General features: G+C 45.6%; 5 protein-coding genes across 5 annotated transcripts; 2 read left to right on the plus strand and 3 right to left on the minus strand.

Annotated features, from left to right (window-relative positions):
- Nucleotides 1-330: 330 nt before the first annotated feature.
- Nucleotides 331-50,391, plus strand: ADAP1 (ArfGAP with dual PH domains 1; the record flags this gene model as incomplete). Its single annotated transcript, XM_084270987.1, has 11 exons — nucleotides 331-415; nucleotides 9,567-9,697; nucleotides 10,992-11,083; nucleotides 20,742-20,824; nucleotides 41,802-41,914; nucleotides 43,871-44,017; nucleotides 45,945-46,028; nucleotides 47,866-47,928; nucleotides 48,026-48,097; nucleotides 48,498-48,726; nucleotides 49,085-50,391. 11 exons carry the CDS (start codon nucleotides 331-333, stop codon nucleotides 49,111-49,113), a joined length of 1,128 nt encoding a protein of 375 aa, XP_084127113.1. The 3' UTR covers nucleotides 49,114-50,391.
- Nucleotides 50,392-53,021: 2,630 nt separating this feature from the next.
- On the minus strand, nucleotides 53,022-64,742 carry GET4 (guided entry of tail-anchored proteins factor 4). The gene is made up of 9 exons (XM_084271119.1): nucleotides 64,572-64,742; nucleotides 60,138-60,216; nucleotides 59,639-59,720; nucleotides 59,101-59,250; nucleotides 57,321-57,459; nucleotides 55,272-55,412; nucleotides 55,112-55,187; nucleotides 54,865-54,937; nucleotides 53,022-53,344 (listed from the first exon to the last, which is right to left on the minus strand). The coding sequence occupies exons 1-9, from the start codon at nucleotides 64,724-64,726 to the stop codon at nucleotides 53,256-53,258; spliced, it is 984 nt and encodes a 327-aa protein (XP_084127245.1). The 5' UTR covers nucleotides 64,727-64,742; the 3' UTR covers nucleotides 53,022-53,255.
- A 511-nt stretch (nucleotides 64,743-65,253) lies between these two features.
- Nucleotides 65,254-93,108, minus strand: SUN1 (Sad1 and UNC84 domain containing 1). The gene is made up of 22 exons (XM_084270887.1): nucleotides 93,072-93,108; nucleotides 88,527-88,623; nucleotides 82,081-82,272; nucleotides 81,532-81,722; nucleotides 80,422-80,448; nucleotides 80,124-80,318; nucleotides 77,318-77,401; nucleotides 76,899-77,009; nucleotides 75,430-75,528; nucleotides 74,695-74,788; nucleotides 74,518-74,576; nucleotides 73,210-73,355; nucleotides 72,831-73,055; nucleotides 72,258-72,344; nucleotides 71,868-71,911; nucleotides 70,750-70,885; nucleotides 69,633-69,887; nucleotides 69,052-69,136; nucleotides 68,467-68,582; nucleotides 67,814-67,981; nucleotides 67,429-67,521; nucleotides 65,254-67,013 (listed from the first exon to the last, which is right to left on the minus strand). Exons 2-22 carry the CDS (start codon nucleotides 88,601-88,603, stop codon nucleotides 66,900-66,902), a joined length of 2,598 nt encoding a protein of 865 aa, XP_084127013.1. The 5' UTR covers nucleotides 88,604-88,623; nucleotides 93,072-93,108; the 3' UTR covers nucleotides 65,254-66,899.
- Nucleotides 93,109-102,075: 8,967 nt separating this feature from the next.
- On the minus strand, nucleotides 102,076-127,716 carry DNAAF5 (dynein axonemal assembly factor 5; the record flags this gene model as incomplete). The annotated part of the gene is made up of 13 exons (XM_084271275.1): nucleotides 102,076-102,736; nucleotides 103,214-103,405; nucleotides 105,139-105,295; nucleotides 106,784-106,934; nucleotides 109,401-109,548; nucleotides 112,003-112,171; nucleotides 116,877-117,020; nucleotides 119,044-119,256; nucleotides 121,939-122,171; nucleotides 125,117-125,232; nucleotides 125,660-125,784; nucleotides 126,586-126,770; nucleotides 127,185-127,716. 13 exons carry the CDS (start codon nucleotides 127,714-127,716, stop codon nucleotides 102,600-102,602), a joined length of 2,502 nt encoding a protein of 833 aa, XP_084127401.1. The 3' UTR covers nucleotides 102,076-102,599.
- Nucleotides 127,717-127,937: 221 nt separating this feature from the next.
- PRKAR1B (protein kinase cAMP-dependent type I regulatory subunit beta) lies at nucleotides 127,938-229,752 on the plus strand (the record flags this gene model as incomplete). The annotated part of the gene is made up of 11 exons (XM_084270849.1): nucleotides 127,938-127,944; nucleotides 130,230-130,433; nucleotides 143,226-143,396; nucleotides 147,560-147,651; nucleotides 186,431-186,492; nucleotides 187,240-187,286; nucleotides 196,889-197,047; nucleotides 205,200-205,260; nucleotides 209,014-209,135; nucleotides 229,056-229,137; nucleotides 229,580-229,752. The coding sequence occupies exons 2-11, from the start codon at nucleotides 130,257-130,259 to the stop codon at nucleotides 229,750-229,752; spliced, it is 1,146 nt and encodes a 381-aa protein (XP_084126975.1). The 5' UTR covers nucleotides 127,938-127,944; nucleotides 130,230-130,256.
- Nucleotides 229,753-251,802: the final 22,050 nt, after the last annotated feature.

The following is a 251,802-nucleotide window of genomic DNA, read 5'->3' on the forward strand; positions in this document are numbered from 1 at the left end:
GCAGGGAGCCCTCAGCCCCCCGGGCCCGGCGGAAGGCGGAACCGGCGCCGTGCCCGGGCGGGCGGCTCCAGCTCCGGCGGCGGCTGCGGGTCGAGGAGGTGCCCAGGGCAGAAACCGCCCCGGCGCGTCCCCTCCCGGCGGCGCGGTCCGGCCCGCCGCAGGCGTTCACCTTGCGCGGGGCGAGCGGGGCCGCATGGAGCAGCCCGGGCGCGCCGCCCGCCTCGCCAGCGCCCCCCGCCCCGCGCCATGAAGCTCGCTTAGCCGCGGCGGAGCCGAGCGGAGCCCCGCACCGCCTGCCTGCCTGCGCCGCCTCGCCCGCCCGCCGCCTCCATGGCGAAGGAGAGGAGCAGGAAGGCGCTGGTGGAGCTGCTCCAGCGGCCGGGCAACGCGGCGTGTGCCGACTGCGCCGCCCCGGGTAAGGGTAGGGCGAGGCGGCTCGGGGGGGGGGGAGCGGGCGGCGGCCGCACCTGCCCGCACGGCACCGCATGGCTCGGCTCGGCTTCGGGGTGGTGTGCGGGGGGGCTGTCCTCCCTGGGAACAGTAGGGGCTGCGCCCCGCCGAGGGGGTGTCCGACATCCCCCCTTTCTCCTCCCCGGGCTTCCCCCTTATCCCCGGGGATGCAGCGGGGGATGCCCCGGGGCAGGGTGGGTGGATGGATGGGGGATGCGCTGTGGCGGTACCCGCGGACCGGCGCCGGCCGCGGTACCCCCCTCCCAGCGCAGCTCCTCGCCGGGCCGTGGCAGCGCTGATGTCATCCCCGGCAGGTCCCCGCGGGCTGCAGTGCAGCCCGGGTGTCGTTAGCCCGGCGGGCGAGCGAGCGGGCGGGCGGGGGCTCCCCTCAGCCCGGGGAGGTGCCCGGTGCTGCCGGAGGAGGCTCGTCCTCCGCGGACAGGCCGGCTTTTGTCGCTGCTCCTGCCCTATCAGTGAGCAAACAGATGGGGGGAACCAGAGGCATTGCCGTGGGCACGGTGCCCACCAACCTTTGGCCATCCATGGGTGCCAGCCCTGCGCGCTGCACGCTGTGCAGAGGACGCGGACGAAACGTCCCTAGTGCTCTTCGTGTGCTGAGGGGAAGAAAACCTGTGCTGGGGGCATCGTCCTCGCCTTTCGGATGGTGAATTGTTTGAGTCGGGGTGTGGGCATGGGGAAGGCTTTTGCTGAGCAGGGTCTGCGTGGTGTGGTGGGACCTGCCTTGGAGAAGGATCTTAGATAATTGCATAGCAAGTAACTTTCTCTTTTAAAATAAAATAAAAATCACCATATTAAACACGTTTGTATTTGCTTAGGCAGGATGGCTCTGAGGAGGGGCAGAGATAGGGTGTCCTTTCCAGCCTCTGGCATTCTGTGGGTTAAAGAAAACCTCAGCGCTTCAGCTGAACCTTGTTATTCCAGCTATCGAGTTATTTAGGATTTCAAGATCTACTGCATGCCCTCATCCAGCTCGTACCATAACCAGCAGCTTTACGTCCCTAACCTGCCTCTCAGGATGCTGCAGTTTACTTTCTGCTGCGTTGTGTCCCTGGTACCTGGCTGGAAAGGACAAAGAACTTTCTGCGTAGTGGGAAGTGCTGTGCAGCGCTGCGCTGCTCTGCCTGCTCCCACCCATCCCTGGCTGCCGTTGCTGTGTAACCAACCCACCTTTCGGGTACCTCGCTGAGCACAGGGTGGGCTCACCGAGTAGTAGCTGCCTAATTTATTCCTTCCTGGAGAAGGCTTTACAACCCCGGGGCTGTTCAGATTTCCCTTGCCCTGTCTGTAATACAAAACCACTCTGCAAAACGGGAAGTTTCTCAGCATCAGCAGGATGGAGATGCAGCTGTAGGTCAGTAAAATAGCTCATGTCAGGACAAGGAGGTTGTCACTGAACAAGCTCCAAATGGGCTTGTAAACCAACAAAACCATGGTTTGGTTTTGGTGGCATTTGCATGCTGAGGTGTCTTAGTGAATCTGAAACTCGGAGAGGAGAATTTGGGCCAGTGTCTTTTGTAAGGCAAAGATGTGCTATATTAATACCACCCAGCCTCTCCTCTGAACTGTCACGGCGTTACTGCCCTGGGACTGGGTCTCTGTTCATCAACCCAATTTCTTTAGTGATTGCTTTGCTTCAGGTTCTTTGGCAAATGAGGGCTACTCGTGATGCTGTGACGTGCTCACCCGCTTGGGAGTGACGGCGATAAACTTGAGGTGCCCTGGGCTACTAAACATGAGTTAAGATATGTCACTTGTATTTGTGGATAAGATACAGAATATTCAGGCTGAATTCTGTTATTCATCCTGGGCAGGTGTGGCCAGCCAGGTTTTTTCTGGGTATAACAGGATGGGTGTCTGGAGAGCCTCCAGAATGGGGTGTGAGAATGTTTGTTCCTTGCTGGGAATTGGGGTGCACAGAAGGATAAGGGTGAGAGCTGGAACTGGGTGGACAGCTAGATGCTGGAAACATACCAAAGCAGAGGAGATAAAGTGAGAATGAGCGGAGAGGGAGGAGGGGAATGAACAGAAGAGGAGGAAAGCAAAGGCATGCTTGGGCTTTCCCACATGTGTGTGTAGTTCTGCTGCTGATCTGGTACAGCTGGGGGGAAGCTGGAGGTTAGGAACCTTCGGTTTGTTATTGCTGCCTCTCAGGTGGGTGAGTTCTGTGCCCTGAAGCCCCCAGTTAACACAGCATCCATGGTAAGAGGTAGTGATTTAGCTCAGGGATCCTGATAACAAAGGAGAGGATGGCTCAGAAATATAAAAAGAAAATCTCTGCCACTTTTAATTTCTGTATCTGGAAGCTCACTGTGTTTTCTTTTGTTCTTGGAAATACTTGTTTCAGAAATCACAGAATCACAGACTTGTGGGGATTGGAAGGGACCGCAAGAGATCATCGAGTCCAACCCCCCTGCCAAAGCAGGCTGCCTAGGAATCACTAGAGAAAGTTTTGGGGTTTTTTTTTTTTCTTCCCTGCTGACCAAAAAGGCTGTGTCCTTCTGCTGCTGTCTTGGTGTCTGGGTGAAGCTGAGCAGCCGCAGCCTCTTGAGTCCCAGGCAGTGTGTGTAACCAAAGCCTGGGTCCCTGATGCAGAAGAGCTCAGAGCTTGGCATCGTTGTGGCCAAGCTGTGACCATGCAAAAAATTAAAATCCAAGGGTGGATAGGGAGTGTGAGGGAAAGCAGGGCTTTTCCTCCTGGGCTGGGTAAGCAACTTGGTCCCCTGTGGGGTCATTCCATGTCCTGGGGGAGATCTAGGCAAGCTCCACTGATTGCCTGGGCCACGATTTGCTGCTTAATCATGACTGAAGATTATTTAAGTGTCCAAGTCCTGTGAGGAGGCTGCTATGTTCAAGATGTGTGTTCTCCTGGCTTGTACACTAGCAGCTGGGTGGGACCTTGAATATGATGATTAGGAAGGTCGGATCTGTGTCTTCTCAGGACTGGGGTGTATGTCAGGCAGACAAAACTGTTGTGTAAAGGCAGAGCTTCCAAATACAATCCTCCTGGATTTTGAGGGCGTGTCTCAGGTAGGGAAAAGAGGCTTTTGGTGACCCTGGCACAAAGGCTGGGAATGCAGGAAGGATGCTAAAGTAGAAACTGAAAGTCAGAGTGGGAACCCCCCCCCGGAGAGGTTACATTTTTCACTTGTAGGTTTTTATCTTAAAGCTTCTTGCTAGGTTTTTATTAATTGTATCTTTACAAGCCCTTAATTTTCAATGGAAGTAGGGGGGGTTTTGAATAAAAAATATTTCTGTTGCAAAACCCTCCCCTGTTTGTAGTGAATAATGAGATTGCATTAGCTACATCCTTGAGACTGTGTTGGGGGGGTCGGAGCTGGAATAATAAAGTTGGTGTGGGGGGCATTGAGTGCCTTCTGTGTTGGGACCGGGGTCCTAGATGTTGTTTTGGTGGGTTTAAAGATGTGTTGTCACAGTGAAGACAGCGTGGTAAATGCAGTCTTAAGTGCAAGCTGAGCAGTCTGGCTGGATTGCTGCTATGTAATGGCTCTCAATGTATTAGAATATTTTTTTTTCTTCAAGACTTATGTGGCAGTTCAGGGTTGGGAGGTTTTTTTCTTCTCTTCCCCTCTCTGTAAATGATTCTTTGTCTCCAGCAATCTTTCCTCACATCATGAGACGGATGGTTATCTTGGGGCATAACAAGACCTTGAGTATTTCTCTCTCTCTGCTCCATTTTTCTGTGGCTTAGGTTTGTGTTTCCACAGAGAGAGAAGCGTTTTACTTTGTAGGAGGATAGCCAGGCTCTGAAGGCAGAAGTGGAAAGCCCATCAAAGTCATCCCACAGTTTAACCCCCCTGGCTGTGGTTGATGCAGCTTGTTTCCATCATTTTTCATCTTTCTTATTTGGGGGGGGTTACTGGGACACAGACCCTGGGTACCATCAGCCTCAGAGGTGATGGGGGATGGAGGGGAGTCTGGTATCAGCGCTCTGTGCCCACAGAGCCAGCTAGATTGGGTATTTCAGTGTCGTAAGAGCCGGTGGGTGGGTGGTGTGTGGCTGGGGTGGTTGTAGACACCTTTCCTGCAGGTTCCTCTCATTCCTGAAGCCGCTGGAGCGTTTCCACTCCCTCAGTTTCATGAGGTGTGTGGGTGGCGATTAGAGGGAAGCACGGGAGTGCCGGCGATCGATTGATTTACTCAGGATTAAGGAGGGCACTGAAAGGATTCCATCTCAGCCCTCTCCTTCCCCTGTCCGACCGCTCGCTCCTAAAAAACCCCAATTGGCAACACAACCGACTGAGTCATCGGGTCCTGCCTCCTGCTGTCATCCTCAGCAGCATCTCCCCATCCCCTCCGGAGCGGTGGGGCTCTGCTTTGCAGCTAGTTCTGTCTCTTGCCCCCACTACCTCCCACTGGAAAGCTGTTCCAGCGCCTCGCTGCTCTAATGGCGTGAAACGGGCTTTTCATTTGCATGCTAAAAGGGGAAACTTGTTCCCTCACCTCCATTGTCCTCTCACTTCAATATTGTTTGGGTTTGTTTATTATTTTTATTTTCCCTCCTGGGATTTGCCAGCCCACCTCTCTGGGGTGGAGCAGAGGGGTAAAAAGGTAAAATAATAATAATAAAATAATCCCATAGGAATTGTGCTTAGCTAGACACTGCTTTCTGCAGGGAAAAGGACTTTTTGAAACAAAGGAGGTTTGATGTGACAGTGTGCTCTGTCTGGTCCCCATGCCTGGGTTGCAGCCCAGCCATGGGCTGCAGGCAGTGGGCAGAGGGGCTGCTCCAACCTACCGGCTCAATAAAGAGACCTGGGCACATGTAATGCCTCTGCTGAAAAGATTTTCCTCCTTGGAGAGGACTGTTGGTGGGAGGCTGTTTGGCTTCAGCTTATAATGTCTTTTATTGTTATTTTTAAAATGTGTGGCCAGGGGCTGTTTATTAACCTCCTCATCTTTCCCCAAAGGAAATAGCAACAGGACTTTGGGGCTGGGGCCTTCAGGAGATGGGCAGTGGCTGAATGGCACCCAGAGAAATTGTCTGACCTGTGCTAATTGCACTAAAATCACCCTGATTACACCCCGTATCCTAGGGCACGAGTTACCATTCCAGTGCAGGGTAAAAATGGCTTTGCCCAAGTCCTCCTCACACCTCGAATTAGTCTTTATCACCTCAGATGGGAGAGAGAGATCAGAAAAATCCGCTGCCTCTCCATCCCAAGGAAATGGAGCCAGGCAGCCACGGTTTGTGTGCTGGGGAGCACGGGAACGGGGTGTTGCTCTGTGTTGGCTGCCTGCTCACAGGTGTTTGCCTCGGTCAGCAGTGCGCTGTGCTGTGAGCATCGCGATAACCGTGGTGTTAGGTGAGAGGTGGAGCGGGGGCATCTGAGTAAGTTTGGGGACTCGGAGTTTTTGCTCTTGTTTTGTGCCTGCTCTGAGCCTTCGTGGGATGTTACTCGGGTTGATGACACCTGGGGATTTTCAAAGTGGAGCCCTGTGTTTATCTTCTGGATACAGGGAATATCAATTGATTATATAAAAACTGCCATTCTACCTCCAATCTCCTCTCAGTCTGTACAATTGTCCCATGCCTTAAGTTGATTTTTTTCTCATTTGTCAGGGTCCAGCCTTTGTTTTTCTGCCCTTACACTCGGTAACGCTGGCTTCAGGCTGCAGAGTTTATTCTCTGCGCTGGGTTTTCCTGGGGCTTGTGGTGGCAAAAGGTGCCGGATGAGCAAGTTAATTCCTGAATTTACCTGTGTTGTCCAAGTCTTTGAGTTTTGCTTTGGATGGTTCTGTAACTTCTGGCTGTGCCTTCCCTTTTGGATGAATGAAATGGGGAAAAATACCACTGCAGTGCCCTTCTCCCGAGTTCAGTTTGGCTTTGCTTATTTAATTTTTCAAATGAAGTTGCATCAAGATTTTTATTTTGGAAGTCGTTATGTTTATAAGTGACTAGAAATCTCTGCCATGTTGGGAAGGGAACGTCTCTGAGAGCTGGCATCAGCTGTCCTGGAGCAATGATGCTGAAGGATAAGAGAATTTCCTCACTTACAACAGAGTGTTTGGCTTAATATTCCCCTCGCTCCTTGTTACTGTATTCCTTTTGGCTTGACACAATGGAATAAAGTCATTTGCGGGGAACTTAGGCGTGTGGGAGGGGTTTTGTTGGGCTTTGCTGCTGTTTGCTTGAAACTCTGGAGGTTTAGGGAAAAAAAAATCATCCTTTTTTGGGCAATGCCCAGAAGGGCCCAGATTATGATATATTCAGGATGCTTTTTCTGGACCCTGCCCAGAAAAAATGGCTTAAATAAAGTTGCTGAACTCCCTAGCTGTCCAACACAGAGGACATGTTCCAGATGTTGAAGTGTCTAGCAGTGAGGTGGGCTTCCCCCAACTATGGAGGGGCTTACATAAATTTATTCATCTGCTTCATAAGATGTTGTCTTATCTTGAGGCAGTGGTGCAGTCATTTGAGGGTTGGAGCCTGTGATTATGCTGAGGTTGGAGATCGACAGTGTTACCTACCAGCAAATCTGAGAGTTTTTCACATTCATTGTGCTGGGGAGCAGGAACAAGGAGAGAGAGAGGGAGTGGGATGTGGAGCTATGGAGCTTCCCAAGCAGTGGAGGCCTTTGTAGGGCTTTGTAGGGCTTTGGAAAAGCATCCCAGCAGAAGTGGGCCACCAGTTCCTGTGGAAGATGCGTGGGCATGGAGGTCTTGTGTGAAAACTGTGTCACAAGCGCACAGAGGGGGTGAGGAGGGGAAGTAGCGGCGGCAGAGCCTTCCCGAAGATGTAGTCAGGGAATCTTCCACCCTCCTCCTTCCTGTCTGTGGGCAGAGTGGTGGCATGGCTTGCGTGGTCTGTAACCCACTGGGCTTGTTCAGATGATGTTCCTTTTGGCTGAGGTGCGGGGAAGTCCCCGGCTGGCTGCTTTCTTGGTCAGGTGTCTTCAGCCAGGAGCAAGAGCCGTGAGAAATCTCTCATAAATTATCGTGACAGAGACATTTCAGAGAGTCTTCCCTTGGTAGATCAGTTGGTTCTGGGGGATTTTGCTAGTTCTTTGCTAAATCTGGGGGATTTGGCAATTTTTTTGGATGGAGCTAACTGAGTTCCTGAAGCCACTGAATTCCCTGGAGTTCATTTTGGCACTGAAAACAGGTGTCAAATTTGTGTTGTTCTGGGCTACGGCTGTCAGAGGCAAGCAGCACACAACCAGCCAAACATCCACACCTCTTCTGTCCCCCCTTGCCACACGATTTTTTGGACCCGAAGAGTGGAAGGGGAAGTGGCTGTTAGTGTACAGCAGTGATCCAACCCAACGGCTGGTGGCAGTCTTTGTGGTGGGGATGTTCTCACCCAGTGGCTGTTGGTGGGGCTGACGGTGCAGGACTTGGGGCCTGTGGGGCAGAGCACCCTGTGCCCCCACTGGCGTTGCTGGATGCGGGCAGCGCCGTGGTGTGCTTGGGTCAAGGCCAGGTTGGATGGGGCCCTGGGCAGCCTTGTGTAGCTCCAGGCCTGGAGGTTGGTGGCCCTGCCTGTGGCAGGGGGTTGAAACTGTGTGATCCTTGGGGTCCCTTCCAACCCAGACCAGTCTGTGATTCTATGATGACTTGCCTGGTTTTAGGTTTCCCAGACCCCAGCTGTAGTCCTTGGCATCTCACATGAGGATGGAGGCTGCATGAGACAGAGAAAATACGCCTTTATTTATGGTGGCTGGTCCCAGCCCTGTGCCAGGGATGCTGGGCTGATGGGACCGGCAACATCTTGGGAGTTTGCTCCTCTCCCTCGCGGGGGCATGCAGCCACGACCGATGAGGCTGCTCATTTTGCCCCTGGGCTTATGCCTCAGTGCAGCTGCCTCTGGGAACCCAAATAATCTTTTCCAGGGCATGCTGGGGGGACTGGTGGCCCTTTCTGTGGGCAGGGGCTGGCAGCAGACCTCAATGCCCGGCATAGAGGAGCTGCATTGCCCCACGCCAGCCAGCTCCTGTTGTGCTGCCATGGCCAGCCCATTAAATATGTATAAGGAGCAGAAAGCACGTTCCCTTCCTTTTTATAAATAATTGCCTCACCGTGAGGAGCAAGTGTTTAGCGTAATTACTGCGGGGGAATAAACAAATTAGGCCAGTTTGCAAGGAGGGAAGACCTGCCCTTACTCCTTGATGGCCGGGATGGGCTTCTACGTGTGGGTTTGGGGGAGGATGGGGTGAGGGGACCTGTGCTGTGGGGGGAGTGGAGGGTTTAGCGACTGACTCGCAGGGAAGCTCTTTCCGCCGGGGTGCAGCTGGAAGAGCCGGCGCTGACATTTGCTAGCTGGAGTTCAAACAAAGATCCCTGTATTGGGTTTATTAGCGAGGCAGCGCCAGGGACACTGGTGGATGTGTCCTGCCCACGGCCCCTGCCCTCCTCCGGTTCCTCTCCATCTCCCTGTGCTTCAGGCAATGCCTCTCCTCAGGAGGAATTTGGAGGGAAGGGACTTTCTGTTGGAAGCGCTTTGTATGAGATGTCAGCTCGGGGCCCGTAAACAGCGCGTGGTTTTGCTCAGAGAAAGTACAGAGCTGCCGCTGGCAACGTTTCTCCATTACAGCTGGGGCTGGGAACCCTCCTGGCATGCGGGGCTGCGCTGCTGGGCGGCCGTAGCTGGGGCAGGAATGTCTCTGTGGAACTCTCCCACAGTAAAAATAGAGAATAAATAATAATGAGGCAAAGGAGCATTTGTTTTGTGGGGTTTTTTGTTTTTTGTTTTTTAACAAAGTGGTGTGATTTCTGTTCTGCGTGGTGCCTGGGTGGGTCTGCTGGTGAAAGCTGGATGTTCACCTCTTTGCGCAATGGAGCAAGCTTTGGAGGTCTTGGAGTATGCAGTTGTCTGTCTGCTGGGTTTTTGTGCATAACAGCTGCCCTTGAGTTTGCCAATCAAGGCACCTAAATTGTTAGTTTAATCTGTATTGCTCTCAGTGTAAACCCGCACATGTCTCTGTTTTGCTTGTGTAATTATTTGATACCTTTAAAATCGGGGAACTCAGAGGTGGTGACTCCTGAACTCCCTCCCATGCCCTGTCCCATCTCTCCTCCTTCCTGCGCCAAATCCCATAGACCAGTCGAGTACAATTCTCTCCCCTTCTTGCTTCCAGACCCAGACTGGGCATCCCACAGCCTAGGGATCTTCATCTGCTTGAATTGTTCAGGAATCCATCGCAACATCCCGCAAGTCAGCAAAGTGAAGTCGGTCCGTCTGGATGACTGGGATGATGCTCAAGTGGAGGTACGTGCAGCCGAGACTGGTGAAGCACTGGGGAGTTTGGGTTGCCACATTTTACCAGCTGAGCTGTGAAACAGAGCCCTTTCTAAGGATGCCATAACAAATGTGGTTCAGGGCTACATGATTCCTGAGTCTGGGAATGAGGTCTGCAATGCTAATGGAAAAATGGAGTAGCCATTTCACAAAGAAGCTGTGAGGGCTTCCCCCAGCCCTATAAAAATGTCACTGCAGTAGAGTGCAGGGAAATTACTAATTTTAAATGAATTGTCTTCTGCTTCTCTCATTATCCCTAGCCCAGACCAGACAGACCTCTAGTCCCCCATCCCTGCCCAGCTCAGCCATTTCCATCTGTGTTCTTCTTAGCATTGAAGACCCTTAAACTCAGAACTTGAAGAACTGAATCCTCCTGGTGTAAATTCTCCCTATTACACCACACACCTGCCTGGGTCTGGGTGATGTTGCTAAAGACAAGCCCACCATGGCTTTGAAAGCACCAAGAATGCTGCCATTCCTTGATCTTTATCTTGTATGATGTAGATTTTGAGGCTTTTCTGAAAGCCGCAACTCGGGGAGTCATGCGCTTTGGGAGGAAAATAGCCCTTTGTGCTGCGTGGGTTTTCCCTTCCCTGAGTCTTTTTTTTTTTTGTGTGTGTTGAGAATCGGTTGAGTATATAAACTGGAGGAGCTCAAAAACATGAAAATAATGAAGAAAAAAAAATGCTTAGGGGAAATAATAATAAAACCACCCCCCACGCAGCTGCGTGTTGTGCTCGTGTGCTTGGCATCTGATACAAGGCAAAACGTATTTAGCATGGCTGCCTGGGAAGGAATGGGTTATTTACACTTATAAGGTGATTTTCAAGAAATAAAATATACAAATAGGGAAATCTGTGGTTCTGTTTGCAGAGCTGGCTGGTCGCATGCGAGGTCAGAAGGAAGAGGAGGGCTGTTGAGGCAGATGGAGTTATTTAGTTATTTAATACTTCAGGCTCCTTTCTGAGGTTGCTGGTGTGGCTTTGCAAAAATAAAAATTACCCTTATGTGCTTTGGATGGGGACCTGTCCCCAGCATCGTATAAAGTTGGGGGAGCCCTGGTCATCATAATCAATATTGATTCCTGAGCCCTGGGTTGCAGGCACAGCCTCCCCAGCATCCCTTTGTGCGCAGTCCTGGGGAGACATCAGTGAAGAGGGGTCCCCTCCCCATACCCTTCCTACTCTCTAAAAACAAAGGAGGACAAGGGGAAATACTGTTAATTTTTCTTTTTTAATTCTGTTTTTCTCTCTTCTTTTCACAGTTTATGGCCTCAAATGGAAACAATGTAGCAAAAGCAAAATACGAATCTAAAATGCCACCGTTTTATTACAAGCCGACGTTTCTTGACTGTCAGTAAGTAAATACCTTCTCTGGTAAACACCCTTTGTTTGTTTGTGCAGCTGCAGCCTCTCTAATATTTTACTTTCAGCGTGATACATTCTCTTTAATTTTTCTTTTAGCCACAAAGGAGGTTTCACTTCTAAAAGGTTTGGAAAAAAATCTTTGTTCCTCCGCACACATATGGTAGAGTTTATTCTACGTGTGGGATCTCATTTAATAAGTACAGTTGACATGATGCAGAGAAGGCAATAGCTTGTCTGTTCCCCAGACCCTTCCCAAGTTTCTAAAGCTACTAGACTGCCAGTTCCTACCCATCGATCTCCTCTGTGGTTCCACACTGTCCTTCATCAGAACGGGACATGCTCTCCTGCTCCGTGACGTGCTGGGCTACTTGTGTTACAGAAACACCAGGGTTTGGTGCCAGCATGGTGGGTTTTCTTTTTCTGTTTAAGTGGCAGATAATATCCCCTGGGAAGGTGATGAGAAGATGTTGCTTCCCATACTGAGTGGAGTAAAGCTCTCTCGGAAGCTGGGGTAAACTTTGAAGGGGAGACAAGAGGGCTGGGGGGGCAGAAGATAAACTGAAATTGGTGTTTAGGGTCCAGTTGGGTGGACTACCAAGGGGGGTTGTGTCTTTGTGATGCCAATCACAATACAAAAACCTTTACAGAGGGTCTGGAGGGTGTGATTTCCAGAGCCAGTGCTTCAGTATTAGCAAACTGGTGAGTAGAGGTCCCCAAGTTCCCTCCCTATATTACTGCTTCAACTGGGTGTCACTGGTTGCAGAGGAAGATGTGGTGTGGGGGCGTGAAAGCAGCGTGCAAGGCTCTGAGCAGCCAGGTGATGTACTGAGACATCATAATGGGTGCCCAGAGTAGAAGCACTGGGAGGGTTTGTAGGGTGCCCTGCGTGAGATAGCGACCTTTGAGTAGGGCAGCTCTGCTGTCTTCCCCAAATGTGATGTAATGCTGAAGGTGGGCCAGAAGCTTCATCCTCAGGTGTCTTGATCTGTGTTTTTAATCTTCTAAGAGTGGCTGTTAGGGAGAGTTGTTGTCTTCCTACGTCATGCAGAAAGCCTTTGCAGGATCTGGTGGCCAGTTTTATGATGCGTGGCTCAACATCCCCATGGGTGTGTGGTGCCCTGTGGAGATGGCTCTAGCACCCTTCTGGTCCCTTTTTATCAGCTGCTTCTTGCATCTCGCTGTGTGAATGGATTGTGCTTCCTGAGATCTGCAGAAGGAAAACTCCCTATAAATTCTCTCTTGTGTGTGTCCCTGGAGTTGGGTTGAAACCAGAAGTCTGTTGGGAGAGTGTTATCCGTCCTTATTTCTCTTGCCTTCTCCATAGCATCTCTTTGTGGGAGGAAGAGGGACGGCCCTGTGAGCTCACCACGCTACCCAAATGACAGGGCTGGCTCTGTCAGCAGCTCTGGGGAGCGGATGCCATCCTCAGTGTGCAGACCACTCTCGTGAACTGCCGCCGTCCTGAGAGGACCCACACCCAGGGCTGTGACGCTGAGCTCCACAAACCCAGCATCAGCCGTGCTGCGTGGAGACTTGTGTGTACTTAAAATACTGAGGATGGAGAAGCATTGCTCCAACGTTCTCCTCCAGCCCTAGATGTTTTGTCCTTACAGGACAGGGACCTATTGGATACCCAGGGTGTTTAAATCCTTCCTGGGAGCAGAGTCCTTGTTCTTTCTCATGCCCCGTCACTGCCCGAGGGGGTACAGAGCTCATGCTGTGGAACCTGGCTGGATGTGGGGCAGGTCTCTCTGGGGTTTGGGACATCCTCAGGTCTGGGTGCAGATGGCACCCAGCTCTTCTTGCACAGGTCAGGCCAAGAGGTACCAAAATCTCACCCTGCAGCTCAGAGACCACAAGAGTTTTCATTCCTTCTGCTGTCCAGCTGGCAGAAGGGTCTGAGGCTGGTTCTGTGCTTGGTCAGTTTGGGTCCCTCTGATGATGCAGTGGCTTTGCCACTACCATGTTTTTCTCCCTCCATCCTGCGGTGCAGTTGCACTCGGGGGAGCTTTGCTGGGTGGTGGCCAAGCTCCAGCTGCATCCCCGCCTCTCAGAGCTGCCTGGGAGCACAGAGGGATCGTGCTGGTGCTTGGCCAGGTGCTGGGGTGGCCACTCTATCTGCAGCCCTTCCTGATGGAGAGGCACACGGACAGGCTTATGAGCTGTGAGGGACGGACTGGAGGGGCTGTAAGGTGTTTTTGTCATGTTGTTGTTGTTATTTATTTCTTCACTGGGAGGAAGAGGCAAGACTGACCTTCCTGCAAGCCACTTTCCATCCCTTTTGTGCTCTGAACTCATGCCTATTTTGCACTGGGATGATTTTCAGCCCTGATTTCTGGCTGAGTCTGGAACTCTGCTCACATAGGTGATCTCTGGGCTGGCACTGCTGGATCTTTGCCATGGCAGAGAGGGCGTTTTGGGATACAGATGTGACCTCATGCCACAACAGATCTCCTGACACTGCTGCAGTATAAACAGATGTGGGTACATTGCGTGTTGGGAATGTCTCAAGGACCATGTGCCAGGCTGGATATTTCTTTGCCTAGTGAGAGGCTCTGTGCCTTCAGGAGCACTGTTTTTTGAGGGGTACATATTTACCTTCCCCCTGCCCCTCTGCGGCCCAGTCCCTGCAATAACGAGCTGTTCCCAGCGCTCAGCCCTGGGAGGCATCGTGATGGATGACACCTCCAGTTCCCATTGGCACTGTGCCGTTGTGTGCCAACCCGTGTGCTGCAGCATCGAGGGGTGTTGGTGCTCCTAATTATGATGATGAGTGTTGGCCAGCTGCAGGGGCTGGCCGTGCTTTGTGGGAGCTGCCCTCAGACACGGCGCGGCAGGATGCTAGCGTTAAGAGCAGCAATAAGGACACACTGTTCAGTGCTGCTTTGTTTTATAATGCTGCTTCTGGAAGCCCTCTAGTTTGGTTGCTTGAAGGATTGCAAAGCTCAGAGCAAGAGGCAAGAAGTGCTCCAGTGCCAGCCTGTCCTTTCTTTTCCTTCTTGCCGACGATGCTGTGTTTGCTTGGAAAATACGTGGTGTTTGCCTGCTGTGCCTGGCTTCTGCATCCTCCAGAAAACCCTGTTGTGGCTTCCTGGCTCTGTCAGGAAGGCAGCGCTGTCGCCTGCCTTGGCAAAGGTTGAAGGAGTTGGAGGGCTGCTCTGGAATTGCCCAGGAAAAAAAGTTACCAGCTGTGCACAGGCAAAAAAACCCCCACCCACCCAACCCCCCCCAAAAAATCCCCTCCTGTCTTTCTCTTCTGCCAACAACTTGGAACAACAACAGGAACAGCGAGCAGAGCAGCCAGCTTCTGTACCCCTGGGAAGTTCCTGAGGCTGAAATGAATCCCAGCGTCTGGGCTGTGCAGCAGTGGTGGCTCAGAGAGCCTTGGGTGAGGAGCTTCACCCACGGAACTCCTCCTTGGCTGGCCAGGGATGGTCACAGCCCGGCTTTGTGCAGTGTGGCAGTAGCCCCAGAGCTGTGAAACACCCTTTTCTGGGGCAGGTACCCTGCGAGCGCAGGGCTGGGGTTTGGGTCAGTGGTGAGCAGTGTGTTGCATCACTCCCGAGCCAAAGCAAAGGCCAAAGGCTTTGCTCGGCCGCACTCTTGGCCTAAAACTGATACAAGAAGATGCAGGGAAGCTCTTGCTGGGCTTTCACAGTGCATCCATGTCCCTGTCCGAGATGTGATGGCAGTTTCTGGTGCCTGTTTCCTTGATTCAGGAACACAGAGCATGGCTCTGCGGCACTGCGTGTGAGCGGGCCTGCGTTGCGCTGCTCCTCTCCCCGCGCCTGGGTAAGCGGGAGCTGCATCTGTTCCTCCAGCAGAACACTTCAACATACCAACTGCCAGTACATTTGGGTGCCTTGGTAGGAAAAGTGGGGCAGAATGAAATGGCGTGAGTTGTACTGGGTGGCTGTCGTATCTGGAACGCGATGAGGCATCAGTCAGAGAAAGGATGTATTCCAGTAAGGCTCACATACTGAGGAGTCATCTAGACAGTCATCTGGAGAAGAACAGTTATTAGCAGAAGTGGCTTATTGTATTAGAGTGCAATTAAAATGTGCGGAGAGAAAATTGCTGAGTGAATACCTGGAATTTTTAATTTTCATTTTCTCTTACTTAAAGTTTGGCTCATTTGGTAGAGGAGCTACTGAGCCCACCCCCCCTGGTGTGGTGCCTGAAGGTCAGCCTCCCATGCACCAGGCATAACGATGGCCAGGGATGCTCACCAATCCTCCTCCTTTTCCCTGTACTTTACAGATAAATTTCAGTCCCAGCTGGTCAAAGGGTCTTAGAATTGTATAATCATAGAATGGTCTGGATTGGAAGGGACCCCAATGATCACACAGTTCCAACCCCCCTGCCACAGGCAGGGCCACCAACCTCCAGGCCTGGATGTCTTCTCTGCTCATTGCTCTCTCTTTGTTGTTGGCTCCTAAGCCATTTAATTCATATTGATTCCTTTCATTTCCAAAGGAAATTGGTACAAGGTTAAGATACTACCGACACAGGCGGTTTCCTGCATGTTTTTAATCTAATCTTTGCTTAAACATTCTGCAAACCAGCCTTATGGTGAGCTGGACCGTGCATGTAGAACAACCAAACGAGAGAGGAGCCAGTTAGCATTTTAATTGAGCGTGTTGTGATTTTTGCATATTGGAATTCAGCTTGAATTTCTTCAGGGCCAGCATGCAAGATTTCTATGCCTTGAGAGCCAACCCCTCTTTTTGCTCTCCTCCAGAAGCTTGCTGTGAACCATTGATCTTGGGGGGTGGGTTGGCTGATGGCTTGTCACTCCTGGGGCTCTGCAACCCGGGGTGATGCACAGGGCACCTGGGAGAAGAAGTCCCCAGCTGTCTCATGCCTCCACAAAGCCATTTACAAGCAAGTCCTCACCATGAGGACTCGCTGGATGGGAAAAGATGCGGAGGCAGAGTGTGAAGCCAGGCAGGCTTTGAGTCTGTGCCATGGTGGCTCACCTTGCAGTCGGAGAAGAAACTTGGACTTGGACTTAAAAATTTCATTGAAACAGTTGTTTGACAGAAACTTGGCATGGCTGTGTCTGCAGAGCTGCCTGTGGAAAGCAGATTGTTGGGGTTTTTTTTGTTGGAAAAACCTCTGACAAATTCCCAGAAGCTACAAACGTGGGTTCTGGAAATGGCATTTCTGGATGACATTCATTTCCTTTGTCTTGGCTGGATTTGACAGTGGCTCACAAAGGTGCAGTCAGGGGGTGGTAGTGGGTGATGCTCGATGTCCTTCGGGCCTCTTTCGCCTCTGGTTGGGGTGTCAATCAGCTCCCGAAGGCCATAACAGCCGTGCAGCATCTATATTGGGAGCACCGTGGTGTGTCCTAGGAAAGCCAGCCCAGCTGAGGCTCCTGGGTAACAATAAATTGGAGACTATAAATTTGGCTCCTCCATGGAGCGTGATGAAGCTACACAGCCACAGTTTGATACTAAACTGCTTGCACAGCTCTTCCCAAGGTGTTTCTGGCTGCAAGCAAGGGGTGTGAATTTCCCCCTATTCTGTTGGAAACGGGATCTTTCCTTAGTGGTGATTTTTTTTCTTTCTTTCTTTCTTCTCTCCCAACTTTTTATCAAGATAATGACAAAGACCTTCCTGTTCTAATTGCCAAAAAATGACACATTCCCCGTAAGCAGCAGCCTGGCAGACTTTAGGTGGGCTGTTCAAGCTTTTGGAGTTGCTCTCCAAAGCTGTGCCTCTCTGCAGTTTAGGAATGATGCCCTTGTATTTTTCTCACAAAGACAAATGGTGTATTCGCATCCCACAGCCAGAAACACAGTGAAACACCATGAGGTTGTTGCTGCTCTGTTCAGAGGTGTTGTTGAAATCAAAGAGGGGAGTTTGGATGGAGGGGCCTGTGTTTGGTATGTGATGTCCTCCCCAGGTTATTTACATACGTGTTCACCTCAGTATTTCATACCTGGAATGAAATGTTGGCCAGATTGGGGGGTCACTGAAAATGGTGGAGATGATGATGTGGCTTGAGGGGCCTCTGAATGGTCCCTGCACTCCCACTGCTCTCAGGTCCCATCAATTCCAGGTCCCATTGATTCCAGCACAGGTCTCAGTTCCTATCAATACCAGCACACATTTCTGCTCCTCTTTAAACTCATCTGGGCCGTGCCAGTGAAACGAGGGTTTGATGCCAGGCTCCAAAGCAGCTTTTCATGGCAGGATTGCCTCCAGTCCATGAGAGCAAGTATGGTCAACTCCCAGCTCAGCTTCTCTGTTGCACTGAAGGGAGATGTGGACTCCTCGCCATCCTCCTGGGGTTTTTCTTTCAGTTTTGGAGCTGTTCTGCTTTCTGTAGGTAACCACTGGAGCAGAAGCTGCAGCTACTAGCCCTGCACTGAGCTGTCCTCACCACGGGCTGCTCTTGGCCTATCTTGGTTTTTGGGAGATTGTTGAAGGAGCTTGGGGGTTTGTGATGAGGGGGAAAGGGGAAGAACGTGTGAGCTGTCAGAAGTGTGTGCTGTAAGCTGGGAAAGTAGCATGGCTGGAGTCCTGTCCGTTGGGTGAGCTGCCATCAAGCCACTCGTGTTCTGGCCCAAATGCTGGGAGAGGTGATGGAGAGCTCCATGAAGCTTTTGGGACCCCCGGTTCGGGTGAGGTGTGACTGCCTGATCCGTGCTGTCTTGCACAAAAGCCACAGAGATACTGAGCCACCACACTGACAGCATCATGGGAAGTACATCACCACACAGCGGTGTTCCCTGCGGTGTGGGACCAGCCGAGCGTGTCTGTTGTGGGATCTGCACTGTGCAGCACGAGGGTTTTCCCAATGATGAGCAGGAACCTTAATTTATACTGCAGTTAAGCACCCCTGCTGGAGGGCTGACTTCCAGAGACTTGGAACAGCTGCAGCTCCTGCTGCATCCACCCAAGTCTGCTGGAGCCGAGGGCAGTGTGGGTTTCTTTCCTTCTGATTAAAAACCTAATCACCTCGTAGGAAAGGTCCACGTTTGGCCATGGTGGTAACAAGCTGCCTGCAGCAGCCAGGCTGGAAAAATGGCTAATTTAATAACTAATTTAAGTATTTGTGTTGATTTTTATGATGAAATTTTGGTAGCTTTGTTGATGGCAGTGGAGGAAACAGGCAATTAAGGGCTACCTTTGGGTCATCGGTCTCAGTGTTTACTGGCTACAGTGTTGGGGATATCGGATCCAGAAAGAGCATCCCGCTCAGCCCAGTGGAGCCCCCTTGCACACCTGTACAAAACACATCTGCACCACCTGAGATGAGCAGGAGGTGGGTTATACCCAAACCAAAGTGTAGCACGGGGTGGCAGCAGAAGGGAGATGGGTGTTCATCTTCAGAGTTAGCAGTCAGACTTGCAGATGTGTGTGTAACAACTAAGGATCAGCCGTGAAAACAGGAACAGAAGGGGGAAGGCAGAGTTGGTGCATTATTTCTGTTACAGCAGAAGCTCGCAGTTGACTTTTGGGTGCAGAGAAGCTGTGGTGCTCCCCTGAACCTTGTGGGAGAGGGCTGGTGCTCTAGCCAAGGGGATGAAACAATAGGTGGAACAAATTAGATGAGATTATTTCCTCCTTGACTGCCAGGAGAGTGATTACAGCCACGGTTCTCCTTGAATAGCGTCTTACAGAGTTGATGAATATGTTTGCTGTACCTGCAGGTGAATTTTTAGAAATGATGTTAGTACCTGGTATGTGTCTGCTGAAAAGCTAACATTACATTTGCTTAGTCAGCAAAAAAGGAAAGGTAATTAAGTATATAAAGACTTTTCATTGGTGAGAAGTTGATTCACCGATTCACATTGTTGTAGGGATTGGAAGAGACCCCCAGAGATCACTGAGTCCAAGCCCCCTGCCAAAGCAGGGTCCCTAGGACAGGTCTCACAGGTCGGTGTCCAGACAGGGCTGGAATATCTCCAGAGAAGGAGACTCCACACCCCCTGGGCAGCCTGTCCCAGGACTCTATCACCCTCACCAGGAAGAAATTCTTCCACATATTGGTGTGGAACTTCCTGTGCTCCAACTTGAGGCCATCACCCCTTGTCCTGTCCCCACAGACCACTGAGAAAAGGCTGCTATTTCCCTGTTTCCTACACTTCAGATATTGATAACCATTGATCAGATCCCCTCTCAGTCTTCTTTTCTCCAGGCTGAACAGCCCCAGCTCACTCAGCTTTTCCTTGTAGGGGAAATGCTCCAGGCCCTTAATCATCTTTGTGGCTCACCGCTGGACTCTTTCCAGCACATCCCTGTCTTTTTTGTACCAGGATGTGTTGAAGCATGACAGGTTTTTTTCAGAGCATGCCCAATGCTGAGGGATCTTTTACTGTCATCGGTGTAGGCCACTTGGAGATGCCTGCTGTGAAGCTGGGATGACGCATGCCTTTATTTCTGCATGTGATTGCTGCCTGCTCAGGCTATTTAAGGTTCTGGGGCGATTAAGAGCTAAGCGCAGTTAAGAGTGCTTTGAAACAATTTCTGGCATATTCTAGATCTAAAGTGCTTCCTTAGTTCAAGTACTTGTGCTAAAATAAAATGGCAAAAAAAAAGTATTTATAACCTTTAAGGTATTTTTTTTTTTTCCTTTTTGGAAATGAAGGTTTGGGTGTATAAATCATGGGTAGTACTTTCAATGTGAAAAGTAAAGGACTTCATACTGGGCATGTTTCCTGCCATACGTCATGGATGTCTGTCTTAGATGTAGGGGGTGTGGACTTGGTGGTCTCTGGAGGTCCCTTCCAACCCCTATGATTCTGTGATTCTGTGAGTCTGGGGAAGCTCTGCCAGGTGGACTCTCACCCAGATGTGGTGTCTGGGTCCTGTGTTGTGCAGGCGTCAGCCTTCACCTCCTCACCCAACCATGTTCTCCTGGTCTTTCTGAGGCTTTATCACATTTCACACCCCATTTCCTTCCGAGTGGTTGGCTAGGTCCTCAGGTGTGACTGTCCAGTGTCCCTTTGGTTTGGAAAAGGTCACCTCTCACTTGAATTCCTGATGTTCCTAGCACGGGAGGCGCGGGACATCATTCAACAAGCTCCGTATTCACCAGATCATGAGTGTCCCCATCCTCAGACTGGGCTGCCCCTCATCAAAACAAGTATAACTTTATCCTGACACATGACAGTTCTTTTGAGTAGCTGTCCAAGTGTGATGAGGAGACAATATCCCTGTGGCTTTGGGCTGAGAGGCCTGTCACTATGCACCATGCATACACAATTGCTGCTCCGTATTGGTGGCTTCAGGGTGATGGTTTTTCTTTGTCTGCAGTTTGTGGGGTTGGGTTTTTTTTTTTTCATCTACTGATCCCTTTTACTGAAGAATGGAGTCTAAAGAGATTAGGATTAAAATTGTTTGGATGCTGAGGGAGTTCTGTACAGAGGCTGGTCGGGTGGGTGGGAATGGGCTATCCTGCCCTCTCTGTATATTTTATTAATAGTTTCCAATCAAACTGGGTGTATATGGAATTGATTTGTTGCTCTGCAGCAGAAGGAACCTTTGGCTCCAGACTGTACAGTGCAATTTTGGGAAGACTTTTAAATCACACTTGTATTTTGATGGAGGAATTAATGATTCTGGATTCTTCCTTGGTGTATCTTGGACCATGTTTCCTTTTTTTCTCTGCAATGTTGTTTTATTTTTTCCAGACTGCTGCGGGAACAGTGGATCAGAGCCAAATACGAACGGAAAGAGTTCATTCACAGCGAGAAGCAGGAGCCTTATTCTGCAGGTAGCCAAAGACACTTTTGGTAGACAAGTCTTTTGGTGTCCAGCACTTTCTGCTTTTTCCATCTCTGTTTTGTGGGTTTTATATTGATTATTGTATGTGTGTCATGGAGTGGGAGGAGGAATTTGGTGTTTTGGGAAAGAACCCTCCTGCCATTTCCTGTATCGGATTGAGAAGATTAAAATTTTAATACCTGATGGAAATAAATTGCTTATCAAGAGATCTGTTGACTTGCATGGGCTGTTCACCCACAGCAAGTCAAATAAAACGCCAACCAGTTTGTTTCTGGTAGCGGGAGGCATGGAGCTGGGTTGAATGGAGATGAGGATGCTTGTCCAGTCAAGGTGACTCTTCCTTGGAAAGATGTGTTGTGATTATTAATGTTCTTTGATCAATGGTAGGTAAGTGTGCCAGGTCCCCCTGTTCCTACCTTTCTACAGTACTTCAGGTGTCATCCATGGGACCTGATCTCCTTGTAGTGTACACATACATGGCACTTTGCCATTGTGAAGACCTAGCACGTGTGTCGGGGCTCACAGTGTGATGGCAGAGCCACGGTGGTTTAGCAGAATGGTGGGCCAGGTGATTTCCTTGCAGGAGGGCAGAGTTTGAAGAGGAGGCATGGGGCTTGACCATATTCGTTGAGTGGCTGTGCCAGTGTAAGGACCAGCATGAAATTAGCTGGGTGTTTCTTTGCTATATGTAAGTGGTGCTTAATTTATTCTGCATATTAAGTAGTTGACACCAGCTATGTGCCTGGATGACTCTGCCATAATTTTATTAGCAAAGACCATGTTACAGATGAAAGGTCAAGATATTATTTTCATGCTGCTTTTCAAGACTAATAATAAGCAGGTAGCTCCAGCGGTCTGTTGTTGTTAAACCCACAATTAAATCTGATCTCATATATTCCTGGTTTATGCCCAGAGCATTTCTGCTCTGCTATTTTGTGTACATGAGGCATGTGCATCGTGTGGGTAGGTGGGTGGGTGAGGGGGTATCCATATTCATATATAGTACACCAGGCACATTTTTATTTTAGATTTCCAAAGCGGTCTGCTGGAGTTGGACATGTTCTATTAACAATAAATAGCTTGATTTCTTAGATAATTTTGGAATATTATCTGCCAGTGTGGTGTGTAATGTTCCCCCAGGAATGATGCTTCCAATTTATACCATGCAAATTCTAGATGTAAAAGCCTGGATTCAGCTAGGCACTTCAGGTGAATGTGTAATTTTAAGCACACCATTAGTCCTTTCGGCTCTGAGAAGAGCTTGTACCTGGCTAAGGTGAAGTAGGTGCTTCAGTGCTGTGTGGGAAGAAGGGTGACGTATCCTGGGTGCCTGGGAAACTATTACAGCAAGAGTTTAACTGTGAGGTTGTTTATCAGGGCACTTTGTAGGTGCTCTTCAGCAATGTGGCTGCATAAGATGTAGCTGCGTGGTGAGGCGATGGGGTTCTCGCCCCTCTCTGTGAAGTTCAAAAGCCATTGAATGCAGAAGAGAAGGAGGTGAGCCATTCTAGGGGACCTGGGAGGGGGAGCGGAAGGGAAGGGTTGGTGGGCGTCCTGCAGGTTCTGTGTGAGTGCTTGTTGGGTGTACGTTGTCTTTGAGAACTGTTCTGTTGATAAAATCCAGCACAGGAGCCATGCAAATATCCAGGGAAGATGCTGTGTTCTGTAGGAAAGCAGCACGCTGACATCATAGGACCATAAAATGGTTTTGGCTGGAAAAGACCCTTAAGATCATCGAGTCCAACCGTGAACCTGACATTAGCAGGTCCACCACTAAACGGTGTCCCTAAAGAGATGTTTGGGTGTGCATTGGGACAGTTGTGATGGGGGATGTGTCGTCATCATGTTGTACGTGGTGCCGGACCATCGGTTTCCCCAGCTGGAGTAAACCAGCACCACCACAGCTGGTTTGAACCGTGCCATCCATGAGGTCTCCAAGCCAGACTGGAGCTCGGTGCCCCCAGAACCAGCTCAGCCATGCCACACAACCCACCTCTGCCCTCCTCACTGCTTGTAGGGGCCGATACCCCGTAGTGACCACACCAACAGCTTGGAGGACACACCCTGTGTGGGGTGGACCTCCTGTGCCTGGGTACCCCAGGCTCAGCGCAGCTGGGAACTGCAGAGATCTGGTCCCTTACTTTCCACTGATGACCTCCCAAACCACATCCTCAGCGCACCGAGGTGGGACTGATGCAAGGACACCCTCCTGCCCACCCCACACTCTCACTTCATGTATGTATATCTCTTTTTCTCTCTAAGGCTTCAGCTGTTTTTTCTCACCACACTGAATTCCCCGGAGCGGCGTTAGATTACCAGTTTCTAAGCATGAAACGTTTTGTTGCTAATAGAGACGTCCCTATCCATTTTCTCATGTTTGTTGGAAGATTTAATTCCATTTTCCCATCCCGGGGGCAATTTTGCATTCTGATATTTGTTCAATAATTGCATTTAAAAAAAAAATAACAAAATGCTATCTTTCGGATAGTTTTGAGCAACATCCTTTTCCCAGCAGCCAGATGAAACCATGGTCAGAAATTCAATGTCTTTCAGAAAAATCCTTTGGGGAGAGACTGTCTGGAGCCTGTAGATGCCAAGCAGAAGCTATTGCAGCCGAACTGACAGGCTGGGGAGAAATGAGTCTCGGGATGGGACTGTTGGATGTGCAGGTCAGAGCTGAGATAGGCAGGGAAGCCTGGCAGGAGGATGCAGCAAGCTCCTCAGCTTATTCAAATTATAAATAAGAGGGAGTGTGGGATGCAAAAGGAACAGCTGCTGCAAAAGGCATTGTGGAGTGCCCAAACCGATGGGAAGTTGCTGCCCTGTGAGATAGAGTGATGAGAGGTGATGGAACCAGAGTTGGGGAACAGAGGCAGTTTGGAGGTGCAGAAATCCCCGGGGTGGGCAGCGCTGAGCGTTGAAGCCAGCTCTTGAGCATCATCCTGGATGGGAACCATGGCTCTAGGTTGTGGTCCTGGTTCTGTCCCCACATGCTGCTGTACATGTCACCATGGCCATTCACTCTGGGTAGAAGGCTGCAGTGGAAATTCCTGTGGGAAGTCTTTGGAGGGTTTCTTGCTCTCCCAGGAAGCCTTGGAGCACAAGCCCATGTGCTGTTCATATCTTTCAGCTCCTCTGCCCCCAGTTTTTCAAACTCTGATGGTTTCATCCCTCCAAAAGAGCTGCTGTTAATGAGTATATTAGCACCATTGATTTTAGTGTGAGGAGTTCAGTTTGAGTTCAGATAGTGCGGGGAGATTAGTTAAACAGTGATTAAATGCTTCGGTGGTCCATTATCGATCCTTGGATACCCCCTTTTATACATTGGAGCTCTTAATTCAGCTAAATAATTTGTTCACCCTAGCCAGACTTTATGAACCAAAACATTTACACCCCAGCCATCCTGGCTAACACCACGGTCCACGTCCCTTCAGCAAGGGATACCTTTGTAGTGCGATGGCACCAAATAACACCGGTTGTAAGATCCTCACATTAATGTGTTTCAGGTTGTCTTTATCCCTTCTGATAAATGAAGTGGCTAAATTACTGTCAGTCTTCTGCTAATTATCCCTTTTAACAGTGTTTAATGGGGCACAGGTGCTGAATTCTCCTAGAAACGGAGGATGGCAGTAATTGCCAATAAAGTCCAGATCTGGATCTCAGGGTGACTGAAGATGTGATGATTTTTAAAAAGATTTTTATCAGTTTTTAAAAGCTGGGACATTTCCCCCTGCTCCTGATAAGCAGAAGTTACAGCAATGCTTCCCAAAAGTCCTGTAGAAAGTTAATTCATTTTGGTGCTTTTGATTCCCCTTAATCAAGTGGATTTATTTTAACCAAGGAAGGTGTGGAGGAAGCAAAAGGGAGCAGTATTTGCAAGGTTGGAGCCCTGATATGATAAACAGGTGAAGGTGCAGCTTCTCTAATGCATCTTGGGTGACTGGTGAGAGAACAGGATGTGCAGGTGGCCATGAGAGTGAACAGGAGTCGTTTTCTCCTTGAACTTGGCTTTAGCTCCTGATGGCAGTCTTGTTACTGCCAGGAGGGTGCCAGGAGGCATGTTGGGAGGCTTGGTCTTTTTGGGAAAGACATCTCCCATTGCTGTCCGTGGGGATGGCGGCACTCTGCCCGAGGAGGAGTAGGACTTCCACGTGATGTGTTTGGCATTACAGCTGCTAGAAGAGTCCGTGGAGCAATCAGCAGTTATACATAGTGCTTTGGGGCTAGCAGAGTCTGCTGTGTGCCTGGCATGGGACTGTGTTCCCTCACCCTGTGAGAGGAGGTGGATCCTTGCTGGGACCCTCAGGCTCAGGTGAACCAGAGCATCTTCTGTGCAGCCAGCAAGATTTTTATGCTGCAAACTGCCAGGGATAAAGCAGCGAAAGAGAGCACACAGCTCAAGTGAGAGGCATTTTCTCCAGCATCCTTTTATATACGCGTACTTGCCTGTGCCAGTAAATCACTGCCCTGCAATACAGCTTTGCTTGGCTGCAGCTCCCTTGCAGGGGAGGGTGGTTGAAATGAAAGGGAGACTGATGCTGGTGAAAGAGACATCTGTAAAGTCTCAGTTCAGGGCCCTGCCTTGGTATCAAGGTCATGGCAGCAGGTTGTTCCCAGATCCAGGCTTCTACAAGAGGTGTGAGAGGCAAGGGTGTCAGCTTCCCCCCGCCCTATTTCTGCCTTAACTGGTGTGAATCTGCATTGCTCTGGTGATGCTAGTGCTGGTTCATGCTGCCTGAAACCCATGATGCAGGAGATTGCTCCCTCCTATTGGAACTGTTCCATGGGCAGCAAGGTGCCTTTCCCTGCTGTAGCCCCGGGACTGTGGGAACAGCTCGACGTGGATGACACAGGGCTGGTGTGTGAAACCATCTCCTCACGAGTGGGGAGAAGCGCTGTAGGTGCTTCCTGTATCATCCTTTAACTGCTGATGAGAGGAGCCTGTTAAATAAGAGTTGCATTGAAACTCTGTTCTTGTGAAGGCCTTATCATCTGCATCAGGAGCTGCTTTTAGCACTGGGGAAGATTTAAGCCAGCTAATGTGTGTGTGGTCAGGACGCTGGCCAGCTGCCATCTCAGCTTCTCTCATGCAGACTAGCAGACTAGATTATTTTGTCATCCTTTTTTTTCCCCAAAATGCAGCCCGTGTCCTTGGCTGATGTTCCTGTTTATATTTCCACTGACTCCAGGGAAGTTCTCCTGGCTTTTTGCCGGTGAAGAGCTGCGGGTGGTCAAGGTGATGCTGTGCTAAGCACTGTACGAACGCAGAGCAGGATGGCAGTACAGTCCAGTGTAAGGTAAGGGTAGATGACAGCCCTGCAGAGGTAAAAGAGGCAGTGCCCTGCTACAAGGGTGGTTCTGCAGAAAGCAGGGCTGAGGCTGACTTTTAAACTTGTGAATTGTCTGATTGCTTTATATGCAAGAGAGAGAGCAGAGTGTTTAGGGACTGCAGGGAGCTACGTCTGACTGGAATTGTGCAGGATCCTGGGAAGCCAAAGTGGAGGGAGATGGACAGACGATGGTCACGTGAGCTTTGGTTCCTTATGGGGCTCATGGGAGTGGTAAGAGAAACTGCCTGATGAGAGCCACCAGCTCTAAGTTCATCAGCAAGAACTCGCCAGGCTTTGGCCAGGTGCCAGCACACGCTGTGGGAGAGCGTGGTGGTGGTCCAAAACCAGGTCACCTTCCCAGCTTGCCCCGTAGCAGCAGTGCGGTGCAGGGCACGGGGTGCAGGAGCATCCCTCTGCCTTTTTGGGGTTGTTTGCCTGGCTTGGGTTTGCTGTGTGTTTGAAAGTATCTACTGATGTTTCCGTGCTGTGCTGAACACATATGTGGCTGCTGGTGTGAGGATGAGGGCACCTGGCCATGGCACCAGGTGATGTGGTGTGTGTATCTGACAAGGATATAAACATTTTCACTTTGGTTTTCTTTTCCCCTCCCACCTTCTCTCCCTCCCACCAGTCCCCTGTGAGCTTACAGCATCTCCTTGGGCTGTGAGTAGCCTTTGGTGACAGCGTGGGGCTGCACGGAGCTGCCATCGCTCTGTTGGAGGGGCTGCAGCACAAGCTCAGGGAGCTCATCTGCTCCACAAGCCCGGAGCAGATGCACTGACTGGTGTGACTGGCTTTGCAGCAGCAGCTCAGAGCGGTTTGTAACCAGAGCTTAAGCACTTTGTTAATGTAAAATCAGTTTACAACCTCTGGTACCTCGCTGGGTGCAGTGAGGGGTGGAGGAATCTCTGCCAAGCAGTTTTGGAGGTTTGTGTTCATGAACCCAGAACCTAGTGATGGCCACAGAGGAATTTCTGGTGACAGCAGCAGGATTGGATGTGTCACTTGATAAACATTAAGTTGCAGTAGTCTCTGAATACCAGGGTAAAAGCTTTAGAGCCACATGATGCTGCAAAATTATAAATTGCCTTTAAAGCCCAGCCTGCATTGTGTCTGTAAAGTGAATAGTGCCCTAGAAATCCAGTTTCCCCCCAGTCTAGCATTTCCCAGCAACCTTCCCATGATGCCAGTGACTCTCAATTTACACCATCTATAGAAAAGGACTGATTATAACTGGCTCTTCTGACATTTTTTCAGTTGAACTTGTGAAAACGCTGGCTGCATCTGTAATCTCGATCCAAAGAGTTTGTCAGGAGTTCCTGTGGATGTAAATCTCTATTTAACATCAATGCACACGTGCCTGATGGGCAGAAGGAGCTATCAAAAGCTTTAGCAGGCCTTGATCTTAGTCCATAGAGAGGAATTTTCAATATAAAGAAATCAGTTAATTTATTTCTACTTATTAGCCTCAAAGAGAAGTTGCTGCTTTGCTCCCACTGCTTCTTAATGTTGCTGCTATCTGATGCTAGCTGTAAAATGGATTAAATTCTCTTCTGGTGCTTGAAAGGCTCAAGTATTAGAGCTGGGCTTTGAGAAAAGCTCCAGTGTTTGCTGCTGCTGTCCCTCTTTGATGGGAAGTGCTTGGTGTTGTGATGCAGGGCTGCAGCGCTCAGGGAAGTGCGGCTGGTGGGAGATCTGCAGAGAATCCCTCGCTCTGAGGTGCTTTTTGGTACCACTTAGCTCCCCTCTCCCATCCCACTAAGCAGATCCCTCCTAGACCTAGAGATGGAAGTAAAAAAATCTGTGGTAGAGCAGTTAAAAAGCACCAAATTCAGGGTAGCTCGGAATTTGCTTGAAAATTCACATGGGCATTTGTGAAGCAGAGATTTGGATGTGACAGAGGAGATGTTTTTGGGGTAGGAAGTCGTGACACCAGTTCCCTGCAGCGTGTGCTGGTGCTCGGTGCACAGGCAGGGATTGCATCACCGGTGCCTTCTGTTAGATCATGGTTTCCAGTAAATTCCCAGCAGCCGGTTCCGGTATTTGCCTGAACCAATGCACCAGGTTCAACTCTTACTGAACTTCAGCAGAACCATGCTACAGCTCTGTGCCCCCTCCTGACCTCTGTAAGACCTTGGCTGCTCAGCCCCAGAGTCTGACTGTGTTTTCACTCTCCCCAGCTGAAACCATGAGCAGCTCCTCTGCTTGACATTGAGAGCCCCTTGAAGTTTGTCCTTGCACCCTGGGGCAGCTGGAGATGCAAAAATGGAGATGACCTCAGAAGGTGGCCAGACGCGTGTCTGGATGAGGAGCACAGGGATGCTGCCCCGTCTTGATGTCCCAAAGGATTAACTGATTTGGGACCGCAGCCAGTGGCACGCAGGGACCACACCAGGGGAATCTGGCTTCTTGGCTGAGTTTTCCAGCCTGCTGTGAGCTCGGCGCAGCTCTGCCAGCGTGTCTCTTGTGGTTGGAGCAGCAGGGAGCGTGGTGGGGGATGCAGGAGTGTAGGCTCAATGGCAGCAGGGCTCTAGCCCTCTCCAAAAAGATGCAGACCTCATTGCTGGTTTAATTTCAAAGGAGCATAAAAGTGGCTTTGATTCTCAAGGGTGCAGATTGCATCCAATGCTCTGGGTGCTGTACAGATGTGCTGGGAAAGCATCCCTGGTCCAGTGAGGTTTAATCAAAGAGCATTTAGCCACAGGCTGGGTATGTGAGTGTAAGGATGGAAGTCACAAACCCTGCAGTTCTCCCCAGCCAGCGCTGAGGTTACTGGAGGCTGACGTGCTGCTGTCAGGAGGGGGTTAAAGCATGAGAATCCATCCAGCAAGCAACCTTGCCTGGCACAGAAACCTCCTTCTCATGCTGCTGGAGCCACAGAGAAGGCTTCTGTTCTCTGGCCGCTGACATCAGCCGCGGCCGGGATGTGGGTCGCACGGGGAGCCAGGCTCGGCGGGCGCTGGGGGGCCGCCTCCCTGCACCCTGGGGCTGGCTGTTGGACATCTCACGTACTGTGGGCATGGTGCTGCTGCGGAGCACGTGTGCTCCTGGATTGAGTGCTGCTCGGTAGGGTGGGCATCAGTGGGGCTGCGTCCTCGCCAGGGTAGGCATTGGGCACGCATCAGGTGCAGTGTTTGCAGCCAGGGGAGCAGGGCAGGGCGTGATGCCCCACGGTGGGTGTGAGGTCTGGTATCTGCACCATGCACCGGTTCTTGTGCTGTGGATTTTGGATGTGGAAAAGAGGGACTGAGAGCTGGGGTACTTTTTTTTTTTTCCTCTCCCCATATTTTTGGCTGATGGGGAGGATGAAAGGCTCTGGAAAGACAGGAAATGGAGGAAGGAGGAAAGCCTAAGAAAAGTATGTTCAGCTGAAGCAGACAGGGCACCATTTGCTGATACTCAGTCTCCTTTTCCTGTCTTTCCGGTGTGATGCTGCCTCTAACGTTACACAACCCCCTGTCAGGACTTGCTCCAAGAAACCTTTCCCCATCCTCTTCTTGGAGGACTGAGGGAAATACAGTCATTGCTTTAAAACAGATGACTGCCGCTTCCTCACTGTGCCCTGACATCGCTCCTGCAGAGAGCAGGCAGTGGGGGTGGTGGCAGTGATGCTGTGCAGGTCACCTCTCCTGCTCCCTGCAGCCTCATCCAGAGCAGAGTAAAAACTCCCACAGCAGCTTGTCTCCAGGGTGAATAAATATTGAGCCTAATTCCCTTGGAAGGAAAAGGATCCATCCAACAAAACACACTGAAGAACCCAGCAGCAGATACAATCCCTGCCCGGGCTAACAGCATCGGCTGCTGTGTCAGACGGGTCTGGGCCCTGATTTAAACATCACACGTGGACTTCACTGAAGTAAAGACAAAACACGTGGAAGAGCTGGTTAACAAACTGAACTAGAGAGGAGGATGCAAAGAGGGATGAGATCACAGTGTTTGTCTAGCTATTATTTTTAATCCCTTGAGGGGAGCAGGCCTGTGATGGGGACCCACACGTGGCATCCTTCCCATGCCAGGATGCGCTGATGTTTCAGCAGGGTGGGCATCATATGACCAGGGCCCTGGAGCAGCTTTCCAGTGCCCTCAGAAGCGTTTGGAAGTGCTGATTCAGGCTCCGTGCAGGGTAACGCTGCCTCACGCAGCTCCGGTAGAATCAAAGGAGGATGCTGTGCTGATACCCAGCCTTGCTGAGGAGCTGCTGCACAAAGTCACCACCAGAAGACAAAGGAAAAGGCTCCAAATGCAAAAGCTTTGCTTTTAGGAACAACTTTGGTGCATTTTTATTGTTTCCCCTACCTGTCTGGGCCATGGCAAGAGGCCAGCAACTGCTGTCATGCTCTCCAGGAAATCCGGGAACGTGGCAGCCAACGGGGAGGAGATAAATCAATATTCCCTTTACAGATAGCTGCTGTAGGAAGAAAAACATCCAGCAAAGAGAAGTACGCTGGTGCCTTCAGCTCCCGTAGAGCAGAGGAGCGTTTTAGGCAGCCAAAATCATGGGTGAGGACCTGCAGAGTGAAGGAGGAGGAGTAGTCAGCCAGGCAGCCAGCTCCAGGGAGGGGGTAGCACCGCCGCGAGCTAAAGCTGGATGTTCACAGCTAGTTTGGGATCCAGCTGTAATTTTAACAGCTGGTTCTGTCAGGCTGCCTTCAGCCCAGCTCTGATCCAGGCTGCTATAATTAGCCAAAGAGCGGCAGCTCGTGTGTGAAAAGTAAAGCAGCAGCGATGCTCGTTGCAGGGGCAGTGGAGGAGCATGGGAGCGAGCCTTCCCGAAAGGGGAAAGGGCTGGCCCCTGAAATGTTAGATAGTTGGGGTTTAGTCTTGTCTTTTTTTTTCCCCTTTTTTTCCCCTCTCAGCACTTTGTGCTTAGGTTTTATTCTCTAAAAAAAGGACACCTAACAAGCGCCGTTTCATTCTGCATCATCCATAACAGAGAGATTTACAGTTTTCAACTGAACTCAGAAACATTTCTTTTGTGGTTGATTTGAGGTCAGTTGTCTTTGCTGAAGCTGTACAGTTTCTCATAGGTGAGATGCTCAGAGAACCTCCTGTCCCAGGTTCCCTTGGCAGCAAAATGAACTGCCTGGGTTTTGGGATGCACTCCAGATGCTCCCTGCAGAGAGATTCCCTGGGCTGTCATGCACCCTGGCTGAGTTGGTCTACCTGGTGAGTACAGACTGTAAGATCCATAAGTATATGAAACACCCCAATTGTACACCCTGAGTCACTCCTGTCCTTGAGCTTTCGCTCTTTGAGGTCAGCTGCATTTGGACGTTGCTTGGGCTGTGCCTGTTCCTGTACCTGTGGGGTTTGTACACAGTCATCACAGGATCACAGACTGGTTTGGGTTGGAAGGGACCTTAATGATGATCTAGTTCCAGCCCCCTGCTATGGGCGGGAAGATGATCTGTGCTAGTTGGAGAGAGCTAAGGAGAAGTGTCAGGCTGTTTCTCCATGGTTCTGATGATAAATGTTTAAGGAAAGAATAGGGGAATCATCCCTTCCTTCATTTTTGATGGTTTCTGAAGGTGGTTCTCAGTGTCTTGGACCTTCCCCTGTTGATAGTGAGTATGTTCATCTTCCCTGTGGAGTGATGCAGGACCAAAAGACTGGTGCCCCCATCTTCTGCTAACGAGAAGGGAGAGACTAGGAAGCAACACGGTAACAAAGCACGTGGAAAAGGCTGATTTCATGGCAACTCGCATTAACCTAATTAAATTTCTATTAAAGACCCATTTTATGTTGGGAGACCTGGGCAGGGCTGGGCAGTTTCTGTGTCTCACCAGATAAAGAACATATTTCCGGAGTGAGGTCATATCTTTCTCTGGAGTTTACCAAAGATGTAGCTGAACCTTAGACCAACCTCAACCAAGAACTGTGAGTGTTTGCTGATGCCTCTTCCTGCCCGACACCCGCCTGGCTCCATCCCCATCTGCCCCATAGAGCAAGTTTTCACCTTGAAATCTCCCATGCAGCAGAGAAGTCTGCAGCAGCAGAGTTGTCCACACCCCACCTCTTGGGTGCTTACAGCAGAGTTGGGCTGGGAGGTGCCTCCTCCTAGGACTGGGTTTAAGAAATCCTTGCTGCAGTCGAGGTGTGCATGCAGCAGCTACCTCAATGAGGTCTGTTTTCATAACCAGAGCAGCCCTTGAGGGAAGGAGTGATGTGGCACGTCAGTCACAAGGAGGCAGCTCAGTGGGGAGCGATCTGCAAACTTTTATGCATTGCAGTAGCTGGAAAAAGGAATTTCAGCTTGGCAAAGGCGGTGGGGGTTTTTGGCACTGATTTATTCGTGTTAGAATTTAGCTTTGATTTATATAATTATGGGAGTTAGTCAAATGGGGTCGTACTGCTCCAGGGGAGGGGGGTGGTAGTTCTAGAAGAACCAAGGTATGCAAATGCCCTCGTGCAACCTGGAGGCTGTGGCTGTGCTGCTGAATGACCCCCTCCTTAATGCCACAGCTGCTGGAGCATCCTATCCGAGCCGATTTCTGGGGCAGCTGTGAAGCCAGCAGCCAGGAGAGGGAACGAGTCCTAAATTAAAAAATACTCCATTCCCTCCATAAAGCAATTGCTCTGACTGTAAATGTGTCCAGCACTGGGTAATAGACGATCAGGAGCTGTTAGCACCGCAGCAGATGTGCTCAGAGCCATTTGGATTTCCCTTCAGAGCAAACAAAGAGGAATGTTATGTGTGTGTGAGGACAGGTTTCCGTGATTTGTGGTTGTACAGCAGTGCTGCCTACGTGGGGAGAATGCTTTATTCTGGGATGCCCTGGAGAGAGGGTCCTAAACCCATCTGAAGTCAGCGGCGATCTTCTCTGCTGCCTTCTGAAAAGCTCTGTTGGGGGATTAAATTAATCTCGTCCTTGCTTGGATTGATCTCTGTGAGCAGCTGCACAGGCTGAGATTGTATTTACCCATGTGGTTAAAAAAACCATCTAAAACTATTCAGGGCTCAGAGGACATCTCAGCCTCATCCCATGGCTGTGGTTTGAGGCTCTGCAGGATGCCTCTGTGAAATCCAGACCTTCAGGTGGTTCCCAGCAATTCCTGGTTGTTCCACGCTGAAGCCTCAGCAGCACATGGGCTGTTGTAGCCCGTCTGCGGTGCGTGTTGAGGGTGTCAAGGCTCCTCATCCCCAAGTCTTTTGGTGTCTCACCTCTTCCCTTTCTGTATGAAAGTTGTTGTGGTTGCATGCAAGGCTGTAGGTGGGCTGTCCCTTGCCATGCAGAGGTCCAGGCAGGACCAGCTCCACACATGGGCAGAGTTGGGGAGGGGGCCATGGGTGTGGGATGTGGTTCCTCCAGATGCCAAGCAAGGAAGCTGCAGTACACCTTCCCACATGGCTTTTGTGTGTGTGCCCTGCCTTGGCTGCATTGAGGACGACTTGGGGTGTTTGTGTCTTGCCTGAGGAGGATCCTGGTCTCTGGTTTGGGAGTGGTTTTGCTTTCAAACCTCAGCTTCTGACAGCTTCTGTATGAATGTTATTATGACTTAGCACCACGTCCCTGTCCCCGAGCGTTTTCTCCCCCAGCTCTCAAGCTTTATCTGGCTTGGAGTGCCTGCAGTGCTGGTAACTGGGATGAGCATCGCACTGGGAACCTCTCTGCTTTCATCTGCCTTTTTATAAGAAAAGTCTGGCTTCAAAAGATCCAAACCTGAAGGTTATTTACCTGTAACTGGATTTTTTTTTCTCCAAGCAGCCAGCAGCTCCCAGGTGGGGATGTGGGGTTGCTGCTCGAAGAGGGAAGTGTTTGATTTCCAAGTAAAAATTGAATTCAGTTCTCAGTAGCACAACCCTTCCACTGAGACATTGTCTGTAGCAGAGCGGTTTAACATCTCCCAGCAGATACCACCGAGTTTCTCTGCAGCAGCCAGCTATTGTCTTCTCTTTAATATGGAAACATGTGCTTAATAATGCAGCTGTGGTGGGAGATGTATGGTATCGATGGTTAGTTATAAGGTAAACTGATAAAAGGGAGGGTGTGGCTATGTGCTGTATCGTGGACACTAAGCTAAACCTGCAGCAGTCAGGTGAAGACTTGGGAATTGTGTATTTTGATGCTTTCTCCTGGTATTTGTTCCCATGCAGAATGGGAAGGTGAGCGGAGATGGAGAATCCCTTCTGGAAAAACATCCTTTACACCACTTTCATAGCATCACAGCGTGGCCTGGCTTGGAAGGGACCTTAGAGATCATCTTGTTCCAACGTCTCTGCCATGGGCAGGGACACTTCCCACTAGACCAGGCTGCTTAAAGCCCACCCTGAGGCTATGACCTCCTGGTGCCTTGATTTCCCACCTTCCACCCCGCTCACGGCTTCCCCAGGCTCTGCAGAGGCACCTTGCCTGGCTTGTTTCTGCCGCGCCGGAGCGGCGCAAGGGGCAATGCGATCCCATCCCAGATACCTTCTGGGAGTATTAATGACTGTATTAACGTCTTTGTCACCTGAGAGCTACTCCACGGGGAATCGTAACATGTGATTAAAGAAACCAGTTAAAAACAGCTTAGGAAGCTGGATTAGGCACATGATCTCTTATTATGGCTCCTTTTAGCTGACAGCCCGGTGAATGAAGGGGGGTCTGGATTACATGGGGAAACATCAGACCTGACGGGAGTGTTTTCTGACTGTTAGGCTTAGTGGTGTCATGTACGATTTTAATCAGATTTAAATAGTGGCAAACATCACAGGCTTAATGGATTTCAGCTTTATTATTGGGGCTTTGCTTAGAAGCAATTTGGATTTTCAGCTGTGAGCCAGCGATGCGAGTGTATTCACAATGACATAAAAAGGGGCTGGAAACCCAGGGACCAACCTTGCATTTAAATACCGTGTGCAGGGACAGACCACATCTTCTGTCCATCAACCTCAGGACCTCTCTGTGTTGTTAAGCTCGGCCCTGTGTTTTATTTTCCATAGGAATGATGTCTTTAGCTCTGTTTCACACACTGATCCTAGCAGCTGGGTAGCAGAACAGACTTCTTCCATTTCTGAGACTTCATTGCTCAAGATGAAGCAGGATGGCAATGTATTTTTGCAGTGATCTGGAGAGTTTGCTTTCCCTGCTTGGCTTCAGCCTCTAAGACATCCTAAGGATGATCTAACATGATCTCTGTCCTTGGATCTAGGTGGCATGGGTTGGTCTCCTTGACCTTCCCATGGTGAGGTTTTGTCTTGGTTGTGCAAGTTTTGGCTGATTTGGGTAGAGGGAAAACACTCATGGAGGACACTGACACCTGTGTTGTAGTACTGCCTTCAAACCTGGTCGCTCTGGGTGGCTTTTTTATGTCGTGGGAGAAGACACCTTGCAAGACACTAGGACTGAAGATGGTTTTGTAAAACAAGTTTGACTTTGCTCAGAGGATTGGTAAAGGGAGACAAGCTTGTACATCCACCCACCCATCACTCGAGGAGCGACCGCCTAAAGCTGTCAGGGGCAAAACCTCCCGTTTCGTGACAGTTGGTCCTTGAGGTCTGTTCAACTTGGTTGGTGCTCCCAGTCCTGCATGAGCAAGAAGAGGGGGAAAAGGGGAACATTGAGGCTTCTCAACTTCCTCTTAGCAGTAGCGGTGTGGCATTGTTCCCTTTGTCAGCACATGGTTCTACTCCCTTGTCTTTACTGTGCCACCTAAAACCGGAGACCTGAGGTTTCAGGTACTTCCAGCTCTGAGCCAGCATTAATGAAGATGCTTTCCCTTAGGAGGCCAAGGAGATGTCTGTAAGGTTTTATCTCAATCATCTACTAAATCCTGGCTTTCTCTCTGATGTAGCTATTCAAGTGCTAATTGCCTTTGATTAAGTCAATCATTTGCAGAGTGAGTGGGTTAATTGGGTATTGTGGAAGCAATCAATCTAATCAGCTGCTTGCATCCATAGCTGAGGTGCGACAATGCAGCAGGACAATAATTGTTTTATGAGCTACTGGAAGGCAGCAGAGGCAGACTGGATGGCAACAGGAAACCCTTCTCTGCAAAATAGCCTTTAGGAAAGGTAATTTGCATGCTAAGTGCTCATTAGGAGAGGACTGCTTGATTAAGAGCTGGGAAAGTCTTGCCTTTGAAAGGTACAAGAGAAAGTGGTTGGTGTTGGTGTCAGGATGGGGGCACAAGGGTGGTCTTGGGTTCCTTTGCCTGGCTGGGTGATATGTGGTGAGAATGTGTTGTCTTAAGGGCTGGAAGGGAGATGGCTCCTTTCTCCTGCTTGTGAGATTGTGAGGTGAGATGTGCCAGGCAGGGAGCTTACCTAAGGTGCACCAACAGCTTAACTCCCAGGTACCCTGCTAGGGTCAGAGACACTGCTCTGCAGGATCACTAACCTCATCCTCCTTAGCTCCTTGCTGAGGCTTTCATTTCCAGAGCACTGCAGTGTGCTTGAGGAGCAGAATCTCTTGGTGGCTTCTTACCTCATCTGTGCAGGAGAACACCTGGGGGGAAGGATGCCCATCTCTTCAGCAAGCCTCCCACATCCCCTCTGCCTCCTGCACGTGTGGATGTGACACTTCCAGCGTGCCTGTATCTGCACTGCTGAATGTGTAACCAGCAGGAAGTGTATTTATCCAGAGATGAGTGCAGAATTATTTTCAGGGAAGTTATAAGCTTCTCAGCACAGCTACAGACAGGAGGGAAGAAAAGAAACCCCCATCCCACAAGCTGCTGGTGCTGTGTGGTGGAGCAAGGGAGCGGTTGCAGCCTTGACTGCAAGCTCTGTTTGGCTGAGTTTGCAGGAGATATTACCTTATGTGTGGGGAGAATGAGTTTCATGTCCCAGACTGGGCTGGGTTGGAAGGAACCTTCAAGAAGATCTAGTTCCATCCCCCCTGCCATAAGCAGGGCCACCCCCACCAGCTCAGGGTGCCCAAAATCCCGTCCAGCCTGACCTTGATCCAGGGGCAGCCCCAGCTTCTCTGGGCAACCTCTTCCAATGTCATAGTAAATTGTTTTTTCCTAATACCTAATCTAAATCTACCTCTCTTTCAGTTTAAACCCATTCCCCTTGGTCTGTCCCTTCCTGCCTGTGTCCATCTCCAGCTTTCCTGGAGCCGCTTTAGGGACTGGAAGGGGCTCTAAGGTCCCCCAGAGCCTTGTCTTCTCCAGGCTGAACCACCCCAACTCTCTCAGCCTGTCTCCATAGCAGAGGTGCTCCAGCCCTCTGAGCATCTTCATGGCCTCCTCTGGGCTCGCTCCAGCAGCTCCATGTCCTTTTCATGTTGGGGACCCCAGAGCAGGATGCAGCACTACGTGTGGGGTCTCACAAGAGCAAAATAGAGGTGCAGAATCCCCTCCCTTGACTCAGTGGTCCCACTGCTGGGGATGCAGCCCAGGACACAGTTCGCTTCCTGGGCTGCAAATGCACATTGCCAGCTCACGTTGAGCTTCTCATCAACTAACACCCTCAAGTCCCTCTCCTCAGGGCTGCTCTGTATCCATTCCCTGCCCAGCCTGTTGCTGTGCTTGGGATCACCCTGACCCATGTGCAGGCAGCGTGGTTTATTTCAGAGGAAACACACTTCTGAGCCTTTGTTTAAAAGGAGGTTGTGACACTTGGTGTCAGTGGGATGTCCGGGATTCGCCGCTCAGCTGCTCACGGTTATTACACAATTCCTTCACGTCAGAGGAAAAGGTCCACACATCATCTCCAGTAAGTACCTATCTACTGTTTTGTTTTAATGAACATCTTACAGTGTTAATATAGCCGACTGCTCAGCTTCTGGCACACAGAGAAGTGGTAAGAATATACCCAGCAATTTTAGCAACAGAGTGATGTAGCTGTGTTTAAGTCTTCTCCAAAGCTCTGAATTGGGGTCAAAGCACTTGAACTGCTTGGAGGGAAGAAAATCTACAGAGGTGCCCTGTCCAAACTCTAGGAAGATGTGACTGCTCTTGGGTTTCATGGACCTTTTTTCATGAACCTTTTTTCTCCTGTTTCAGCCTCACATGCTTTGTCTGGCAGTGGAACAAAAAGACAAGAAGTAACAGTGATGCATGTGGGCTTGGGCATGGTATTGGCTCCGTTGCCATGCTCAGTTTTGGATATGCTAATGTGTTTCTTCTAAAAGCCTTGGACCAGACTTGATTTCGCCACAGCTCTGGAAACCTCATGGAAACTAGCAGTTATGGTGCCTCTTTCCAGGCAAAATTGCAAAATAAAGTGCCAAAGAAACTGAAGAGCAGATGTGGTTTAATTCCAGGTTCATCATGCTTTATGTAGGATGACAGAAATCAAATTCCATGCATGTTTGGGGTAGTTTTTTTCCTTTACAAGCCAGTGGATCCGATTGTCCTCCTCACAGGAAGGCTTTTTTCTCTGAGAACAAAGGCTGAAACTGAAATCAGAGCAATTTTGGGTACTTCCTATAATCCACATTCTCAGAGACCAAAAAGCTCATCATTAACAAAGCACCAATAACGGCTCCCTGAGGTGGGGAAGTAGCAATATCCCTCTTCTTTAAAAAAAAAAAAAGAGGAACTTGAGCAAATTGCTGGCGGAAGCTGGATGGAAGACAGTGTCTGCCCTATGTCAGGTTGTCTTGATAGAAAATCCTCTCCCTTGCTTCCTCAGTGGTCTCTCGGACAACCAGAAAGCTGGGTAAGGCTAGAGCACCCACTGGGTGCTGCCAGATTTAGATGCCTGCCTCAGAGGAGCCCCAGTCACCAGCTCAATGGAGCTGACACAAGGCCACCCAGTATCTCCTTTCTGGTCCACCAGTGTGGTGACCCTGTTTTTTGTTTGCCCCACAGAGTTTTGGCTGTGGTGATGAAGTGAATGTGGCAATGAGAGTGCCTCTTTTTACCTTGGAAACTACTCAATGGGTCAGAAATACCCATTTGGGCTGGGTGATTTCATATGATGTGCCATTTGTTGGCTGACTTTGCCACAGCTGCTTGGTGGTTCTGTTGCCCCAGGTTTGGGCCAGAACTGCCTACAAATGGCAGCGAGTGGTTTTTCTTCTTGGTAGGAGGCTGAAGTGACACAGAAAACCTGATGACCGAGCAACAGCGCTGGACAACACAAGAGTGATGTTTCTGAAGGGTGTCCATAGGTGCTCTTCAGCTGGTCTTCACCAGGTAGTCCTTTCTACAGTCGTGGCTGGGTGCTGGTGATCAAGTGGAACGATGACAGGCGGCCACGTCCCTTGTGCTGCGCCTTGGAGGAGGAAGCAGATGCATTGGTGGCGTGATGCTGCGTGGTCTGACACCAGCAAGCAGCAAGTCTTGTAGGGTTGGTGGTTCTTTAGCTTCAACATAAGCAGAACAGCCCTCGTGAAGGTCTGAATTTGGCCAGACACCTCTAAATATGAAGCTGTTGCTAAGGTAGCACAGCCCACAGAGATGAGGAAGAGATGGTTTCGTTCTCCGGCTCCGATGCCCGTCGGTGTGAGATCTGTTTCCTGTTCAGCCTCCTGCAGTCTGGTTTCTCAGCACCTTCTCTAGCCATTCTCACAGTCCTTTAGATCAGGATGGGTCTTGCTGACATGCTGTTTGCCTGGGGAACCTGGACAGGTTCATGTTGGGTTCAAGTCCAGATCCTGGTGTGTTGCACTGATTGGAGCTGACAGGGGTGCAGGCAGCAGGTTTGGGCAGAGCAGAGGAGCAGCTCCTGAGGATGCAGCCCTGGGGGGAGGAAGAAAGAAAAAGAAAAGCAGCAATAAAACGATCCATGACAATCTGTACTGCTGTACAGTGGAGGTAGCAGCTGGCTCTGTCTGAGCAGCCTGGGGCTCTTTCGCAGAGGTGACCAGTCTGGGAAGAGCCAGCCTGTGAACTACAAGAATGGGTAACACTTTATGTTGTGTGGGGTTTGTTTAACTCTTTCTTGGAGGGGAATTTGGATACTGTGTTTTGCTACAAAAGGTTGGAAAGAGAAGATAAAGCAGTGATATGTGTGGCTGTAAGAGGACAAGGGAAGTTGGGCTTCCAACCTGACTTTGATGCTGGCTCACAGTCTCATTCCGGGCAGCTCACCAAACCTCTCTGGGCTTCCCTCTCTTTGTATATAACCATTACAGTGTCCACCTGCCACAGGTAAGGATTGGGTGGACTTGCCAGATTAGCAACTAATTTGAGATCCTCTTTTGGGAAATGCAGAGTAATTTTATCCTTCATCCCTGAAGTGTTAAGAAAAAATCATGGAAGATGTGTAGTGGATGGGAACACGTTTAACAAGGAATGCCTGTGGCATCCTTCACCTGCAGACATGCAGCTGAGACTTGTGGAGTGGAGCTGCTCCCAGATGGACTCACTGAGAGCTGAGCTCTGCGTGCCCAGCGTGCTCTGCTGAGCTGAGCTCACCCATGGGAAGGGGGATTTCTGAAGGAAAAGGTGGACTTCCCTTCTGTATCATCCCATTTGGAGATGTCCTCCTCCCATTGTCTTGCCTCTCATTTGACACAGAAGTCCCTTCCCCTAAACCTAGTTCTCTTCAGCCCCTGCTGAGATGTTGTTGTTCCCCAAATGTCAGGTGCTGGGGGGTGGTGGAGAGGCTCTGGAGCCATCTTTGCCATGTAGATGTAAACTCCTGTTGCTCTGACGGGCTTGACGTTAAAGATCGGCACCCCTTGGGAAACAGGACCCATCCTTGGGTTCTGAGCCATGTCCCTTGAGACCAGGCTGCTTTATGTTCTGCCATGCAGGAGAGCAGGCAGCAAACACCTTCTGTCAAAAGCCCCAGCAGCATCTCTGCATCTCTGCCTCACGTTAAGCACATCTTGCATTTTATAAGCGTATCGGCTGAGCATCACCTCCTGCCTGCCTGTCTCCTGTCAGAGCGGTACCGTTCCTATCCAGCTCCATCGTGTACAGCCTGCTGCAGGCAATGTAGTGTTTTCCCTGACATAAGCCAAGGTAGGGAGCAGCATCTGACTTTGAATCAGACAGAGCTCTGGCTCCCCAACAAGTAATTCTTACCACGGCAGTGATGTGAATGCCTCAGCCTGGGCTTTTCTTGTGCTGCTGTTGGATGTGGCTGCCCTTGGCTGGGTTTTGGTGGCTTTTCTGGCTGCCTCCCCTTGCTCAGACTTGGGATAATCCTGCTCACTGTGAGTCCTTCTCTTTCTGACACTGAAAGTGCCCTCTGACAGGTTAGCTGTGGGATTTTTTGCTTGAAAAAGTGCATAGCAACCCCACAGCTGAGATGGGACTGATGGGCTGAATTAGCGGGTTCTGCTTGTGGCTTTGGGGAAGGTTCTTCCAGGGTGTATTGGTGGAAAAGCTTCAGACCTGTAATTCCCTCCATACATTTGGCTTTGGTCCTCTGGGTTACAGGGCTGGTGTTCCCTTGCTCCAGAAGTGAAACGTAGGGAAGCTGAGCAGCATCCCTGGTGTGGGGAGCTGTGGCTCCTCAGGTCTTTGCCTGTGATGCAGCACAGGGAGGAGGAATCCCCCTGCACCTTCCGCATCGTGGTGTGACAGCAGGGACAGCTGTGAACCTCAGGCTGTCGGGGAAGAGCAGGAGTGGAGTGAGAAGGGTGAATCTGAAGGAGAAGGCCTGTTCTGTTCACGTCTTGAGCAATCCAGCCACACGTTTGGTCTGCCTGGTTTAGAAGTCAAAGCTCTTCTCCTTTTGTTGACCCAGTCTCTCTCCTCTCTGAAGGCAGTGTTTAATCCCTGGCTCTCAGCAACTGCTTTCTGCTGCAGGCTACCGAGAAGGGTTTCTGTGGAAGAGAGGACGTGACAACGGGCAGTTCCTAAGCCGAAAGTTCGTCTTATCAGAGAGGGAAGGTGCACTGAAGTACTTCAACAAAAATGATGTGAGTACCTGGGGCCGTGGGATGTGGGCAAGGGCATCACACCCATAGGAGCATCTTCAAGCAAGTAACTCCCAGGTCATCCTTTGGTTTGTAATTTTACAGTTTTCCTAAGTGAGTCCCTGATGGGTCCAGGAGGAGGGTGCTGGGTACAGGTTTCAGTAGGGTTTGCTCTTGGTCCACCATCGCTGTCACAGTGGGATGTCCCAACTGGCCATCTCGCACACCCCTGCTCCGTTGGGGCAGTGAAGGAGTTTTTCTCAGCTCTGGCTGTGCATCGCCCAGTTGATGTGGGTTTCATATTTGTGGCTAGCTTGTAGTGGAGACATCACCTCCTAACAGAGGTCACCAGGGTCTGAGACCTCCTTTACATGGCATGGCCAGTGATCCAGAGGAAGTGTCCCCTGGCTTTCTGCTCCAGCATCAAGCACTGGAAGCATTTCTCTTTTTCCCCTGAGCACATTTCATTCACTCTAAGTGAGAAATGGAGCCATTATCACGAAAACTGCATCTGTGATGAATGAACAGCCCCTCCAGCACTCTGCACCATGGAATGGAGGAAAACCAAGGTGTTCTGTCTGACCTCTGAGGCTCCCCTGAACATGGCAGCTGAGAGCAGTCCAGGCCAAGCTGCCAGCCAGTTTTCTCAAGTAGTTGATGCAATCATGATGTCTTGATGAGCCATGCCGTGCAGAGGAGGGGGGAACATCCAGCCACACTTCTCCACGCCCACCAGACAGCTTTGGCAGTCTTCTCCTTCAGCTTGGTGTGGTGCAACTGCATCTTGTGGAAATGAGGGAGCCAGTCATTACCAAGGGAGAAGTGAAAGTCCCAGCAGTCGCTATTGGCTGCTCTGGGAGTTTAAAGCTTCTTTGCTTCATTGTTGACCATAGTCATGGTGGGAACAGCGCTGTCTAGATGCATCCTGTTGGCTGGGATTTCCCTACTGTGGTCACCCATGGCAGCTGTGTGTCCAGGGCAAGTCCCCAAGTTCCCAGAGCAGCGCTAGCATCATCCCCAGCTCAGGGACTTCTGCGTGGTGCTGGGGACCATGGCACCACTGCATGACCTTCTGCTGGCCCCAGGCTGTGCCCTACCAAGTGGATAATCTATTTTTGGGGGTGCTTTATTCACACTTGCTACTTCACTTCTCAGTACAGTGGTAAACTTCTGGAGATGTGTGGTAGGAAGACAAACCATGCCACAAAGTTTGAGTGACCAGCCACAGAGGGTGCAGGTGGAGTTGGTGCCTGAGGGGGTCAGATCCAGGCTCATGGAACCCACTCAAAAGATGGGCTGTGAGGTGGATGCTTGTCCCTCTGGAAAGTTCCCAGTTTGGAGGGTAAATGGACTAGCAGAATCAGGAGCAAATGGCTCTTGTGAGAGGATGGGACTGGTGGGGACATGGACATGGTGCCCTCTGGCCAGACGTTGGCAAGGGGGATAATCCTCCATCTTCTTGGGCAAGGATGAGCTGACTGTGAGTGTTTGAGATGCAGAAAGCATCCTGGCCGGTTAACTGGCAGTCTGCACCCTTTTTGTTTGGCTGAATGGGTTTCTTTCTTCTTTGATAGTCACTTATCATTAGGTAAAGAGGCTGATTGAGAAGTCAAGAGACATTTCAACAGCGGCTGGGGCAGGAGGCATGGTGAAGATGCTCATCTTCATAGTACAGCATCCTGTCTTGAGACCTATCCACCTTGCTTCTGGGCTGAAACCTTTCTCCCCTTGAACCCTGCTGAATTTTGCAGAGGAGCAGTGTTCTCCCAGGCTGTCAGAAAGCTCTGGTTGCCACCTGAGAAAAGTCTCTGATACCTTATCACCAGGCAGTTTTGTGGGCTGGGAGTCATTCTTCTTTTAGCTAATGGCTTCAATCAGGAGTTTTTTCTGACCAAGTGAACAGCTTTCATGTTTGAAAGCCAATTCTCTGGTGTTTGCTCACTCAGCTGTGTTTTCCAGGCAAAAGAACCCAAAGCAATTATGAAGATTGAACATCTAAATGCGACTTTCCAGCCTGCAAAAATTGGGAACCCACACGGACTGCAGATCACTTACTTGAAGGACAATAGCACAAGGAACATCTTTGTCTATCATGAAGATGGCAAGGTGAGAGCACAGAGGTGAAAGAAGGGTTGGGTTGTGGTCAGGGGAGGAGAGTGAACCTCTTCTATCACTCCAGCAGCACGGGCTGGTCTCTGCTTGGCTGTTCTGTGGCAGTGTCCCAGAAAGAAGCAGGGTTATCTCCAGTGGGATAATCCCAAGGGTTCTTAGTCAAGTCCTAAAGCAGACAGGAAAGCTGAGGCGAAGCTGGGGCATCTGAAGAGCTGGAGACCAGCCTGTGCAAGGGGTGACAGCCTTCACCTTCCCCCAAACCCCCATCTGTGTGTGGGAGGCAGGGAAGCTGTGGCAGTGGGTTTGGAGGGGCAGGGAAGCTGCAGGAGTGAATTTGGGGGGCAGGGATGCTGCAGCAGTGGGTTTGAGGAGTGGGGAAGCTGCAGGAGTGGGCTTGGGGAGCAGGGATGCTGCAGGAATTAGTTTGGTGAGGCAGGAATGCTGCAGCAGTGGGTTTGGGGATCAGGGATGCTGCAGCAGTGGGTTTCCCACCGCTCGAGCTCTGCCCGGGGCTGAAGCTCCCTCTGCAGGACTCCTCCTGGAAGCCATGGCAGGAGCGGCTGGAAAGCTGCGGTGCTGCTGCCATCCCTGGTGTTCCCATCCCCTCAGGATGCTCAGAGGCGGGCTGAGTCTCCAGGAAAGGCCACCCTTCAGGTGTGCAAGGAAAGATCTTTGCTTCTCCTCTGAACAAACCACCCAAACGCTCTTTCCCCGTGCTGCTCCTTTCTGAGGCACACAGGCTTTCAGGGCTGGGAGCAGGGGCACGAGGGGTCGGGTCAGGCGGTAGCAGCAGGGTGGCTCCTGGCTTGGACTGCGGGGAGGGATGAGCAGGAGGGACGGGGAGAAGAAGTTGGGTTTTGATGTGGATCTGTCAGTCTGAGCTGCTGCCACAGCATGGGTGGCTCAGCTTCAGGATGGAGCCTGGGGAGACACCGAGGCAGCAGGTGGAGGGGGAGTGTTTGGTGGCACTGCAAGCTGACCAGTTCACTTTCTCTGCTTGTTCTGAGACACAGATCACTGAAAGGAATCTCTGCTAACGAGCTAAGGAGGTGACACCTCCCCATCTGAACTCACTGAGCAGCGTAAAGTTGGTTTAACACATTGGATGCCATCTCCTCTGTCTGTGGCATTTGCACACCCAGAAAGCTTCCGTGCCCAAACCTGCCAGCTTCACCTGTGTGGGTACAGGGTGGTGCCCTTCCTCCAGCCATGGACGGTCACATTAAGGAGCCAGTGAGGGTTTCAGCCTTTGCTTTTCTGCAAGGTGAAACCTTATATCCCATCACAATCAAGAATGAGATCTTTATGTCTATACATATAGGTGTCACAGAGTCACGGGACATTAGGAGTTGGAAGGGACCTCGAATGCTGGAGCACCTGAGAACTGAGCTGGGACTTCAGTGTTGCTGTGCTTGTCCCTTGGGGACTTGCAGATAGGGCCGATGGACTGGAGTACAAGAACAAAGGGATATCCAGCCACCCTTTCAGCAAAACACTCCAATAAGTTGCTAAAGGCTGAAAATCTGTGTGGGATTCAGGCATTCCTTGCCTGTCCTGCCTACAGCCGGCTTGTGGCTGCTGGGGATGGGGCAGGCAGAGGCTCTCGGGCTGCCTTTTCACCCAGCAAGGCTCGTGGGGGTTAACTCAATACCCAAAAGGCTGGTTTCAGAGATGTGCTTGAATCCTTCCCTCTGCAGAAAAGCCCTCGGGGCTCGCTGGGCACTGCAGAGCTCTGCCCAGGTCTGGAAGCCTGGGGCAGCGGCTGGATGTTCCTCTTTCATGTCTGTATGCCATTTTCCTTTAGGAACGCTGCTAGGCTGCACTCTGTCACTTGGGATGGAGTGAGGGGAGGGATGAATCACAGCCGGGTCATGTTAATTACGTGCACTCTACCCCCCTCACTTTCCTTTCTCATTACTAGGAAATAGTGGATTGGTTCAACGCCATCCGGGCGGCGCGTTTTCACTACTTACAAGTGGCGTTCCCTGGAGCCAGCGATGTTGACGTGAGTTCCTTGCACCTATTTTTTAACTTAATTCAATTTGATTTATTTTTTCCCCTTCTTGCCCATTTTTAGCATCTGGTTTAACACATGGTGAGGCTCTGAGAGCATGTTTTTAACATGACTGGGCTGAACTTACAGTGGTGGGCACGTGTATCGCCTGTTACTAACACCCCACCTTGGAACCCGTGAGTGTGTGTGTGTGTACACCTCTGTGTGTGTGTACACCTGTGTGTGTACACACATGTTCACCTGCAGCACACGCAGAGTTGTGCCTGTGAGTAACCCTGGCGCTCTCAGGTGTGCGGAAGCGCCCTGTCTCTTCCTCAGAGATGCTGCTGAAGGCTGCAGGTAGAAGAGGTGAAGGCGGGGGTGTCAGTGCTGTATCCCAGCCTCTGGAGTTAGTTCTGCTGTGCAGGCCAATGCTGCCTGTCCTATAAATCTCTGCCTGGTGTGTTCCGGAAGCCGGGACTGCTAATTGCATTATCTCTTGCTAATGTAATACCGGAGGCTGTGTCAGCGCAGGCTGACGCTAAGGGCCTTGTACTGCAGTTGCTGTGTAACATCACTGGCTCTGGGCCTTTTGTTGTTGGCAATTGCTCCGTTACCTCCTTGGCTTCCTAGATTTTAAAATCTAATTGCATTACCTTCTGTTAATTACCTGGGTGTGGGGGGGTAGGGTCTGGTGGTGGTCCAGGGCTGGCTCTGGACTGCAGGGTGGCTCAGTCCCATGGCTGCCCCTGCACCTGAAGGACCCAGCAGGGCCAGACCCTTCCCATCAGACCCAGGCACCAACATCGGCTGCCCCAGAGCATCCTTATCCCTGCAGAGAACGGGGGCAGGAGAAAGAAGAGCGGTCCCAGGGCCTGAGGGATGATACAAAGTTAAACTGGGCAGATACGAAAACCCAAGAGAGGAGCTTCACTAATGGGTGCAGTACAGTCGCTGTGCAATGTATACTCCCCATAGTTGTTTCTCCCCCTCCCCATCTCCTCTGCTCAGCACATCTGAATCGAATTGCTCCCAAATCCCCCAGACCTCAGTAAAGTTGCCAGTCCAGATGTCCAGCAGCTGCTGAGGGTTTGTATGCTCACCAGCTGGCAGTGTCCGTGGCACTTCCCATCCCCTTCCCATCAGTTATTCCTTGGAGGAAGAGTTGTGTATCCTTTAGTGGTTTAATTATGTTATTATTAGGTTTAATTATGAGGTATTAATTGTTAGGTTTAATTATGAGCACAACCCCCTCAGAGTGATCAGCCTGGGGACATTGCCACAGCACTGGTGAAGTGGTTCAGTCCTGGGTGTTGCCATCGTTTGCATCTAATTTATGGTCCCTTTTCCCTGCCAGAGAGAGGATAAGGTGTGAAATTGAAGCAGGAACCAGGTTAAGGGCAGCGTGGAGGTATAAATTGCACACACCACCCTAGGGATGCTCAGGCTGCCTCTGCACCTCTGAGGCAGTGAGGCTCTTGAAGGATATTTTGGGGACCCATCTCCAGGGTGGGGGAAGCCTCTCTGGGCCAAGGTGATGACCTCCTTGCTCAGCAAAGTGTCCTCAGCCCTGTCCCAGGAGCCAAATGCCAGAGCTACAAATGCTGCAGAGCCCTTTACTGCCTGCAACCAAGCGTTCACCATGACGATGCTCCTGGCTGCTGCAGAGCAGCTGTGTGATGCTGTGATTCTGTGACCAGAGCTGTCAGGTGGGCTCGGGGCTGGGGTGAGCTCAGCATGGGCTTTCCTTCCCGTGACCCCCCTCAGCCCTGCCCCGCACACCCGGTGATCCTCCATCTCCCTCCACCTCACATTGCTCTCCCTTTTCCCTCCTCTTCCCTTGCTCCAGCTGGTGCCAAAGCTTTCTAGAAACTACCTGAAAGAAGGGTACATGGAAAAAACAGGGCCAAAGGTAGGATACCAAATGTTCCTGCAGCTCCTCTGCACTTGAGTCGTGCTGGTGGCTGTGCTGCTCTGGTGTGTGACCTGGTGGGTTTTTGACTCCCCAGCAAACGGAGGGGTTCAAGAAGCGATGGTTCACTATGGATGACCGGCGGCTCATGTATTTCAAAGATCCCCTGGTAAGACAAAGGTGCCTGGGCTGTCTGTGGGGTGTAATCCGTGGTGGTGGTAATGGTATAATAACAATAATTAATAATAATAGTAATGAGTGAGGCTCAGGCTGGTGGGGAAGCGGAGGGCATTGGGCCATCGCTGCTGGGGGGCCTGCCTGGTGTTCCTGTGCTTTGGAGCCACTCTGCTCTGGCTGTAGATTTTTTGGCATCTGGATTCTGGGTATACTGGGTGTGTGGGGGCGGGAAGGTCCCATGTCATGGGTGCCCTGGGAGGAGCTGAAGTGGGGCTCCAGGAGGTGGCCGGTGCTTCCCATGTTTGGCTGCCGCACGGTGCCAAGTGAGCAGTGCCCTGGCTGCCCGCTCCCCTCCACCATCCTGCCTGCCTGCCTGCTCTGCTGTCTCCTAGGATGCCTTTGCGAGGGGGGAAGTCTTTATTGGGAGCAAGGAAAACAGCTACAAGGTCCTGGAAGGGCTCCCGCCATCCACGCAGGGAAACCACTGGCAGCACGGGATAACCATCGTGACCCCCGATCGGAAATTCCTCTTCGCCTGCGAGACGGAGGACGACCAGCTCGAGTGGATCACCACTTTCCAGAAAGTTATAAGCCGGCCGATGCTGCCTCAGGAATACGCAGGTGTGTGTGCTGCTGGGGGCTGGAGTCAGCCACAGCTCCTTTATTTCCTGGGTGTTAGCAGATGGAACGGATGGAGGGGGATTGGGGATGCTGCGGCATCGCTCCTTCACATTTGGGGAGGGTGCAAAGTCTGTCCGAGCCAGACTCACACTGGGAGGAGGAAGAGAATGGTATCCTTCCCTCTACATCATCTTCCCATTGTGTCTGTGGTGCTTTAAGGACATTCACTCCCCCAGATATAAGGAGAACTGGGGCCAAGGAGTGTCGGCAAACAAGGACCAGGCACAGGGTGGGCTCGTGCCGGCTGTCGGAGCCTGGCAGTGCTGCTTTTAACTTCATGCTCTGTTTTCTCTTCCAGTGGAAGCCCATTTCAAACATAAACCTTAGCGGGACTGGCTGGGCAGACCTGAGGAGTGAGCTTCTGTTTACAACACAACGTGGTTTTATTTGAAATGTTAAAATTAATGAATAATAATAACAGTAATAATAATAATACTTCCCTTTCCCCTCATCATTCACTTGATCATGCCGGAAGCCATGAAGGGTGGCAGTGAAACATCAGAGAAGATGCTGATCCAACCTGAAATTGGGCTCTGGGGGATGTGCTGCTGGAACGGGTGCTCCTGCGACCTCATCACCCCACCCCGAAATGAGGTGTCCCCCCTGGCTTCAGCAGGATAGTGAAGACTGTTGGTGGCACATCTTGTGGGGAGGTGGGGTTTGTCCCCACGTGCCAGTCCCTGAGGGCTGGAGCTGAGCGAGCATCCCTGTGGCCCCAGCTGTCTCTCTTCCTGGGGGGCTGTGGGTCCCCGAGCCGTGATGTCCTCGTGGGATGCGAAGCACCAGCCTGGAGACACCCGACATGGTGATGTGCGAAATGACACTGGGATAAATGATAAGTAAATGACCTCAGGTGGGAGATGGTGACACTGCCCGGGTGAGGGGCACATGGGATTTAGAAATAAGGTAATCAGCATCCTTGGCCTCGTTACCCTCTTAATGAAGGGTGTGGGGCTGGCAGAGCAGCACCACTCCCCAGCCCTGCAAGGGGGACACGGAGCCAGGCGATGAGGGCGAGGAAGCAGTGTTTGGGGTGGGGACAGTGCTCTGCTCCCTGGGTCATTCTTGTGTCACCATTTGGGGGTTCACCCTATCCTGGGAACCCCGGCAGGGGTTGGGGGGGGGTTGAGCTTTAGGTGTAGTTTTTACCAACAGGCACCATCAGTGCCTGCCCCAGCCCATCCCAGCCGGCACCTCCCTCCAGCCGATGGCACGCTGCTTCTCCAGACTGGTGGTTGCACTTTTTTTTCCCCCCAAATAATTCTCTCAAATTTTTATGTTGATTTTTTTTTTTTCTGCCAAAAAAAAAAGAAAAAGAAAAAAAAAAAGACAAAGCTGCTTGAAGTGACGTTTCAGCGCTGTGTTGAGCACTGTAATTCCTGCGGTCAGGGCAGGCAGGCTGGGACCTGCACACCATGTGCTGGATTTTTACCCCAAAAATGAAGTTTCCATCATCCACTGAAGTACCAGCCCCGGACACGGCCCTGTCCGACGCGGTTCTTACGTTGGTGTGTGTAAATGAGAGCATCTCATCGGCTGTATGCATTCGTTCTGTCACTGGTAAGACAACTGTGGTACTAAATGTCATTCAAACCAATAAATTATTATGTCAAGACCTGTGGCTGCGTGGTGCTGGGGCAGGGGAGGGGAGCTGGGCTGTACAATGTGAGGTGGGGTGCTGGCTGAGCTGCAGGAGTCAGGACACCCACCAATCACCCCACCTGTTACACTGCCTATGTGTGTGTTACAGGGTGTTGTGTGTAGATTCTATATACCCCTCAGTTTATGTCGATGTATGCACACACACACCCTGAAGTTGTGTTTCTCAGGACTCGAGTAGTAAACGCTACGAAGGGCAGAGTTAGTTGTGGTTGAGTAGTTACAACTCTTGTGTAACTGCTGGGCAGAATTTGTAGTGTGCTTTGTTGCATGTGAGTAGATACAACTTCTGTGAAAAGACTTGGGTCTGTGTGTGTGTGGCTCATCAGGCATCTCTATTTACCTTACCAACAGGAGCTACGTACCTTTCCTACACGTCTGCGTACACAGGGGACAATTTTATACTTGAAAAATTCAGAAAGGGTTTGATTATATAAATATACTCATGCATGCTTTTTATACAGCTATAGCTTAGCTCTGAAATTTATATTATAAGAAATAGATATCCATATATCATCTACCTACATGCATACAGCTGTAGCTGTGGTTTGCACTACCACTGTTTATAAAGCAGCAGTGTGCAGAGGCTCACCCCAGGGCTGTCCCAGCAGGGAGAGGCTGGGCTGGGCTGCTTGGCTGGGGAGGGAATGAGAACAGTTCATTATGCACGTGCCAATTAAAAATAAGAGAATTACTATTAGCAGTTACAGGCTGTACACTTATATATGACATAGACAGAAGGCTCTGTGTGTGCACATATATATGCATACATATATGTGTGTCTATGTACATAATGTGTATATATATATATAAAATTTATGTATATATATTGTGTGTATACATGTAATATACATACATGTAATATATACACGTATATACACATACATTATAATTGATATATGATACATATACACATTATATATGCACACACAGTGTATATATAAAATACAATTATATGTGCATATAATTTGTGTATATATGTATGCATATATATGTATATATCACAGAATCTTAGGGGTTGGAAGGGACCTCAAGAGATCATCGGGTCCAACCCCCCAATGTCTATACGTATGTCTCTATATACAATTATATATACACATATATATATGATATATACACACATTATTCTGTGATTATATATATATATATACACACACACACATACACAAGCACATATATACACACACACACATATACAAAGGCTGTGAGGGCACACACCAGGAGGTGCCCCATCACTGCTGCCCCCCATGATACAGCTCTTACCTGCTGCCATCCCACAGCCTTTATTAACTGTCTACAGCGTCACGCCGGGTAGGGTGTTCTTCCTAACTCCTGGCAAAGCTGAGCAATCCACATCTGCGCCAGCTGTTGCAAAGCCTGACTCGAACTACGGCGCTACTATGGTGAGGGAAAGCTGCAGCAAGGGGAGTCGAGGCGCTGCTGGCAAAAGCAGCAACGGCACATGGCCCGGTATAAAGTGTTTATTTGAGACTTCACAATTAACACAAAGTCTTCCTTTTGATGCCTTTTCTTTTGTCATACAGTCAATAAATTTGTATTAATCCCATCCTCCCCCATGCATGATTGCTGTTTATTAATCTAAGCCTTTTTATTTTCATCGTGAAAAAATAAAGCGTTTCCCCACCCTTCCATCCATTCGCTGTACCTCTGTTGGCCGTGGTGCAGCGTGCCAGAGGAGATGAAGGGCTCTGCTTACCACTGGGCCTGACCTTACTCCATTATTTATTGATTTCTTCTTCTTTTTTTTTTTATACAGAAAGTGTTAAATGAATCAATCACCCAAGAAAAATAAATATATCCTAGAGAACCTAAAGTTCTGCAGTATCCCTTTCCTTTACACACAGTTGCAGTTCAAACACGTATGTGGCTCGTGGCGAATTGTTTCACTTGCTAGAACGCCGTCACCTCTACGTGTGGTTGTGAACTTACGCTGAGACAGAAATCTGTTCCAAAGGAGTAGAGCCAGCAGCCAAATTTTTACGCCTAGGCAAGAGAGATCCACACAGAAACCAATTCCCTGTGTTCCACTGCTTGGTTTTTTTTTACTCAGGAGCAATTCAATCTTGTGCTTTTCAGGAAGTGTCGGCTAAAGGGAGGCGCAGGCTCAGCCAGAGCCAGGCCTCAGGGAGAGCTCGGCCAGAGCTAGGCCTCAGCGAGAGCTCGGCCACAGCCAGGCCTCAGCGAGGGCGGAAGGCAGCACGACACGACGGGCATGCATGTCGCTCACGGCCGCGGAAGCAAGTTCTGGGTATCAATGTCTTTCAGATGCCGCCTGGCTCATCTCGTACTTTGGCACCAGCCTCGCTAATAAATGATTCAATGGATCCCCCTGCCCTTTCCAGACCTTCCTCAGGGATGGCAGAGGGCAGGGAGGGTTTCTCGGGACAAAGCCAGTAGTGGTAGGCCCTCAGGTACAGGCCCATCGCTACGCTTTACCGAATCACCGTGCAAAGGGAATACTGCATCAGAAACCGTACAAGACTATACTGTATTCAGTCACCAGCCGCTGTGCCGGGAACCTGCTCACGATTGCTCCCATTGGTTCATTTGGCTACTTGGTTTTTTGTTGGTTTCTTTCTTTCTTTCCTTTTTTTTTTTTTTTTTTTGGTGGGTTTTTTTTTTTTACATAAATAAGATAAACCAAACATTATGAACGTTTCAGCAACCATTTCTAAAAGACCAGAGGAGCCCTTTCAGGCGCCAAGAAACAACTGCGGGATTCAAATTCCAAAACTGCCTTTGGAGTCATCGAATCATCAGATTTACACGGCACCCAGTGACAACAACATTCAGTCGAGCTCGATCGGACTGCTGTCTTCCTGACCATCTTCTGCGTCCTCATCTTCTCCAGTTCCCATCAGGCTGTTTAAAAGATTTCCTAGAATAAAATCATAGAATCATAGAATCACAGACTGGTCTGGGCTGGGAGGGACCCCAAGGATCACAGAGCTCCAACCCCCCTGCCACAGGCAGGATCACCAACCTCCAGGCCTGGAGCTACACAAGGTTGCCCAGGGCCCCATCCAACCTGGCCTGGAACAGCTCCAGGGATGGGGCATCCACCACCTCTCTAGGCAGGCTGTTCCAGCACCTCACCACTCTCTCTGTAAAAAACTTCCCCCTAAGATTTAATCTAAACCTTCCTTCCTTTAGTTTTAATCCATCCCCCTTGTCCTGCCATTTTCTACCCTTTTAACAAGCTGATTCCCCTCCTGTTTCTCTGCTCCCTTCAGGGACTGGAAAGCTACAATGAGGTCCGCCCGCAGCCTTCTCTTCTCCAGGCTGAACAAGCTGAGCTCCCTCAGCCTCTCTTTGTAGGGACAGGACAACTGGAACTGCTGGTTTTACCTTCTCATCTCAATTTTAACTATTCACCTTCCATCCTGCTAGGGTGCAGATTTCAGTAATAACAATTATAAGAATAATAAATGGTATTGGCAAGACATTAGTGTTCCTGCACCAAGTTTTCATTAAGAATTTGTTGATTTGGGAAGCTGTATATTTGCTACTGCTCCTTCTTTAAGAGTGCATTGGAAAAAATCATCAAATTCACATACCTGTGTACTACAGTTGCACCCTAAGAGGGAAAACCCACCCCAGAAGTGAGGGAGGAAAGACTCACCTCCAGCACTGCCAGTCTCTAAGGGCAGCAATGATCTGCATCACACTATAAAGAACCTGTTTGAGACTCAAAGCGTTTATGTGCACTCCCTGTTTTGTTCCATTTCAAGCCCCCCTGAATTGCTGATAAGCTGTTATGTGCCTATGGACTCTATGATGCTCATGATTCCCACCAAACTTTGTGTAGCAGCGAATTGACACATGCAGGTAAAGCTTCCCATCAGTTTACAGACAGAAAAGCTTAGTTCCCAAGGAAAACCATTTCATTGTACAGCAGTAATCCAGTTAGATTCGCTCATGTTTGATTTAAGAGCTGGGAAATGAGGGCTGAATTTCTCTACTCCCTTTCATTTCTTGTAGAAGGGCAGTAGGAATTTCACCACTTGTCCTTTGGAAACAAGTTTGTTTTATCATTTTATATCAGCACCAGTTAGATCTCTGCCAAAGTCCCAGACTTGACTTAAGCAGGCACTGAAGCCTCAGAAAATTAAGCTTTAACACTAAGATTTTTCTTTACATTGGAAGTTATAATGTCAAGAATTAACTGTGAGAGCCATCCACACCCTTCTCAAAGACAAAAAGTCTACAAGCCTCACTAAATTAAATTCACATGCAACCAATTCATCTTGTGCTCTACAGGAGGGACTGTTCCTGCAGGCAGTGAAAACTGGTATATCCATTAGAACAAGTTATCTGTTTCCAGCACAGCTGCTTATAAAAGCTGCTGCTCTGAGAAGCCCGGTGGTATCTCTAAGGACTGTGAGCACAAACCTTTACCTAGTAATCCTCCGTAGGACGATGTCTGCTTGGGTGGAACACCGAAGAAAAGCTGTCCTATTCTATCTAGGTACTGCAACGACACAAGAGGAAGAACAACATCAGCTGCTTCATTTCCAGGGGGAAATACTATGGGCAGCAGTCACACTGTGCGAGCTAGATTATAGACAATAAGTTGCAAAACAGGAGACAATCAGCTATTATTGAACTAACTCTGTAAGTCACATGTTCTTTATGAGTAGCTCACCTCATTATACATGGGATCTCTTTTCAGTGAAGGTTGATACTGTTCACACAATACTGTAAATACTGTTAGTTTTCCTCTAGAAAGGAAATAACCAGAGATGTAAATCAGAGTAACAACTGAGTAGGAAACAAAGAACAACACGAGAGAAGTCAGACTGTACCCATCAACGGCCAATAACAGGAACCAGATGAAGTTTAGCAGTGGCTGAACGAAGGGAGGACCCTTTTCTATGGAAGGATGTTTCTGTGTGTATGTTGTGAAAACAACTGAAGCGCTGGTCTTATTTTTTAAGCAGAGAAACCTGAAAAAGGAAACAGAACAGGGCAAGTTAAGATTAAAAGGCAGAGATGTGATTTTCAATGCAGAAATAGAAAGCAAAGCCAAATGCTCAACAATTTCTAATTTGTTTACTCATAGGAACCATCTCAGGCTTAAACTGACAGCAAAAGCTTGTACTGGTAGAGGTGGATGCCTCTGGCAGTGGTTTGGCTATTGACTGAGGAAGGGGAACAGCACTCTTGAACAGCACTGTGGAGAAGTGGGTTGGAAGGGAGAACTGACATTAAATATTAATAGAATGAGTAGACCTAAGCAGCTTGTGTACAGGGCAGTTATTAAAAGAGGGCGTTAATTAAATCATAATGTGGAAATACTGGCTACTGAGTAATTCAAGTTAAACAGGACACTGCATTTACTGGTCCAGAGTTTATAATGCTGGGGTAAAAACCTAATGAAAGGCCTCTCTCCTGGCCTCAAACCCATCTCCTGCCAGCACCTGATGACTCTGTCATTCAGGTAACACCACACCTCAGAATAACATGGCATCAGGTTCTCTACTAAGTTTGATACTCATGTCAAAGTCTCATACTAAGGCTGTGCTTGGAGCTCCCAAGCTGTTTCTCACCAGCTAAGGTATCAATTTCCCAAACCAATCCCATCTTTGTCAGATCCAGGTAATTTAACTGGCAATCTCTGCAAGTCTCACAGGCCTAACAAGGGACTTTATCTGGGACAAACGCTGTCACGCGCCCCGGGCAGGCTTCCAGGAGCAGCCTCATGCTTGGCTGCAGGCTGGCCTCCAGTGCTGTACCCTTACACCAGGCAAGGGCACCGGGCTCTTTTGCCTTCCTGCTGAGCAAGGGACTGCAATTATTTCCATTAAACTCCCATGTAAGAGGATTTAGTTCAGTAAGAGTAGTTAAGGCTGGTAAGGGACACAGTAGTAGTGCTGCATAAACACTGAAAAAATCATCTCGTAGCTTCTCTCCAGAATTTCCTCCCCTCCAGAACAAAGCCCCATAACATTGTTTGAGAGTCCTGCATATACTGGATTTCTGTAAAGGATTTGCTACCACTCAAAATCCCTGAGATCCATATCAACCAGCTATTGAAAGCAGGACAAACCTGACATGACAGCTCACTGCTACCAAAAGAGACACAGACTAGCTCTCACCTCCTCCCTCTCCCCAACACCTACTCTCTCCCTGACTCCCTGCTGCAGAGTCCTGTCTCCACCTCCTCCTCCTCAGACTCCTCCATGAGCTGCTTTCCCTGCCTGAAGAAAGCCATGAGCTGATTGAACACGGTAAAATTGGCTTTGTCAACCTTAATTGTACATGAGTTCTGCAAAGGCATGTAATAGCTTGCATTCCCACCTCCTACAAAATAAATGCTGAAAGTAAATGAAAACCACCAGCAACTCTGTCAAATCAGGAACCATCACACTGCTGCTCACAGACCAGGGTGACCCGAGACAAATTCTGTCTCAATACAATGAGACTGAGAGCAAGTACTGTGCTAAAGGTCAACATTGGAGCGTACTTAGGTCCAGTCTTGGTAAGAACATCAAGGTAAAGCCCTAACTAGACATAAAGTGGTGTTAACAAAGCTAAGAATTGTGCTTTCAGGGTCAAACAGATTACAGTAATTCTTCAGGCACTTAACATGATTTCAGGTTTCAACCTTAGCATGTTGGTTTTTTTTTTTTGAATCTCCCCAGTCTAACCAATTCAACGCACCAGTTTTGAGATGGTTTTCTCCAGTTACTACCACACCAAATAAGCTTTTGGAAGCTCTGGCCAGTTTCAGAGTTTCTTTTGAGAAGGATACACAGTTAACCAACAGTTAAGAGAGTTACAAAATTAGATTGGCCTCAAACACAGTGTCATCTTAGCAACATAGTAAAAAAATGAAAGAAGTTAACACCTACTGTAGTACTGCCTGTGCTACAAACATGTCCACCTCACTGCGATATCCCCTGGACGAGGAGTATTCTACTAGCATATTTGCACATCCCTCACCATCTGTGGAGTGCAAGAAGTGATACCGAGATTCACTATAGTTTTGCTCTACAAAAGGAAAAAGAAAACGGTTTTTAAGAACTCAGTTCATCATATGCAAACATAAAACCAGATTTGTTTCTCTTGTACACTCAGCTGGCAGAAGAACAAGAGCTACACAGAAGGTACACAAACAAGACAACTAGCAAAAAGAGTGTGGGGTTTTTTTTCAAGTTACAGCTTATTTGTAAAGGGAGATAATAAACATGTTATCCTAAATACATTTAACAACAGTTTATTCGATGCCACCACAAAAATGTGGCCAACAATGGGACAAACAGCTTGAGCTGGGGTAAAATAATTTTCTCCAAGAGTACAGTGACCCTTCACGTGCTGCTGTCAGCGCTTCGGGGAGGAACAGAGTTCCACATCAGAGCATGTGCAGCAAGAAGCTAAGCAGCCCCTTCAGCCTCCTTCTTTCTAAGTGCATAGAAAGAAGGCATTGCCTATTTTTAGCTTAGCCCACTCCTGCTAACGAAATTAAAGTCGCTCCCATATGCTGAGCAGAACAGCAATCACACAGGAAAAAGGTGTAAGAAACGACAAGGGTTTGTTAGAACTGAACTTGAAGCAAAGGATCGTGCAGAATGACTGTGATGACAAATCAAAACGGGAAAGCTGCTCATTTTTGGAATGCAAAAGCTTTGTTTGAACAATCTGAGGCTTTGCTGATGAAGCTCTCCCAACCTACAGCCCAAGGAAATACATGGGTTTTGCTCTTCAAAAGAACAGTGAGCAGGCGGCTGCAAAGTAGGGATTTTTACTTTCAGTAAGCAACTGTTTCTTATCCTAATGGTATCTCAGCTTCTAACTCAAATGCTCTGAGGAAAATCCCCCTTTCTGGCTGGCAGCAGGCACCAAGCTGAGCTGAGCCCCATGAGATCGCATAGGGCACACAGAAAAGCCACGAGCTGGAATGCTGACCATGGGGTCAACATCGTTACACGAAACCACTATCATCACTCTGCAGCTACTGAAGAATTTAAAATAAACAATCATCTTGTGGAGTTATTAATTCATGAGAAACCACAGAAGACATGGAATTTCTTCAGCTGTTCTCACTTGCCTTTGTATGTTTTGAATATAAGACTTTAATAACTGACTATCACCCACAATGAAAACAATGATTTAGTGTATTTTTGGGTTATCTTACATCCCATCACAGATAAAATCTGAAACAAATCAAAGGCAACAGCATTCATTCTGGAATCAGCCTGCTGGTCAACATCTTGAAAAGCACCTAATGATGGACCCAAAGACTGTTTAGGGTGCTAGGTGATGTATGTCAATCTCTGTCATGTTTATCCAGGATTTAAAAGCAAACCAACAGAACAGCTTTGATCCCAAAAAAAAATTTCCTTCTGCTGACTCAAACTACTTCAAAGTCTAAAAAGCATCATCCCTTCACAGCAGCTTCACAGCAGCTGGGGGTTGGGTTTTGCACTAGCACAGATTTACAGCTCTAGGTAGTTTGGGTTTTTATCTTTGCTAGTTACACAAGGGTGACGTTTCAGCACAAAACAGGGAACAACAGAAATCAATCATTTCCATCACAGCTTCTTCAGCTTATTTCCAAAGTAGCTCCCTTATCATATTGTACTTTCAACATTTTCCAAACAAAACACAGAAAAGCAAGTTGATTTCTCTTACCTTTCCACAGGGTAATGGCTAGTAACTGGTGTAGTTTGGGGTGTCCAAGCTTTCCCGATCCTCCGCTAGACCATTTTAGTGCTCTGGATACAAAAGCCACTCTTTCAGGAGAATTGGGATCCATTAAACTAAACAATTTAGCCAAGTTTTCTAGAAGCAATAAGATCCACAAATATTTAGCATTAATAGAAACAGGACAACCTGTGCCTTCAAGTGCATTTTTAAGATACAGCATTTAAGTTACAGCCCTACAGTGTAAGAGTGATTTTGAACTCGTGCCACTTCTACATCAAGTCAATCTTCCATCTATCAGCTGTCACTATTGATATGATCCCTCCACAGCCACAAGCATGCTCAAAAAATTGTCAGGAATCCCTTAAAGTTTTCCCCCAGCTCGTTTCTACGATGAAGGTAGCCCTTAGCCAAGGGGGAGAGCACATGGAAAGGATTTCAGGTTTTGAGACTGTTGTTAACATCAGACCCTGCCAAGTGGAAGCACATCTGAAGGCTGTCAAACCCAGCACAAAGGTCACCTCACCTAGAAGGTCATCTGCTACTTTTGCATCCGATTTCTCCAAAGACTCCAGGACCAGCATGGACAGATCAGCAGCACTGTTTTGCTACAAAACAGACACATTATGGTAGTGATGGACAGATCAGTAAATAAATGAAAACATCAACCAGAATTCTGTCAGGGGCAGATTTAATGTTTTTCTCCACATCTCCAGCTAAGACACAGTACCAGGTCTCAACCTTCCCTTAGAAAAGAAACACAGTAATTCGATGGAATCAAAAGAGAAGCCTCCAGGAAAGCCAAACAAATGTGGTTACAATTATTGCCTGGACCCTCACAAACACTTCTGCTTTTTCAGTTTGGCATAAAACTTATTTGTGGAGAAAGGCTCAACACAGGGGTAAAACAAAAGGTCACAAGACAACTACCCTAAACATTCACCACTAAGAATCCACCAACCACCCCTCAAAATCTTTGAGTAACAACCTCCCCCTGAACCACGGACACAAACACAGTGACCTACCTGGTTATGACTGAAGAACAGCAAAGCCCCTGAATACATTAGTTCTCTTGCTTCTGCATGTTTTCCTTGTGACATATACCTGGAAACAACAGCAAAACTTAAAGATCACTACAACTTAAGATACAGGTAACAACTTAAGATAAAGGTTTTCTTTTTAGATCAGGCTAGTTTCAATAACCAGGTTGGTTTAACTGCAAGCTACAACTGGTTTTCTGCTCCAGACCTGCTGGAATACAAAGCCACAAACTAGCCCTCTGCTGAACCAAAAAGCTGCTCTCTGATGTGCCCTAGGAAGACAGGAACAGCCACCAAGATTTACCAAGCAACACTTTGCAGATTCACCAGCTCACAAGAGAAACAGGTCTGGTCTCTCAAATATAATGCTGCAAAACACACCTCCCTCACTTTGGAGTTAGCCAAGAAATGAAGAACACAAGAATTTGTTCCCAATGGTCAACTCAAGAGCAGGAGCCTCTTACTGCAGCCTCCTGCCCATCATCACTATCAGTAACTAAAGGTTTTGGGCAGTCACATCCCTAGGTTATAACAGTGATATTCCCTATAAAGGTGGTTAAGGTGTGGCAGCAGATGGTTCCCAATGTCCATTTCTCTTAATTGCTCCTTAACTCATGTTTTTTGACCGGTCAACAGCAGCCAACATGCTCAGAGTGGGAAAGACATCAGTTCTGCCACACTGCTTCAGGATCTGACCCCTCGCTGCTCCTGCGGCAAGGCACCCCCGTAGAGCCGATCCGACACAGGGTACCAAGAGAGGGGTGGGTGGCTCCAGGGCGAAGATAAGCAGACAGGAGGACAGGGAGCATGACACAGTGTGGGCATGGAGGGGTCACACTAACCAGAGGGAACACGAGCAAAGGGTGGATTCCAAAAGCTCTGGTGACAGCCCCAAGGACAAGTCCTACCAGGAACATCAGATCAGATACAAACAAGGGAGGAGCCAGTCCTCTTCGGCTTCCAACAACCCCAAAGTCCTTTATCCAAAAGAGAGCTGCAGTAATGGATACCACAACAGTGGGGTAATGGAATGAGCAGCCTCAACAATTCGGGTTTGCAGTCACCAAATGCTCTGCATGTGAGTCAAACAGAGCAGCAGCTCCAGTGTTTTCACAGTTGGCCTCACATCCAGGTTCATTCTGAGGTGTCTGACTCCCAATCTCAGTGTGGATCCACTCCCACAAATCCTACTTTCAGTAGATTCCCAGCACTCTCCGGGATGTCCTGACCCAGGAATTATTACAACAGATAATAAAATACGCTGCAAACAGCTCTACAACAAACATTTAAGAGAGATATTCTCTTTAAAAGAACTTTTAAAATAAAAGTTTTTAAAAGAAATATTCATGACGTTGATCTAATGGCATTCACAATGAGAGAAACCCAGGAACAGATTATTTCTATCAGGAAAAGTACCTACAAGCATCAGGAAAACAGAAACCAGGGTCACAGGCATGATAAAGCCTGGAAAACTGACTCAATCAGAGAAAAGTTCAACCCAGCCAGCCTGTACAGCAACAGCACTGACCCAGGCACTCCCATCCAGAGGAAGGAGCAGTGGCCTCGCTGCACGGGGTCAGAGGGGAACAGCAGTTTTCCACCTGCTCCATGGGTCAGAGGGAGGGATAAGAAGTCTGCAGGAGGCAGGCTCAAAGCAATCCACCCTCCTCCACTTCTTGCCCTCCTTTGCCCGCAAACACATCTCAGTTCATGACTTCTGCAACTCTGAGTCAGGATTTCAAGTGTAACAGGCACCTCCTGACAGAACAGACCAACGTTTTACAGGCCGGTGGTGTTTAGGAGTAAGCACTGCCTATCCCAATTACAACTCCACAGCTGACATCACCCCACTCTGTGTTGTTATGCCTCTGGAAAACTGTTGACATTTAATGTACGTTTTACAGAGGACAGACCGGACTATCCAGGGCTCTTCTTTTTTTTTTTGGCCTCAGTAACTTTCCAAACAAGTTTCACAATCACATTACATCTTTTTTGCCTAGAAGAAACCCTGCCTATGCAAACGTCATCTTTTCACTTAACTGAGCACCTCCTTTCACTTGCATGTGAAATGGAAAAGGCAGGATCTCTGGTGCCAAATTAATTCAGGGAGGCTTAAGCAAAGCATGTGAGTTAATACATTCAGAAGACTGGATGAGAAGTGACCTGCTGAGCCAAGTCATCTTCCGCCACTGCAGCCGTCGCATCGCATAATCCTTACTATACATCAGGCTGTGCTTTGTCTTAAATTTAGCTTTATTCTTCAATACAATTTAAGACTTCAGGCCTCGATGGTGCCCTTGCTGATCGCATTAGAAGGCTACTGCAGAACACAGCTGCTTCCATCCAGTGGTGCCTGGCACACGGGGCAGGGCAGGCTGCCTACTTAACATACAAACAGGAGGGGAATCAACTTGTTAAAAGGGTAGACAATGGCAGGACAAGGGGGATGGATTAAAGCTGAAGGAAGGAAGGTTTAGATTAGGTATTAGGGGGAAGTTCTTTACAGAGAAAGTGGTGAGGTGCTGGAACAGGCTGCCCAGAGAGGGGGTGGATGCCCCGTCCCTGGAGGTGTTCAAGGCCAGGTTGGATGGGGTCCTGGGCAGCCTTGTGTAGATCCAGGACTGGAGGTTGGTGGCCCTGCCTGTGGCAGGGGGTTGGAGCTCTGTGATCCCTGGGGTCCCTCCCAACCCAGACCAGTCTGTGACTCAATGATTCTATGATAATGTGCCCAGCAGCAGGGCTGTGCCCCAAGGACTCTCTTGCCCACAGACCTGGCTGCTATTTTTCTGTGGATACCCATGAGCCTGTTCCCTTTCTAACTTAGATGAGGTCTGAGAACAGGCCACACACGAGTGTGCTGTTGAGGCTCTGAAGGTATTTTGCTGCCTCTCTTCCCCCAGCAGAACCACAGGTAAACAAAGCTGGGACCAACTGAGGAAGCCCTAGAAGAGCTACCTTATTTGTGGCCCTGAAGACAAGGATCTACATTTTCAATCTGGATGAGAGAAAGGGTGCCCACTGCAAGTTGTCATAAATGTGAAAAATAAATTTAAAAAACCCACCAAAAAACTAACCAACCAACCAAAAAACCCCCCAACCAACCACCTAATAAAAATAAGTTTCTAATGACTAACAGGCAGGAGTAATATTTCTGAATGAATGCCCAGCCCTGCTCTAGTTAGTAACTGTGACGTACACTAATATTAAATCAACTAGAATTTGTTCTAGTAGTTCTCAGTTTGGTCAGTGATAGGACAAGGAGCAGTGGGTGCAAGCTGGAGCAGAGGAAGCTCCATGTGAACTTAAGGAGGAACTTTGTCACTGTGAGAGTGACGGAGCACTGGGACAGGCTGCCCAGAGAGGTTGGGGAGACATCCAAACCCGGCTGGATGCGTTCCTGTGTGATTTAGTCTGGGTGATCCTGCTCTGGCAGTGGGGTCAGTCTAAATGAGCTTTGGAGGTCCCTTCGAGCTCCTAATGCCCTGTGACTCTGTGATTCCTCCGTGCTGGTGACTCCCGCAATCCTGAGAGCTGCCCCTTCCTAAAGGTGGTGCCAGAGGGTCACTACCATGCAACAACATAGCCCTGTTTACTCGCTGAACCACCAGCACCGAGACCCCTCCAAACCCGAAACCGCCGCTCTGCCACCCAGCTGACGCTCCAAACGCGAAGAACGGCTGCTCGAGGGGCTCCCGGGCGGCCCAGACCCCATGCCCAGGGGACGCCCCGGGGAGGCAGGCCGCGGCCGCGCTGCCTGGCAGGGGCCCTTACTCGGCCCCTCGGGGCGCCAAGGGACGTGCGGGGCAAAACTCAGCTCCGTCCGTGACCGCGGGGCAGTATGACGCAACGCGGCCCCCCGCACGCCGGCGGGACGGGACGGGACGGTGCTCTCCCGGGAGGCGGCGGCAGGGAGCCCCCCCCCCGCCTCACCCTGCCGCTGCCGCTGCCGCCGCCGCCGCTGCCGCCCCCTCCCCAGCCGGGCCCGCGGGGTCGGGTCAGGCCGCTGGGCCCGGCCGCGCCGCGGTCGGAGTTCATCTTCGAACCCCAGCGAGCAGCGGCTCCCCGCGCCGTCCACAAGCCCCCTCGCACCACCGCTGAGCCCCTGCGGCGACGGCCCGGTAGCACCCGAGGAGAGGTGGGGAAGGAGGGGACAGGGAGGAGGCCGAGCCCGCGGTACCCCCAAACCGGGCCCGGGCCCACCTTGGGCCGGCGCCGCTCGCCCTACGCTCCGCGGCACGTACCCGCCCCACCCCGCCCCCCCGAGGCCCAATGAGAGAGCAGGAGGCGGAGATGGGCACAAGCGGCGGCCAATGGCGTGCGGACGTGGGCGCGGCGGGCGGCAGCAGGGCAGAGTGCGTGGGAAGGCTCTGGAAGGCCGGGCGGGGGAGGGGCAGGGCGGCGGGCCGGGCCGGGCCCTACCTGAAGAAGAGCGTCCGGTACATCTGGTGCGCCTCGTAGTAGTCGCCCTTCTCGACGCTGGCGCGCAGCTTGCCCTCCACACGCTGCACGCCGCCGCGGTTCCTGCCGCCGCCTTTCCCGGCTTCCTGCTCCGCCGCCATAATCGCCGCCGCCATCAACGCGGAGGAGGGGGAGGGGAGGGCGGGGGCGGTGGGGGGAAGAGACGGGGACGCGGACGCAGACGCGCGCAGCCCCGAAACGGCGTCGCGGGCGGCCCGCCTCGCTGCCCGGCTTCCGCCCACTGTGACGGCGGCCCGCGAGGCTCAGGAGGCACGCCTGCGCGGAGAGGCGCTGCGTCACGTGACGGCCCGGGGGCGGAGCGGGCCTGCGGGAGCCTCAGAGCCCCGTCGGTCTCTCCGTCCGCCCGTCGAGAGGTCGGCGCGGCGCCGGGAACCGCGGCAGCTGCCAAGGAAGCACCCCCGGGCAGGCTGCACAGAGCGGGGGCTGTGGCCCGGCCCCGGCTGGCGCCCCAGGCCCAGCGGAGCCCCAGCAGGGTGCAGGCAGGGTCGGCGAGCTGCCCGCTGCCGGAGAACGCCCGGCTGCGCGGCCCGGCCTCGGCCGGGGAGTTACCCCACGCCTCAGCGCCGAGCGGGGACAGCGGAGAGCAGCCCCAGGGCAGGCGCAAGAGGCGAGGCAGGGGTGGTCAGGATAGAGAAGAGCATCTTTATTTCTCGTTTCAAACAGTACATGCGCTTTTGAAAATTAAACCTCTTTATTTAAACATCTCAATAGCATCTGGTCAGGGTGGAGGCAGCGAAGAAGAACAGACGTTTTGAAAAGCATTTACAAAAATACATTGCACAAAGTCCTATCTTGCTTCTTTAAAAATAAGTTAGTGTTATTCAAAATATTCCCACCCCCACTACCTAATTTCCATTTATACAGGATAACTCTACTTTTAAATATGTAACCTATAATATGAAAACACCTGTACATGTGTGATCGAGCTCCTCCACACAGGCCACAAGTTCTGTCTGGGGCTCAAGTGAAAATAAAAGGTTCTTCACCTGGAGACTTTGTTTTTAAACATTCGAGGACTGTTGTGCAACATACATCACTCGATTCAGAAAACCAGTCAGCAGTTCCATGTGGTAACAGTTCCCAGGTAGCTATAAAATGCATTGTAACAGCGAGATAAAAAACCACATCAGGGTCTTCGAAGCAGCAATCCCAAGGGAGGCAACAAGCAGTTTCATCTCCTTGTGTGTGGAAAAGTTGCTTCCGAGAGCAAGATGGCTCAAGTAGTCTTGTACCTGGCCAGGGTTTCTGGGGATGAGCTAAGAACACCCATGTGTTTGGGTTTGGCAGTACTGAGCATGAGTCTCTGGAGCAGTGTGAAGTAGCAAGGTTTAGCACAGCCCTGTTTTCCCAGTGTGGTGTTCTCTTGCTACATTCTAACAATGAATCAGCCTAAGGAGCTGCTGTCCCCCAGAGATCACTTCTGACAGACAGCTGAATTGCTGTATGTTAACTGAACGAGTTATAGCAAGCTTATCAGCTCTGATCCAGTTAGTGCACCAAGGTTGACTTGGAATTAACACTAAAGAAAGAACTGGCCAAGTTGCTGTGGGAAAAACCCTTAAAATAACTTCGAGTTAAAAGTTATCCCTGACTCTCACAGCAATTAGTGGCCTCTAATTAGAGTAGAACATTCGCAGTCGCTGGTGTTGAAGCTAGTTTTGGTTGTGTTAACTTTCCCTGACAGTAGTATTTGTTATAATGAACAGGCATCAAAAAGAAGCCCTTCTGGATCTACCAAGAAAGGCAAAACCAAATGTCAATTGAAGGACACCTTTAGCCACAGGCAGTGTTTAAATTGTACCACAGTTTGGCACCACAAGCCAAAAACTAACAGAAGTTATGCAGGTAAGTCCTGGATTTAAAACAACCAGATTCCTAGTTGCAGAAAGTGTGGTTTATTCTTTAAAAATAAAAAAAACCCCAAAAACAGAACCCAAAAAGCCAAACCTATACATTCATTTGTAATAAAATAGGTGTCACCTGTTTGCCAACTGGGCTTTATGAACCAGAGTAGTTTGCATGCATTATTTCTCTGAGCATGGACACAAAAATAGAAAGCTGAACTGGCAATTACAAGCTGAGCATTAGAACAAATCAAAATGATTTTTATACAGTTCTGCTGACAGTCTTCTGCTTCTACCAGAGGATCCATAGTCCTGCAGTATCTCTCTTGCATCCTCATTCTTTTGATTCCAGTGTTCTAGGCTTGCTGGTATATACAAATTGAGAACAAAATGTACAACAAAACCCAAGTTGTAGTGTAGAAGATTATTCGGCAGGTTTCCCGTGCACTCTGAACCGATAGAGGCATGTGTACTCTGCATGACCCCAGTTAGAAAAAATTCTCAGTTCCACTATTTGGAATGCTTTTTCACTTTTCTCCTGGAAAAGAAAGCAAACACACAAACCAGTTAGGATTCTAGCATAAACAGCAGCAAGTGACATTATTTTCTTAGATTCCTTAATAAAAGCTGGTGGTTGCAGGACTGAGTCAGGCTGTGGGAACTTCCTGGCACTTTGAGCAGAACCTGCCTTGCCTGCCACCAGTTATTTGTGAAGGGAGTCAGGAGCATGAAGCACGCTTGGTGTGCTTAGCATCCTCACACCAGATGGCACAAACGTTTCCTACCCTCTCATCTCTCTAGACAATAGGTTTTGAGGCAGATCCATAGGTATTTTCTACCTCACTTTCTACATTCAACCAACAGGACTTTTTTCCTTCACTGCTCATCTTGCACTTCCATAGAGGATACGAGCATCTTTTTCCTGATGTTTAAATCTTATCATCCAGACTTACCATCACTGGGAACATCTGCAGTGGTTCTCCTCCTTGGTCATAGATATACTGTCCTAGAAGCTCACCACCTTCTTGATATTCATCATCCAGACCCTGTAACAGGATAAAGATTCTTGCTTCAAATTTGACAAATCAAGTGTATTAAAGAATTATATCATCACCTCCCTCAAAACCTTTACTACTGCATAAAGAGAAAAGAAACTCCTCCCCCCAAAATCAGTTGTAACACTTCTTATTCCTAATCTCTCAGCTCAAAAACAGTTATAAAAGCAGTACAGAAACAGGTTCTCATCTTAGCTGTCCTCTCTGAAGTCATTATTTCCCAGCTTATGTAATACAAATATTCGTCATGCACACAAGCATCAGCTTGAGAGACAAGACTTACATAGACTGAGAAGTTCTTAGGAGCACTGGTGATGTTTCCTGTTGGTGAAAGTGTTTTTGGTATGTGTTCCACTGTAAAGGCAGTTGGATAGATCTTCATTGACAGTCTAACCACAAGATAGCCCTGCGATCCTTTGAAAGCCCAGCAGTTTCCTGGGTACATGTCCGGCTAGGAAGGAGGAGAGGGAGAGAACAGGATGGGACACAACAGCAACAACAAAATCACAAGTATTTTGTAATGATTTTTTTCTGTAATAAAGAGCTGTAATGAGTTCTGATTATCAGGACATTCTTAGCAAGTGGCAGAAAATGATCTGTTTGGTAGAACTCTTCAGGAAGACACTGTATACACCTGAACTACCAGCACTTTAGATGAAGACCCACCTTTAGATTACACCTCAACAGGAACCCTCCCAGTGCTCACACTTCAGAGGTGTAATGCACCATCCAAACCTCTAAGGGCCTTGATTTTGCTACAGCAGGACTTCAGTAGCACCCAGCAGCTACCAGAAAAATCCCCCTCTTGGAGACACAGTTCAAAGTACCCCTGACCCTCGATATATTACAGACAGAAACATCCAGCACCCCAAAATCAATCCAAATCATTCAACACAAAGTAAGATTGCTGAATTTGTTTACTTGGCTTTTAATTACCTGAATCACCACTCTGGGAGACTGAGAGAAGTACCACAGAGGAATTCCAAAGAGGCTAATTAATGCTGTCTTGGTCTCATAGGTTTCAGAACAGCGAGTACTCAGAATGCTGCCACCTCAAAAGAGATATATCAGGTTAGCAGAGAATTAATAATTTCTTCCTGAATATTTTTAAGGTAGAGATATGTACAAAGCTCAATGTCATTTTATTTAAAAAGAGACTATTAAAGTTACTGCTAGTCTAACAATTAGCTGGGCATACAATGGTGCTAGCAAGTACAGTGTTAGCTGAAGAACATTAAAGGCTTTCCATTAACAAGGGTTCAAAATACACATTTCCCCTGGATAGTTCAGTGGTGTTCACACCTCAGATCTGCAATTCTCTACTGTACAGCTGTACACGTGCGGTCCCTGCCCATACACACCCAGGCTGATACATCACCCATCAACAGCACACAGACTGCAGTAGTCTGGTAATCAGGGAACACCCAAGGATGCTCTACTAACCTTTAGTGTTTGTTTTAAGATTGTTTTAATAACTACTCTAACATAAATCGTAAAACTGGCATTTCCTCTACTATTTACCTCCAGATTCCAAGGCGAAATCCACCATACCAATCTTGTCTTGAGAGTAGAGTTTCAGTGCATTGTTTACAATAATCTGTGCTTGCTACAAACATACACAAGAGGAGAAAGATTTTAACAAACCAAGTGATAATAGATATACACAGGTTGATGAAGTTGCAAGCACCTCAGAGATGCTACGTTCTATCACAAGTCTTATTTTTAATGCATGGTTGTTTTAAAATACAAATTCATACTCCATCTTGGCCGGTGTTTTCTTTAAAAGTTGCATTCTTTCCCCAACTTTCCAGTACCCTGAGCTGCACTTCTCTAGTATACTTGTTTCTTGGGAATTCTTCAATTTTCAAGATAGTTTACTTTGAAGAAACACAACTGCTCCCAACCAGCAATAAGCAACACCAAGATTATGCTTGATAAAACATTTTCTATCACCCTCTCCATTTCAATTAATACGCCTGGCATCTCTTAAAATCATTAACATATCAATATAACATTTATATTACTGATCATGCTACAACAAAACCCCTATAAAAGGACTCTACAGTTTTACTCGAGTTCTTGAGAACTTAAAACTCACTCACCGCTTCTGTGATTCCAGAAATCCCTGCGTTAGCCACAGCATTTGTTACTACTTCAGATGTTAGTTTCTGGTTTGTAACTGACATATGGAGAGTAACATTCTTGAGGATCTGCAACTCCAGATCCCGCAACAAAGTCTGCAGATCACTTTTGCTCACAAAATTGGATGCAAGCCACTGGAGAAGCGATTCTGGTAAGTCTTTTTGTTGATCACCAAAAAGCATTAGCTTGACAGATTCTTTGACCTGGGCATCTACCTAGAAGCCATTAACAATCAATTGAAATTATTAGTCTTAATAACCATTAAGTAATACCTTTTATCTATATATCTACATATAAAAGTCAAAAATCCCCATTCAGTACTATGTAGCAGTTTAGCTTTTACATGGGTTTTAGCTACAGTGACTCACACTGGACTAACAGACCAGGCAGCTGTGCAGAAGGTGGTACAGGAAATCTGGCTGCTTCAAGGGTTTGGGGAAGACACCCAAGAGCCCCAGCAGACCATGCAGTTTACATAAGTGGCCTGGCTAACACTCCAGAATAAAAAAAGTTGTCTGCAGCAGCTCAAAGGTGGCACTGGGGCAACACTAAGGGGAGTGGTGCACTTCTGAGGTCTAGTTAAACATGCCTAATCACTCAGTGTGCTTTGATTCCACACACAATCACTAGATCATATTTGAGTGTTACAAGGGTATATTTCAGTCAAGTTGATAAACCCATATCAATACTTAGTACTGTATTTTGCTGGCTAAATTCTAGTCAGACCTTATAAAAGGCTTCAAAAGACCTTACTTGTGATTTTAAAAAATTACTCAGGTGACAAACCTAACTTACTTTTCTGTAAGTTTTTCTACATTGCCATGGGCAAATAATCAGTAAAGACAGCAAAGTTCTGTGTACAGAACTGCTAGCATCGTAGCTTAAATGCAGAAGACCCTGGTGCTGTAGAAAATAAGCCATAAACTCTTGTCTAGTGAAGTGGCAATGCACTAATGGAGAAAGTTTACAGTCTCACTACATAAAACACTGCCATTCTTTTAAGACAAATACTATCCCCCCATTACTTATTGCAGAGCAAAATCCACTACCACCAACTGGGGCAGTTTCAGAACGTACTCTCTCATGGATGACATCTATTTTTTCACAACTCGTCTTCACACTTTCCCAAGTTAACAGGTCCGACTTCATCTGAGACAACTCCAGTTCCAGCTTTTTAACTTTGGAGAGAAGTTGACTATGTTCATCATCATCTCTGATAAAAACAAGGAGTCAATAATTAGGAATGAGCAGTTTAAACCCCTCCAAATTCCAAAGGTGTGAGAACATACTTGTCTAATACAAAGTGCTTCCCATGTTCAGTTATTCACCATGAGAGACACTGTGAGCTTGCAGTTCCTTGAAGACGTTATTTAAGGTGTAATGAATACATTCAAAGCAACACATGTGGAGGTAGTGAACAAATCCAGCAGTGACGAGCATCACCAGGCCGACAAGTTACCAACTCAAGCATATAGATTTGGGGCAGTTTAAGGTTTCCGGCAAACAAGACAAACTTTATTTGCCTGAGTTTGCCACTGGTTAGAGTTTCAAGTTACCTTACTTAAACCAAAATAACTTTAGAGGCAGGTATCAAGTTAAGCTTCAGTAGCAGGTCACATGACCAACACAGATCAGTGTTCGGTGCATGCTATGGAAAAACGTGTCAGCCAGCACTCTAAAGCTACTTTACATTGAGATCCCATTTGAAAGACATTTCAGTAAGTATGTGTTTCTCTTTCCAATGGGGAAACTAAATGAAGTGCTGCAGGTTTTATCCCAGTATTACACAGTACATGAGTGGAAAGTAGTATAAACTGGAACCAGAGATGAACGTAAGAACTGACACAATTCAAGAATTTAAAAAGCTGTTTCTGTTTACTTCATTAAGCAGTTTAAAAAAAAAAAATCTAATGCATTTATAAGTAAAGTTACTCATTTTCCTCCACTACATAAATAGCTTTCTCTAGTAAGAGAATGTCATTGTAGGATTGCTCACACACTGGAAGCCTTGCGTTCAGCATCGCAGTTAAAGTCTACTATAAGACAGAAGTACTCCTGCTGGCAACACTAACTGTTCAGGTCAGGTAACTGTAACTGTCACAAAAGTATTGTGGCACTTCAAAGAGCAACATGTATCTCACCATCAGTTAGTATCAGGACTGAAAAAGCAAAATACACTTGAAAAGTGCTTATACCTCACTGATTTTGTCTTGGCTGTATCAAGCTCCTTCTGGATATCCTGTAAAATACAAAGTTAGTTTTAACAGAACGAAACACAAGTGACAACAATGTTAAGTGAAAATAACAGATTTTAGCACTGCCCATTCAGGACTGTTCCCCACACTTAGGTTTGTGCCTCTCTATAGCACAGTTTTATTCCATATAGAACTTGCCTCAGAAGTCAAGTGAATAATTTTTCATCTTTGGACTGAAACCTCCTCCAAGAGCACAAACAAGTTTTGAGACTAAGACCTCCAATAGCTACAGTAAAGCAAACTGGAGTTTGGGATAGCCGACAAAAAACTTGGGAGGTTTTTATCAACAGCTGACAATTAGAGTGAGATAACAAAGATAACTTCCAATACCTTGGATTCAGCAGAGAGTTTTTCAAGAAGCCCTTCCAGTGTCCGGATGCGCAACTCATGTTCTTGATGTAAAGCCAGGAAGTCAGTCTTAAAAACAGGGAAAGAAAAAGGTGGTTTATTTTCTTTTGGAGTACATAATTTCTATTTTCTAGAAAGCATACTTTTTATTTCTTTCTGTGAGTGCTTAAGCATTTTATCCTGCAGGTAGTGTGAAAAATTAAAGAATCTGTAAGAAATAGAAAGGCCTGAACCAGCAGTAGTAGGGGTTACACACAGGGAAGTTTACCACACAACCCCTTCTTTGCCACTAGTCCTTCCTACAGTCTTCTTTCACTATAGAAAAATGGGGTAAATTCATCTGCTTTTCAGCTATGTAAGATTCTATTTTAGATGACCTAATTAATTCTTTGTCAGCAATAACAAAGGAAGAATCAACGCCAATGTCTACTCCCCGGCATTTACCACCTATCAGTTAATTCTGTAACAGAAAAAGAACCTGGAAATCAAATTGCTAAAAAAACTGCATTATTAAAACAGAGTATTCTGATCAGAAAGCATCAATAATGATCTCACCTTTTCCTCCAGTTTCACGTCTTTAAGATGTTGAACCATCACATTTTTTATTAGCCTCAATGTTTCACTTTTGTCACTCATCTGGGCAACCTGATCTTGCAGGTTATTGAGTAGAAGCATCACTTTGCTGTATTTTTCATCATGGTGATGGCATCTGTCAGACACGAAGGCCATTTGCTTTTCCAGCTCACTTATACGACCGGAATCAAAGATACTTATGGTATCCTAAAGTAGAAAGACTATTTTCAATATATAAAAATCAAGACATTTATTTACATTATCTTTGTGTAACAAGTAGTTACTGCAAAAGATTGAAGGCATGACAGCTCAGAAGTCTTAGAGAGGTATGAAAATTCTTCCCTAGACTGTTCTCCCTTACCTTTGGAGGTTGCACAGAGTGAAAAGAATCAAGCTGTGGTTCAGGAACACGGATGGAGTCATCTATTCTCTGCGTTCTGTCAATTCTTGTCCAATTCAGTGCAGGTAATAATGAAGCAAAGACATCAAACCCCCAGAACCATATACCTAGATCAGAAACAAAAAGCAAAAAGGCTGCACAAGATAATTCTCCCTTAAGACTGCTTGTATCTGCAAACCACCTTCAGGACATGAGGTACCTTAGGTCTGCAAGGAAAGCATCACAGTGGACACTACTCCAGTCTAAATAAAAATCAGTGTGAGCCAGCTTTAAAATTGTTAAGTCAAGCACTCAAGCATATTAGGGAACATCCATCAGTACCACTGATACCGTTGTGTGGGAGGCAACTTGTACTTATATCTCATGATATCTCCTTCATCTCATACTACTGCTTCCCTTGGACTCAGATCTCATTTACTGATTAAGACAGGCAAATGTAAATACTGCTCGTTATCTCTATGAAAAATATCTTGCCTTATACCCCACTTACTACATACCCAATTGCATAATACCTATTACAAGTTGGAGAAAACTTAGGTTTCCAAGAAAACAACCTTGCATTTCAGATAAGCTACACTTATTTTTCTAGTATCTTAGTGAGAAGCAGCAGCATTTTCTATACAGAGTAACTGCTTCCTATTTTATTCTCACTAGTACAGGTGCTTTTGAATCCCCACTGTTAAGTCTGAGAAGCCTCATCATCTCAGAGTAGCTGCAAGACTTCTTAAGACACACAAAGCCAAGAAATTGCTTTTCAGAAGTGGCACAGTACTTTTACTAAGTATTTTAAACTTACTTTGTTTATTTCAAGTTAGGCAGCTGACCTGGAATACTGTGAACTAACCAGTCTAAATAGCAGTATTTTAAGCAACTACAGCATGTCCTAGAGCAAAAGAAAGATTGAGAGTGAGTGGGTAAAAACTTAACCACACTTTAACAGTCATCGACAACAGTGGAAGCAATCAGGGTGCAGTCTACTCTTTATGAGTTCACTGCTATTCCTATGAAGGGATGGTAAGAAAAAAAGAACCCAACTTCAGTGCATTTACTTACACCCACACTCTCTAAAGAGCTCTGTGAAATTAAATCAAGGGTATTCCTTTCACAGCAAGGGGAAAGCTCACTGGCTTATCAGAACTTTGAAGCCTTCAATTACTGCCCTGTTCACACAAGATAGCTCTTTTTGCTTCTGAATCTTCTTCGTGACCAAAAGTACAACTAACAATGCTATTTTGGAACAGCTGTATTGTAACTAAACCATTCACATACCTAGTAGAAACAGGAGTGGGAGAAGAAACAGTAATAGCTTGTACATCTCTGGAAGGCATCTAAAGAAAGAGAGAGGAGAGTTTACAAGAAGCATTTACTGTATTTCATTGCTTTGTATTATAACTGGGTAAGTCATTTGCCCACAAAACGGGTTTTTTCCCCCCAAAGGATACACACCTTCTAAGAAGAAACACTTTGAGCAAAGACATCAGAGTAATAAGTTGGTACCACCCAGTTCTAAGCAATCTGAACATGCCAGACGCTGCCCTCCCTAGAAGACAAAAAGTTGTAGTGTGAAATAATTACAGCAGCACATGTTCAAAGACACCAAGTAGAGGGACATGCAACAGTGGCTAACAGCACTTTGCACAGCAGAGAAATGCATGAGTACAGGCAATGCATGCAGATCATTAAAACCTAAATACCACAAATACGACAGCATTATGGCATTAGCTACACAACAAAAACAGTCATGCAAAAAGGAGAAATGCTCATTTGTTACAAGTGCTGGAAATTCAGTGTTTCTGCTTGAATCCAAGTTACTACACGCTAAAGTCAACTATTTTTTCCAGAAATGCACAGATTAACAGCATCAGTTTTTGTGAAGAGAAATGCCACAATAGGAAGCAACTCCCAAACCGAACACCCCCCACTGTTCAAGACACTTATTCCATGTTATTCACACACCCATTCCCCCATGAAACAGCCTAGTTAGTGTCCCATTATGCCTGTGATCAGAGATATACCCTCTCATTAAGCATATTTTGATTGATAAAGTACTGTAGCACATGCATTTCAAGAAACAAGAGCTCCACATGGTAAGCAACAGTTGAATTAGTGTAAGCCACATGCTGCAGATTGCCAGTTTGTCAAAGGAACAGGCAACACACACGTGCGCAGTCGGATAGTAACCTGGAGAAAGAAGGGCCAGCCAAAGGAGAGACACCACCTTCTGAGACACAAGCCATCCTGTTGCTCCCACTGTTTGCAACGTATGAAGCACAGAGTAACCTAGATCATAACAAATTAACTCTATGTGGTAACGTTCATAAATGGGTTTAAGGTTCTGCTGCAGTACATGCTCCTGCTCATTCCATGACGCGCAGGGTTTTAAACCACACCTTTCAGTCATCTACAAGCTTGGTTCTTCACTATTTAAAAGCAAAGCAAGCCACTAACATCTATGAAGCCAAGTAAAATCAAGACAATTTATAAATAGAAGCCTCATGTATAAATGGAATGATTATATGTGTGGTTAGAATATTATTTCTCCAAAAATAGATAAAAATTTTACATTTTGTAGCACGTTTAACAATGCCATGCTAAGTGTAACAGAGAATAGCAAGTAGGACCATAAAACCAAGCTTTAAGCACACCATTACTTTAATGGCATCTTATTTCTTCCAAGTGATACATGAAGTTTGTTATTTAGGTTCATATGTAGAAGAGGAAACAATTAAAAATTTTAAATCCTCATGAAAGAATGAATTAAATAACGATGTCAAAGAAATACTGGTAAGTAACAAAGTATTCCCTACTAAAAATGCAAGCAGTATATTATCATTAAACTGAATGTTCCCAAGGATCTTCAGTATATCAGTTTTGAGCCTCTTATAAAAAGCAAAACCAACAAGAAGCGATGTAACAAAATGCTGTGACTTAAAGCCCACTCAAGCCAACTGCTACATCCAAGTCTAGGACTGTTCATTCTACAGAACCAACTACATAGCATACATTTAGGAAGTAATCCTACATTTTTAGATTAGCAGATATGTCTGGGTTAATCTGAGGGATTATAGATATACCAACCCAAGATTTTGCAAAGCATTTAGGTGACTGAAGTGTCTCAAATCATTTTCCTTTGCTGAATAAAGAGCACCCAACAGATTCTTGATGCCTCTGTCATTCAAGCTAGGGAACGCTCATCTCACAGGGAAGATTCTATCCCTATATAAGATTCCTGCAAAAATTGACTATCACTAGAACAAAAATAAATTGTTAAAACCCTTTAATTCAAATAATCTGCATACCAATACCTCACACTTACTATCATTTAAAGACAGCTTTTCAACCTATTGAGCATACAGACTTCCCCAACGTTCAATAATTTAACAGCCTGACTTGTTCTAACATACAAGGTATATGCTGCCCATCCCTATGCCTTGCTTTTACTAACAGGTAAGCAGTCTGCCAAGCTTGCACAAAGGCCAGTATCAGAGCAAGAAGTCAAACAGGAAAGGTGTTAAGCAAGTTAATTTTCTAGACACGTCTAATCTACTGTGATAAAAGTAAAAAAACCCACACACAAAACAGTATGTATGATTAATATTGTGAGATTGCAGTGCAAAATAAAAGCAAAAGGAAAAAAGGTCCAAGTCAACCTGCATAAGAAAAGGTGTGCCAAATGGTCCTTGCTACACCTTTAGCCCATGAGGATTGCATGTGGTCTGTGGTGTATAATTCAAGATGTTTCTTCCCCTTACAGTCATCACCTGTTGGTTGTGGTAACAGTGGGTTAATGGGACAAAGCCAGGATCAAATCAAGATTGTTACAAGATTATCTGAACATGTTTATTTCATAGGGTCAGTTATCAAACCAAAAACCACTAAGCAAACTTCAGTGGAATGAAACTTGTTTGGGAAAATACTGCAGTACACCAGGCAGCAACTGTGCTCCTCCCTGCATCCAAACATTTACTCTATAGTTTCCACAGAGTCATAGGGCATCTGATACTACTGTTAGTGTAACAACCTGGTGTACAGCCCAAGACTAAGAGACAACATCAGTTGTTATACTTACATATTGATTCCTCATTTACACCGAGATGTCTGTCTCCTCTGTAAAACTCCTTTACATTCATGCTTCCACAGTAGTCCGAGTGAGCTGCAACACATTCAAGAAGCATACATGGGATGTAACTCAAATTCAAAACTGCTCATATACGTGATGAACTGCCTTAGTTCAGTACTAAAGCTAAGTTACCCACAGGAAACCTGAGAAATGATCAAAGCAGCAGCCTAGTCTGTGCAATTTTATTTTTTCTTATTTAAGTAAGAGGGCCTACTGCTTCAAAAATACTTCTGCTTCTTGTCAGATAGCTTTTGTTGTTTTGTTTGGGTTTTTTTAATTAACTTTGCTAAATAACAACTCATCAAATCTTGAGTCTCTATTCCCATCAGTCTGTCAAACGGGCCAGTTACATCTGTGTTGATTTTACCAGAGATCTTAAAAGACGGAGAAGAGAACATTGACAAGTTATAAGGCATCGAGGCATTCATTCAGAGTGGGAGAGAACAACGTTTTATTCACACACTCAGAGAGCACGAATGATAGAAGAGAAAGCACTGAAGAACCACCGAGCATTTTCAAGGAAAATAAGAGAACTTTAGAGTAGTGCAGAGTGACAATGGCAGTTTTAGTTTTGCAAGCTTTAAGTGTACAGCGGGGTTAAGGGTAACAAGGCAGCCCACACCTAAGGACACTGAAAAGTTAGGATTTGACACTATCACACCAAGCAATATTTAAAAGTCAACTGAAGTATCTCAATTTAAACATTACATTCTACCACTTCCTAGTAAAATCAACCTGTGGCTCTTAACTGTAACATCGATCTTGCATGAATCCTGATACTTCCAAAACAGAAGAATGAAAAGGGCAGCGAAACTGAGATAATTACATAATAAAGAGAAAGGCAGGAGCCAGCCAAAGAAGTATAGGAAAAGAACACCGTAGTGCCAAAGATGAAGTCTGCAAGAGGAAAACCATCCAAGACACACACTAGGTTTGTGTGGAGACCAAGACAACTGAAAAGGTACCTTTAAATTCATAACCCAGCTTCAGCAAAACCATTTGAAACAGTTGCACTAACAGTGATGCAAAAGATGCTGCAGCATTTTTAATTGATCGCAGGATCTTACTCATGTAGAAATAGGTTCCTCCTATTGAAAAAAAACAGTGCGAACACAAGTTATTCACCTACATGAAGATGTACTTCTACTCACTGGTGACCATTACCTTGTGGAAGAATGAGGACGAAGCATGGGAACCCTTTGTTTGGCTAGGAGCATGAAACTTAGGCAGGTGTGGTTTGAAAAGTCTGGATGCACAAGGTATTACAGCAAAGCTTTTGTAAGAACTACAAGTCTAGGGAAAACGTCTTCAAGGTAGAATGTACGACTTACATTTCTTTGAGAGAATTAAAAATGCTAAACAGCAAAGAGTTCCTTGCTTACAGAACTCAGGATTTCTCAATGGTGTGAACTGTTGATAACAATTTTGTGGGTCACAGCTGTGGAGAGACAAACCACATTCTCATTTTCTATCTGGAAGGGCGTGGACAGTTTCAACTTTTCCACCTTTACTGCAGTGGTCTGCCTCAAGTGCTACAGACACACACTTCAGAGCCAAAGCTGCAGTCCCTAGAATGGGCTGCATTCCAGAAGCCTGCTGTGACTGGGTGCTCCTTCCAACCCCTCCTCAAGTTTAACCCAAACTACTGGATTAAAGTTCAAAGAAACATACAAAGATGAGTTTCTTTTAAAATTCTCTGGTGTTAATATAAACTCAGGAGCACTTCTCATACAGTGTCACTTTGAGCTCACTATGCTAAGGCAACAGACTTCCCACCTGTGCTACACACTTACCAAAAAGCAGTGTTTGCTTCAAAGCATTTAAAGTCCTACCTTATAGTCTAAATGTACCAATGTCTTGCTATAGAAAACATACTTCATTCAAGAATAACACACCTAGAGAATCCCCAAATTGGTGTCTTTCTAATTCAAGGCCACTTGAGAAACAACTTTTTCATGGTAACTGTGGACTACCAACAATCAAGAAGTTCAGGATGCTATGCAAGAGGCAGGCAGACACAGTGAAGAACTGAGGACAACCACCCACAGAATGGGGATTGCCTTGGAAAAGCAGAACTTTGTTTACAGCAGATTCAGTTGGCTTTGAGCTTTTGGAATGTAGTCACTAGGAAGTCTATTTGGAATCTATTTTTCCCTTTGGAGTTTGAGTAGTTGAGTGTTAGCTTCTAAAAACACTCTAATAAGCTGCAAGGTTAAATGAGGAGGAAAGAAACAAAAGCAGAAAGAAGGCAGGCATCTCTCAGATTTCCTGGATAACAGAAGCACTGCAAACTAATAATTCTGCTCAGTCTTGAAAGTTAATGTAAGAATAAATAAAACTGGACTATGTAGAAAGAGGTTTTTATCTGAAAACCATGATCCAAAGCCTCATAAACAGATACGTACAGATCTGACACCAGATTAGGAAATACTGATGATCACTACTGGTTGAAACAACCTGTTTTGTTCCAAATCAGTTCAGAAATAAAACTTAAGATACCACAGTGTTTTCATTTTGAATCTGTCTTATTCCTGAAGCATCACTGAAAAGAGCTGATAATTATTATGAGAAGCTGACAATTACATAAAGTTTCAACTGATATAGAAAAAGTTATTTCATATAAGCTTATCTCTAGAACTTTGCTATTGTAAATTTAGGAGACTATGGAAAGTGCTAAAATCACACTACATGGAAGATGTAGATCAAGGACATACCATTCTGCTATCTAGATAAAACACAAGAGAAAGCAACTTACTAGATGCATGTTTCTGGCTCCTATCCCTAGAGTAAATTCTGGAAGATGGCACAGGAGAAGCCGAGTATGCAGTAAGAACCTCCTTCCGCTCCGAAAGCATGCTGCAGTCACTGCAAGTGTAGCCATTGATCACTGTGGTCTGCTTTTCTGCTGCTGTTATATCACCATTTCCCTGCATCAGTGTAGTATTACTACCTAGCAAACCAAGAGCAAAACATTCAGGGCACTGACGTTAGTATTGCCATCACTAGTTACAATCACTAGAGTCCATGTGGAAGGAAAAGAAAAGTGTGGTTACCTTTAGGGTCGCCTTCATCATCAAGACCTTTAGAGAGGAAAAAAATAAAATTATTATTTGGTCCCAAATATAAAGAAGTGTTCCAGTCAGCTATATCAACATGAACTCAAAAGTTCCACTAATTTTAAGACTACAAAGAAAAGCCACTTGTTAAATACTACTCATATTTTGCAATCTACCACATGACTATATCCATATACACAGACATTAATGTAGTAGGGTAACAGTTAGTGAAAAGCACTCTACCACAGAAGCGGCAGACAAAATATGAATGACAACACCACCTTTTCTTAGCTCCCATGTGACTTTAAAGCAGCTAATTACAAGCTTACGCTGTTTCTGTTGCTTGGTAACTACTTTGATACTACAGTATTTTAAGATCCTGTTTTAAGACCCAGGTAATCTAAAGTTTAGAATGTGTTGTTCTAAGATTGAAACAATTCTTTACATTTGAACTCGGGGAAGCACAAACATACTAACTAGAAACGAATACTCTGAATACTCTCAATTGGGAGGTGAAGTTTGTGATCCTCTACACAATATTTTACGTAGACTTCTGCATTTTCCTCTTCAGTGAGGAGAGGAGGTTCTAGGAAAGTACACTTGTATACATTTGCAAAACCAAACCCTCTTGAGAGAGCCTCAAGCACCACTGGTTTAGAACTTTCAGACTAAGGTATGTTAAAGTTGAAACACACCTTTGCCTCATTTAACAGAAAAGTGCATTTTCCTTAGCATTTCAAAGGAAAAATTCATGTTTACCACCCCTTAAATACAGTACTCAAAGCACATTTTGAAAAAAGTAATGATAAGAAATAGTTAAATCTATACAATCTGTGGTGTTGCATCAGAAAATTGCATGTCTGCCTGGCACATCAACTTGATCATGCAACATGTCCTGATGGTGACTACGCCAGGAAATTAAGTTTACATGCCAGACTGCATCTTAGCAAGCAGACATCTACAGCAGAAGTGTAAGAACATGCACGTATTTTGGGGCAGGACAGGAAAATGAGTGGGGAAGAGACAAAAAGACATGAACATACATTTATACGCACCAAACCTTACACAGTTTTCAGTTTAATACAAGCAATGGCGATCACTGCCTACCCCAGAAGTGATCAACTTCTGTCTGCTCTTGAATCAAAGATTCATCCAATACAGTGGATCTCACTGATGTGTCACTGGCATGGCTATTGAAACTGCTTGGGCTGAAAATGGAAGAGCTGGATAGATTTTTCCTTGGTGTGTGTCTTACGCTGCCAGATTGTTTATTGATACTTCTGCGTTGCTTCAGCATCCTAGGCAACAAAGCAAAGACAAGTAAGACATCGCACTAAAGTTGCAAATTTCTTTTTGTTTCTCATTTAAAGTTAAAACAACTAACGAAACAAAAAAACATCCCCAACAGAAACACACAATCAAGGTATTTCAACACTGACATAACAGCACACAGGAGGAAATCCTCACCTTCAAGCATCTATACATTTGCAAAGACTTCATTGCAAGCCACACAATCAACATAATTTTCAAAGCATGGCAGTAAATACTGAGAACAAAGAATAAAACAATAGGTAATCTATGTTTGTACTATTGAGTTCAAACAGGAAGTCTCAAGACCAATCAATAAATTAACTTGTGATGATAAAAAGTGCTTACTTAGACTGTTCTCTGAAGGACATGTTTCCAGCATAAGAGCTGTCGTGAAAGGTGTCGCTTTGTGCATCATCCGATTTGCTGTACCCCGCAGCAGCTAACCGTAAACTACGCCGTGACATCCTCGGTGAATCAAACACCGGTTCTATTTTGTTTTCAATCTCAAAATCCAAAGCAGACGAAGAGTAACTTGAACTGAAGCAAAATAAGAACAAAGTTACCAAAGTTTAAGAGAAAGTTTCCCCTAGTAACAAACACACACTTCCGCAGGTTTCCATTAAAAAGCTGTTTATCCAGTGTTACAGAGCTATTCCAACAAGGTATGCATGCCAAGTAAACCAAGTAACTTAGGATGTAGATACTCAAAGTTTTTTCAAGCAATTCACACTGCAAGTTTAACAACTGAAAGCAAATCAGTTAGAAAGAAACAACCACCATGGAAACCACGTCTGAAGTTGAGCCAGAGCAAGCATTTGTTACACAGCCTCAGACACATTGCTCTTCTGGGACCAATTTAAGAGAGGAAGCTACTCATGACACAACTTCTTCACCACACCTAGGAGCAAATTAGAAATCATGATGCACTCTTAAGTTGCAAGGTGAAGATTCATTTATAGTGAGAGGTGGGGTTTTTTGTTTGCCAGTTCCCTGTTTTGAGAACCAAAGATCCATATGCCACACATTCTGAACCTCCATCTCCCAAATAGGAATTTTCCTCTCTACTTTTGGAGTTTAACTACCATTACTTTAAAGAAAAAAGGTACTGGAAATATTTAACTCTGAACAAAGAAATAAGTGTTTAGTCTTTAATCCATTTTTTCCTGTTTTACTCTAGAGAGGCAAGTTTACACATAGACAAGGCTCATATCATTATCCCAGTAGCTCTACTCCACACTTGATTCTCAGAACCTCCATAAAAACGTATACAAAGACGAAGCAGCAACACAAGGCAAATTAAACAGAGAAGTCAGCAAAACAATAGGTTTAGCCTAGAGCAGAATACTTATTCTTACAGTGAAAGGAAACATCCAGTTACTCAGTTGAGCAGAGCTTGCTGCTACAGGCCATTGTGCAGCAAGAGGCCAGGCCCTAGAACCAGAGCTGTGACCCACAGCAGGAAAGGCTGAGGGTTCTAAGCCAGCTTTCTTAAGGAGCCTGGCCTCTCCAGGGCCACAGGGACAGAGTTCCCACAGCAGTTGTTTCAACATGCCTGGGGGTTTTTGGTGTGGGTCTTTTTATTTTTAAGAAGAGCTGATCAAGGTATTGTTAAGGAAATGACCTTCTCCCCAAAATTCCAAACAAAACCACCAGAATTATGTCTGAACGAGTAGATTCTACTGTGCAATGTGTTTGAAATGCAAGGTTTTCCTTTAAAAAAGCATATAAACAGCCACTATAAAAAAAACTTGTGCAAAAACAATTTGATAGAAATAATTTTTTACACAATCTTTAAAGACCCCAGAACATACAAAGTAATATTACATGCATCATACTAGTCCGATACACAAATAAGTTAACATCAGAAGGCCTAATAGCTACACTAGTAGTGATTTAATTCTGACAGGGTAGGTGCTTTTGAAGTGTGTTGCTTGATTGCCCCATAATTCAAAGTGAGATGGGACTGTGTCAGAGCATGTGAACTGCCTTTCTTTCAGCTAAAACAATCCTCTAACCCAGACAATGCACTGCAGGGAAGCATCTAGTTGCACCACCAGCAAATGGGCGACCAGCCCACGGTGTCAGACCTTGTCCAGAATAACTTCTTCCATTACCCAGAGGTACACAGATTTCATGGCAGGTCTTCAGTACTATCTGCTTGATCTTATTGGTGTGCCCTGCTAACATGCAGTGCAATCCTGTCTCCAGGGCAGGAGACTAAATTCATTTTAGGACAAACCCAGCCTACATTACACTTATTAATCCTTGCTTACATTTGGGTGGAAGGGCAAGAGAAAACAGGAACCTCTTCACACGATAAAAGGATTTAGTCTACATTTGATTAGGTACAAAAGATATAATTTTTACATTTTTCAAAAATAGTATTTAGACAGCTCACACTGATAGTTGTGAAGTGAGAATACGAGCTGAAGACAGCCCTTCCAGTTAATTCTGGTAGTTTACTATTGAGTCTCTCCCTAACCAGTTGTCTCAGAACACTGTTTTGCTATTTACACTTGCCACTATGCATTTGCTGTTCCTCATCTTCATCCAACCTTTCTTACAGATACTCAATTCACAAGAGCACACGAGCACACATGAGATGCTGACAGCTGTGGCCAGCCTCAATTTGTTTCTGTTTATGAACACTTGCTGTTATGAAGCATCTCAATGAGCATTTATATCAACTGGGGTTGAATACATAGCTTGGAATTGGGCTCCACCATAAAGAGGAAAAAAACACAGGATCTTTTGCATATTGCTAAACAAAGAGAGAACTTCTCTTGCTTATGCAGGATAACAATTCTCTTCACACTGGAAGTGGAGAGAATTCTCTGTCCTCTCTCAGCAGGGCAGTATCTAGAAGTCTCCTAACTTGCTATCACACTTTCTGTGCTTTGGAAAGTGGCCTTTTTTTCTTCTACAGTGAATAGCCACCCCCACCCAGCCTTTCCTTTCACAGGACAGAAATGAACATGTACACTGATGGCGTAGCTAACCAAAGCCACCTTAAAGGTGGATACCATTAGCCAACACAAACAGGGCAGGCTGGGGTTCCTTCCCCTGACAAAACATCTCCCACGGCTGTTGGGAGACCCAGTCTTACTCCAGTTTCTTATCTATTACCTCAACATGACCCTCTCACCAGCTTCTACAGAATAAGGATGTCCAAGACTTCAGTGGGTTCATTTTCAAATTATGCAAGTTGGAATGCCAATGAGGTCTGGCATTTTTAGCACACCTATAGCTTTGTCTGGAGGACCTTATGAGTCATTTATTTTACTAGTATTCCCTGGAAGGAAATGGGCAATCATGTTCTTGATGCTTCAAGATAACAGATAAAATGCCATACACCTTGAGTACTACAGCTAAACAGACATCTTCTAACATGAACACAGGCACATAACTAATATACAAATGTATATATGCTTTCTGACCAGGATATTACTTATATTAACTGACCAAGTGCACTACCTTGAGTTGCTTAACTACTGCTTTGCTCTGTCCCACAACACACATAAACCCGAAGAATTTTATTCAACTGTTTCAAAGAAGGTTACATGTTGATTTAATGCTCTGACACAGAAACCAAATTCTTATCAATTTAATCCATATTTGTGAAGAAAAAGAGGTGTTAAAGATACCAAAACTGACAAAACCAGCACAACTCAAAAGATGACAGTGTTTAGAAGGAAAAATCAGCCTGGAGAGTGGGGCGTAAATTGTATGTTGACAAGTGGGTGAGATTCACAAGTCTGCCTTACATTTTGAGGAGGATAAAAGGTTATTTAGCTGTATCAGTTTAATGTTTTTCTGATTTGGACAGGAGGAGTAAAAGCACAAAGGCAGAAGCACTACAAACAGTTATGAATACACAGTAATCCCAGTGAGTATTAACATAGAATCTATTAATAGTTCATAACCAACTCTATTAATAGCTTTGTGGTATCTATCTTCATTGCACTCTTTCTGCAGTGCCACAGGCACAAGCCAATTTCTTTACAGAAATTCATACAAGATTTTGTAGAGATTGAATTGCAAAGAGAGTACAAGCCACATCAGAACATCAGCAAAACAATTACAGGTCCAGGGGAGAGAAGTAATGAACTGCAGCATGAAAATGAAGACAGCCTGAGAGAATTAGGGTTGCCCAGCCTGGAGAAGAGAAGGCTCAGGGGAGACCTTGGAGCACCTTCCAGTACTTAAAGGGGCTCCAGGAAAGCTGGAGAGGGACTTGTGACAAGAGCAACAAGTTACAGCACAAGGGGGAGTGGTCTTAAACTAGAAGAGGGTAGATTTAGATTAGGTATGAGGAAGAAATTCTTCTCTATGGGGTGGTGAGGCCCTGGCGCAGGGTGCCCAGAGAAGCTGGGGCTGCCCCTGGATCCCCAGCAGGGTTCAAGACCAGGCTGAATGGTGTTTTGGGCACCCTGAGCTGCTGGGGGTGTCTGTGCCCATGGCAGGGGCATGGAACTGGGAGGATCTTTAAGGTCCTTACCAACCCAAAACAATCTATGAAAATATTTCTGATTGGCAGCTCTGCCTAGCTCACCCTTTCTTCAGATTCTTCAAATACTGCTTGAACCAAGGTAGAAAGCTACATCGATACCACATGGCATTCTGCACAGATTCAACAAGCAGACACAGTGAGAATCTCCTCAGAAGACTGTTGTTTACCCTCCTGACACCTTGAAAGCAGGTAGTGTACAAAGTAGTTTCCCCTCATTATTTTAATATTTGGGGCTTCACAGAATTTTTTCAAGAAAAAATTTCAAAGAAAGAACATGCTAATCTTTCCATTCTACACAAGGAAGAACTGCAGTGAATTAATTTCAACCTAGTTTAGCTATACTTGCCTGCATTAAGTTTCAGTTAAATTTCAGTTTACCCAGCTCTATCCACTTCTGAACACCCATACTGCAAGGGAGGCTGAAAAGTTTCAAGACACATAACCCTCTCTTCTGCAAAGGTTTCAGGTTTGCAAAACAACCATCTCTCTTTACATAGCAAGTCAAGTACTCCAGTTGTCTTCTGTATAAAACCCGAAGTCATACTGAACTATCCTCCAGCCTCCAAATAGGATTTATCATTCAGCATCTTCCTTTCCTGGCAGATCAATCTGAGCTCCTGTGGTATTCTTGTTTGCTTCAGTGAGAAACAAAACTTACCCAACAAAATAGCGTGCAAGGAGAAAAACCCAGCTCAGAAGGGTTTTAACCCCAGATTAGTCTAAGCAAGTCGCTGAACTTTACTTTGCTAATGCTTCTGGAAATACACATAATTAAGAGAAAAAAAAAATCAATCTTAATTTCTTAATACTAAAACCTACTTATTCCTTCTTGTCTGCAAGAAAGATTAGTTGCTGTGGAAAAGATCATGCAGTAAAACGTACCAGTATTTCAGACACATACAACTGAGAAAATCAAGTTAGATGTCAATTCACAGCTTGTTTTAAGAAAGATATGCTCAGAGACATAGAAACCACTGTCTAAATCTGAAGAATCAAAATCTAGTTTTGTTGCTCGCAGTAGGGAAGACTGCCCTCTGTTAGAGTTAGAATAGAATAGCCACTCTCTTAAGGTACATTTACAACGTGGAGCTATGTATAAAGTAGTCAGTAATATAATAGTAAATCTGAAGGCTGATACAAGGCACAAAATTAACCTTTCATTGTCCATTATGCTCTTGAAATCAGCAAAGCCACTCGAATTTCACTAACATTTTACCAATGTTATAAAAATTCAGGAAACATCATTGTAATTTAATTGATGCAAGGTAAACACCTCCCATTTTGCACCATTGTCAACATCAGGCTACAGCCAAAACAACCCACCCTCAGCAGCAAAACCTGACAATGCTACACTTTTAGAGTACAACAAGGCAAGAATATCAAGTTAGTGATCTGGAGTTTGCCAACTTATGTTTTAGTGACAAGTAGCCATGTAGTCTGCAATCTAAATATTGTATTTTAATACACATTAAATACATAATAATAATTTACAGACAGAGTAGAAAAGCAATCTCAAACTGCATCCTAACAAACAAAATTTTATTTTAAACATAGAAGTTAGCTAAACCAATACAGGCTTGCTGATGTACACCTGCTTTAAAATACATCTACGAACTCAACAACAGGAAAAGCTAGATTCAAGCAACAGCCACATTCTGCTCCACTGAAAGGCTCAAATGGACATCACAATGTTTATTTTGAATACATAATATACAAGCTAGCAAACACACAGCAGATTTTTAGAAAATTGAAGTGATTTAAGAAAAAGTCTAATAATGGTTAGTTTAAGAAAAAGCCACAAGAAAAAACGAGTTCATTAGAATACCGATTTTACTTTCACACAACAAGCAATTTTTTGGGTAAAGAACAAAACCAAAACCAAACAACTAACTAATCGATAAGTAACTTCCAGCCGAGTTCCACACTAGCAGCAATGAGTGCACATCAATCAGCGTCTTCAAGCGCTGCCAAGTCACAAAAGAACACACACAGAAGTTACAAGACACACCAGGAAACATCCAAGAACTTTGACGTATTTATAGAAATAAAACAGCAGTTGTAACTAGGCGGAGACTAGTTCTTCGTAGCAACTAATAAACACTGAGTCATTATCTTACTCATTGTCCTGTTATTCCTTTCTCCCTTTAGGACACAGCGGATACTTTCAAAGCAGACACGTTTCCTCCAAGCAGACAGATACTTACCATGAAAACAACACTCTCCAGAACCGACAACATTCAGAGAACATAGAGTTTCTCTACAAGAAGAAAAGAGTTCTCACCTGAGTGCATATGTATAGCCAGTGTTCTCTGGCAGACAATGGGGAGGAGTGTACGTGTGTAGACGTGAAAAGTCCATGTTGACTGTTTCAAATCATACTGTAAAAAGGTGAAAATAGAGTAATGGAACGACTTAAAATTACGGCAAGTCAATGTAAGAGCCCTTGCACTGTTCAGCCTGTGTTACAAAGTATGGAAATAAAAAAACACCCTACTGTTACTAGAAGTACGGAGCTCTCAGTATTTCAGCAGTATTGCTGCTACTGCTAGATATCCCTTATCATTGCTGCATGAAGCTCAGTGCCTTTCTGACCACAACTTTCTTTATGACACTATTTTCAGCAATGTCTAAGTTCCCTGGAACTTTACTGTAACAGGAGCCAAACTCTTAGCACAGCTTACCACAACTACCCTACAACGCTTCCTCGGGAACTAAGTGATGCTACATTTTGACAAGCTAAGCACAAAGACTTAAGAAGCTTCTCCACCGTGTTTTCAGAGATCTCTTCACAAAGGATTTTGCTTTGAAAGCCCTTTGAGCAAAGCACAGGCTGTTCTGCACACCAACAAAGCATAACACAGATGAAACCTGAGAAAGTTTTTACATGCTGTCAAATCATTTTACTCTACAACATTTGAACACCATCCACTAAGCAGGGAGGGAAGTTTCCTTCATTTCACATAAAATTGTAATATTTGGTATTGGTTAACTTATTCCTACCATTAAAAAAAAAACACTGAACACACACCCTAACAGAACAGCCAACTGCTAAGTGACTCACATTGCTAGAATTAAGCAAATTTTCCAGAGTGCCACCCAGTTTCAAAAAACCCAACCCATATTTGTCTTTGAAAAGTATTGTAAGTTTAAGAAGAAAACAAGCATTAATGCTGTCATATCAAGGAACTTCAGAACTGCACAGGTCACTACTTGTGGCATTACCTGCAATTTGACTTTGTAGTTCAAAATATTTCCAAAAAACCTCCCTCAGCTCTGTTCGACACAGAAGTTTTGCTTTTTTAGAAAAGATTATTTGACAGTAAGTTTTTCATAATTAACAAACAGGCATTTGGCTGTCCTGGATTTGTATGTCCTGGAGATTTGTATGATTTGGAAAGCAGAATCCTGGCTATTTTCAGATTATCTACAGCTTCTGTTTCACAGCAGTGAAAGATATTCTACACAACTACACTGATATGCCTAAACCTGAGGAAAAAATAATCCTAGTTACACTTTCATTCTTATAAATGAAAGCATAAACAAGTACCTCATTTGAGATGCACTGTGCTATGCTGAAATAAGATTTTTATTTCTATTACCATATAGACCTAAGAAATAGCAAGAAGCCCAGAGCCACAGGTACAGGTAGTGTTAGTTCAAAAAACCAAGTCTCTACACATAGCACTAAAATGCTCTTACTCCACCTGTAGCCTCCAAATCCTGATGTCAGTAAGGCAGGATAGTATTTCCATTACTACTGAAGACCGACTTTTCTTCTAGTTTCTAAAAATCTAAGCCCAAACATTGTGGCTGTCTGAAAGCAAGCAACTTCCATGCATTTAGGGGATTAATGAAAAATAAAGCCTCTCACTTCTGTTATTTATAATATTAAAAACCCCCTGATGTGTATGGAGGGCACTTCCATTGTGATTGTTCTCTAAAGCTCACTTGTCCCAGAGCCATAATGCTTTCACTGTCTTGCATGTAAAATTTGTTGTTTTGTTTAGAGGAAGCTTAAATCAATGGTGCGGAAGTATTTGCAAAGCAGTTTGATTGTCTTGCTAGAAAAAGCAGCAAATACTGCTAGAATACATAACAACTGCTGCTGTCCTTTAACAAGAGCTTGGTTTAGAACGCAGCAAATGGAAACCAGGCAGTAATAATGATTCTCCAGAAACGAAAGTGAATGTACAGTGAATTCCAAGATGAAGGATGTTTTTAGCACCAGATAGCACTTGTTTCAAACAGCAGCAAAACAGATTTCTCAGACATACACCTACTGAAGTTCAAAACTAAATTCAGGTTGATCTGTTTAAAGTTGGTCTATCCCAAGAGATAGATTTTGAAACCCCAAGCTAAAGAAACCCCTACTTGAGTTTCCACTGGAGCTGATCCTGACTGCTTAGCACACGCCGCTTCATCAACAAACCTGGCTTCCAACTGGCAACCCCAGAGCTGATAGAAGTTTGACACCCAGCAATATTTTCCCACGTGGAAACCCTGGCCATGTCAGCCAGCTTTCGGTAGCAACCTCGCTCCTCCCTCTCCCACCCACACAGGCAGGGCACAGGCACACTTCCAAAACCAACATAGTGGGTCAGCTTCTTTCCTGTTCTTCTCCCCTTCCCACTAGTTGCCTCTGTACTGGACTTCTTCAGAGTCAAATGTTAGAATTTACATCCAATTTCTTATTTGGTTGTGTTTGAAATGTATCATTAGGTTAATATTAGACTTGCCAATGGCACTGCTAACTGAAGAGCCCCAAAGCTATTTACACATAGGTCTATTAACAGTTGGGTTTCATAGCACCAACGTTGCCAATGAAGGTAACAGGTTAGCCATCTAAATGTAATTAGAAATCACTCAGAGGATTTTGGGCCTTGGTTTGGTTCACTGTTTGCCTGATGCTCTAAAATTAATTCAGATTCAAAGGGAAAAACCTTTAGTCAGTTTTTCAAAGCAACAAAACAAGCTTAACTGACTGAAACTTGAAAATAATCTTCAGAGGAAACTGCTGCAATTTTCAAAAACAGGCACTTAAGATGACAAAACTGGACTTTTAAAAAAATCTGGCTACTAGTTCAACATCATTTCAGTTATCCATTTCTTTGAAACAAAATCCACACAGCAAATGATCAACCCAATTTATTTAGAAATATGAGACACACTTATTACTGCAGAACTTTGAACTACAGCCCAGACCTGGGGTGGGTGGAAGACAGTAACTCCCTCTAATTTGTTCACTCGTGTTGAACACTGCTCTACCTTTCATGTATTAATTCTTGTTCATGAAGCTTGTTCATCTACAACTGGAACAGAAAGAGACATGCTAATAAAATATTTTTGATATTTAAATACACAAAACATGGCAGAAAGCCCAGAGATAGACACAGTACTTAGTTTCAGTTTTAATACTTCTGGGTACCCATCAGATTTCTGATTTAGGTACCACAGGCCTGTTTGGACTTGGATTAACGTGGGCTTTTAGTTTTGTTGCAAGCATTACTGAGTGCAAACTTTAGTCTTTTTTTTTTTCGTTCTTCAGAAACCCCATAGCATATATTTCTAAGTACTAAGGGATGCATAATGAAAGACCTAAGGATGTAGTTCCATTTAAAAAACCAAGTAATAGGAATACACTTACAAGACAAGTTAAAGGCAATCAAAGAGAAGCACACATTTCTAGGATCTGCTTGCATTCTAGCAGATGCACGCACCTCAACTTACAAGCTAACTTCCACGTTCCTGCAGAGGAAACAGCTTATTTGCTTTTTGGGGAAGCAGATAAAAATCACCTCAAGTTATCACCTCCTTCTTGCAATTCAACTAAACCCGGGTCACAGTATATCAGGAGAGAAGACACAGATTCTGACTTGGTCAGGACACACGGCAATGGAGCATCTGAGTGACACCAGGCTGCGCCACTCTCCTATAAACCTGCTCATCTGAAAATCACTTTCAGAATCAGCCAGCCTCAATGAAACCCTACCACTGCTGCAGCAAACTTCCTGGCTTTCATGGAAGGTGAGGAGAAGCTCCGATAGTGGCCTATTAACCATGCACAGAAGCATCACAAGAGGCAATGCAGCACCAAATACACTTGAATATAGACCACAAGCAGCAGCAAGGACAGGAGTGAAGTCCCACTGACATCTTTTTTTTGGGGAAAAAAGTCTTCCACCATCATACTACCTAGGCATTTCCTCACAAGCAACTTTTGTCACAAAGGAAGTGCTAAACTGACATTTCACAAATGGGACTCTGGCAGAATAGAAATATTCACCAGGAAGCCTGTTAGTTGCCAAGAAAGCTTGCCTTTCTAATTTTTACATTAAGGGATAAAAAAGTGAAGCCTTAGCAAGGTTTTCTACTTCAAGTAGAACCTATTCCATCTTTTAAAGAAAATGAACTAAGTTTAAGTCACAATGTTTTGACATACTAACACCACAAAAAGCTATACAGACTTTTGGGCTAATCATTAATAACACCAAAACAGGAGCATGCAACCCTATCAGTTCCTGAGAGCAAGCTATTTTAACTTAAAATCTCAAATTTTATTTTCTATTATTATTCAGAATAACCAATAGAATTACTCTTCTTAATAGTGCAAATCCCTAAGTAAATACGCTCCACAGAGAATGTATCTACATACCCAATTAACTAGTAGTTTAAACAGGCTGAAGAGTAAAGAGCTCAGAGCAAAATCGACATTTTATTAAAACACACATTCTTAAAACTTTAGCATTCCCTTAAAACAGAAACACACAAGCAGACAAACAAAAAATTAATTAGAATAATAACATTCACGTTTCACATCAGACGTTACCATTGAGTATTACGGCGAGGAGCCCCGAACACAGGTGTGTAACGCCGCTAACAGAACAGTAAGAGAAAGGGGTTCACCCCAAAGCAGAAACACTGCTCTCTCACATCAGGCACCCCTTCTTCACACGGTGTGTTGCGAGGAAGGTGGGCAGAACCCAGCCGTACCATCCGCTGCGGTCAAACAATGAACACGCCTGCCCGCTGTTACGGCGGGCAGCGGCCTGAAGCGCCGCACGGCGACACCCCGAGCCCCGCGATGAGCGGGAGACCCGCCTCGGCTCGCAGCTGAGCCCCCGCTCCGCACCGAAAGCGACCCGGTGCTGCGCTCAAGGCGTCCCCCATCAGCCCCTCCGAGCTGCCGCAGCCGCGGGGGATGGAGGGGGGGGGCGCGGCGTTCAGGGCGCTGCGGGGCTTGCCCGGGTACACCTCTGGGCTGGCGGGGCCCGGCGGCACCGGCTGAGGGAGAGGAGGGCGAGGCCGGGGAACCGGGGGCCGGGCTCAGGGCGCGCTGCCCGCGGACGGGACATGCTGTTCCATGCCACACCGCAGGATCCCAAAATGGCTGCCCGGGCCAACAAAGCCCGCAGGATCCGGCGGATCTGACCCAGCCTCCCGGAGCCGCCCCGTCGCTCAGAGGCAGAGTTTGAATTCACTGGACGCGGCCGGCCCGCAGGCTTAACCCCTTGGCTACCGGGCAGGCGAGAGTCTCCGTGCTGGAGCGCTTGCTCCGCTACCGCGTACGCCCACGTCACTCCTGTTTACGTTACCGTAAGATCGCGGGCAGGCAGCACGAGGCACGCTTGACGTCACGCCTCACGTTCCCAGCACGCCTCACCTGCCCAACCTCGCTACTAACAAAACAGAACCGACCCGACACCTTCCTCTGCCCAACGAGCTCCTGTGCCTGGGCGCCCAGGATGCCACACAGCAGCAGCGTGGATTTCAGGGTGTGTATTTATACACAGTCCTTACTAACACACTGATGTACAGAGCTTCCCAAGCTTGTCGTAAGGGCCTCAGCACAGAGCACTTGCAACAACCCCCCCTCCGCAACTCCTCTTACATTATTATGAAAATCAGCAAATAGCAACACAACCCCCAAGGGGAGAGGAGGAACCGGGCATTGAGTTTGACTTGGAAATTCAACAGAAGCATTAGCCTGGGAGAGTCACTTGCAAAGCCCAAAGTTAAAAAAAAAAAAAATTAAAAAAAGTGCAAAGATTTCACTTCCTTTGTGCAACATTAAACTGAAAACCAGACGGTGGGATAGGGAGGATGCAAGTATTGCAGAAACACCAGACCTGGAGTTTGCTAGCTGGGACATTTTAAAAACAGGAAAGAAAAAAAAAGAAACATAAAACGAGGCAAACCAAATACTTTTTCTTTCCAGCAGACACAGAACTTCTTGAGACTGTGGGAAAACTGGCGCTCCCTCTGAACAGTTTCATTTTTCCGAGGCCCCTGTGGTTATGGAAGAGCCACCAAACGTGATCACGGCATCAGGAACATAGCTCTATCATTTAGAAACCGGCACAACACTGAAATACTGTATTCTAACAGTAAAACTACAAACAATGACCCACTCGGTGAGGCCAAACTCTTTTACAGCCAACCCCTGGCTGTTTAACAACACTTCCCCATAGCAGCGGTTCACTGACAGCAGCCGCCCTGAGGTGACAACCTGGGAGACAGCAAAGACAGGCTTGGCACTGCCCAGCACGGCTGATACTGCACGTTACCTTTGCAACTAAAGCTCCGCAGTTGCAGCAAGCACAGGCGCAACAGCACCCTTATCAATTCTTCCTAAATCACAGTGGAAAGCTGAGGGTACAGCTGCTTCCCACACGGAAACGCTTCCAGCGTCAGGCCGAGGGGCACCCGAGAAGGCGGGCAGCTACGGCAGAGGTCCGGCTCTCTCCTTCCAGCTCCACAGCGCCTAAGCCAGGTAAGTTCAAGCCCTAGGGAGAGGTCAGCGTTTGACCCGTCCGCTCTCCCCACGCCCTGCTGCCTCCCTCGGACCGCGTCCGGGCTGAGGAATACGCGGATTGCCCCGCGGGAGCCGCAGACATGAGACACAAGGGCCCGAGGGCTCTCTCTCAGGCAGGCGGCTGCCTGACGCGGTCCCGGCCGCCGGAGCCCGCCTCGCCCCGGGGACCGGCCCTGACGGCGGGAAGCGGTGGCGGGCGGACGGGCCGAGGCGGGAGCGGGCGGCAGCTGCCGCCAGTCAGCGGGTGACGAGTAAGCGGGGACGGGGGAGGGCGGCTGGCAGCGCGACAGCGGCCGGAACGGGCTGGCGCCAAGCTGTTCGCCAGCAACCCCCCTCCCACGCACGCTCCGAGGAAGGGCGGGGGAAGCGCGGCCTGACCCGCGAGGGAAAGGGGACGCCCCCAGCGCCTCAGGACGGAGAGGGTCGTGTCCCCCCCAGGAACCGGAGAGGGAAAGCGAGGAAACGACGTACCCTGCGCACGCGAGGCCGCGGTGCCGGTGCCTGGGCTGGCGATTACCTGACGCCGGAGAAGCGAGGGAGCGGCAGGACCGGCGGCGGCGGCGGCGGCTGAGATTGGCGTCGCCCCGCCCCCTCCGCCGAGGCCGCCAGGAGACCCCGCCCCGCGCGGCGCGTGCCGCTAACGGCCCCCCCCCCGCCTCTCTCTGGCTCGCCCCGCCCACAGGTAACCGCCCCTCGGGGGGCAACAGGCGGCTGTCCTCCTCTCCGGCAGCCAGCCCGCCATGGCGGCGGTGACTCGCCCCCCTCGGGCCACCCTTCCCGCCCTCGGGGCTGCCCTTCTTGCCCCCGGAGCCGCCCTTCCCGCCCTCGGGGCTGCCCTTACTGGCGCCGTCCTTCTTGTCCCTGGGGCCGCCCTTCCCGCCCTCGGGGCTGCCCTTCCCGGGGCCGCCCTTCTTGCCCCTGGGGCCGCCCTTCCCGCCCTCGGGGCTGCCCTTCCCGGGGCCGCCCTTCTTGCCCCTGGGGCCGCCCTTCCCGCCCTCGGGGTTGCCCTTCCCGGGGCCGCCTTTCTCGTCCCCGGAGTTGCCCTTCCCGGCCCCAGAGCTGCCCTTCCCGGCCCCGACCTCTTCCCTCGGCAGCACCACCCTGCTGGCTGTCCCCTGCCTCAGTTTCCCCTGAAGATGCCTCCAGAATGAGAAATGTCAAAGTCATGAGGAGAGTTACCGCTGATTTTCACTTAGGCCTCTGTTGCTTGGATCCTTGGTGACTTCCCCAGTGTTTCTGCGTCTCCCCTGGCTGTTTCCTTCCCAGTCTTCTCGGGGATTTCCTCTCGCTTGCTGCTCTCCTCTTGCACAGTAGACGTGGCTGCTCAGCGAGATCTGAGTGTGTCAGGTCCAGCTCTGCGCTCAGGCAAACTTCACCCATGCCAAGCCCAGGGCGCGGTAACCGCTGGACAACCACAGGAAACACAAGTGTCACGGGCCTGCTTTTGGCAAAGGAGTGAAACAAGCCCCGTCCCACAAATGTTTGAGGAATGGATGCAAATTCAACTTAAAAATCTATGTCTGAGCCAGGTTGGGTTAAACCTTTAGGTTCCCCAAGGCTACAGTTCCCTTGAGGGCATGGCAGTGCTGTGTGCCGTGGGCAAGGGTGGTGCAAGCGGCAAATGGGGAATGTGCCACTTAGAAAGGGGAGTTGGCCAAAACCTCTTGTTTATTTATGTGTGCAAGAGAAGTAGCTTGCTGGGAAGGACTGGGTAATAATAAATATGTAATTGCCACATAAATAAATAGATTCTGTGTACTTGTTTGGATACAAAAGGGGTAAAAGCTGCCAATCCTTAAACAGAAAGGGGTGCAAAGAAATCTACATAAACCAAGAGATGATGTTGATGTAGTGCTGATTTTAGGCAATTGCCATTTATTTTACAAGTGCTTTGCTCTGTGTGAAAGTTTGAAGATGCTGCAACCAAAGTTGGGCTGATCCCAGTGACACTTGGAAGGCAGCACATCGCTTGGTACAGCACACCGCCCTTGCCAGATGCCTCCTTTGGCAGATGGCTGAATACCTGGCAGAAGGGTAAATTGCCTCAGTTTCTGACCACCCCGTCTCTTTCTGTACTTACTCTGCACCTGCTTTCTTATCTTTAGAGTAGATAACCCTTAAGGGCTTAAGATACTCAGGACAAAAATCACTTCTTAGTTTAAATCTCCCTGAAATTTTATGGGAGATGTTTCTCTCCCCATTGTGTCCCTGGAGCCCAGCCAGGGCAGGCTGCGCTCTGCTCCAGCAAGACGAGGCATGCATTGCTCCCCGGGCGCTGCTCCAGCTCCCCAGGCTGCTCTGACTTGTCCCAAACAGTTGTTTTTCCATCGGGACCAGGCCAAGAGGCTGGAGGAGGGTGGCTGACACTCAGCTTTCCCTCCACTCCTCAGCTGTGAGGAACAGTGGGGCCTTTGGCTTCTAGGATTTAGGGGAAACTCAATCGCACGTCCCAGTTCTGTTAAAAGAAGCTGGTACATGCAGGGAGTTAATTTTTCCACATTTCAGAAGAAACTGCTCTGAGGCAAAGAAAAATGTTTTTTAGCATCCAACAATGAGCTCTGAACATAAAGTACACTCATTTAGTTTTATATGCTATGCTGAAGTGTCACTAAAAATAAAAATTGATCATATGAAAAAGTGCCTGGAAGCAGTGTGCAGGCTGGGGGATGGCTGAGCACAGGACGCTGCTGCGTGATTAGTCTGTGAGGGGCCCGGGTCACTGCTGTGGAGTCTCAAGACAGGCTGAGAGAGTTGGGGTGGTTCAGCCTGGAGAAGAGATGACTCTGGGGAGACCTTAGAGCCCCTTCCAGTTCCTCCAGGGAAGCTGGAGAGGGACTGGTGACAAAGGCAGTGAAAAGCGGTTTGGGATTCTGTGATGCTGTACTGGGGTTGGGGAATCACAGAATGTGTCAGGTTGGAAGGGACCTTTAAAGGTCGTCTAGTCCTACCCCCTGCGGTGAGCAGGGACATCTTCACTAGACCAGGTCGCTCAGAGCCCCATCAAACCTGACCTTGAATGTCTCCAGGGATGGGGTCTCCACTACATCTCTGGGCAAACTGTGCCAGTGATCCACCACCCTCAGAGTGAAGAACTTTTTCCTAATATCCAACCTAAATCTCCCCTTTTCTAGTTAAAAACTATCACCCCTTGTCCTCTTGCTACATGCCAGGGAAGCGCTGACCTGAGTCTCAGGGAGCCCAGCAGCAGCCTGGGGAGGGATGCTGGGGTCCAGGTCTGGTGGCAGGATGTGGCAGGGACGTGTGGGCAAGGGGGATGCTGTGGGATTGCCCCTGACTGTGGGAAAGAGATGTGACCTTTATGTCTGAGAGTGGGGAGATGATTATTTATATGCATTAGTATGAAAATTATCTAAAGTGTCTGGAAATAGGACTCCTTGCTTATGAAAGAAAAAAGTTTCTCTCACCTTCTGGATCACACCTCATGGTGAAGCTCAGGAGGGGCCTTTCTCTACACCACGGCTGCCAGCCAAAGGCGATGGGTGCTCCATGCACTGCAAATAGGTAATCAGTTAGAGGGGGCTGCAAAGCACTTCAATTGCTGCAGGATCCTGCCATGGTCCTGACTTACAGGGGATTTCAGACATTAACAAGAAAAGCTGATTACATGCAAGGCGGGCTGACAGCAGCCGTTCTCACAGCTCTCAGCTGCTGCTTCACCTCGGTTACTGCTGTTGGTGCACTTCCTTGGGGGACTGATCTCAGTAAATGGCCACAAGCCTGTTAGCTGTAATTTCTGTTGATCCTTCAGCTGCCTAATAATGAATATTGCTTTATTTTTCTTTCTCTCTTTTTAAAAACCTGCTCAGAGCTTCACTTGAAGGTCTGAGGCACAGAGCAGCCCGTTACCTCTCCACCAGGCCAGGCTCTGAGCCGCTCCTCCAGCCACCAGTTGCTCACCTTGCCGTGCAGTGCTCCTAACATGCATTGTGCAACCGAAACAGAAACTGGGCTCCTCTCAGATCAGCACTTGGCTTCCTGAAGCCGAGAAGTTATTTACTATTTGGGGCAACACTCTGGCACGTTTGTCTCATACAGACAAGGGACGTAAAGCCCATGCAGTCAACCCTCAGAGCTCTGATCTCCACAGACAGGACTATAGCTGTTAGAGTTTAATAACTTAAATGTAGTAAATAGTAAATACAGTAATATAACTATTATGATTATATTATAACAGTATAGTTTTATTATAGTGTAGTATCTAGTATAATAAATCTTTACTATATACTCTAATAGTTAATTCCAGTTATAACTGTAGAGTTATTATACCATATAAGTTCTGTATATAGATATTAGATTCGAGTTCTGTTGGTTGTTACAGTTTATAGCCAGTTTCCGGTGATAACTGGAGGTTGGTCTCTCGGAGCACGCTGTGTACGCCAGCAGATTCATTAGTGCATTAGTGCATCTTTACGGTGGGCTCAGATGAGCCTGTGCTCTACCTGAAATCTGCAGATTGCCTGCAAGAGCCCTGTGCAGATGAGAGGTGGATGGATCTGGGAACCTGCTTAACCTCCAGTCTCCCCCCAAAATGCTCTCTAATGTAAAATTTCACTCATAGCCTGCGTGCCTCATTAGACAGCGCTCTTGCAATGTCTGATTAGTTGATTCTATTTAAGTCGGTCAACGAATATTTAGAAGATTCTATATTCAGTTAGGCAAATGCATGCACTTACCAAAACACTTTGTCTTGCCGAGAATCTGAGTCCCAGGATCCTCCTCCACAACAGGTCTTCTAGCTTAAAAGGGTGAAGACAGAAGCACATCTGTTCGTCACAGGAAGGGCAGGGCTAAAGCCTGCTTATCTAACGAGTCTGAAAGTTTGAGAGAGTCTGAAAGTTTGAGATAACCGTTTTGCTCCCCAAAATTCTCCTTGCTTAAAGGTTGTGTAATGAATATGATCCTAGTAACGTTACGCAATGGATGAAAATAAAATCTAGTAGCTGTAACAGCTGGTTTGGTAAAGTAGAAAAAAAATCCCCTGACATTTCAATGGTGTTCCTACTGAGGCAGTAAAAGTTGAAGCTGAGAAAGTCAAGCCTCAAAGAAACAAACTTTAAAACCCAGGCACATACAGCATCCATGGGGGACTCCGTAATACCACTTCTGTGCCAAGGAGATTGAGAAATTCAGGTTATCCAAGTTCAAGCGTGGCAAACTACGAGCAGGGGCAGCACCTTGCTGAAGGCCCATGTCCAGAACACTTCTGGATGTAGAGGAGGATGTCTGGTTTGTCACACACACATAACCATGTTGCTGTTCAACGTGTCTCTAGAAGGACTAGATGAATATTCAAAAAGCTGTCCTGGCTCTGAGGAAAAAAAGCTGGTTTGTCAGATGATGCGGAGATTTTTCTTTGGGAGGCATCCCACAACGGACTGTTCTGAGAGATAACCACTCAATGTAGGCAGAAAAAGATGTTCCTGGCCTGCTGCAGATACAAAGCTTGGTGAATGTTGCAACTCTTACTATTTGTGTACCAGCTTTAGAACATCTGAAAAACTTTTGAGGAGATTTCTCTTCCCTTCTCCCACATATGAAGCTGATTTCCCTTCCCTTCTCCTACATTGCTCGCAAGAACAATTAAAAGGACCTGCTCATTAGTACTGCAGCTAGTGTGAGGCTGCACTCAGTGGCAATAGAGGAAGCTAAGGTTAAGTTGTGCCTATAGTAATGGTTGAAGTAGGGTGCTTTACAAGAAACGGCTTCTTACCGCTGAAGCAAAACTTAGGTTGCATTGGAAGCACTTAGACCACACAACTAAAAGCGTTTCTATTTCCAGTCTAATTAAACTGCCTTTTTAATAATTGATTAGATTGAAGAAACAGCTTTGAAGAACAGCTGAGGCTGGAAGAAGCTGCTGGAGATGATGTAGTCCAAATCCCGGCCCCAGCAGTTGGGTAGAACAGGTTCCCCGGGATAGCTTCAGTCAGGCTTGAATAGCCCCAAGGCTGGAGCATCCACAGCCTCTTCACTCCAGTTAACATCTTCCAGGGATTTTTGGTTTGCTCACCTTGCACCTCTGGGAATTTCAGCTGACCCTCTAGTTACAGAGTTAAACAGTGCACAGCTGTGAGTCAACTAAACTGCTGCTCAGTACAGGAGGGGCTGTAGCTGAGCTTTCATGCCAAGTCAACTTCAAAAACAGCACATGTGATCTAAAAGGAGCATTTTGTTCTACAGGAATGCAAAATAGATTCTGGATCCATCAGAACCTACTCAGTTACTCTGTATAATTATTATAATTGTCCCTTTTCTGGAGTATTTTGTGGAGAAGTGGCCAGTTTGTATGACTTTGCTTTTAAGCCAGGAATAGGACTCGCCTTGTGTCTCATCTCGCCAGGGTTTCTGTGAGCATGCAGGCAGGTAGTGCTGCAAGCTGAGCGGGATTTGGTTAACAATTATGTTACAAGTCTGAAGAGGTAAAGTTAGCTCAGGAGGATAAACAAACATGAGTGAGGACTTCCTACACTGTGAGGGGCGTTACCAAACCCCACAGAGCCTGGCTTTAGACTTGACACAAAGCCAAGGCCCTGGGAGCCAGATGCCGAAGAACCCTTTTTGTCTGTGATACAGATAATTAGAAAAAAGGAAGAAAATCCCAGGATCTTGATTTTCCATGACCTGTGTGTGCAACAAACATCTCACGGCCCCACAATGATGCAGACAAGAATCTGGGTGCTCACTTTATTACACAGCGAGGAATATAGGACGACACAAACTCATACACCGCAAAGAGCTTTTAAGAAACAAAGCAAGTTGGAACCCAGTGTTGCAAAGTACTCTGCACACAAGTGGTGCTCCCTTTCCAAGGCACAACGGTATAAACATAAAAACTGCAGGCACCATATATTTAATACAAAAATATAAATACTGTTAATGTAAATGACAAAACAGCACGTTTCCTCCCACGTATAAACCTTAATTTAAAAAAGGTTAGTTTTATTTTCAGCCATGAAAAGTCAGTAAAAATTATTCCTTTACCAACACCTACTCAGAACATGTCCCTGTTATACCAGCAGAGTAAGTGTGAGTACTCAAAATGTTACAAGAATTTTGCTGCAATACGCAGAAGTTTGGCTGATTTATTCCTGTGATCCTCATAGACCTGACTCTGCAAAGTCTGAACTTCATCCAGAGTTAGAAATGCTCCTTGAAAGACTGAGTGAGTCCTCGCTGAATTACATTCGTAACTTTGACATTAGACTATTACTCTGTTAAATAAATTATCTTTCTCAATTATAAACAGTATCAAATTCCTGAAAAACATTCCTCTTTTAAACCGAAAAACTTCCAATGCAAAGTGAATGAAAACATTGTTTTATTTCTAGCAAATACAAAGAACTGTTCAAATAACAGAGCTGTGCCAATCTGACTTTTAAATGAGCTAACAGTGAATTTACAAAGAAAAAAAACCCCATCTATTTCTTGCCCAGCTTTTCTTAAGCAAACAAAACCACAAAGGAATCCAGACCCTACAGGTTTCACATACAGTTCACTAGGAAGAATTTCAGCATTGACTCATCAAGCCGATTCTCTGGCTGACTGGATGTGATGTAGTAGCTGGTTACAATAGATAGGTGTTTGGTGCTTACGTATGACCCCTTCAATTTCTCTCACAAGCAGTTCTGGATATAAAACGCTTCCTTCCTTTAAAACGTCTGTAAAACAAAACCATGGTTTATAAATCATTAGCTGCTCTGCATTTCTCTATCCAAGTCCCCTCAGAGTAGCTGAAACCCAACTGGCAAGTGTTCTCCTACAAGCTGTGCAGCCACAACAACCCGATGCCTCCCTCATTTGCTGAGATCTGTGCTTTGACATTTGTGTGCTTGGGCACAGACCAACTCAGCAATAAATTCCAAAGAGTCCCCAAGCGAGCTGGGACACGGTCACATCCTGCAGTGGCTAGTGGCTACGCTCCATATCCTGTTTGCCATCTATAAAGTCTTCCCATGCGCTGATACTCCCCCTCCTGTGCACGCTGGATAAAGCGTTAACGTTCTGCATCGAGGTAAAAGGTCTGAGCTCATACTTGCTGGAACCCAGAGGGAAGCTTCCAGCCTGGCAGGGCCGTCCTCACATGCAAACATGATTGGAAAAGCCCTGTTAAAGATGAGCATGACCGGAAGCCTTACCTAGGACTGCAGTTCGGGTATTTTCATCTGGGTCATCGAGATGTACCAACAGTTCTTGGTACAGGAACTCAACATGACTTTCCATTGCGGATTTCACATCACTGTCCTTTAGGCATTCAAACCAGTTTGTTAAGGTGTGAGCAGCTGCCAGTCGGACATCACATGAAGCATCATCCAGACGCTTTAGAACTTCTGAAAAGGAGCATACACACAACCAACAGCAAAGTTACCTTTGGTATTAGAGAAAACAGATGTGTTCTCATCACTGAAATCACTGTGGTGCCTATGACCTACTTCTGTGTTTTGAGCACTGTGAATACACGTAGTACACAGCTCCTAGCAGCACACAGTGCACTGGCATTGGGCTTTACGTTGTTAAAAACATTAAAATAAATGTAAACAAATTAATTACCTGCACTGAACATTCTCTAGTACCCTTTCTAACAAGGTATTATGAATTTACAGAGTTTAACTATTTTTATGCTCTATAAAGCACAGTATTTCTGTCAAATATTACTGCTTTAGTGAAAGACCGCATTGCAGACTATTTGGATATGCAAGATGCAAAGATATACTTGAAAAACATCACGTATCAACCACGTATTTCTCCAAAATAAAAACCTTTGTTGTTAGATTGCTGTTTAGGAAAGTCTGGTTTATTTGTATTTATCTCTGAGACTGTAAATCCTGTTACATAGCACAGGCCAAAGTTTTCCTGATTCATAATTTGGCATTTAAACATCACAATTCAAACATCACCCCAAGATGTGTTACAGATAATAGCTCTATTTGACATTACAGCACTCTAGATCAGCGTTTTCTTCTTCCTCGCTTGTAAAATTAAAAACCAACCCAAAACAACCCACTACCTATTCAGGTCTATTTATGGCACGATGAAACAGTTTGCTCTTGGCGCTCTGAAAGGCAGCGAGGAGAACAATGTGACTACCATTTACATAATGCATCGCTGTTCTGCTTCCACTATAGTTAGAACATTAGTTCACATAGTCTAAACTAGGAAGCAATGCAGAGGGGAGACTGGCAAAAGCCTTGTGAAGGCTGTAGCATCGCGCCAAGTTCCATCTAGCGGTCTAATGCGCAGTAACCTCGGGAATACTGCTTGGATCTGCTCTGCTGGGAAGGAGGGCACTTCCAAAGGACCTGAGCTTCTTAGGGATACACCACCTCAATTTAACTGAGCACCACAGTTACAACAGCAGCTACTGCAGGAAGGCCTGTCAGGAAGTGAGTGCTGTTGGAGCCAGGCTTAATAACACCTACTCAAGTGTTTAACACCTTCATTTCCTACGTCTGTGTGTACTTTACACACTTGAAGTGCTCCTGACTAGTGGTTTAAGACCATGTCTTAGTCTCTGGAGGATTAAGACATTAAACTGTCTCTCATTCACAAAAATGTTACTAATGGTATGATTTTGTGCAGCACTTTTTTTTTTCCATTTCCTTAATAACTACTCTGAGGGAGAACTACCCAAAACAGTTAAAATACCGGATACAAGAACACAGAAATGGCATTAAAATGTGTGGATGGGAGTGAACTAAGTAAGAATGGCTGAGAAATCAAGTCTACATAAAATCTGCCCCTACTTGCACCTCAAACTGTTTAAAGGTGGTTTGCTCTTCACGTGGGATTGATGCCAGCTGCCATCGTGACATGCAGCAGCTTTTATTATTCCATCCTATGTCTGAGAGCTTTGAGAGCCACCAGCTGCAGTGAACCTGCAGGTAAGGTGGACAACCTGCACAGTGAATCCTAAATCCATGCAGCCAACCTGCCTACTGCTCCAGCACGATGCTTTTCAATCTTCAAAGCTATGCTAACTATGATGCTTCAGGTGAAAAAGCAACTCTAAGTCTTCAATATAAAGATCTTGATTTAAAAACCAAACCAAAACATTTACACTTACCTGTGTAAGTGTTGGTAAAGTTACCTTCACCAAACTGCCTCCCACAGACTTTCAAAAAAACACCAACAATACGACAAGCCATCAATCGGGTGATTTTAGAGTCTTCATCCATGGCAGCAACAACCTGGGACATCAGCTCATCCTTCACTTTTAAGATCTACAGTTAACAGGAAAAGCATGGAAGAACAACAACAGCTCTTACACTTAGTGGGTACACCAGTTACTATTTGGTCTGACCCGTATTGGCTTGCTTAATTTGAAAAGGTAACTGTAAGAGTTAACCTAAAAATCCTGCAACTTCCACAGCTCTATTTTTGCTTCTAAGCAAGCTTGGGAACCAAAAACCCACCAGTCAATCACCCAGTTCAGGAATGCTCAGTATATATGCAGATGAGCTTTATGTAACTTGTAAAAGCTTTACACTTACTTGCCTTTTTATTTTAAAAGAGCCAAACAAACCGTGGGCCAGCCTTTATGTAATGTGGCGATGCGGTTTCCGTGTGCGTGCCAGGAGATGGTGCTCTGTTCTAAAGCAAAGGCTGTTGCATCAGTGTTTGACTGAGTTTCAGTTCAACTTTAACATCTCGTATTCATTAATGCCCAAGAGGCATGAAGGCTGGTTCAGAAAAACACTGAACTAGAACAGGAGTCTGACAGAAATGTTTTTGTACACGTGAACTCAGCCAGTTCCATGTATTTAAGGACTTTGGTCAATTACAGGCTGTTGTAAAGTCCATAAAGACCATTAACATTTAATAACATTTAAATTCTGATTATTTTTTTTAATGCCCTTATATTTCACTTAATTTCAGGGCATCTTTTCCAAATTTGTTAGTAAAGCAGCTTCAAAACCCCCTCAGATTTAATTAATCCTTAATCACTATGGCAGGTAACATTCCTTTAAGCGTACTCCTTGTTAGCTCTCTACTTCAGCTTCCACAGATACCCTCTTCAAGCTCCAGCTCAAGTCCTCCTGCCCACCCCAGGAATCTTTTAGGGCTTCTGTACTGAGAGGGGGAGTTGGGTGCTGCCACAGGCTCCCCAGGGAAGGGGTCAAAGCCCCGAGCTGGGCTGAGGTCAAGAAGCATCTGGATGATGCACTCAGTCCCATGTTCTGACCTGGCTGGGACTGTGCAGAGCCAGGAGTTGGACTCAGTAATCCTTATGGATCCCTCCCAGCTCAGGAGATTCTGGGATTCTATGATTTATTCATTTTCTGCATGGACTTGTGGGCTCCAAGGCGACTGCACAACTCATCTTTGCCACCTCACCCGAACACAGGTCCTGGCTACCTCAGGTGCTGCTGCACAGGCGCTGGCTACGGTCCGATACCCTCGGGTACCTGAGATGTTGCACTAGCAGTGGTCAACTGCTGTGATAGCACAGAGATTTAAAAATTTGGCAATGGAGAGTTCTACAGCTCAGCGTATTACTGGCTTCAGGTGTCCTATCAGGATATCAGCACCCTTGCACTACCAATCCTTTCAATAATTAATACTCAGTTCCAATTAATGCATCATGACAGCTCTACATCCCTTTGAAAACACTACTTATGATAAGGATTTATTCTTTCTTTCCCTTTGTGCTCATTTTGTCTTCCTGCCTAAGATTTCAAAGTACGTTTAATGAGAAAGAGAGAATTTACCTCTTTTGGTGAAAGCATTTCACAGTGAATAAGAGCCCAAAGGCACGATACAGCTGTAGTGCGGATGGCAGCTGCTGTTCTTCCAGCATGCCACTGCAGATTAGGAGCCAGTATGTCTTTTATCACAGTCTCAAGGTAGCTAGGGAACAGCCTGAAGCCAAAAATAAGAAAGCAAAATAAAGGTTCATGAGAAAGTGATAAAGTGACTGACAGGATGGAAACGAGAATTTTCTGTCATAGAAGCACAGGCAGGAAAATAGACTCTGTAAAAAAAGAATTCTTATAGCAATGGTGATTACAATGGATGTGATAAGCTTGTCATAACTTCATTTTTCTAGATAATATTTAAACAAATACCTCACAGTCATGGAAAGAGGACGTAGACTTTCTCCCACTTCAGACAATGCCCATGAGTCACTGCGTTATCTTGGTACTTACCTGCTCTGTGCCTCATTTTCCCTGTCCATGAAGTGGAGGTAACACCCTATATGAATGCTGTGAGGATCCCTTAATATTTGTAAGGCCCTTTCAGACTGGCCAGTGAAATGTATTTATAAATTAGGAAGTATGAACGCTATCGATGAGACCTGAACTTCAGGGAGTCTGCACAGAATACTTCAACTTTCCCTTGGCTCAGAAACTTGTCTCCCTCAAGGATGGGAGGTCTGTAGGATTTTCTATGTGCCAGTCCCAATACTAGTTTGTTTTCACTGTGAATGCACAACTACATGATTATTTTTGCTGTTGTTTCTTTCTTTTCTTCTACTGCAGAGGCTGTTATAATACTAAAAGTTGTTATGACAGCCAGGAATTGCAACAGGCAGTATTCCCTCACACCCATTTAATTCCACCTCAAACAACTTTCAATTAAAACAGAGATCTTACACAGAAGTTAAAGAATCTTCTGCATCTGATGTGTGCCTGACCTGTGACTAGGCTCCAGGTATTCACTGCACCTTAAAAAAGCAGCTGGTAGCGTGCAAAACATACTAAATAGGCTGAATCCACCTGGAGTCGTGTCCCAGTATTCCAGCTTCTTGCAGACCTGGAGTGTGGCCACCTGAGAACGGAACAGCACGCCCCACCCTGCTGCTTGGCAGGAGGGGGAGAAGCTGTTCCTGAATTTTAGAAAAAAGCCCTACATTTCTGGGATGACTAAGTGGCTTCTACAGTGATAAGCCAAGCCACAGGAGGAACATAATTCACAGATGTTAATAGAAGACAGTTACCACTATAAACCCCTCACAACAGCAAACCAAAATCACTCAGCAATGGATAAGCCAGCAATAAAGGCTTCCACAGGAATCCTGTATTGATTTCACATGAAATGTTATCAGATCCAGTTCTTTCCTGTAACTACCCTTTGCCCACTGCAGTTAGACCTTGTCAGCCAGGTGTACCCTGACTGAAGTACAGCCAGCCTGTCAAGCTGTTGCTGCCTGCTGCGCTGACACCAACCTGGAGATCTCGGTCTTCTACATGATGAAAACAGGTAAGATCTGGCTGCTGCTCAGCCCCTGGCCAAGGGAGCACTGGGGAGAGCGAGCCGGAGATCCCTCCTCTCTCCCTGCCCAGCAGGTGGCACTTAAGATTCAGGAATAACAACAAATCTGACTTCAAGACACATCTAAATTTGTCAAAAACCTTTAGGTTTATTATTTTTAAAAATTATTTTATTATTTTAAATGCATTTCTGAGAATTATTAATTTTCAATTCAAAAATTTGCCTGAAAAAGATGTAACTAACACTCACCATCATTCCAAGTTTCCTTTGAGCAGCAAAACTTAAAAAAAAACAACCTGGAAAAGCTTTGTGTTATCTGTGGTACTTGCTCAGTAGCTGCTACTGTTTTTAATAAAACCCCCTGTTAAACTGCAAAGAAAAAACAATCTGTCCAAACAGGAAGGTACAGTCTATCAGCATTACATTAACCACACTACTCGTAAGAGTATTTGTGCTAGTGCCTTGAAACAGAATCGGTAAAGCAGGATCTGGCAGCTATCACAGACTCACAGAATCACAGGGGTTGGAAGGGACCCCCAGAGATCATTCAGTCCAACCTCCCTGCCAAAGCAGGGTCCCTAGGACAGGTGTCACAGGTCGGTGTCCAGACGGGTCTAGAGTATCTCCAGAGAAGGAGACTCCACACCCCCCTGGGCAGCCTGTCCCAGGGCTCCCTCACCCTCTATGTGAAGAAGTTCTTCCACATATTGGTGCAGAACTTCCTGTGCTCCAACTTGAGGCCATTGCCCCTTGTCCTGTCCCCACAGACACTGAGAAGAGGCTGGCCATTTCCCCTGTCTCACACCTGAGATATTTATAAACATGAATAAGATCCACTCTTAGCTTTCTTTTCTCAATGCCGAACAGCCCCAGTTCTTTCAGCCTATCCTGTCCTTATCTACCTCAGTCATGTTGGATTCTTCTTCCAGATGTGCCAAGATGGACATCTGCTTTGGCAGGGGGGTTGGACCCGATGATCTCGAGGTCCCTTCCAACTCCTATGGTTCTGTGATTCTGTGACACAAGTGTAAGGGTTAATTAACTACCCTTGTTGTTACTCTTTAATGCTGCTGCAGTACTGAAATAGCTGTGTGAAATGAGAACTCGGCTTACCCCTGAGAATTGACAGTCTCACTGGCCTTCTGCAGCAACTGTGATAAAACAGTGAAAAGTTTCAACCGCATCTGAGGATCTTTGCTTGGCTGAAGACACGTCTTAAGAATGAGAATAAAGTTACTTAGAGCTTCACCTATGACAGGACCTACAAAACAAACACACAAATACTTATTTCAGAGCACTAATAAGTTCTATTTAGATGTTTATTATGTGGGTGCATTACAATTTGTAATATGCCTGGTATTAAAGCAGCGCTTAGCTTCCCACTCTTGCACAGCAGCTGTTGATGTATCCATGTCACATCCCCTTAGGCGGTGTACAAATCCCAGAGCTAACTCTCCATGGGCTGAGGTACCAGTGTCAGCTCCCTCAAGACTGGTTTACCCCACCTCTCCTTTAGCCAGCATGGCATTGCTATTGTGCATGGCATTTCGTAGTGCAAACACACCAATGACATCTGCTAATTGCTGGGACCAGTGGTACAAGACAACATTTTGGGTGGGCTAATGAATTTAGGGGGGATTAATGCGGTTCACTGTGCAGCTCTGAAAGCTTGAGGCTACGCACAAAGCTTGGGCTTTATTGAACTTAATGAGGAATCATAGTGAATCTGGCACGACCAGGACACTGCTCTGAACAGAAGCATTTTGCTTTTTGCTTCTTTCAAGTTTTAACACGTGTAGCGGGCAAGGAAAAGCTGTTTGGGAGTCCTGGAGGCACAGGAATGGGGTCAGTTGAAAGGTCAGCCTCAAAACTTGGATAATCAAATTCTTGCAGCAGTATTCTTTCCCCATGTTTACATAATGTTTATTTGTATTTTACAAGAGTGCTTATAAAATTCATCCAATTTTGGTTATTTCAAATAAACACTCATTTCATTTTCCAAACAACGTATTCTCTAGCTTGTTACCATTTTCCCATCTGAAGATGAATGCTGTTTCACCATTGAACAGCAAACAACCCCCTGAACTGTTATCCCAACACTGGAAGAAATCCTCTTCCCCAGACAGAAGGAAGTCTGCACCTTTCTGTAGAATGCTCTTTCTGCTCTAAGTTCACATTAAACTACTTCCCTGTAGGAAGTCCTTCAGCTTTGCATCCTTGTGATGCACATTCCATTCAACTCCAGCCACTCAGAAAATCCTCCCAGAAGGAGACACAACGCTGGCATTTCTGATGACAAGAATATTCCTCACATGTGGAACAGACAGACTGAAGCACTCAAGATTCCAAAACAAGTTCAACAGCATTTAATAACAGCTGGAAATTTAATGTTTAAAATAATAATAACACCCTCCCTCCCCAAATCTTTGCTGTCTAGACTGAAGCAATACAGGGTGGTAGAGCTGCAGTTTGCTAAATTGCTGTGCCAATAAATAGGTCTTTATTTCTGCAGCGTTTCTTCAAAATACATTGCTTCATGGGAGTTCTGTGACTTTAAAAAGATACTACTATTGTATCAAACCAGTAACAGCAAACTCAACAGATGGAAGGCAAACAAAATCACATTGCTGATTCCAGCTTAAGCACACATTCCTGAGAAACAGGAAAAACGAAGAAATCTGAAATGAGTAAACCAGATTAAACTGATTAAAAACAACATTCTGTGTGGGGACCAGATGAAAGGAGAAAAAAACCCAACTAAAAACCTCTAGAAGCTGTCAGACAGACAGCACAGACAATAGCGTATTACCAGGGCTGGGGGCAAGCCAAAATATTTGCCCAGACAGTTGATGATTTATTTAGCATTAAGGAAAACAGAGACAACTGTCTACAAGTCCCTCAGTCATGGAAATGGAAGCACAAATATACAGAAGAGTTGGCCTCTCAGATCCTGCACTGAAAAATGCCTTTTTGTTCTTTCCACAGATGAAAAAAGGAGTAACTACACTGGTTGCTGCACAAACCAGCAAGTGAATGCTTAGCACCAGTTTGTTGAGGGGTTTTTTTGATGTTCAAGGATTAAATGTAGACGTTATAGTCCCTTAAAGCATACCTGTCCACTTTTAACTATCTGCTAACAACACTACTTCTCCTGTAGCTGAAGTAACTGTCCATATCCCCTTTTTAACAGACAAAAAAGAAAATAAACTAAACAACCAAGACTTTCCATTTTAATCATCTTAAAAATAGGTTTTGAGGTGAAAAGAGCTGTCTGTCTCTGTGTTCCTCACCTGCAGATGCGACCTGGAGAGCTGCAGCAGAGGAACAGTCACTGTGCAGATCCGAAGTTAGGCAAAACCTATGCCAAAGATTTTCACTAATCTATACACAGCAATGTATTGAAGCACAAACTGGGGGAAATGTTGGTACAGAAAGACAGTGTTGTCTATAGAACTAGTGAATAGGTGGAAAAATAGATAAAGTTTTGGATATATAAACTACATGAGTTTGTCTCCCCATAATCCTCTACCCGAAAGCGTACTTCCATCTCCGTGCTTTTAGCATGTTCCTTGCACCAAAGGAGTCCTTTGGAATTTGAGCAGCTTCAACATTTTCAGTTGTGAAGTCTCTGAATATCACAATATTCACTATGAAATGCAATGTGCCTGCAGTTATGGAGAGGATTACCTTTTTAGAACTAGTAAGTAACTCGTACCTGAATGAGTGGCGATGACATCAAGCTGCAGTATTTCTGGAGAATAGCATGTCCAACAATCACACGACACTGAAACCCACTCCATAAGCTGAGTCATGTGCTGTTTGTAGAGGTAAAGAAAACCATCCAACTGCTGCACTTCAGCTAACGAAGACATTGTTTCCTCTACCTGTTAAAAGAGAGACAGGGTATTTTTAACTTAACTGAAACAATGGTAAAAAACCCAAAACAACCCAACTTTTAAATCTCCTCATTACATATGTAAGAACAGAGGGACACAAAAAGATTTTCATAGTTTCTACCTGGACAATCAAGACTTATGTGATGCCTACTGCATCCATTAACCCTAACTAAAAGCAAAATATTGGGCCTGATTTGAAAAGCTAAGTCATAAGGAACACAGAGACCTAACAGCAAAATGAAAGGATCTCTAATGCGTGTGAAAATCTACCCACATGATAAAAAAAGCTCTTACTAGTTTTAAAGATGTAGTGATTTTTCTCCTTAATTTAAGAATGCTTTAAAGCATTTATTGTAAAGGGAATTTCTCACAATCTCATCTAGCAGCATCCAAAACCTCTTGCTGTTGCAGCTCAGAGAAACCATGGCACTCCACCCTATCTTAATTATCCAGGGTGCTCTCCCTACAGCAGCTGGGCAGGTTCATTTGGAAATTCTCCACTTCTGTTGCTCAGAAGTACCAAAATTCACTGTTACATATGAAATACCTGCTTCACATTTACACCGAGACTCTTCTATGAGACAGGCAAATAAAACATGTAGAGGTGCAAGGAGAACCATTAAATGAGTCCCAGGCACGCCCATGCTTGGCCAGGGAGCACACTGATTTTCTTCCTCACTTGTAGCAGAAGCATTTTGAAGCAAATGGAAATTTGCTTTTATGGTCCCTGAAGGCTCCTACCAGAGGTATGAAGCTTGGTGAAGGAAGAGATTAAAAGCATGCTGAAAGCAACATCTATCCTCATCCCGATTTCGGTGGACAAGTAGTCGAGAACGGGGAGCAAGACACCATCAGAAAGGCTCCTGAGAAATAGAGTGTGCCACCAGCATGGCCAGGTCTAGCAGGGAATGATGTAGAGCAGCGCTGTGAGTGACATCATCTGATTAAGCGGTTCAGCAGAACTACAGACTGCAGTCATGTTTCTAAGCTGGACAAAACCACATAGCTTAGCTGAAAGATGTTCAGGACCTTTAGAATTTTACAGACTGATCAGTTGCCAGGCAGACTTGTTATTATGAAAGGACCAGATGTGGAGAACATAAGATTTCCAGGAAAAAAACCCAACCAACCGAAAAGAAAAAAACCCCAAAACACAACCAGGATTTCCCAAGGACAGAGGTTACTCAGAAAGCAGGTTTGCCTGCCTCAAGCACAACCCATTTCTCCTTTCTAGAAGCATTCAGTCAGCCAGCTAAACTAACTCAGAATAACTTATATGTAAAATATCCATTTATCTGTAAATTAATTGGAAAATTTTACATGATAGTAACTGTTACCCATTGTTAATTCCTACCTCAACCTGCAAGACATTTTTTTGCATTGAACAAAAGATATACAAAAAAATATGATTGTTCACAGGCAATTTTAAATCTTTGAGTATTTTCCAGAGTGTATTTAAAAAAAAAAAGAAGAGAATAAATTAAATGTACTAATAAACTGATGCATATCTTCCTAAAAAGTGTGTCAAATAAAAAAAAAACAAACCAAAACAAAAAACACCACAAGGGTGAGTTTCTTCCCTACATGTGAAAGTTTAATGATACATTATTTACATACTAATAACCAACGTGCTGAAACAAGAGCCAAGATAGCACAGGCCACTGGTCATGGAACTAAATCTTATCTTTAGGTCACCAGTTAAATCTCTGAGAAGCTCAGTATGTGCTTAACAGACTAACAACTGATAAGGGTTCAGTCTGTGTGGGGCTGTAAACTCTACCCAAGTGCTCAGCTGGTGGTCCTGATCTTTTTCCTTAGCCCTGAGCAACCAGAAACACTGGCAAAAGGACAAAAAATCAAGCAAGGAGGAGGGGCAGGGACACTCATAATCGGGTCACATCTCTTACAGTCTCCAAAATCTCTGTGATCTTTTACCCCCTTATATTAGAGTCTGAATTTAAACTCTATAATGTGAATTTTTAAATAACTCATGCTTATGATTCTAAGTACAAACAACTTTTCCACACAAGAAATTCTTACTTCTAAGACTAAAAGTGATACATTTGTTTCTTCTGGTCTTAAGCTATTTTACCAGGGACTTCTCACCTTCTGCAAGTTGTACAGCTCACCCAGAAATTCCAGAATAATCAGTAACTAGGGAAAAAAACCATAAACCCCAAGCTTTGGGGGTTTTATTGTGTGACAAATTGAAATATCACAATTATGTAATCTTGTGGCCAGATTTGCCTAGCTGAAAGGAAGGCTAATCAGAAAGACGATTCTCATCCAAAGTACTGTCAACTTTAAAAATCATCTGTAACTGCAGCAATATCTTAAACCTTTAATAATCTTGGGAGATTAAATGAAGATCAGGCATTATCTCCATGAATGCTTTCTTTGTAGGAGTATGATGGGAGGTTTTTTAAGGTTTTAAATGGCCCATTGCTGACTTCATAGATCACCGCAGGGCTAAACAGACAAGATACCGCAAAAGGTACCAGATCCTTCTGTCCAAAGCTTACTTAGACTGTTAAAAAAACCTAAACCAAACAACAAACCAACACCAAAACAACCAACCAAAAAAACTCCACTCTCACACTGGCTCTCTACACCATACCTCTTAGTCCTGCAAAGGCTTTTCAAGGTTGGTTTCAAGCTTAGCTCTATTTTACTCCTTTCAGAATAGTTCTTTAAGCATAAGCCTCCTCAGAGGCAGCCTGTCAGCCTTGGGGCCATAAATCCTGATGCTACACAGGCCTTTGGAATACCATGCCTGGGAGCAAGGGAAAAGGATGGAGAATAGCCATCACATTTAAGGCACACGTTTGAAAAAAGACAGTTTGATAAGTCACAACTGTACTACTTGAAGGTGGCTTGCTGATTTATTTGATATTTAGCTTGGGGAAGAAAGAAGAAAGGAGTAAGAGGGTGAGATAATGTTTAACCAAAAACCCTCATCTATTATGAGGGCAACTGCAGCTGTCCTTCATTTTAAAGCATTCCTGCAACATTTAAAATTTTGATTCTGGTGGGGAGGTAAAAAGGTTAATTACTGAGAAATCAACCTGACCTTTGTCTAAAGGAAAAAAGAAGAATATGAAAGGATCACTTTTTTAAGGCTAGCAGTGCTCTTGATCTATAGGTGAATTGTGCTTTAACAGATAGAAAATAAATTTGAGGTTTCTCCTGGCCACGTGTGTGCTCCTGTGCAAAACCCAACACTATCAATAATCCAGTGACCTATATCCACTGAAGAAATAAGCATCAACAGTCCAACCAGCACCAACAGCATGCCTAAGTTTTTGCAGAATCCAATGACAAGCATAAACTCTTGGAACACTTCTGGTCCCAAAACTCTTCCTAAGCCATGTGATTAATATCATAGAATCACAGAATGCTTTGTGTTGGAAGGGACCTCAAAGATCACCTAGTTCCAACCCCCTGCTATGGGCAGGGACACCCTCCACTAGTCCAGGTTGCCCAAAGGCCCATCCAACCTGGCCTTAAATGCTTGCAGGGATGGGACTTCCACAGCCTCTCTGGGCAGCCTGTTTCAGTGTCTTACTATCTTCACAGTAAATAATTTCTTCCTAACATCTAATCTAAACCTGCCTTTTTTCAGGTCCACCCAAGTGAAGCCATTGTGCCCACTGGTACAGCCCACAGCCACTGAACAGCCTTGTAAGATGTACCAGTGAAACCAACTCCAAAGTTTCTTACCTGAGTACTATCCTTTCCCATTATGTCAGCCAAACTCAGGCATTAATCAGGTTTCTACAGGGCACACTTATTTAGGAGCTAACACTTGCCTTAGAGACACCAGTGAACGTTCAGGTCTTATGGTGTTTGCAAGATGCAATGGTACTTTTGGCTCTTCAGCACCACTGTTGCCCTAGACTTCAACTAACCTCAACTTTAGTCCCACCCTAACCCTAGCACTACCCTGTCTTCCACTTCCATTAAAGAAACAACTGAGATGACTGTAGTCTCTGTTGCTGCTCATCTTAACGACAGCCCCATGGATTTGCAGGATTCAGCAAAGAACTGAGACCTTCAAACTGCTGTCTGGAAATAGATGTAGCACCAAGTAAGTATGAACTGTGATCTGTCAAAGCAGAAATGTCGATATTTTAACTGACAAATAACAACATTCATACATCTTCCAGACTTCACTGTGACTTCTAAATACCAGCTAACCACCACCACAGTCCCATTGGGCTTGATCTTTATGACTAAACACAGAATCCAAGGATCCTACATGTATATCTAAATGTTTTACTATTGCATTTCTACATAATTTTTGAAACACATTGCTGCACACATACAGAGATATGAAAACAAGCAATCCCCAAACAAAACTAGTCATTCTGTACAAGTTCTTAGCACTTACAAGTAAGTTTTTAATGATTTATTCTTCTGGAAGAGTCTCTTTTATTTGTTTTAAGCAGACTAAACTCCAAGTAATTTCAGCTATGGAAAAAGATGAGGAGACAGACAAAGGGTACAGCCAAGGTCAGGCAACACTAAATAATTTCAAACTCTACCACTCTTTGTGGGTGAGCTTTTAGTTCAGGATTTCTGTGGTTTAAACCTAACAGCAAGGTTATTACAGCTCTGTATAGACAAAGTGTTTTATCAATAGTAAAAAAAAAATCAGAAATGCAACAAGATATGAGAGCAGCCCATAGTTTACCTTTTCCTTAAGGTGCTGAGAAGATGGCACTGCCATTACTGTCACCAGAACTTTCATTAGCTGGAAGCTGATTTCTTTGCAGTCTTCCTGGCATACCTCAATCAATGCTTGTACACAAGAAAGCAACTGCTCCATATAAAAGACCTATTTTTGAAACAAAAGCATAAATTTATTATGCTGTGTTAGAAAATAGAGCATTTTATTTTAGGGAGAGATATGAGAAATGACAGTAACAAAGTCTGAGCACTGTATAAATTGGTAACATTGATAATTTCATGTTAGCTCTTTTAATTACCTAGATTCCACTTTGTACAGAACACAATGTAATCTGCCTCCCACACCATTTGTTTGCATTTGCCTTGTCCTGTTACCAAAATAAATTACCCTGCTCTTAATCACACAATTGTTCCACTGTGAATGAAAACATCAAAGCATTTTGGAATGCTTTACTGATAGTACTTTCTCACTCCCAAGTGCAATTTGTTAATTAGTAACACATTTGTTACAACTCTTTCCAAGATTATTCCATGTTTGGCTATTTTAAATGGAACAATAATGGTTAAATAAATAAACCAAGAAAACTCGGGTGTCTGCTTTTATCTCAGCCAATTTATCTCATTTGATGCAATATAATCACGTTATCTCCATCCAACTGATACCAGATAAAGTCAATACTGTTGTCAGCTTCCCATAGGTTCTGTGGTGGAGTGCATCAGGTGTTCCACGAAGCTCTCAGCTTGCAGTCAATGAACAGAAGATGACATAGTTACAAATTTACTTCCAAAAAATAAATCAAATCTAGGAATAGGCCAGGTCTAAGTGTTATTAATCTCATGGCCATGGTCAATCCTTAGTTAGACAATGTGTATGTGGCATTTGCTGTCTAAACTGGAGGAATTCTATTTTCTTAGACTAAAGGGAATTGCTATTTGAACAATCAGGTGATAGGGCTCCCAGTTATGTGAGTTCCTACTCATCACGGGCTTCATGGAGATTAAGGTTAATTCCTGCATTGCTGGTACATACTTCATTAGGAAAGAAACCTAATGAGGGAAGAACTTCAAACATATATCTTATATTGGCTCAAAAAGACCATTACACTAGGTGCAGTCTACACACATGAATAACTCTTTTCAAGGGAAGGCTGCATCTGACATGAAGTCAGAGTTTTCTGAAGGCAGATCGCTGGCCCTTTTTTGGTCATCTTAAGAGCTGAGGCCCAACAAAGTTTTGGTAAAATGAAAGCTAGACATCATTTGTGGGGGAAATTGTTGGGATTCTTCTTGTGTGTCTCTAACAGACCCATTTCCACATCTGAGCAATTGGAAGGAAGAGAAAACCCCAAACAAAACCTGGAAGTTAAAAATCTCCTTTCCGTGTTGAAGATGATCTCTCACTTATATGGCAACTGATGAATATTCAAGCTTAAAATGCATATGGTCTTCAGGCTCAGTCATTAGTTAAGGGCACACTTGGGAGTAAATTTCTAATTTATCAAGGTTTTCCTCCTAGATTCTCACTTAAAGATAAGTGCCCTGGCCCAACAGTTTACAAAGCAAGCTACTAAACACACATGTAAGAAGGGTACCTTCCTTTTCAAATGGAAAACAATAACAATACAAAACAAAAATGAGAGGATATTAAGAGGGAATCTTCCTTGTGAAACCTGACATGCCAATTACAAGGGACTGTGAAAAATCTTCAGTCATTTTTACCCATGAGCACAGAAATATATGATCTTGAATGGATGATGAACACAAGGTGTTTCAAAACATGGGCCAAATTCTGCCTCTGGATAAGCCAAGGTAGTCCTCTGCTGGCATAGCACATACTAAACAGCTGCTTCTCTCCCCATCATGCCTTTTCATTTTCCTCACACTATATGAAGCCTTTTACAACTCTCAAATGTGAGCCCACATCTGCTGAGAGGATGGACTGCTACCCAAACTTTTCAGAACACGTTTGACCAGGAGACCACAACACGGCCCAGGGAGGACAGGGAAGCTCCTGTTCTGTCTCAGACACATCCACAACTATGTCCTGAGATAGGGTGGGGGAGGTGTGTGAGGGAGGGATAGGAATGGGAGCATTTAGGGAGAACAAGGGAAAAAGTAAGTTGGAGAACCATCAGCCTACAGCTCCAGTCTGTGGTGTATTTTCCAGTTACCTCTTCAGATCGTTGACAAACTCCAGCTTGGGACAGTGTGTTGCCAAGATCAGCCAAGTGGGGCTGTAAGACCTCCTTCAGGCTACCTCGAATCACCGCAGTTAAAACCATTACACAGGACGGCTTCGCTGTCTTCTCCAAGGCTGATGTGATCAATCTCAACGACACCTTTGGGCTGACAAAGGTTCCAATCAATTCTGCTGCCTTCACACACTGAGAAAAGAACAGGAATAACTTGAGGATTTTCCTGAAAACACAAAGACCATCCAACATATCACAGGCTTGACTATTTATGATTCCAGCTGTTCTTTCAAATTCTCCAGCAGTCGCCCCATAGGCCATTTCCACTCACTCAGTAATGATTATAGGCATGAAGAAATTTTCTTGACATGTGTTCAGTAAGCACATAAGGCATGCAAACGTTCTTCTCAGCATCAGACAAACTTCCATCAGACAGGAATGCACAGAAATGAAGTGCAGAGCCTTCCATGTAATAATGTCTTTAGCTTTGAATAACCAGATGTTGCAGATTTAGTGGTTTAGCATTTTGTCCTCCAAATGCTGTTCTGAGGAACACTCTCAATGCAATCACCCCTCATCTCTTAAAAGCAACAACAGTAAAACCCTGAAGAAGAATTTTCTTGTTATTGTACTTCATTTTGACAGTGCTATTACAGAGCTGGTTTAGCGTGGAAGCTCTGACATGGGGGAACTGCCCACTAGTTTAGATCTCTTTTTTTTTTTTTTAACAGAAAAGGCTTAAATTACTATGTATTCCTCATGCTACTCACACCCTTTGATCCCATCTCTGCCTTGCACACATATCGACATGTTGTATTCCACACGCAACACCAGCAGCACACCCCTGCTTGCTCCTGACTGATACCAAATATTCACAATCAGGTGCATGAATGAAGATACAGTCAACTACTGTGCCACTACCTGCACAACAGGAACATTTCTTCCTAACCCTGTTATTTAAGGGTTGGCTCATTTCCCCAAACATAAAAACTTATTTCTCTTTGTATATAATTTTCAGTCTAGTGACTTAGCCATGGATTTTTGAATGCACCTAATTAATATTTGAATTATCCTAGCTTTTTAGTTTCAATTGAAGACGTAGCCATGAACCCTAGGGTTTACATCTTTACTATATGCATCTGTAACTCAAAAAAGTTCGAAGATACTCTGTGTAGATGTGAACTTTGTCCTTCTCCATGTTTACTGTAGAGAAAGAAAAAGACTCTGAAGACTGGAAAAGGACAATACAATAAACCAGCAAAAAATATTAATCAATTTACTAATGCATTTCAGCAGAGGAAAAGAAAAAATAAAAGAGTAAGAGATCATCTGATCTTTAACTCTTATGTATTATTAGGCAGGAGAAAGACATGCACATTCTCCAAGCTGGTGGCTGCTCTGACGTGTTCTACAAGGACAGATGATAGAGGAGGTAACTACAGTGCCCTGGGAAGCAGCACTGCTAAGGAGATAAAAGGCATTCAGAAAGAAAAGTTGCTGAATCTTCAATTTTGGCACAAAGAAGTGTAAAATTAAACGCAGAAACCATCTCCTAATTGGGAAGAAGTCTCTTGGAAGCAAGGAGATTAGTGGTGGAATTCTAAGAGACAGATCTGTTCAGAAAAAGGGAAAGCTATGTGCTGCTTGAACACATACTTCTGAATTTGTATTTATAACAACCAGCACTAGGTAGGAAATTTGACCAGGACAGCAGGGCTACGTGGGTTTATTCTAACTGTTTAACTTTTCTTACATGTTTTATACAAGCACTAAGGAACCTGACAAGCTACAACCCACCGTGGCAAATCTCTTATTTCAGTCCTGGGGCAGCGATTTCCTATGGCCCACATGTCCCTTTTTGAAATAACAAGATGATTTCTGACAGTATTCCAGGTTTACTTCTCCTATTGATCAGTGTGTGAGTGGAATAGGGGATAACAGGAAAAGTTGGGGGAAAGAGAGGCACAGTTCAGGAAAAAGGGAGTACAACAGCAATTAGCATCAAAAAAGACCACAGAAAATAAGAAATTGCAGGAAAAAAATACAAAGTATCATTTCAGAAATGGGTTTCACAGTCTATTCAGCTCAACTGACAGCTGGAGCCTAAGCAATAAAATCTGTAGCTTTGATGTAAGTTACATGGACATGGGCTTTTTCGTTTATATTTCTATCTGTGTATGTATATATATATGTTCTCTTGGTCATGTAGAAATATGAACAGATTTTCTCTTAAAATTGTAAGAATGTTTGTATCACCTGTCTATCCTCAGATAAATTCATCTCATGCCTTCAACAATATCTGTTTCATTGATATATTGCTAATCAAAATGCTGAGGGCATTGTTAAAAAAAAGTGATACTGATTATTCTTCAAAACAAATATGAAAAAAAAGGTGTATTACAAGCATTAAAGAATTCAAACACAGAATATGGGTGTCACATGGAAGAACACACCTCAATATTTGGTTGGAATTATGGTTGGATTATGTAGCAGGGAGAAAGAAGTGCAACTAACTTGAAAGGGCACGACCTGCACATTTTTTAAAGAGGAATTTGTTGCCCCAAGTCTTTTATACTTTAATCCACTGTTATAATTTTTAAGAGATCATTATCAAAGCTTTATGGGGTTGGCACATAAACTGGACAGTATTTAAATAACTTTACTATTGATCTTCATACCTGTAGCATAAGGATACATACTATGTTAAAGTAGGCATAAGTAATGTTCATATGTTTTTAACATCCATAAAAACCTGAGCCTGAAGTCATGGGCAATTTTCAGTGACCTGAGGTAAGGTGAGCCCTCAGAAGATGGGCTCAGGACTATAAAGTCTTTATTTATGGTACAACAAATACTTTAACAGGTTAAACTTACATTTTTAACCACCTCCCTTTCTTCATCCAAGCATGCCTGGTACAGAGTTCTGAGCAGTAGCTCCATGTGTTGTGTTATGTGATCCTCTGCATGTAATAGTAAGGTGTACAGAAGCTGGGATGCTTTTATTCTTGTACTTTCAACCCAGTCTGTTATATCATGACAGAGACCTGGGAGAATTTTGGAGAGGTTTCTTGACACAAGCTCTCGACAGCCAAGTCCTGGTCGAGTCACTAGAAGAAAATAAACAAAACCAAAACAAAATGACAAGAAATATCAAAAGGAAAAGCCAGTGCACATTAAACCTTAAAAAGTCCAAAGGGTCCAAGAGAAGACCTGTGGGTGTCTGCTTCTGTGTGGAACAAAATGTTCTAATTGCTGCTGAGGAATTTACCTGCACAAGCTGAGTTTCTTTTCTTTTTTCCTCTTTTTTCCTTGCTTACACAGACAAAACCTGAAAGGTTGTTCCCTAAGAACCACGAATTTACTACCACCACTCACAACGTTCACATACTGTTTTGAAAAAGAAACATTATTAATTATGAGGTGTTGAAAAACACTGAATATGTAGTACTTTTTTTTTTTATTTCTGGTACAGAGTTCTCCTGTAAATGCTTTGAAAAAGAAATGGCTGAGTTGTCTCAGTCTCTCTTGTATTTTCCCACATTGGTCTGTGTAACTACAAACACTAAAAGGAAAACAGACTCAAGTAAATGGCCTGAAGAACACAAAAGGCTTATATGAAATACCTTGAGTAAGAAAAAAATAAATTCAAACATCAGGACATGAATTGCTGTTTCTTTTGTCAATGGAGGGTAACATTTTGGATTATCAAAACTGACAATGAATAGCAAAAGGTCAAATAAAGAAATCAACCTGAGACTGCAAATACAGACTGGCATCCTATTCGACCTGAGGCAGGGTGCTGTTTAAAGAATTTGGGCCATTCTTTATCAGTAGTTCCCTCATTTCAGATGTTCAAATGCAGGCATTTCTCCCTGTAGCTACTCCTGTCAAAGACTTCCCTGCTATAAACTGTCTGCACCTGTATCCTAAGGCGATGACTGCTGTTGCTCAACAGAAAGCTATTCACTTGGTGGGATGACACCAGGTATGAGGTCTAACTACTCTTCCACTGACCTGCATTATCTGGCATCCTGAGATCAAAGCACAGGGAGGCTCCTATGTCAGGTTCATTAGCTCGACAGCTGGACTAAGATAGTCAAGTAAAATATACCATAAATTCAGTTATTAAAAGACATTCCAGGATGTTGGGTAAGTCAGAAACAAGAGCAATGAAGTTTTAAAATACATCATCATCATATTATAAAAATGCATGTGGAGGGGAAATGTGAGGGAAGGACAGACATGAAAACAACTCATACAGTCTGTGCATTACTTGAAACTAAGGTGCACTTGTGTCTTTGATGAAGTTTTCTATCTGTAAGATTACATAGACTATCACCCTTCCCTCTCATTTTAATTGTCACATAAACCCTGACTGTTAATAGGATGTACAATTTGGAAGTGAATCAGAATCAAAGACTGGTCTGGGTTGGAAGGGACCCCGAGGATCACAGAGTTCCAACCCCCCTGCCACAGGCAAGGCCACTAACCTGAAGACAAGAAGTGGGAAATGACATCTTGGTCACCATTAACGTGGGACTCAAGTGTGTACACGTGTCACACTCAAGCCCTAACTGCATATTTCTACCAAGCAAGATGCATGAAAAGTCAATTAAAATAATTGATAGATGTCCCTTTCTAGAAAAACCCTAGTCCATAGAGGAAACCCAACACACACCTAAAGAAAAGCAACCAAGGTAACAGCATTAGTGACATAAACCATGACAACTGTTTCAAGGACTAGCACATCAAGACTTGGATGACCATCACTGTATCATGGGCATTACAAAGTGACTGGAGCTTAGACACTCAACTTTGACAGTTTATGTATGTTAAAAAATTCTCTGACTGCCAAAAAAGAAGTATGTTTCTGCCATCACTAGTGGAAGTGAAAGCATTCTTTACCATTTACACACCCCTGAGGTAGTGTTATACATAGGGGAAAAAAGAGAAAAAAAAATTGGAAAGGATAACAGATCAACTTGACTGTCTTCAAAGCTAAACAGTTCTGTCAAACCAGTCAGCATTATGAAGTGCTTCCCCTCTCATTCAAGCATTACTGAGTAAAGCAACTTTAAAAGGAAAAAACCCCTCTAATTTCAAAGGAGAAAGAACTCCGGAACCCATCGTCATGGAAAGGATTTTGCTGCTGGGTATTCTGTGATGTGATTGTCAGGTAGGCACAAGTCAAGCATGAACTTGTTCTTTCACACCAAAGGAGTTTTTGTTCTCTTAAACTTGAGTACAGAAATGGATAGATGACCCATTTAAATCCCCTCTTTCTTGCCAACACCCATGTGCATATTTTTAAATGTTAACATTATGAACCTGAGACAGGAAACAAGCTTCAAGCTACTGCAAACACAGGGTTTTCAAGTGACTTATACATCATGGCAAGGGGGTGGAACTAGATCATTTCTGAGATCCTTTCCAACCCAAACCATTCAGTGTTTCTGTATGGTGCTAATAGGTAAGCTACCCTTGCTGCATGTCTCAAGGTTTTGTATATAATAAATCATTCCTTCTCTTCCCACGTTTTTTATACATGCCTGCAGATTTTAGTTAGCATCCCAGTGTCTCTCAAAGCAGCCTGAAATCACTTCACTGCCAATTTTTCTTCCACACCAACCCTGTGGATCACTGATGGTTTGTCTATTTCTCATCATTCAAGGACTCAGCTCACAAGTCCTTCCATCCTGCCTTCCTTTCCCATCATCTCTGTGCCCATTCCCCAGCGGGCTGCTGGCTGATGTAGAACCTGCTGCTGCTGCATCACTGCACTTTTCATTTACTTGTTCTCTAAAATGCATTTTGGGATTAATGGAAAAACTGAATGTAGTTACTGAGCAAAAAGGTTAAAACATTTAACAAAAATAATTTTATATACAGATATATGCAAGACTTTGTATTTCTATACGTATGTTACCCCTATACATTAACTGGCACTGTATCTTGCAATGAGTATTACACATCTTGTGTTGCCATCACAACTGCACTGCAGCTCTCAGGGATTATTCAAGAAGAAAAACACCACTTTCAGTGCACCACTTACCTCCTTTGGGATAATGAGATGGTGAAACACTGAAATCCATTTTATCCTTCAGATCTTCTTCATTCTCTTTCTCCCACTGCAAGCCTACCTTTTCCCAGTAAGTCCAAGCCAGTTTCCTAGACACAAAAGAAGAGTTTTATGCCATCATGACCCCAAAAGAAAAGCATTTGAAAATAAACCCGTGGCAACTCTGACTGCTTCAGTTCAGCTGGAAGGATGGAAAGCATTCCTGCCATTTAACCTAGGCATTTTAAGTCAAGAGTTTATGCTTCTTTTGTACTCAGGAGACAGAGGTCATCCCTTCTAAAGGATAATTTAGTGTCTGTCTACCTCTCTGTCTCTCTCATAATTACTTGAATGTAGCATAAAAGGACAATATTAAAAAAATTACTAAAGATAATACTGTCATTTGGGGTTTAAAGAAATAAACACACACGTTGTTCCTTTTTCCTCCAAGCAATACACCTGTGAACTTGGAAACACTTCCATGTACAACAACTATTTGGGGAGAGGGGAAAAAAGAAAGAGCAGGGATCTGCTTACGTGTTTTCAGGGATTTCATCACTAAAACTGCCAAGTAACAAAGGGATCAACTTGTGAAAATATGAATATCTATCTCGTAGCTGCAACAACCATTCTCCAACAACAGTTGTTACAGCATGTCGAACCTACATGGATACAAAAAGACTGTTTTAAATATGTCAGGAAAATATCAGAAAGAATAAAAAATAGTATTTGCTTTTGGCTGTATAAGACTTACTAGTGCCCTGATAGAAGAAATGACAAGAACCCAGGATTTGCAGCATCTTAAGTAACATGCAAGGGATCATGCTCCCTCTTGTGTTCTCACTCTGGCTTAAATAGTTTTAAGACTATTTGCTGCACAAAAGCACGTCTCCATGAGGAAGACAAGATACAGACCTTACTCAGAGAACTCTAAATTCTCATGGCTAATACCTCTCTGAGAATGTCAGAAATACACATTTCTCCTGAATGTGAAGCTCCAGAAAACAATTTTCTCTGTTCACTATAAAGAAAGCCTAAATCAAATAACATGAATACACCCACTCAAGATTAAAAGATTTTTATTATGATTAAGTTGCACATTCTAAAATCACTGCCTTGTGAAGGCACTGATATCATAAGTGTTTGTTAAACATCTGAAAAGGCCACAGATTCAAGTCCTGATCTGACAGAAGAATTGAAAACTGAACTGAAAGCACCCATTAGAAGTAAGAGGTACCTACAAACTTCAACAGCCTGCAGAATTAGACAACAACTGAATAGGTCACCAACCTTGGTTTTGGAGAGTTTACAACTGACAATGCCTGTATGTGACACATTTACATGTTTCAACTGAATGAGTGAAAGCTGAAAATGGCAGGGTGGGAGAATCCACCAAAAAAACCCACTCCAAAACAGATTTAAAATAAACATGGGGGGGGAAAAAAAAAAAGAGAAAAGCACACCTTGGGAATCTCATCAAATAACCTCTGGGCCAGGTGAGACAGAACATCATCCACTGACTTTCCATTCCCATACTGTATCACTGCTCCGGTAGCCTGAATGACATCGACACGAACTCGGTAGTGCTGGTGTGAGATTGTTTGCATTAAGGGTTTTATCAGCGACTCTGACTGCATGTGGAAGTGCTCTGTTAGGGCAGAGAGACAGAAACTTCAACCACACTGTACTGTATGTGTGTGACAGATGTGATTTCTGTAACCCTGGGAACAGCAGCTTGATTAATGTTGCTGCATTTATGCAGCACGCAGATTTAACTTTATGTTATGTTAGAGCTGAAGAGCAGCACACACGTACCCCCCTGGCTCCCTCCTCCACTACCACTCCCATGCTCTAAGTGCTCAGCATCCACCACTGGCACAGCTCTTCTCCAAGGGATCCAGGGGCCTGCAAAGCACACCTCTGAGAGTGAGTATGGCTCCTCACCTCTCCTCCACTCTGCTGACTGCATCCTCTAACCTCCCGCCAATCCCCACCTCTGTCCCTGTCCCCCCAGGAGACTGCAGGCTCAGGCCAACCCCGCTTGCCCATCCCCAGGCCCCACCTGGCATGGCCTGGCTGCAGGCCACGGCACACCTGCAACTTTCGCGCCTGACCTCGGCATAGTGGTCGAGGAGAGTGACCTGGAGGATGCGGATAACATCGTCGAGATAGGGGACCATGGAGGCCCCGCAGCGCTGCAGCAGGAGGCCGAGGAGCTGGACGAGGCCCAGGCGCAGCTCCTCGCTGGGCTCAAAGCCCTGTGGCGGGCAGAGGCGCTGCGCCAAGGCCGGCAGGAGCACGGGCAGCGCCTCGCCGGGCCGGTCACCGTGGGTGAGCCCGTGGCAGAGGAGCTGGAGGGCGAGCTCCCGGCACCGCTCGGCCGCGTCCCCCGCCAGGCAGCGCGCCAGCGGCCGCACCAGCTGCTCCCCGAACACCTCCTGCATCACGGCGCCCGAGAGCGGCCGTTCCTGAACCTCGGCCCGGATGGCCTCCAGCGCCCGCAGCCTCGCCGCCCGACCGCTGTCGGGCTCCCGCAGGCAGCTCAAGGGCCGGCTCAAAGCCTGCGCCACCTCTGCCGCCCCGGCCGCCGCCATGCTCCCTCCTGTCGCCAAGGAAGTGCGGCGGCGTTGCTAGTGACGCGCGAGGCTTTTACGGCGGCGAGCGAGCGCTTTACGGCGCGGCAGAGCTGTACTGGCTCACGCGTGACAGGCCCCGGTGGCGTGGGAGCGCACGGTTTCGCTCTCGTAGTGTCTCGGCTGCTCTGAGTGGACGTCCCGGGCCCGCAGCGGAGCACCGAGGAGGCAGGGCGGTAGTGCCAGCAGGTACGGCAGCTGCCGGCAGGATTGGCGCCCGGTACTCGTGTCCCGCGGGAGAGGAGACGCAGCCTGAGAGGAGCCCACGGGTGGCGGGAAGCCTGAGGGGAGAGGCGGGGCGGCCCGGTACAGCTCCGGGGTCAAGCGTTACCACATCCCCTGCCCTCCTCATCAGTGCGGGGCTCGGTACGGCCCTGGGACCCTGTGGCAGTGCTGTGTAAGCTTTGGTGTTTGTGTGTATTAGCCAATGTATGTCATGTTCACGTACTTACATGCACCTTATACAGCTTGGTGAAGTGAGTTACACGCAGCTTACACCACACGGTGATGGGAGTGCTGTCCTGGGGTCCGTGCAGCAAGCACACATCAAACCAAAAGGGTCATCGTGGTCTTTTTCATGGCTACTCATACTTAAAGTGGAATAAACTACAGAGCTAACTAAAAAAATCCTTTTTGCATAGCGTTGTATTTACCACTGAGGAGTTTAGTGCTGTGTTGCAGTGCTCCTGGCTTGGCTGTGAGTCATTTGGGGACTTCTTCGCTGTGAGTGTGAAACACCACTGTATGCTGGGGAAGTCCTGACAGCCTGCAGGGGCTCCAGCCCAGTAAGGGTGCTGGGCTGTGGCTGAGCCCTGGCAGTGGCCATGCTCCTCACGGGTCTCACAGAGAGATGCTCCGGGGTCTGGTGGCTTTGCTGGAAGTACCTGAGCTGGTGAGCTGCCCTTGCAGCCCGCCTGGAGCCTGGCTCCCCTGCCAGAATGCAGTGGGGCTGCTGCGCTCCTGCCTCTACTCAGCAACCTGTCCTTTGTGGCCATGCCGCCATCCAGCACGGTTGGGCTGCCTTTTGTGGCCAGGCTGTGCTTTGCTGTGAGGCGCATCCTATGTGGCCAGGCCTGTCCTTCATGGTTGGGCCACCATTCATGGCTGTGCTCTGTGGCCAGGCCACAACCAGCCTGCCCTTCCTGGCCAGGCCATGTTTCGTGGCCAGCCTGCCCTTTGTCATGAGGCACATCTTCAAGGCCGGCCTCTCCGTTGAGGCCAGGCCACCCTTCGCGGCCAGCCCGTTGTGGCCCGGCTCTTCTCCCGTGGGTCAGGCCGCCGTTCCAGGACAGCCCGTTCCCCCCCGGCCGGTGTAGCAGCCGCGCCGTGCGGTGCGCTCCGGCTCCGTGCCGCCTCTCCCGCGGAGGCGGCGGGAAGGCCGCGCCCGCCGGTGAGTGACGGCGGCGGGACTTCCTGCGGGCGAGCGGCGGGGCCGGAGCCTTTGTGCGGGAGCGGTGGGGTGCAGGGGGGGGGAGGAGGGTCCCCGCGGCGCCCCGCGGCCCCGGGCGGGCGGCGAGGGGAGGAGGAGGAGGAGGCGGTGGCGGCGGCTGCAGTGCGGATACCGGTAGGGGAGCCCCTTCCTCCGCCTCCATCGCCGGGGAAGGAGAGAGGAGCCTTCGCCGCTTCGCCGGCGCCAGACACCCAGGTATTTATCGGCCCTCTCCGTCCCCCGGCGGCCCCGCGCTCCCTGGCAGCGCTGGCCGAGCCCAGCCGGGCGCCGAGCCCAGTGAGGGGATGTCAGGGAAGGACCGATCCGCCGGCCCTGGCCCGGGGGATGCGCTGCCTCGGGCGCCGGGGGACTCCCGGCCGGGCCCGGCGGCCCCTCCTCGGTGCTCTGCCGCCTCCCGGGGCCGGTCCCGCTGCCCGCCGCCCCCCTCGGCCTGGGAGGCCGGTGTAAAGCTGCCCTCGCGGTTTTTGGTTTGGAGCGGAGCGGTCATATACTCGCTGGGGAAAATAAAGAGGGGTTTGGGGTTATTGTCCCCCCCGCTGCCAGGCTGCCCTTTTGGAGGTTCTGCCCTCTCCTCCTCATCTCCCCCGGGACAGGGAAGGGTCGTTCGCTTGTGAATGGGGGAGGGAGATGTTAAAATTTACCAAAAATTCTTCTGTTCTGGAAGACAGCGTTTCTGGGGAGGGAGTCCCCGAGGGAGTAGAAAAGCAAGGCTTTACACCATCGTTTAATAGCTGTCTCTAAAAATCATGGCCTTGTATGATGAATTGCGCCGATATTTCTAACGGCTGACTGCCGCCGGGGAGTTAACATGCTCTTTTTGTACTTACTGCTGTGATGATCCTACAGAGATGACACGGTCCAGCATTTCCGTGCACAACCCCAGAACGTTAAAACGTTCAGAATCAATCGACAGCTCTTGAAAAGGCAACCGGCAACATTAAAATGCCTCTGCTCCTCCAGATCTCCCTGACAAAGGATTTGGGAACTGTCTCTTATCTGTTTCTTGCACCATTTTCTTACCTAGGTCTGTTTTCTGTTTACAAGCCTGAAGATGGCTGCTGCTTCTTCCTGCAATGTGGAAGAAGACGAGAGCCTGAAGGGATGTGAGCTCTACGTTCAAAAGCACAACATCCAACAGATTTTAAAAGAATGCATTGTAAACCTTTGCATAGCAAAGCCAGACCGACCCATGAAGTTCCTCAGAGAACACTTTGAAAAATTAGAAAAGGTCAGTGATTTTTCAGGTGACTTGTATTTTTTTTATTTTTAAACAGAAAGCGGTTGTTTCAAATATTTTGGTACATTTTTCCTTTTAAATTGCCAGGCTACTGTTAAAAAACAGGCTATTAGAAGGAAAAAAACCCAACTCTCTGTTTGCTGATTGTTATAGTATTTGCTATCATATGGAATTTTTGGTGCCTAACACCAAGTTTATAATCTGTCATCAAACTGCACGTGTTAAAAATGACCCTAAGAGTTATGAGCATACTGTGTGTTACGCTGCATGATGTCCTGAACTCTCATCTATGGAAAGAATCTGCCTGCAAGAGCTAAAGATGCTGTTCCCTATTTATTCCAGCCTTGGGTGATGGGGTTTTCCCTTCCCCTAAACCTGAACAAAATCAGGGGACCAGCAGGTTGAGAAAACCATCAAACAATTTGCATTTTGATTTCCTTGCTCTTGCCCATCTATATTGCTTATCCCAGGATCCTCCAACAAGAGATGTGTTTCTGAGAGACTTCATGCACTGTGAGTGTCTTCAAAAGCAGCGTAGAGGGGGGAACATTTTAGAACATTCTCAAATTTTCACTAAAGCCTGTGGGTGCCTTTTGCAGGAAGAGCATATTGTGACAGGACAACTTTTCTTTGGGGATGGGATTCCTCCAGAAATAAATGGGAACACAGGGCTCCAAGTTGTTGGTTATACAAGTCCTCAGGCTGCCAGAGAGTTTATTCCTATACTTAGTTTAAAAAGAGGATTATTTGCTTTTTTGGAAGGAAACATATAAAGTTTGTAGGCTTAAGATAATGAATTTTATGTAGATTTTTCTCTTTTAGAGACAGAATTAGAGCAGGAATAATAACAATTAGTGAATATTACATACAACTGACCTGTCTGGACACCTCCCTGTGTGACCTGTCCTAGAGACCCTCCTTTAGCAGGGGCATTGGACCCAGTGATTTCTTCAGGTGCATTCCAACCTCTACAACTCTGTGATTTATGACAGGTGATAGAAGCACTTTATACATCTTGTCCTCTTTTCAGAGGTGGTTTTGCATAGGTGAGTATATCCCAGATTTGTGTAGCTTTTAAAAAAGGCAAACATGGCATTTTTTGGAAACCCAGTAAGAATGCCTAGAAGAAGCTCAGAGAGAGGTAGGAAGTACAAGATGTTTTTTGATTGTAACACTTACTGTTAAAAAACCCAGCCTCTTATTTCTGCATATTTGAAACTTCTGAGAGGTGAGACCCATTACAAGGGAGTGAAATCTGTTGAATTTGTCATGTTACAAATTATTACCCATCTCAGTGTGTGCATTTCTGGGCTTCCTGGCAAGAAGGATACACACCATTTTTGCAAAAAGTGCTACAATATGCTACAGTATTTTAGAATTTTCTCCATAGCTAGTGGGATTATTTGAGCTGTACTGGAGGAGTTTGCTTCTCTTGATCTAAAGACAGTGCACAGTGTTGAGACAGGAAAGCAGTTCCTGCCCTTGAGGTATTTTATATGCTTTCATGTAATCTCCTGCTATTCCCCAAAGAACAGCAGGTACCAGAACACTGTAGTGGGGTGTTGATTAGGATGCAAACAGGGAAGTTGAAGTATATCACTTCCCAGAAAAACAGAAGGAGAGGGTTTAGAAACAACCAGTCTCAAGTGTCACACTTCATGTGAAAGGAAGCAGTCCTGCCACTGACTCTTGTCAGCAGCCTGGGCACTACACCTGCTGAGTGTAAAGGCTTTAGGATGCTTCTGGAAGTTTCTAGCACTGTAGTGCTTATTCTTACTACAGTTTAACTTACCCAACCACCTCTTAGGATTTTCTTGAGATAATTGCACTGTGGAGGATTTTCTGCTGTAGGGTAATATTTTGACTTGATGTGTTGCATAATAATAGTTGAAGGAAGGCTTGTAAAGATAGAGAAATCATTTCAATAAATTCTATCCTGTTTTTAGAAGACACTTGTCACATACAGGTACTCTGAAGGATCTTAATTAAGTTATGAGTTTAGCAGTTGCCTCTTAGAGGTTTTTGCATGTGGATGAGCAATGCACTGATACCACATGTTTGCTATTAGCTGCTTTAATTTTGGTCCTGTGTAGGGAGAGGAGTGAAAATCTTTGGGTTTAAGCACGATTTTCTAAATGAAGTCCTGCATTTTTCCACCCATGTGTGGTGTTTTGGGCTTGTTTTCCAAACTCATTAAAATAGACAACACGATCCGCTGAAGGGAGCAGCAGAATAACAGTGCATCTGTCAAAAATCCACGTGGGCAGTGTGGAGGTGAAGTGTGGGCAGTGTGGAGGTGGGATGTTTTTCAAGTGGATAAAAAAGGAGCTAATGGAAAACATGGAGAGCTTGATCCTCATCAGTATACTGGAACTAGCTCAGAGGTGGATACAGAGAAAAGATTTGTTTCATTATGCTAATTCTTAGCTGTATCTCATAAAATCAACTCAGAAAAGCAAGATAAGACCAGATCATAAGTGCTTTTCACCTTACTTCTGATTACATCAGAGTTAGGTCCATGGCCTTCATCCTTCATCTGTACAGCTAAATGAAGATGGGCCAGGGGCTAACCCCTGACCCCACAACACTAACTGGCCCCAAATAGAATTCTTGGGTCTAACACGTCTAGGAGCAGGTTTGTTTTGGCAGGAGAGACTTCAGGCAGCTCAGAACAGAGCCAGGGAATGAGCTAATAGTTGAGAGATGTGGACTGTCTTGGGCACATTCAGGTCCATGGCTGGGCCATTTTTTTATTGCCAACTGACAGGGCCTGAGAGGGCTGTAAAGTGAGAACATGAGTAGATGCTAATGAATAAAGTGCTGGAGACTGAGGTTTGATGTTTGATTCTGCAGTCATCATTTTCAGCCAAGGTCAGAAAGAAAGGTCTGATGCCTTTCCAAGTTTCAGCTTAGCTGTATCAGCTGTATCAAGTACAACATTAAAAGCATGTAACTCTGAAAATAATCGTGGGAAAACTTTAATATGTATTTTTCTGGTCAATTAATTACAATTAATACGTAATTTTTCTGTTTAATATTGGCAAGACCTGCTTGTCTTAAATGCCAGTAATTGCATCAGCCTAAGTTTCTGTGTTCTGAAGTTTGCAAGTCAGTTTTTATAGGCTGTGACCAACAAACTTCAAGATCCCATTAGCAGTTAGTTTGTAAAAACCTCTGGCATTCCACTGAGCACAGGGAAGAGTTGAAAATGTTTTAGATGCAAGAGATTTTAAAAAATTACGTAATGTTTTCTTTTGAATAATTTGTTTTACATTTCCCTGTGACTCTATAGAATTTCTTGTTGGTGGACAGGGTGAGAAAAGCCTTTCCCTTAGGGGTGTTAATTGACTATTTTAAAGCAGGGAAACTGTGGTGTTATTTTAACAGCTGTAATTAGGTCCTGTTTACTTGAGGACTAAAGAAGGCATAGCAGAAAAAAAACAGGGAATGCTTTTTTAAAAAATTCTGGATCTTACCTTATATTAAAAAGTTAATTACTAAGAAGTTACAGGCAAAGATGTGTGTTTTGGGCTATACTGAGACTGCAGAACTTTCTTTAGTGTCAGGCTGGCTCAGTGCTGTGATTATGTGATCAAAGGTGGGGATGTCTTGTCAGGCTAAGCCAGGCTTTTGTTCAGCAGAGAAAAAACACACAATAAAGAATAGAGCCGATGAAGAAAGTGGCACAAAAGAAGGGGAAGCAGCAGGGCCCTTCAGACTCTGTTCAGGCATTATTAAGTACGTTGCTGAAGCTGTTTTCAATGCAGAGTGTGTCAGAGCAGCAGCTTTGCTAGCTGGGCCAGGGGGTCTTTGCTGGTACCTTCTAGGCCTGAGCTCTGTCCTGGTCCCTTCTCTTGCCCTGTGCACATACAAGTACTGTTCTCTATAATCAACTTGGATTGCTGTGGGTTGGCAGTGGTTTTATGGATCAAGGATTAGGGCACCATCCAAAAAGAGTTTCAGGAAAAGCTGGATTCTTTCTTTTATAATTGAATAAAGCAAAATGCGATTATCTGCCTAGCTCCACCTAGTGATATTAGACAGTATCACACACAGACCTGCTCGGGAAAAGAAAGGCATTTATTTGTGTGACAGGTTTGCACTGAAAAGAAAGTGTGTAGTAATCTACAAGTTCATTCACTGTTAGCAAAATGTAGTTTATTTATTATAAAAAGTTTCAGGTATTCGAGCATCAAAATTTGAGGTTCAGGCTGTTCTTTTAGAACAGGAGTCTCACACTATTTACAGTCTGTCACAACAAGAATCAGTGATTTCCACCAGAACCTGGCCAAAACAATAGAATTGGATCTTACAAGTGCAGGTGGTGATGTTAAGTTTAACTTGTTCCTTGAAGATAAGCTGGGAAGATGTTATGGATTGGAAGGACAATCCAGTGAGGCAAAGTTCTTGAAAAAGGGCATTACCCTTGTGGTTTGATAAGAATAATAAGACAAATGTTTCTGTATCTTTCAAAGCTTGCAGAGCAGTTGGGTGGTATCTGCTTGGTGGTCAGAAATGTTGCTAAAGCAGGTGGGAACATACCTGAGCTACCCTGGATGCTGATTGTAACCCACCAGTGGGAGCACTGGGTGCTGTCACTGCGTGACTGGTTTAGAGTGAGCTTGGGCAGCCTTTGCCTCTGCCACTCCTGGGACATCAGAACCAGAGAGAGATGGATGAACATCAGCTCATGTTGGACCTCTGTGATTGGCATAGGCAGCCACAGGCAGTGTTCTGAGTGGGGATGGTTTTCTTGGAACAGCTGAAGGAAAAAGTAGGTGAATTTTTAAGACCCTCTCAGGAAAGCTTTCCTAAATGCAGGAGGTTTTAGGGAAGGGCAGAGGATGAAGGGATAAGAGTGGAAAGAGAAAAAAAGTTTATTACCTAAGGAATAAAATTGGCTGTATAAACGAGACTGTGCTCTTAGGAGCTTGTGCAGAGACACGTTGGAGCACTGCTGAGCTCCCTACTTAGTTTGTGTGTCTACAAGTACGAGCAGCTTTCCTGGTCTCAAAGTCAAAAACTAATAAAAATGGGATGGAATGAGAAGGGAAGTCTGGAATGTCTCGAGTTCATACGCTTTACATGCATCAGGATACTTAATCCATGTTAATGGATAAGTAGCTTTAAAGAGGCAGGTTTGTACTTAGCTTTAAACACACGAGTGAAATATCCTACCAGATTCATGTAAAGTTCATGGTGCTGAGCCAGGCACAGTCTGAGGGAGGTTTCACTAGATCACAAGATCTGGGAAAGCTCCTGATGCTAGTGAACCTTTAGAGCTAGGAACAGGTACATACACGTATTTGCCCTCAGCTGGACACAGCTTTTTATAGGCTCCCAAACAGATGTAGAGGCCCTTAAGCCTGATTTTACCAGTTGATTTTTGAAAATAAAGTTTTTCCAGGCTTAAGTCCTGCCTGTGTTGGAGTCTGTGGCTGCTGAACTGGCTGAGTACCTACCTCCCTGCTTGTCCACAGCTCAGCAAATCCTGGTCAGACTGCATAGCAACTTGCCTTGGCCAAGGTAGAACTCCACATTCAGGAATGGGAGCATTTTGAGCTGTGCTTTTGTGATTCCTCCTCATTCTCAGGGTTTTGAAGACATCAGAGCATCAGGCAAGGCGCTCTGACAGCTACCGACCCTTTCCATTACAGCTGATTGCTTAGCCAAGGTGAGGCAGTAGCTTTTCTCCCAGGCACTGAATTATTGTCAAAATTATTTCCTTTTGTCCTCTTCCAGTTGCAGGAGGTGTCTGGAGGCACAGAGGTAGTTAAGCCTTGTCCATCTTCCCACAGTAATTACTTGAAACTGAAGCATAGCAAGTAGGAATGATAGCAAGAAGATACACTTGTAAAAAGAATGATACAAATCAAACCAGATTTCCAGCATGAAGATGCATTTTGGTTTTGCTTTTGTTTTTCAGTTAGTTTTCCAGTAGTCCCTCGTTAATATTCTCCTAAATGCAGGGGGGGGAAATACCCCTTACTTTTAAATACCTTCTAATGCTCCATGAATTCACGTTATTGGGCATGCAGGATTGGGATTGAGATTGTCCAACTGGACACCAGTAAGGCTGGGTGGAGAACTGCAGTTTTCATAGCAGATCTGAGATGATTTGAGATGTGATTTTTGTTTCAATTAAGGACTTTAATTTTGAAATGCTATCAGCAGGGGAATTGACTGCTTTCCGGTGTGCTCTGCCGAGGTCTGTGCCTCTGTGGCTGCCTGCTTGGCAGCCTGTGTTGGAGCTGTACCCTGACAGCTTTCTGAGCTCAAGCTGTTGAGGTTCTGCAACTCCTGGGAGCTCAGCTTGCCAGCTCCATCACCCCTGGGCATGACTCTAGGGAACCAAGAACGTGAGTGATGGGAAACCTGAAATAAAAACATCTCTGTAATTATTTTAGTTTGGATTTATTGGAAAACTGTGAAGGAAAAAAGTATTTAATGAATTGTGAGCATCCCACTGAAGGGTTAAGAGGGGTGTGTGGATTCTTGCCTGAGTGCAGTTCAGGTTGCTGTTTAGCCTTGCCAAGGGAGGCACTCATAGCACGTGGAAATTGTTTTGGGGTTCAAAAATTAAACACATGTGGAAGGCAGGAGGGTAAAAGTGTCAAAAAACCAAACCAAACCAAAAACTGGAGTTTATATTTAGGGTGGGTGGCCCAGCACACATATTTTCATAGTTGTATCAACATCAGATAATTTAGAATCACAGAATCACAGGGATTAGAAGGGACCTCCAGAGCTCATCGGGTCCAACCCCCCTGCCAAAGCAGGGTCCCTAGGACAGGTCGCACAGGTCGGCATCCAGATGGGGCTGGAATATCTCCGGAGAAGGAGACTCCACACCCCCCTGGGCAGCCTGTCCCAGGGCTCCCTCACCCTCACTGTGAAAAAGTTCATCCCCATGTTGGTGTGGAACTTCCTGTGCTCCAACTTGCAGCCATTGCCCCTTGTCCTGTCCCCACAGACCATTTCCACCCTGCAATGACTGAAGTTGAATAAGGGTTCCTGCTGTCAGCAGCACCTTTGATCTAAGTGCATTAGTATGCTTCTGTATGTTAAGTGGGCCTACAAAACACAAGTGTTTTAGGGAGCAAAATGCCAATCTGGCTTTTAGGATTCCCTCTTTGTTGATGACCTCAATTATCAGCTTTCTCTTCTTATGCTCTGCTGGTCTTTCTCTGCCTCTCCCTTGTATGCCTCACTGAGGAGGGTGACATTTCTCTTGGATTAAGGGTCTGCTGTGTTAGAAGGCTGGAATTAAACATAAATAAGCAGCTTTGGCATTACATACCCAGCGATTAAAAACTTCAGAGTGACTTAGGTGTTTTGGTTGTGGCTGAAAAACGTGGCATAATATTTACCATTTTAGTTTAAATTATATTTGTCTAGAGGAAATCAAGCTTTTCTGTGGGCATGCATCATCTTATGCAAGGTATATGTGCACGCATTGTTATTTGGCTGGATTTGAAAAATCACAAGAGTTGGCTGTGGTTCTCTTTGATTCTTTCAGCTTTTAAGTATCAAAAATATGGTCTGTGTTTTGTAACACAACCTCTCTTCCTTCGCTGTCAGGCGTATGTAGGAAATTAGGGAAGAAGTGGTGATGGGTTGAGATACTGCAAGACACTGGAGGGGAAGACAAGAAGTGTTAACATGTTGCAGGAGGTAAAAGGACGCCAGTGAAGTGACTCAAGAAGGCGAGCGATGCAGTCAGGGCGGCACTAGAGTGGGTGGATTTTTGGCAGGAGAATTTTGCCTAGATTGGAAATTGGGAATGAACTGAGATGCTTAGAGGCCACTGAGGATGCAGTAGTAGTAACAAAAGTGGTGGATAACTATGGAGTGGATAGATATGTTAGTAGGAGGGGTAGATGTTAAAGATGTTGCTAGTGATGCTGTAGAAGAAACGGTGGCATTTCACGCGGGGAAAGCGGTGGAGCAATAGCTGGAATTGTGTGGAAAGGCTCTGATTACAAGGCTGGACCATTGTAGAGATAGGAAGTTGACAAAGACAAGACTGTAAAGGACACAAGACCTCCCAGAGTTCTCCAGCTTTCAGTGATAGCATCAGTCAGCCCTGTGACTGGAACAAAGCTGAGTGCTTTGCCTTTGGCCTTTTGCTATAAATCCTTGTGTCAGCCTCCAGGAGTGATGGGGCAGTTAGAAACCTTCCTGTATTGAGAGCATCTCCTCTGGGTCAGTTCCAGTGCAAAGAGAGATTAGCTACTTGTGCATGAACTATCCTGCACATTTTCTGTGGATAAATAGAGTGGATTCTAGGTCTGCCAGTCAGAAAACTTTGAATGCTCTTGAGGGGAAAAAATAGAAGGGGAAATACTTCATTTAGAGCGTACTTTGTACCCATGCAGTGAATAAACAGTAGGATGCATGTCAGAGGCAACAAGCAGTGATGCTGAATGACTGACTTGCTTTTAGAAGTCTCCTTGGGTGGTTGTTGTAAAGCTGCACAGTTACCTGGAGCCTCCTCAGGCACTGTCCTTCCTTCAGCTGAAACATCTGAGTTTCCAGGCAGTGATAAAGCCTGAAAGGAGAGACCAGGAGATGAATTACTGGAAGTGAAATTCTGTTTGGGAGTGCTCCAGCTGATAGAGAAGTAAGCTTCTGGGTCAGGAAGTGTGTGTGCTCTTCAGTCTGAAAGGAAGGGTAAACCCAAAAGCTCTCTCTGCATTGTGGCTGCTTCACTTGCAGTGTTCAAACTCTGTACAAACTCTCTTGGCAACATTAATCAGGAAAGGCAGTGACCCCATATGCTGAGGTCAGTGCACTAAATTCCCGTGTTTTATACTCCAGTCTGTTGTAGCATAAATGTCTTAGTCAAAGGTGAGCATTTGAGGGATAAATGGGTCACTGCAGTTGTATTTATTGGCTCTTCTTTCTTTTTGTTTGAGGCAACAATGGTGTATTTTCTTTGCTTTGCCATTTATCGTTGTAGAAGTCAGTGATGGGATTCCAGTTTCACCATCCTCCCTTCCCCCACCCCCCCAGGAAACCCAAGGAAGGACTTTAGTTCTTTATATGGATTTTTGTCTCTTACAACATGGTTTGAATAGAAGTAGGATTAGATTATGTTTATGTGAAATAAGGTGTTGGCACGTGGTAATGTTGGTGTGTAGACTTGGGGTGTGTTAGTATGTCGTTGTGTTGGACTGTGGCTGTGATGCTGGAGGCCTCAGTCCCATACGACTCCCTAAATTGTGTGTGATGTCCACTCAGGGTGGTAGATGTGACACACAACAGCAAGAGACTCGTGTCCTCCTCAGCTGGCAGCTGGAAGTCAACCAGGGTCACCCAAAATACACTGGACTATTGATAACTGGATCAGACCCTACCTGTCCTACAAGTCAGGAGTATCTCCACTGAAGCCAGTGCAGTTACTGGTGTGAAGGGCAGAGCATGATGCTCTCTGGGGCTTGCTCAAAGGCAGTTACACTGTTTTGCAGTTGTGTCTTGATGGATTTTCTCATTTTAAGGTGGACATAATTGGGCAATATGATTGTGAATTATCAGTGCCATCCGAACAGAGAGTGAGATCGCTTGTTGTCATGACAACAAAAGATGGTGAGGTGTTTACTTGAAAGTGAGTTCTGCACAAGCGTTCACATCAAGCTGTGTCTGAAGATCAGTGTTTGAAGAACTATTCTTCAGAGAGTCCATTCCTCCTTTAAAATACTTGCTGTATTTGTGCAGTTTCACCCCAGGATACATGGAAGACGGCTCTTTGAAAGCTTAACCCAGGACAGAGTGTACGCTTTTCTTTTCCAAAGGCACTCTTTAGTTCAGTAATGGAAATCCTACCTAGCCTACAAATAGCAGCATATGGAAAAGCCAGCCAGTCAACTATCTGCTGTTTATATAAAAGGAGTTTGTAGCGAAGAGACTTCCTTTTAAAATGAATCATATGGTAACTCACTTTTATAATCCTTTAATATCTTTTTGGCTTTAAAAGGTATTTGGGTTTAAGAGCATGCTTTGTGATATTAGTTTTATCTCACTGAGCTTTCTTTCCTGTATAAATCTGCACTGGGGCAGAGGAGATATTATTTATTAATTCCTTGGAAGTGCCTTTTATACAGTGTGTACTGAAAAAGAAGGGTATGTTTGATATTCAAATAGGGCAGACTACTACTCTATGAGTAAATATGCTATGCATAAAATGAACTGTGTAAGTGCTGCATACCATTAAACAGTTACTTGACTGCCTTCTTGTTGTAGTTAGCTTTTAGTATCCTTTCAGCTGCTTACTGTCCAGAAATGTCTTCATTACCTTTCAGTTAAGCTAAGAAGGTGCATTTGGTTGTGCTCCTTAATATAAACAGGGAACTTTAATGGTATCAAAGACATACATAAGCTGGAATAGCCAGGAACATTATTTGAAATTGTTCAGTGATAAGTTTGGTTTTGATCACTAGGTATTAAATATAACAATAAAGTGTAGTGCACATATTTGTATGTTAAATATTTGTGTTTCTGCAAGTACATAATTGGAGTTAAGGAAGCTAGAGACAGAGAGGAGAAGGGAAGAAGTTGATGGGAATGCTTACATAGGACTTGCAGTTCTTATGTGATAGGAAAATCAGAGTAATTTTTTACCTGTCCAGTGCTGCTGTTTGAAATTTGAATTGGAAATGGAAAAGTTTCAGTAAGAATCAGGTTTTTTTCTGGGTTTTTGTTTTTGGTTACAACACCTATCTCAACTCTCTTGTTGCCCAGGATTTGTGGTGTTTTAATCCCAATTTAAAAAAAAAACAACCCAATCAATCTCAGAAAGAACAGGGCAGAACCTTGAAAAGTCAGATCTTTAGCCAGCCTTCTGCATTTTATGTCTGTGCCTGTCTCTTAAATACTTCAGTTGTCTCTTAATCAAAGCAAGAATGTGTGACTTGTGACTTTGCATTACACAGCATGGGAAATGCTATTCAGTTATTTATTTCAGGCAGTAATAATGCATCAAAGGTTGTTGTCAAAGGCTCCTTAGGTTAATAAGAGGGGCAATGTCAGTGATGGTGAGGAAAGAAATGGGAATAAGACCAGGAAAGACAAATGGCATGACTGGATTTGTCAGACATTTGTAAACATCAATGGCAAAACACATATTAATCATCTGTTTTTCTTGCAAGCTTAAAAATCGCGAACTTGTGCCAGTTTTATGTACCACTCTTTTCTGGTGTCATACCTGATGAGTTAACTATAACTCATTTCCTCTGTCAGAGAGACCAACTGGCTGTGTTGGTGATCTGCCACATGTCTAGCGCTGGTGCTCCCAGAGCCTCCCTCCTCCAGCAACTGCTTGTACCAGCTTTGTTTGGAAAGCCATGCTGGAAGAGAGACAGAAGCCAGGTTCTGTCCAAGAAACTCTGGTTTTATGGGGTGCACAGGGACCTTGGCATTACTGCCTTTTCTTTTGGGCAGCCCGCAATGCTGCTGGTCCTAGTTATCTCAGAAATACTGGCGTTGTTCAGGGAGTTGTTAGATGATAGCTGGCTGTGTGTAAGTCTATCAACATAACCCTGAGACTATCAGGGAGAGGATTATGCCTATGACAGTATAATAGATGACAGCAAAGAAAATTAACTACTGCTGCACAAGGTGACTTGTCACAGCTTTTATGTCTCTCCTGTGTGTGCTCTTCAGTTCCCTGTACCAGACAAGCTGAGGACAGGACATGTGGTCTATGCCATCTCCAGTTCTCCCCTGCCTTAGGCAGGGTCTGTGGAGACCAAAAGGAACCAGCTGAGAAGGCTCTGAAGAGGTGGCAAAGGCAGTGGGGGTGTGTTGTGAGCAGGCAGAGGTGGTACCAGGCGGTGAGGAGGTGGGCTGGGAATGACCAGACAGGTCCACGTTTCTTTGACTCATAGACATAGATGATGCAGAGAGAGTTTTACTCCTGTTGCTTTCCCTTGGATCCCAGGAAGCTGGAGGAAATACAGGAAAATATAATTATGGGTAATCTTGTTTGTCTCAATTCTTTACAAATCAAATAATTCATTGTATGAATTGACAAAGTCTTGCAACTCTTGACATCCTTTCTTGAACGTTTTCTATCCTGTTTCCTGCTGTTGTTACTCTCTCTTCAGGGATTCCCCTTCATATTTTGATCTCTGTTCCATGCATGTGAAATCTGGAGAATAAACTCCCTATTGGCCAGCTGGTACTAGGCCAGCCATCATTTTTCATGGTCCTCTGGAGCCTACCTTGCATCTTATATACTTGGAAGTAGTCCCATCGATTGTAAATCTGTTATATGGCAGAAATTCTGGTGTAGTGAGCATCTTTGTTCTTTCTGGTGATAGTATGCCTGCAAAGCAGAACAAGATGAAGAAACCTATCTAATATATTGATGTGTGACTTCTGATGTGTTCTCTGTACAAGAGACAAAGATATGTACAAGCCAGCTGAGAAAATAACAGCTGTGATGTTGGAGAGTACACAGAAGAGGCTTGTTCTTTTGCTTTCTCAGGCAGTTTATAACACTGCCTGCAGTTTATAGTACATTGGTTTCCATTACATGTAAGAAGAGTTGAACAGGCCAAGTATTGGCATGATGATACCTGTACACACGTTGTAGTGTGTGAGCATTGTGCTGCTCACATGAAATGCTTACTTTTCTGTCAGTAGTAGGTGTGTAAATTGACAGCTGTCCAAATGTAGGAGTGAAGGGCTTGCTGGTAGTTGGAAAAGAAGAGTGAATTGAGCACATCCAGCAAGTTGGCTACATGGGTAAGAGGTGTTTCAATGTCTCTTTTTGCCTTGCAGGAAGAATGCAAACAGATCCTGGCTCGGCAGAAATCCAGTTCCCAGTCTGATTCTCATGACGATGAGATTTCCCCTCCTCCTCCCAACCCGGTGGTAAAAGCCCGACGCAGGAGAGGGGGGGTCAGTGCAGAGGTGTACACAGAGGAAGATGCTGTTTCCTACGTCAGAAAGGTACTGTGTTGCCATCTCTCTGACTCTGAGGGGTACAGGAAGATCCCATGACTCATATTTTGCCCATAATGTGGACCCCTGGGTCAGCCTGAAGGATGGTGTTCTCACGCTGGCATACGCCAGTACTTTCCCCATCAGTGTGGCTTCGGCATTCTGTGTTCTTTCCGTTTTGAGATGTGCTGTTCATCTGTTTCAGGGTCAGTAATTCTCAGCCATTTTCTTGATATTCACACACTCTGGCAGCTTCTGGGTTCTGTCAGAACCTCTCTGTCTTGGGAAGCAGCCTCTTTATTGCTGCATTTCCTGATTTATTTTTTTTTCCCCAAAAAAGTCACTTCCAGTTCAATCCAAACCTAGGCATTTAGGTTCCCTAGATCATTCAGACACATGGTTCCCCTGTTGATTTGGTATCACCTAACCCATGAGTTTTTGGAAGTCTCTTGACCACCACACAATTGTTACATGACTGTTGTCTTTGAAGAAATGCCAATCCCAAATTAGGTAATTTCTTCAGTACGACCACTAATTTGGGCTTCTCTTTTTTTTTTTTTTAACTGTCTTTTTTAGTAAAATAGCCAGCTATATTATATTCTTGATACCTCTTAATAACTGCAGGTTGTTTTTTCTTTCAAATTGGCCAGAGCTTTCAAAGGTTATTAACAGACAGACGTGACAATAGTACGTGTCATGTTTGTTTAGGGAGCTGGGCTACAAATACATTTCATGAGGTTGACAGATGCTACTGATGTGCTTTTTTGCATGCCTGGAGTAGCTTTAACCCAAAGAGCTTTTTCTTTATTGGAATACGTTTTGTCAGTCACTGTTTTTTAGCAGAATACTTTTTGCCTTTGCAGTCAGATGTGCTTTTGTCATCTACTCATGATACAAGTTCACTGGCTGCTCTGAGGATTTCTGTCCCAAGACATAATGAATTAAGAGATCCTTTCATCCTAAAACCAAGTATGGAGGAGTATTCTTGTTGCAGTTAAATATTGCTTGCAAGTGTATGGTAAATTTTAACAGCAAGCTATTAATACACAGAACTGTTAAAAAACTTGTGTGCTAATTTATAAACCACTTTCAAACACTTTTCTTTCTGTGTGGTTTGCAATATACCCCTTAAAAACTTCAGTGAAGAGATCACGTTTGTCTCTGCCTAATACGGGCTCCATCTGACTCTTTGGAAATTCAAAGGAAGGATTCCTTCCTGCACCCTGGAGTAATCCTTTTATGTTTATAATGGAACCTGAAGTTGGCTTTGTTTTCTTCCTTTTTCAACAGTAATGCCAATGAGCCCTGACAGTAGCATGGGTAGGCAAGAACCAGAAGCAGCAATACAGATCATGTTCTCTGTGTTCCGTGACTAGGGCTGTTATGGTTTTAATTTCCTAGGAACTGACTGTGCTTAAATAATAATGATTTAGGGGATGGATTCTTGTCAGGCTACAGATGCCATAAGGAATATAGAACTAGCACTGGGCTTGTGTCAGTGCTTTGTCTTCTGCCGTCAGCAGATGAATCCCGTGGTGAGTCCCATGGATGTGTGTTTATGATGGAGATTTGTAGAATACAGAAATAAGGGGGGGACACTGAAAGGACAAATTATGAAACTAATTTAAAAGTGTAAAAGCAGGGCAAGGGTAGTGTTAGACTATTGCAAACAGATGGAATATTAGATAGTAGCCAGGAAGAACTGCTGGCTTGAATTCAGGTATTGGGTAGAAACGCATCTGGGTCATAAGCCAATTTAAAATATCCCTTGAAGGGATGAACTATAGGATGAGTAGTGCTAAAGGCAGTGCAGTGAGTTATGTCACTGGAGAGAAAATCAAAGGAAATTTAGCTTTGTGATTTAGCAAGAACGTGGCATGGCTCCATTTTGAGGAGCACAACAGAAGATCTCTGTGGAGGGTTATTTCATTGCTTCATTCCCAAAACCAGAGAAAGCAGAATTTGTCAACACATCTGATACAGCATACAGTTAACAACTAACAGAATAGAAATCTTGCTGTGAAGAGGGTTATTGGCTTGAAGAGAACATTCTGTGATTACTTGGAAGGGTGATGTAAGAAATGATCAAGTGATTCTTCCCGACATCTGATTTTGGTCAGTTGCCTGGTTACTGTGACACCTAAAGAACCTCTCCTGTGTTTTCTGTGTCCGTGCCCCAACAGACCCCCTTTGGTTTCTGCCTTATGGCTTTCCCTGCTGCAGATTTAAGCTGAGAGAGGCTAGTCTACGCTATTTTATAATCAGCCAGAAAGGTTGGAGTCGAATGTTTCAGTGATTTGATTATCTACCCCTTTATAAAGCTCATCAGCAGTAAGCTGAACAGCTAAGGTATCCTTCATAGAGCAAGGGTTCAGGACTGCAATTCAATCCAGGGTTTGTTTGATAGGGTAAAAACCAAGAATAAGATCCTCATTCTATTTAACACTGATGAATTTAAACTTTTAGCTAAATTAGATTACATTTCACTGATAAAAATATGCAGTTTATACATATATGCTCCTCTAGACTTAATTCAGTAGTCTGGTGACTACAGAAGTCAATATAAGTGATGTCAGAAGCCAGAGTTTAACTGTAGGTCTTCACAGTGCAGTGTTTTCCCTTGAAATAAATCTTAGATCAATTAATTTTCTCATTTGAGACATCCTCCTTCTGGCTGGATGGGTAGTATCTTGCCTTTCTGAATGAGGAAAGGAAACTACCTACACATCAGCATACGTAGTAACTTAAGATGGATGTGCTATTTCTATCCTAAGAAAATATGAAAGATAACTGCTCATTATCAGACCTTTTTTTTTTTGTACAGTGTTTGAAACAGGCAAACAGATCATAGAATTGTAAAATTGTTTAGGTTGGAAAAGACCTTTAAGATCATCAAGTCCAAGCACTAACCTAGGCAGCACTGCCAAGTTCAAACGCTGAACATGTCCCTAAGCACCACATCTTATATGTGTTGTAAATACCTCCAGGGATAGAAACTGTCTCAGCCTGTTCCAAGGCCTGACAACCCTTTCTGTGAAGAAATTTTTCCTAATACCCAATCTAAACTTCCCCTTATTGAACTTCATACAGTTGGCCTCGGCCCGTTGATCCAGCCTGTCCAGATTCCTCTGCAGAGCCTTCCTACCCTTAAGCAGATCAACAGTCCTGCACAACTTGGTGTCATTGGCAAACTTACTGAGGGTGCACTCAATCCCCTCATCCAAATTGTTGATAAAGATATTAAACAGAACCGGCCCCAGATGTTGATTTTCAGATTGGAGTAAGGTTTAACGCTCTTCCTAGGCTTGATTCTGTTCTGTTGTAACAAAGCTGTTAACAAAAATCATGTTTCTGAAGTCAAAGAACATCTTTTACAAGTCAACTGTGTTACAAATTTCATAATCTCAAAGTCTCTGACTGGCATAAGATGATGCTTGGCAAATACAGAGATAGAATATCTACTAATATCTTACCAAAATACCAAAATGGAATGTCTAACTTGAAAAAGTCTTATTAAAAAAAAGCCTTAACCCAGCATGAAAAGATACCCCTGAATCTCAGCATGTATTTTGAGCAAATTCATGTACAACAGGTTCTTTCACCGTCTTGACTAATAAAAATGCCTATTAATCTTCAAATGGAAGTCCTTCTTGCTTGCCCTGAAGCAAAGGCACAGGATTTTGACCCAGGTGGGCCCCTCAGAGGCTCAGCTCCTTATACTACAGTCAGTACTGGAAAGTGTAATCAGCACTTTTTTCCTTTTACCTGAAGAAATGTTGCTTGTTCCCTGGTTTTTAAAGCAGGTTGCTTCTGATGTTCTCTGTAGCGAAAGAAGAATATGAAATATGTTTTCCTTAGTCCAAGAGATTTGAAAAGAGGCCACATAGCTGCAAGTACCTGCTAATTATAGTATTTTATGGATATTCTCACTCATTGTGGATCTTATATTTATTTTCTGCTTGTCATTATTGAGAACATAAATTCTTATCCTCATATAATCAAAACTGTAATTTATTACTTTCTTAGTGGCTTTATATTAAAGCCTAAGCCTGCCTCAGTGTTTGAAATGAAATTGCATCCATTATCTTGTGTGGTGGAGTTTTCTGTAGGTTTCAAGATCTATTAAGGAATACAACCAGGCATGTAATGACCCTTCATTCCTTTCTCCACAGGTTATTCCAAAGGACTATAAAACCATGACGGCGCTGGCAAAGGCCATCTCCAAGAACGTGCTCTTTGCTCATCTTGATGACAATGAACGAAGGTATGAGGTGCTTTTTGATTTAAAGGAATTGTTAGCTTGACCTGAGGACAAGAAATCACATTACATTTCAACTCAAGGATCAAACCTACTCTCACTGGTACATGTCAGCCATACTAGATGCACCCTTGCTCACGCTGTATGGCATTGTGACAGAGGGTAAGATCACAACCTAAAATAGGGCAGGAACAGGTTAGAATGTATTCAGACATGTTTAATATTTGCAAATCAGCTGTGCCTGATGAACTTTATTCTGGGTTACTTAAGCATTTGGGTAAAGCAATCTCAGAAGCGTTTGAGGTGACTTCTGAGAACTCAGGGAAGACAGGTCAAGTGCTGGAAGAGTGGGAAAGAAAAAGCATAATGTTTATAAAGAAGTAAAAGAGAATTACAGGTAAATTACTTTGTTCTTTGAAAAAGTGGAACAAACAATTTATGTGTAAACACCTGAAGGAGACCAAGGAGTTCAGTAACAGCCAACATGGCTTTTAAAAAATGTCTCTCTAAGCTGAGTAGCAAGTCTTGTAGGTAGGGAAGTCCCAACAGAGGCCAAACAGCTCAGCTTCTAGTTTCTGACATGAATGTGTACAACAACTTCATAAACAATGAAGGGAAACACGTCTTCAGTGAAACCGGTATGGATACTGTGATACTGATTGGATTGGCATACTGAGCAGCAGTTATCAATGTCCATCATGCCCATGGAAAGGTACATTGAAGTGTGGGAACGGTTGGCCTGGTTTTGATCATTGTCATTAATGACCTCAGTGGAACGGTCACCAACGCCAGGCTGTTCTGAAAATGGTCATGTTTTCCTGGGGTAACTAGACAGGGGAACGTGCGAGATGTCCCGGTGTTGGAAAGATTTCAGCTGGAGCACAGTGTCCAGTTTGGGCACTGCTCTTCAAGAATAAACAGTTGGAGGAAGCTCAAGGAGGAGCAGTGGGAACAATCACAGATCTCCATAACATCACTTATGAAGAAGGAACGGGATTGGTTGGCCTGCAGAAGGAAAGTCGGGGGCAGAGGGATGCAGTAATAGCTTATGATTGTGTATGAATAATGGTATATGAGGAATAAACTGCTGTGTGTGCCAAATGGTAAAGAAGAATAGATTTAAAGTGCAGTAGGAAAGAGTCAAGTCAGATACTAGCAGGAGGTCTCTGACTGGGGAGGTTGTGGAGTCTCCACCACTTGAGGTCTTTAAGAAGAGATTAGACTGGGGTCTGCCAGCAATGACATAAATAGTGTCAGTCCTGCCTCGCAGCAGATAGGCTAAGTGATGCTGTGAGGTCTGTGCCAACCCTACTTCTCTGTGCTTCTGTGGTTAGAAAGGGCAAAGACTTTGTCTCCACTGACGTTTCTTGTACTGGCAGAACATCAGCAGTACAGACCTTCAGTGGGGCCACTCAAAAGCATTCAGCCAAAGCACGTTCCACGTGTGCAAATTTTGCTCCTTTTTGCAGGCATTCACAATCCTTAATTACTTTGCAATCCTAATTATTATGATATCACATTAGCATGCAGAAATCTGGAGTAATTAGAAGAGGATTAACGTTGCCCATTTTTCACCCACAGCAGAGAATTCTTGTTCAGAGTTGCTAAAATGCTAATTACACACTTGGCATGTTAACGTGACGGGCACTGAAAGGGCAGGTTTAGGGCTGGAAAAGGGGTATTTTGAAGTAGGGTGAGAGAGAAGAACCGAAGGAAAAGTGCTTGTGCTGGTTGTACGTCATAGTCACAGTCTCTCCTATCCATTCCCATGTCCTGTTTACCTCTGTCAGGCAGACTGTGCTGTTATGGATACATGTTAGGAGGGAAGCGATGTGTGTAGGTGCCACGGGTGTGCTGCAGGTGGGTTGTAAACTCTGAGTTTTTGAAGTTCTCTAACTATGGCTTGACCAGCTCTATACTGGTCAAAAGTTTCTTGGCTTTTGGTTTGTGCACTGGAGCATATCAGCCCTATACTGTCTCCTTCCTCAGGGGTGTGTCTGGGTGTCACATCCAAGCTCATGATGAGCACAGCAAGCTACTGGTGACATTGCGGGGGGGGGAGGAACTCACAGAAGGACATGTGCATTCTGCTTCTGTAGACAGGATTGCAACACACAAATAAATTGTTGTCTCTGCATTTTACTGAGCTCATTCTTGACATCGTTCTGTTGCCCTTGTCTGGCTTTGTTTGTCAAGAGGCTTGCTTATGTTCACATTGGGGTTTTGCTGTTCATTCTGTGTTTCATCCATACTCCACTTAATGACTCCACTCGAAACCTCTTGGAAGAGAATGTGCAAAGGGTGTTCTTAGGTGGGTGGTGAAGCACGTTAGCTAAGCTCAGATGTGGCCACAGCAAGGTTTTCTGGAAAAGTGTGGTTCATAGTGGTGTGCAAACATCTTGCAGAAGCTGTGAAGATGGTCAGCAAGACCTGCTAGTTATGATCACTGCAAGATGAGGAGCTCTGGTCCTGGCTTGGTGCTCACCAAAGCCTTACGTGTGTATGTACAGTCCTGCAAAGCAGCTTCTCGTGTGACAGCTCTGAAGGAGCTCCTTGCAGCATAGAACTTCTGATAGAGAAGACAGCACTGTGGAGGCTGTGCACCCAGAAGAACTAGGAATTACTCTGCAGCCTGTTCAAGGATCACCAGCCTTGAGAGAAGATGGTGGTGGAGCTGGACCTACAACCAGGTAAGAGGCATTCACCTCCTCTCTTCTTATACTGAGGTAACAGCAACATTAACTGAGGGGTTTTTGCATTATAAACAGAGATTTATTTTTTATAGATTATGTTCTTTGCAACAGGTTGTCTGTAACATCAGTTGAGGGCAGAAGCCATCTTGTGTCTCTGTTCTTCATTGCACCTGTGATCCAAAGGGAACTCCCAGAAAAAAAAAATACGTTAAAATCCTTTATTATGGCATTTGAATCTAACAAAAAGAACTCCCAGGGCAACTTACAGACTTGTAAGCATTGTCTTAGGTAGCCTGTGCTGTTAAGGGCTGAATTAGGGGAAGATCTAGTTGATCTTATCCCTCCTGGTTCCAAAGTGATCTCACTCTGGAGGTCGTTAGGAGTTTGTGTAAACTTTCCCTCTTCTTTTGGGCTGTGCAAAGTTTTCTCATATGCAAGTTTTGCATGTGAGACAAATGAGCAGGGTGGGGTGTGTTGTCCTGGTGCCCTCTCTGCTGCTTCCCTCAGCAGGCAGTGAGTAATTCCTATCTATGCAAAGATAGAATTACACCCATAACTTGGCAGCATTTTATTTCCTCTCCCACTCTTGGATTTCCAGCAGATTAACATCCTCTAAGGCTCCCTAGTTGTGAAATGGTGTATAAAGTCAAAATTGGTGACAAGGGGCTAGTCTGTTTGTCCTAATCTCTGCTAACCTGGCAGTGTAGCTAGCAAGAGTTGTTATTGGTTCAGCATGTAACCCTGGAATAGGAGTACTCCCACTTGGCTTTGCCATGGTGTTGAATACTAGAGGGGATGGGGGGGGGCAGAGGGAAGGAAGAGATTGTTCATTTTCCTTCTGTGGATAAAAAGAAAAGATGTTTTTTCATCCTTTCTTTGGCAGGATGTTCTGTCTGTACTGGATGGGGGCAGCCACTGAGAAGCAGGCAGTGAGAAGGCTCAGAGGTGACCTGCTATGGGAATGGAAGTTGGACCCGAAGCTGATGGTTGTCCAGGAGAAGAAGGAAATACAACTGAAGCGTAACTGTTGGGTGAGAGAGCAGGACTGAGAGCAGCAGGAGTGTCCATCTTGGTTCCAGGATGTCGCCAGTGCCTGTCTGCTCTGCTGTCAGTCCTGACCACATAAAGAAATGGAAAGGTTAAATATTCACCCTATTTGTATGCAAATTATATGTAAATTTCTATGTAAAAGCTATGTAAAACTTGTTCATCAAGGAGTAAAGAGAGTAGATAAATATTTAACACGCACTCCCAAACCCACTGCTGGTATTTTAGCTAATGTAATAATTTTTACAAGCATTTATTCTTTATTAATAATGTACACACAGCTGTAATGCCTGCAACAGCTCTCAGAATACTGTTGTGTATTTTATTTCTTAGATTAATAATAAATTGGTTTATTTGAACAGTATACTGGTGGGAAACTGCTTTGGAAATGAGTCAGGAAATGGTATTAAATGCTTTTCCTAGAATATCAAGCTCTTATAAAGTCACAAAACCAGAAATGACAAAGGTACTAAACAGTAAATAAACTTGCTGTATTTACTACAGCAACTCACAGTGTTGCATTTATTGTTGTGTGTTGCCTGTGAGGCAGAGGTGTGAGAATAAAGTTTGGAGTTTATTTTCTATGCTCGTCGAGGCCAAGATGCAAAGATGAAAACTGGCTCTTGTACTGGGCATGAAAGCCAAGCAATAGTTTTCTTCCAACACAAATTCTTACCCTTTTCCCAGTGTCCTCCCAAACATTGTGGAGGGCACATGCTACTGTGATACTGCTGATAAAATCGGAGGCAAGCTGTTGTAGATACCATCATCTGCTGTTAGCATTTCAGAAAAACCTTTTACTGCCTTACATGTGCTTTAAATAACGCCTGTTCTGCAATCCAGGCAGTTTTGTAAGCTGGGATCGGTGGCAGAGTGGTGTCCTGCAAGGATTTACTGGGCATAAACAGCATATTTGACAGACATTAGTGGCCAAATCAAGACTTTCTCAGCATCGAGACACCATAACGTTCCTAAAATGTATTAAGGGCTGCCACAGAGGAGCAATCAGTAATCATGTATCTGTCTCCCCTGAAGACAAAGCGTCATAATGAGGCCTAAATTGTACAAGATGGATGAAAACTAGATGTGTGGATATAATTTCTAGCAGTAAGAATACTCAAATAGATTGTAGAATCTGTAGTTGTTAAGAACAGTTGTTGTTGGGCAAACCTCTTTGAACGTAATTTAGTTTGACTTCTGTTTGGATGGGAGAAGTCTCAGCTCTGTTTTTGTAATTCTTGGATCCTCGGGAATGGGAAACCAATGCATTGTTTATACATTTTTATTCTCTCTTTCTAAATCTATTTGAAAGGTTATTTCACAGACCTTCACATTTTCTCAGCTAGATGAGTCTAATTCTCCCCATCTTCCTTTGCAGACCAGAATTTCTGTTGTTCTCCACAACTTTCTCCACCTCTTTCTTGTTCCTTTATATTCTTCACAGCAAGAGGATATTTTTGCCTCCTACTTAGCATGTGATCACTAGAATCCCTGGATCCTTTCCTGCAGAAATGCTACCTTGGCAGTGAATCTTCACCATGTATATATGCCATTGCTTATTCCTACCCAAATATACTTAGCTTTTGGGTCTTTCTTTAAAGTATATCTATTTTCTCAGACCATTTCTTCAATCTGTAATCATTTTACATCCTAATGTTGTCTTTTTGAAGTGCTTACAGCTCCTTTACCACTAGGTATTGTCTTCAGATTCAGACAAACCACTCTGTATTCAGGTCAGTAATGACTTGGGTGCTTTTTTCAGCACAGGCACAATCTAACATGAGAAAAGTGGTTTTCCGTGGCTAACAGATGAATTTTAGCTGTTGTCCTGTTGAGCTCATATTAAGATCTCGAAACTTCTGGTGATTAGTGAATTTCAAGCACATTATTATTCCTATAAGCTTTATTCCTGTCTGCATAATACCATGTTTTATTAAAGCACTGGCTGCAGGCCAGCTGGAAAGCCTCCTATATGTGGAAGAAACCTAAGACGGCACCATTCAGGAGCAAGATATTTCAGAAACAGGATGCCACAGCTATGACATAGTCATTACACATCCTGTATTTTCCTTGCATTTGTAACTTAACTCTGTTGTTAAAAAACAAACATAGATCTAGCTTCTGCCCGGGCTTTGTATGTGCCTACAGTGTGCAGAGCAGTGCAAGAAAAATTCCCTTCCCATGGTACTACAATGGTATTTCTCTATCTCTAGGAGTCCACATTATGCTAAAACCACATGGATATTAAGGAGGAGAATATTTACTCTGCCTGTTGTAGATGTCTAAGTTAGCTGGTGCTTGGAACACCTCAATTAGGAGCCTTGGGCTATGGTTTCACCATTGATGTAAGCCAAATTCCAAGCCGGTAGCAAAGGAGGAAGTAACACGGTGAGTGCCAAACCTTGGCTGCGTGTTCCCATTGCTCTCATGGCTGTGCTTAGCCAGAACAGCTCTCTGAAAAGTGATCCTGCCCTAAAGGGTTAGTTTTCAGTCAGATCAGGTCCTTCCTCCCACCCTCTACCTGGCTGCAGAAGCCCTTTGCCTAGCCAAAGGGAGGAGAGGGCAGGGCAGGGCCTCCCCTTTTGGCAGTAGCTGGGGCTGACATCAAATGAAGTGATGGCAAAACCACGCCTTTATTTCCCTTACTAGTCCTTGGACAAAGGGCATGGAAATAAATGGTAGGAATACCTCTGTAACAAGCTGTTGTGCCTTGCCAAGAATGCTTTTCAGCATTTTCAGTGAGCTAAGCCACTCAGGAGATGAGAGATAAAAAGAAAGGAGATGAGAGAGAAACTACACAGCGAGGCATGGCAGAGTGGGGGGTGGGGGGCTTTGTTGGGTCAATAATATGATTTTCTTGGGTTATATTTGGATGTTTCTATGACCAAAGAGTTGGATGGATTTCTTCCCCCTCTTTTCTGGGAGTAGCATCAGAGAGCTGGGTGCAGGATGCACAGTGGGGCAGGCTGTGTCCCATGAGGTTTGCATGAATGTCCCACCAACCCAGGAAATGATCAGCAGACTGTGGTCACCTGGGGACAGAGGAGATGTGTGTGTATAAGATATATAGACATGCAACAGCTTTGGTACCCAAGAGATTGGTGGGAAACCTCTCTGTGTGGGAGTCTGTCTTATGCTCATCAGTCAGATAATTAGCCCGTCCTTAGAACTTGTAAGCAAACAAGAGAAGTAAACTCATCTCTCAGATCATCCAAGGCATGCCAGACAAAGCTTTCCCTCTGGATAACACCAAGGTATTTTCCTGCCTGGCAATCCAGTATTTCTTTGTGCCTTTTGGGTTGTTTATGGCCTGATTCAGCCTGGTGTTTAGAAGAGCATGTTTAACTGTGTTTTCATTGACTTCCTATGGATGTCAAAGCAACTATTCATAGGTTTAAATGGAAGCACATTTAGTCCTGCTGAAATGGAGCTTGCTAATGAGGAATACTACTCAAACTACAAAAAGTTATGGATTTTGGAGACAACAGTCATCTGGCAGCAGAAATGGAAATGAAACCAGGTAGAATTGCCCAGGAGTTTGGAAAATAAATGATCCAATTCTCCATTCAAGGATAAGCCATGAATTTAACAGTGACTTTATTTTCCAGTGCATCCATCTCATTTACCCAAGAATTATTGTCTTTAATTACCATTGTGGAGGCCTGCAGGCAGCAGTCTTTAAATTAGTTATGCAGAGTTCTGCTCTCAGCAGTTGTCAGGAGATTGTATCTGCTTTAGTATCAATCGTTGTACAACAGCCTGACAGCACACAGACTTGGTGCTAGAGGACTGCTTCTTGTGCTGTCAATATTTGGCCTGGTAGGTAGGTTATTCCCTTAAACATAACTAAAAGCACACACATTTGGTATTTATGGGTATTTTTATCTTGAGAAACAAATCCTGTCGGTTTATAGCTTTTCAGAGGTTGTGATTCACCCGCGGTGTTTTGTTAGGCAGTTTATATTCTTCATCACAAATACCAGCGGCGCCATTCCTAATGGGAGTTTATTTTTAATTCTGCATAAATTAGGGTTTCCATACGGGCAGTATGTCACCCATTCTGAAAAACAAGAGTTAAAGTGGAGAAGAAGTTTACATAAATCCTTTTTAATATCTAGAAAAAATAGCCTGAGACAAATAGTATTCAGGCATGCTCGTGAAAAAAATATTGAGTCTGAACTTCTCTCTCTATATAAAATAGAAAAATTAAGACTCCTGCCAAATTTAACAGCCCTTCTAAAATGTTTCTACCACCAGTATATGTGACCGAGCCTTTGTGTGCTGCTTTACACAACAGTTAGCTGGCAGTGGCTTTGAAAATGCCTTACTCAATGCTAAGGCTTTTCAGAATTCAACACAAAGGTTGAATAAAAGAACATCCACTCTTCTCAGCAAGGCTTTGTTTTCTGCTTGGGAGCAGCTGCAAGCAGTAATTTGTCTTTGTGCTGGACAAACAAGGGTTTATTTCAAGTAAAGCTCTGTAAAATGGTGCTTCCTTTGCCTCCTTTTCCCATCAGAAGGGTTGTAGGTAACCTGTCAGCAGTTACTCCTACTCTAATAAGTCTTCATTAGGTGGCTGATTCTGCAACCTTGCACGGCTTTGAAGAAGCCTACGTGTCTTCAAGTGGGAGTATTACCAGTGCTGGTGCTGGAGGATCAACTGTGTGATTAAGTTGCTTAGTTATGCATTTAGAAGAGGATGTTCAAAGAGCTTAAAGGAACTAGATATTCACGTTGACTGATATATAGCGGGAAGTGAGCGTTTAACTCCTGTAAGGTTCTCCTGAAAATCCCCATCTTACACTCTGAACGGTTAGACCAGTGCATTTCCATTATGGGCTGACATCTGTTTAGTAACACCACATCTGGAAAGACAGAAAGAACCAGCCTTCAAACAAAAAATGGTCTATAATACTACAAGCTTTAGTAGTGGGTTTTTTTTCCTTACAGAAATAGAGGATTCAGCTCAACAACCAGATGAAATTTCTCTGTCATTCCAGTGCACTTAATGGAAATACCAAGTGTAAGTTATTTGACTGTTAGGCTGCTAACTCTGTTTTAATGAAAAAAAAACCTGACAAACCCAAACAATGATTTAGTTCTTGTTTTACAAGTTCCTTACTAAACACTTTGACCTGAAGTACATCACATCTTGTGAGGTAACAGCTGGTCTATCATTGTCTTCAGGAAAAAAAGTAACAGTTGCTAAGATTTCAAGAAACAAAGATGGTCTTTGAATCAACTGGAACAGCTGTAAGAGACTGACACACCATGCGCTGTCAGCTGCTAAATTCAGATATTCAGACTGCCCAAAACGGGATACTTTAACCCTTTGGCACCACCAGATTCCGTTCCCCTCTGTTTTTCTTTTCAAAAACAAATCAGAAAAAGAACTTGGGTTTTCAGTTTGCCTTTTTGCTTTCAGGAATAATAAAAAAACCCACCATAAACCCATCATTTTCTTTGTTGGGATTTTGTTTTTTGCATTTACTCAGCTTCTGGTTTGTAAGCAGTAGGGAGAACATGCTTCTTGACAGATGAAATCTGTATTAGAAAAGTATAACACCCCTCTCTGTGTGGTGCATTAAATAGGAATTATAGTAGTGTGTATCCAGAAAACAGCATTACCTGCTGTGTTAAGGCACTCAGAGTACTTAGTGTAATGGAGTGGAATGAAGGTGAATTGATAATGATTGTAAGGGAAAGGTGGGTGATGGCAAGGGTTCCTTTAATAGACAGAGGCATGTGAGATCCAAAAGCTGGTGGCTGAAGTTGGGCACATTCAGACTGGAAAAGTGTAGCTTTTTCTTTTAGAGTAATGAGGGAACTGGTCCATAATTTAAATTAGCTTGGGATGTGGCAGATTTTCCATTGCATGAAGCCCTCAGATCACGCTTGGCTCTCCACTGTTCCTCACTCTTGCAGCACTTTCTGAAGAGCTCCAGAATATTGTGGGTTTGGTTTGGGTTTTTTTTTTTTCCAAAGATGGCAAAATGTGATGACATGACAATTTATTTCACTTGATGAGAAGTCAGCAACCATCTCTTGTGAACAGAGAGCCTGTATGACTTTGGTTCGCCTGAAAGCCAAGCTGTTACAACTTGGAGCCTGAAATAGGCACATACTGGGTCTCTTGCTAAACTATTGTTTTAGTTCAGCTACAAAGGTTGGGATATTATTCATGAGTTTCTGACATTTTATGGTCTGTGTTAGATAGTATGAGGAAAGCTGTAGTTGCCATTCATCAGTTACCTCTCAATGCTGCACAGCACGACTGCTCTTACTGCTGATGGAGAAAGTGAAGCACCCAGCAAGTGGTACCCTGAGCACTCTGCTTTGCTTCATGAAGAGTGCTGCTGATCAGACAGTGAGACTAAGCACTCTGTTTCCTTGCCCAAAGAGCTGTGCTGGCTCCAGCTTGCTCCTAAGTGATTTACTTCAGTATTTCCAAGCAGTGCATAGTGATGGCTTCTCATAAAAACTCTTCTACTGATCACATATAACCTAATTTCTCGTGCTCTGCACTCCCAGCTCCTGATCCTGTGCCATCTCAGTAACTAAAAGATTTTACCATCATGGTTTGCAGAATCAGGTTTAGTTTATACTTTTGGTTGTGGCTATGACTGTGTGAAAAAAGTAGATTTATATCATGACCCCAGAGGATTTGAATGTTCTTTGCTCATGTGAATGAATGTCCTGGAGTAAAGGCTGACATAAATTGAATGCTTTTCCAGATGTGATAATTGAGGTAAGCAAAGTAACTGGTGTAATCTAGAGCTTTAGTTCTCATTAATAGGAAAGCACTTTACTGTCCTGATAGTCTGTTTAATATTTACAGTTACTACAAGGCCCAGATGAACACTAGACCTCGTGACACCTCTCTTTCCATTTTCAGTGAAAAAGACCAAGTTTGCTGTCATTAAGCCAAATTCCAGCTCAGGTTTCCACATCTTTGTGTTTTTCATCTGTCTGATAGTCTGTGAGATCTGTTTGTCATGAAAAATCAGGGAGCAACAGGAGAAACAAAACAACAAATTGGGGGACTTTCTGAATTTAGTTTGGGTTTTTTTTTCATTCTTTGTTGAAAAGAATTGCAAGAAGACTTTGCTGCTGCCTTTGAATTGCTTTTCCCTAGCAGAGGCATATCCTTCTCTTACAAGGTGAATGGGAATTACTTCTCAGTATCCAGAGACAGACTTTGCCATTTTGACATCCTAATCATTCCCAGAACAGCCAACTGAACTTTCACCACGATAGACTGGATTTGCTGTGTTAAAATGTTGTAGTGGTGCCCTGATTTCAAGTCCTGATGGTTTCATCACTGCAGTTGACCCTTTGTTCCTCCTACAGCTGCTTTCTGCAGCGTGGTTACAACATCTCCACAGATTTTCCTTTGCTTTTAGAAACTTGGTTTAAAATAGTGGTAAGTTGTGTTTCACCCAAGTTTCCTTGCTGTCCTTTAATAGTATGTTGTGTGTCATGTTTCCTCTCTTATTTATTAAATCCTGTGCTTTCACTAGAACTTATTTCCAAGAATGTGAAATTATTGCTCTATTAATAGTGCACAGAGTTGGATTCATTGACAGGTTGACAAGAGCTTTGCAGCACTTTGTGGGAACAACTCTTCCAAGTCAAAACTGTCCTTGGCAATGTCAGTCACTTTACCCTGGTACTAAGATAAAGCCAAAATAAAGCTGCTCAGTCACCTGGGCAACGTGTGGTGGCACCTGAGGCTCAATGCTCCCCTTTCCACACTCCCTCCACCCTGTGATGCTGACAGTGATCTTCAGAACAGGAGGTAACACCACATGCCTTTTCAGTGTCTGATCCTTTACACATCCCCATTGAGTTCTTCATAGAGTCCAACATCTACCAAGTTTCCTTGGCTTTTATAATCCATATTAATATAGACTCATAGTTCATCTGACTCCTGGCCTTTTTTGGTAATAAGCTGGCTTCTGAGTGTTTTCATTTACTGTGCTCTTTGGCTTTGGGACTTCCTTCCTCCTCTGGTTTAGGATTTTAGCCAAATTCAGCACTTGAGATCTGATTGTTGCTTTTGTATGCTCAGTGTAGGCTCTTTTTAGTTACCTGGGCTATAATTTAGATTTCTTCTGCAGCAGCTTCCTATCAAAACAATTGTCTGAGGAACATGGTTATTGTGAATGTGAATGATGTGCACTTAGAACAGTTTCATTTTCAAAGGATGCTTTCATGGAAAACAAGATTAAATTGTGTGGGAACAGTGGAGGTCCTGCAAACAGCTCTGATAGGTACTCCCTTTCTTCCTTCCAATACTTGGTGTTCGAAGTCAGAGCACAAGAGATAGAGGGAGGGAGAGAAAATTCAGAGTTAGGTTGTTCCTGGACTCCAGAACCATATTCCTAAAGCCCACAGATGAGCTGAACAACTCATGGGAAGGTTGCACAGAGCTTCTCTCTGCTAAACTTCTCCCCATTTCTTGTTTATATTTGTTTTGTTGCTTTGTTCTAGTGCCGTAGTGACACCCTCTGGCAGTGGCAGGAGAGTTTCCTTGCCGTTCGGGTGCTCTTTAGCAATGGGTGAGCAGCCTCTCTGGAAAGGCATTGGCATACCCTTGGCTTCCTTCCTCTCGGCGCTGGTTTGGCTCGAGACTCAAAAGCACACACGTGAAGTTAATTACTGTTGTACGTGAACATGACGGCTAATTACAAACACAAATTAAAGTACTGTGGAATAAATAGTGTTGGGCAGGGTGGGTTCTTTTTTTGGTGAGCAGCTTGAAAAGTCTCCCTTTGTACTTCAATTAATTTGTTTACATCAGCTCTAAAGCATGCTTTTCTCTTCTGGAGTGCAGCCCCTGAACAAAGCCTTACAGATGCTCTGGCTGCCGCACAGCTTGCACCAGAGCAGAGATGACATCCCTGATCCCTTCTACTTGTGGAATAAACCAGGTTTTTAATGATGGAAAAACAACTGTGAGTTGTCTGCTTACTGTTAGCTTTGCATTTTGCGTTGGTAATGCTTTTATTTGTGCTGTTTTACACTGTGGGTCACAAAACAAGAGCTTCTTGCAGCTGTATTTTTTTTCCAGGCAGTATAATGAGCAAACCCAGTAAGCTGTTGAGGCAGTTGGCACAGTGAAGTGGGGTGGCTGAGGCTGGGAGAAAGGCATTAAGATGCCTAAGCCCTATTAAAATCAAGGTGTTGGGGAATACTTAACGTCTTTTGTCAGATCTAGGTCTCATTGTGATGAGTGACTGTGCACGTCTGGAGGGCCAGCTGATAGTACAGCACTGCCTCAGTGGCTGAGTTAGGGCAAAGCAGCTGATCTCACCTGGCTTAACAGAGTTAGCAGAGTTAGAGAGGTCTGTGCTGCTGGACTCCTTGCAGTGCTCATGCAAAGCTGAGTCATAGAATCATAGCCTGGTCTGGGTTGGAAGGGACCCTGAGGATCGCAGAGCTCCAACCCCCTGCCACAGGCAGGGCCACCAAACTCCAGGTCTGGATCTACACAAGGTTGCCCAGGGCCCCATCCAGCCTGGCCTGGAACACCTCCAGGGACGGGGCATCCACCACCTCTCTGGGCAGCCTGTTCCAGCCCCTCACTCCTCTAACGGCTGCGAAGGCTGTGCTGTTAGAGAAACCCCCATGCTTGAACGGGGAATGGTGGTTCTGAGATGAAAACCTGACCAGGACCAACTGTGCTGTCCCATACACAGTTCGATGGTCCTGCTTGGACAGAACCCTCTCCAATCCCATAGCAGGGATGGAGATGTCCTGGACTTGCACTGGGGACACTTGAGTCAGGACACAGAGATTTCTCAGTGCCGGGATGAAATAGGAAGGTCTGGCTCAGCTTCTGAAAGCAGCCGTGGTTGTGTCTGCCACCTGGGGTCACTGTGTTCAAGGTTATTAAAAAGGAGAAGTATAAAGTAACAAAGAAAATACGAGCAGCAAAAAACGTCCTTCCAAACCCCAACCCCAGGAGGGTGAAACTGAGATTGCAAGCAATACACAGATTACTTGAAATCTTTATTGTGTGTGAAAAAATGAAGTCCTGTATTTCAGTGTGTAAACAGGAGGCTGCTGTAACAGGTCAGAGCTGTGTGTGAAGCAGGAGCTGAGCTACCACAAGAACAGCATTACCTGTCCTAGACCTTTTCTTACTGCATTTTGTCTCAGCTCTTCTACCTGTTGGCTCATACAGTGCATTAGAACTCACTTTGGGGATCTCTGTAGCAGCGTAATTTAGTGGTTGAGGCTGATCTTGTTTTACACTGGAATTACTGCACATATCTCACTGGCTTTATGTGTTCTTTACACGTGTGAGATTATAGGTGAGCCTAAGAGATATTTTGAACCTACACCCATCTTAGAGAATTTCCTAAGTGTGCTGTTATTTAAACCTTTGTCTCAGCTAACCCCACATGATGTATTATGTACCTGCAGTACTTCTTAAAAGCACTTTAGCTGAATTTTCAAGCTGGCAAGGCTTAAAGTTGTCAAAATATGTATTTATGTTAAAAATCCTCAGAATGCAGATGTAAATCTTTCTGTGGAGGTGCTGCATTGTGGGAGAGAAAAGGCTGGTTGTGTGCTGGGAAAAGAGCAGCTCCAGACAGTGCAAATGGTACTTCAAACCACATTTATTGTCTGAATGGTCTCAGCACTGTGTGTGCTGCTCAAAGGCTCCATGCCCTGGTGCTCTCTGAGAGCTGCTTCTAACAGCACCTGTAAAATTGTTGCCTAGTAGCCTGAAAGAGAAAGTCAAAGCTAAAGCAGTGAGGCACAGAAACCCTTTCCCCACTCTTTTCTGTTCACAAATGCTTTTCTAAAGACCTGTGGGTACCCAGAGAACAGATTGCTGCTGCTGTACCTGGCCACTGGTTGGCCTCCGTTATAGATGAAGAAGGTAATGTCCATCCATGGAGTGATTTGTGGGGTTTTTTTCACAGCTATGTATTGCTGAAACATCTAAATAATGGAGCTCTACGAGACATTGCAAGGAATTCAGTTAGAAAAGTATTTCAGTTACAGGTATGATTGAAGATCAGGATGGTGAGAACACTTTTGCAGATAGGAGTGTTTCTTCTACAGCTTTTTGAGAACAGAAATCATCCATTCTTTGCAAGCTGAAGGGTTATAAAGTCAGAATTACATTATTCCTCTATCCTCTGCCTTTTCAAATCAAATTTGCATCAGTGGCATCACCTCCAAATAAAATTATTTAGTGTATTTCATAATTACATGATTTTTTTAAAGCATCTCTGAAGACCACATTTTAGTCCTATTATAATCAGTATTCTTTGGAGTAATTCACTACTTATATCACCATGAGGTCAGAATCAGAACATTATGCTTTCATCTCTTATAGTGAGACAACTCCTCTTACAGGGTATCATGCTGCTGTACACATAATTAGTACTATATGAAGAATATAAATTAACATGTTAGTTTTGCTGGGAATGTTGATGAGGTTGGAAAGGCTTCATTAATATGCTCAATTGTGCAAAATAATATTTCTGAGTTTAGCTTCCTTTGCTTTTCCTTTCAACTGGTTAAGCTAAAAATACAGTGCAGCTGCTTTCCCTTTACACATGTGAACATGTGTGGAATGTGAAGTTAGAGGAACTGCAGCCCTCCTGGTGAGAAGGCACCACGTTTGGTGCCGAGACGCCAGTCACATCGTCCCATCTCCAGAGCAGGGTGGCAGGGAGGGCTGGGTGGTACCACTGCTTGATGTAAGGACTGGAAGGTTTGGTTCTCCTGATGCACCCCAGCAGTATGACCACAGTAGTATGCAGCAAAGGTGGGTGGGTTTGTTAGTGACTGTGTTCAAGATAAATTGCTAATTCCACTTGGAGCTGCTTGCTGTGCTCTTTCCTTCTCTCTGGCCTAAGTTGTTTTAAGCACTGTTGAGCAGTCCCTGGAAAGCACATCATCTGGTCCTCAGTTAGCTGCTGCTAATGGATCAGATAGATGATTCAGGCATGAGGTGGAAGATCCTTGTAGATGTAAATCAATACCTATTAATGACATCTAACTGCGTTAAGTCCCAGGACAAAGGAGAATCTGGCTGTAGGATCTGATCTGTAGCTTGATAGGAAGTCTGTGCAGGAGATCAGTAGAAAGGATGAATGGCAGGGAAAAGCAAATGATGGAAAGCTCTGTTAAGTATATTTATATTAATAATGGTTGAGTCTTAAAAGGCCCCTTTGCTTGTTCTGCTTTGGGCTTTTTATTAAGAAGGGTAAGTGACCATTATCTATGCTGAACACTCTTTGGATATCCTTTGCTGTTGTGGTTGATGATTAAAATTGCAAAGAGAATATGTGATACTGAAAGGGGGTCTATGCAAACAGACTCTTACAGTCTGGAAGAGCTCAGTGGATGTCAGTGGGAGCTAATACAAGCAGAATTAATCGCTATTAAATTGACGGCCAAAGTCGAGGAGCTGTGGACTGGGAGCAGAACAACAGAAAATACCGGTAGGAGAGAATTAAATCATGCTTCTAGATAACTCTTTTGGAAAACTAACTCAATCAGAAAGTCATTAGTTAGTTTTTACAAATTCTGGGAGTGGTTTAAACTTGGCTGCCTTTCCCAGTTACTGGAAGTCTCAGATAAAATAGAGTGTACTTCTAATGCGATCGAATTAATGTTTTCTTGTTAGTGGGGTCTGCTTTTCCGTCCCTTATTTGTGGTGGTTTAATATGCTGGAGTACAATACTGCTTTAAGACCAGTGTATTTTCCTAGCTCATGTTTTGAAAGTTTCTGTTTTATCTCTTAGTTTTCTTACTGTTTTTTTAGTTCTTTGCTCCCTGACTCAGTCTCTTGGTAGTAGGGTGACCCAGCTTTCCGGCCACAGAGGCATGAAAAATCAGCATAATTAAAAGTCATATATTAAAGCAACTTTATAACAGTTCTCTGAAATGCAAATAAGATAGAAGACTCCCCCATGCTTGCTTTGCATGTTGCTTGGCAAAATCCATCTATTGGACTTGGAGGTTTGGTGATTAATAGGATATTACAGTTATTTATATTGAAAACGCAGGGTTTAACTCACAGGATGTTTTAGCTACTGACTTAAATAATTTATTATAGTTTCTGGTCATCTTGAATTCTCTTCCTATTGCTGTTCCCTGGTATTCACAGTGATGCCCCTCTTCTGTCCTAAATCCATCAGTTTTACATTCTGGTAATTTTCCCCTTTTCTTCTCCCCCTGGACCTCGGCGTGCTGCCTACATCTCTCTTCCACTTCCCAATTTCTGATTGATTTCTGGCATCAGTTCAATGTCAGGAAAAAATAAAGAGTATTGAAAAGCAATATAAATTCCATTTTAATCAACATTTGTCAATTAAAATCTGATATTACCAAGCCTGTTGATAAATAACTTGACAATACCTTACACCATTCATTCCATATAAAACACACTTTCGTATGGCAGATGAAGAGAGATGTTTCAGTGAGACTATATATATATTTACAAGTACAGGGAGAAAATCCATTGACTGCACCCCAGCATCACACTCACTCTGTGTACCCTCACACTCACACACGTGTGTACAAGTTGCTTTGCAAGATGGACTTGCCTGTGAATATCTGATAAGATTTATAACTGAAGCCTGAAATCTGGGCTGATCTCTTGGAGTTTTGATTCAAGGCCAGACTCTGGAAAATGATTTGAGTTCCGATTCAGGCAGGATCCCTTGAAGATGTTTTCCTGGCAGTATTTTTGAGAACAGCTGATCTTTTCACATTTTTTCCATTTGTGTTAGAAATCTTAAGAGAGTAACCAAGATGCCACTGAAATCCTGCTGTTTGCTGCTCACTGAAAGGAGAGTGCAGGATATCTACACGGTGCCATAATCTTGGCATTCTCCTCTGGTGTATCTCAGAGCTCTAGATGATAGATAATGACATTAAGGAGAGCGAGCTGAAGTTAATTGCAAAGCATTGCTTATTAGGTTTGAAAGGGATACAATCACAGGGCATTCTAATTTCTTAAGACACTGATTAATATAACAGCTACAGAGAAAAAACTGGCAGTGAATATGTTTCTAGGGAGTTTGCAGGATTGCTGGTTTATGCATTTTCTTTTACAGCCTACACAGTTGGAGATAATTCAGAATCTTACTGTTTAAGAGTAAGCCAAGTATCTAAAATCTTGTGACCATATTTAGGGATGGATGAAATGTTTTGGTTAAAATAGCTCACACTCCTCTACACATGCCCATATTTCTGTCCGGTCTCCAGACCGGTGAAAGGAAGAAACAGGGAGAAGCTCTGAGATTTCCTTTGCTTTTCTTCTAATCCATCAGATGGGTGTTAATGATCTCACACTGCTTATTCCAGTACACAGATGCCTTCCCTCCTGACCTGGTTGAATCACCCAACGCCTTTACTAGTTACTGTGTTCATCCCCAACTCCATTTTGGTTTAATTTTAGTGGCATGTGGCACTGCTTTGTGCCACATCTCATCCAACCTGTGCCAAGTAGGGTTGTCTCCTGGCAAGGGTGGAAGAATTGGGAGGAAATTAGGAAGATGTGGGAATTATAGGGCTATTTGGGGCTTACACCTTTTTTTCTTGCTGTCGTAGTGGTACTGACCCATCCCAATTTCTGTCATTCCCTGTCCATCCAGCATGTTTGTCTGGATAAGCACTGGCTGTGTGTCTGGTGGGAACGTGCAAAACACAGAGAGGGCTGGTGCAGTTTAAAAATAATATTGATGAGCAGATAGATGAAAGGCTGGAGAAGGATGTTTGGTGGAACAACGAGAGAGGCAGTCAAGCTACAACTGTAATAATGAAATTCCTGCAGTACCCTCAGACAATCTGTTCCCAGTCTGTACCAGGACAGACAGCATTACCCGTGGCTGTGCCAAGAGACCCAACTCACGCATCTCCCGATAGCCAGAAATTCAGCACAACCCTTGCAGTTAGATGCATTCTCCATCTCTAATTGAAATCTAGAGGATGCTTGAAAAGCTCCTAAAGCCAGCAAAATTTTAACAAGGCTTCAGCTACACAGGAGATGGGCTCTGCAAGCTACCAGTGGCAAAATGGAAGATTGTTTTTGAAGAACAAGATGTCTCATTCCTGACCCCGTCACCTTCCGTGCGAGCCAGGGGGAGAGCACTGATGCCAATCCAATAGGCATGCTCAGCAGATGTCCAAGTCTCTGGTTTATATCCAGTGATACTAAAGGTTGTTTATAAAGGCAAGACGTTATTGTTTTGAGTGTTTGGCACTGCCTCTCATCTTTTAAAAGAAGTTGAGAGGAATAAATCTGATGAGGTTTCCAGTTATTTCATCTCAGTTACAAGAGCAGGCTGTCAGAAATCAGCGCGTCTTCTCTGACAGAGATCCTGCACTTGTTTTACTCTTCGTTGCCCTAGTAAGAAACATCTTTTTGCTTGTCCTTTGGATTACAACCTGAAAGGGCTGTCTTTGAATCATCGAGTTCAGCCATCTGATGCTGTAGAAAACCAAGTCATATGACCCCTCAGATAACCTAAATGAAGATAGTTTTATTTTTATTCAGTTTATGGGGCTACACTTGTTGGAAAGCTGCTCCATAACACTACTGTTCCCATGGCAAGAGAGCATCTTATTTCCAGACTAAATGTTTATATGTGTTGACTTTAAATGTCCTCATTGTCCATTAGTTAAAATAACTCTTCCAACTCTGGTGTTCACCCTTACTCTTGCCTCTCATCTCAACGTATTTATCAATTGAAATATCTGTTCTTTACTTACTTTGATTCAAAATCTTTTCTTTTATACAAGACAGGCCTTCCATCACACTTATCCCAGAATACTCTCTTCTATATCTTTTTGAATCAGATGCATCTTTCTGCTTTTGCGTGTGGTGGATTAGAGTCATGCACAATATCAAAGTGAGATCATTTACAGAAGGGCTTTTTACAGTGGCATTAACACTTCCTTTCTCACTTGGAACCAACCCAGTTTCTACTGATACAGGGTGGCTTTGCTTTTTTCCATGGCCAAGGGTAGAAAGGGTAGTTTACAGTTACCCAGTGGTTTAATGAATTCAGATTAAAGTAGGAGTTGTTGCTGTAACTTCAATATCCATGGCCTTACATGTTAGATTACTATATTTCATTCCATCTTGATGATATTTTAGTCATCAAAAGCATCCATTTTTTCCCTGTAATGCTCGGTGCAGTACCTCTGAACACAGCAGCACCTTGAAATATTCTTACTAAAAGTACATCTGGGCTTGTTCTTCCATTTCTAATATCAACTGTTGTTAATCTACCTTAAATTATTGCCTTAAACACATTAAGGTTTTTCTTCCTAATCCACTTTCCCATTTTAACCAGCAGTTTACCTCCTAGCACTGAGCGTGCTTCCTTGAAGAATCAATTGATTTATTTTGTCTAGAACATCAGTTACCAAGTAAAGGGAGAAAGCAGATATTGCAGTGTGTCTCATTTTCCAATTACCTCTATGACTTTCATTAATCTTGCCAGCAAAATTTGTTTTTAAGCCTTGCATTACTGAGCTTGGACTAATGGGGAATCTATAGCTACACAGGTTACTTTGGGTTGACATTAATCTATAACCATCGAAGATGGTGAACAAAGTGCCTTTTAGTTCAGTCTTTTCTGGGTTGATTAAGAAAAGGTCAGGCCTGGATGCTGCAATCCTGATTATTTCCCATCAGGAAAAATACACTTTTTCTGGGCCTTTTGGAATAAAAATTTCAGACTGTGGGTTGTCTACCAGATTTAGTTTTCAGCTGCATGAACACTAACTTCAAGGCTATCTCCCCCTCAGAATGCCAGTGAAGTAGGCAGCATTTTTAGAAAACTCAATTTCTAATTTAAAAAATCAAACTGAAAGAGGTTTATACTTCTCCAGCAGGTCACTGAGTCACTACTTCTCTTAAAATCTCATCCAATTGTTGTGAAATAATTGCCTTAGAAAATGTTTCACCATATAAATGAGTTAATGGAAAATTTTTTGGCACTGTTTCAAAGGGAAAGTGGCAGGCATTACTTGCAAATGTTCTGAAGATTATCACGGGATCCCTGTTCACTGATCGTCCCTTTTATGAGCATCCTCACAGGGGTAAATAGTTTGCAAGAAACAAGATCTGTCTGTTCTACACACATCTTCTGCTCAAAGGAGATCACAGCCCTTTTGCTGAGCATGTCAAAGTTCTGCTTATTAATTAGGTAAATTTTGGCATCATATTTTTCAGAACAGAACTGTTCAGAAATTATCAGTTCTTCTGAAATCCCGTAAATCTGGATTTTTGGCTTCTAATTTTGAAAATCTTGGCTATAAGTTTTATATAGTGATTCTGTCTGTCAAGAGAACACTTAGCCTAAGATGTCTTCTGGATTTAGAAGACAGAGTACAAAGACATTTTGTCTCTTGCTTGTCAGTTTATTATCTTCCTTCCATGTTCCAATTTTTGCATAGTTGAAAATCACTTTTCCTTTCTTCACAGCTGAGAAATAAATCCTGATTAAGAGTGCAGCCATTCTGCTATCCCTTGAATTACTAAGAACATAAAATTCAATGAAACCCAAAGTGTTTCACGTATTAATGAGACTTCAGAGGCTTCTAAAATATTTGGAGCAGTAATATTTTATGGATTGTTTTGGAGTACTCCCTGTAGAGGTCAACTGTGATATGATCACTGAAACCTGTGGCTCTGCTGTAGCCTTAGGAAACGTGAGTAAAAATAAACCACTTTGATAGGGAAAAGCAGCCAGCAGGAAGTGAGGGCAGAGCCATACACCACCCAACACCAGTGTCATGAGAGGGGCCATTAAAACAAATGACAGAAATGAGCCTGAGACGGCTGAGAAGACCTGCAAGGTGATTAATGCCTGTGGTGACAAGTTGGAGGCATAGGAGGAGATTAAAGATGAAGTTAAAGGTAACAGTGCTAACAGGCCCTTTCCTGCCCGGTGCTTTTAATTGCTCTTCCTTCCTGCAGACCCAGTGGCCAGCACTGCCTGTGCAGTGCCACATTCCTCCCCAAGACATACCAACCTGATAGGTAAAGGAAATATTTTTTAGACCACTTTGTCTTTTCTTCCCTTTTTCCCCCTTTTCTTCGTTTCCTCCCCCCGCCTTTTTTTTTGATTGCTTTTTGGTTTTTTGCCTGCTCTGTCATCCCTTGGGAATATAGGGGAAAATTTAGAAGTCACATGGAAGCTGTCACCATTGGCTTTAGTCAGTGGGAAGAAATAACTTCCCACTGCCAGGCTGGAGAGGAGCTCTGTGATGAAGGACCTGAGTGTCCTGGTAGGTGTCAGGGTGGCCATGAGCAAGCAGTGTGCCCTGGGGGCTGAGAGAGCCAATGGGATCCTGGGGGCATCAAGAGAATTGTGGCCAGCAGGTCAAAGGAGGTGATCCTCTCCCTCTGCTCTGCCCTGGTCAGGCCCCACCTGGAGTATTGTGTCCAGTTCTGGGCTCCCTGGGATAAAAAAGACAGGGGTCTCCTGGAGAGAGTCCAGTGGAGGGACACAGAGATGATTAAAGGCCTGGAGCATCTGCCCTATGAGGAAAGGCTGAGTGAGCTGGGGCTGTTCAGCCTGGAGAAAAGAAGACTAAGGGGGGACCTTATTAATGTTTATAAATATCTTAAGTATGGGATACAGGGGGAAATGGCCAGCCCCTTTTCAGTGGTCTGTGGGGACAGGACAAGGGGCAATGGCTGCAAGTTGGGGCATCGGAAGTTCTGCACCAACATGTGGAAGAATTTTTACCCAGTGAGGGTGAGGGAGCCCTGGGACAGGCTGCCCAGGGAAGTTGGAGTCTCCTTCTCTGGAGATATTTCAGACCCGTCTGGACATCAACCTGTGCAATATGAGCTGGGGAGCTGCTTTGGCAGGACCTCTCTGGAGGTCCCTTCCAACCCCTGTGATTCTGTGATTCTGTGATGTGCATTGGGACAGTAAGTGTCTGCTGGTCCAAACCAGCCTCCAACTGCCCAAGCTGGCGCAGTTTGCAAAGGGGAGGCCACTGGGCAGCATAGGTGAGGGCTGCAAATTTCTCTCACTTGGCTTTCCAAAACAATTGTTCAAAGGACAAGAAAAACCTGGAGCATCAAGAAAGCCCAGTGTCCTGAACCACTACGGCTTAGTTGTAGCATATCTACTGCCTTATTTGCAGAAGGTTTTAACACTTGACCTGAAAAGTCAACAAAAGAATCACCATCTCCCATCTTAATAAATTAAGTTCTATCTTCTCTAATCACTTCCTACAAACACACAAAGTCATCTGTTTCCTTTTGGCTTAGATCTTGTATACCGTTTGAGGGAAGAAGGTCTACTTTTGTCAGCACTCCTGTTAAATTTATTTGCTTTTCTAGTTCAAGGAAAAAAGCCTATAACTCTGAAAGTCATCCACTGCTTTTATTTATTTATTTTGCTCAGTTTGATTGATATGTCTTTGTTCTGAGCTCGTACAAAACTGACCACAACTACAGTAAAAGTGCCTCTTGTTAAAACACTTCCAGAATATCCACGTGCTCCCCTCCTGCCTTGCCTTGTGTGGGAAGAAACTTGACCTTAGATGAAGGCACTTGGAATTCAGAAGTGCTCCATCAGAAATCTTTCTGGCCACTGAGTCCAGAGTTGGACAATCACTGAGATGACTTTGCTGTATGCAACTCTTGCTTCTTAAGTTACAAGCGTGGATTCTCAAGCTAAGATGGAAATAGGGCAGCTCGTGTGCCCTTAAGGTCCTGACTTCCCTGTGTGTCTTAGAAACCTTTCACCCAGCTCAGTGGGCAACGGGAGTCACTTGGAGAAGCAGAAATGTCACCTGTAGATATCATCAGTGCCGACATGAGCAAATAGATGTATCTAACACTGCTTCAGAACGCTTCTTTGGCTCTTGGAAGCGTACTTGAGAAAACATGCTGTCAGAACTGATGCTGGTGATCCTTCTTCCAAATAATTTGTGTAAATATCTGTAGATATACTAGTCTCTATGAATGTATATACACATATATATTTATTAATTTTGTGTTTCATGGGCCGCCAGGATTTATTGTCCTTGGTAGTAAATATTGACCTTGGATTTATCTCAGTCAGTGTTTACCTCTTAGGCCAATAAATCTTGAGGTTCACCTTAACAGAAGTCAATATCTGCTTAGTGTTCAGCTCCATCATTAATATAAATATTTTAGTGACCTTTGCATGTATTAGTCAATTTTTTAAAGCCAACTTAATGTTACAAATCCTGTGGCACATCAGTAGTTTATTTTTCTGATCTGTTTATTCATTTAACATTTTTTTTAATGACCTCTGATATTACTGAGGTGTTGCAGAAAGCGTGCAGGAGGGTTGTTTGAGGAGGATCTCAGGAATGCGAGGGCAACTTGCTCTTTCAAATGGAGGAGGTGGCCTGTAGCACCAGTGTCCATTTGTGCTTTGATAGCTGCCTCTTTTGGTGTCTTTTTTCAAGACTCTTTGTATGAGCAAAGCTTTCTGAGATCAAGTATTTGCTTTTCTGTATCTGTCACTGAGTTTAGGGTTAGCAGGGACCTTTAGACCACCTAGTCTGACCTTCTTATCTCCTGCCATCTTTATCTCCTCTATTTAAGAAACACTTTTTGCTGCCTTCCTCCTCCCCTCTCTGTTGACCCTCTCTAAGATGAAATTTCTCTGCAGTGTTCTCATGGAAGTTTTCAATTCAAATTTCATTGGATTTGGTGTGATAACATCTCAGCCTAGATTCAAACTGAAGTGTCCCACAGTCTGGAGCATTGCTTTGTGAGTCTCTCCGTGCTGTCACCCCTAAACACACACAACCATTGCCCTTTCCTGGCTGTATACTTAGGCATGAGCACTGCATCTAAATGTTATCTAGAGCCATGTCATGGATGGGTCCCTCCTGATGCCCTTCCCCTTAAAAGTGAGATGTAAAGTGAGGTTGACCTTCTTCCACCTCGTCTGGCCACAGGAACATGTGAAGGAAGCAGGGTCCACAAGCTGTGAAACCCTCTCTTTAAAATAAAGCAGCCCAAAGGATACAGGACAGTTACTTAATTCAGTCATTGAGCTCAAAATTCTTGTTGTTACTATCACTGCATTACAAAGCATGTATATGATACTCATGATTCCAAACCAATTCACCAGGACAGGTAAGAGAGAACTGTTCTTCATCCCAGGACATTCTCACTCCCTATGCCTGATTCTCCCACCCCCCTTTTCATTAAATTACTGCTTTTATTCCAAGTATGAGTTCTGGCCATTCATGTGGATAAAGGCTTGCAGGGTTAAACACTTTGTGAGCTTATAGAAAATGTTCTGCCAACGTGGAGAGGTTTCTATTCTTCCTTATGAAGGTGCTGTTGGGGTAAATGGCTTAAAAACATTGTGCCATGGAGAATTCTGATCCCTGTCACATGAAACGGCATAAATGTCAGACAGGGGATTTATATGAATATTCCTTGAAGAGAAGCAAAGACAAGGAATTAGTTGTTCTCTTGTCCTATTTATTCCTTTTAATTGGATTTATTTTTAAGTGGGCTTTAGTATAGAAATTTCTGCTTCATTTCTTTATTGTATCCTGGAATTTCCTATCAACACAGATAAAGCCTGCTTGCCCTACATTAAAAATATATTTAAAACAGTGGAGATATGTTTCTTAAACAGCAAAATCTTCTATTTTTTTAAATTGTGTTTTAAACCTAACCCAAATCAGTTCTCAGCTTACAGAGTACTTTAAAGTGCCAGTGTAGGAGCAGTTCACAGCAGCATACCCCGCCAGGCTTTAAGATTTAGAGCAATTATACCTGCTGATACATCAAATCTTTGAGAGAAGGAAGCATGAAGCTTTTTTTTTTGTTAATTTTCAGAGGGATTTATATGCTACAAGCCATATTGTAGCTGGTTTATGCGTGAGACCTGATAGAGCAAGCACAGCACTTGGCTGTTTTTTGGTGCATGCCTTTAAGTCAGACTGAAGAGCAGCTTACTGTTGTCAACATTTGATTCATAGAGTTGTGTAAATGGGCAAAAAATTCCTTTCTGTCATGCCAGAGGCCAAATTAAACAGAAATCTGTGAACCAGGAGGGTTATTTGGTTGGGAGGAAGCAACATGAGTCGTGTAATAATGTACTCCTGCAAGTTTTTTCCAATTTGTTTCGGGGCTGAGTTTGTCCTGCTTTATTTAATGCCATAAAATACAATTCTTCCTGCTGAGAAATTGCTTAAAAATGATACCAGCGTGAAGGCAAACACGGAGTTAGCAAAGCCAAGGAAAAAACTCTTTGAAGGTTTGGACTAAGAGTGACCAAAACCGTCTGTTATTACTGATCCACCGGCCTGCCCGACGAATTCTTCATGTTCCCTTTCAACCAGGCATTCAAAAAATGTCCTGCAGATATGCAGGAAGGCATATACAGCACTGCTTTTCCCCCTCTCCCACCCTGGCAATGCTAACGAAAGCCCAGCATAGCTGAGATTGCCAGATTCCCTATCACTCTGGAAAGATAAAAGTAGACCCGTGCACACTTCATCACTGAATTTAACATTAGGCACTCGTGATTTTCTTGTGCAAACCACAGGAGAAGGAGGTTAGGGGCATGTTTTTGCTCAGCTGGTTTTATAAAACACAGCAAACTGCTGGGGAATTTGTGCTGGGAGGTTGGAAGGAGCAGGTGGTGCTGCCAGTGAGAGCGCTGGGTGTCTTCAGGATGCCTTTGATGTATGTTTTAGGGAAGATTCAGAAAGAAAATGACCAAGAAAGATGGAACAAAGTCACGTAACCACGTCTGAATTTATCTATATAGGTATGAAGAAAGCGCAGTCCTTAGGTCTGTGTTTGTGCATCTCTAGATTTAGACAGTTCTTCAAGCTGGAAAAAAGCTCCCTGCCCTTCAGACCCCTGCAAATACAGCTCACATAAGGAAAAACACAGGTATCATCTGATCTGACTGATCTCTTATTTTCTTTGAATTAGCAGAACTGTACAAAATTGAAGCTGCTCTAATTGTGAGAGTTCACTGAAAAGCTCCTCCAAAAGAAGCATTTGTTGTCTGGGGAAATTTTATCTGTGGTTGGTTTTATTGTAAAAGATTGTATCTCAGAAATTCTGTGAATCAGAGATGAAGGGGAGTAACGATAAACTTAGGGAAAACATAAGGAAAATGTGTGGGTGTGTGAGTTTGCACATGTCTGTGAGCTATAATAGATATGCAAATAGAAAAAGCAAGTGCTTGTGGACATGTGGTTTTGTGTCAGCGATGAATTTTATTCATCAGCTATTTAACACTCGATTTCCACACTTTCAAAAAACCATTCTGACTCATTCCAGAGAACCTTTATCAGCTCTTTTAGAATGATTTTGCTTCGTGATCCAATTAGAAACTAAATTGAATCCTATCCACTGACACAGGTTAAGATGTTTTTATTAGCCGCAGCTGTTTGATATCGCCCAGGTGTGGGAGCACACAACAAGGAGGGAAATTAATTAAGCAAGATGTGGGAGATGCTCGCAGCCGTATGTTATGTGCTTGTCAGCCAGGGGAGACGCATGTCAAACACTGCTTGATTAGTTGCAGCACGCTGCTGAGCGACTCTGGGAGCTACAGCTCTGCAGAGCCTTGGCTTCGGTCTCTAGTTGCTTCTGAGCTTTTCCAGTGGCACTAAGTATTCATCCACGTTACCCAAATTACCCCAGGAGTTTCCTGATGGACAAAAATCTTTGACAAGAATGTGATGAACCCCCCTCTAACTGCATTGAGCATCTTGTCATTCCATAGCATCAGGTCATAGTAGCATAGTGCCCATCCTCAGCAGGTACGGCGATGATACTGGGAAGAGTGGCTGACGCGCAGGACACTGCGCTGCCATCCAGCGAGACCTGGACAGGCTGGAGAGCTGGGCAGGGAGAAACCAGATGAGGTTTGATAAAAGCAAGTGTAGAGTCTTGCACCTGGGAAGGAATAACCACCTGTATCAGTACATGCTGGGGGATGACCTGTTGGAGAGAAGACCTGCAGAGAAGGACCTGGGGGTCCTGGTGAGGGGACAGGTTGGCCATGAGCCAGCAGTGTGTCCTGGGGGCTAAGAGGGACAATGGGATCCTGGGGGGCATCAAGAGGAGTGTGGCCAGCAGGTCAAAGGAAGTGATCCTTTCCCTCTGCTCTGCCCTGGTCAGGCCCCACCTGGAGTATTGTGTCCAGTTCTGGGCTCCCTGGAATAAAAAAGACAGGGGTCTCCTGTAGAGAGTGCAGTGGAGGGACACAGAGATGATTAAAGGCCTGGAGCATCTCCCCTGTGAGGAAAGGCTGAGTGAGCTGGGGCTGTTCAGCCTGGAGAAAAGAAGCCTAAGGGGGGACCTTATTAAAGTTTATAAGTATCTTAAGTGTGGGATACAGGGGGAAATGGCCAGCCTCTTCTCAGTGGTCTGTGGGGACAGGACAAGGGGCAATGGCTGCAAGTTAGAGCATAGGAAGTTCTGCACCAACATGTGGAAGAACTTTTACTCAGTGAGGGTGAGGGAGCCCTGGGACAGGCTGCCCAGGGGGGTGTGGAGTCTCCTTCTCTGGAGATATTCCAGACCCGTCTGGATGCCAAACTGTGTGACCTGTCCTAGGGAACCTGCTTTGGCAGGGGCATTGAACCCGATGATCTCTGGAGGTCCCTTCCAACCCCTGTCATTCTGTGATTCTTTAGCGTTAGCATCTTCAGCATTCTTGCAATATCCTGACTTTTATGTCAATGGCAAGGGCTGCCAGGCACAGAGGGGAAAAGGTTTTAACCTTATACCTGGCAATTCTTAGCTATTTTTGTGCTGGTTGTCAGGCACAGGTGATGTCTTGTGGCACTCAAGCCTTTCTTCTAGGTGCAGAAGCCGCAGTCATAAAAATAGTGCGTGGGAGCAGTAAGTATATGATTGGAAGGTACAATCATAATTATCGAATACAATTTAATTTTCCCATATTTATAGCAAACTGTTAAAAGTTATTCTTGCTCAGAGCTAAAAGAGTAAAATGAAATCACATAAAATAAAATAATTTAATAAAATGATGAAAATAGGTGAATATTGTGTTCATGTCCAAGTTCCACAAACACAACGGCTTGTTTGTAGGTGTGATCTGAATAGGAAAATTGGGTGAACTATTAGGATGAAACTTCCTGTGTTTTGCTAATCATAGGGATGCAAGAAAACATATATATGTATAATTTAATTTTTTTGTGAAAGAATGTCCTCAACCTCAAAGGCAAGACAAAAAGTGCTATTGCTGTGCAGGGGAGATACTTCTCACCACTGCTTAAAGGTAATGTACGCAGGATGATTTGGTTCAGATTTACTTATGTGCATCTGAAATACAATTTTTCTTATTTCACTAGTTAAAATAATGTCCTATATCCCTATATAGAGATACCCCTTGGGATGTGTGTCCCATGTCCCTGTGTTGAGGGACATGTCCTCCATCATCTGCTCCAGAGATTGTATAATAGTTTAGAAGTGCAAATCTCTGGGAACTCTTTAAATCTCAGCATATAATATTACATTTTTAAAGAACTTCAGCTGCAGTAACCATGAAATTGGGACGCAGTGAGCAGTGATCTGTGTCAGTGCCACTTCCCAAGCTCTGTGTTACCTGATGACTAAAGGATGAGGAGTGGTGCATAGTGACTCTACAGCTTCATTGGGATAGTCCAGAAGAGGGAGCTTGAAATTAAAGAGTGAAGAGAATTAAAAGTACCAGGAGGAATAAATTGTTCAAATATAGGAACTTTGTTTTGGTCACCCTTTATCACTGGTGGAATTTCCTTTGTAGTAGTAACCACAGAGATTTTCTTTGGGGGTGATAATTACTCTTGCGGTGGTGTGTTTCTGCCCCACCAGAAGGGATTTTCTTTCAGCTATTAGTTATAACACTTACTTTCTCAGTGTGGTATCCACTCTTGCCTTTCCAGAATGTTTGAGAAAATGGCAAGTAATTAATTGTGTGGAAAATGTAAATGATACATACTTATCTGTGACATAAAGGGCCATCCTTTGAGAGATGTCCCTGCCCATGGCAGGGGGGTTGGAACTTGATGATCTTTAAGGTCCTTTCCAAACCCAACCATTCCGTGATTCTGTGACTCTATGATCCTTCTCTTTAGACAGCTCAAATACACCAACCTCCTTTTGCTGATCCCCTGGGATGAATTTGTCCCACTTGGTCTGAAGTACATGGTTCATTGCTCAGGTCACTTCTGCAATGCCAAGGGAAGCCTCTAACTCCTTGGACTTTGTTACAGTCTCCTTCTGTACTTGTAGTGGTAATGTATGTGGAGTTTTCTCAGAGTAAAAGCTTTGCAGATTATGCTTGTAGCAGTGCTGTGTTCTTACAGCATGTAACTCCACGCATGTCTCTCTTTACATTAGAGGCTGGTACCTGCTAAAGGAAGAGTTCCTACCACTATCCTGTACCTACTAAAACGGAAAGAAGCCTGTGCAGTCTAGTACATGTGCTTCTCTATAGGCATATCTATATGTCTGTACATTGTAACCCCAAGAATTTTATTGACCCAAGTTTCTCTGCTGTTTTTTTTTTAATTAATTTTTCCCCATCTTGAATTTGAGTTCCAAGATCAAAATCTCTTGATCTCTGTTCACAAACAGAAAACAAGCAAAGAAAGGGGCTTAAGTTTCATTGAAATACCATTTTCAACAACAATGCATTATTTTGATTTCAATCTTTCACTAAGAAACTTCATTCTGAAAACAAAATCCATAGTGAAGACTAGATCCTATGAAGATAGCACAGTAGGACATTTAGATGTGATTCAAAACTTTAAAAAGCATTTCAAGTGAGAAATGATGTTAGCCATTTTCCACGGGAATATTCAGCTTATTAAACTGTCTAAACCACCCAAACATGTTCCCTAATTTCCAATCAAGGCATCCTGGTAGGCACGGCCGTTCTTGATGAGCGATGATTGTTAGTGCTGTGAAGTTGGGATACAGGCTCGTTGCAGTTATTCATGCAGCTATTCCTGCCTCGGCACACAGCGAGCATATTTTCCATGCATTATGCATGGGATTTCCTCCAGCTGGCCTCCTGACTCACACTCCCCTCCTCCCCCGTGTCTGCGGCTGAGCGCAGGACCACCTCATCTCTCCCACTGGGAGAAGCTCAGTGCCAAACTCTGGGCTCCCGGCGGGTCGAAGGAGCTCCCAGACATCCCTCCTCCAACCTCCTGCTCCAAACAGGTCCAGTCAGAGTTGGCTGCTCTAACCAAGAGCCTTGCCCAGTTGAGTTTTGAAAACACCCTCCTTTCTCTGGGCCCCTCTTCCAGGGTTTGACCACCCTCAGAATGAAACTTTTTTTCTTCATATCAGGTGGGAATTTTCTCCGTTCCCATTTGTGTCTGTTGCCTTGACATCCTTCTGCTGTGCAGCTCTAAGAAGAGTCTGGCTCTGTCTTCTCTACACCCTCCCATTAAGCACTTGCAGATGGCAGTAAGATCTCTCCAGTCTTCTTTTTGTAAAGAAACAAACACAGTTCTTCCACCCTTTCTCTGTCTGCTGTACACTCCAGGCCCTGGACCACTTTGGTGGCCAGTGTGGACTGGCTCCAGTTTGTCAGTCTTTCTTGTATGGGGATGCTCAAAACTAGGCATGGTAATCTAGGCTGGTTTCCAGGGGTTGAGATAGGGAATAGGTAATCCAGGCTGTTTTACAAGAGGGAAATACCCAATTCCTTCAACCTGCTGCCTACAAGCTGGTTGATACAGCTCGGTCTGTAGTTGTCCTTGAACTGCAAGCCATGAAAACATATGAAACTGGGATGTTGTGAGAGACTCTGGAGAGATGCCCTGTGTTCAGCTGGGCCTGTGAGAAGGGATGTCACGTAGCTGCAGCTGGGTGTCACCCACAGCATGTGTGGCTTCATACACACAGTGTGCAGTGTCCTCCTCCATCTCCTCAAATCCATCGTGTGCCTTGCCACAGGGCTCCTTATCCAAACAGCCTCACGAGTCTGGAACTGGGACTGCGTGAAGGAAGCGTGGGCTTCCCTCAACCCTGTGAAAGGTTCGCTGCAGATGGTAGTAAGAGGTGGAGTTACATTTCCACTGAGCCCTGCTTCTTGGACAAGCGTTGCACAACCAAGGCCTTGGCAGTGTTTCTTTGGTGAAGTGATGCTTCTAGAGGGTCACCCTCTTTTTGGCTGTGACAGATGGTTTTCCAGATGAAGACCCCTGAAGAAACTCTTTTCTTTGGAAGCTTTTAATGTGTGGAAGGTGACTTGTAGATGTACAGAGTCTGTAAAATGAATCGATGCTGAGATTGTAAAGGTGCATTTAGTAATATTTCATGAATATATAAAAGAACTTCTTAAAACAGTAAAGATGGAATGATTTCACAGACGTAGAAGGTGGTAGTTTTTCTTTCTGTTACACGTGCCTGTTAGTTATGTAGACGTGTGACTTGATAAATGTTAGGGAATTAGACATGGACTTTAATTTTAACCTGCCATTTAGAAAGTCTTCTCATGTCCAATTTCAAAGACTTATATGGTCATTATGGTCAAAGTAACACATGTTTTAACTGTAATAATGCTTAAACAGCGCTCATTGTAATTAAGTAATTAAATGCTCTCAATCATTAGTAGCTTTGTATACTGCTATAATTAATTTTTTGCTGTCCTAATAAGAAAAGAAATTAGCAGAAGCAGATGGATGATGTTTGTTAAGGCTTCGGCACCGACTCTCATAGGTACATGCTGGCAACATCGCATATTTGATTATAGCAAAGTAAGATCGGGGCTGTTAATTTTAAATACCTCTAAAAAGAAACCTTTTCTTTTACCTGTGTGCATTTATTTGACTTTCACTGGCCAGTAAATAATTGCAACTGTTTCTCAGTGGTTCCAGTATTACACATGCAGCATTGCTGGGAGCAAATGCAGAGCGAAGCCATGTGCTTACACAGCACAGGGACCCTTGCATTTCATTCAGTGGTAAAGCACTGGATTTATTCCTTCACTACCCAGATGTTTGTTGAAGTCAGTTGCCTGGTTTAAATTCTGTGCCTTTCATCCTCACAGGGCAGGACAAGCAGTTGTTGCTAGAAAGTTGTTATCTTTTCAGGAAATGAATCATAAGAAAATCTCAGACATACACAAGGAGGGAACCCCCCTCCTCCCACCCCAAACTTCACAAACCTAAAAATAACACTCAGATAGAAGAGCTACAGCTAAAGAAAGGTGGAGCTACTATCAACTGTTTACTAAACTTCAAAGGTATGTACGTAGGAAAAGTTTAAATCACCAGAATCCTCCTACTAGGGCAGCCCCACTCTGAGAACATCTTGCGTGGCTTCTGTTGAATTATGCCAGTGCAGCTACATATCTTTTAAAGCTATTCCCCCACAGTACAGGGCTGCCTTTGTTTTGCCAGAGAGATAGCAAACAAGAAAAAACTCTGTGTAGCACACATATTGAAGCCTGCACGGTTGAAATTGTTCTGATTGAACTCTGAGGAGTTATAACCTGTGGGTATAACAAGGATTTTCCATTTTTGCCTAACACATATACATTTTGCCTCCTCCATTTTTTCCTTTCCTGCAATGCATTCAGCACAGCAAGGGCTGGAAAGAAATCTGATTGTGAAACTGATAAATTGTCTTACATAGTTTCCCTATTTTGGCCATTGCCATGGTCTGGTTTCTGAAAGTGCTTGGAATCCTCCTTCTCTCGCTTTGTTTTAACAAGCTGCTTCTCAGTTGCCCATCCCCAGTGCTGTGTTACCTCCAGTGTGCATTATCTTTTATTATTATTATAATCTCATATTCTGTGTGAGCTCCAAGCAGCCTTGGTATAAAAGCAGATGAGATGATTTATTTTTATCACTTTTTCTCCAGAGAAAGGGAGCCCCGTGGCCCTGCCCTCTCTCTCTCAGCTTCCCCTTAGCACAGCCAGCTATATCTTGGCAAATGGGGTCTATAAAACACTACTGAATTAAATCAGCAAAATGTTTCATCATATTTATTTTGCAACCACTGTGATAGACTCTGGTGTTCTGTGGAGCTCCACTCTCATTGATTTGAGTGGGTTTTTCCTTCTTCACATGAAAAGGGAATTAGCTCAGTGTGGACAGGCGGCCAGGAGTCATTACAGATGACAGACAGCAGAAGATCAGCCCTCATCATTTCAGGTCTGATCAGAGTTGTTTGCAATTTTGTACACTCATGGCAGACACTTTATGTGTTGCAACTTGCTCCACGCCTTTGATATCTTTGACCTTTATTAAAAAAAAAGTCTTTTAAATTTTGATATTCCCTAAGAAGACAGGTGGTATTTTTTGATTGAATAGATAGAGGTTTCATGTCTAAACACATTTCTTGGTTTCACTTTGTTGGAGTAGTTCACTGCTCTCTGGATGATCTGTTCTGCTCACAATCTTTTCTTGTAATTTCTTTTTTGAATGAGCCTATCAAAAAGTTACAGGAAGTTAAATGTGTAGAAATCCCCCTGGAAAACATGGGTAATGTCCTGATTTGTCTCCCTTTGGGTCCAAATGGGGATATTCAGGTCCATACAGTCCCATCTGCAACAGTTTATTGACCTTATCACCGCCTACAATGACCTGACAGGAGGGTGCATAGAGGTGGGCGATGGTCTCTTTGGCCAGGTGACAGGAGATGGGACAAGGGGGAATGGAACAAAGCTGCTGCAGGGCAGGTTCAGGTCAGATGCTAGGAGAAAGCTCTTCACTGAGAGAGTTGTCAGGGCCTGGAACAGGCTGCCCAGGGAGGGGGCTGAGTCACGGACCCTGGGTGCGTTTAACAGACAGGTAGATGAAGTACTTAGGGATATGGTTTAGCATAGGATGGGAACAGTTGGAATTGATAATCTTAAAGGTCTTTTCCAACCTTGTGATTTTGTGATTCTGTAATACACTCACAAGCCAAAAATGGCCCAGGATCCCTTCTGATTGGAACAAGTGTTCCTCTCCAGGTACCATGAGTAACCAGATACAGATCCTCTGGAAGTAGGTAGGGAAGCTGTGGAAAAACTGCAAAGCCTGTCAACAGCTTTGGCTCTGGAGGTGGTGAGGAGTGCCCCGAGTACTGATGCTGAGCTCAGGACATGCTGGGCTCATCTCTTTTGGCTGCAGTCTCACAAGACAACAGCTGAAATACCAGAACTCCTGCCCTATTTTCTTCTTCCATCACCTGAATAAGTCATCTGGAAACAGGGCAAATGATACATTTTCAACAAAAGAAGGAAATCCCTCTGAGCAGTTCTCGTTTACGGCACAGTCATAAAAATCCTGGCAAGAAGTCAAAGCGTCTCCATGTCGGTTCAGCGCACAGCATCGCTAGCGTGGTCGGTGTCAACAGTTAAAGGGCTGAGGCAGGGGCAGAAGACAGAGGCTGCTGTGTTCTTGGTGCTGCAGCTCAGACAGAAGATGAAATCATGGTAGTTCAACATTTGGTGAAGGCTTAACTGCTGATTTCCTGGCTTTCTCTTTATGCTGGAATAAAACCTGCTTTTGCTTGGAAAAAAATGTGGTTGTTAGGAATGTTTGTTTGTATGTTTGGCCCTAATTATTTAACAAAACCTTCAAACCCAAGGATCATGACTACCTACTCTTGCAGAGCTGTGGGAGAGCATATCTGCGACCTTTGCTTGGTGACGAGCTGGTCGCAGCATTCTATTTCTAAGGGCTTTTTTTAACTCTAATGGTCAGAGGGTGATTTTGAATGTCTTATAAACAGGTGAATGGTACAGGAAAAAAAACAACAGGCTGTATTTTTGACCTTGGCTGTATTGTTTATGCCTTTAGCAAGTGCCACTTCTTAACTCGTCCAGTATTTAAAGCTTGTTTTCTTTCTCTACATGTACAGACCCAGGGCACAGGGCTGAAGCTGAATATGGAGCATTGGGTGTTTATCGGGGAGGTGGACAATATGTCTATTCATTGTAGTTTCAGATTTTGGCTTGGGTCAGGACTTTTTCAAAGTATTTTGGTGTATTGATCCTTGTGACATTTTTGTGTTTCTTTCAGACACGAAAGATAAAGGCAATAAGAAAAAATTCCAAATGGATTCTGCTCTTAGTCTGAATTAAATCAAAAGCCAGATTTCATACAGGGACCGTAAACATTTGGTACATTAGGAGATGATCATTTGCAGCAGGGTGGTTTTCTGTGGTGGTATTCTGAACATCCCAGTTCTTGGCTTCCAGACTTGTAGGTTGAGAAACATTGAGACTGCCTGCTGATCTGTATCATCTGAGCCTCAAAGGGAGCATCCAAAAGCAGAAACACTCTGACTCATTAACCACCATGAGAGATCTTGGTCTAACTGTATCAATTAAGAACAACAGATCCCTAGCAGAAAAGAAGTGTGAGGATGTGTTCCCAGTGATAATCGTGGTATTATTGGTCACTTACATTTATTTATCAGAGATGTGCCCTTGTTTCACTTTGGAGATGTAAATCAACATCACCATGACTTCAGGGACCTTGTGTGTCTGCGTGTTCGTAATATATTTTAGGCTCCTGTTTGATGATATGTCCTTCAAAGGTCTCTTAGAAATCCCAGTCTTGGTCTAAGAAGGTGAAGACTTCACCTAAACTCATCGTATGTGGGGTACTAGAATATTTACACTAATATTTTGCTACACTGCTACACAGCAGAATATTAGTGTGAAATTGCTGTTGCTGCTAATAGACTTTGGGTTCATTACACTGACTGCTGAAAGTTTTCCTCTCTGAGTTTTAGAGAGTTTTTTTGATAAAGCGAAAAGGTGGTGTAGAAATGAGATGGGAACATTTTGGAGAAGGGTGCAGTGCTATGCATAATTTATTGGGCACTGTTTGTACAGTCAATTGTTAAGTTATAAATAAAAAATAGCCTTAAAACAAAGATGAAAGACTGAAGCTGTGAGTAGTTATTTCCTCTGTATTTCTATTTTAAAAGAAAAAGTTTCTAAGTTTGTTCAAACAGTCACATTTTGGATTGGTTATTGATACTCAGTGTTTTGCCTATTTTGGGATGTATTGCATCAGAGATTTTCTTTGCCACACAGAGTGCCTCTTCCCCCAGTAAAGCTTCCATAGGCTGCAGGACTGTTCTAAAGCTCTGTAAGGTGCCCAGGCACGGCCAAGGGGGAACCACTGGGAGACAAAAGAAGCCCCAAGATGCCAAAGTGCCAGGTCCCAGAGCTCTTGAAGAACAGTTTGATTTCCCTCATCAACATAAGGTCCCTCAATGGCTTTTCCAGTTTGGCAACTACCATCATGGTATATCACCCCATCCCATCTGAACATCAGCACCCATTTCTTTCAGGCTGAGGGCACCGAGGGTTGGCACAGGGACCTGTTCCACAGCCTGCACCAAGCAGATGCTTTCTGCCAACAGACAAGTCCCTTGAACTGGAGAAATGCTGAACCCATTTGCAGTCATTAGTGCATTTCAGAATACAGTCTGTAGACTTTTCAGAGTAGTTTGTTACAGGTCTTTGCATTGCTGCTCCAAATGAGGTGAGAAAGTGGTTTCTTCTAGAGCTTCTGAGCAGGTTTTTTGTCCATGGCAGAGGGATCTACTGAATGTGAGTGGGAATAGCTCAGGGTGAGCCTGAAGAAATGAAAGGGGTGAAATACAGCGTTTCATTGAAGGTCACAGGCTGAGCATCCCATGCAGGTACTGTGGAGCAACTGGAGGTGCCTGCCTTGAAACCTCCCTGTTCTCCTACAAGCAGTGCTGACGCAGAGCTGTGATACTGAGCAAAAACATTCTGGCTGCTGAAGAGGAAAGACATGACCAATTTGAACTTAGGAGTGAAACATTTCCTAGAACAGAGCCTGAATAAATTCTGGAACAGTTGAACAGGAAATAAGCTAATAATGGGATTTTACAATATGCATTTCCCATATAAGGCATTGAAATGTAGTGTGGGTTTGTTTGCTGATCTTCTGGCTGGTTTGGGGAACATTTTAGGCTTCTTCCTCGTTCATGCTGAGTTATGATTATGGGGAATTTGCTCCATTCCAGGTGGAAGCATTTCATATCATCGCTGTCGTCAGACCCTGGATGGACCATTCCTAGACCAGACCAGAGAAGAGACTAATTAACAATTCCTCCTTGGTGCCTTTTGTTTGCGGTGGGGAGCTATTTCCTTTAGCCCTTGAGACTGATGCATAGGAAGGGGAAGAGAGGTGGGAAGCGCCCGTCTCGCTGTGGTTCATGCTTCTGAAAATAAGTTCCCCAAAATCTGAGGTGGGGAAAGGAAGCCCTGGCTCCAGGGAGCCTGCTGTCTCCCTCAATAAACAAAGGACTGGATTTGGGCAAGTTGCCCAAAGTGTTGGTGCAGGGTGCATTCCCGTCCTCACTGCTCTGCCTGGCCTTTTAAGGCTATGTGACAGTATGCCGGAGACCACGGTAAGGTGTGTAATTCAGCGATGATTAACGAGCACAAGGCTCTTCTGCAGCTTCAGTGTTTCTGTAGCAATGGTCAAATCCCCTTCTCATGGGGAGCTCACTCAGATTTTCAGAGTTCGGCCTCCTCTGCACTGTGAGTTCAAGCTCTTGCCAGCTCTTACGCTACATGAATTCAGAGCCATCTACCTTCCCAAATGTGCTCTGTACCATGGAACAGGTTTTGCTTGTAAACGTGAGGCCAGATGTTCAGAAGGGGAGAGCTCCCGTTCAGGCACCCAGCAATTACTGCTGTGACACACACCAATTGCAGCTGAGAAGCTGAAATCCCTCTGCTTAGACAATAAAACACTCAGGCTGGCTAGGCCGCGCGGTGCTATAAGAAGTGGCCTGTGTACATATAGGCCGCTCTATGCGTATAATTCAGGAGTCGTTTCAAAATAGCATGCACTGAATCACAAGTCTCAGTTTTAAACTACAAGGTTGTGCCTAACTAGGCAGTTTGATTTCTTGCCAAACAGGGGCTCATTTTCCACTTGCAAGCTAGGCTTTTCCTTCTCTTTTTCTGCAGAATCTGTTGATGAAGGCTAAAGGAAGCAATAAAGGGGGGTCTGAATGGGGAAGAAATAGGTCTGATGCGTTAATAAAAGTGTCTTTTTTTCCCCAGTGACATATTCGATGCCATGTTCCCTGTCACACACATCGCAGGAGAAACAGTCATACAACAGGGTAATTCTTCCTCTCATTTTTTTTCCCTTGGATGTTTGCTAAGATCGTACAATTCACATCTCTCTGCTTGAGATTTCACCCTCTTTACTTAACGGGAAGAATAATCATATTCCAAAAGCTTTTAAGTGTGCAGCTATATCATAAGTTCACAGTTGTGGGTCACTTGCTAGGTGTACAGAGGTCTCCTACAAAACCACACTGGTAGATCTCGGGGCTTTCAAAGTGCTACAGTTAAATATATATAAATAGCACTTCAAATTGAAATGTTCATTCCTTAGCTGAAGATAGTCAGGAAGTAAACCACAGCTCAGAAAGAGTAAGGGTGGCACAGGTTAGCTGAGAGTAATTAGAGATGGAAAATATTTGGATGGTTGTTGGGAATATTCAACACCTCATTGTGCTGTATCGTGGTTATCGCACTTGGCAACTTACCTGCGTGCCTGCAGTGTGTTGTGGAGGACTTCATTACCCTCGGGCTATGTTAAAGCCTCGTGTGTGTTTACACAGGGTGAAGTGTTGAATCAATCGAATGAGATAAATTAATGTAATTGAAAGATATTAATAGGAAGAAACTAAAGTGATATTTTTATTTATGAAAGCATATCGGTGAGGAAAGTGAACCTCTGGGTAGGAAATCTGGTGTACAAACCCATGCAGATACATACAGGATTAAATATGGAGACAGGAAATCATTGGATATTTTAGCAGACCTTCAGGAAACAATCACCTTCTGTGTTTTGTTTCCAGGTGATGAAGGAGACAACTTCTATGTGATTGACCAAGGCGAGGTGGACGTAAGTACCCTCTTCCAGTGTAATATTTATTTTGAAGCTCCATAATCAAGTTGTATGCTCTGGCACACAGCTTGATCCAGCCACGTGCTGAGGTTCAGTCTCCATTCCTCTTGAAACAGATTTTGTGGGATCGTTCTCATTGCTTTCCCATTGTTGTGTTAAGTCATTTGTGCATCACTTTAGAACTGGCATGTTTTACATCCTAGCTTATTTGTCCATTTTGGGCAGGAAAAATATGGTATCCAAACCGAGCAGATGACATTATCTTCAGAACCTGAACCACACCTGGAGCATGCAGTCTTTGGCAGAGCAGGCCACCATGCTGGAATGCACCTCAGGGTTCAGATCAACCAGAAGGAAAATATTTTCTTTAATCAGTTAGCTTAGCTCATGCGTTGGGTTTTTGTTGTTTTTCTTTTTCACCAAATTGAGATGCAGCCCGAGGCAGCGAGTTTCATCTTAGAAACCTTAATTTGCTTTTAAAATTAAGTCCAAATAGATGAACAATGCAGCATATTAATAAAGCAAGGATTATTTTAAGCGTAAAGTGATGTTAGGCCACAAAGTGTTTACAGGACTATGCGGCGTTTAATTGGCAAGTCTTTGAAAAGAAGTTCCTTTCTGAACCTGCCTTGCAAATTGGAACCTGTTCACCTCCTATCATTTTTATCCCCTATGAAACTCACCCTTTTGCAGTTCTGCTACAAGTTCCTTGTTTGACTGAATTTTCCATACACACCTTCCATACCCACAGCTGTTGGATGGGGGAGGCTTGCTCCTTAGCAGCACAGCTCTTCGGATGCCCAGATGAGTTTGTTGGGCGTATTTAAAGAAGAAAATCATTTAATTTAAATCCAGGCAGGAGGCATACAGTTATTTTAGTGAAAGTTCCTTTTTTTTTTTAGCAGTCTGTTTGAGTCAGGAGACTGTCTAATTGGTATTGTTGGGAATCGAGAAGCTTCATATGTTGCCTCTGCCACTGGAAGTTGCTCCTCAGGAAATCCGTCTGACTCACTGTTCCTATCAGACGTACCTCTGAGTAGCAAACATTGCCACAGCCACAGGGCCAGGAAAGAAAAGAGGAGTATTTATAGAACAGTGCTAAAATTTAGTTTGAAAATAATTGGTTAGGGCCTGGTACTGAGCTTAATGAGTTCATTGGCTTTGAATCAGACCCACAGACAGACGCAAATGCACATATTGAAGTTATACATTAATCCACTTTAAAAATAAGTTGTCCTCGCTCAAAACCTTTAAGAAGGTTTGGTTCAGCGCCTGGCTCAGGGATAGCAGGGGACAGAATGGCATCAGAAAACAGCCAGCAAAACCCATTGCAATTAATTGCAAAAAAGACCATCGTTCATCTGCATGTATTGCTCCCCCAAACGGGGAAGATGAATGTCCAGGGCCTCACCAGCTTTGGATCTGCTTGTAAAATCATTGCACAAAGTGGGTTATGGATTTTCTCTCACTGGTGGCTGCCACTGGTAGCCAAGGTGGCTGTGTCTCTGCAGATATTGGGAAGGACTTGTTTAGAGCACTGCTTGCTGTATTCTTTGTTGGGTAAGATGGCATCTTCGTTTCCTTGCCAGGTTTATCCTAATACCTACTCAGAAACACCTTTGCTGCATCATATTACTTGTATATCAGAGATTCTCCTTGTTTCCATTGCAAGTTGAAATTCATAATTAACTTTGACCACAAGTGGCCCAAGAGGAGACACGTATCCAGATCATTTTTCATTGATCATTTTTTCTGAGTTCATTAAAATCTTTCACAGGATAATCTTACATTTCCCAGAACAATTCAGGGACCTGTGATGCTTCTGAGGCAGGATTTGGGTAAAGGTTGAAAGTTACTGCAGTGACTAACTGGCCTTAGTGCCGCTGCAATGCAGTTACATGTTGGCTTCTAAGCTGGATAGATGTCTTTGAAAACTTTATCCCAGAACCCCAGGTCGATGAGCTAAGCACCAGTCCTCTCTGAACACGTGAGCAGTTTTGTTGGCTGCAGCCCGACTCACTGCTTTGCTAAAGGGAGAGCATAGTTGTCCTGGTTCTGGCCAGGCCAGAGCCAACCTTCCCAAGCAGCCAGCCCAGGTGAGCTGAGTTAGCCCAGGTGAGCTGAGTCAGCCTGGGCTCTTTTCCACACCACCTGACATCACTTCCCCATAAAAGCAGCTGGTTGGGAGGGGTATGGGCTTGGTACTTCCAGGACAGGCTGAGTGTGGTTGCTCCTTGCATCAGGCATCACTCTGTAATTGTTGGGTGGGTAAGGTACTCTGTGTTATCACTGGGTGTGAGTGTAATTGGCCATTACTGTTGTATGTTCATGGTGATTTTGTCAATGAGCTTTCCTTATCCCAACCACTCACTCTTTCTTCTCTGGGAGTGAGTGGTGTGTGGTGCTCAGCCCCTGATTGGGGCTGAACTATGAGTCCTTTCTGGTGCCCAATGTGGGCCATGAAGGGTTGGGATAATGATAAGATCTGACCCGATTGTGTTAAAAAGCTGTGAGGTTTATTATGTTACTTGAAGAGGTGATGGTAACAATGAAGTTTTGCCCATGATGCTAGTTGTGGCATGATCTCCCTTGTCCTTATCTTGACTTCTGAGCCTCTCAATGTATATTTTTTCCCCTGCCCGGCTGAAAAGGGTAGTGATGGAGCAGCTCTGGTGGGTGTCCGTCCTCCAGTCAAGGTCAAAACCCCAAACCACCACAATAGTGCACAGCTTTAATTTACAGTGTTGCAGTTGAAGACAGAAGGTTTTGTAGTCAGGTAGTCTGTGGTCCTCCAGTCACTTAGCTGTGATACAGGCTATACACTTTTCCTGCCTTGTCTGTGATACTTGCAAGACCTGATTTTTGAAGCAGTGAACGAAATAGTTGGAGTTTCTTGGAGCAGGTTGCAGTGACAAAGGTTCTCAGTCCCTACCCCTTAACTACCAAAATCAGCCTGTATCTGCCAGGACAGGTCAAAATGGCAGGTCCACAATAAGACTGTCCCAACCCTTCTCAGACACTGGTATGGACTGTTTTCTGACACGAGCTGTGGGACAAATACATCCTAACAGGTCTTAAGAGATGTTGTTTGGACTGAGCTTACTGCAGGGGCAGCCAAACTCGTGACACCTCTGAGCCTTGCAGAACTCCTCTGTGACCAGCTCTCATGCTGTCCCACTTCAGCATCCCCCTTCCTTCATCCTGCTGCACCTGGCCACTGCTCTCCCCATCTCAGCTGGGTTTTTCCTCCTTCCTGAGCCTTTCCTATACCTTCAGTGTGAGCATGCACTGAATTCCTTTCCCAGATACTGTGGAAGGCACGAGAAACATTTGCTTATCCGGGAGCAAGTTGCAACCACACCCTGGTAGCAACATGTTACCTACATTAGCTGCCTTTGCTGGGAAGCTGCAGGGAGGTGAGCCCATTTTCCTCCACAGAGTAAAGCCTGTACTAGGGTAGTTACTGTGGAGTAACTGACTCCTGTCTAAGGCAGCAGCTTCCAGACACCAAGGGTGTGCACTGTCACACCGTATATAGTGCTCCCCAGAAAAGAGTTCTTAAACTTTCTGGGCAGCAGTGCTAAAAATCTTTATTGTCTGTAGAGAATCCAGACCGCTAGTAAGCGAGCTGCAGTTCATTTAAGCTTTGCCAGATACTTTTTTGGCATGCTTCCACACTTCTCCAAGAAAAAAAAGCAGCTTGGAGAGTAGACAATTGACCCTGAGACTTAAAGCCTCAAGCCATTTTCTGCCTACTTCAGCTGGTCTTGGCATGTGTGTGGAGGCTTTTAACCCCTGGCCAGGCTACCTGCCTTTGTTTCCCTGATCCACACGGAGTGGCAGGGATACCAACACTGGTAGATTCGAGGAGTACTTTACTCTGAGTGAGTAACGTTGTGACTGATAAGCACCCAGGTTTTCATGTGCAAGCAAAGATATATGTAAGGGAGGATGCAATTGCTATTAAAAAATGCCCTTCCCCTGGAGGAAAGTAATGATAAAACTCAAAAAATAATTAAAATCTGTCAACCATGCTACCAAAACCAAGCAGAAAGCACCAACAAAGCCAGAATAACATCAGTGTGTGGTCTTTTTAGTTAAAAAAACTGCAATATTTAAAAGTCATTTACTGTTAGAGTTCCTCCCTGAGGAGCAAGTAAGAGCATTCTAATATTTTCCCTTAAAAAAGAATCTGAGTCAAATTAGAAGCACAATAAAATATTTTTAAATATAATGATGCTTTACTCTCAGCTCTTACCCTTTCTTAGGGTATAAGTGAGCCTTGTTAGTGCAGAACAAAGTATCTGCACATTTCCTTATTGGTGTTACTGCAGACAGCTAAAGAAGACTGGGTACCTCTTTGCTGGCAAACATGCTCCCATCGACTGGGGGCCAAAGGAGAAGGGCAGAGATTCTCAGACATAAAGGAAAGGCTTTTAGAAAATGAGGAAGAGGTGGGTCTGGAGAACCCGGGGTTTTCCTCTCATGAGGTGTACTTTGACCAAAGCTGGCATTGGATGGGAAAGGATGTTATATCCTTATCAATCAGTCTTCCTCCTCAGCACGTCAGACTTGAGGAGAATTGTTAAGTCATGACCTGGCCCTGCAGATGGATAAGGTTTATACAAGGTAGATGATGACATGAGGTTTGGAGTCTTAGAGGTCAGTTGTCTACCGGAAGCTTTTCTGCTTGAATGGGAACATGTGCCAAAGCGGAGCTTAAATTAGAGTTTCCAGTAAAGATGTTGAAAGTGCCTGCTAAAGCCTGTGTCTTGAGAAAATCTCTAATCCATATTTCTAAATATAAAAATGACTTCCTGTTCATTATTTTAATCTTATAACCTCACATTTTTTTTACTTTAAAAAGCACCGTCTACTACCCTTTTAAAACAGATTCTTATTTTTTTTTTAGACTGAACAACTTCCTATTCTATTTAATGTCACAGCAACTTCCTCTACATCACTTTCAGGTTTTCTTCTTGTAAAACAACTGCAGCTGAACTACAATATGGTGAAAATAAAACCTTCTCAGTATTTTTTTCTAAATAGTTTCTCTGTTTATCTGTACAAATCTTTATAAGGAGCTATACATGAGTATCGTGAACAATAGGTAAGATTATCTTTTCATTATGGGCTGGATCTTCTTGAAGCCCTTATTCTTCTATACAAACTATTGGATTTGTATATACAAACATTAAAATTATGTGGTGGTTTATGTGAGAATACTGTTGGGCTTTAAAACTAGTCATATTTTCTGGTTAGATTCCATAGATTACATTTGGTTTGAATTCTTGGATCATTAATGATCTTTCTAATTTCAGAAGGCTGCTTTTTGACATTTGAAACAGAATATTTTAAAGTTTGGTATTTTTTCAACTTGAATTTTTAAGGATTCTCAGGGCAGCCTCCAAGTTCATGTATTTATATTTAAGAAAAGCAAGTCCATGCTACAAATAAACACTGGCTTTATTTAAGAAAACTACCCACATCTAAATACCGTTCATGTCTAAGGCTTGCTTATTTTTCCAAGAATAAATAGTCCTCATTTTCATTTTTGGATAACAAATATTAAGACTTGACAAGACACAAAGCACAAATTATTACAAACAGATCCAAGGGAGGGGACTTAACATCTAGAGTTGCAATGCCTGGAACAAATGAGATTGTCCACATAGATTACAAAGGGGCAGCAAACAAAAAAAAACCCAGCTAAAAGTTAACTTGAAATCAGCAATACAAAGTTAAATGAAATGTAAATTCACTCCAGCGATGCTCAGAGATAGATGTTCATATTCTATTCCTGGTAAGGTTACTTTCTGCTTCTCTGAATGTGAAGAGGAGCGAGGCCAAGATGCATCTCATTGCATCTTCCCTTGCAGTTAGGGCCTGTGTATAACACAGCCCATGAAGAAAGGAACTACTGATGGTCACAAGAGATTCTTCCTCTTTGCCTCCTTAAAAAAAATAAGGAAATTAACCAAATTGTGTGGTTTTCAGGCACGCAAAAATGGCAGTGCTTGTAGTGCATGATGGAAAACAGTAGAAATATAAAGTACTTTTCATTTGTGGAAAGTTGGTGGTCCTGAGGGCCTGGTCATATTTGGGTGTTTGCAGTTCTTCAGCTGCTTGAAAGAAGCTTCCAGATACTATGAAACTGTGATTGGCAGGTCAAGTAACAATTAGGGATAATTCACTTATGTACTTCCCACTTTGGTGAGGGTTCACAAATACCTAAGACTGCCTGAACCAAAACCTCAGCCCAGCATTTTTTAGGATAAAGAAGATCATCTGAGCTGCTGCTGTACAACATTGGCTTGCATAAGCTGTTCTGAGCCTAAAATAGCTTTACTTCCCACACCTTACAAACAGAGCTCCTTTCCTTTCTACTTCTTTTTTTGCAAACCTGTTTTGAAGGGATTCAGAGCGTAGCCGAACTCTCTGTTAAAGGGCAGAACGGCTTTGTGACATGCTGTCTGTGCATGGAGACCAGAGTTGATGGTTGACTTCGGACTTTGCAGAGAGTGAAGCGCAGTGGGTTTCCTCCTAGAAAACAACCCATCTTTCTCAAGCTGTTTTCTTGTCTGGAGATTGATACTGGAATTGCTGTTTTTTGGGGGGAGCCAGTGCTGGGCCTAAAGGCTGTCAGCTCAGTGGTTTGCTTTCACCTGGGCCTACTTTAAATCTGACATCATTGTAGGGTGGAGGAACAGGCCTTTGCGTAAACTATTTACAGGCAAAATGTCAAATGCATTTTGGGGGGTGTCTTGTCAAGAGAGACAGCAAAATTAAAGGTGCAGGTGGGGTCTCGGCCTTTTCCATGGACTGTGAGGGGAGACCTGCTCCACCAAGGGTTTCTCCAGCAGCTGCTGGGGCATTGTTCTCTCTGGCACCTGGGGCGCTTCCTCCCTCCTTCCCAGCCTTGGTGCCTGCACAGCTCCTTACATCTTCTCACTCCCTTCTCTGGTGGCAAAATGCCCCTGCCTGCAGGTTTTTTCCCCTAAATGTGATTCCCAGAGGCACTGTGACAGTTGCCAATCGGCTCAGGCTTGGTCAGCAGCAACTCTGGCCTTGAATCAGACAAGGTTTACTCTTTGGGGCCTGCAGAGAGCTTCTAGCTGCCTTTTGCAGCCGCCATCTTTGTAGCCCCCCTTCTCTGCCAGTACCCAGCTACGCAAAACTGCAACACCAAGAGCAGGTTAGTCATAGCCTCTTGTTACAATAGCTGTGCAGTGGTAAATGCCCATCCTTCACTTGCCCTGCCATGAGTTTTACCAGTGTCACTCCCCTCTCTGGGCTGCGGTCATGCATACTGCTTTTCAAGAAATGTCACCATATTGCTTAAAAAAATACATGTTGGAATGAGTTTATTTCCTGGTTATAATTCAGACCCTTCTGCAATAACAAAACCTGTGTTTTTCAACAGAAGTGCATATCAAAACACGTTTATTTTTGGTGTGCTGAAAAAGTGTACAGCATTCAGTGTCAGCTGACACTCAGGTTGTGGTCCAGAACTGATTGGAACAATTAGATTTCCCCCATCATTTTTGCTGAGGACGTGAATTACTGTGGCAAACCCTAGGTCCATGTGGTGAAACCCCTGCACAGCTCTACATTCAAATAAGCATCTGAACAATATTGCAATGGATTAACAAAGTTTTAAAATTTTCATTCATTCTCATCATGTTACAAGCCTTTCAGAATACTGTTTTTATTCCATTTCTCCTGCTCCTCTCACAAAAGAAAAAAGAAAGACGGAGGAACCCCAGTATTGCCTGCTCATTTCACCAGGAAAGTCCCTGGGTTTGCCTGGCTCTTTTAAAAACTTGCTTTTTTTTTTTGCTTTCATTTCTTTAATTGTGAGGAGAATGAAAAGAAGATTTAATGTGCTGTCAATGTTCTTTCTGCAGCGAGTGTAGAATTTGGAAAGGAAGTGCTGCTGTAATGCTCTCGCGTGATATTCTCCTGTGTGACAGTCATTCTGGCATGGCAAAGAAATGAAGCTGTAGCTTTTGTGGCTTGAGCTCTTTCTTGGCAGTCTGCTACCACCTGCCTGTTTGGGATTAGTTTTAACCTTTATTTCAGCCCCTTGATCCTCCGATGCTGCAGGAACACAGAGCCTCGACGCTGCCTGGAGTTCGGCAGTGATGCTAGTACAGCTCTTGATCAGCTGAACTGCTACATGGTCTTATCCCTCTCCTACTGAAACTGCATTTCACTGACCTCAGTAGGAGCTGGATCAGATCTTAATTGAATATTGGGAAGATAAATTGGGATTGCTTCCAGCTGTAGTTTGTAATACACCTTTTCATCATAAAATGGAGATAGAAATAAAATGAATACTGACAGTTTGTTGAATTTTGACCCCAGCCCATTTATTTTGGTCACTGTCTTTTCTCATGCCCAGCTTGAACACAGCTCTAATTCATATATCTTTTTAAAAACTGCTGGTCTGTTACTCAGTAATTGGTAGTAGGTTATGTTCTTTTCCTTTGCTGTAGTTTTCTGCTTAAGATGAGAATACCCATGTATTTTCTCCGTACTGTTTTTCTCAGAGCTTCCAAACAAATTCAATCTGGCTGACTTCTGCTGCTATCACTGTGTAACAGACTGGGATATATTCTGCCCTGGGTACATGCACGCAGCCTTCCTATCCTCTAAACTCACAGACACATTAACAGAATGAAAAGGGTTTATTGTGTAGGTTTATAGCAGCAAGCCTACAAGCAAGCTGCAGGATACACAGCCCATACCAGTCTTTGAATGTGCTATTATGTTTCTTGAGCTGTATTGTCCATGAATGGTGAGGAAAAGGCAGCCCAGCGGAGAGCACCTGCACGAGTCCTTTCTCTGGTAGAAGGTTTTAGGAAATCTTCTCAAATTAGATGTCATCCTGGATGAATACTGTGGGAGTGGGATTGATCCATACCATGTTGGGAGGGGATGTGTTATCTCAGTGGGCTGTGGGTCCAACACTGCTTCTTAAGTTCTATAGACGTTAAAGGTGAAGGTTAATTCTCCATATAGCTTCTCAAGTCCAAGGCACTTAGTTGCCTTTGCTAAGGGAGAAGGAGATCTCAATATTTCTATTTAAATGGTTGTTTGAGGCACTAGGCTTAGGGAAGGAAAAAAAATTCTTTCTCAAAAGACATTTCCCTGTTTTGACTGCTTTTCATTTCATGGCCGTGGTGCTTTTCAGCAAACCTCATTAAACATACCAACAAATCTCCTGCCTTTCAAGTTTGACAGTGTTAATAAAAAGCCAAAGTTGTGACAGTTCTGCTTGTTGACTGTCTGAGCCTTGAACACAAGAGGGAAAACACGATGCCAGTTAACCATGGGAGCTGGAAACTCGGAGAGTAAATACAGTCATTGTACTGAACAAGACGACTTGAAATTCTGTCCACAAAGCTGGTTGTTGCCCTCTTTGGGGACCAACTGCGGAAACTGTTGCGCTCTTGTTTTCCTTCTGTGTCCCCAGCACTGATGATTAGAAAGGAAATTGCTAATTTTGAGGTAACTGGCAGTAGGAAGAAAATGGCAATGCAGTCCCCAAAGTCAGTTTGTGTCTTTTTCTCCCCCTCTTCTCTGTGCTGGGGCAGGTTTATGTCAACGGGGAATGGGTCACCAGCATCGGAGAAGGAGGCAGCTTCGGGGAGCTGGCATTGATCTATGGAACACCCAGGGCCGCCACTGTCAAGGCCAAGACAGATCTCAAGCTCTGGGGCATCGATAGAGACAGCTACAGGCGCATTTTAATGGTAAGTTTATGGAGAAGGGCTTGTTTATGGAGTTGGTATTTTTTTAACTTGCTTCTGCAGCTCCAGCACTTCTGTGCTCAGAACACACAGGTGATAGAAGGCTGCACAGCCTGGGTTTCTACATAAAAGGGAGAGGCCATGACAATAACACTGAGTAACTCAGATAAGTGAACTGAGTGAAAAGAGGACAAGATTCAGCACAGAGACGCTGAGTCAGAAATGCAATTGAGTAACATTATGCATAACTCTTCAATGTGAATGAAAACCTCAGGAGGCCTCTGTTACCCACTGAAGCTATGCAAATCCTCCTCTAACTGTGAACCTCAAACTGTCTTCAGCACTTACCCCTTGCCTATGAAGTCTTTGAACTTGTACCCTTCAGGGCAGGCAATACAAGGTAAAGCCAGCTCAGCAAAAAGCCCCCCAGGTCTGGGCTCACTGGGCCCTCTGTTAGCCACACGTATGGTAGGATGGGAACTGCACCATCCATCCCTGCTAATGATTCCCTGCTCGACTCCTTTCAAACTCCCTCATCTCTGCAGCAAAGCTCAACAGACCTTCTTGGGCATCTGGGGCGTGTGCTAGCTTATGGATTTGTTGTTGGTTCTGGAGTGGTGAGTTTATAACGGAAACTTTGACAGATAATTAACTTCAGCAGTGTCAACTTTTTTTACGAGTTTGTTTCCAATGTCCATGTGTGTATCTTCCTTCTCCATAAAATATTCCTTTCTTTTTGATAATTAACAGACGTGACTCTATGTAAAGCTTCTTCCTCGATAGGACTTGTCTCTAAAAGCTGCATTGTTTAACTCTGATCAGAGGGAAGTTGTGCTGTGCTCTCAGAATAACAATGGAGTGTGCATTTTGAGATCATCTGTATTTCCAGGGGATGTCATGGATATCAGAGAATTTAGCCAAAGGATTGTGTAGATTTTACACTTAAATGCTTAGTTCTTAAGCAACAGTGTACGAGTGATCTTTATACATCTGATGGGAAGTTCCTTTACCCTAAAATATTCAGCCTGATGACTCCAAGACAAAATAGAGGGACAATGATAAGAAGTGTACTGTCTTCTCTCATGTGGAGAAGCAGGATGAATAGTTTTTGAATGCTTCCCAAGCCAGGGAAGCAGACAGTAGTAACTGAGACTTTTCTGTAAGATATTTCTAAAGCATAGAGCAGAACTTCCTAACAGATTTAAGAGGTACACTCAACTTCCCTGTCCCATGTCCTGCATGCACGCAGTGGAGGGGCCTCTGGGATGTATGCTGCAAGGAAGAATCCCAGGTCTAAAAAGAAAAGGAATGTAGGAGGGAAATAAATGTCAGGGTGAGCTACATATTCCCTGGCTTTTTAAGCCTAGCTTGTTACATCTGCCTGTGATCTTGCTACTAAGGAGCTGAAGGGCCAGGTTCACAGGCCTCATAGCCTGGAGATAATTTCGGTTGTAGCATTGCTGAAAGTAGAGGTACCTAACATCACCCAACCCTGTGAGCTTTCGGGTTTGGTTGTGTGGCCACCTGATAGCAGCCCTCAGAAGATGAAGGCCTGATGCAGAGACAGGATTTTACTAAAAGGGTTTAAAGTCCCAAGAGAAGACTCGTGTTTTTAATGTGAGCGTTAGCCACACATGCAACTTGAATATTACAGATAGACTACTTTTTGATTCTAGGGTAGTGCTAAGTGTTCTTCAACTGAATTCATATGCTCTCTGAACCAATGATTGCTCTACCTAACCTACCAAGTTCAATTTCTGCAGTTGATGAGACCTTTAACTTAGCATGGAGGTATTTGCTCCCTCTCACTCTCTTCCTGTGCTTTTTGCTGTTGGGGCCATGAGAAATTGATGGCCTGTTACACTGCATTAGGTACCCACACAGTGTAATTGTCGTATTCCCAACACTGAGACAGGAAATAGTTCAGGTAGCTCAGTGAGTTAATTGCTGCAGGTTCAGAAATTGTCCAATTTTAAGCACTGTCCATGGTGAATTCAATTCACCCCCCCAGACTACATCAACCCCATCAGCTTTTCATTTATTCGTAGGTGCAGCATGGATAACTTCTTTGCTGTAGGTGAAAAGAGGCACCTGTCTGTGTTGGTGTGAGGGCAGGTTACAGTGGCTCTCTGCACACTTCCTCAAGTCTAAGAATTAATTACATTATGTTTCTTTCAGTGACTGCATTTCATACTTGAAGCTAACTCCACCATTACAAGGCTGGTTTTGCTGTACTTAGGTTACAGACGTAGAAGTAGCTGCTTTTCAAGTCCCAGAGACACATTTTCCTGACGTTTAGCCTCTAACCTTATGTTTCTAGAAAGCTGCTGGGCATTTTGGATGCAGAAACACTTCTGCCTTTAAGAAGTAGGAATATTTAGGGTATCTTTTAAAATATGTCATTTAAGTTGGTTTTAAAACCAACTTTAAAGAAAAACCCTAGTGAGCAGGGTTTTCTTTCTCTATTTTCTGTTTGCACATCTTTTCTGTCCATGGGATCAGTGACCTATTTTCCCCCAAAGCTCCATTTTTTTTCTGTAGTCAGATAAGGCTCCTCCATAACCCGAGGTAGTTTTTTCTTCTGTCTGCATTCCTTCCCAGCCATGACCAGCCCCATGTTTTCTCAGGCTAGTGCTGAAATTTTATTCCAGTTGTAAATATTTATTTGCAAATCATGTCCCCATGTCCATGCTCACCAGAAAGGTTTTAGTCTGTCAGGAGACACTTGAGTCTCTGCATTGTTTCTCCTTTGGGTCTTTTGCTTTGTGTTTAGTAATTTCTAGGGTTTTATTTTTGCTTAGCACTGTTCTCCTCACTGAGGTGTCTCCTTGATCCTGATTATGGTATGAATAAAATGCATCTCTGAAGGTTTGGGAGTTTGGGGTTTTCAGGTTTTTTGGATGGACAAAGCCTGATGGAAGAAGTTCCTGCTGGCTTTTAGTTACACTTGTCATCCATTTATTATTTAGCGTGTCCCAAAAGAGGCTTTTTAAAAACAGTTATATTTATTTGTATTTCATTGTCTCAGATTAGGTACCCTGATGGCTTGAAGGTCACATCCAAGTTTGTTTTAGCAGCTGTGATGATTGCAAATGTTGGGATAGGTGCAGGTTTATTTGGTGGGGTTTTTTTTGGGTCAGGACTTGCAGTGAAATCACTTGGCTTTTGCTGCAGTCCTTGACAAAGTATTATACCATGAAATTCATTGTACAAGATGGATTACAAAACAACATTTCAGCATGTTCCCCCTTCAGTACACTCACAAATTATCTGTCCATCTGTGTGCTCCATTTATTTCATAAAATTATCTTTTCTGAGTCGCATACTTTTCACTCTCGCAGTATTTTTATGCATATGTACTCAGTGTACCCACACACGAGTGCACACACGTATTTATGTATATATCCAGTATTTATTTACTTACATTCTTCTGGGAGAGAAGCAACGGACTTTTTTGCCACCAGATTCTCATGCAGTTAGGCTGCTGAAATGTTGCTGGTCTCTTCTTTTGCAATTAGGATTCAAGAGCATCGTGGAGCGGGGAACATCCCAGGGTAGTACAATATTTGTATTCTAAATATAGCAAATACCACAAATACCAGAGAAGCAAATGTCTGTATCCCAACATCACATTGATCCCCCAGACAATTCAGTTCCCAGACTGAGGAAATTTGAAGTATTAATTTCTTGTAATTTCTCCTTTAAGAAGGCTTGATTCGGTCTAATCTAACTATCCTCTGGTTCCCAGGGTCCATGGAGATACCTGGCTCTGGGAATGAGTTGCATGGGATACAATACTTTTTGCCTGTTAGGCAAACTTTGCTCACTGAAAGTGAGTTGTAATATTAGGATGTCAGTCATGACAAATCAAGGTTAGTCAGTTCCTAAAGTTAAGGTTAATTTAATTTATGTGGCTCTGGCTCACCGTCACTTCACAGCTTTAGAACCTGAGGAGAAGTTCTTTAATCAAGTCTCTTTTTCTACACAGATAAAATAAAGTCAGGAGGACTTTGTGTTGCCATAAAATGTAGGTTGTGTAGTGGCCAAAAAAATATAGCAACTCCAAACCCTGCAATCCATAGGACATCTGTGGAACACAGCACTGGGATCTTGTGGGCTGTTCTGTTTTCATGGCCAGTGTGCATGGTGACTCTTTCATGTTCCTGCAAGTATGTACACCCAAAGCATCTTTCAATATCAGGTTTAGGCAGGGATTAAATGGGATTGGAGCAGTCCCAAAGGCCATTCTGGCACCTCCTGCCAGGATAACTCTTTTTATATGAAACTCAAGCCATGCTTTTCCTTCTGGTAGCCATTTGTTTGGCCTTCTCACTGAAGGTGGGGAATTCTTGGAAAGACCTGATCAACTCCACCTCAGAAAATGAAGGAAGAAAGAAGACATGAAGAGTGGTGGAGGGACAGAGCCAGAGGGGCAGAGGGGAAGAAAGGCAGAGATTAAACTTGAGTGATGGGAATAAAAATTGGAAGAAACCAGGAAAAGCGGAGAAAGGGCAGTTGGAAAAGGGATGCAGCAGTCTTATTTGAGATCTGTTATAGTATCTGGAGCTCTTGTTCTTCCCCTCAACTTAGCCTGTGGGCTGCTTAAGCTTGGCTTAGGGCTTGCTCCATTTGCAAGTGGTCCTAGAACTGGCTTGGAGCCTTTTGCTGGCTGGATTCGGGAAACGCGAGTTATCTCGGTTCTCCTTGGGACTGTTTCAGGGAGGAGCATTGCAGCTTAGAATATTAACGAGGCTTCCTAGTTAGTGGGAACCACTGCCTTTAAGAAGATGAGCTTATGCTTGACAGCTCAGAACCAGGGAGAAAGTGAACAAAGGGAAGGGGGGAGAGGGAGAAGCAGTGACTATTGAAACAAGATATTAATAGGTTAGAAAAATCAGAATTAATGAAGACTTTTTCAAACATGCCGTCAAGAGCCCTGCCAGCACGGAATTATTCATGTACATTTACTATTGTTTTTATCTGGCTCAAGCAGTACAATTTCTGCTGCTTCCCTTGGGAAACTTTTCTGCAAGAGAAGAATTCCTATGTTGGGAAAACTTTTTTTTTTAAATATTGATCTTAAATTAGATTTTCTTAATTTTCTCTCCTTACTTTATGTCAAGTAATGCTGTACTAAATTGCCCTCTCTTTCTGTCATATATCTGTTGATGATTATCACTGTCTACTTAAAACCCTTGCAACAATGTGTGCTAGCTATAAGCATGACATGCTCCCAGTGTGAGCTGACTTAGGCTGAATTTTTTGCTCCTTCCTTATCGGCTCTCACCAAGTGTTTCAGCATTTCTTCAGGCTCTCTTTGGCTTGGGCTCTTTTCTGGAGAAGAGGTACTGAGACAAGAGGGTAGTATGCCAGGCACCATCACATCTGAGCTGTGGAGATGGAGCCTCTAAACTTCATTCCTGGGTGATGTCTTTGAGTATACAGATCAAAATAGCCTTGGCTGTGTTTTTGTTGCAGTATGATGTTGCAAACCAGGTCTCACCTACTGTTAGTAAATCTCTTTCAGCTTTACAACTTTCCAGTTGTCTTCCAGTTGTCAAACATCTCTGCATGGATTTACCCCCCCCCCTTGCATTTTTTTACCTGTATTTTCCAACCAGAAGCTCATTCTGTTATTTTCTATGTCCATTTCGAATGTCTCCAGGTTCCTTCTTGTTTCTTTCCTGTCCTGGCAAGCTTTCATAGTATCTCCTAGTCTGCAGATATCATTATTGTGATTTGTTGCTGCATCTAGAAGATCCATGGAAATCGTTCCACTGAGCAGCAAGTCAGGTTGGGTGGTGAGCCATCAGTTGGGCCACCTTGTGTGCGCTGCGAAATAAGCCTCAACCACCAATTCTTCCAGAGGCTGTTGTTTTCATTTACCTTTGTGGCATCATTCTGAGACACAGGACATTAACTAGAGTCCCACTGAAGATACTGTCATAACACAAAAAATGGTAATAGAATATTTAATTAATTCTTTCCGCTTTGGCTTTGCTTTTGCACTTGTCTTCATGGTGGATTCTGTACGGCTGCCCTGGCTTAGTTTAGCCAAGAACCAACCCACCCAGTTTCCTGTAGGATGTGATGGGCTCTGGCTCTCCAGGCCAGGTGGGATGCCTGCAATTCTTGCCTTCCTGGGTCTTGTCTGTGTCTCTAAATACTCGAAGCTGTGGTCAGGCGTCACTTACGGCTGCTGATTACTGCTTCTTAAAATTCATCTCTGTCCACAAGTCATTTAAAAAGCATTTTCCACATCTGTCCCTGGGTGCCCCAGCCCATCAAACTAAACCACCAATCTGCTTTTCCACAGCTGTCAATTTTGCTGGTCTTGTTTCCACTGGATTGCAGGGAGGAAAGCAACAACTGCACAGCATCCAGATTTCCATTCTTTGTCTCGCAGCAAGCTGTCAGGACCTGGCGTGGTTTGCAGAGCCTCCTCTGTTTGAAGTTTTTTTTGTTCTCTTTTTTTTTTTCCTTTCTTTCTGGCACTTCAAATGCTCTCAGGGGCCCCTGAGGTTGAGAACCAGGTTTGTCAGACAGAGGGGTCAGACGAGGGTTAGCGATGCTATCGCTGAGAGGCGAACTGTCAGCACCAGACTCGGAAATTATGAACGGGGTTTGGAGTGGGAGACCTCAGTAGCTGATGCTGCTGCTGACCCAGAGATACTTGGGAAAGGGGGGCAGCTCCTGAGGTTGCTGCTGCTGTTTTGGAGCAGGGGTGGCCCTGGCAAAGGGGTGCAAGTGGGAACTGTCCCCAGAGGGGAGCACCCAGCAGCTTCTGCTGATGCCAAAGCCTGTTGATGTTGGTGGAAGGCTTCCTACTGCTTTGGTGATCGTGGGATCAAGCCCCACCTGCACAACGTGTGGAGGAAGAGGGACAATATTTAATTCTCAGCTGTATCATTACACTTTAGCAGACCACCCTTTCCTGTTCTCATGACTTTCTGGATCCTTTGGCAGCAGGGGTTGGACTGTTTCTTCTCCTTTTCCTTTGTCTATCCCCACTTTCTACCTCTGGTTCCAGCACTTACCAGTGCTCACTTGGAAAAGGAGGAAAAGAGAAGTGGCTTTTTCTGCGGCAGACACTGACATTTGCTTCTTTTCTGCCCAGCTCATAAGTAAATGCCATCTTTATTTCCCCTTTCTTCAGAAGATGAGTGTGTCATCTTTAAGCTGCACTCCTGCCTTGTAGATTTGACTAGCGGGTACCAGGCAGCCTTTGACATCCACGGGGAATCCACCCAGGCAGAAACGATGTGAGCTGTCATATAGCAGCGGAATAAACTACGCAGTACCAAGGAAGAATCTGGAGCTCCTCTTTGACACTGGGAAAGATTTTAAGTCATTTGTGTCCCTGTAGAAGGAATTAAGGATGAATTAAGTGTTTTTGTATTGGTAAAACTCTGTCATATTTATTCGTACCTGAAGTGTGTGTGCTGGAATGGCTACTTACAGGTTCTGTCTGCAGTGATCAAACACTGTGTAAGCAGAAGGTTTCTTCTTAGTAATTTATCACACAATAAAATCTTAGGAGAGTGGGAATGACTGTGCTGGTGGCTGCACATACAGTGATGGATTGTCTGCTCCAAAACACTTAAATCTCCTTACAATAATAATATGAACAGGTTTCTCAGCAGTAACAGTACATCCAGCACTATGCAGAGTACAAACCAGGCTTACAGGGGAACAGTCCCGGCGTTAAAGAGGTTTTAACCTAAAAAGATGGGACCCGGGAGGGGGGCATTTTAAGTTTTATCCTACTTTGTAATTGCAGATTCCCTTCCAGCAGGGCCTCATTGGTAACAAGATACATATTGAATTAGCTAAACAGTTAATTGATGAAGCTCTGGCTTTAAAATGAGTGCCTGTAAATAATGGATACAATTCATCTGCGGTGTCCAGTAACACCAGTGAAGTCAGTGAAATTACACCAGGATTGAATTTGATTCCTTCTGTCTTCGCTTATCAGCAATACAACTTGCCCAGACATTTTATGAGGAAACATTTGCCTTGGGCTGTTTATACTGGCTATGCTTAAGATTTGGAAGGGGAGGAAAAAAAAAAAAAAGCCCTGAGCAGCTGTAGGAAGAAATCACAAAAATACTTTGTGTAATGTTCTACCTCCTTTTTCTCTCTCCTTTAATAACAGGGCAGCACGCTGAGAAAGAGGAAGATGTATGAAGAATTCCTGAGCAAGGTCTCCATTTTGGGTCAGTTGCCCTTTGGACTTTCCTGTTAGTTCCTCTGTTGTACGTGTTGGTGGAATGAATTTTGGTCTTTGATGGCACGATGAAAGCGGTGGTGGTCAAACAGAAGGTCTCACGGTTGTGTGGTTTCCGAAGGAATGAAAGTGCAAAGGGCCCTTTTTAGCACTTGTTTTTCCCATTCTTTAATAAGCACTGAACGTTTGTTTGAAGGCAAAGCTCTCCTTAAATATGGGAGCAGGCACCGTAACCCTTTGGCTGCTATTGCAGTAGAGATCTTCTGGACAACAGGAGGAAGCAGTGCAGAGATGTGAAGTTCTCATAACTCCTTGTAGCTTCCTTCCAGGTGACAGGGGAGAAGCTTTTTCTTCTAAGAATACCATATTTCTGCCCATGAAACAAACTAACCTCACAAATCAAAACTGACTGGGTTTTTTTTTTCCTCTTCTGTGTATTTTACAGCCCCCATCTCACATTCTTAAAACATCTGGTTAGCTTCTTGTCCTTGGATTTTGTTGCCCTTTGATTAATGTGATAGCCACAAAATGTGGACATGTTCTTGATGGCCTTCAGTAGGAAAAACAACAAACCCATAATGCCCAACCAATCAATCACCATTAGGAGAACAAAAGCCTCTAATAAGGAGGACAGTGTTAGACAGTACAATAAAATGTTGGCGCTGTAGGAGAAACATCATGTTTCTGCTGGGGCTGGCTAGAAAAAAACCTAACCACAACAGTACAGGATTAATTTGTTCTGTAATTAAAATACTTATATTTCTAGTTAAACAATTTTCTTTTCTTGTTTATGGTAATCCTTTGCCATTTGAGCTTATTTACCTAAAATATGAGAGTCTGAGGGAAAATGTACTTGAACTTCTGAGAGGTGCGATGCACGAAGTTTTCAATTACATTTATGTGCTTAAAGGAAGGCCAAGTATGTTGCTCACTTATTAATGAAGTTTTCAATCACTTAAACGCCTTATTTTATGTTTAATTTAAATCTTTCTAAATTAGGAGCACAAATTGCACCAAATTACAGTGAGTATTTAAAGAAAAAAGGCTTCTCTGTACCTGTGCTAATGAGAAGCAATTACAACAATGAGACATCTCAAAACAATTTCGGAGTAGAAAGGTTATTCAGAGATGCTCTTCCTTAAACATGTGGTTTGCAATGTAATTATATCCTAGGTTGTAGTATGGCTTTTCAATCTCAGCAAAAAAAAAAAAAAAAAAAGAGGTAGGGCTTCAAGATTTGAACCTTTTTAAAGTACAAAAAAGCACCAGACAAAATAACTCCTCATTTCAAGAGCATCGAGAATTGAAGTGAAGCGTGTAAGGATCTGTTTCACACATCCAAAAAGTAGGTGACAGCTGGGAAACAAAAAGGTGGTTTAGAAATCTCAGCACAGCACCAAGAAGTCAACTTCATGCCTTAATGTGATCAGAACTTGGTGGTTTTGTGGTGGAAAATCCTCTACCTGCTTCTTACATATGTGTTTTTCAACACATATGGAGCAATTGGAGCAATTATTATTATGATTTGCTTTAATCTGAGGGTTTTTTTAGATTATTGGTAGCTGCTTAAATGTATTGACCAAGGTAGGAGAAAACTAGATGTTTAAAATCTTTCCTGCAGAGTTCAGTTAAATACAAAGCCATGAATTGGTACATACAAACAGGAGGGGAATCAACTTTTTAAAAGGGTAGACAATGGTATGACAAGGGGGAATGGACTAAGGAGAGAAGGGTTAGATGATATATTAGGGGGAAGTTTTGTACAGAAAGAGTGGTGAGAGGCTGGAACAGGCTGCCCAGAGAGGGGGTGGGTGCCCCGTCCCTGGAGGTTTTCAAGGCCAGGTTGGATGGGCCCTGGGCAGCCTTGTGAAGATCCAGGCCTGGAGGTTGGTGGTCCTGCCTGTGGCAGGGGGGTTGGAACTGTGTGATCCTTGGGGTCCCTCCCAACCCAGACCAGTCTGTGATTCTATGAATTCAGAAACTGAAAAAAACATTGCATGTGGTCTACTTTATTTAATGCTTAACTTCAACTCTGCAACTTCAGCTTCAGGAGTTGGATCAGGTGCAATCTTCTAGATGGTGCTCTCTTCCAGGAACCATTAACTGAGGAATTTGTAGTGGTACAATTTCCTTAGATAAAAGGAGACACTTCGTGACTGCAGCTAGAATTAGCTTTGAATTTTGCATAAAGCCATCTGAAGAAGTTTCAAGAGACTCTCTCTTTTCATTGTTAATTACTGAGTTCTTTTTTTTTTTTTAATGAAAAAGCCTCCTCTGGTCTGTGTGAAAGAGTTTTATACTTATTTTTAGTCAAACAGAGCACTTTTTGAATGTGGCATTGACAATATGGGCTTGGCCTTTGATATTAATGCTTCTGCAACAAAGGTCATGAGCAGGAAAGGAAGTGGATTACTGATGATAGGAGGGGAGAGTAATAGAAATTATCACTTCCCAAACAGCAACAGCAAGTGGTATGAAAATAAGCAGAGGGGTGTGTGCCAGGCAACTCAAAACTTACCTCTGGTGCACCAATCCCTTTAATCTGGTTTTGTTACCAGGCTCAGTGTGTACTTCTGAGCTCAGCCAAAATGCTTTTTAACTTGGAAAGAGCAACTCTTTAACCCTTCTATTCCTTCTAAGTGGGGAAAACAGAGTCCCAGCTCTAATCTTGGCATCATATGTGTCTTGACAGATTAGTTCAATTAGTAAGATTCAGCAGAGCTCTAGTACCTGCCCAGCTTTTTGAGGCAGTGAAGGTTATATCATTGGATTATCTGTTCTCTCAATAACTTTTAAACTTTTAAAAGTGCTGAAGTTCAAGTACAACTCATTACCTTGAATTCTCCTGCAAGTAGTAGAGGAGAGAGACTGGAGTTAGCACCCCTCCTCTCCCCAGGACAGGTGTGATTCTTCCCTGATGGGCAGGAGGAGGAAGGCAGCCCTGGCCCAGCTGCTGGGCTGTCTTTTCCTCGTAGGTATGGTGAGGGATTTGTGGCAGCTGCAGGTGGGTGATAAGGACAGTGAGTCGCAGGAAGCAGGCTGTACTAGCTCCATTCCTCATAAAACATTGATGTTTACTTTGAAGCTTTCTAACTTTTCTCCCTGAGTGGGAGGAATGAGAAGAAAAACACTTTATAAACCATTAAACCATCCTGCTGGCAAATAAACCAGAGGTACCGCTTCAAGCAGCCATCCTGAGCCTCCACGCTTGGGGTCTGCTGCGAGGGTCTTGCTGTTGGCTTCAGCGGTTTGTGGTCTCACCCTTGGGGGAAGAGTCATCTTTTAGGTCAGCACTTTGGCATCATTTCTCTAGCAGGCTGGCAGTAACCAGCTGAGAGCAACCCCCATGAGAAGACAGTAGGACTTGTTCTGACATCTAGTGTGGGATGTAGAAGAGGATCTGGGTACTCCCATATCGCTGGTATCTCCAAACAGCTCCCAGGCTGCTCCGGTCACTGCAGCACCAGGGCGGCACAGATCAGATCGCAGGCAGAGGGAACCAGAGCCAATTTTTCCTTGTCCAACTGTTAAGATGATTATCTGGGTGATTACTAAAGTTTAAGACACAATGAATAAATACATTCATGTTTCCTAACTGGAGGTTTGTGCAAAGAGTCTGGATGAAAGAAATGTTTCTTTTCGAACCGAACCAGAGCATAGCAGAGCTGTCAGTTTAGATACAGATCTTCAGCCAAAGCTAGGGTCTTTTTATAATAAAGTTTTATGATCTCCAATATTTTAGAGTCCCTGGACAAATGGGAGCGGCTGACGGTGGCTGATGCACTGGAACCCGTCCAGTTTGAAGATGGGGAAAAAATTGTTGTGCAAGGAGAGCCTGGTGATGATTTCTTCATTATTACAGAGGTAAGATTGGCATCCTGATAAGATGTCATTTCCTGGTAAAGATCAAGGCCTTTTATTCAAGACATTTAGGTTCAGCTTAATCACTCACTTCATCATAAATCTGAACTCCACTCAAACCAGAAGAATTGCTCAAAATTCAAATGAATTAGAGAGTTCTGTGGAAATGTCTTCAGTGGGGCAATCCCTGATTTCCAGTAAGTTGAGGATACGGAGGAGTTTTGAGGTGTGTCTACTGTCTTCACTGTTTCTACATGAGATTTTTGTTTAACTTCTCAGTGCTTTAACCAGGCTGGCCAGCCACGCTGTGCATTGGTACTTGTGCCCAAAGGGATTCGCAGGGGAAATCACAAGTGAACATCTGTAAACTGGAGCAGGAGAACTGCTCTGAAAATGGATCATTTGTTCTTTGTTTTGCCTTAAACTCAGTCCAAATGGCTGAGCCATTTTCTTGTTTACTTTCACACAGGCAGATAGTTCTGTCAGGCAGCTGAAAATGCTGACATGTTTTTGGGAGATTATCTGACACTTCAGTTCTACCATCTCACTTCTGCAAACAGATGCTGATGGAGTTTTTCCTGCCTCCCTGACATAAATATTTGGATCCCTGATATCTCACACAAATACTGAGGCATTGTGATGTAACAAGTTATAAGGAGGTATTAGAGCCTGAGACTAAGAATAACAAGGCAGCATTAGGATATGGTTGTATATGCATTGAAGTAGGAGCTTCTCAGTGCCAGGTGGGAGTGTTCCTACACATATGCATGGACTGGGATTGACAGCCTTAGGGCTGTGCTGTGACAGTTGAAGTGCACATGCTAGACCCCATGATCCATGACCCACAGCAAGGCATGGTGGCACAGGAGCTAGGAGGCCCTGTCAGTCCCTTGCTGTGGGATAAGGTGGGTCACATGGATGTAAGGAGGCTGCTGTCACTGTGTTCCCTTGGGATTCTGTTGTTTGTATGTCTCCGGCTCTGTCAGGCTGATGAGATTTAGGAGGGGAGAGACCCTGCCCTGCTCAAGGGATAAAGGGGTTTATAGCACCCACTGCCAACAAGTTTTCTTTTGCTCCTAATCTGCAAATTTTTGGACAGGTGCCTCTATTCAAGGCAGACAGAATTTGGTTCATAACCAATATCTGACAATTAAAAATCCATTCTTCCTTTCTGTGTGACTGTTGGGTGCTGGTGCTGAAGCACAGATTGACTTAGGAACACCATTTCTCTTCTGATGTTCCAAAATTGTCAGTGCAAATAACTGCACCTGTATATGACATTATGGGACCCTTATGTGACAAGCAGTGTCCCTTCAAAGCAATAGTGTCAGAATAAGAGAGAATAATACTAGAAAGGGATTTCTTGTCATTAACAAGATACTTAGTATGTAAGATTTTTTTTTATTATTTCTATTGGTGTTACTAGGTGAACTGTTACTCCCTGCAGAACTGTGAAACTAGGAAAACCTGATTTTCTTAGTCATCCAATCCCATGTGGAATATTGGCAGCTTGCTTAAAGAATTGCCAAGGGCCTTTATTTCCCTCTCTTGGTGGAACAGCTGTTAAGACTTGAATGGGTAGAAAAGTATTAACACTGCATACTGCATAATAACCATAAAGTATCTGCTCACCTCACTGTCCTGCTAGAAATCCAACGTAGTTACACAGCTTGGAAATTGCCAATATTTTTCTGCATTAAAGAGTGAACATCCAAAGTCAACTGCCTGTTGTGCTCAGCATTAGTACCTGCTCAGGTTTAGCTTGAGCTTTGTATTTCAAACCTGATTCCACAGGAGTTTTACATCTTTGAACTGATGCAAGCCGCCAGGAACACATTATTCTCCAAACTGGATGGAAGTAGTTTTGGCTGCTTTGTTGTCACAATATGTTGAAAAGTAATTAGCGTTTTTATATATATGTTTTTTTAATGCTTGTGGCCTTATAATCCAAACCACTTCTAAATGCAGCCAAAAAAATTGGCTGCTGTAGATACAAAAAGTGGTTCACCAGGATGCAGTGTTCCTTTGTAGTACTCTGTGTGCAACTACTGCAAAGCTAAGCTTTGCCAGGTGATTTTGGGGTGAGGTACTCAGTTATTATAAACCATGGTCATTCGTGACGTGCCTCAGTCAAATCAGTTACCAATTTACAAAGCTTTAGGGTACCAGCATCACAAATACTGGCTCCAAGTGGGATCTTGTGATAAAAGCTTCTTTAAGACATGTAGATCTCACCTGGACATTAAATTCTTTGCACAGTTTTCTATGAGCTTCATAAATTAACGGTTCATTTCTGATTGTCCTGCAATGAGAGTTCAGTGAAGGGCTATGGAGATGATTAAAGGCCTGGAGCATCTCCCCTGTGAGGATAGGCTGAGTGAGCTGGGGCTGTTCAGCCTGGAGAAAAGAAGACTGAGAGGGGATCTTATTAATGTTTGTCAATATCTGGGACACAGGGGGAAATGGTCAGTCTCTTCTCAGTGACTGTGGGGACAGGACAAGGGGCAATGGCCTCAGGTTGGAGCACAGGAAGTTCCACACCAATTTACTGAAGAACCTCTTCCCAGTGAGGGTGAGGGAGCCCTGGGACAGGCTGCCCAGGGGTGTGTGGTGTCTCCTTTTCTGGAGATATTCCAGCCCTGTCTGGATGCTCACCTGTGTGACCTGTCCTAGGGCCCCTGCTTTGGCAGGGGGGGTGGATTTGATGAGCTCTGGAGGTCCTTTCTAACCCCTGAAACTCTGTGATTCTTTGAGATACAATCTCCTAAGCATACTGGCCTGCAGAATGACCTAACCTATAAGAGAATCAGCACCTTCAGGGTTTGCAGAGTTAAGCACAAGCATGAAACCCTTTTGAGAGGCAGACTTCCAGCCTCGGTGACGACCAGAACTGCAATTCCTGCTTTAAACCAGGAACATCATTCTGGTTTGTATGGACGAGAATATTTAGTCTCCCCCTTCTGTCAATGAAGCACATTGACCTTTTCTCCTTTCTTCTTAGTTTAACCTTTCCATCATGGCTTTCTGTCCACCTTCTTGTCTCCAGTGCTGCGCAGATCCTCGTAGGGTGCAGGTTGTTTGAGCTGTGGGTTGTGTGCATGAAAACACTACGGTGCCCCATGGGGAGCAGGGCTGCAGCAGGAGCCCACCCAAATTATTAGAATAAGAGGTGTGCACAGGGAAGCAGCACAGGAAGCCAGGGCTTTTTAAGTTCACTGCTCACAAAGCTGTTTAGGGTCCTTTTTTGTCAAAAAGTTTGATGAGCAAAGTGCAGAGGGTTCAGAGGAGGCCACGAAGATGATTAGAGGGCTGGAGCAGCTCCCCTAAAAAGAGACTGAGGGAGCTGGGCTTGTTCAGCTTGGAGAAGATAGGGCTGCAGGGGGACCTCATTGCAGCCTTCCAGTCCCTGAAGGGAGCAGAGAAACAGGAGGGGAATCAGCTTGTTCAAAGGGCAGATAATGGCAGGACAAGGGGGAACGGATTAAAGCTGAAGGAAGGAAAGTATAGATTAGATATTAGGGGGAAGTTCTTTACAGAGAGAGTGGTGAGAGGCTGGAACAGGCTGACCAGAGAGGTGGTGAATGCCCCGTCCCTGGAGGTGTTCAAGGCCAGGTTGGATGGGGCCCTGGGCAGCCTTGTGTAGATCCAGGCCTGGAGGTTGGTGGCCCTGCCTGTGGCAGGGGGGTTGGGACTCTGTGATCCTTGGGGTCCCTCCCAACCCAGACTGTTCCATGATTCTATGATTACCCCAAGAGTCCAGCACAGCTACAGTTTTTCTGCCATCCTAAATCTTCCCAGGCATGAGGAAGATGTTTATTTGCAGTAGGCTGGGTGCTTTTCCATTTAAATCTCAAGCACCCTTCAACAAGATTTAGTTGGAATATTTAAAGGCTGTGACTTTTTCCAGAGATAGAATTATTTTAATGTTTATACCATATTCCATAATTTGACGATAGGATTAGAAGTGAATGTCTGCTTACAAAAGGAGAGTAACTGCTTCTGTGAGGCTGATTTACTACACTTGAAAGTGGCAATTAAAAAAAAAAAAAAAACCCAAAACAAAGCAGCCCTGCAGTTTCTGTATTTTCAGATATTTCCAGGTCTTATTTTCCCACTCTGGTTTTCACACAACAGACTCGGGCTTTCCCAGACCAGACAGATGTGGAATTTATCTGCTGGATTCCAAGGTCATGGAATTATCCCATACTAGATTCCTGGCACAGAGGTGAAAAACTTTAAGCACCATGAAACAATTGTTGCCATAAAGAATTATATTTTGGCAAGGGTAAATCATAACAGATGTACAGTTTCAAACAGATAAATTTGCAGTTGTACTGTACACTGCCACACTGTGTACCCAGCAGTAGGGAGGATTTATTCATCTGACTGCAGATAACACAAATATTTTTAGCTAGTGTTTTAAAGTGGTAGCTTGCAAAGGCATGTGAGCTTTGTGGAGTTAAATATCCCAGCAAATGTCTAAGTCCCTTTAAATGAAAGGCCAGTTGAATGGGGGCTGATTTTGTTCCTGACTTGTGCTTTGCCACTGACTTCAGCTCAAACAGTAGTTCAAACTAGTGTAGTAGCACTCTGAAACTGGGAAGAAATGAGGTTTTTCCCTGTTGTCTAGGTTACTGAGGAAGAAAGGTAGCGACAATGGTATTAAAAATAGCGGTTCTGATGTGTGCCACCCTCTCTGGTTCAGCTTGGAGCCTGGCTGGGTGGCACAGCACCTCTGAAACTCCCTAACACAGCTGCCAAAAATGCAAGGACCTGCAGCCATGAAGAGCCCTGCTGGGTTTTCCAGCTCCCACCCCTCCCCATGTCAGATCATTTGGATCTACTTGTCATGACTGTGCACCCTGGACGGCACATGGATATTGTCACGGGACTCCGCCGGCTGCGCTCGGGGAGCCTTTTCATCTCGGCTGCGTACTGAGAGCTCGCTGAGCTGCTGCCATATGGCCCTAATACTCCATAAAGTTTGACACAGCTTAAGAAAAATGCATGCACAGACACAAACGTATGCAGGTGTGGGAGGAGAGGACAGCAAAAGGTTTATAGTAGTGCCACACTGCACCCCAAGAGCACAGCTTGGAACTGGCTGTTAAATGTGCTCTCTGGTGCCTGTCATCTCCTTGGAGGACAGTTTTGGTTTAAGTGGTGCAGAAAGCAAGGAAATAAAACTGCATGAGAATCAAAACATCCCTAATTAATAGTTGGTTGAGTTGCCCAGCGATAGCGTGCAGCAGCCTAAAAATAAAAGAGCTAAAAATAGAAGATAATCCACAGGAGAAAATTCAAGGAGAACTGGACCCATCGTATCAAGTACTTTCACATTAGACTTTTGTTTTCAACTTCAAAACCCAGTATATTTAATTGTAGATTAGTGCTGAGTCACAGGGGATTTGTGTTCTTTGGTATTATCCTGCTGGTTAGAGAGGAGGCAGAGTCAGGGCGTCTGATTTCCATTCTCACCTGTACTATCAGTCCTGTCTGTGTGCAGAACATCACCCTCCCTGTTTCCTCATCATGGGGAATAATCCTAATAGCACTTCGTAAAGGTGAGCAGGAGCTTAATGGGAAGAGGCATAAAGTATCCATCAGTGCTGAAACAGGGCACTGGGGACAGCAAAACTGACAAAGCAGCACAACATTTTCATTGGTAGCACAGAAATCACTCCATAGTTATCACATAGAGCAGCCCCATGGACAAAACTAAATAGAAGCAGTTGGTAATGATTATTTGTCCAGCACTATTCTTGTCTGGTTACACTGAAAACCGACCCATAGTCCTTGGGGGGGGGCTGTTAGCTTTCATGCTGCTGTTGACATTTCAAGTCAGGGCCACAAACTGGTTCCAGTCTGGGCAGGATCGGCTGCAAGTTCTTGCTGAGAGCGTACTTGAGATACTGTCCTGTAGGTGAAATCAGTGTTTCCAGCCCCGCTGACACTCTTGGCACGCCTCAGAGCCTCTCTGCACAAACGCAGTTCAAAGCCTTGTTAGGTGGAACAGTGTTTGTAAACTCTTCCTGCCATGGTAACCGTGCGCCGACCCAGGAAGGTCCCGGGCCTGACTCGGAAGGGCACTCTGTTCTTCACAGAATTGGGCCTTTCTGTAGGAAAAGCCGACTCCAGCCTTAAAATTGTACAATGAGCAGCTGAAGATTTATGATTTAAAAGCTCCTTAAGAAGGGAAAGGGAGAAAAAAAACCCCAAAGAATAATAATAGCCCAATTGTTTCCTGCTCCAAATTGTTGCTCTTTGACTTTCTAACCCAAGAGGGACCCCTTTGGCACCTACCCCTGCGACAGGCTGGAGAACTACAAAGTAAACTTCTTCGGTATGGCTAATGAAGTCACTGCCTTAGGCACACTCTGCTATCACACCTGATAATCTCTTTAAAAACACAGCGTGATTAATTATTAATTAGGAAGATGAATGTTGTCTAGAAAAGGAGTTTCAAAGGCTACAATCCCAACTGCTTAGTGTTACTGGGATTTTGTTGATAACCAAAAATGTTTGTCAAAGGCAGTCTGCAGTGACTCCTAACATAGCCAATAAACAAAATACACCAAAGAAACAGAGCCACAGTCACTGAAGGCTCTGGTGCTTATTTTTAACCTCAGAGACGTTGTTTCCCAGAAGGCTCCTATGGGTCAGGTACACTCAGCTTTCCTGGGATCAGTTTCCATTAGCCCTGCTTCAAAGTTCACCTGTGCTCAGGATGGCATCAGAGATTGAAAGTTAGGTGTGTGATTGGGTCCCTGATGAGGGATGGAGGTGAAGTGTTTTGCTGAGTCAGTTTGGTAAACAGCAGTTTAGGCCAGCTCTTGTTAAACTCAGCTTAACTTTGACTCCTGTGGGCTGTGGGTCAGGCTGCATGTACACGCAGCACCCATAGACATGCACCCTTGAGCATATCCTTATCTCTCCTCTGTTGGAAAGGGCAGCGTTTCATAGGAAGCAACTGAGGTTGGTGGCCCTGCCTGTGGCAGGGGAGTTGGAACTTTATGATCCTTGGGGTCCCTTCCATTCTATGATTCTATGACTGCTCCCCTTCTTCCCACCAGCCTTGGAGGACCTGCCAGCAACTGCAGGTTTTGGCCATTCCTTCTAACTCTTGTCTCTGGCCCCACCAATAACCACTGCAGCGTGGTCACCTATGGTACATGCTGCAAAATCTGAAGCCTCCAAAGTGATGTGTGGTGGAGCTTTTTCTTAAGAATTTTGTGGCACTTCAGATTAGCCAATATTTCTAGTCTATTTTAGAACTTTGCAGATTTTCTTCCTCGTTTGTGGCAGAAACCAGGACAACTGTATGTAAATTCTGTGAGTTGCTATGAACCCAGAGACTGGAGAATAATGTATAATAGTTTAAAAATGTACAGTTAAAAAAATACTGTCAAACCCAGTCATGACTCAATCTTGAGTCCACAATCAGAATTAAGTCCTCTTGCATCATCATCCTTCTCCAACACCACTAAGATCAGCTGGCTTTTATATTATGAAAAAAAAAGGTCTGATGGGTAGGGAAAGGATGTACAAGGTTTGTTAGGGGAAAAAAATCTCACCTGGATCAGCACTCCCATGGAGTATGACCAAATCATTTTAAGTGTTGTAATAACTGTGGTGTGGTCCTGCATATGGGTTGGGGTGATCCTAAGCACAGTGAAAGGCTGGGCAGAGAATGGATACGGAGCAGCCCTGAGAAGGACGTGAGGGTGTTGGTTGATGAGAAGTTCAGCATGAGCTGGCAATGTGTGGTTGCAGCCCAGGAAGCCAAATGTGTCTTGGGCTGCATCCCCAGCAGCAGGAAGGTCAAGGGAGGGGATTCTGCCCCTCTACTCTGCCCTGGGGAGACCCCTTGCAGTGCTGCATCCTGCTCTGGGGTCACCAGGACAAGAAGGACCTGGAGCTGTTGGAGCAAGTGCAGAGTTGGCCAGGAAAATTATCTGAGGTCTGGAGCACTTCTGCTATGGAAACAGGCTGAGAGAGCTGGGGTGGTTCAGCCTGGAGAAGAGAAGGCTTCAGGGAGACTTTAGAGACCCTTCCAGTCCCTAAAGGGGCTCCAGGAAAGCTGAAGAGGGGCTGGTTACATGGGCATATAGTGATAGGACTTCTATGTCATACATGCACATCTCATGAACATCATTGGGTTCATCCTCACTACCCTTGTGTGATGAGGTGTGTGAGCTCCTTTATGCTAAATTTTCCACCCGGAAATGGTGGGTGTTATTTTCTACTTTCTTTGGTGGAATTGACTTGCTCTTTGTGATTCTGACCAAAATCTGTTGATGTCTTCCCTGGGTTTTGTAGAAAATTCTTTCATAAATCAAAGGTTGGCAAATAATAAAAATTCCAAGATTATTTACTGGCTAAAGGAGTATTTTCAGTGTCTTTGGCTATGTAGTTCAAAGGATTTGTCTTCTCTTGGCAAGTAGCCCCAGAACTGCTGATCCTTTGCTGTAACATAAAAGCCATCCCAGGAATGATGCTATCAGCAGTCCCCAAGGGCTGAAATGGCAGCTGAGGAGCAATGTGCTAGTGGTCTTCCAGGACATTGCGACTGAGAACATTGCTTATGCCAGCATCATGAGGTACATGCAGGACTTGCTGTGTTACTCTGCTCTCTGGGATGTTGGTAATCTTAGGTCTTGAAATAAAACCACCCAGGAGCATGCAGCGTAGCTGTACAGTTCTCAAAGCAGCTTGTGTGACCTCTCCTTTGCACATGCTATACCCAGTGCAAAAATACGTGTATGGATGTTTCCCCAGTTCACTTTTGACATGACAACTTGTGTAGGAGTCTTCAGCCTCATTCAGCTGTAATTTAAACCATCTGATTTGTAAACCCATAAAATTGAGGTTGATGCTGGAAAGACAGCCACACCCTGGCCTCTTACCACCATAGGATACGTGGAAAACTGGGAGATGGCTTGGTGTGTGGAGAAGTAAAACCCAGAGCTAGTAATTAGCAGTTTCATTCTTAATATATACACATTGGATTGAATTTTCATCAAAATCAGAGTGCTGGGTTGTCTCTATGTTCAGAACAGCCGTGACTTTTTGTTGCTTGCTTTAAGGTTTGGTTGACACTTTAACTCTTCTCTCTTTAGTCTTGGCCAGTAGTGTCTTCCTACCACAGAAGTTCCCAGGTAACAAAACACCTCTCAGTGTGAGGAAGGAGAGCAGCACAGGCTGTTTACCCCTCAAGGTTTTCAGGAGGTTCCCAGGATAATTATAAGCTCTTTTTGGCACTGAAGACCGAGCTCACAAGCTCTGATTCAAAGCACTTAGTCAACATGACCAAGAACTTTGTGGCCTGAGGCACATTAAAACTAAACTGAAATTAAAGGCATCCGCTGTCTCAGGAGCTAGGTGCTCCATCCTGAGGAGTGCTTCTCTCTCTTTAAGCAAAAAATACTGCAATATAAACAAGACCTGAAATACAGAGGTGTCCAACCTCATGGGAGAGGAATGGAGAATGTCCTAATCCCTGATGGAGTTCATCCCGTCTTTCTCTGGATCATGTAAAGCTGTCCTTTGCTCAGATGGCTTTTGTCCCCCCACTCCAAAGACGGGGCTGCATATTTGCTGAAGGAATGTGCCCCTTAGTGCTCATTCATTAGCTGAGTAGTGTGGGTTCCATGGAGCAGGCAGTGTGCTTCAGGAAGGGGCAACTCTGAGCCCACGAGGTTGGTTTTTTCTTCCGAATTTCAGAATCTGATCCTTTGAATACACAAGATTCACCAACTGAAAGGACTTAAGGAGAGCTTTCCATGGGGGATTTTCCTCATCTCCAGGATAAACTCCCTTCTCTCCTTCTCCCAGTTTGCTCCAAGTTTTATTTCTCACTCAGAAGCTGTTGTCCTAGCTGGCCGCAGCTGCTCGCCCAGCCGCGGTCACAACATTAGTTATGAGACTTCAATGACGACGTCTGTCTCAGCCTTTTGCTTGGTCTGGTTACTTCAGCATCTACAGAATGTTTTCACAAAGAAGCAGATGGTGGTAGGAGTAATTGGGCCGTAAAACAACATTAACAGCTAAAAACGATTTTCCCCAGAAAGGATTTTGCGGGCAGGGTGAGGGAGGTTCAGCACTGTTTTCTTGTTTTCTCTCCCATACATTCAACCCTGGCCCTGCTGTAGGTGGTAGCGCTTTCCCTCTCTCTGCTTCCAGGAGATGAGCCCTGTCAGGTCAGTCACAAATATGAACGGTTGATGAATAACCCATTTTCAGAGTCACTTTTATGTTGACTCAGTGGACGTTTCCTGGCTTCAGAGGGAGTTGTGATAATGGCTAGCTTTGTAGAAAGAAAGAATCTCTAAAATGCAACATTTTTTTCCCTTTGTGACTTTTATTGCTTTGTATGCTGACATGTCTGAGGGAGGAAAACAGGCCTTTGTTGCCAATAATCCACAGCGCTTGGCACAGACAGTCTTTAAAATCTGGCACTGGGATGAATATTAATTCAGTTGTTTTCCCACAGAAGCTACTGATTAGTCCAGGCCAAGTATCACTGAGATGATTCATCAAAACCCCGGCATCTGAGCCCACCTTTACTGAGCAGATCTGCTTTCAGTCGCCCCTGCCACAGGTGAACTGAATGCTTAGTGAAAGGGGCGACTGAAATCCTCCAGTGGGGTAAAGACAAAAATGCAGGGGGACCCCAAAGGCTGGGATGTGGTGCAACTGCTTCCCAGCTTCCTGGGCAGGGAGCCAGGACAAGTAGCCAAGGAGGATCACACCCCAGGCACGGGGCTCCTCCGGTGGCTCGGAGCTGGGATCCTTATTCTTCTGTCACCATCCCCTTGCTCCCAGGCTTCCCAGTTGGTAACCAGTGTCATGGAGAAGTGTGGGACTGCTGTGGCACGGAGGCTGGAGAGCACAGAGGCCACAGCAGTGTTCTTCCATCCCATGATGGGGGATGATGGTGATGACCGTTGATGAAGTCTTGAGTCACACTCATACACCTCTATCAGACAGGCATGATCCAGCCTGACGTTAGCTCTGCTCCTTTGCCTCAAGGGCCACATTCTGAAGTTATAAGACTCTAAAAGGTGCTAGTGTGATTCTGAAGAGCCTTTCAATGGACACAGCTTAGTGACACAAAGTCTCAGTGTTTTATTCTTGCAGAGGTGTTGCAGGGCTCCCTGTGCAGGAAGCAAACTGAAGTTGGTGCAATGTATTCTGCCTCTTTTGGCTTAACACTGTTTTTACTGGTCTCTCCCTGCCTGAATCGTGTCTTCTTCCATCTGATAACATTTCCTATACTTCAAGGGGAATACATCAGGCACAGCCCAGGTTTAACGCGGGCCGTATCAAAGCAACACCAAAGGGGAAGATTACCTGAGATACTGCAATAGGAGGATGAACAAAAACGATTGAAAAGGGCTTCCCATGTCAAACATCTATAGTTTTAAATGCTAAACGATCAAGGCAAAGGCGTTTCCTGGTGATTAATGGTGGGCTGGGTGTAGTCATGTCTGGGCCTTAACCCTGGCCTCTCGTGTATCCCTAGGAAGTGCCCTGTGGCTCAGTTGTTTCTCCTGTTTTAAGCTATGCTTGCTTTATGATTGATTGCCATTTAAAAAGCACCTTTATGTTTGTGGCTACTTCAGTGACCGCTCTAGACAGCTTTGTTCCTCTTGCTCCAGTCTGGGTGCTCTTTCTAAACCAAGAGAAATGTGCCTAGGCAGCAGAAGCGGTGGAGATGCCGGCATGCATGGAACAGCCACGCGTGCAGGATGGAGCTGGTACACACGGTGAGCTGCACATTGTTTGCTATCAAGTGTGGCTGTGCAGCTAATGTACAGGATTTGTGCCAGCTGGGGAGGAATGTTTGCTTTCTCTCTTCACTAGACTGCCACGTGCGTAAGTGGGGCTGGGAATTACAGCCAGTAAGAACCTGATGCATCAAGGTTATAATGCTGTGATGACGATGTAATGATAATCTTGTCATTAACATGGTGGTTGTTGCTGTGTAAGGACACTTTATGCAGTGCTGGTCCCTCAAGGGGGTTGTGTGGGTACCATGGGGCACCCACCATTATTCTAATGTGGCCTTCTGAGCCACTGTTAATCCTTATGGTACTCCCAAGGCGCTGGCTTTCTGAAAACCCACTGAAATCAAAGGCACTGGGCATTTCCAGAGAAAAAGCTGAATGCCAGCTAGAAAAGATGAATTCCTAAACTGTTACACATTTGTTTTCAAAGGCTCTTGGTAGCTCCTTAGTTTGGGCATTGTCTCACCCTCTAATCTGCAGTGAGCCCTAATGGATGCAGAAAAGAACTCCCTGGCCAGAGATAAGCAAACCAAACAACCACTTTTTTCAGCTAACACAACCCGGGCGTCTCCGTGCGGTCCCCATGCTCAGCAGCCCGGACAGCGGGCCCTTCAGAAATGATGGTTGTGAAAGGAAAGGTTGCCAAACTGAAGCAGAGGTGGTTGAGGTTTCACATCAGACAACTGAGCTGATTTAAATGATCCTTTTTTAAAGTGGAGGCTGAAGCATTAGCAGACAGCTCTTAGCAGGTCTCACAGTGTCACCCAGTCGCTTCCAGGAGCTTTGTTGCATTGGGTGCTGCAGCTTTTGATTCCCCTTAATTTGGAGATGCTCTAGGAGTGATTTAATTGCATGCATGGACCAGTAAGTGGACAAATATGATTAGATAAGGTGTAATTTATTATGGTTGTAGCTGTGATAGAACATCACCCAGACACTGTTGGTAGGCAGGTAAATGGTATCTCTTATTAGTTGTAGAGGCAACATGCAGAAAGGATTCTGTGCCCAAAAGCCAGAAGGATAGAAAGCTGGTTGGTCTAATAAAAGATATTACTTTCATAAACCTCATCTTGCCTGTTACCAGGTTCAGATTAGATGTTAGGAAAAAGTTCTTCACTGAAAGAGTTGTCAGGGCTTGGAACAGGCTGCCCAGGGAGAGGGTTGAGTCACCGGCCCTGGGTGTGTTTAAAAAAGACGGATAGATGAGGTACTTAGAGATATGGTTTGGCATAGGATGGGTATGATTGGGCTCCATGATCTTAAGGGTCTTTTCCATCCCAGTAATGCTGAGATTCTGTAAATAACCACTCCCAGAATCACACTGGGTGAAGAGATCTTGTAATCTATTTCAGATCTGCTACAGCTTCCATTAAACCCAGTAGGAGCCTTTACATCGGTCCCATCACATCATCCATGTGAACCAACGCGTTTCGTACCACATCACAGCCTCTTCCTTTGTGTTTTGTGGAGATGTGAGAGTAACATGTAGTCTGTGTGACTGCAGAGTGAGGGGAAACAGCTTCTGAGTGTGTGAATTACAGAGTGTGTGGATTAACAGAGTGGGAAAGAGCAAAGGTACGTTCGTAATAGCAGTGATAGAGTTAATAGTGATAGCAGATGCCTGACCTTTTCCATCTCTAATTCTATAGGCTGCGCTGCTCTTTTCTAGTGGATGGTGAGGAGGAAAACAAAATAGGCTAGAACAACTTTCTAAGCTCAAAACTAGGATAAAAATGTAACATTTTGAGGTCACAGGGAAAAAAAAACCAAGTGCCTTCCGTGCTTTTCTTTAAAAAGTAAGTAAAAGATGAAGTAAAAATGGGAATAGAAATAGGAACTTCCTGCTTCTGGAAATTAAACTTCATTTCTTTGAAAAGTAGAAATTTATTCTGTATGCTTAGTATGTCAAAAGGACACAGGCATTGCCATTGTGCACATCTGGGGACAAACATTCTTCAAATTTGATAAGGATAAATATTTCCTTTATTACAGATGGAGCCTCGCTATTGCTGTATCTTTGAAATGGGAGGTTAGATGCACAACCCCAAACCATCAACAACCCCAAACCATCCACAAGATTGACTTTTAAACCAGGAAGTTTTTAGAACCCTGCTGAGTGTCTCTCCCCACCCACTGCCCTGGTGAAGGACCTCGCTGTCCCACCCAGAGCTACCACAGACACATCACTGATCACCGCATTTTGCCTTGTGCTGCCAGGGAATGGTCCCATCTGATCTCCTGAGCTGGGATAGAGGGGAAAAAAAAATACAGGATTTCAGGTTTTAGCATGATAAACACTTGTCTTTTGTAGCCAGGCTACTTTGGCCAACTGCTGGCTATAGGATTCATGCATAAATATCAGTACAAGACTCCTGAAACAATCAGTGCTTCTAAGTACATGCAGGATAAGGCCTGGGAATCACAGTGTTGATCCAGATGGGAATGCCCTCTTTACACTGTGGGATGTCTCACTCACACATACGGTCTGACAGTTTTAAGCATCGATCAAAATCTCATTACTCTGGAGAGGATGGGAGCTCATGGATTATAAACCTTCATTTATTTTTTTATACCTTAAATTATGGTGCTGTATCTAAGCCATAAATTGTTACAAACCAAGCTGGTGATGCATTTGAAGGAGTCACATAAACGCTGTGCACCGTGGCAGAGCAGTGCTGGAGTGAGCAGGCACAGGAGGTGAGAGTGGTGGGGAGGTGGTGATGGCACGGTGCTTTTGGAACAGCTACTCTTGTTGTTTTTGCAACAAGATGCCCATATTGACTTGGAGGAGAGGGGAGAAGGTTAATGATGTCGGTTCCTGGGAATACAGGCACTCCCTGGTGACTGAAAGGGAGTATTCCTGGATCCAGTGAAGATCATCGTTTCACTCCCAAGTGTCTGTGAGCAGGAGGACATGCCTGGCTGCTTTTCCTTTGGTATCTTTGCAAAGTCCTGATTCATTAAGCGGTGTCAAACCTCTTGACATCCCTTGAGCCTGTGCTCTGGAGGGTTTGCTTCATGGTGTAGGAGGCCAGAATGGCTCTCAGTGTCACAAGACACTATTGTAAACTGAGCAGCACTAACTAGTCTGATCCTGAAAATCCTGTTTATTTCAGACAGACTGATCTTGCTGAGTTTCATGTGCCACTTAAGGGGAAATCCTTCCCACTGAGACCAGTGGGAAGTCTCTTCCCACTGAGACTTTGGGGAGTGCAAGTGATAAGCCCCTTGAATCCTGGCTAGATAATGCCCATACCTCCCAGGACAGAGCTCAGATTTGTTTTCAGTCACATCATTGATAGGAGGTGGGCCCTGCTGGAGCACAGGAAGGTACGAAGGGATCAAAAAGGAACATGGGAAAGATTTGACAAGTAAAATGAAATGCAGCCATGAAACCTGTGAGGGGAGCAAGGGTCAGGTCAGCACTGAATTCACTTTGTATGACTACTCTGTTAAGTATATAGATAACAAGGGGCTGTTTCTGTGGTGTTTTATTCTGTATTCTTTTATTTCATAGAATCATAGACTGGTCTGGGTTGGAAGGGACCCCAAGGATCACCCCAAGGATCACAGAGTTCCAACCCTCTGCCACAGGCAGGGCCACCAACCTCCAGCCTGGAGCTACACAAGGTTGCCCAGGGCCCCATCCAACCTGGCTTGAATACCTCCAGGGACAGGGCATCCACCACCTCTCTGGGCAGCCTGTTCCAGACCCTCACCACTCTCTCTGTAAAGAACTTCCCCCTAATATCTAATCTAAACCCTCCCTTCTTCAGCTTTAGTCCATTCCCCCTTGTCCTCCATTATCTGCCCTTTGAACAAGCTGATTCCCCTCCTGTTTCTCTGCTCCCTTCAGGGACTGGAAGGCTGCAATGAGGTCCCCCCGCAGCCTTCTCTTCTCCAAGCGGAATTTCTCTATTATTTTTTGTCCTGCTTACGCTGGTTGTTTACAATTAGACTCTTCCTCTAATACAGTCAGAATAGCATCAATTCCAGAGATTAGACACGCGAAGTGAAGGTGATAGAGACAGAGAATGATAAATACATCATCTTTGTTTCACGGTGTGGACAGTCTTCCCGTGCAGGTCACTCTGACAATGCTCCAGGATGTACTCGTGGACCTGCTGACTTGTGGGACGAGAGGCCTGGCGGCGTAATCAGATCTTACATCTGGGCACTGGCTGTCAGGGTTTCAGGAAACTTCTTTTGCTCCGTGATAGACCTGTTCTCACTGGGCAACGGGAAGAGCCGATGTGACTGTTAAAACAAGAGTGGAAAAATATGTATCTGGAATATGCATTGCTTTCTCCTGCCAAGCCAAGTGTTTATTGTGGAGGCCAGACACATCTGTCCTCCTCCAACAGATATCATGGTGTTTCTTGGATTAAAAAGTACAGCTGTAGTGGAACAGTGGAAGAAATTGCTTCAGAAGACTGACTGATTGGAGTCCTATATCATACGGACCCCGTCAGAAAGTATTTGCCCCAATAAAAGCTGACGCTCAGGGAGATGAAAGTAATATTGCTTGATGCTGCCATTGCCTTTGGGGTGACCTGCCTGAGGAGGGCAGTAGGGAATTGACTCCTTTGACCTGGCCAGTCGGTCTGATTACTTTGGGGATTTATTTTTGGTTTGTTTTCTGTAATAAAACATCCGTATTAAAAGGATAAAAGGCCTGGAGCATCTCCCCTGTGAGGACAGGCTGAGTGAGCTGGGGCTGTTCAGCCTTGAGAAAAGAAAGCTATGAGGGAATCTTATTAATGTTTATAAGTATCTTCAGTATGGGATGCAGGGGGAAATGGGCAGCCTCTTCTCAGTGGTCTGTGGGGACAGGACAAGGTGCGATGGCCTCAAGTTGGAGCACAGGGAGTTCCACACCAATATGCAGAAGAACTTCTTCCTGGTGAGGGTGAGGGAGCCCTGGGACAGGCTGCCTGGGGGGGTGTGGAGTCTCCTTCTCTGGAGAGATTCCAGTCCCATCTGGACGCCGACCTGTGCGACCTGTCCTAGGGAGCTGCTTTGGCAGGGGGGTTGGACCTGATGGTCTCTGGAGGTCTCTTCCAACCCCTACAGTTCTGTGATTCTGTTTGGTTGTGGGGTTTTTTTTGTTTTTTTAATAGTTTTGGGAAGGAGGCTGGAGACATAGATTGCAGACAGCTATTTGGGTCAAGGGGTTAGACTTTTGCCAGGCTCCAGATGGGGACGGAGAGGAGGACAGGGACTGGAAGCGCTTCTGAAGCTTCTGCGCTTACGGCGCAGGCAGAGCAGCAGCGGCTTAGAGAGCTGCACCTGATCTGAAGTTTGGCAAGAGGGAGGTCGATATACACATTATTATGGGCTATTTCCAGGAATGCTGCTTATGAACGTGTGCTTGTTCTGAAAACTTGCAGTAAGTGTGAATAACAAAGCTCATTACACTCTCTGTGCATTTTCATGCACTTGAAGATTTACTGGAAGATCCTGGATCAGCTTTGGCGGGACAGTTTAGTTGGAAAACTAAACTATTTATTTAGTTGGAAAACTAAACTATTCTTGCTGGAAACTTGACAGGCACCAAGTCACTTTCTTATATCCAGTCCTTTTGGTTTCTTCTGTGGATAGCCTTACACATGCTGTAGACAGTTTTATGTGCATGGTGTGTGTTAATGGCAGGTGAAACCCCAAAGGAAGACCAAACCCAACCTTCCCCAGTACATCTGGGTGATGTTTGAACAGCCCAACCCAGGTACCCTTGCTCATGCGTGTTGTGGTTCTGAATCTTCTCACATCAGCCCCGTGGGATATTAAGAGGGAAAGTGTTGAAGTCAAGGAGAGGTTTGTGACTGTGAATGGGCCTGAATTTACAGCTCTGGTGGTGCCTCAGTGTTTTTGTAATGCATTATGGCACGATGGGGCAGAACAATGAATTGTTGTGACCCACATAACATGTCTGATAGCAAGGGCTTGTGCTGAGCTTACTGCTGAGCTCCAAAACGAGGTGTTTAGATTAATTTGATGTAGATCCAGGTGTATAAAGAAGCCCTCAGATGCTCAGCACGTATAAAATGATGCCGACTGCGTTATTTGGGGTTTGTTTCTGGTTCCTGGCATCAGCAGAAGTAGGATTTACCTCTTCACTTATAGAGCACATGGAGGTTACGTTGTCAGTTAACCTAGAGAGCAGCCCAGCTATTTGTGAAGTATGTGGGCTTAAAAATAACCCTGTTATGAAACAGGACATGATGCAGCGGTGCCACAGCAGCTTAGTAGTGCTTGTTCAGAAGAAAGCTGTGGCATGCCTGCAACTCCACTGATGCTGAGGTGTATCGGGATGTTCAGTCTCCTCTAGCCCCGCCCACACACCCTGGGGCACACAACTTTCACAGAATCATTAAGGTCAGAAAAAACCTCCAAAGTCATTTAGTCCAACTGTCCCTGAGTATCTCATCCAGCCTTTCCTTGCACACCCTGAAGGATGGTGACTCCACCACCTCCATGGGCAACCCCATTCCAGCATCCAACTGCTCTTTTGGAGAAGAAATGTCTCCTCATTTCTAACCTGACTCTCACCTGGCATGAGGGGATTTGGTCAGTGGAAGGAAGCTGCAGTGGATTGGCACTGATTTACTGCGCTCTGGAGGGAGGTTTGTGCTCCAAGCTGGGATGGTCAGGTGGCCGGCCGCAGGCACCCACAGCACCAAGAGCCAAGCAGTGCCAGCCTCGGGTGCTAACCTGCACAGTGAGGGCTGTGGTACCTCCGGTCACTGGCAAAGCAACCTTAAGCACAGTCCCCATTACTGTGTGCCCCCATTCCCTGTCCTGGGTGGGACAGATGAGCCCTCATGTGTTACTTTCCTAGCAGAAGATCCTGCAGAAACCCTTCCTCATGTTCTCCAGCCACACTGTCCCAAAACATCTCCCCAGTCTATTTAGAAATCATTTAAATTCCAATTAAAATCAAAATATGTTGACATCTTGCCTTCTCCCATGCTTTCAGTCTGGACCCAGGAGATGATTTCATATGTCACTGGAATTTTTTTCCAGAGAAGCAGATAGCTTCTCTAGTCCTCTACAAAAGCTTTATGCTGCAATAATTTCAGATGTCCTCCAGGTTAGAATACTTCTGAGTGCAAAACCTCTTTGAAGGTTTCAATAGACTGCAGCCGAGTTTGGACATGTATTAGCACACGTCGGGTACAGCATTTATTGAGGGCAGTGGAGAGGAGACACATTCCAGCTCCCCAGCCACTGACTCGCAGGTGGCCACGTCACTAAAGCCACCGAGAAGGAGAACCACCCGTTGTTGCAACAAGCATTCAACCTCCCTTGGCTGTCTGACCCACAGATCTGTGAGTGATCAGACGAGGAATAAACTCTGGTTGTTATGAAGTCACAGGACTGGGAGCACTGCCTTTTTATTCCTTTTGATTCCTTTTTTTTCTTTCTCTCTTAGAAGGTTCAGCATCCTCCCAGAACATGTTTTTAAGTTTGATCAGAGCATGTATTTGTACATATTAAATCACAGAACCACAGAGTTGTAGGGGTTGGAAGGGATCTCCAACCCCCCTGCCAAAGCAGGGTCCCTAGGACAGGTCACACAGGTCGGTGTCCAAATGGGTCTGGAATATCTCCAGAGAAGGAGACTCCACACCCCCTGGGCAGCCTGTCCCAGGGCTCTGTCACCCTCACCGAGAAGAAGTTCTTCCGCATGTTGGTGCGGAACTTCCTGTGGTCCAACTTGAGGCCATTGCCCCTTGTCCTGTCCCCACAGACACTGAGAAGAGGCTGCCCATTTCCCCCTGCATCCCACCCTTCAGATATTGATAACCATTGATCAGATCCCCTCTCAGTCTTCTTTTCTCCAGGCTGAATAGGAGCTACTGAATTCCCTCCTGCTCCTCTTCTCTTCTGTGTGAGCCGACTCTGTTGGCATCCAAACAGTTCAACAGAGACAAATCACTTGCCAAACCAGTGGATTATTATTTTTTAAATGCTTCGATTCCTTTCACTCCCACAGAAGGAATCGACTGGAATTGTCACCCACGGGAGAACTAAAGGAGTGTGACATGCAGCAGGGAACACTTGGGTCCAAGTACTTTTTAGAGCATAAGAGGTATAAGCAAAGCAAACTGACCTTCTGTGCTTCTCTCCCCAGGGCACAGCGTCCGTTCTGCAGCGCAGGTCTGACAATGAGGAGTACGTTGAAGTTGGGAGACTCGGTCCCTCGGATTATTTCGGTAAGAACATTCAGGGTACGTCTGGTTTGGGAAGAGGGGCCTGAGGAACTGTACCATGGAGTTACTGTGTGCAACTTAATTAGTGTCCTGCTCTTTCACAAATGAGGGATTACGTGGTGTTCAGCTCCTGCTTTCAGCGCTACCAAGAGGTTTCTGTGAGGCTGAAGCCGTGCCTCGGTTTACACCACTATAGCTGACAGGAGACAGAGCTGGAATCAGCAAAACAATCTGAAAGCATTTGTTTCCAGAGGCGTTTTACACGCCTGCATTATGCATGTGTAACGTGTTTGTACTGTCAAGGGAATTATGTAAAGTATCTATCAAGAGGTAGATAAAAGGAGATGTTCTGCAATCGGAGCACCTGGATGGTGGCTGGGATCTGCACCCTCTGGAAGCAAGGCGTGGGGGTGTGTGACGGCCTCTTTATCCCTGTTCTATCCAGGTGAGATAGCCTTGCTGCTCAATCGGCCCCGGGCTGCGACGGTGGTGGCACGTGGACCGCTGAAGTGCGTCAAGCTGGATCGGCCCCGCTTCGAACGAGTGCTTGGCCCTTGTTCCGAAATCCTCAAGAGAAACATTCAGAGATACAACAGTTTCATTTCGCTCACTGTCTGAACCATTCCTCCTGGGAAAGCTGCCTTTGTGTGACCCCCTGCACTTCAGTTTGCTCTGTGCAGCTCCATAGCTTTACCAAGAGAAAAACGAAAGGTGTGCGTTTTCTGTGTATTTCTCCTGTCCATGTCACGTGCTGGGTGTCACTTCAAATCTCATGTGTTCTGTAAGTAGGAAGACAACTGTTCGGGGCAGACTAGCTCTGGGGAAGATTAGGCTCCTGGCTTGCAGGCAAGATTTTTACCTGCTGATGGATCACATAGCTTAAAACTGTGCTTTTAACTATTTAAAATTCAGCTTCATTTCCTTTTCCCTTATTGTCTTTGAAGTTGATCTTGCTTGCCTTTTGCCAAGCTGCTTTGACCAAGCGATGTCCCTCTGCCTGCCGACTTTAAAAGTCTTCTCCCTGGCTTCCAAAATCCCACGGGGTGAGTGACAGTCCCGAAGTGGGAAGGTTGGAGGAAGGTTTTTGATCATTCCAGTGAGCCAGGGAAGAGCAGAGCTTTTGAGTCATTTGTTTTGTGGCTGAGATACAGGGGCTTTATTCCTCCGTGTTACAGGCCCTTGCAGGCCTGCTCCACAGGGTACGCTGAGCCAAACAGCACTCCTGTCTGCTGGGTGAGGCAGTCAAGGGAAATGTCTCATGAGAATTGTGAAGGAGCCTTTAGGACTGAAGTTACTCACCCTCAGCTCTGCTTTTTTTAAACAAGGCTTTGCATTTAATCCCTTTAAAGCCCAGTGGGACCTTCTCTGCTGAGTTAAGTGGGCTTGGAAATGTATCCTCAGCCACTTCTCTGAGCATTACGTGAAATGCCGGGTGTACATCCTGAGCAACAACTGCAGTTCATTTTTAATGAGGTCCAGCTAATTAAATGCAAATGCCTTTCTTTTTAGTATATGACAAAGCCAGGATTTTTTTTAGGATTTTCTGAAAGCCAAATACACGCCTCAGGATGCTGCCTCTCCTCCAACGGACCCCAATTGCCCCCAGAAAGCACCAGCATCTTGCAGGCAGCTCCCAGAGCCCAGGTCCCTGCAGGTATGTGCAGCCTCACTAGCCTTGCCGACACGGCTCCGGGCTGCACTGGAGCTCGCTCCCGATCCAGACCCGATACTCCAGTAGCTGCCCGCAGCGGGGGCACGGAGCCGGCTCCTCAGCACTCCGAGGTGCTCCCATTCTTTCAGTGCTCCTGTCAGTGTATTTGTTGCTGCTGATCCTTATGGTTATGTTACACTGCTTGCACGTGTTATTAACCACGACCATTCCCATTTCTCACCCTGGCAGTTTTTATCACCCACACTTATTTATAGAGCCAGACCCGCGTTATGCAGAGACCCACATTGACGCATTCGTAACCCCTTTGATTTACTTCAATCCTTTCCTCTTCCCTTGTGCAATTTTTCTTTTAAATATTTTATTTTTAATTCTTTTTTACAGGTTCCTGGTCTGTACATGTTCTTTTACCTGTTGCATTTCTGTTGTGCTGGTAAAACTCTGTGAGTGTTTCGCGTGATACGCCAGATACGCATCTCTCCTTAAACACCAAGTATTCCCCTCGCTGTTTAGAAGTTACTCGAGCACACACACACACACACACACACACACCCCCCACAGATTCTTTGCTTTCAACCTTTCCAGCTCATGGAAAACACATTGGAATTAATGGTTCTGTTAATGAGGGATCTCAGAGAGAAGCATGGCTGTTTCACACTGGGATTCCTGTGCTTTTAAGTGGAACGAGATGTGATTTGACTGAGGTTTTAAAAGATGGTTGTGATGTTTGCGGTGGATGAAGGGACAGGGTTACGGTGTGAATAAAGTTCTTCAACGTCACATGCGGCCGTGGTGGGTTTATTGATGATGGAATGAAGGGAAGGTGTGTTCTAGTTAAACTCTGAGTGTTGTGGAAAGTGTGAACTCTCCTGAAAATAATCAGATTATTATAGACCATAATAATAATAATAATAAAATAGACCCCAAGCCCCAGTGCTGTATACAGCAATGGAAACCAAACTGGTTTTCTGGAGGATTAGCAGGAAGAAAAAGAAATTCTTGTATTTAAATGTACCCATGGACACTCCCCACAGTGTCACAGATAAATTCCAGGGCCCCAACCACGCTGGGGATTCGTGGCAGCCATTCCTCTCAACTCCTGGCCCTGTGTGGGTCTGTAGGAGTGCAGCTTCCCCCGGGACAAAGCCCAAAGCCTTGTACAACATGCTGCCAGGGCAGCTCGTGCTGGGGCTGGCCAGGAAGACCAACACTGACTGCAAACTTCTCAGAAAAGGCCAAGCCTCCTGAGGAACCACCTCTATCTCCTGCCTCAGGGTGAATGTGTGGGCTGAAGGAGTAGAAAGTATGTCTTCTGGGTAAGGCTGGCTGTGCCCCACCATATCCAGTACCCACCTGGGCTCTGGGTGGTCTCCTGAGCTGCTGTGCTGTGTTCCAAGCTTGGCTCCGGGGCTGGAGCCATCACCCAGAGCAGCGTGTGGGGCTGGTGGACTCTCTCCATGCAGCTTCTCCGTGGTGGCCCCAGCACAGGAACCTTGGGCGGCTCCCAGCCTCCAAGGGCTGTCTGGGCTTTCCCTTTTTGGAGCGTGTCATTTTTCCCCCCTTTGCTATGATTCAGGCGGGAAGGACTCGTCTTTCCAGAGCATTACTCACATCATGTAGCAATCAAAAGTGACCACTCTCTCTGAGGTCCTTCCAGAAGGACATTACCAGCCCACGCTCCCCAGAAAAGAGCATCTCACCACTCCCCATTGTCGTTCTTTTTTCAGTCAGTTTTAATTGTGCCACAGCTATTTCAGGCCTCCCAAGACAAAAGGAAAGAGGGGGGTTTTATATTTTTTAATAGAAACTAATTGTACTTCCAGTTTCTTCCCAAGGTCCATGTGGCTGGCCAAGCTTTCAGGAGCTCATCTGATTGCCCTATGGCATTCCCAACGTGTAGTGGTGATGGGCACCTGAATCTGAGCTGTATAAACCCCCTGCTTTGGGTCCTTGGTCCTCCAGTTTGATCCAGCCTTCCCTGCTCAGGGGTTGGAGGTGTTGCAGAGGACCACATCACCCCAGTACACACCAGTTTGGTGGTGGGCTGCCGGTTGGTTCTGCTTGCGGTAAGTGGTCTTCAGGAGCGGAGTTGCTGAGTGAAGCATGACGGTGTCTTCTGCTGTGGAGGGTACACAAGGCACGTGCAGTGTGTTAACTCTGAAATGGTGCATAAATCAAGGACATCAAGAAGCTTGAGTGTGGCCAGAGAAGGGCTACAAGGCTGGGGAAGGGTTTGGAAGGCAAATCTTATGAGGAGCAGCTGATGGAGCTGGGGGTGTTTAGTCCAGAGAAAGGGAGACTGAGGGGAGACCTCATCGCTCTCTACAGCTACCTAAAAGGTGGCTGCAGTGAGGAGGGGGCTGGTCTCTTCTCCCTGGTAGCCAGTGACAGGACAAGGGGAAATGGTCTTAAATTGCATCAGGAGAAGTTTGGATTGTAAGAGTGTGTCCCCAGACAGAGCCACTTCTACAGGTCCTGCTTCCCTCTGGAGAATGATATGTTTGGGTATGAGCATATGCACAGCCTTGAAAACCTGGTTCCCAGGAATGCATTGGCTTTGGTGCTCCTCCTCCTCTTCCTCCTCCTCCTCCTCTTCCAACTCCTTCTCCAAGGGCTCCTCTGTGGCTCTTCGCTGCTTCACGGAGCTTTCTCTGGGGTGCAGCACTCGCACAAGCCGGCCTGTTCTCTGCCCAAAGGAGCTGGCATCTGCAGCCAGCTGGTACTGCTGCGAAGGCTGGGGATGGATTTTGTGATCGGGCTCCGGTGCCAGAGGGATTCTTCCAATGTCTAAAAACCTGGATTTGGCACTTAGGAAAAAAAGCCTGGGAAAGGAGAGCAAAGCAAAGCAAAGCACGGGCGTCTCCTCGGACGTCCTCTGACTCCTGCTTGGTAATTTTTCACCTCTGAGTGCTCCAGCCCCTCCCCAGCCCCACTTTAATCTCTGGGTTGGAGCTGCTCTCGGCAAAGGCAGCACAGAGACCCTCTGCTGCCCAGACAGGCAGCACCATGTGTCCCCCCTCTGTGCTCAGCACGCTGCAGTGTGCAGAGTTCTCTTTAAAAAAGCCCTGAGCACTCATGGAGGAAAAAAATGATCATTTTACCCAAGAAGACTTCTCCTATTCCAGTATAAACCCTCTCCAAACATGGAACAGCAGCGTGCCACGGGCCAGCAGTGCTGAATGAATTGGCAGATGCTGCTCCGCTGCGTGATCTCTGGTAGCTGGGCTGTGGGAACGCTGCTCCTCTCTCACCTACAGCTTCAGTTCGAAGCCAAAAGAATTCATTTGCCAAATAAAGTGTCCCTCACCCAAGCCCAGGTGGGATAAATGGAGCCTCGTGCTGCTGGGACTCGCTGGGTGCATCCACTTTCCCCTCGGTGGGTGCCAACAGCCTCCGCTCCTTGCAGGACGGGACGTAGGGAGTGATGACGAGGTGGGGAGTTTCTCCCCGCGGTTACAGGCGCTGTGGATGTTCATGCTGCTGGCTCCAGGGAAATGGAGCCTTTGGGGAAAGTGGCTACTCCCTATCCTCTTCATACAGAAAATGTATTGTTATTGTTTGAAAGCACTTTTGTGTTGCCCTTAGACTACAAGCAGGGCGATTGTTCCCCGGGAAGACATCACGGTGCATAGCAGTGAAACACGACGCACAGTACCATGCAGTATGTATTTTCCAGATAAACTGGGAAAACAGTGAAATGGAGCTGCAAAGTTGGGGGGGGACCCCCACACAATAGCTGCTTTGCACTCCTCCACGTGTGTGGGATTCATATGCGCTACAGAGTGACTCTGTTTCGTTACCATGTGTTGATGATGAGCGGATAATTAGCCGTGTTTCTCGCCGGTTTCATTTGCTCAGTTGCATTTGTGGGCCGAGCACCAAGTCGTGGGGACCTCGCGCCGAAGGCGGCGATGAATTAGTGCTGGTGAAACCCTCCCACCATTTATTTCCACTACGGCAGCGAGAGGGAACCAGCTCAGCAGCTGAAAAACACAAGAGGTTGTTTCTCCTCCTCGTCCAGGGGCAGCTCCAGAGGGTTGCCAGAGAGAAGTAGCTGGCTAGCGTTTGTAGACTCTGGGTTATGTGATGGACACGTGCCAGCACAGAGGTGCATCTCCTCCACACCCCACCCTGCCTGTGGAGCTGAGCGGGGCGATGCGTTACCGTTAACGATGGGAATCGCTGCTGGAGGAGAGTCCACATGGCTCAGTGTTGGGTTCTGCAGGGATGGAAGATTCCCGGTCTCGGACCTGCTGTCAGGAGGAAGGGGCCGTGCCCCCGCGCACGGTTCCTACGGCTCTTGGCAGGGCCGAGGACGCTGTCTGGGAAAGCAATACTGCCGCTCCTGAGCCTGGCGAGCCTGTAAGTCGCCTCTGACGGCCACCAGCAGCATCACCAGCTCTGCTGCCTCTGACGTGGGTGCTCAGGCGCGTCCAGCACATGGCACCATGGGCCAGATTCCCATGGGACGGCAGGATGGTTCACGTCCTTGACGTGGGTCCAGTAAAGCGTCACACCCTCTCCCCATGCCTCGTGCGGCTGGCTCTCAGCCCAGCATTTCGCTTTTAGAGAAACACAGGGAGAGCCAAGGAGGGCTTTTTAAAACTTGGCTTGACAGGGGTGAGGGTTGGGGGGGGGTGTGGTGGCAGAAGAAGGTGCCGAACCGGCCGAGGGCTCCCGAGGAACACGAGAACCGGCGCCACAAAGGCACCCTTGTGTGAGCGGGGAGATGCGGCAGAACCTGTGTCCGGATGAAAGCCGCCCTATCAAAATAGCCACAAACAAACCCGCCTCCTCCGCCACAGAAAAGCCCTTGTGCCAGGAGCATATTAAATTGTATATGCTTTTTCTCAAGGCAAAAGAATTGCAGCAGTGACGGCAGCTGTGCGTGCTGGAGCCGAGCCACCGTGTGCAGCTAGTGAGGGCCTTGCTGGGGACGGGGTGGGGGAAGGACTGCAGATGAATGTATTATTCAGGGGGACCCACGCTGAAATTATCTACTGGCACTGGGGATATGTGGTGGGGGAGTGACTGGCCCAGCACTGCGAGCTGATGTGTCTGCCAGGTCCTGTCCCAGGCGTGGATCGGCAGCCTGGCCAGCACTGATGTTTACAGGGTGAGGCACGATGAGGTTTCCCATCCCAGCATCTCCCTGGGGGGATTCTGGGTCTCCAACCCCCCAGAAGCAGAGCTGGAGTGGTGGGTTAGCAGCAGAGGGTGCCCAGCCTGCCCCTGCACAGAGGGGGAGATGTGGAAGCAGCGAGGAGCAGGGGGATGCAGGCAATGGGCTCAGCCAGTGGCCAATGATCCGTGCCAGCTTGGTGGGTAAATAGGATGTAAAGTGTCCTCATAGCCATGGGGCCAGGCCCTGCTCCCTGCCTATGTCCTGGGGGGAAGGTGCGGAGGGCTTGGGGCTCACCCTCTCCCACGCTACGGCCAGGGCATTATCCCAGCAGGGCCACCTCTGGGTGAGCATCTTCATCACAAGGACAGGGGCTGGGAAGGATCTCTCTCAGGGTTGTGAACAAGTGGGATCTTGTCACCAGTCACACTGTCTCAGCCCCGTGTGGAATGGAGCTTGTGGCTTGGCCGGAGGGGCATCTGAGCCTGCAGCCCCTGCAAGCTCATAACCCTTCAGGCTATTGGAGGTCCCTGAACCTTGTAGCCCCTGCACGGCGCAGACATGTGTCACAGGGACCCCAGAGCAGCCAGAGACACACCGTGAAGCACAAGAAGCATTTCAGATCTGCAGTTCACTTCCCAAGCAAAGCTGGGAAAAGGATGAAAAGGAAAAGCAAAGTTGAAGAAAGAACAGAGGACCACTTCCCACACCTCCCAGAAATTTAGAACCATGAAGAACAGCAGCAGGATGCATCCCTTACTAACCCAGGAGCAGGCAGCATCAGCCTCATGTCATTCCTCCCGAGGAGGCAGCGAGGAAAACCAGAGGAAACTCCATGAGGACGACTCCAGCACAGACACCTGGCAGGTGCCTCACCAAGGGTCACTTCATCCCCAGGGGATGTCATCACATGCCACAGTGAGGAAAAGGGGTGGAAGAGCCTGACATCTGTCTCAGCTTAATCCCAGCCACTGTGGCTGTCCCAGATCTTTAGGGCAGATGGAGAAATTTATGGGTGTCCGTCCCACAAGGCGAGCGCCTCTCCCAGCACCCACGAGGTGAATTCCCATGTGTGCTGCAATCCGGCCTCTCGCTGAAGGCACTACGTGCACAGGGCCAAATGCAGCTCAGGAGAAGAAAACCCCATTTTGGTGGCTTTTTAAGCAGATTACCACAGATTAGCCGACTAATCTATACGGAATCCTCTCTCCAGCAATTTCAAGCTGTAAACAAGCCCAGCCACTTTTGTGCCGCCTATAAATATTTACCGTGGATTATAGGAAGATTAACTTCAAATGATATTTGCAACAATGGTTTGGGTTTGTAACCTGCTACCTTTAGTAATGTAAAACCTTTTGAAAGAAATACACCATTGGCAAAGCGTGAACTCCAGGCCCATCAGCTGTACAAGAGTCTGTACACAAACGGAAACCAAATACATCATTGCCAACAGATGAAGGAAACTGAGGATAAAAGCTACTGGTGCAGAATAAAACCGCACGGGATTAGCATAACGTGGATGTGGAGCCTTCCCTACGGACCTGACCGACACCTTGCTGCTGGCTCTTTAGCTGCAGAACCCCCTGGCTGTAGTTTGCATGAGGAGGGTGTTTGGTGGGTGTAGTTTAGGATCCCGAGGTGTTTACCCCCCTTGGGTGGGAGCAACCCCAGCCCTGCCCAGTCAGCAGCACAGAATGAGGCCTTTATAACAGAGAGGTTCATCTTCCGCGAGGCCTGGGGTGTTCGTCGCACCTCCTGACACAAGGAGAGGCCCAAAGCCACCAGGCCGAAGCCTTGGAGGCTGTGGCAGAGCTAGCTGAGATCCCAGCAAGCTCCTGGGTTTGATTCCTGATGAGGGAGGTGGGGGTGGGCACAGCTGCTGGTGCTGCCCAGCTGGGCAGAGGAGGGGACCGGGAGGCTGAAGGGCACGGATGCTGCCCCACGTCACCCAGCCTGGATGCATACCCCATGCAGGGACAGCAGCGGCAAGCGGAGGGAGAAGGGGGTTGATGCACAGGAGCAAAGTGCATCCTTCCAAAGCACAGCAGGCCAGAGGCCTCTGCCAAGGGTCCACCGGCAGAAGCTGGCAGAGGACCACGTCTGGCAGCACGTTGTGCTCCAAATAGGGGGTTTCAGAGCAGCCCACCTGCACCCCCCACCCCCAGGGCTGTGCCCACTGTGCTCCCGGCCTCCTGGCTCGGGTGCACAGTGCTTGGTTGGGACATGGGGAATGTTGTGTCTACCAGCCCAGCGAAGGAATGCTCCGTTTACAGGAGGATGGCTTTTTAGGAAGCCAGAAAAAAACTAAACAGCCTTCCCAGATGGAAGAGTGTCCCTTTTCCACCCTTCAGTTAATAAGGGGCAGCTTCATGGTGCTGTAAGGGGATGATCCAATTAACAGAAGAGATTTCCAAAGTCTTAGCAAATGAGCAGCTGAGAACTGGCTTCTGATGTGGTTTATGTTCTTTCGGATAGATTTCGGTTATGGGAATGTTGGTTACAGCAGCAGGGAGTGATTCATGCTGGAACCATCCGGGTGCCATCTGATACGCACTGTCCACCCCAAGGTACAGGAGGCTGCTGCCTCTGCTGTATTGCTGCCTCTGCTGTATTGCTGCCTGTGCTGGGCTGCTTCCTGCAGTTCAGGCTGTGCAGTGGCAAGTGAGGATCGCAGAAGTAGTACTGGAGTGGAGAAAAAGAACAGGGTGTGTTTTGCAGTGAAGAGCTAATCCCTACCAGGTCGACATCTCCATACATGCTGGGGTCTTGAGGAGCTCACACCAACATGCTCTGTGCAAGGAGCTTTACTGGCACCTCGGAAAAAAAGCAGGTGTCCATGGAGAGTCTCTGGCTGCTGCTTGGTGGCCCAAGGCATCGCTCCGGAGCTGACTGCTCTGCGCTTACTGCCTCCTTGGAGCTGCTCTGGAAAGCATCTTCCCCTCACCGACTGCAGCTTTGTCTTGGGAGCACTTGCAGCATCAAGCCCTTGAGGAAATGGGGAAGAAGCAGGGTGAGAAACAGCACCCTCCTCTACATTTTTTTCCCCTTTTAGTGAAGCACCGAAGTGGTGACTGTCACCGGTCTGCCCTGCAGTGCATCTCTGGTCACCGGGGCGGGAAAGGTGGGAAGCAGGGATCCTCCTCATCACAGCTCATGGATTCCCACTGGACTTCTGCAACTCCTCCAGGACTTGTGTGAGAGCAGGGCGAGGCGACGAGCCAAGAGCTTTGCAGCATCACATGCCTTTGTTGTCATGTCATAAGCAGGAGACTCAAGGATACTATTTTTATTTGCAGGCTTTTCCCTGCTCTGTTCCCCATGTTTCAGCTACACACACAACCAGAAGAAAAGTGTGTGGCTTCCTTGATATCAGATTTGTAGCCAAATTATGGGGGGTCCCTGACCACTTACTCTGAGTTGATTCATGTTGAGATAAAGTCGGAGTCACTCGGGTTCACTTGCTTCTGTGGGCCCTTCAGCTGACGCCAGAGCACCGTGACCATGCCAGATGGCCTTGGAGTGGCTCCGTGACGGGCTGTGTGTCCTTCCCCAGTGAAGCCACCCCTCTCCACCTCCTGTTTTGGGGGGGGAGGGTGGAGGGGTGAGGGTGGGGGGTGTTGCTGGCATGTGCCCTTGGGGTCGGTTCATAAACCCTGTGTCACCTGCAGCTGTATCCCCACGTGGAGCTTCTCAGATTAGGAGAGAAAGAGGCTGTGGCAGGACCAACACATATCCTTCCCTTTTCTATCACGAGCTGGTGGCCTTGGCTGCAGCCAGGAGCTCCAGATAACCGGGCACGAAGGGAGCCTCCCCGGGGTCAGTGAAACAGCAGCCAAAGCAGCGCCAGCAGCTCCAGCCCCAGATAACACAGCCTGCTATCCAGATTCATTGCCTTTATCCCCCATCCACTGCCAGCCTGAAGGTTCCAATTCTCTTCCCTTCTCTCTCAGCACTTCCCTCACCGGCAGCGATATTTTGCTGCTTCTGTTTCAGCACAGACAGACCGCAGCTTGTTCTCCAACCACCACACACACCCTGAAAAGCCAGGGGACCATGGCAGAGCACGTTTGGCCTGCCTTGGAAGGTTGTTCTCTGACCCCTCTCTCATCACCTTGCCCCATACATCCAGCAAAGGGGCTGTTCTTCACCCTTTAGGAAGGAATCCTGCTTCCTCTGCACCGGATTCATGGTTTCATTGCTGACCATCCTAATCAATTCCTGTAATTCATTCTCTGTGAGTTGCTTAGAAGGGAATCTGCTCCCCAGTTCGACTCACTTGAGGCAAATTCAACCTTGGGGCAACATCACCCAAAGCCAGGAGGAACATCAGCACCACCTTCAGCCCATGGTTCCTGCTTTCTGGCTCTAGCAGTATCTCAAGTCGCTCACTGGCATCACAGCATTATAGAATCATGTCATGGTCAGGGTTGGAAGGGACCCCAAGGATCACAGAGTTCCAGCCCCCTGCCACAGGCAGGGACACCAACCTCTGGGCATGATCTAGACAAGGTTGCCCAGGCATCGGGTGGTTGCTTTCAAGATCTCACACAGCATCAAGTCTTCTCCACCAATACTCCATACACCAATAACAAGCTGTGTTAGCTAATCTCCCATTGGGATCCACAATGTCAAGAAGGAAAAACACCATGGAAATAAAAAAAATACTCATCAGCCAGGTCGTTTCTGGCTGAATAGATTGTCAGAAAGTTTCCATTTGGTGTGAAAGTCTGTGGCTTCTTGCTGAGGGGAGCAAAGGGGCAGGTGCCAATCTTCTCTCTTTGGGGATCAGGGATTGAACCCGAGGGAATGGCATGAAGTTGCAACAGGGGAGGTTTAGGCTGGATGTCAGGAAGACGTTCTGTACCAAGAGGGCGCTGGCACAGGCTCCCCAGGGAAGGGGTCACAGCACCGAGCTGGGCTGAGGGCAAGAAGCGTCTGGACTATGTGCTCAATCCCATGCTCTGACCTGGCTGGGCCTGTGTGGAGCCAGGAGTTGGACTCCATGATCCTTATGGATCCCTCCCAGCTCAAGAGATTCTGGGATTCTGTGATTAAGCAGGTGACAGGGAAAGAGAAAGGGTGTGCACAAGGTGGAGTGCTGCTGCAGGGAACCGGGTTATTCCATGTGCCCCAGTCCTGCCCCACCGCAGGCTGCCCTTTAACTGGGAGGCGTGAAACATCTCACCCCAGGCAAGACCCTTGTGTCCACCATCTAGCCCAGTCCTGAGCATGGCCCCACTGCAACCTCTGCGAGCCGGCTCACCTCAGTTCACCAACAGAAAAGCAATCCTGCACCAAACCTCAGCATCCCACAGGGATGTACTCTGGCCAAAGGGTGGAAATGGATCAAATCTGCACGTCTGCACCCAGCAGTGTGGTCCCTTGGGTGCTGCACAGGTAGGGGAGGTCTGTCTGCACAACTGGGCTTGGCTGGAGATGCTGCCAAACTCCTCTTCTGTGGGAGCCCCTTCTATTGATACACCACCAAAATAGATCCCGTTCTCCCCTGTTTTAGCCTCTGCTAAAACCCTCAGACCACATCTTCTCCTATAACAAAAAGTATGTGGAATTGGCTAAAAAAGAAACATTCCTGTTCTCACAACACTTAAAAAAAAAATCATCCACTCCTCTCCTAAAGAAAAAATAGCACTTGTAAGACTTTATAGAACTGCTTCTGTCCAGAAGGCTCCTGCGTCAGATCAGCGCCGTCCCTGTAACCCTTGATGTGCTGTAAATTATTAACCACCCCAACCACGCTGCTGGAAAGGGGGGTGAAAGGGTAAGCTTGAAAGGGAAAGCTTGTGATCTTGCTGAAAGTCCTCGTGAAAAATCTTTGAGGGGTCTGGGCAGGATGAAGGAAGGATAAAGCTGTGCAGAAACCCCAGCACCAGGCCATATGGCCGGGATGAGGGGGGATGAACGCGGGACGCCTTCGTTAGACGCCGTGAGTAACTGCGAAAGGGAGAACGAGAGAGAGAGAGAGGGGGGGAAGCAAGCAAGGAGCTGAACTCGGGAATGTTTTTGGCATGAAATCATGAGGGCAAATGCAAAGCTGTCCGCCCACCCGCACATGTGTGGAGCTGCCACTCTATGGGCACAAGCCTAGATGTGTATATATATATATGTGTGTGTGTGTGTGTGTGTGTATAAGTATATATAAGTATATATGGGAGCAAATGAGACTGCAACGGGCTTTAGTGTGGAGGAGACCGTGGGCCCCGCTGGCCAGCTCAGCACGGGACGCAGCGCTGTGTAACGTCTTGGGGTGAAAGCCGGATCAAAGCAGGTTTTGGCAGCGCTGTGATGACCCCAGGGCAGGCACCCGGCCTCTTGTGAGCCGGGATGCGGATGGGGATGTGCCCGCTTTGTGCCCGGGTGTGGGGTGACCCCGCTGCCCGCAGTGCCGAACAGACTCCGCGTCTCAGTTGCGGGGGAGTGTTGGGAAAACTGTGCCCAGGCAGCGCTGCCGGGACAGAGAGGGGCATTTTGTTGTGAAGGGGTTTGTCTGCTTCTTGGGTGTTTCTGGTTTGCGAGCTGTGTTTCTTTGGGAGGCTTTGTGGACAGTGTGGGCAGAGCCAAGTGGAAGGAATTTATAAGGAGAAGCCAGTTCAGGGTCACAGCCCCGATATGCGAATACAAACTGGGCAGACGCCGAGGGTACAGAGAGGATCCCCGGAGCCCAGACTGGGGCTGCAGCCCTGGTGTGGCACCAGCTCTGAGGGCATGTGGGAGCAGCAGCATCTGATGGCCAGGAGCACCAAGGGATTTAGGCAGCGTGTGTGGCCAAAACAAGGCTGAGGGCAGGAGACAGACCTGCACAGGGAGTGGGGGGACAGGAGGGACACAGACCTAAATAACAAGCCTGGCTCAGCTGGTCTGGCCCTGAAGTGGGCAGGGAGTTTCTGGGCAGCTTTCCAGCAGGGGCAAGGGGAACCCGGGAGAGAGGAGCAGAGCAAATACAGGGCGAGGAGGGACAACATCCCAGCCAAGAAGCTTTGCAAGGAAAAACAGTCATTTGCTCTGTTGCCTTCACTGCAGTACAGACATTACCAGCAAGGGATGTGATGCCCTGTCAGACTATGATGGCTCTAGTAAATGAGGCTGCATTGCTGTCCTCCTGCCTGTCCTTAGTGCCATCGCATGGCCACATCTTCTCTGGCACCTCCTCCCTCCTCATGCATGGGTGGTTAGAAAATGCCCATCAAGAACACTTTACTGCAAGAAATGGCAGCTCTGCTTGGTAGGGCTTTGGGCTCCTGTGAGCATGGCCAGGTTTTGTTCTCACTCTGTTTTTATCCCAGTGACACTCCGGGTACAAACTCCTTACTCGCTGCTTACTCTTTCTATTGACACTTCAGCAAAGTGCTCCTCACTTCTGAGGACCCTCTCATTAGGCACGCGTGGGGTCAGGGTCAGGCCCCAGGGATGGCAGATTTGCAGTCTTCATGACTGGCAATGAGGATGTGGCTCACAAGGTAATTTGGGAGAGAAAGAAGTATCTTTCCTGTGGGAGCTGGCCAGGCAGGCAGCACTGCAACTGCCATTTCCCTTGCCACAGCCATGTGTGAGGACTGCTTAAGCCACCGGCAGCATCACGCGGGCGCAGTGCCTTAAGCAGTCCTCATACATATGCAGCAGGTGACATTTACCACTCTGGTTGGAGGTGACCACCACATTCCTCTTCAGGACTCCCAGCCAAAGCTGGAAGTGTTTTATGGGGGAAGCTTTTCTGGCATGACCACACATACACTAGAAATTGGACTGAGATCATGAAGTTCACTGTGGTTCTGAGCTGCTTTTGGAAGTGGTGATGCAGAAGTTAAAGTCACCATCGTGGACTCCCAGTCCGTTGAGCCACTCTGATCGCTATCAGGACTGTTATCTTCATCAGGATTCTGAGGCTCTGTTCTGGTGTAACAGTGTTTCAGATTAAATCCACAGCCAATATGGGTTACACAACCACAAAGCAACGGAACACAAGACCCAGAGCAGCAGGTCCCATCCCAGCAAAGGGTTTCTGATGTCATTCCTGGGAGTAGGTGGCTCAGGAGCTTCAGGGGAAATTCCAGATGGACAGGAAAGTAGCAGTGACACAGCAAACCCCTACCAAAGGGTGCGACCATGGACACATGGTGAACCACCAGAGAAGATGTGGTTATGAGATCAGACGGACGGCTGGGCAAGTCAGTGGAGACGTGTGGAAACCCAGTGGGCAGCCAGCAATGTGATGCTGAGCTGAATATGAGATGGGAAGGGTGTGGTAAGGCAGGCTCCAAAAGAATAAATGCTTTCTTAATGGCAGGAAAAGAAGCAGGTCCATCCTAATGACATCAAGAAAACACTCCATGCTCCAGGTTAGTCATCCTCTTCAGCACTGTGCTGAATCTGGGCTGCGCTTGACCCTGCCTCTCCATCCCTTGGAAAGCCAGGGTTGAGTAAGACCACACATCGCACCACACACCTCCAGAGGGAAGTGATTAAGCCATGAATAAGAGCTCCACCAGCTGTTGCGCTTCGGGGATGTGCATATGCCACAAGGTACTGCAAAGAACTAAACCTCAGGCCAAGAGAGCCTGGGACCAAAGGTGAGACCTCCATGAAGGACCATGACAACAGCTACAAGACTAAAATCCTGAGCAATGGAAACGGACACCATGCTACTGTGGATGTCTGAATTTGGCATCTTAATTTCAAACAAAGGAGGACAGGCAAGCTGTTTTTCCAATCCTTCTCATGAAGGAAACTCCCCTTTCAGTGGGAGCTGAACACCCACCCCTCTGATACCCCTGGGAATTTCTACTGATCTTCAGTCTCAGCCCTCCAAAGGCAGGAGGGTTTTTTTTTTTTTTGCTCCTGAACGAAAATATACTGTGCCACAGGATATTTTTAAAGCCATTGATAACTGCAATACAAAACCAATCCCCAAAGACTTCCACAGCAGCCACAAAGAGCACCCAGAGTTGCAACAGCGGCATCCCTAACCATCAGCCCTCACAGCACTACCCCTGCACTCCAGGCACGGAGCATCCCATCACTCCGGGCTCTCAGGGTGTGCTGGGGCTGCCTGGCTGCAGTTTTCATCTTCTCTGCCACCCATGGAAAGAGAAGGGAAAGGTGCCCTAAAAGATGAAGCAAACAAAGAGAAGGAGGTGACCTGGAAAGCACAAACTGGGGAAAGGAAGGGCAGGAACAAGGGGAAAAATGGAGAGAGGGGAAGAAAGTGGGGAAAAGTCATAGCAGAGGCAGAGGAGGAATAAACCTGCGACACACACAGGAGCGGTGTGAGCAGTTTAACTTCTTGTGGCTGGGCTGTTGCCCACGGTATTTAACTTCACAAACGACCCCAGCCATGACGCACTGAGCGACCCTTAGTGCAGCAGACGCAGGCAGACACACATAGGAGTGTGGTAGTGTAAGGCCTGATGTCAAAAACACCTGCTAGCTTGGCAGAGGTGTCTCAGGGAAGATGCACGTGGCTCGTGCGGCCGCGCAGTGTTTACACAGGTATCTGCTGCTTCTCCTCACACCACGCGTAATTCCCGTTCGCCGTAGCAGGAGCTTCACCCAGTGACGTACAACAGAGACACCAGACTGAAGCCAGTCCTGCTCACAGAGCAGCTGACGTCTTCAGTGTTCTGTGTCTTCTTTTTTTCCCTTCCATCTGAAATATCTAGGGCGTGGAGAGGAATTCTCCCTCCTCACACCTCAGCTCCAAGGCTGCTTTGCTGACAAGGGCTTCAGCTTTTATAAGCCTGAAGGAATTGCCATGGAGCTGCACGGGGGAAAGGCACTTCCCAGTCCCAAGTGCCACATCACTGAAACCAACGTGTCTCACTGCTGGTCTCTAAGTGGGACAAATACACTGTCCCCACACAAGATGCTCTTACAAAGAAGACCAGGCTGGTACCAGCAGTACAGAGATAGGCTGCTTCCAGGAGCATCCCAGGGATGGAGGGCTCTGACTCACATGCTGAGCCAAGAGCTGCAGTGGTTTGAGATGTCACCCCCCAGCTGTCCAACCCAGATTGCTGCAGGACAGGTGCCTGAGTGTCAGTTCTCCCAATCCCAGGCCTGGGGACGCATGGAGAGGGCGGATGGAGAACTGAGGTGGCTGCAGCATGGGCACCGATGCCTCCCCAATGGCCTGGAGAGGCACCATTGGCATGAGGGCAAGGCATGATGGACAGAACACCATAAACTGCCCAGCAAAACTAAGCAGAGCTCATTTGTTTGGATCCTCAGGAAGCAGATTTCTTCTCAGCTTCCCCACTGCTCTGTGGGATTTCTTCCCTGTTTCTTCTCAGCTTCCCTACTGCTCTGTGGGATTTCTTCCCCAGGGTTTGCCCACTTGTGCCCCTCTCCTTGCCCAGCCATCCTTGCTTGAGCTCTGACAGTCCCCACACTCTCCTCTCTGCAAGGTGCAGGCACAGGAGGAAGGCTCCAGCACAGGTAGACATCCCCCGGGAGCCAGCGATGGGCAGCCAGAGCTGCAGCCATACACAAAGCAGGGATGCAGAGAAAGCTGCTCTTTTATATTCCTTCTCTTGGCTTTCTTCTTGGCATTTTAAACCTTTTCTGCTCACCTTTTCTCTGTTCAGATTCTCTACTGGCCCAAAATATCTGCAGCACCACAACCTGCTGCCTTGCATTTCCTTCCCAGTCTCGCGGTCGCCACTTTCTTTTGCCTTTTCCCAGTTTCATGAAAGAACGCAGTCGCATGAATAACAGGATTATTTATCATCCTCTCCCTCCCCTTCCAGGATGACTTGCTGTTTATGGAAAGCACTGGAGTGCAGGAGAGATCGCGCTACAGTTAAACAGACAATGCTTAAAGGGCCACGGCCCGTGCTCTGCTTTGACGTTGTGTTTCTCACTGGTTGCCACGAGAGGAGGAGTTCTGTGTCCAGATCGATGGGTTGAGCATCAGAAATCACTGCTGAAAGGTGAAACAGGTGCTGCCTTCAATAGGATGGAGAAGATGCTTTTTGGAAGAACCAAGAAATTCACTCCTGGTGTTAATGCTGGCACGTGCCCCCTTCCTAAGCCCAGCAACATATCACGGGTAAGAACATGCTTGCTCCTAGTGAACACACAACAGTGGCTAGCAGGGGAAGGACCAAGCTAAGATGCCTACATGTGCACAGTGAGACAGAGTTGGAGGCCTTGTGGGCCTGGAGCACAGCAGGGCAATGTTAAAACGTGTCCTGAGGTGGTGGGCAGCTGAGAGAAAAGGGTTTGGAAGTGGTTGCTTTAGGAGAAGCCACCACCATTGGTGGGTCTGTGTGTAGCAGCGTGGCTTGAAAGGATGGGAGCGCTGGGAGAGGATTAGCTTTGGGTGGGATGTCCGTGAAGCCCTCTGGAGAGATGGTGTGCTGGAGAGGGGAATTCAGGTATGGTCCTTTGAGCTATGTGCAGCCACACAGACCCTGTGGGGATCAGGCTGCTGCTTTCACAGATGTAAGAAAATGAAAAATGAAACCCCTGCACTGGAGTTTCTGCTTAAAAATAAATAAAGGAGGGGGAAAAAAAAAAAGCGAACCAATCCTTCTATCTGCTCTTCTCCCCCTTTATTAACTGGGTTTCTGTGACAAAAAGGGTCAGAAATTCAATTGGGAAACTTCACGGCCGTTACGAACATCTGCAGTTGAGAATAAATGAGCGATTCCACTGGAGCAGCTTTCCTGCCTCCTTTGCCCTTTGGGTACCGCTGGATCCTGCAGGCTCTGGTGCGTGCGGCGCTGAAAGCCCGTGCATCATCCTCCCGAGTTTTTATTGTAAGGGAGGGAATCTCATAGGACCGGCGTGTTATGTTGTAAGAGCAACAAGGTTGCATGGATACAAGAACACAAACGGGGCGGCTAGCACTTTGAGAATAGGAGCTCTTCAGAAGAACAGCTATCTCACTGTGTTTGGATGGAGCTTAATAAAATGGGCCGATCCGAGCTAGGCCTCTGCAGGCTTCCAAGCTAGGAACAATGAAGAATAATATCACAATTTTATGGTACTTAGTGTGGCTGAGTTACATCCTGGATGGTCTCCACAGAACCGCTGAGCCAGAGGAGAAGAGCTTTACAGCCGCAGTGCTGGGGAGAGGCGAGCTCACCACGCACGGGGCCTGGGCTGAGCCCCACGCACGCTGCTTGTGCTTACAGCGTGCATCAGCGTGCCGGTACCGCTGCGCTGGGACCTTTGGAGTTACTCAGATGGATGAACTAAAGTATCAGTAACAAAGCCCAGCCCGTTTTTAGGAGCTTTATCCACCGGGCAGGGGATATCACGCCTTGCAGCAGCTCTGCTGTCCCACAGGGGTGGTGAGCAGGAGCAACCCATGAAAATAGCGGCCTGTGCTGGTATGCGAGCGCCCTAGCTCGATGCCTAAACATGGTATCTTGCTACCCAGGCTGACAGGGCTGCCAGTTCGTGCTCCAGCCCTGAAGGTGAATGTCTGGGGCTCTGTGGTGGCTCCCGCAGCATGGAAGGTCACCGAGCCCCTCGCTCTGGGCTGTGCCGCCGAACCCCCTGGCTAAGGGGCAGATGGGCAGGTGGGAGAGAAGAGCATGTTAACAAGAGTGTTACCAACCACATCCCTGAGTTGCTAACTGCATCTCTGTGCAATTCAACCGAGCACCGCAGAGGTGGGTCTCACCCCCACTGAGGTCAAAGGGGCTATCTGGGGGCAGGATCAGCTCTAGCAGGACCCTGCCCCGTTTACCACAGGGCAGAGCATCCCCAGAAATATTGTGGCTTTAAGTGCCAACCCACGGAGGTGGCACAGTCCACGTCTGCCCGCAGTGTTCAGGGGCACCATAAAACATTCCCAAGCCCCTTTTGATGGCTCCACTTAGCTGAAACCATGTAGCAGATTTGTATCTCATGACTATTTAAGAAAATTATCAACCATGAAAGCATCTGGAAAGCTGCACCAAGGAAGGTTTCAAAGAAAACAAAGCCCAGCCAGAAGGACGGAGCCAGTGCAAGGATCCAAAAGGAAGAGCTGGAAAAGGAAATAATGTTTGTAGGTGTACCAGCTGGAATAGCAACTGCCTCGCTTGTTCTCCTTGCAGCTTTACTTGTTGCTCTCTATGGGCCAGGTTTCAGGAAAGTGAGTGGTTTGCCTGCCATCAGCGCCTTCCACACTCGCCTGTACGTCACCTGCACCCATGACAGCCTTGTGCCTGCTCCCCAGGGCACGTAGCAGCCAAGCAGTGGAGAGGCCAGATGATCTCCCCCCACCATGGGCTCGTGTCCTGCTCAAAACCAGCGAGAAGCCACCCAAAATGGGTAAGCGTCCTGCCTAGCTTTCCAGATTTTAGTTTCTGAAGTTTTACCCCTCGTAGGACACAGTGTGGCACTAGCACTGGATGGGTTCAGATCACAGAGAAGTCCTTTTCTGGAGCAACGACAGCCTTGGGTCTTGGTCCTTTTTCAGCTGCAGAAGGCACCGGGCTGCTCTGCCAGCCTCCAACAGACGCAATGATAAAAGCAAGCCACCCTTCCAAAAAAACCCCAACCCACCTTTACTTCAACTCATTCTGTTTTCTTAATTTCAATGTGATTATCAATCAGGCAAAAACCCCTGCTAAGATCAAATCTGAAAAAGACTCAGGCAGGTTTCCCCAGGCCCCCTCAGCAGGAACATGACTGCAGTGAAATGATTCCTCTTACAACTTTACAGCTTGTCTGGAGGGCCAAGCAAGCATCAACATCTCAGCCCAACCTCTGAAATAGCTGTCAGTCCTGCTATGGGGCTTGACCCATGTTGAGAACTGAGCAGTGATCTACATGAGCTTTGTGCTGGCAGCCAGATCTGGGGCACCCCGGCATCATGCGTCACCGCCTGCAGAAAGCACCGGTGCCACTGAAGTGGTTTCATGTTGTGTCACGGAGCTTCTGCATCCCTTCCCCCATGCCAAGGGCTGTGCAAACCCTGGAAATCCTCCCTCTGGACACCCTGCCACGGCATAATTCTATTATAAATCCTGACATTTGAGGGACTTCTCACAGTACGTGCTCTAAATTAGACAAGCGGTACTTTGCTCGCCGCTCTCAGCAAAGTGCAAACCCTAATTTTCCAGTGCTCTGTTCTTTGTATTGATTTTCTTTTAAACTTATAAATACCATCCCGTCGCTCTTTCCACGCACGTGGCTTGTAGGTATGGCAGAGAAGATGGTATTTCACGTGTTTAATTGACTTGTGGACTGGAGGAAGGTGCCATGCTGAAGGGAAGACACACTTGTACCATGTTTTCCACACAGGACCTATCTTTGCGTGCTCCTGAGGATTTACACAAATGGGTTTTTAGATCAAGTAACAGACAAGGAGAAAATGTGTTTTGTAAGCAGCCAGCCAGCCCAAGTATAACGTTGTTTGCAGCATCTGTGTGAATTTTATTTACGTTCCCTGGTCTTTGGTCTCTTCTGGGATCTTACATATTTTGCATTATTATCAAATATTTGCAATGATCCATATAAACAGTGTAATGCTAAAAGCTACTCCAAGTGTAACTTGACCCAGAGGAAAGATGCTTATCTGAGCTCCACAGTGACAGATCTAACAAAGATGCTGATGCAGTAGATTTCTCATAAAATGAGGGAAATGTAAGAAAAATCAAAGCTGCGTATATATATATATATATATATATTTAAGCAAAAAGATAAGGAGTTACCTCTATGTCGGTTTTCCCAGTGGAGTAGCACTCGAAAGAGCTACGGATACCCAGCACTTCTGACCCCAGACAAGTTGGCCGAGGAAGGAAGGAAGGAGTAAGCATTCAGCGAGCCGGTGCTGTCAGAATCTATTGCACTGTTTGGTAATCATTATTTTTTATATTACTATGACAACACCGACCAGAAGAATTCCTTCTTTAACCCCAGCAAACGGCAAGTGCGGATGAGATTTATTTATTTTAAAAACTAAAGTCATCACTTCTGCGATGCCAACCCCCGCGTAAGAAGGGGATGGCAACTGCCAGAGTGACCTGCCCTGGTTTGCCTCCCGCTTGCCAGCGCAGCCCGTGCGGATGGGTCTGCGGCAGCGTGGTGCTCAGATTATGTTTTTATATCAGGAGGCATTCGGGAATGGCTCCACACTGGCTCAGCATTTTCTGCCTTAACAAAAAAAAACAAAAAAAAAAAACCAAAAAAAAACAACCCAAGAAGCTTTCTACTTTCTAAAGTGCTTCCAAATCTTTTACATCTCTTTTCCCTTTCTCTCTTTTCAACCCCCACCTTTTTTTTTTTTTTTGGGTTGTTTTTTTTTTCCCCCCCTTGTGGTCCCGGAGACCACCCTGTAAGTCTACATGACATCATGAGAGAATTAAACGTACTTGAAAGGCCACTTCTGTTTTGGTGGGAACTTCTATGCAATTGCAAAGTGCCCATTAAAGCACAGGTTGTTTCCTAGAAGCCTGTCCAAGCCAGTAGCGTGCAAACCCCTCCAGGGCTTCTAGAAAGCATTCGCTTTTGAAATGCTGAAGGAAATTCAGAGATGAAAGGATAAGTCTCCCTGGCTGTGCATTTACAGTCTATTGTCTTCCATGAAGGATAGTATCACTCCTCAGTTGTGTTATTGCAGTTAATCCACTTACATGCTATTGGATTTTCAGATGAGCTGAATTCTTTGCATCTGCTATTAAGATGCTTTGTTTAGATGAGAAAGGGCTGTTATTTAAATCACAATGAGTTCGGGGAGATGTCAGGGTGCAGCAGGCACCTTGTGCCAATCTGCGCCGGAGAAAAAGGGGCATTTTTTTCTCCCCGGGGAGGGAGGATGCGAAAGGAGAGCGAGCTGCCACCGCCCGGCTCCGGCACCGACGCTCCGCGGGCTGGCTGCTGGGGGGAGGTGGGGAGTGGGGGGAACCGGGGCCGGCTGCGGCGG

This window comes from Gallinula chloropus (assembly GCF_964237585.1).
Source record: "Gallinula chloropus genome assembly, chromosome: 15".
NCBI lineage: Eukaryota > Metazoa > Chordata > Aves > Gruiformes > Rallidae > Gallinula > Gallinula chloropus.

Excerpts from the sequence above, each read along its gene's own strand:
- SUN1 (XM_084270887.1), bottom strand. The coding sequence starts at position 88,603 with ATGGACTTTTCACGTCTACACACGTACACTCCTCCCCATTGTCTGCCA. Across the intron at positions 73,056-73,209 it reads ACTCTGTGCAACCTCCAAAG|GATACCATAAGTATCTTTGA; the intron begins GTAAGGGAGAAC and ends TTTCTACTTTAG. Across the intron at positions 67,014-67,428 it reads TGCAGATGTTCCCAGTGATG|GAGAAAAGTGAAAAAGCATT; the intron begins GTAAGTCTGGAT and ends TTTCTTTTCCAG.
- GET4 (XM_084271119.1), bottom strand. The coding sequence starts at position 64,726 with ATGGCGGCGGCGATTATGGCGGCGGAGCAGGAAGCCGGGAAAGGCGGC. Across the intron at positions 60,217-64,571 it reads TACCGGACGCTCTTCTTCAG|GTATATGTCACAAGGAAAAC; the intron begins GTAGGGCCCGGC and ends TGTTGTTTCCAG. Across the intron at positions 59,251-59,638 it reads AGTAGCAGATGACCTTCTAG|AAAACTTGGCTAAATTGTTT; the intron begins GTGAGGTGACCT and ends TATTGCTTCTAG.